Genomic DNA, 257,812 nt, shown 5'->3' on the forward strand with positions numbered 1-257,812 from the left:
TGAAGAATTTGAGCATACATTAATAAGAAAAAAGCATTAATTGTGGACAAAAACTTGTGTGAGACGGTCTCAAGGATCGTATTTTGTGATACAGATCTCTTATTTGGGTCATCCATGAAAAAATATTGTTTTTTATGCTAAGAGTATTACTTTTTATTGTGAATATCGGTTGGATTGATCCGTATCACAGATAAAGATTCGTAAGACCGTCTCACAAGAGACTTACTCTTAATTGTATACATATGCTATCCAAAAGGGATTAGTGTTTGAGAAATTTCATTTAAAGAGAATAACAAGAAATAATTATATTTAGTTAATTGTGAAAATATCTCCAAGTTTATAAATCACGAATTTATAAAAAGTCAATCAATAATCATGCATATATTTTTAATTTTAAATTGTTTTTGCCAATTACAACTGATTAACTTAAATAATGATTTCGTATTAAAAAAAAATTAAATACCTTGCAAGTGCCAGCAATCGAGAACAACAATAATGAACAATGATTTGCATGAATTGTCATGAGGGCGAAATGTGCGGTAGGTCACCGACAAGTCAAATTTCTGCACATAGCTTTAATAACACAAATATAATATTATTTTATATATATATACATATTTATAATATCTCAATATTCATCGTGTATATTTATATAAACAACAATGAATTATCATTCACATATTAGATATGATATAATATAAAAAAATTACACATCAGATAAATTAGTGTCGTCTCATCGATATTTACATAAATGTTTACGATACATATGTTAGATCAATTTTTCATAATTTATTTTGTTGTTGATAACGAACGAAATTACTACTGCGAAAATTACGGGGATCGATCTGCCCGGTCAAGTTGCGGAGATCGATATGTCCGGTCAGGTCGTGGTTGCCCTCAAAAGCTATTCAAAATCCACACAACCTTTCGCAAGGGGTAAATCAACTCTTTGGAAATAACACATTGTTTCATGACACGTTTTCATGAAAGGATGCATTGTTTCATGAAAAGTCGCATCCGTTCTGAATCAATGTTTATCTCTATATATATGGCATCATTAGTTCAAGAAAAACATTCGAATTATGATTTGATTTAGTCACCCACAAATTCAGAATAATTTCATTGTATCCTGAGAAATTTTTCACATCCGTGTGACTAAAGCGAGGGAGAAAACATTTCTTAAAAAAATGCGTTATAAACTTGCCTTGAAATTCATTAACACACTATTCAAATTTTGAAATAATCTCTCGACAGCATACATACATATATATATATATATATATAATTTTGACCTTCTGCCACATGGGTGTCGGTGCCCAACTATGCTGTCCACCATAGCATTTTCGTTTATATATATTTCGGTCGTACGTTAATATCATGAAATTTTATTTGTCTCGGATATTTAAAGTTGTTTAAATTTCACGAGTAAGAAAATCATTGAAATAACAAAATTTACAATACTAAATTAATTAGATTATCTTATTAAAAACAATAAAAATTCTATTATGAGACCGAAATGTATTTATATATATATATGATTGAGACGAATAAAATGTTCAAAAGTATGTTGATTTGATATTTTACTTGTACCCAATACTATCAATATTGCCATAAACTTTTATCTTCGCCTGTGATTGACTTTTTTCTGAAAATGTCAAGTAGATGGAGACCCATCATTCGATTTTTTTTCATATTTTTCCACAATTTTGTAGAACCAATTGACGTAACATCGCGTTTGTACGTATAGCTCTATGGATATACTTTATTATATCTAAATGTACACTGTTTGATAAATCAATATACACATTAAATTTTTTTATATATAATAGTTGCATAAAAAATATATTTTTCTGCATGTAATATATAGAAATAAGGAATATATTTTTTAGTTTAGATGAGATTGTTACAACTGAGGCTCGATCTCTAGACCTTGTCACAAAATTGAGACATTGATGTCAAATGAGTTACAAGTCATCGATATAAATAAGAGATTTAATAATTTTTAAAAAAATGTAAAATATATATTATACTATACTTATTTTATTATTAAAGTTGAGGGGCTTATAATAATTAATTTTGATATCATGATATAATATTTGATAAATAAAAATGCTATTTTTTCTCAAAATAAAAAATATTATATTAATAAAAAATGTCATAAAACCTATTTTAATAAATTTGCATCTTATATCTATCGATATATAATATGTTAATAAAAAAATTTTGTTGTATCTATATTTTTGAATTTTAAATCAAATAATCGTATCACTTGTAGCATAAAACTTTATTGTAAAAAATGTTTTTAAAGCTTTAAAATTTAATATAATATATCTAAATTTGGAAAAGAAAAAAAAATTAACGCCAAAATAAAATGGAACCCTACCCTGCTCACTTCGAATATAATGATAATTATTTGACTCACTTTTTAAATCATCCCCAACTTCAAACTACAACCACGCGATCTGATAATTATATATAAATAAAAAAAATTAAATATAAACTTTTTAAAGGTATTTATTTTGTTAAATTGTTTTGAAATTTTAGTCAGTCGAATTGAATTATTTTATTTCATAAGAAAATTATTTATTTCTGTGCGCTTTAAGTTTAAAATTTGTTGTTCGTAAAAGAAAATAAACAATAGCTTTTCTGAATGGGAAACTTACTTAATTGGATTTTATGTGATACTTATCTGATTGTTTTACCGAAAATAATTGTAAAATTAGATATAGTCTCCTTAATTTTGAGAGCAGGTCTCTTGTGAGATAGTCTCACGAATCTTTATCTTTGAGACGTGTCAACACTATCGATATTTACAATAAAAAATAATATTTTTTCATGGATAACCCAAATAAAAGATCCATCTCACAAAATACGATCCGTGAATCCGTTTCAAACAAGTTTTTGACTAATTTTGAATGTTATTTAGCTAGGATTCTGTCATTCATCTCCTATACATGGTTGAATTCACGAGATCATAAATATAACACTAGAATATAAAATCCATGAATACAAAATTGATTTGGATATACGAAATTCATTAAATTTTTATAGAACCTACGTAGCCAAATTGGAATCGCAACATTAGATGTAGTACGAGGAGACGTAAAACTCTTATGCGATCGTCTCATCAACCAACTCTCACCACTCAGAAAACGAAGTAAACAAATTCTTGAAATTTCTTATTTTTTTAGTTTATATGATATAATAATAGGGAAAGGAAATGAAAGAAATGAATGGCACCAGCTTTGCCACCTCTTTCACAGCAAATTAATGCAACCCATGTTCAACCTTCTGTAATATTAATGGGTTTTAATATAGAAATTGAGTACTCCAATTTTTGCTCAAAAAGAGAGGCAATAAATATATATGCAGCTAGGTGGTCCATGTCTACACCCAAAAACGTAAAATTCCATATTTTTTTTCCTATACAACATGATTGGCGATTATATATATGACCAAGTTGGTGGTTGATTATACCTCATGGAATTAAATAAATGTTTTTTTAAGTTTATTATAAGTTGGTTCGAAATGAATTATTCAGTATCATAAATTGATATTCATGAAAAAAATAGAAAAATGTACGACGAATCAACTCGTTTCAACATCGATTGTCATCACTTAATTTTTAGAATATCTGGAATATATACCTATGAAATTTACAAAAACTCAATTGAGAATGTTTCACAAATTATTTTTTGTTATATACATCTAACTCGATCTAGTTTATGAAAAAAAAATATTATTTTATTTTTAAATATAGATCAGATCAATTTGTCTTACGAATATAGATTCATGAAACATACTCTATGAAATTTCAGTCCCTGAAAGTTGTTTTAAATACCCCTAAATTGATATAAACTTGTATGTTTTTGTATGGGATACCATATCGAGTTAGATCCGGTAGAATGCTATCGGATTAAAATATAAATATAATATTTTTATTTTTGATGCAAGTCTAAGCGTTTTAAAGTTAAAATTTAGATATTGTTTTAGCCTCCCATTTATTATTCACAAAAAGTCATGTAAGAAGTTCTCAAGGATCAATTTTGCAAGACATATATTATATTTGGATCACCCATAAAAAATATTATTTTCATTGTAAATATGAACGTGTTAGACTATCTCATACATAAAGATCCGCGAGATCGTGTCACAATATATCTGTTTTGTATTTTTTGTGTTTTTGACCCTATGATGGTCCCAAAAATGGATGAGTCCGAAGCAGCATTCCGCGGCATGTTGTGTTAATTCTCGATCACAATAAAACATTTACCCCTGAAGAATTATAGAACCAATTGGTTAAAAAAAAGTAGTTTGCTAAGTTGACCTCTTAAAGTAGTATTTATTTGATCAAAGTCGATATAATTTAATGATTGAATATGATACACAAATATTCTTTATAATTTTTAAACATAAATAAAGTAGAGATTGAATAATAAAAGAACGTTTGCTATGTCTGATTTTATCTCTTGGTCTATTTCTTTATATTTTTTTAGAAAACAAATTCAAATATTAGTGTTTTATTCTAAAAATGTAGATTTAAAAAATATTAGCTCGTACGTCACGTCTCAGATCTAGACCTGTTCAAACAAGACAGACACTATGAACTCCTATAACAATTACTTCTTATCTATCACCACTTGAAAAAGATTAACTCAAGTTATTATAGAAGTCAATTATATCTCTTTGTAAACTTCATTTTAAATTTTCAATTTTTCGACAAATGTATTTTGTCGTATATTTCCCAATATATTATTTTTTAAACTTAATTTATCTTCTATATTTATTTTCATCAACTTGTAGCTTGTATATATTTATTTCACGCACTTGATTTATCGTACGTTAAAAAAGAGACGTTTTTTAGGTAAAAACAAAGCAAAGGAATCAACAGATTATTAATTGCAAATCACACCCTGGCAGTGGTTGGGTGAGTTACTTAAGTCAGGGGCTCTAGTCTTCCCTTCCCTTCCCTTCTCCAGCACTTCATCTTTTGTCCTCTCTTTTCCAGCTCAAACCAAGACTTGCTTCACTGCAGCTTGACTTTGATCTGTGGATACCCACTTGTGGTGTGCGTACTTGGCTACAATGTGGTTACCAATGCTGCTGCATTCTCAAGATTTGAGCCATGTAAAAATTCATTCTTTATCACGCTGTGTTCAGTAGCTTCAGCGTCGAGATTGGAAGAAAAAGCTCTGATTTTTCAGTCTTAAACTCACCATTCCTAGTTAACCCCCTATTAAAATCAAGAAATTTGCCGTGTAATTTCCGGGCTTCTCGGAATGCCGCTGCTTCGAGGTAATCTTTGCAGACCCTTCACCTTATGCTCTCTCTCGTTTATGTGTGGTCTCTGTACTTTTTATTCTATTTGGAGTAGATGAAGTGGGAAAATTTGAGTTTAATTGTAGATCTGAGTGTGCTGAGTTAAACCAGTTGCAGAAAATATGTGTGGTCATTTATGAACTGCATTTGTTGCCATTGAAGACAATCTGAAATTGGTTTTTTGAAAATTTTTATGCCAATTTTTCATAGTGTTTGAAGCTTAGGAATCTTGGTTATACGGTTGAAACAATCAACTTTTTTGGGGGTTCTTTTTTTTTTCACCTTCTCAACTACCCAAAGGCACATTTTTACTCTAGGATTCGCATGTTGTATAGGATTCCTTTTCATGCTTTCCCCTCCACCCCCCTCTCTTTTAAGTAGTAATTGGGAAGAGAATTTCTCGATAGATTCCACCTGAAGAACGAAAATGAGCCCTTCTCTGTGTTTTGTTTCATCAGACGATGAGCCTTGAACCTATGAGATGGTTGGTAGCTAGGGAAATATAAAGAAGTTTTATGTAGAGTCGGAGCTGAACATTTTCATGTGCGGTATTTAATCTAAATACTTACAACTAATGAGGCTAAGATAGCTTTTCTTATTTAAATTACTTGCTAAGAATTTGTGTTATTTTGGGTATGCCCCCTTCTCTCTCTTTGATAGGAAAGGACTTTGTTGGATAGTTTTTATTGGAACTTTTAAATTCCTTCTTCATCCAAAGTGTACTTAATGATTAAGTTTGCTTTAGTATGTTTCTCTACCATAAACTTTTAATCCCCTTTCTTGTAAAATATTAAATTAGATTTCTCTGCTTAGCTACCAGGGTTTGGGAAAAAGCGGCATTATTTTGCCTTTTCCACTCCAAAATGCGTTTTTACTTTTATTTTTGTTTTCTTTTCATCTGTTCCATAATTTTCTGAAAGAAAGGATGACTAGGGTAATCTATAGCTTGATTATCAGTTTCCTAGTGCCTTTTTTTGCTATATCCAAATTCATTTTATGTATAAGCCAACTTGGTTTGTGGATCCTTTCACTACAAATGTGTTTTAATTTGACCTGATTTTATGGTTCTGTATTCATGAACGGGCAGTATACATGTCATGATATGGTGAAATTCTTGCCTTCTTAAAAGAACTTGTTTTCTTCTTCCCTTGTAATCTGCTGTTACCTAGAGTCTTAGTTTTTTTGTTCAATGATTTCAAATGAAGATTGTTTTAGTCGTATTTTTTTTTCTCTCTCTAATGATAAACTAATGCCAATTTATTATATTTCTTTCTCGCCTTCAGAAAAGCCACATCATATCCTCCTGAAAAAACTCTGCACGGCCCGTGTATTGCTTTCTTTGCTTTTCATAACTATCCAGTTTCTGCCTCTGGCTCTTGGTGACTTGAAAGCGGATGGACAAGCCCTCTTGGCATTTGCCACTGCCATACCACACGGCAGGAAGCTCAACTGGAATCTTACTTCTCCGGTGTGCACGTCTTGGACTGGAATAAATTGTGCCAAAGATGGTAAAACCGTGATCAGTGTTCGCCTTCCTGGTATTGGTCTTACTGGTCCAATTCCCAGCAACACTCTCGGAAAGCTGCAATCTTTAAGGGTTCTCAGCCTTCGATCAAATCTCCTCAGTGGAAATTTGCCTTCGGACATTCTTTCTCTCCCTTCTCTTCGCTATCTCTTCCTCCAAAATAACAGATTTTCAGGTGAAATCCCTACATTGCTTCCCCCTCGACTAAATGTGTTGGACCTTTCATTTAATTCATTTACGGGAAGCATTCCCATAACCATTCAGAATTTGACTGAACTTACAGCATTGAACCTTCAGAACAACTCTCTTTCTGGACCTTGTCCCGATCTGGGCCTACTACCTCTCAAACGTTTTAACCTAAGCTACAACCATCTCACTGGCACCATTCCATCTTCTTTACAGAAGTTTCCAAATTCATCATTCATCGGAAACTCTTTATGCGGCCCACCTTTAAGTCCTTGTTTTCCCGTTCTTCCACCGTCTCCTTCCCCAAGTCCTTTTCTACCACCCACCGGAGGCCCTCAAAAGCAAAGCTCCAAGAAAAAACTTGCTTTAGGAGCTATAATAGCCATTGCAGCGGGAGGTGCTGTACTTCTATTTCTTCTTGCTCTAGTTTTATTTTTGTGCTGCTATAAGAAAAAGAAGAACGAGGGTGGTGCTGTGCCAAAAGTTAAATCTACTAGTGCTGGGAGGGGTGACAAGCCAAGAGAAGAGTTTGGAAGTGGGGTGCAAGAACCCGAGAAAAACAAGTTAGTTTTCTTTGAAGGTTGTTCTTACAACTTTGATCTCGAGGATTTGTTGAGGGCTTCGGCAGAAGTGCTTGGCAAGGGTAGTTTTGGAACGGCATACAAGGCAGTTTTGGAGGAGTCGACTACTGTGGTTGTGAAAAGGTTAAAAGAGGTCATTGTTGGGAAGAAGGATTTTGAACAGCAAATGGAAATAAGCGGCAGAGTTGGACAACATCCAAATATTGTGCCTTTGCGTGCATATTATTACTCCAAAGACGAAAAGCTTCTGGTCTATGATTACTTTCCAAATGGCAGTTTGGCAACTCTTTTGCACGGTACTGACTCACTCTATAGAAGTTTTTTGAACGATAAAATCCACCTGAGTTGTTGATTTTGGACAAATTGTACTCGCGCAAATATTGAATATTTAAAGGTCTTCCACGATCATATGGATACCTAGATAAACCTCATGATGCTGTAAATCCATGATATGTTTTTTTGTTGATCGCTTTTTTCCCAGCATCCGATAGTCTTTCTATAAAAAAAACAAGCTTCCGCTGATGTAAACCTTTTCTATTGATATTTATGCTACTTGTTTGACATTTATTTCTCACTCTCAACTTAGCAGGAAACAAGACCGCCGGACGAACTTCACTAGACTGGGATTCAAGAGTCAAGATATCTCTTGGTGCAGCAAGAGGCATCGCTCATTTGCATTCAATAGGAGGAACAAAATTTGCTCATGGAAACATAAAGTCCTCAAACGTCCTCCTAAATCAAGATCTGGATGGATGCGTCTCAGATTTCGGGTTAGCCCCTCTAATGAACTATCCCCCCACATCATCTCGTCTTGCAGGATACCGTGCTCCAGAGGTAATCGAGACGCGGAAGCACTCTCACAAATCTGACGTTTATAGTTTCGGGGTCATATTACTAGAGATGCTTACTGGGAAACAACCGATTCAGTCCCCAAGCCGTGAAGACACTGTTGATCTCCCAAGATGGGTACAATCTGTTGTTCGGGAGGAATGGACAGCTGAGGTTTTTGATGTTGAGCTAATGAGATTTCAAAACATTGAAGAAGAGATGGTGCAAATGTTGCAACTCGCCATGGCCTGTGTTTCAAAGGTGCCCGAAATGCGACCTAATATGGATGAAGTAGTTAGAATGATTGAAGAGGTTCGACTCTCTGACTCGGAGAATCGGCCTTCTTCCGACGAGAATAACTCCAGGACTTGAATATGCAGACGCTGTATTTTTTAGAAATGAATGGTCACTCATTCTGAATTCTGAATTTTCTCATCTGTTTGTGTTGTGAAAATTCATCTGATTCTAAAACGCCATTTGATATTTACATGTAGAGAATTTATTTCTGGTTTGTTTATCGACACCATTGTAATATCGATTCAGAAGCTTCTTAACAATTCAGTGGTTATGACATCTCCTTCACCTTAACTGTTCTTATTCTAATCCTCTCATTAAAATTTATTGAATTCTGATCACCGGTTCCGTGGGCCTCTTATTATCTGAATGGCAGGTTCAGAACTAAAGATTGTTTCACATAATTTAAGGGCTGCCCCAGGTTATTGTCTGCAACAATTGTACGGTCCTCCCGAGTTTGCGAGTCCATGAAACATATCCCATTGAATCATATGACATCAGACTCACATTGCCCCCTGAGATTTTAACGTGTTGTGACCCGTTTTCTTGCCATGGCGGCAGGCCAAGTTTCAAACAATGGCCCAAAACCGCTGCAGAGGAACCTTAGCCGCCGTGTCTCCTTCAACGAAGCCACCCTGGCAAGATCCCAAGAGCACCCAAAACCACCCTCGGAACCTGAGTTCATCGACACAGAAGCTCAGGTCACCGGTCGCCCCCGATGCAGCGCGTGCTGCAACTCGTGCTGTGCCTGGACCTCGCTAATTCTTGCAGTGCTGCTGATCCTGGCTATACTCGTAGGAGGCGTATATTTCGCCTTCCTCCAATCCAACCTACCCGAAGTCCGCCTACATCGCCTCGATGTCTATTATCTCGGGGTCAACAACACGAATACGGACACTTTTCTGACCTCAGATTTCGAAGTACGTCTAAATTTTACAAACGACAACTCGAAGATCAAGCTATCTTACAGCCAAATGACCACCTCTTTGTCGGTGGAAGGAGTCGACCTCGGGACGGTGAAAATCCCCGCGACAATTCAAGAACCAAGCTCATCGGTAGACGTGAAGGCGAGGACGTGGATGAGGAAAACGTCCACGGAAGAGACGGTGGCAGAGGATTTGCGGGATAATTCATTGAAACACTTGATGGTTATTGATGTAGTGCTCAAGGGACACATTGATTTCTTGGTGAATGGGAACAAGATGAATGGTTTCCCATTTAAGGTTTCTTGCCGGAGCATTGATCAGTCGGAGATTGACAATGGACATGCCCCTAAATGCGCTGTCCAAATTACTCCTTTATAAGGTAAAACATGCATGCATGCATGCTCCTTCATTATTTTCAATCATTTCTTTGGAAAACCAAATTTAAGTTCTTTTTACATGGGAAAATTTGAAAAATAACTTCGGTCAACTATTTATTTAAGAGAATGACCTCCTCGTGTGTATTTGAAATTTTAGGATTGATGAAATTGGATTTGCATGTCCAAATAAGTTTTTGGGGATCCAAATTCCATTATAGGTTCATCTCCTATTTTATTGTTTTATTTTGTCTTTAATTTGTTGGAAATTTTTGGGATTCATGATGCACATATTATAATATTTCATGATCAAATATTGCAGATACTTAATATAAACTAGTTACTCTGCACACACGATACATGTGTGTACAGTTTTTTTTTATCATTATCGATGAACTAAAATGAAATTTGTCAAATTATAGAGGGACTAAATAGATATTTGAATTGTTGAAATAAAAAACTCCATTATTATGTGTACTATATTATATATTTATATTATTATTATATTTGTAAACATCTATCTATTTTATTAAAGTTAAGCACATGATAATAACTATCTAGGAAGAACACCAACTTTTTCTTCCACTTTTACTCTTATATGATACTAATATTACACTTTTGTTTTTTATTTTTGTTTTTGAATTTCAATACACTTTTATTTTTATTTTTTTATTTCAACAATTCAATTATTAATTTAGTTCCTCCATGATTTGTCAAATTTCACTTTAATTTATCGATAATGATAAAAAAAACTACACACATGCATCGCGTGCATAGAATATTTGGTATTTTATTAATATTCGCTTAGTGTAAACAACGCATAATTACCCACGTGCCGGGCCTAGGGGCCCAATGGGCACTTGCATTCTTTTGCTTCTTCTTAAACTTAAAACCTGCCAATTCTTACTTTTCAAAACACATATTCAATACATTTTGGAATTTTCTAATAATTTTTTTCTAACCTCTTATATATATATATATTTAAATTTTTTGTTATTTTCATTCAAATGTGTCGTTAATATTATACAATGTTATAAAAATCGCCCTAACTCCTAAGCGACAAATTATCAGTTAGGCGGCGAACCGCCTAAAAAATGTGATGGTTTTTTTTAATTATTTTAAAATTAAAAAATTATTTCAAAAATAATTCAAAATAAAATAATTTTACAATATTACTTTAATATGTGCTTCGTAAGCACGGATTAGAGTGAGATGTAGCATTATCTGTGCTTTGTAAGCACAGATGCTCCACATAGACGAATTAAATTAATTATTAAAAATTATAATAAATAATAATAATAATAATAATAATAATAATAATAACAACAACATAGTAGAACATCCGTGCTTTGTAAGTACAGATGTTCCACGTGGACGAGCATCCACGCTTTGTAAGCACGGATAATGTTCCGTTTCACTCTAATCCGTATTTACGAAGCACATATTAAAGTAATTTTGCAAAATTATTTTACTTTGAATTTTTTTAAAAATTATTTTTTATTTTTAAATTAATTAAAAAAAACACAAATGTGATAATCAGCCAGCCTAGACGGTAAAACATCCTAGGCTATCCTAGGCAGTGGTTAGAAATTTTTTACTAAAGCTTTTTGGTTCTTAAATCTATATTATCTGTACTATATTATTACACGTCAATCCCACGTCTGAAATTTTCCCAAAAAAATCGAAATCCTAACCGTACCAACACAATTGAAAACTTCTCAATTTAAAAAAACCTTACGGTTAGTATTTTTAACGCAAAAAACTTTTTTTCTACCATAATATTATTATTATTATTTTTATTGAAATCAAGTTTAATAGAAAAATAGATTTTTTGTCACACAAAAAATGTGTACAAATATTAGTAAGTGTTATGTTACACACAATGTGTGTGCCTCAGTCGCTAGTCTAAATTAAAAATCCAATGAAAAATGAAAGATAAATTTGTATAGGAAGTAAACCAAAGTCAAATACGAAATATGATTTGTTTTTTTAAATGAACAATTCGTTAAAGTTTGGTAAAAAACAGTATCTTTATATAAGTACTGTAGACATACTCAGGAGATAATAAAAGATAACGTAGATCTCTTGTGAGACGGTCTCACGAATATTTATTCGTGAGACGAGTCAATCCTACCGATATTCACTATAAAAAGTAATACTCTTAGCATAAAAAATAATAATTTTTTATGGATGACCCAAATAAAGATTCGTTTCACAAAATACGACCCATGAGACCGTCTTACACAAATTTTTTCTTAAAAGATAACAGATACAATGGACATCTCCAGTGTACACTGGTTTGTCATAACACATCAAAATTCATTTTCATCTGCGATATAAAGTGAGAAAATTTCGCGACGATGAATTTGCATCTGAAGAAGAGTAGAATCACAATGATATATTGAGTTGATTTAGATAATAATTTAATATCCTAAAAATAAAATTTAATATTATTTTTTATCATTCATCTTCTGTCCACCTACATTGAAGAATAATTTAATATCTTAAAATAAAAATAAAATAAAAAAATATTTTAAATATATTAATATATAATATTGCTAAATATTATAAAAATTAATTTTTGAAAAACCGCCTAGACGCTCGTCTGCTGGCCTACCGCTTCGTAGAACAACTCATATTCTACATATGTGTGGTTGATGTTTGCCTATTATCATAAATTGATCGGAATATAAATAACAAAACTATATTTATATTTAAATTAAATAAGAAAGTCAGATTTAGTGCTGCGAATTTTAAAAACTCTTGACTTGGTACTCAACTGCACATGTCTGATCAACCGACAATCAACAATTAATAATTCTAAATGTCTTTTTTCTAATAAAAAAACTATTTTTTATTTATAAAATTTCAACACCTCCAGTGCGTGTTCTTACACTACAATTTATGTAACGTGAAACTTGTTAAACATTTTTATTAGTTTTTATGATTTTTTTGATTAGTGAGATGTGATGACAAATAAGAAAGTTTATAAATTTTTTTTCCCCTAAACTTGTTCCATCAATTTTCAGTGATCTTGATATTTATCAAACCTCGGAATTATTCAAGACATAGGACTTGTCATCGAAATCGTTTCGAATCGAGTTTTAGTCATGTTATTTCAATTTTTATCAAATTTAATTTTTTTTTATATCTAAAACAACGATCGGACATTGAACATGTAATTGCTACGTCGACGTCACATAAACTCCAACCAAAATTTCAAAGAAGAGTAAGAAGTATATCATACTATAATTAAAATTCTACAACTTATAAAATAATTATAAAATTAAAATTACGATTTTTTTGATTTTATGACACATTAATTGTCGACTTGTCGTAGCTAATTGCAAGTGAAATCATTCCGACACGTACAACATTTCGGACCGTTGCCTTAAATCAACCGATCCACGAATTCAAAGTTAACCTGGTCAGCAAATGTTCCAGTCAATACATATTGTGTCACCTTCACAATTATTTTTCAAAGAATTTGGGGTGTACACCAAGTTTCTAACATTTTATTTCATTTTTAAATTTTTTTTGAATGGGATGTAATAATTTTTTTATTTCTTTAATTTAGGTCAGACATTATAGCATGGGTATCAAATTTTTTTGAATAAAATTTGTTCTCAAAATATATATTTTACAAATAAGTTATTAGTTTTTTTATTGTAGAACAACAAAAAATTCTTTTTTTTTTTCAATCAAATTTAAAAATTCGTACAATTATTACTTTAATAAACTTTATTTGGACTATTATTTGAAAAAAAAAAAAAAAACAAAGTCACACAAATTTATAGAAAAAAACTTCAAACTAAAATCAAATAATGTTATATACCTTACTGTTAATTTTTTAAAAACTTTATTTCAAATAAATTTCAAATCACGCCAGAAAATTTATGTTTGGGTCGACCCCTTTTTGTACTCTTCTATATTAACATAAAATAATTTTCAATATATTGTTTTGTCTTAATAAATATAAAGAGATTTTGAAAAGTCATCATCTGAAAATTAAAAAAAATAAAAATTAAATAGAAGTTTAAATTAAAAGTGTGTTTTTGGTATGTTTTAATCTCCCTCCCCATTATTTAGAAAAAAACTGGTCAATTCTATCGGTATTCACACTAAAAAGTAATATTCTTAGCATAAAAAATAATATTTTTCATGGATGATCAAAATAAGAGATCTGTCTCACAAAATACGACCCGTGAGACCGTCTCACACAAATTTCTGTCTTTTCATTATTATCTGGACAATTAGATATTCAACCCATGATCGCAACTGACTCAATTGCAAAAGCTTCATTCTGCTAGCTGAGCTTTATCCTCTACGCAAATGGAACATGTATGAAATAATCAGATGTTTCTTATACTGCTAGACAATTCTCGACTTGAACCAAAAACTTTTTCATATGAAAGTAAATCATCGCACTTATTGTCCAATCGATGGAACGGGATCATGTATTAGACACTACCAAAGAGTAGCATAAACCTACGACTCTGCTCGGCGCCGCCATGTAATTATTTGCGCGACACTATCATTTTCCCTCCACTCTCATTACCATACCTTTGTTTTCATAATCACAAACTTAGGATTCCATAATCGATAAACAATTAATTATTCACCACATATTATCATAAATTAAAAGTGGAGCCATGTATTCTTCCCTCCCCACTACTTCATCATTGCCCAAAATATCAAAAAAAAAAAAAAAATCTATATAAAATTTTAGATTGTACGTTTAAATTGTTTTTAGAGTTCACGACGCTTTCGTAGTCCGATTTTTGATAAAGATTTTCTGAAGTAGTCCTCCATGTTATGAAATGAAGAAATACTCCATATTGATTAAAAAGTGATTTCCCTCATTTGAAAATTAAATACAAGAAAAACTATTACTCCGTTATCGTGAGTGGCAGTGGCTAATTCGATTCTGGCATAAGGGTGATATAACAATTCCATTGTTTTTGGGAATATGAGGCCTAAAAGTATCAAATACATTAAGGCCGTTGGATCTTAGGTACGGATCCGAGATTGGTGAATGTAGTTCAATCTTATTAAATACTTGATTTTGGTGTCAAATTGAACTTCCACTTGAGTTTTGAATTGAAGAAAAATTCCAAATACCTCAGATTTGGTTTTGAGGAAAAATATCCACGTAAATCTACTATAAGCATCGACAAAGCTAAGATAGTAGCGATAACTATTGGTGGACATAGTGTGAGCCGGACCCCATACGTCGGAGTAAATTAATTGTAATGGTTTGGTATAGCTTGTTTTAGAGGAATGAAACAATAAACGATGACTTTTGCCAAGTTCACATGAGGAGCAAAAATTGAAATTGTCATTCATTGAAAGGAGAACATTACAGTAATGTAAAATAGTCTTTACAGTAGCTACGGTTGGGTGTCCTAGTCTATTGTGCCAGTGGTTAAGTATGGATGGTGCCAATGTGGGAAGATCCTGGAGCACTTGATTGGAAGAGGAATGAGCTGAAAAAGGTTGAGCTGCGAGGCAAGATGGTGCAAAGGATGGGAGAGGAACTGATTGTCCAAGGGAGAATCGATAGAGTCCCTCCTCATGCAACGTGCCTTTGAGGAGGAGTTTCCCTGATGTGCGATCCTTCACAGCACAAAAAGTGGGATGAAATTCAAAGAAAACACCATTGTCTGTGGCAAATTTACTAACACTAAGTAAATTTTTGGTAATCAGTGGGACTCGAAGGAGTTGCTTTAAATGAAGAACACGAGATGATAAAGAAGAATAAAATTGAGAATTTCCAATGTGAGTGATAGGCAAACCTGTTCCATCTCCCATATGAATTTTACCTCCACCGCTGTACTCAGATCCAAGGGACAAATTGGAGAGATCATTGGTGACATGATGCGAGGCACCAGAATCTGGAAACCACCATTCATCAGGAACTATCTCAGATTGTGTCATGGCAGTAGCAGCTGTAGGATTTTGATCAAGCACAGAACGAGCATGCTGGGCATTGGTAGGGGCAGTCCGATGTTCTTTGTGGGCAGGGACAAATTCTTTGTCAAACTTGTAGTAACATTTCTAAGCTACATGACCAGTGTAGCCACATATTTGGCATGTAGGGCGATTGTTGGTGTTTCCGAACCAGCCCTTTCTGCCTCCGCGATGAGATCGACCATAACCACGACCTCTTCGATTGGACTGTCCCTGCGAGTAGTTGTGATTCTTTGATTGAGATGCAGCGGTATAATTGACTGTGGGAAGAGTTCCTTCAGCATTGATCGTGTATGATTCAATGCGGCCTTCATGTGAGAGTAGTAGAGCTCCTACTTCGGAAGATGACAATGCTTCAATACGAGATGTCACATGCACCACAACAGAGTCGTATTCCATCCCTACTCCACCAAGGATATAAAGTATTTGATCGTCTTGAGAAATTAAATGGCCACATGATGCCAATGTATCCACAATACCCTTCATCTTGCTAAGGTAATCCTTCATGCTGAGATTACCCTTCTTTAAAGTCTGCAATTGAAGCTTGTATTGCATTATACGAGCTTTGGATCGAGTAACAAAAAGAGTAGAGATCCTTTTCCAAATTTGAGCTGATGTGTGGCAGCCAACCATCTGGCCTTGTACTCCTTCAGTCATGGAGGCTAATAGGAAGGAAAAGAGGAGTTGATCCTGTCTATGCCATGACACATATGCTGGATTCAGTCCTTCCGTATGATCGTTACTGGGAACGATTTTGGGTGGAATGAAGGATGATTCATCAATGAAGGATTCAAGACCCAGGCCACGAATGCCAGCCAATATTTGAAGATTCCACAGCAAGAAATTCTCATCACTGAGCTTGACAGAATTAATCTGATTTGCTGGGTTTATTGTTATCGGGTTTGTGGAGGAATTGGTGAACACGGTGGAGCTTGACCCAAGATTCGAAGTGGCTTCCGCCATGGAGCTCTGATACCAAGTTAGGAAAGGAAATAGGATGATAGTTTAGAGAAATATGCTGTGGGAAATCTTGTATCTCATTGATTACCGAATGAAACAATACAAATGTATTTATATACAATTGATAAGAATAAACTAAAATGAATAATAAAGAGATAAGTTCCAATATGTTATAACATCAAAACAGAAGACACTTCTTGTATCTTCCAGAAACATAACAGCTGAGATCCTCTTCAACCAAGTGCATGGTGCATGACATCACTTGACTGGTCATGTGGACTCGGGGTAGTATTAAATGGTAGATAAGTATGAGTTTTGAAAATAAAAAGACGCTGACAGGCTGAGCTCGGTGAAACAGACGCGCGCGGGACCGACTGATATACAAGCAATTTCGTTTTGAGGATAAAAAATACATCACATCGTTGACTGACTTACTGATATTCATTGTTGCACATTATTTTTGTCATTCGCAGTAACAACATTAAATACAGAGACAAAGCTCGCTGCTGCGCACATACAGAGACAACTGGGTGGAGGAAATGATAGTGAGGATCCTGCATCCATTCTTTCTACTCCTCCACACACTCTCTGTTTCCCCCATTTGAAAATTATATACAAGAAAAACTATTACTCCGCTATCGTGAGTGACGGTGGCTAATTCGATTCTGGCATAAGTGTTGTAACAATTCCATAGTTTTTGGCAATCTTCTAAAAAGCGTGAAGCGTCCCGAAGCGTGGATGTCGAGCTCCAAGCTTTTCAAGCTTAAGCGAGTTTAGGACGGGCTTAAGCGTGAAAAAGCTTTTTTTTATATTTAGTGTAATTGTAATTATCTCAAACCAATAAATAGATAAAATAATACATAAATATGATAAATTTAAGTCTGATGCATTAATTCTCATATTTTTAAAACATAAAAATCTCAAAATTACAATCTTTATTTGTGTTTGCAACTAGAACGCATTAAAAAATGATAAATATTTGTCAAATCATTGTCATACACGCTTAATCATAATTAAAATTTAAAAATAAACATCTAAATTATAAACCTAATTTATTATTTTAAAATAAAAACATACCGTCAGGATAAAAAAATAAAAAATAAACAAATGCGATTACTTGTATTTAAGCGCGCTTAATTAAAGCCTTAATTACGCTTAATTCCGTCAAACGGTAGTTTGACCGCTTTTTCTGCTTTTCTCCGAAGCGGGACGTTTTTGTCGAGCTCCAAGCTTAAGCTCACTTAAACGGAGCTTAAGCGGACTTTTTAGAACACTGATTTTTGGGAATATGATAGGTATGGATCCGGGATTGGTGAATGTAGTTCAATCTTATTAAGGTCACGTGGACTCGGGGTAGTACTAAATGTTAGATAAATATGAGTGGTCAATGAACATTGAGAAATGTGTCTTGTCTCACATTGAAAAATGTACTAATGAAAATCTATTTTATTAGCTCTATGTTTGAGCTATGGGTTTAGGTCCCAAAGGACACCAGAAGTTTTTAGAAAAGAAAAAAGAGTATGATAGACTGAGCTCGATGAAACAGACCCACGCAGGACCGGCTGGTATACGAGCAATTTTGTTTTGCGAACAAAGTATACATCACATCCTTTACTCGATTTACTGATATTCATTGTTGCACATTATTTTTGTCATTCACAGTAACAACATTAAATACAGAGACAAAGCTCGCTGCTTGCGCACATACAGAGACAACTGGGTGGAGGAAATGATAGTGAGGATCCTGTATCCATTCTTTCTACTCCTCCACACACTCTCTGTTTGTCTCGTCTTTGCCTAGTTTCCCGCCAAAACAAAGGAAAAGGCGCGTTTTTAATCATTACAGCTGCTGCTGCTTGAATCACACCCAACTTTTCCCTCTCTTTCTTCAAACCTGTGCGACCCTACACTCACGGCTCCTTCTTTCTATGTTGTGTTCTATATGTTACACGTACAGTATTGGTGCATGCCTACAAAGAACTGAGTTGCTTGTCTCATTTGCTTTAATGCTCTGTCTGTTTCTATTCAAAGCTTTGAAGACTATTTGGTTCTTTTTGTGAACTACTCTGAGCTTCTTTCGACAGTTCAGTCTCCACCCCTTTTTCACTCCGATTACTACTGCTGCGAATTTTTTACTCAGATAATTTGGTCTGAAGATTAACGAGCAAAGAAATCCATCATCGCTTTGTTTCTTTCTTGATTTGGCTTGTGATTTTGAGCTTCAACTGTTTGTAGTAGAGCGGCTCCACTGCTTTTAGGGGTTTGTTTTTATATTTATGCTTTAGTCTATTTGGTTACGAAACCAATGGAAGTACAGAGAAGATTCAAGTTTACGGAACACGTCGTCTCTAGTTCCAAGCTCGTAAATCACCGGATATCCGCCGCCGACGCAAAGCAAACCTGGAAAGTAGTTAGAATTGTTCTTACAGACGGAGACGCTACGGACTCCTCCGGCGATGAATCCGACTCCGCTGCGGGACTCTGCTTGCGGAGAGTTAAAAGGCACGTCAAAGAGATCAGCTTCCGCACACCGTCCATGCAACATCAACCTGGACAAGATCAAGATCGTTGCAACAAGAAGAGGCGGTGGAGGCCGACTAGAAATGACGTCACCCGCCGGAAGAAGTTCCGCGGCGTGCGCCAGCGGCCGTGGGGGAGATGGGCGGCCGAGATCCGGGACCCGACTCTCGGAAAACGGGTCTGGCTTGGAACCTACGACACCCCGGAAGAAGCTGCTACCGTTTACGACAGCGCAGCCGTTAAACTGAAAGGCCCCGCCGCTGTAACCAACTTCACTGTTACCTCCCCCGCCAAAGACTCCTTAACTGAGAGTGAGGCAATTTCTTCCGAAAACGACGCCAATCTGTCTCCGACATCAGTTCTCCAGTTCGAGGATTTGCCGACTTTCGATGGCCTATGCTACGACGTCGAGGACTTGGGGTTCGACTTCGATTTGCCGTTAGGCCTCCCGGGTGTCAGGATGTCGAGGGATCACCTGACCGACGAATTCGGCGAGTTTGACTTCGATGACTTCATCGATGACATCATCAACGACATCAGCTGATCTTGACGTGGCGCTGTATTATTGGCCACAAATCATGTCGGAAATCTGTTATTAAAAATTACGCGGATCTCACTTGTATTGGGATTTTTACCATCTCATAAAAATTTTTATTCTCCATTAACAATCTCCTTTAGTTTTCAAAAACTTATTAAAATATTATAAAAAAAATTAAAAAAAAGTAAAACTTTTATTCCCGCCCTTCCAAATATGTGTATATATATATATATATATATATAATGGGTGAGTATAAAATCACATCAATCATATAAATTTTATTTCTCGAAAATATATGTTATTTCCTATGGATTTATATTGATTGAATAAAAACCATTTGATTTGATTTTAATGATACTGATGTTGAGTAATTTGTGCCTTTTTAATTGTTTTTCAAATGGATATATCTAAGTATACGAGTCTGCCGGGTTTTTTGGATCTACATTTCACAAAAAATTACATTAGATTGTATACTCACGGAAAATTTAAGGTCCAATTCCAGCAAGTGTCACTAGTCCAGACGCAGGTTTTGAATTACCCTGAGCTTGAAATCACAAATAAGATCGTTAGGAGGGGGCCAGGAGGGTGTCCTGACGTAGTCTCTCCGACGCTCAAGTCAGAGACTGAGGATATATGGGGGAGCAGCTAAGGGTGCTGCCGAAAACAATATATTGAATTTTTAATCATACGCTCAAACCTGGTATTTATAGAAGAATACATGGGCTTGTCATGAGCCCTTCAACTGTGGGCCCTAGATTGGGCCTTATCTTAATAGGTTCATCTCTGGGATATCAGTATCATTTGTTAATTTTATGAGACGAACATTCTATCTGATAGGATACATGAAAAAATATTTTTTTAATCTAAAAAATATTACATTTTATTTCAAATATGGATTGGGTCAACTAACATTTTTAGTTTCGAATGACGGCCATTGTTGCGAGAGTAAATTTTTTTGTTTTGTTTTTTTTGTTTTTGAAGTACTAATAAAATTCTCATTTGACAAAATTAAGCAACAACACACGAACCCTAGCTAGCTAATACGGGAAAACAACATATGGTATATATTTTTAAATATAATAATACTATAAATTGTATTAATAGTTTTTGCAAATATATAAACTTGTTTTCAATTTTTTTGGATAAATAAACTTTACCCTTTTTAAAACCCTATAGACGTTTCTTAAATTTTTTTTTTTGTAGTATTTGCATTGCGATTAATCCAAATGCGTTTAAAATTTAATAGTAACAAAAAAACGATCAAGAATATTATTTTAATTATTTTTTGCTTCCAGAATATTAATTATTATTTTTTTGAGACCGGAAATTGCTTGAAAAGAAAAGGGATAAGAATAGGACTTGGATGGGACCAACGGTTGGTGACCAAATGTGACCAAACTCGACAACGTGGCCATTCACATGCCGCCGCCTTCCACTATTCAAACGTAATTCTTTTTCCAGAATATAAATAATTCAAATTTCATGTTTTGTATTAATAATACTCTTTGGTTACGTTTGGTTCAGAAGATAAAATAAATTAATGATTAGTACGTAAATGATAAAAGAAATGATTGTGATAGAAATATAATATATATCGTAAAATTGTATTTTGTTTGGTATGATTTTTAAGTGTGGGATAAATTTGAATTTTTTGATGAAATGACAAAATTGCCATTTTTTTTTCCCTTCTTTACTCCGGCGGCGGCGACGGTGTGGTGGTCGGCGGAGACGGTGGTCGGCCGGCCCGCGACGGCGGTGGTCGGCCGTCACTAGGCGGCGACCGACCTGCGACGGCGGCGGTATTTCGGCGGTCGGCCGGCAGCAGGCGGCGTCGGCCGGCGGTTGTCGGCGATCGTCGTCCAGCGGCGGTCGGCCGGCAGTCGGCGGGCGGTCGGTGATGGCGGTAGTTTGGATATAAGAGAAGGGTAAAATTGGAAAAATAGGATGAATTAAGTAAAAATATCATATTATAATTAAAATCTTACAACATATAAAATAATTATAAAGATTAAAATTAAAATTAAAATTAAAATTTTCTCGATTTTATGATGTATTAATTGTGGTAGCTAATTACAACTGAAATTATTCTGACACGTACAACATTTCGCACCGTTGCCTTAAATTAACCGATCCACGAGTTCAAAGTTAACATGGCCAACAAATGTTTCAGTCAACGAATGTAATAAATTTTTTTCTATAATTTAGGCCAGACATTATAGCATGTCTAACAATTTTTTTCGAATAAAATTTGTTCTAAAAATATATGTTTTACAAATAAGTTCTTAGTTTTTGATCGTAGAACATCAAAAAGTCATTTTTTTTGTGCTATCAAATTTAAAACTTGTACACTTATAATTTAATAACTTTTTTTGGAATTTTATTTTGAGATGTAAGCGTAAGCAACTTATTTGGTGCGGGGTTGAGAATGTTTTATTCATAAATTCGTGCAAAAGGATCAATGGGTAGAGATGAATGAAAATATATATTTTTCCAAATTTTCTTGGGGGCCTATGATTATCCAAACTATTGCCTACATCGTCAGATTTTCTTTGAGGTGAAGAATGTTACAGACTACTTATGAGGCCCCTTTTGAAGATGATTATTATGGTTTCTGCATGAAAATATCTCGTGGATCTAATCTTCTAAAATTCTTCTACCATCGTTACTTTTAAGTTTTGATTTGCACTTTTGCTTGGATATCATACAGATCATACATTTTGGTCTGGAGTAGAAATCGCATTCATATATGGATTAACCTTTATGCCGTGTTGTGTTCCTTGTTTCCTGTGATTTTGACTCAACCTGGAGGGTAGATGAAAACTACATATGTAACATTCCTAAGGTTTGAATAATCACCCCTTTGAGGGAAACCCCTATCATAGTTATAAAAGGAACGCACATGGCTGCGTCTGTCGCCTAGGCGCAGCCAGGTGCACCCCCAGGCGTGCCTAAGATGCGCGACTGCCGAGGCGGGGTGCTGCTGGGCCTGGGAGGCGAGCGCCTGTGCGCTTGAGTGATATATATCAGATTTTTGTTGCATACATAATTCACTACATTTATAAAATAAATGAAGCCCAACAAGTTTTAAAGCCCAATAAGGAAAGCCCATCCTTATTTAATGTTTGAGAAAACCCTAGATGTATGTTCCATCTGATTCCATCTGCGACCTGCGTCTACGAGTAGCAAATTGGAGAGTGCGACTGCAGCGGCTTACGTTCCAAATTCCAATCAAGGTAATGTCTCGTTTTCTAAATCTCTGATTATTCTAGCCCCATTAACATACTGTGCTTCATCATTTCATCAGAAATGATAACACCATCCATCACTATCAACTTGCATTTCTTCCCGGATGATTTGATTTGAATTCATAAGATAGTTATATCATCATACATGGGCAAAAAGACCAGTTCATTGTCTTCTGCCATTGAACATGCTGCAAAATATGAATTATGAACCTGCTGATTCCTGGAATTACTTGAATTATGTGCATGCTTCTTCTGTATTTTTCAGTAGCAACTTATTGGATTGAAATCACGGTTGTTTGTGTTGAAGTATCTATTAATGAATTTTTATTTATATTATATGCTATATTTGTGAAAAATGTTTACTTTAATAGTATAAGTTACTTTATATATATATGTTGAATTTTATATTCTATGTCAAATACGTTCTGTGAAGCTCTGGCTCGAAAATTATTTTTGGGCAGTTTAATTCAACATTTATTTCTGCTTTTATTCCACCTTTATGCAACATATCATGATACAAATTTTCATCTAGAACAAGGTCATCAATACCACGACTGCAGCTGATAAAGAAGCGAAAACTGGAGTTGAGCTAAATCTGTATCCATGAGATTGGTATAAACTGACTCCAGTGAAACCTAGCGAGGTGTTGCAGCCATTGTTGATGGTTTCGTTGAGATCTTTGATGGTAGCTTTGTTTGCAAAGTAGAAGTCCTTTTTGACATGTTCAAGGCATAGAAGCACATCCCTGGTGTGAGCCGCACACCCTCCTGCGCAGAAAGACTGGCCGTCACTTTTGGTTACATTCAGCCATCCTGACATGGTTAGCGTATATTTTTGTTGGCAGCTGTTAGATACCTGCATGTTATCCAATTATATATGCTCAGATGGTATGATTTTATGAAATTGATCCACAAATGCTCGTTGTGAATATTGCCCTCGTAGGAAAATGTTGTGCGAAAGCTGGAGAAATCTCTCTCCCAGTTCTTACATTCTGTAAGCAATAGTAAGCACTCCTCCAAGCTTGGATTGGACTTAAATTCACATTGTTTGTGGGATCCGTCGTGTCTGCAACAAATATTGCCTTGTAAATCATCAGAAAGCTAAATAACCGATGTCGAAAGATGCATGTATTTATTACGTGATTGAAGAATTTCAAGTCAGTTTGAGCTATTGCGCGAATGATGATCGTCCATTGAGATTTAAATCGAATTATTTCACTTTGTTTCAAAAAAATGTCTTGAAAATTCATAATGAATTATTCGAAATTCATGCATTTGAAAATCATGTTGTGTACACGGAATACTGTTACCATGTTGTGTACAGGGAATAAAGAAGAGAAATTACTCTCCGCTTTGGCTAAGCTGTGCGAGACGAAGAAAATGGCAAGGATTATGCCTCCTAGATTTTGCCATCTTCTGTCCATCTTTTTCCCTCTCCTGTTCTGTCTAAGAATATCGAATTTGTGAGTTTTATGTCTTTTACATCTTTAATTATATACATGAATGGTTGGCAGATTTAAAGAATATATCTACAATATCTAGGAATTTAGTTGGGCATTGTTGATTGATCGTAGGAAACAAGAACTATGTGGAACTGGAGCATATACTGTTGAACAAACGGCTAGATGAAATCAATGGCATCAACAGCACCTTCAATTTATTATCATTGTCAATTTCACACACAATATATATATTATTTTATTAAGTTTGAGACCATTAGAGTAACTAACTTTGGTGTCATGGTCTGTTTTAATAATTATTTATATTAATAAAATGTTAAAGTTTTAATGTAAGTTATATGTAGTTCAGCGGATAGAATCATTGTTTTTTGGGGTTTAGGTCATATGTTCAATTCTCAATGAGGTTATTTTTTTATTCTTTTATTTTTTGATTTATTTTTTAATTTATATATCAAAATTACAGTGCAGTCCTTCGCTATTTTTTATAATTATATTTTGATCATCATTTTTTTATTCTTTTATTTTTTCAATTTATTTTTAAATCTATATAATAAAATTACTGTGTAGTTTTTCGTTATTTCTTATAAATATAATTTGATCCTTATTTAAATATAAATCAAATGAATTATAAAAAATATTATACAAACACGTAACGCATGCGTCGATGGATTAGTATATATATATATATGTCTTGGTCTAGTGTGAAATGCTCACTCGAGAGAATGTTTGTAAGATAAATTAAACTTTTGATTAATAAATAAATTCGAACATCTATATTATGCAATATTCATGCTTGTTCACAGCATAGATACGACGAATATATTTTTCGGTGAGAAAATTGTGTGTTTTTCATTCGGACTATTGCTCCTTATATTTAATTTATTTGTTAGAATGTTTAAATGCTAACCGCTGTCACGCTCTCTTAATTTAACGAAAATAAATCTCATGTCAAGCTTCTATTTAGTATTATTTTATATATTTTTGTACCAATCTATCTCATCACTAAATATATTGACCACTTTCAACAAATTTTTTTTACCATATTAAAATATTTATTAACTAAGAGTCGAATGTTAAATTTCTTTTAAAAAGTTTTTTTTCAATAATTTTTAATCTGTTTAAAAACATAGAAGTCTGAATAACAGAATAAGTGAATATATAGGACGGATGAGATATTTGATCTAAAATGATATACGTGTTTGAGTGACGTTACGGTCTCATGAATTTTTATCTGTGAGACGTGTCAACCCTATCGATATTTACAATAAAAAATAATACTCTTAGCATAATAAATAATACATTTTCATTGATGACCCAAATAAGAGATCTTCCTCTCAAAATATGATCTGTGAGATCGTCTCACGCAAGTTTTTGCCAAATCCCTGTATAATGGTTATTTGAACTCCAAAAGCTTGAAAAGTTTCCTTAAATATATTTATTTACTATTTTTTTAATCACAATGGGATTAATGCATTTTCAAAATAAATAACAATAAAATCGAATGTCATATTTTTACTAACATTATATATAATTTATTCATGGAGGTAAAGCACGGACGTGTAATAATATTTTAAAACATAATACATCAGTCGAACTCCTCCTGTCTCCTGTTCCAATCATCGATAAAATTTGAAACTATGCCAATTATCAATTGTACAGCGAAATGATTCCTAAATTATTTTTTATGTTATATATTGTCTAAAGATGACAGCGAGACGATTTCATGACCAAATCCGAAACTCGTCCCGTGAAGCCGGTGGATCCGAAACGGGCTAAACCCTTGAGCCTGCTATTTTTTTTATTATAAAAAACACAAAATAAAAATATTTAAAAAGTAATTAATCATTAAAAATACATATTAAATTAATAATATTTAAGAATAAAAAGATATTATCACAAATATATCAAATTTTATATTTATAAAATAGTTTCAGACTGATATTGATATTAAACTTGAGACTCTAATGTCGGATGACAACGTTGTTTTAAGATCAAAAAATAAGTGAAAAAACATTATTCTCGAATTACATAAATATATAACTATATACAAAGATTAAACTATGCTTATTTTATTTTATTTTTTTTAAAAGAAAACTTGCAACTCAAGTTTGACAAATCAAGGTAGCTATTGATAATTAATCACATCATTAACTAACGAAAGGCACTTAGTGAACGTGTGCTTGGGTAAATCTACTTGCCGACCTACAAGCGAAGAAATTAATCAACGTAACATCGAGACATTTATTTCAACATTATGTTTACAATAAGACATCATATATAAATTAATCTGAAAAATAGTAAACATAATGAGTAATAACATGTTACTAACAAAAAAACGAGATGTATTTTCAATTCGATTCGACTCATGAAAAATTATTATTTTTTATAACAAAAACGTTATTTTTCACGATAAATGCGGATCAGGTCTACTCGTTTCATGAATATAAATATATGATACCGTCTTGCAAAAGACACAATCATTACTAATAAAGTTTACTAATGAGATAGATTTCAAAATAATTTTTGAATAAATGGTGTGATTGATATTTAATTAATAATATTAATAGATCTTCCATGACATATATATATACACACACGTTGAAATAACGTTTATTTATTGGCTGTATTTTTATTAAATGAAATATTAAAACGTTATCTCAACGATTTCCATATGAAAATATCATATATATATATATATATATAAATAATAATAATAATAATAATAATAATAAAGCCAAAACATAATAATTATTTATTTATTTTTGAAAAATACATTATTTTTAGACAAGTATCATACAGGTACATGTAAACACAAGATTTGACTTGGCCCATACCGTGTTTGCATGTACGTTTCCTCTTTGCAATAACCCTCCAAATAAATGCACACACACAAAAATAATAATTATATATTCCACTCTCTCTCGCTGAAGCTAGTAGATTCATCAAGAAATTATCAGAAAAAAAAGGTGAGGCATTTTCTGGCCATTCTCCCGCTTTCTTTTTCATCTTCCTCAATTAATTTTCGCAGAATTATTTTATTTTTTTCGGTAGCTTGTCGATTTAATGAAAATCCATCTTCCCAGAAGTGCCCAGAAGAATTTAATTCATCTTCCACTGATTTCTTTCATTCTTTGTTTCCTTTTTTTGTGGGTCTTTTTTCTAGTTTTTGCTGCTTGGGAGTATGGTTTACTGGAAATAGCTTACTTGCTCCTGATCTGAGGTATGCGCAAAATCTTGAAAGTTGAACCTTTTTCGCGAAGCTTCTGTTGGATTATTGTTTGTTGAATAAACTTGAAACTTTTTCCCATCTTCGTTAGTTTCTTGATTTTCACCCGAGATATCTAATCCCATTAATATTCAATAATTTTACTTCAAATTTATGCAAAAGAAGTTTCTGCATTTTCAATTCTCTGATTTTTTATTTTTTGGTTAGATAGATCAGCTAAAGTAGTCTTTGATATTTCAGTTGAAGTAGCTGTCATTATCACGATGAACTTGCTGTATCTATCTCCTTTCACGGAGAGTAGACTCTCTTTTTGTTTATATATAAATTCAGAGATTTAATATATTTAATTTAGTTTGTTATTTAAATCAATTTAATTTTAATAATATATAATTCAATTTTTTTGTAAAAATTTGTTAATAAAATTTATTATTTAATGATATTTTTAATGTCAAATAAGAAATAAACCTATATATTTATAGAATTATTATTATTATTATTATTATTGACTATGAGTTATTAAAGGAAGACAATAAATGCAGGTTGGCGGACGGTTGTACGCATATAATAAATGGCCCATTTTGAAATCTTTGGTTGCTTCCTATTCCAATTTAGTTATTAGGCATTTAATTTCTTTTATTGCAAAATAATTTATGCTTGTATAAGTCTTTGAATCTAGGGCAAGTAGGGATATGACATTAACCTGTAGTTTTTTTTTTATTTTTTGTTGTAAAAAGAAGAAAGATTAATTTTGTTTTTATGTATTACTATTTAGTTATCAAGTACCTTCGCATACAGATGAAATAAAGGTCATTGAAACTAAATTTTTTGGTTTATTTGCGTGTAAATACATTCCAAGTTACAAAATCTTGATCAAACACCAAGTTTTTTTTTCGTCGAACATACTCTCTGTCCAACTCTCTGTCCATTAGTAGAAGTGCTGCTTCGAATGCCTGTGAACTTTTAGATCAAATTAGCGGTGTTCGAGTCTTAGGTGCATTTCAAAAGTCATGTAGAAAATGAACATTTGATTCTTTTGTTCCAGCTTCCGTGTGCTGTTGTAGGAACTTTTGGCTTCAAGAAATTCATTCTTGTTTTATTAATCTGTTATACTGTTAAATTAAATTATGAAACGTTTACAGTAATCGATATTTCGGTGTATCACACGCGAGTTGAAAGAAGTTATGAAAATGATATGATCAGATGTGGATTTGTAATATGCACTTCGAGGTGCAACTCAGACAGTAGTAGTTAATGCTTATTTCGGAAAATATATATTTTCTAGGATGATTTGCATCTTTAACATTAATCTGTGTTTACATATTATCTGACTGATCCAGGTCTTTCATTTGTTTTTATCAAGAACTCAGAACTATCAGGTCACTTTGAGTTTGCAGTAATGGCATCAAATGATGTAAGAAACTTATTTCGACAGTGTCTTTCTTATTTAAGAATTTAAATCTAATCCTCCAAGCATAGATTGTTAAAATGGGAGAATTGGCCCTGCTCACTCCTTCTAGGTTTGCCCCTACATACTTTGATGCAATACATTGGATGCACACATATACATTATGACTGTTACAGATTAGTTTGTTTTTTTCCCAGTTTTTTTCTTGCTCGTTTCTAACGTGATCTTAAACTACTTTGCTATAGGCGAGTCCTAATAGAATGAAGAGATTGGAATCAAAGAAGTCTCACTCTTGGTGGTGGGATAGCCACATTAGTCCTAAAAACTCCAAGTGGCTGCAAGACAATCTTGAAGGTTAGATGTTTGGAATTGAACATACATTTAACATTTTATAAATCATTGCTTGGCTACATTTCGTTCAATTTTGATTAACATTGATTTGGTAATATATTCCATGGCTTATAAAATGCTTTTTGGGTACGCGATAAGTGTAACGAGGCACGTATGATGAACATTCAGTTAATGAAAAAGTAGTAGTAATGGAAAAATGATTTGAAACACTCATCTTAAAAAGTATAACATGTCTCAAAATGTCATTTGCAAAAACTCTTGCATATTATGGACTTTGGTTTCAACTATAATGTTCTTGTGCTCCACTTTAATAAAAAGTACGACGCAAAATATGATGAGTGTTTTTATTTCAGAAATGGATGATCTTGTCAAACGAATGCTAAAACTCATCGAAGAGGATGCAGATTCATTTGCCAAAAAGGCTGAACTGTATTTTAAGAAGAGACCAGAATTGATCGGTCTGGTCGAGGAGTTTTATAGAATGTATCGATCATTGGCTGAGCGATATGATATTGTCTCTGGAGAACTACGAAAAACCATGCCCTCTGATCTTGTATCTCAAGGTTCCGGAATTTCTGATGTGGGTTCAGAACAAAGTATCCGTTCTCCTAATCGAAAGAAAAGTCATGGTAAGTCTGGTTCTCGTGCTGCGGGATTTGATGTTTTTCTTGGTGGCGGCGGCGGAAGTGGCTTGGAATTAAATAATAAAGGAGGTGATTCGTCTAGTTCTGAATCAGAAACCGATGATTCCTCCATCGATAATTACAATATCACACCGAGCAATGATGGTGAGACGCAAGAGTTCCGTCAGAAGAATATTGAGTTAGAGATCCAGCTTAGAGAGGTGAATGAGAAGCTGAAGATGCTCCAAGAAGAGATTACTGAAGTGCATAAGAAATCCCATGATGAAAGTGCTGAATTTTCCTCCAAGATAGCTTTTTATGAAGACGAACTGCGAGTTACTAAAGAAAAGATACAGCATTCTGAAGAAGAAGTTACTAACTTGACAATCGAGCTTCAAAAGTATCATCAGTCTTTGGAAGATTCAAATAATCCTGTTACTGATCCTAGAGTCTTGGATTCAAGTTCATTACAGGAGCTAAGTCCAGCCCAAGAGCTCGAGGAAAACATCAATGGTTCGCAGGCGGAGGATTCGGACTCTGTCTACAAAATTCAGACGCTAGAAAAAGAGCTGAGAACTGTGGAAGAGAAGCTACGTGATTCGGTAGAGGAAATCCAGAAATTGAGGCAGGAACTTATGAGCAAGGGCTCGTTCATTCAAAACTTGCAGAATCAGCTCGAATCAGCGGAAACAGAGGCATCAGACTCAAAAAAGGAACTCGAGAAAGAGAAAAGAGAGGTCTCAGAGCTGCAAGACGAAATAACCAGGTACAAAACGAGCCTTTCAGATAGCGACCAAGTAATCACGGGATTAAAAGAAACGTTATCTAATGCCAACAATAACTTATCTGAAGAAAACGACCAACTTCAAGCACATATATCAAGAATGACAACGGAAAAAACTCACTTGGAGGATAGCCTAAAAGAATTGGATTTACGTTGTCAATCCTTAGAAGACGAACTGAGACAAGCCAAGGCTGGAAAAGACGAGAAGGAAGATGAATTCCGAGGTCAAATAGAATCGTTATATAATGCCATTAAGGGCTTATCTGAAGAAAACGAGCAATTTCAGGCACATATATCAAGAATGACAACGGAAAAAACTCACTTGGAGGATAGCCTAAAAGAATTGGATTCACGTCGTCAATCCTTAGAAGACGAACTGAGACAAGCCAAGGCTGGAAAAGACGAGAAGGAAGGTGAATTCCGAGGTCAAATAGAATCGTTATCTAATGCCATTAAGAGCTTATCTGAAGAAAACGAGCAACTTCAAGCAAGAATGACAATGGAAAAAACTCACTTGCAGGATAGCCTAAAAGAATTGGATTTACGTCATCAATCCTTAGAAGACGAACTGAGACAAGCCAAGGCTGGAAAAGACGAAAAGGAAGGTGAATTCAGAGGTCAAATAGAATCGTTATCTAATGCCGTTAAGAGCTTATCTGAAGAAAACGAGCAACTTCAAGCACTAATATCAAGAATGACAACCGAAAAGACTCGCTTGGAGGATATCCTAAAAGAATTGGATTTACGTCTTCAATCCTTAAAAGACGAACTTAGACAGGCCAAGACTGGAAAAGACGAGAAGGAAGGCGAATTCCGAGGTCAAATAGAATCATTATCTGATGCCAATAAGAGCTTATCTGAAGAAAAGGAGCAACTTCAAGAACAGATATCAAGAATGACAGCAGAAAAGACTCGCTTGGGGGATAACCTAAAAGAATTAGATTTACGTCTTCGATCCTTAGAAGACGAACTTAGACAGGCCAAGAGTGGAAAAGACGAGAAGGAAGGTGAATTCCGAGGTCAAATAGAATCATTATCTAATGCCAATAAGAGCTTATCTGAAGAAAAGGAGCAACTTCAAGCACAGATATCAAGAATGACAACGGAAAAGACTCACTTGGAGGATAACCTAAAGGAATTGGATTTACCTCGTCAATCCTTAGAAGACAAACTGAGACAAGCCAAGGCTGAAAAAGACGAGAAGGAAGGTGAATTCCGAGGTCAAATAGATCGGTTAAATGCTGATATTACTGAGAGGAATGAGCGTTTGGAAGAACTAAACAAAACCCTCGATTCATTAAAGCTCAAACACGAAAGTCTAAAGTTCAAGAAAGATGATCAGATCGATCAAATGAGCAAACATCTGCACCAACTGCATATGGAGCACGTCAAACTGATTGCTGGAGCCGAGAGGGCACGTAAATTGTCAGAGGAGCTGGGTTCGAGGGTTAAAGAACTGGAAAGGGAAGTAGAGAGGAAACAAGAGATCATTCTAGAAGGAGCAGAAGAGAAACGAGAGGCGATCAGGCAGCTCTGCTTCTCACTCGAGCATTACCGCGATGGGTATCATCAGCTTCGCCAGGTCATTTTCGGCCACAAGCGATTGCCAGTAATGGCATTGTGAGTTTTAGTCTTAATTTGAGGCATATCATGTTAACTAGCCGTCTTAGCTCCGAATTTTGTTTCGTCCTATGTTTCTAGTCCGTTGGTGTACCGGTTTTAGCTTTGATGAACTACTTAAGTTGTGGTAAGGTTGTCACTGAGTCCTGAAGGAATAAAAGGATGTGATACCAACAAGTGTAATGTGCTGCATTTTTCCTTTTTAATATTGTATTCTTACGGGCAGCATTAGCGTTCATCTTCTGTCCGGTTCAGATCCTTTTACTGGTCAATTCATTACAAGGCCTTTAGGTTTTTTTTTTTTTTAAATAGTATGTTATTAAAAACCATTACTTGTTCCTTGGTGGTTGTGACTTGTGGTGTGTGTATATATTTATTTATGTCAATTAATGAATTTTTAAACTTTTTTATATTCATATATTTTTTTTGTATGATTTAAAATACCTTATTTTCTATTGTCATTATTATTAATTACCACTGACTAGGCAATATGATGTTTGGTAAATATTATTCATACGTGTCATCGTCCACTAAACACATGATACGTCGTTGAATGATGAATCATAGTAACTCAATAATACGTCATGGTTGAATGAGTGATTAAGATTTATCTGTCGATCACATTTATCTTATGTTAAGTTGATAAGAACACCGTCATGTGAGTAGAATGAACAAAATCGATATAGCCTAATCTCAGAGTTGGGATTCGGTTGAATTAGTTTTCTATAAAAATATATTGGGGTTATTTTCTTGATTTCATCGGTGGTCCCATGTATTTAAAAATAATCCATGTTTTTCATTTTCTTATTATTTTTTAAAATAGTGACGCTACGGGTTGATCGCACGAAATCGTTTGACACCCTGTTGGCTATTTTATTATTAAACAAATAAAGTAAGTTAAAGGAGCTCTTTTTAAGATTAGTTGACTTTGCTCGGTTACAAATTCCCTAAAATATCAAATTCCACATATAATCATGACAAATTTCTCTGGACTCAAACAATAAATTTTATCTTATCTTTGAGTATGATAAATTTGTAGACAAAAACTTGTGTGAGCCGGTCTCACGGCTCGTATTTTGCGAGACAGATATCTTATTTGGGTCATTTATTAAAAAATATTACTTTTTATGTTAAAAATATTACTTTTTATTGTTTACATCCGTAGGGTTGACCCGTCTCACAGATAAAAATACGTGATACCGTCTCACAAGAAACCTACTCAAATTTGTATGAGTGATTCACAATACGATCTCACGGATATATTTCTATGAGACGATTCGTATTTAAAATAAAAAAATAATAATGGTCAGTTTTTGTGAATTTATTGTAAGCAAAATGTTATCTTTTCTTTGACAATAAACATATATAATTGGATATATGAATTCCTTGTGATGGATTGTTTTCTTCTCACTATTTTTATCATTTGATTTTTTTTTTCAATTGATATATATGTTTGTTACAATTTGAATTCGAATGCCAAATGGATTAAGGCTATCGGTATTATTATTCGATTGCTTTTCATGTCCAAATAAACTTAATCCCGAGGCGACGGTTCAAAACCAAGTCCGTCGCTAATATAACGCTAGGGGTTATAATTTTTTGGGGTTAGGTTTTGTTTGAAGATGATGTCCCCATCCGTGGTGGTAGGTTTGAAAAATATAAAGATATAATACATAACGTGGATAAATAAAAAAAACTAATTTATTTTTGAATTTATCCTAGATTAGTATATTCCATGTTAGAATTGAAAGATCAACTGCCCCATTTAGAGATCTTTGTTTATTTTTTTAGCAAAATTTTTCGATTTCAAAAAAATTAAAAATAATAAAATGTCACTTAATCATGAATAATTATGTTTAAGAAAAAAAATTGAATAACCATATATAAAATAATTAATTCCAACATCCGATAATTATATAATACAACGCAAAAATTCTTGTAAGACGATTTCACGAGTCAATTTTATAAGACGAATATCCTATTTGTATCATCCATGAAAAAATATTAATTTTCATGCCAAAAATATTACATTTTATTCTAAATACGAGCATAATTGACACATATCACAGATAAATATATGTGAAATCTTATGACAAAAAGATCTCTTCAAACAAAACACTAATTGAATAATCATTGTTTCCCACCGATATGCTTCCTAACAATCCTACAATTATTAATTTTTATAAATTAAACGTTTGACCTTAATTTTAATATTATAGGATCAAACTATAGTATGTTATAATAAAAATAAAGATTTTTTATTCCATATAGACACTAATGCGAGATATCGAGATGGCTATACTAAGTCACCATAAGTTATACATTCGTCGAGGCATATTAACTTATGAGATAATTACCCTACTAAGATAACGAGTAATTGAAACATGATTTTTGGCCGTTGCACGTACGATCTAAAAGATTAAAATTTTAAATTATCATTGATTATAACTTTTGATAATAAGATAAAGAAAAAAATTTGTGTGTGCCGGTCTCACGGATCGTATTTTGTAAGACGAATATTTTATTTGGTCATCCATGAAAATTTATTACTTTTTATGCTAAGAGTATTACTTTTTATTGTGAATATCGGTAGGGTTGATTCTTTTCACAGATAAAGATTCGTGAGACCGTCTCACAAGAGATCTACTCATAAAATAAACGCTTAAACCAAATGAAAATCCAAAATTTTTGAGAAATTCATTTATATATTTAGTAGCTACCTGGTTGTTTATATGAAGTTTTCATTATTAATTATTATACAAATTATATACAAGAGCATCACATTAGTAAAAACACAACATCGACTTTATTGTGATCTTTAGACCGCCATATCAACGTCACATAAAAATCAAAAAACATCATTCAAACTCTCCATTGTAAAAAAAAAAAAAAAAAACCCAAACTTTTTTATTGACTCACGATCAATTCAAATAACTCAACTAATATTTAAGGAGGCTCATAATCAATTCACAATATCAATTTATATAATTCAAATATTTATAAATTTTTAATTTATATATATGATATACCTTTTATATGCATTACTTATTTTTCATTAAAATATTAAATACAATATTTATTAATTGAAAATTATAAATTTTTATAAAAGTGATCGAAAATTTATATAATTAAAAAGAAAGAATACATAATAGCTACATTCAAACAAGATAAAAACTTGTGTAAGACGGTCTCACGGATCGTATTTTGTGAGACATGTTTCTTATTTGGGTCATCCATGAAAAATATTATTTTTTATACTAAGAGTATTACTTTTTATTGTGAATATCGATAGCAGGGGCGGAGCTAGGATTCAAAATTACCTAGAGCTAGCTCCGTCCCATACTGTATTTAATAAAATAAATAATTAACTAAAAATTTCAAAATAAAAAATATTTAAACATTGAGTTCATGAAAACATAGAATAAGAGTATTTAATACCTTCAAAACATGAAGCTAAAACACTGATGAAGTTGTGCTCTTCGATTATTCTTAGAATAAAACTTATTAATTATTAAATCATTATCAATTTTTTCAACCAAATCTCGTTTGATGTAAATTACTATAGAATCTCTGAAAAACTATGCTTTCATCTATTTACGAAGAGTTGTTTTAACAAGTTTCATTGATGAAAATGCTCGTTCCGTTGTTGCAGTAGAAACGGGACGAGTTAAAACAAGACGAATCAAGCTGCCAATTAAATAAATATATCATATTCGATAAATAAGTAAACGTCGTAGATAAAAATATATAAATCACGTGTCAATCAAATCGTAGGTTCCTGACAATTAATCTTCTATTAATTCAGAAATAGTTGATAAATTTTGACATCTTTCATGACCAACAACATCAAGTTTGTAGTGATCCAATTGCATTATCAAGTGATGCAAATCTCGTGAATCGAAATGAAGATAATAAAATTTCAAAACAAGTCGATAGATATGATCAACATTAAGAAGCTTAAAGTTTTCTTTAGGTTCCAAAGCACAACTATGTTTAAGAAGTTCAACTGTTTCATCCTTAAATCTATTATTAAGCTCTTCAATTTGAAAATCTATTGTAGCTGTAAATACATTAAATCGATAGTGGTGCTCAACTGTGATTGAATCGTTTTTCTGACAAGAACAGCCTGTACCAGATTTTAAAAACTAAAACCAAAATTCCAATTAAACAAATTGATTTTTTAAATTAATTCAGCTCGATAAGTTATTTGGATTGAAATCGATATTTTGTTCACCCATAGACTGAATTGATTTATGGCCTTATTTTAATTCCAAAAAGTATTTTTCAAATTTTTTACTCTTAAGAATCATTGCGGTCAAAAGTCAAAGTCAGTTCACATCATTTTTTAAAACCAACGGTAAAAAAATAATAATGATATTGACAAACATAACGGTAAAAAAATTAAAGATATTGACAAACATCAAAGAATAATATGGACATTAATAGAAAACAAAAAGCTTGATATATCATTTAAGTCATTATGCACAAAATTCAAATCATATACTATCACATACTATGATTCACATGAAAAATTTGCGCAATTTCTCAAAATCATTAATTTATTTTTCTCAAAATCAATTCTTATAAACATACACTAGTTCATACTAAAAAAATTAAAATTCTATAAAACTTTTAGTATTAATAGAAATTAAATAAAAATATAATAAAATATGTAGTAACAGCATAATTGTATTATCATATTAGCTAAATTTAATATATTTGTGTGTTATTGTAAATATAATCTAAAAAAATATTTGGAACTTAAAGCTAATTTTAAAAATCAACTTACATTAAGTTTTTCAACATTTTGAGAAAAATGCGAGCGAAAGTCAAATTTGATTATAAGTATTTACAGAAGATCATTTTAAAAAATTACTCATAGTTAACAAAAAATCTTCAAATTTGCATCAATAAAGTAAAGCTAACAAAACACAAAAATAAAAAAAATACAGAAAAACCAAAAAATAAAAATAAAAAATTTGTAGAATTTGGGTGAGATATTTGTATATGTGATCAGTTTGTCACACGTGTTAAATTCTATATCAAAACATTATTGGATGAATCTGTCATCAGTTTACCTGTTGACGTGATTTGCACGCTATTGCGCTCAGTCCGAAAGTTTTTAATATTCTCACCTACAAACTTGGTTACCAAAATATATCTATTATCTATCTCTCTATCATAAGGTTAAAAACATTATTTATTTTTAAAGATTTTGGTTCAATTTGTGATAAGTTTACTAAGACAGTCAACTGATATATATTACTTTGCACGAATTTGATTTTACGAGGCACGTGAAAATAATGAATTTTCATTAATGGTGGTGGAGAGAATCTCGTTCGGCTAACTCATAGCACTCACTATTCGAATTCTTCAATCCACCACGAGTTTTACCATTCGATCTCACATCAAAGCAAAACTCTTCACCTCGATTTTTAAGATAATACCTTAAGAGTAGATTCGAATAAATCATGTATCCTGTTATCTTCCATCGATACGAGAATAAGAAAAGTTCTATAAAAATCGTGTTATTTTAGTTGGTTCAAATAATTGTGTATAAAAGAAGTGTTTTGGAAAATAATTTTTTTTTTCATAAGTTCGATTGAATGTGCATGATCTTTTGATAATTTGAAGATGAATTTTTTTTTTCTAAAATGTTGTTTAAGAATCAAGTAGTTTAGCAAAAGTAGAATTTCACAAGAGTTTTTTTTTATAGGCAAAAACTTGTATGAGACGGTCTCACGGGTCGTATTTTGTGAGACAGATCTCTTATATGGGTCATCCATGAAAAAGTCTTATTTTTTATGCTAAGAATATTATCTTTTATTGTGAATATCGGTAGGGTTGACTCGTCTTACAGATAAAGATTCGTAAAACTATATCACAAAAGACCTACTAAAAAATGTATGGAATGATATCCGAAAGTTGGGATATTACACGGGTGAGTTCAACCTACCATTATTGTGTATCATCTCAAATCTATTTTCAACAATATATATTTATTATTAAATGGAAGGTCAATTATTTTTTTATGCGAAGTGGGAATTAACAAGGAACATTAGATGCAACATTAAATGAACGATTGGTCGTGGGTTTGATTATCCTATTTTCTCGAGTGGACTTCTTTTACAAAATTTGTTCAATATGATTTACATGTCTATGGTGATTTCAAATTATTATTTTATACACATCGAATGATAACAATTACGATTTCTCACTTTATAATACCTTAAACAAGCATATCATTGATTGTATTTGATGCGATCCGGGCGTAATGAGTGAGAAGGGTCGGGTGTTCCACCGGATCTGCTATCAAAATGATGAAGAAAATAAGAGCAATGTAGATATCTGAATCAGAAGCTTCTTCCCCGGGTGGAGATGATTTCCTGCACTCAAGAAGGTAACCACGTGAATGGGCGCCGGAGGGGTGTCCGGCGTGGCCACTCCGATGCTTAAGTCAGTGAATGATTCAAGCCAAGAACCAATGTAACCAAGTGATGGTTGTGATATTGGTGTGAATGAATGAATGTAAATGTAAAGAAAAAATCTGATATTTATAGTAGGAGAAGTAATGATGACCTCGTTCTCCGTGCTACCTACTAGTTATAGTAGGACGGCTGAGCACACCCTATATTCTGACATGTCAAATCTCATACTGGTCACATCCAGCCCATCTGATTTTGTCAACCCATCGGCCGGGTGTCAGAGATGGGACAGTCGCCCACATCCTATTCTGCTAGTATACTCGAGTGCGGTGCTCATATCGAGGTGGCCCGGGTAGAAAGTTCCCATGAGTTTGAACGAGAGCCCCGGCGTCCGGTGGCCCGGGGAGGAGACGTCCTGGGCATTCATCCGCCCGGCTCCTGATGAACCCTTCCTGCCGATTTGCCTGATTCTGGCCATCCATCTAGTATCCTGGGTCGTCCATGCCCCAGGCACAAAAATCGTCCATGACTCGGGTACAACCCGGGCTATCCCGAGGGTATCATCACTCACATTATCTAAAGTCCGGGAGGTACGAGGCCCCGACACATTCTTGAAAGCCCGGGAGGTATGAGGCCCCGACACAATATCTAAAGTCCGGGAGGTACGAGGCCCCGGCACATTCTTGAAAGCCCGGGAGGTATGAGGCCCCGACACATTATCTTAAGTCCGGGAGACACGAGGCCCCAGCACATTCTTGAAAATGGGAGGTATGAGGCCCCGGCACATTATCTTAAGCCCGGGAGGTACGAGGCCCCGGCATATTATCTTAAGTTCGGGAGACACGAGGCCCCGGCACATTATCTAAGCCCAGGGTTCTCAAACCTTGCTCGGGGCTCCGTACCTCGACCATTCATGAAGGCCAGGGTTCCGCACCCTGGTTATCTTTTAAGTCCAGGGACCCGTACCCTTGCCCGGGGACCCGTACCTCGGTCATCTTTTAAGTCCAGGGATCCGTACCCTGGCCCGGGGACCCGTACCTCGTTCATCTATTAAGTCCAGAGATCCGTACCCTGGCTCGGGGCTCCGTACCTCGACCATTCATGAAGGCCAGGGCTCCGCACCCTGGTTATCTATTAAGTCCAGGGATCCGTACCCTGGCCCGGGGACCCGTACCTCGGTCATCTATTAAATCCAGGGATCCGTATCCTGGCTCGGGGCTCCGTACCTCGACCATTTATGAAGACCAGGGCTCCGCACCCTGGTTATCTTTTAAGTCCAGGGACCCGTATCCTGGCCCGGGGACTCGTACCTCGGTCATCTTTTAAGTCCAGGGACCCGTACCCTGGCCCGGGGACCCGTACCTCGGTCATCTATTAAGTTCAGGGATCCGTACCCTGGCTCGCGGCTCCGCACCTCGACCATTCCTAAGTCCGGGAGATATGAGGCCCCGTCAATCTATTTTAAAGCTCGGGAGACATGAGGTCCTGGCATTTTATCTCAAGTCCATAAGACACGAGACTCCGGCATTTCATCCAATCTCTGGGATACATGAAGCCCCCGATGCTTTTACAGACAAATTAAATATTTTCCATGATCGGGCATACAAGACTAATCGGGACAGCGAGTATGACTCTAGCCCGACTATTTAAGGAGGGAGTGATGATACCCTCGGGATAGCCCGGGTTGTGCCCGAGTCATTGACGATTCTTGTCCCCGGGGCATGGATGACCCAGGATACTAGATGGATGGCCAGAATCAGGACAAGTCGGAAGAAAGGGTTCATCAGGAGCCGGGCGGGTGAATGCCCGGGACGTCTCCTCCCCGGGCCACCGGATGCCGGGGCTCTCGTTCAAACTCCCGGAAACTTTCTACCCGGGCCACCTCGATATGAGCACCGCACTCGAGTATACTAGCATAATAGGATGTGAGCGACTGTCCCATCTCTGACACCCGGCCGATGGGTTGGCAAAATCAGATGGGCTGGATGTGACCAGTATGAGATTTGACATGTCAGAATATAGGATGTGCTCAGCCGTCCTACTATAATTAGTAGGTAGCACGGAGAACGAGGTCATCATTACTTCTCCTACTATAAATAGCAGGTTCTTTCTTTACATTTACATTCATTCATTCACACCAATATCACAACCATCACTTGGTTACATTGGTTCTTGGCTTGAATCATTCACTGACTTAAGCATCGGAGTGGCCACACCGGACACCCCTCCGGCGCCCATTCACGTGGTTACCTTCTTGAGTGCAGGAAATCATCTCCACCCGGGGAAGAAGCTTCTGATTCAGATATCTACATTGCTCTTATTTTCTTCATCATTTTGATAGCAGATCCGGTGGAGCACCCGACCCTGCTCACTCATTACGCCCGGATCGCATCAGTATTATCCTCGCAAGTATAGATCCAACAATCTTAATTGCTCGAAATACACTAGATATATGCTTGGTTCCATATAATTTTTTTTTTAAAAAAATATAGATCAAACTAAACTAAATATAAGAATTCGAAATGATTAAATAAAAAATTTAAATTCTTGAAAAATGGAATTCAATCAACTACTCCCGCTAATATAAAAATAATAATCGAAAGTATCAGCCAGATCGTGAAATTTAAGAATTAAAAATTACTTCAAGCCAGAAAAAAAAAAGAATAATTAAATGCGACTTTTTGTGAACTCACGCTGAACGGAAGTACCAAACCCGTTTACCTAACCACTAATCCTTTCCTAAAATTTACCCATTCTATTCTGATTCTCCACCAGTATCTTTGACGCCGTCAATTCCGCTTGAAATCAACTTCTAACAAAACGTCGTTAATTTTGACGCCGTCAAATCCTGCCTCCACACGCTTCCGTCCTATAAATTTCAACCTTCCATTGTCACCTACTCATAGAACAGGACAACTCCGCCAACATTGTACTTAACCCACCATAACTCCCCCGCCATCAACCGCCGTTAGACCCCGGCTCAGCTGCTTCTACTCATGGATCTTCTCCTCCTAGAGAAGACCCTTCTTGGCCTCTTCTTCGCCATAATAACCGCCACCGTCATTTCCAAACTCCGCGGCAAGAAGTTCAAGCTCCCCCCGGGACCCATCCCCGTTCCAATCTTCGGAAATTGGCTACAAGTCGGAGATGATCTGAACCATCGTAACCTGGTAGACTACGCCAAGAAATTCGGGGAAATATTCCTGCTCCGTATGGGACAGCGCAACCTCGTCGTCATCTCCTCCCCTGAACTCTCCAAAGAGGTCCTCCACACTCAGGGAGTGGAATTCGGGTCCCGCACGCGTAACGTCGTGTTCGACATCTTCACCGGAAAAGGGCAGGACATGGTTTTCACCGTATACGGCGAGCACTGGCGGAAGATGCGGAGGATCATGACGGTGCCGTTCTTCACCAACAAAGTGGTGCAGAGGAACCGCCGTGGATGGGAGGCGGAGGTGGCCTCCGTGGTGGAGGACGTCAAGAAGAATCCCGAAGCTGCCACGAATGGGATCGTTCTCCGGAGGAGACTCCAGTTGATGATGTACAACAATATGTATCGGATCATGTTTGATAGAAGGTTTGAAAGTGAAGAGGATCCACTGTTCAATAAACTCAAGGCTCTGAATGGGGAGAGGAGTAGATTGGCGCAGAGCTTTGACTATAATTACGGGGATTTCATTCCCATTTTGAGGCCATTTTTGAGAGGGTATCTCAAGGTCTGCCAGGAGGTTAAAGACAAAAGATTACAATTATTCAAGGACTATTTTGTTGATGAGAGAAGGTGAGTTCTTATTTCCACCGTTGATTCCATCCTATATCCTGGGATACTACTCCCGATAGAATCAAGGCCAAACATACATGGATCCACTAATTTTTTTTAAAATCACATAAGTATGAATCTGCATCTAAAATATTAGGATCGGTGCCCCAAATATAGCATTGAAGCAACCTTTTTCCACCTTGTTTTCAATCATTGCATTAACTCACTGTTTTTGACCCTTTTTCCATTTTTCGCTGGGCAAGGGCATATTCTGATATGTGCTTTGCTCTTGAAATAACTATGATTTTTAGGGATGCTTTTTCCCTCAAAAGATTCAATTTTGCAACCCGTACATCTCTTCAAGCTTGTAAGCAATTTAGCGTAACCCAGAAATAAATCAAGTTCTTATTCAAAGGCTTGAATTTCATGTTATAGGAAGCTTGCGAGCACGAAGGCTACAGACAATGACGGCCTAAAATGTGCCATTGATCACATCATCGAAGCCCAAGAAAAAGGAGAAATCAATGAAGACAACGTCCTTTACATTGTCGAGAACATCAACGTTGCAGGTAAATTTTTTTTTCCTATCTTTGTCCGATAATCCTTTCAATTTTATCGCTGAAAAAATTTCCCTTTTGAATCTTCTTCTAGTATAAATGATTTCTTGATGATTCCAGATTGTGTTATTGATAATTGTGGAAATGGGGGTAGGGCCGTAGGGTTGTTGACTTTGATATCATAGTTGTTTTCTGATTTGAATAAGTGACAATGACTGGAAAGACAATTCGAATGCTCTCGTATGTTCTTGTCTGCAGTTAAAAATGTCCTCATCAGTTGAGCCAATAAATAACCCCACGCACTATATGACTTCCTAGATATATTCACCCGGGACTTCAATTGTAGATCACCGAAAAATTAGGCCCTACTTCAACTTAAAACAGCATAAGGATGTAGAGGATAATATTGAAAATAAAAAATTCAGACCAAAGTTACTTACTTGCATTGATAGAAATAGATTATTTCGAAATCTAGTAACTCCTGAAAGATTGACCCGACAAAAGTTTCATACTTCACCAAAAAAGTTATCGTTGGTGATCCAAGCCAAATCTAACTCATTTTTCCCCATGAACAGCAATTGAAACAACACTGTGGTCAATTGAATGGGGTATTGCTGAATTAGTGAACCACCCTGAGATCCAGAAAAAACTTCGCAATGAGTTGGACACCGTGCTTGGTCCGGGAGTACCAGTTACGGAGCCCGAACTCCAGAAACTACCATACCTTCAAGCGGTTATCAAAGAAACACTCCGCCTCAGAATGGCTATTCCTCTTTTAGTACCCCACATGAACCTCTATGATGCCAAGCTAGGTGGCTACGACATTCCAGCTGAAAGCAAGATCTTGGTGAACGCTTGGTGGCTGGCTAACAACCCAGACAACTGGAAAAAGCCCGAAGAATTCAGGCCTGAAAGATTTCTGGAAGAGGAGTCCAAAGTGGACACTGCTGGCAATGATTTTCGGTATCTGCCATTTGGGGTTGGCAGGAGGAGCTGTCCTGGAATTATTCTCGCATTACCAATTCTTGGTATTACTTTGGGGGGACTGGTGAAGAATTTCGAGATGTTGCCTCCTCCAGGGCAGTCAAAGATTGACACCACCGAGTGCGGTGGCCAATTCAGTTTACGTATTTTGAATCATTCCACCATCGTTCTGAAGCCAATATCTCAATAAAGTTTCATCGGTTTGAATCATAATGGGACTGAATTTTGGATTCTTCAAAATCATGTTTTGTAATGTTTCTAATTTGCGTGTCTTTGGGTTATAAATATCATTGACAAATCCCCCCTTCGTGTTTGTTTGTCTTTCTTGCTTCCCTTCTTTTTCTTTTAACCCCAAAACCCTTCGATATATTAGGCTGCCTCTTCTTGATCTCTAACGTATATACACAAAATAGTTTAATCTGAATTAAAATATAGAGATGAAAAATAAGATATAAAGTCACGTGCATGCTCCATTTTCGATCAATACTAGCAACCCACGAAGTGGATAATTCACTTCTATAGTTTTTTTAACCTAATTAATTATTTTGTAAATCCTTCAGTAATTAATTTTGATTAATAAATTGTTTAGTTATTTTTAGAACTCACTAAAATAGTTTCTTATAATATTTTTTAAAATACAAGAAAAGGTTTTTTTTGGACATAATATTAGTTACTAATATATAAAGGTTAATATAATTAATGACAAAATCGATTGATGGCTTGCGCACCCATCAATCTAATGAGTAGGTTTCTTATGAGATGATATTACGAATCTTTATCTGTGAGACAGGTCAATTCTATCGATATTCACAATAAAAAGTAATACTCTTAGCATAAAAAGTAATATTTTTCATGAATGACCCAAATAAGAGATCCGTCTCACAAAATATATCTCGTGAGACTGTCTCACACGAGTTTTTGTCCCATCTAATATATAAAGGTTCATATAATTAATGACAAAATCAATGAATGACAAAATCATCTCGTTTATCAGCAGTGTTTTCTTATAATAAGAAATAAACGAAAATTTTAGAATCTAATTACATATATAAAAAAAAATGCAACCAAATAAACAAAACATGAAACCATATGTGAAGTACAGTTGTCTCGTATTCTAAGCAGAATCGTATAATGGTTTCTTCATCAAAACGCGAACTCATCTACATAATACCTAATCACTATTCAGAATCAGAAAAATCCAACACTCGATGAAAGGTAACACGAAAAACCTAAAAGGAACGTGGCAGTGTAAATGGAAAGAGACACTTGAAAGAGCAAAGACTTTAGAAATTACTACCTTTGATCCGATATTAGACAGAAAATAGAGATTAACTAAGCAGAGCTGACGGAGGAATTCGATGTTCTCCGATAGTCCGTAGTGCCAACCAATATGCACATAGCTTATTCTCAAATATATATATATCTCACCACACACAGTTGGCAATGGCACTGATCGAGACAGCACAAGGAACCGAGGACAATTTCCAATCTCACACACTCTCCTATATCACTTGAGGAATAGAGAGGAAGTAGGAAAAAAAAGAGAATAGCTCACATGCACCAAGCAAAGAACACACGCCGAAGAAGAATGGAACGTACAACGCACAATTTCAAGCTACTGCCTTTCTCAGAAATCTCACGCTACGCTCCTTGCTAGTGGGAACCAATGGGTATTTTATAATAAGACATAATAACCTAGTAGGCCAAGGTTTAAGGGAATGGGCTTTGGGTTATGAGCTTGGAAAAAGTTGGGCCAAACCCAACATTTCTCCACCTTTTAGCCCAATGCCGGTTCACTGTACAGGAGAGTCACCTACAGCCATCATCATCGCCCCACTTCCAGAAAACACAAAGTTAGTACAAGTACCAATTTATTGCAGACACTAAGTAAGCTACAAAAAAGAACAGAAACCGAACACATCAGTCAGAAGTATCAAAATTTAAAATTTTTAAACAAGATCTGAATTTTTCAACAGACAAACACTTAGTTCCCATATCAGCAGGATTGAATTGAGAAGGAATTTTTTCAAGATAGACTATGTCTTTTGCAACCACATCACGAATGTAGTGGAATCTAACATCAATATGTTTAGTTCTATCATGAAAAACAGGATTCTTACACAGTTGTATACCAGACTGGCTATCAGAAAATACTACAACTTCACCTTCAAGAAAACCAATTTCAGAAATAAAACATTTCAACCAAATAGCTTCTTTTAAAGCTTCAGTGACAGCAACATACTCAGATTCAGTGGTTGAAAGAGCAACAATGTGTTGTAATTGAGATTTCCAGCTAATACAAGCACTACACAATGTAAACACATAAGAAGTTGTTGATTTTCTATTGTCCCTATCATTTGCATAATTAGAATCCACATATCCAACCAATTTAACACCAACATCAGATTTTGAAAATTTTAAACCATGCTTTACAGAACCATTCAGATATCTCAAAAGCCATTTGACAGCTTGCCAATGGTAAACATCAGTATTAGACATATACCGACTCAAACAACTCACAAAATAAGCAATATCAAGCCTTGTGCTAACCATTAAATACATGACAGAACCTATAGCATTTGAATATGGCACATTCTTCATGTTTTTAACATCAAAATCAGTTTTTGGAGATTGCTCTTTACTTAGAACAAAATGACCAGCTAAAGGTACATTGACTGGTTTTGCATTTGACATGGAAAATTTACTCAAAACTTTCTTAACATATGTATCCTGATTCAACAAAATGACAGAACGTTTTCTATCCCTATAAATGTTCATGCCAAGAATACGTTTAGCATCTCCTAGGAATTTCATATCAAATTTAGCGCTCAAGCAATTTTTGACATGATCAATAGTTTTCATACAAGGACTAATCAATAGCATATCATCCACATAGATAAGCAAGAAAACATGAACTTTAGCATTGTGTTTGAAATACAAGCAATGATCACAATTACTTCTAGTAAAATCCATAGAGAGCATGCATTCATCAATCTTTTTGTTCCATTGTCAAGGAGATTGCTTCAATCCACACAAAGATTTCTTTAACAAACAAACATGATCAGGATACTTAGAATCAACAAAACCATCAGGTTGCCTCATAAAATTTTTTTCATCAAGTTCACCATGTAAAAATGCAGTTTTAACATCTAATTGTTTCAACTCCCAATCAAACTGAGCAACAAGGGCAAGCATAATTCTCACAGTAGTAAACTTTACGACAGGAGAAAATATTTCAGTATAGTCCATCCCTTCCTTTTGAGTAAAGCCCTTGGCCACTAACCTATCTTTAAATCTAACAGATTCACATTCATTTTTGACCTTAAATAACCACTTACAGTCCACAACAGAACAATTTTCAAGTTTAGGTACAAGAATCCAAGTGTTGTTAACATGCATCGAATTAATTTCTTCATTTATCGCATTTAACCATTGCACAGAATTTTCAGATTTTAAAGCTTCTTCATATGACTTAGGTTCAACATTATCAATTGATTCAAACACACTAAATGCATGAGAAGTCCTATGAAAATCATCAAAACATTGTGGCTGCCTAATATTTCTTTTAAATCTATCCCTAGCCAATTGATAATCATTCAAATCACTAAGATCAGTTTCAGGCATATTTTCAGCACTTTCTTCATGCACATCAGCATCAACTTGATTATAAAAACAGTTTCAGACAAATTTTCAGGTAAATTGTTCACATCAGGAACATTCTGTACATTTTCAGAATCATGACTTGAACCAAGTAAATGCTCCACCTTGTTTGTATTAGTGGTAGGTTTAGGAATAGGTAAAGGAACAGATAAACAGGGAAATTCAAACTCATTGAAAACAACATCCCTACTGATTATCACTTTAAAACCAAGTTGGTCCCTTAACCACAATCTATAACCCTTAACCCCATCAGGATAGCCAAGAAAAACATATTTCACAGACCTAGGTTCAAGTTTGTCATTTTTCTGATGCACAAAAGCAGAACAACCAAAAACTTTCAAGTTTGGAAAATTAATTTGCGTACCAGACCACACAGATTCTGGACACTTACCATTCAAAGGCACAGAAGAAGACCTATTTATCAAATAAGCAGCAGTACAAACAGCTTCACCCCAGAACTTTTTTGAAAGTTTAGAACTTGCAAGCATACAACTCACCCTTTCAAGTAAAGTTCTATTCATACGCTCAGCTACACCATTTTGCTGAGGCGTATAAGGGACTATCCTATGTCTTTGAATATCAGATTCAGCACACAAATTGTCAAACAATCGATTACAAAATTCAAGACCATTATCAGTTCTTAGAATTTTAATTTTCTTACATGTTTGATTTTCAATCAAGTTTTTCCAGTTTTTAAACTTCTCAAACACATCAGATTTGTTTTTCATTAAAAACACCCAAATTTTTCTTGAAAAATCATCAATAACAGATAGAAAATACTGACTTCCACCATGCGTTGGCACACTAGCAGGACCCCACACATCAGCATGCAAATACTCAAGTATTTCAGAAATGACAGAGTGTTTGGGAATAGGGGAATTTGGAAACTTAACTCTAGACTGTTTACCAAGAACACAAGAATCACAAAATGGCATACAAGACAATTTATCACTACCAAAATAACCATCTTTGTGCAAAATTTCAAGACCTTTAGAACTCATGTGACCTAATCTTTTGTGCACAAATCAGTTTTGTCACTTAAGAAAACATCACAGAATTTTGCACACAAGATTCACATTCAGCATGAGAAATATACAAATTTCTCTTTTTGGCAGCTTTGAAGACCACTAAAGACCCTTTCATAATTTTCATAACCTCATTTCCCCATCTACCCTGTAAACCATCATCTTCTAATGCAGCACAGGAAATCAAATTATGACATAAATCGGGAACATGCCGCACATTCTGCAAAGTTAACACATAACCAGAACCAAATTTCAGGGATACATCACCAAGACTAGCAACTTGACACAATTTTTCATTTGCCATAGAAACAGACCCATGCTTCACTTCTTTATAATTAGAAAACAGATTTTTAAATGGGGACATGTGGAAAGTGCACGCAGAATCAACTAGCCATTCATTCTCACAAATAGAACTTGAATGCACAGAATTCACCACAGGCATATCACATACCTCAGTCACAATAAAAACATCACCCATGTTTTCACTACCAGAAGCCATATTAGCAAGGTCATTATGCTGATTTTTGAAATCTTGGTTTTGGTTTTGCTTGGGCATAGAACACTCTCTAATGTAATGACCAGTTTCACCACAATTATAGCATTTTCTATTCTTGGGTCTCGACTTGGAACTTGCCTTACTCTTACCTCTATTTTTAACAGAAGATTGGTTGTGGTTGTTCGAAGGTTTTTGATTATGAAATCTTTTTTTAGACCTTCCTCTAACAAACATAACCTCACCAGAATTATTACTACCCTTATTGGTTTTTAAATCTATCTCTTTGCTTTTTATGCCATTCACGACAGTTTCTAAACTTACCTGATCTCTACCAAACTTAATAGCAGATTTAACATCACTGTAAGAATCAGGTATGTCATTTAAAAGAACAATAGGGGTGTAATCATCAATATTTTTATCTCCTCTATACTTAGTATATTGAACTAATTTGGTAAACACATCAAGGTTTTCATCAATGTCCTTGTTCAAATCAAGTTTGAATCGGAAAAATTTCTCAAGCAAAAACAATTTACTGGGCAACGAAGTTTCAGTATAAAGTTCTTCTAATTTTTCCCAAAGTTCCTTAGCCGATTTTAGTTTACTAACTTTTCTTAACACAGAGTCAGACAAGTTCAGAATTATAGACGAATAAGCAAACTCATCCATTTCAGCCATTTTTTCAGGAGTTTCAGCAGCAGGATATGACAAGTCTATCGCTTTACAAACTCTTTGTTGTACCAAAATACCTTTCATTTTCTGCTGCCATATTGAAAAATCTGTTTTTCCATTAAAATGTTCAAGATTATATCCGGTCATAGCCATTTTCAAAAAACACAACAGTTAACAAAAAAACAAATTTTCACACAGAAAAAATTTAAATCACACAAGATCAAAACGAACACAACGGAAGCAACTTTTAGCCACGGAAATGAAAACACAACAGTAAACAACAAGCATATAAAACCCAGCGTTCTACCAGCAGCAAATCCCAGCACATAAATCCGCGGCAAGCGGTTATTCTACAAAAAACAGTAAAAAAAGGTTCCAGCCAATATACCATAGCGAAACCCTAAGTAAGAGTTTCAGATTTCGACGAACCGAAGGCGACGGCACGGCGGGCAGCAAGGCGGGCAGTAACCAATGGCTCTGATACCACTGTTAGGTGCCCATCGGGTGATGCCGTATCTTCTTTTTCTGGCTGGACAACCTGAAACTTTCAACACAACAAGAAACAATATAATATGATATGTTAGGATAAAACGGGGCTCAGACGAACTGATTTTGGCCTCTCCAAATACACAGTAAACCAAGGCGAAGACCACAAAAGGTTTTTCGATCAAAACCCCGGTTACTGATAACCAACTCAACCCTTAGCGAATTGCCCCTAAGCACATAGCTCACCACACACAGTAGGCAACGGCACTGATCGAGACAACACAAGGAACCGAGGACAATTTCCAATCTCACACACTCTCGTATATCACTTGAGGAATAGAGAGGAAGAAGGGAAAAGAAGAGAATAGCTCACATGCACCAAGCAAAGAACACACGCCGAAGAAGAATGGAACGTACAGCGCACAATTTCAAGCTACTGCCTTTGTCAAAAATCTCACGCTACGCTCCTTGCTGCTGGGAACCAATGGGTATTTTATAATAAGACATAATAACCTAGTAGGCCAATGTTTAAGGGAATGGGCTTTGGGTTATGGGCTTGGAAAAAGTTGGCCCAAACCCAACAAGCCAAATAACTCATGGTATGATCTTCTAAATCTTAGCTCTTCCCGTTCCGTCATCTCACTTATATATATATATATATATATATATATATATATATATATATATATAGACACACACCGCCGAATCACTCATGGTATGATCTTCTACATCCTAGCTCTTCCCGTTCCGTCATCTCACACACACAGATATATATATATATATATATATATATATACATATACATATATAATATTTGTATTGTATATATATATATATACATATACATATATAATATTTGTATTGTGTGTGTTGTGCTATCAAGACAGGTTTGGATGAAGTTTTTGAGATAGTTTATAAGCTCAAAGTTACTATAAATTTGAAAAATTACAAGTTTTTAAAATAAGATGTTTGTCAGCTTAATAAGTTAACTAAAAAAGTTAGACGATCATCGTGTATTATCCATAAAAATACATGGAGATTTGACTTAATTTGGGGTCTTCACCTTTGTTACGAAGTCTCTACAAATTCAGGAATTTTTTTCAAAACGATGAAGTTGAATTCTTACAAGAGCACACACGTAATTGCCCAAGAGAAGACAAATATTTGGTCGATACACAAATTAAGAGTAGTTTTCTTCAGAGAGATCGTGGCTTCATCACAATGGTATGGCGGTTCAAAATGCGAGTAGAAAATTGTCCATTATTTTCTGTCATATCGACCTTGGATTGTCCCGGCGGGGGCAAAAGCTCGAAATTTTGAACCAAACTTCCCAAGGTGATCCCCATAGCAGCCATCGCCATGAAGATTCCGGGGCAACTCCTCCTGCCAACCCCAAACGGGATATATTTTATATCATTACCATTGGCTTCCACCTTACACTCTTCCTCCAAGAATCTCTCGGGCCTGAATTCTTCCGGCTTCTTCCAGTGAGCAGGGTCGTTCGCCAGCCACCAGGCGTTGACGAAGATTCGGCTTCCTCCTGGGATCGTAAAGCCCTTGAGATCAGCATCCTCCAGGTTCAGGTGTGGAACCAAACAAGGGACGATCATTCTTCGGGCGAAGAGTCTCCTTTATTACTGCCTGAAGATAGGGGAGCTTGAGGGTATCGGGCTTGGTAACCTGCACGTCCGGCCCGACATCTCAGCCCAGAGTTTGCTTTGAATCCGAGGGTTGTTGATCAGTTCTCCAACGGCCCACTCTATCGCCCATATGGTTGTCTCGATTGCTGCTCCATCGGAAAAAAAGATAATTCAGGTTTCTGTAACATTTTTAGCTAAAGAAAACGAGTTTGAGAGGCAGTCTCCAACAATGAGTTGGACCCAAATCTGATTGAATTTAGTTTTAGAGTTGAATTAAATTGAGTTTCAAAGATGTACATGTTATAGCACCTATTAGACGTACCAGCAACATTCATGTTTTCTACAATGTAGAGAACATTGTCGTCATTTATCTCTCCCATGTCTTTGGCTTGAAGAATGTGATCGATTCCACGTTTGAAACCTTTGTTCTCTGTTGTTTTCGTGCTTACATTTTCTCTGTTGAAAATTTCAAAAAAGAAAAAGAAAAAAAGGTGTCCAAAAGGAATTACTTACTTTTCAAGTGATACAATATTTTCCAAGATTTATAATTAATAATTTAGATCAAAGAGTGAAACTTACTTCCAGTCATCAACAAAATATTCCTTGTACAACTTCAACCTCCTCTTGGTAACCTCTTGGCAAATCTTCAAGTAACCTCTCAAGAAAGGCCTCAAAATGGGAAAAAAATCACCAAAATTGTACTCGAGACTCTGCCCCAATCTATTCCTCTCCGCGTTCACGGTCTTAACCTTGAGATACAAAGGATCGTCCATACTCGCAAACCCTCTCCCAAACATGATCTTGTACACATTATTGTACGCCATTAACTCTATCCTATCCCTCAGAACAATCCCTTCCGTCGCCGCCGCCGGGTTCTTCCTCACATCCTCCACCACCGCGGCCGCCTCCGCCTCCCACTCGCGGCGGTTCTGCTGCACCACCTTGTTTGTGAAAAATGGTACCGTCACGATCCTCCTAATCTTTCTCCAGTGCTCCCCGTATTCCGTGAAGATCATGTCTTGCCCTTTACCAGTGAAGATGTCGAAGACGATGTTTCTGGACCGGGAGCCGAACTCGACTCCTTTAGCGAGCAAGACTTCTTTGGCTCGCTCTTTCGAGGAGATCACGGCGATCTTTCTTTGGCCCATCCTGATCAAGAAAACTTCCCCGAATTTCTTGGCATAGCGGATCAAGTCGTGGTGGTCTAGCTTGTTGCCAATTTGGAGCCAGCTACCGAATATGGGCAAGGAGAATGGGCCCGGAGGGCACTTAAACCGCTTTCTGCGTAGCGTGGACACAAAAATGGCGAATGTTACTGAGACAAGGAGACTTACAAGGGCTTTCTGGAAGAGGGAAAGATCCATTTGGAAGAGTGAAAGAGCCAGAATTTTACAGGGAGGAACTGCTGCTGATTTTGCCACCGATTCGCAAACGAACACGGATGAAAAATAACAACAATAATCGAAGTGTCGGCAAAGAAAGATATTGACACAATAAATGCATGGTGATTCATTGTGAGAAAAAGATGGGTCGTATCAGAGTTGCAACTGGAAGGAAATTGTCTAAACGTGGTTTCACGAAGACGAAGAGCTCCGTCCTCGTATTTTGTTATCATTTATTTTTATAGTTTTTTTTATTAACTTTTCGTTGCTTAGTTATGTAATAATTATGAGATATTTTATTTTTATGTATTAAAAAAATATATGTTCTCTTTGAAAACATAATGAATGATTGTACACCATAAAATATTATAGTGAAATTCTTTCATCTTATCCATGATTTTTACTCTAATAATTTTTTATGAATTTTTTACGTAAATCTCGGTGTCCAATTTATTCTTTATTTTCATATTTATGATATCAAATTGTACAGTAGGTCTCTTGTGAGACGGTCTCACTGACTAAGAATAATTTTTCTAATTTATTTAGATAGATTGGTTGTTCCTTGTACTCTCTTTGTCCGAGATAAACAAGTCTCGAGTCCACGCTCAAGTCCCGTCAAAAGTGCGAACACTTATGTTATATCTTTGTAATCTGAAATAATATCATACTTGTATTCTAAAAAAAAAATCGACCAAACAAGAAGCCGGTAATCATATTTTTTATAATATCGACATGTTAAAAATTATATGGCATGGTATATAAATATTTGTTTCATGCAACAAAATTTGTGTCAATTTGGATAACATTAAACCAATTAGATTCACTAAAACGTCCATATAGAGAATCCAAGAAAAGAATGGTAACAAATTAGTTTCTGTATTAATTTTCATTTTAAAAATATACGAAATTAGACACTAAAATTAAAAAGCAATCAAATTTGTTGGACACTAACAAATTCTTCTTGTTGGGCCTTGGACAAATCCTATAGGCATATGATATTCCAATTCCATATAAGAGCACCCACGATGAGGGTGTAACACCCATTTAACGCTTTTCTCCACTGTGAGTGGACTTTATTAACACCCACTCACAAGAGAGAGGAGAAGTGCTGGCACGCGCCACAAAACGTGGTGGCAGCCCTAGGCGGGCCCCACGTGTTTTGATTTTAAAATTTGTTTTTAAGCGGACTCCACGTATTTTGAAATTATTTTTTTAATTTTTTTTTATTTTTTCATTAATTTTGGATTTTCATATTGTTGTAAATTTTTTAATAATTTTGGATTTTCACACCGTTGTAAATTTTTTTAAAAAAAATATTTAATTAAATTCGAATTTAATTATAAAAAATCCAAAAAATTTGTAACGACTAATTAACAGTTAGTTTCAATTTTCTTCTATAAATATCCACAAATGTGTAAACATATTTTCATTCCCAACTCATTACACTCTCCAATTATACTTTTTAATATTCTCCCATTTATTTTTTTAAGTTCTAAAATCTTATTTTCTATCCAAAATGGATAAAAATAATAAAGCATTTTTTACAAATTTCTTGAATTCTACAAACAACCCGCAAAAATATTCATCTTCCCAAAATCCACAAATTCCACCAAATTATCAATACCCACATCCATTTCCAAATATGATGTTTCCTCCCCAAAATCTTCAAAATTTCCAAGGTTTTGGAAATTCTATGAATCATCCGAAATATGCCCCTCGAGGTCCATGTCAACCGATCCAGCCGAATATTGGCAAAACATGAGTCATCCGTATTCACGCCGCCGGTTGTTCATAGATATAGTACCCCGCACACAAATGTTATGTCTTTCACATCTCCAATGTTGAATGAACCTGCAACTCCGACTTTTGTCTCAGAGACGCAATTTTCCGATCGTGAATCCCCAATTGAGGTTTTCCATTTAGAAAAAAAGCAGTTTCAAATGCTGATGGTTCAAGAAAGCGTTCAAGTTGGACAAAGATTGAAGACGAGGTCTTAGCGAGAAGTTTTGTCACTATCAACGATGATCCAATAATCGGCAATGATCAAAAAGCGGATGCTTTTTGGGGACATGTTGCAAGCTACTACAGTGAGAATCGTCCCTCAGGTTCAAACACCAGAAGTGCAAATGTTATACAGTCACATTGGCACAATACAATCCAAAAGAAGGTATATCGATTCAACGCAAATTATAATAGTGTTTACAGTTTATATCGAAGTGGTCACAGTGACGAAGATATATTGAGATTTGCGTACGAAAAATATCGATCCGAAAACAATGGTGTTGCATTCAATCTCGAGCATGTGTGGAGAATTGTCAAATACCGTCCGATGTTTACTCCACAGTCCGCTGATCACTATGTGGCCACAAAGAAGACGAATACTTCAGACTCGGGAGCAAGCAACACCTCTTCTAACCAAGAGGTAAGCATAGACCTGGATGATGAAGATACCCGTCCAATGGGACAAAAGACAGCAAAAAAAAAGAGAAAAGATAGAGTCAAATCGACCATAGAAGATCTGACATTAAACTACAATAATATTTTCGCAAAGTTCACCGACTACACAAGCGTGAAGAAGTCCGAAGTCAATCTGAAACAAAAACAACTCGAAGTAGAGGAGATTAAGGCAAAAGCTGCCTTGTCCAGATCTGAAGCTAATAATCGACGCTTGAAATTGAAGGAGTACGAAATCTTGAACAAAGACACCTCGCAGATGACAGAGGAACACCTTATCATACATGAATGTCTATGCCAGGATATTAGGTCGAGATGGAATATCTAAACTATTTACTCAACGTTCATTTTCTATTATTATTATTATAATCCAGAGTGATTGTAATTTTTAATTATTGTATTTGTCATTTCGATTAATGTGATTTTTAATTATTATCATCTTTGCAAAATTATTATTGTCAACTAGCCGTTGCAAAGTAGCTGTTGTGGTATTTTTTTCGAACAACTATTTTATTTAATAAATATATTTAAAAAAACATTAATATTATTTATGAAAATTTATAAAATATTTTATTAAAAAGTAAGATTATTTTAAAAATTAGAATAATGATTTAAATAATGTAAAATATATTTAAAACATATTTATTTAATATGAAAAAAATTTAAGATGATTGAGTGGACTGTGAGATTCATAAATAATGAGTTTGGATGTTAAAAAGAATGTGGGTAAAAGAGATATGTTGTTATAATGAGTATGTGGCATTGAACCCCACGATTTTTGATGAGTTGGTGGTTGTTATAACATTCACTCATTGTGGATGCTCTAAATACATACATTTGTATACATTCAAGTGATAAAAGATACCATTTCAATTGTGTATTTAAGGTTGAACATTTATCAATATATGTGAAGTCTATTGATTTTAATTTCGCATGTTCAAGAACATTGTTAAAATCTTGATAGCTTGATCTCGAGAAATTTATTTTTATCTTTTCATTCCATACATGCAAAATATTCATTAAGCAAACAAATATTCATTAAGTAAACGTCAATGAATTGTATGAATATTATCAAAGTTTTATATTTACTTTTCATTCGGCAACTCCAAATTTTGTCTCGAAATACAACCTAATATATTCAAATGGCGGATGTTACAATTTTTTTTTATTAAAAAAATACAGAATTTTACGATTTTGAAAACATTAGACATGAAATTTAAAATTCTTTTTCCAAATGTAACAAAAATATATTTCCGTTTTCCCCTTAAATTTCAAAATTGTTTTCAAAATATAAGACCCGTCTATTTAAGAGTAGTTTCAATTTTATAGTTTTAACTTTATTGTGTTGTGTTGTGTCGTCCTGTTCCAAAATTAGAGACGACAATGAGTTGAGCTCAGATGAGATTTTATGCATCTATCTTCATCCTCATTTATTGTATCCACCTCGTACACATCCTCGTCTCTGCTGGATATTCAACTTTTATCTTCATCCTCATATTTGTCGAAAGTCTGTATATCTATATCCTACCAAAATATCTTACTACCACCTAAATTTAATTTTTTCAAATTTGAATTATTTCGATAAAATGATGCTTATTTACTAAATCCTTACAAGAACAATAAGAAAAATATTAAAGATAGAAAAATAAACAATGTAAACATCATATATGAAATAACAAAATATTATAAATAATTTATTCAAACACAATTATCCTACAAAAATAACATTAACTTTATACTAATAATTTTATTCGTTCTATCTAATTAACATCATTCAAGAAAAGCAAATTAGAATTAATATTTTTAATTTAAATGAAAACATAAATATATGTATACATACATACCTATATATATATATAATCGGGTGTGGGTAGAATGTTAACTATGTCCGCTTTCATCCCATACCGAAAAATCACTCGTTTACTCATTTATTAAATCGGATAAAAAATTCAATTCATATCCTCTTCTATTCAGGTGGGATATCAAATTCTCTGTCTAATTCAGAGAAAAACGTCATTCCTAGTATGTCCGTATTTTAGTTTTTTATTTGGATTATCGTCAACTTTCAATTTAGTTTAATTTTTATAAAATTTAACTAATTTAATATTTTAAAAGAATATATGATATTATTGAAGTATTTGTTGGATAAAAAAATGAATTTCCAATTAAACAACATTAATTTAGTGCATCTGTCTTCGTGCATGCATTTTGTTCATCTGTTCCCTTTTTGCATGCACGCCCCCCTCTCTCTTCTCTCTTAATTCTCTTTCTACGCAGAGCCGCGACGCCTACGCTACATACACATCCTTGTATCTACACACATCTCTAGTTTGTTTATCTAATTTTAATTTTAATTTATATTTAATTTTAATTAATTTGATTTTGGGACTGCAAGAATCAGTAGCACCACCGACGGGGCCATCGGCGGCCGCCGCAGTTTTGACTTTCGATTTTTGAATCTCAGATGCAATCCAAGATTTCTAGTTTGTGATAAAAAAAAAATTGGCGACGTGGGTTTGGATTGATTCGTCCTGGAGATGGTTACATGCGGTCGTGCATTTGATTGATTTGGATAAGGTAAGTGGAAAATGTTTTTTTCCTGAAAAATTAAGGTACACGAGAAGTTTTCTCTTGTTTTTCTTTTGATATGGCGATTTGCCCGAAGAATTCTGTGTTTTGTCCGTCTGGGTCAGCAAGATTTCAGATTTGAAGGGTTTTGATCTCGATGTATAATGTTTGGGTTTAATAGGGATTTTGACTTGGGGAGTTGAAATTTGCGAGAAATGGGGTCAGAGAATTGCATGAATGACGCGTGCCGTACGACGACGTTGTCTGAGTGGAAAAAAGGTTGGAGCTTGAAATCAGGAGGATTCGCCACGCTTTGTCACTACTGCGGGTAATTTCTGAATGCCAAATTTAACACTTCACAATTCGGCATACAATTTATCACCTCCACCCGCGTCTGGTTTTAGCTCGTGGGGGTAATTTGGGGATGTGAAATATTGATTCCTAAAATATCGTTCCACCAGAGAGTTTTTCTTCTTCCGCTAGTATGAATGTTTTTGCTGTCATTGTGTGTGTCCTATTTTTAGAATTTTTTTTTTCTATTTTCTGCGCCATTTTTGGTTCCCTTGTCTTTTCCTCAGTTTTTCGTAGTTTTTCCTCGTGGGTTTTTTTCCCCATTTTGTACTTGTTCATTTTATTTTATTTTAAAAAAAGAAACATTTTTTTCATCTGTATTTATTAAATTGGCTCAGGAGCTATTCATATAGATATATGGAATCTGTTTCTCTTTGAAAGATCACGTTTTCATCCGTATGCTTACTTCACTGGCTGTGCTCGAGTTCTTGTGTATGATGTCTATATCTTGTATCTATTTTTTATTGAGCTAGATTTTTTTAGGAATTAAATAAGTTTCTTTTCACTTAATCAGTTAGTTAATTTGTGTGGTCTGCTCAATTCGTGTTGTGATATGGGTTAATGTGGATTCAGATTAGCGTATGAGAATTCAGTCTTCTGTGAGACATTCCACTTTAAGGAATCTGGTTGGAGGGAATGCAAATTATGTAGGAAGGTAATTATGTATTGACATCCATGCCGTCTTTTTGAAGTTGTTCTTATGTGTTAATTAAGCTTTTTTTGTGTGTGTCTATCCTTTGTCATTCGGCATGACAGATCATCCACTGTGGGTGCACTGCTTCAAGATATCTGTATGAATACATGGATTTCGGAGGTATCAGTTGCCTAAGCTGTGCAAAGCATTTGGAAATTCAACCTGTGCAACCAGTTCAGGTTTTTGTTCCTTTACCATCGCAAAAAATGCAAGAACTATAATGTGCTTATTTCGAGAGGTAAATCTAGGGGGGATGATATGCATACGCAAATTCTTTCAATAATTTAAGAAATTGCAAGTTCTGTTCCATCTCATCCGGTGTCTTCGAATTCTTGAATCATGGATTGCATCTGTTGTGAATTGACCATCTTATAACGAAATCGTTACTCTTGTATCAATTACGTTAACATTATTTGTATTCGCGTTTGGATAGATTCTTGTCTTGATTGCAGTTCATGAAATTGTTGTTCCTTTGAAAGCCTCTGAAGTTGGGCTCTGTTTATTTGTGATGCATGATCCGATTACTTTTGAATATCTCTTATCTTATGAGATGACAGGATGATTCCTTGGTACTTATACTTGAATCATTCAAGCAGACTCCCAGTGATCTTCCCTGTGGCCCGTTTATGACAAATGGTGTAAAAGATGTGTATCCTCTAGTTACTGAGCATAAAAGAAATGACGACAAATTTAGTACTGAGAGACTTCTTCAGTTGACGAAGGCTGTGGAAGCAACTGACGTGATTTCGAAGCTCGGGCAAGTTAGACGAGAAGAATCTATGTTGAAAACCGTGGACACCCAAAACTGCGTATCAAATCTCAGACAGCAGTGTTCCTCACCTGCTTTTCTCAAAACAGATATCGGTCAACCAAAACAAGAAGTTAAAGATACACACGAGTCTCTGACTCAGCAGTCTCAAAACTTCTCTTTGGCAACTCCTTTAGGTAGCTCAAGTTCGCATCTGCCTTTTGTTGGAGAGATTACTGAAGGGGTCGAACAGAGCAAAAGTTCTTTCCAACATGGTAAAAGTACAAAGCAAGCATTCTCAAAGCCAGTCAAGAATAGTCCTGCATCCTGTTCAGAGACAAACAAAGGCAATATTGCGCAAAAACGTTTTGCTAGGCCTCCAGCTGATGGGCGGGGTCGGACTCAGCTGCTTCCTCGCTACTGGCCTAAGATCACGGATCAAGAATTGCAGCAATTATCCGGAGAGTATCCTCTATAATTTATTTGTTCCTTTTTTATTCCTGACACAGATTTTTCTTTGCAAGAAAAAAAATTTATGCAGAGTTTGCCTTGACTGTATAATTTCAGCTTGAAATCCTCGATTGTACCATTGTTTGAGAAGATCCTGAGTGCAAGTGACGCTGGCCGAATTGGTCGCTTGGTCCTTCCTAAAGCCTGTGCTGAAGTCAGTCTTGTGTTTTTACTTAGTGTTACTATTTTTTTCAGCATCTAGTGACAAAACTTCGGAAATCATCACCACAAATATATTTGATGCAGGCATATTTTCCGCCTATTAATCAATCAGAAGGTATACCTATAAGGATTCAGGACATAAAAGGAAAACATTGGACATTTCAATTTAGATTTTGGCCTAATAATAACAGCCGAATGTATGTATTGGAGGGTGTTACCCCTTGCATCCAAAATATGCAAGTACAAGCCGGTGACGTAGGTATATCCTCCGATGATTATAATTTTTTTTATATACTAAAGTGTTTATCATTAATGCTTATTTGTCAAACTGTTTGATGGAAACAAAAATTATATTACTGATTTTGTGTTTTGAGCAGTGACGTTTAGTCGGATAGATCCTGGGGGTCAGCTCGTGATAGGCTGTCGGAAGGCGACAAATAACAGTGATGTGCAGGTAAGCATGTTATGCATGAACCTGTTGATTATTTTCAATTGCTGATGTGTAATTTTATTTGGAAACAAATAGGATTCTCATGCAACCATCCTTCCAAATGGTAATTCTTATGGGGAAATGTCGTATTCTGGTGTCACCGACACTTTGCTTACCGTAAGTTATTACTTTCTTTTTTTACTTGATTCATTCTTTTATTGTTTTTACGCCTATGATAATGACATAATCTTCTTTCCCTATATTCGGAAGACTGGAGGCCGAACATCTGATGATTCCATGCAGCAAAGTAATCATGTGTCTGAGAAGAAGTTGAGAAACATTAAAAATATACGGCATCTTATGCCCAATGATGAAGCTGTGGAGCTGAGAATTACATGGGAAGAAGCACAAGAGTTGCTTCGTCCCTCACCATCTGCCAAACCAACCATTGTCGTGGTCGAGGACCTTGAATTTGAAGAATTTGATGTAAGAAAAGTTTCATTCGGTCATCGTATATGTTAATTTAATAAAATGGTTCCCATGTTATAAGGTGTAAGATTATGAAACCTTGTATGTCGCCATGGTTATGGTTTTTCGGATTTCACTTTGTATTCTGTTATATTTTGTATATCTATTGACATGGCACAACAATTGAAACATGATGTTTAACTGTTGTTTTTTAAATTTTTGAGTTGTACTTCTGTAACTTTTGGTGCATTGGCGCAGGCGATAATATTCGGCTGTTCAGATTCTTATTTTTACTTAGGTAGTAGTTTGTATTAATTATTCTTCTGTTGCTTAGGAGCCACCAATTTTCGGTAAGAGGACAATTTTCACTTCTCGACTTTCAGGGTAAGAATTTAAGTATTATTTTTATCTTGTGAGACTGCGACTCAAATTTAAACAAGTGTCTGCAGGAGATTTTTTGTTTTTGTGTGTGTATTAATTATAATGTTGGATAATTTTATCAGAGAGCAGGAACAACTTGCACAATGCGACATTTGCTCAAAATGGCGAAGATTACCTGTTCATGCTCTTCTTTCTGCCGAGTGGACTTGTTCAGATAATACTTGGGACTCGAATAGGTTAGTACTTTTAGAGGTTCTATATAGACGAAAATATGGAATTCATAAACTTCAGTGCGCGAATTCTTGAACCTTCTGAGCGCATCAATAATTTTTGGAACCATGTTTGAATAAATATAAACTAGAAATGTTCAAGGTCAACACATATATTTTTTCTAATTATTTTAAATTTGAGGGTTGTGCCTAAAAATTCAAACATCAGCCAAAAGGGACAACACTAAGAGCAAAATTTTCAAATTTGAGTATCTCTCAGCTTCTTGTCAACGATACTAGAACATGATTAAATGATGTTAGGTAAGATTTATTTGCGGTGGGACCCACATTAAGTAAAATAATAATTAAAACTTCTTTTCCCACACATCCCACATCGGAAAGTTTATGAAATTGAACGAGGGAATTAGTTATAAATAGAGCTCAATTCCTTCAGTTATTGTATCCCAAAATCAAAAGTTTTTCAGCTTTGATAAAAGAGAGTGCATAAAAAAAGGTTGTATTTTTTTCTTGAGTGCGGGAATTCTCTTGTGTGAGTTAGAGAAATTATTTTCTCGGTATACTCGGGGTTTGGGAGTGAGAAATATTGAGTGTATTGGTGTATACACTTGTTGTAATATTTCTTCCAGTTATAAAAGTTGCAGTGCTCCGTGGACGTAGCCTATTTTGGGTGAACCACGTAAATCTTTGTGTTCTTGTTGATTATTTTATTCCGCGAGTTTGGGTACTATTATCATCGTTGTCGGCATCGTTTCGGTGTAATTTCCCAACAACTGGTATCAGAGCCTTGTTGTGAAAATTCATAAGAATTCTGAGTATGCTATGTGGTTGCAGCTTTGTCTGATCTTTCACATCAGAAAAGATTTTTTAGATTTTTTTGCTAAGGCTAGAGAAGTGATGGCCGGAGATGATGGATCAGGACCGGGAATCAACAAGTTCGACGGTACAGATTTTACGTTTTGGCGACTACAGATTATTGATTATTTGTATAGCAGGAAGTTGCATCAACCTCTATCTGGAAAGAAGCCGGAAAAGATGGAGGATGATGACTGGAAGCTTTTTGACCGACAAGTGTTAGGGGTAATACGATTGACCCTAACGAAGAACGTGGCACATAACGTGGCAGAGGCAAAAACAACGGAGGAAATGATGTCCATTTTGTCGGACATGTACGAAAAGCCGTCGGCAAATAATAAAGTACATCTCATGAAGAAGTTATTTAACTTGAAGATGAGATAAGATGCATCGGTGGCTAAACACATCAATGAATTCAACACGATTGTTTCACAGTTAACATCTGTTGAAATTAAATTTGATGATGAGATTCAGGCACTTATTCTTTTGGCGTCTTTCCCAGACAATTGGGAACCTATGCGGGCAGCGGTTAGCAACTCTGTTGGAAAAAGAAAGCTACAATTCAATGATGTCAAAGAACAAATTCTTGCTGAAGAAGTTCGCAGGATGGATTCAGGTGAAGGAACATCATCGAGATCTGCTCTAAATCTCGAGAATAGAGGAAGGGGCAGGAGTGACAAAAAGAGTTTTAACCAATGGCATGGTAGATCCAAGTCAAGAAATGGAAAAGACTAACACATTTGAAAAGAATGTGAAGTGCTGGAGCTGTGGTGAGACTGGTCACATGAAAATGAATTGCAAATCAACAAAGAACGACGTTAATGTTGTTACTGAGGAGGTACATGATGCTCTATTACTATCCATGGAAAGCCCGGTTGATTCTTGGGTTATGGACTCGGGAGCTTCGTTTCATACCACTGGTAATCGTGATGTATTCGATAATTACATTGCGGGAGATTACGGAAATGTTTTCCTGGCTAATGGAAAACATTTGGAAATAATTGGTATGAGTGATATCCGGATGAAGATGACAAATGAATCTGTCTGGAAAATCAACAAAGTAAGGCATGTACCAAAGTTGACACACAATCTGATTTCAGTGGGACAGCTTGACGACGAAGGTCATAAGGTGACCTTTGGTGATGGTTCCTGGAAAGTGAAAAAGGGAGCCATGATTGTTGCTCGGGGAAAGAAAACTGGAACACTTTATATGACTTTCAGTTTGAGAAATAAATTAGCGACTATGGATGCTGGAGTTAATTCAAGTCTATGGCATAGTAGGCTTGGGGATACGAGTGAGAAGGGAATGAAAATGCTTGTTTCAAACGGAAAGCTACCGGAATTAAAGATCGTTGAACACAAGCTATGTGAAGCTGTATTTTTTGGAAAGCAGAAAAGGTGAGCTTTTCAAAAGAGGTTAAAGAACCGGAATCGGCGGATTTGGAGCTGGTACATACTGATGTATGTGGACCATCTCCTGTGACATCCCTTGGAGATCACTCAAGATATTATGGCACTACTGTTGACAATTCGAGCAGGAAATTTTGGGTTTATTTTGTGAAAAATAAATCGGATGTTTATGAGACCTTGAAACAGTGGGAGTAGCCATGGAAGATGTGATGGATTCACTGTCATCCAATCACATGTGGGAGTTGTCAAAACTTCCTGAAGGTAAAAAGGTTTTACATAGCAAGTGGGAGTACCGGTTAGAACATGACGGTAGCAAGCGGTACAAAGAATTACTTGTTGTAAAAGGTGAAAAGAAAGTCATTGGTTACACTGCTATTTTCTCTCTGGTGGTAAAGTTAACTACTATCAGGACTGTACTTGGATTGATGGTAAAAGAAGATTTACATCTGGAACAGTTAGATGTAAAGACGACGTTTCTTCATGGTGAGCTAGATGAAGAAATAAATCAATCACAGGGATTTGAAGTACGAGGGAAAGAGAAAATGGTGTGCAAACTTCAGAAGAGCTTGTATGGTCTCAAACAAGCTTCAAGACAGTGGTACAAGAAGTTTGATGGTGTAATGAATAATGATGGTTTTCTGAGGTATCAGGCTGATCACTATTACAAATCCTTGGAATGGAGATCCTTAGAAATTGGATGAATGGAGTCTTGAAGCTTGAGAAGATTTATGGAAGAAGAATCCAGCTATGCTCATGAAGGCTGTTATCATTGAAAAACTGAAGTTGTGTTTGACTTCAGTTGGTCTCCTAGACTAACAAAGGAGGTATGAGCTGCTGCACTGATGATGTGAAGACATGATTGAAATCAAGTCTTCAAGTAGGAGAATTGTTAGGTAAGATTTATTTAATGGGGTGGGACCCACATTAAATAAAATAATAATTAAAACTTCTTTTCCCACACATCCCACATCGGAAAGTTTATGAAATTGAACGAGGGAATTAGTTATAAATAGAGCTCAATTCCTTCAGTTATTGTATCCCAAAATCAAAAGCTTTTCAGCTTTGATAAAAGAGAGTGCATAGAAAAAAGAGTGTATTTTTTTCTTGAGTGCGGGAATTCTCTTGTGTGAGTTAGAGAAATTATTTTCTCGGTATACTTGGGGTTTGGGAGTGAGAAATATTGAGTGTATTGGTGTATACACTTGTTGTAATATTTCTTCCAGTTATAAAAGTTTCAGTGCTCCGTGGACGTAGCCTATTTTGGGTGAACCACGTATATCTTTGTGTTCTTGTTGATTATTTTATTCCACAAGTTTGGGTACTATTATCATCGTGGTCGGCATCGCTTCAGTGTAATTTCCCAACAAATGATTCATTCCAAACTTAACATGAGAAACTCTTAAGATTCGTATGATTCTGATCCGATGTCCATACCCTTGAAGCTTCTCTATGAAATATCAATATCTTGTTTAATTTATTAATAGATTTTTTCTGTTTATTTCTAAATCTTTCATAGCAGTAATTTTGAGGATGTGCTGTTTATTTGCTTCAGGTGTTCATGTTCAGCACTAGACGATATAAGTCTGCAGGATCTGGAAGCTCTCTTTACCTATAACAATGGTATGAATTATAAGCATTGTTCAATGTAAAAATGCCGCCTCCTTTTGTGGACGTTTAGAAATGTGCAATTAAATAATTGGAGAACTTCTCTATTTTGTTAATCTGAATGTACCACCTATTTACGTCTATTGTAAACCACTTTCTATGTGTTTCTTTCACGAAATAATTGTTCTTGTGAACGATTCTGAGTTGTTTCGTGTATGATTTCCAGAGTTTAAGAAGAGAAGAATTTCAGATAATGTGTCCAAAGAAGGGGAGCCGTCTGGCTTAGATGCGTTGGCTACCATTGCAGTTCTAGGAGACAACATTGGCGACACGGGAGAGTCTTCTGCTGGGGCCACCACAAGACATCCTCGACACCGGCCAGGATGCTCTTGCATTGTTTGCATCCAACCTCCCAGTGGGAAAGGAAAACACGAGCCCACATGCAAATGCAACGTCTGTTCAACCGTAAAACGCCGATTCAAGACTCTAATGATGCGGAAGAAGAAGAGACAATCAGAACGTGAGAATGAGCTCGCCCAGGTGAAAGATAAGCCTGCTTGTGCCAAAATTTGTTTCGAGAAGGAAGAAGAAGATATCGCTGGAAATGCTCTTTTAGATATGAATCATCAGAAGGCAAACGAAGATGGAAATCTAATGCATTTGGACGAGGCGAAAATGGGAAGATTGGATTTGAACTGTGATCCGTATCGTGAAGAGGATGGGATGAGCTTGACAACGTTGATGAGCGTTTCTACTCTTCCTTTCGATATGTTCTTGGGGAAGCCGGATGCCTTACCAACCCTTGAAGCATCTATGCTTAGGAAGGAAGATAATGTTGCCGGTGAAGGAGCCATTCTTCCTAGAGATTCGGGACAAGAAAATAATCCAGGAGATGGGTAAGGGGCATTACTTTTGGGTACCATTTACCATTTTAGACGATAGATTTCTTCATATAATGTTAATCTTTTTTTTTTAAGGTGACCACAGTCTTTTTTTCTTGGATACATATAATCTGTTTTTAGCTTATGTAGTCGTATACAAGGTATAGAGTTGAGCGAGTGATTTTGTTTCCTTTGGATTGAGGTTTGCTGTTTGAAAATATCCCGAGCGAACCACATTTGTTGAGACTAAATCAAGTTTCAAAATATATATTAACGTTTTCATTTTTGTCTAAAAACTGAAATTCTGGTCATATAATTGTTAGGGGGTTGCGAATAATGTCTTTGTTTATTACATTTTCAAATTTAATCCATTATCACAATTGGTCCTGCACATTCATCATAATGCTACTGCATACCCAAACAAAGTCGCATGCCGTACTGCCGAGGAATCTTAGGACCACAAACTTAATCAGAAAGGAAGGTAAATTTTGAAGAAATGAGTTTTCTTTATGAATACTCCCGTAGATATAAGATCAAATGTCCACCATTTAATTGATGCCCCCATAGTATCCCATTAACCCTATTTCATGTCCTTAACTATGTTGTTAATTCCATAATTATTGATGCAATTCCCTGGTATACTAAATCAATTTTTACTAATACAGTAAACATAATATTAATTTATAAATTTTTACTAATACAGTAAACATAATATTAATTTATATTATAAGATAAACATTGTAAAATAACTGAGCAGCCAACCCCACCTAAATTAATAATATTGGACATACAAGGACTTCAAATTTGGTCGGTACATGACAGTAGTCATTAAATTCCCTAATAATTACAGTTGTCACCATCGATGACACGACAATTATAACAACAGCTTCAATCATGTTAGCCTGATTTCGAGGAATTTGGTTGGAAGAGGGCTCTTGTGAGGTGGTCTCACGAATTTTTATCTGTGAGACGAATCAATTTTACCGATATTCACAATAAAAAATAATATTATTAGTATAAAAAATAATATTTTTTCATGGATAACCCAAGTAAGAGACCCGTCTCACAAAATACAACCCTTGAGATAGTCTCACACAAATTTTTGCTATTTGATTTTACATCCATACATGAAAATTAAATCACATAAAGATTTCTTATGTCAATATTTTCTCGAGTAATATATAATATTTTTTCATGGATGATATATTATACATTGTTACTTGGTTTTTGTGTTTTTCCAAGAGTACTTAACTTAATGTGTATCAAAATATATCATCTGCCGGTACATTGTCATAAAAAAATAAAAACTATAATTTTGTTTTTGTTCCGGTAATTTTGTTATCTTGCGATTTTTATAATATATGTCATCGAATTTCAGTTTTAGTCTCGATATTTCGATTTTGTGTAATTTTAGTTTTTTCTCATCGAAAATGTTGATATGATATTACTCATGTCAATGCTATATTAACACTGCATTAATGTTACACTAACTCTTCATTGTTGTTATATCAGCAACACGTAAAAAAAAAAGGGTTAAAATTGCACACACAAAATTAAAGATGGTGGACTAGAAGCTTGTATTTGATTGCATGATAGACAAAAATAACATAAAAACAAATATACAAAATCAACTAACAATTTTTTTAAAAAAAATATCTGACGTACGGAATGTTAATGAATTACAAATACAAGGGGAAATTCAATAATGTGGTCAAAGACTCGGCAACTCCAAAATTTGTCTGAAAATATAATACAGCCTTATTATTATTATTTTATTATTATTATAAAAAGAGCGAATTCTACAAATTTGTAAGCATTAGATACGAAATTAAAATTATTTATGTAAAGTTCACTATATGTTTCGTTACTAAAAAAAAATAATTTGGGTGGTGGTTTTTCCCAAATTTTTTTAAAATTTAATATACCTATGTTATTATTTAATTTAAAATCGAAAACTAATTTTGTACATTTATTTCCCATTTATAACTGTCATCTTTCATATATAATTTTACCACGTCTTCTGTTTCTCAAAAATGTTTCTTGAATTTATGAAAAGTATGATAAATATGGATCCTATAGAAGAGTGAGTTAATCGAAGAGTAATAAACATCATAGTCATGATGATTTTTTTCTTATTTTGTTTAGTTTCCATAATTTATGAAATTAAGAAATATAAAACTGAAAGCAAAAATAATAACACGAGACTATTTTAATGTAGTTCGATCCAACTGATCTACATTCATGGGATCACGCTCAGCTATCAAGCAAATCCACTAAACTTTAATAATGTTACAATTATATAAGAACTTAAACAATAAAAGACTTCATCTTTTTTTATGACGCCTTTATGATGAATATGTTCAGTAGACTCAGTTTAGCGAGTATTACTCGTCTTCAATATCCGCCAACTCGAAATCTCTTTGAAACTGAGAACGTCACATTCTTCTCTCGAGGAATGAATCGCGATGTTTAGGGTGTGGTGCATACCACTGTCAATTGAAACCCTCGAAATCAAAATGAATACAATGAATCTTGTCTCACAGTTTGTCACGATACATAATGGACAGCAGACGATTTTCTGTAAAACAAAGTCGTATATTACCAACTCTTAATGATTTGACAATATAAGATCAACAGCCTTCCTCGACCACATATGACCACTCTCGGCGATCTTCATAATAAATGAACACTCATTTATATAGACAATCACATTATATCCAAAATATACATTTTCTTTTCAAATTGGGCATCATATCTTCTCATGTTAATCAAGATAATATATTTCAATATATCCATAATATCTTCAACAATCACAATATATCTACAAACAAATAACTTCTTCAATTATTTCTTTTATATCTAAAATCTTCAAATCAATATTTTATATTTTATTGATAAAATAATCTAAAAAAAAAACCAACCAAAAATAACATATAACATGCAGTAAATGACTCAATTAATACATGACTCAACTAAAAAATTGATTTCACTATTACCATAAATTATTTTTGAAGTTCAATTAATTTTATTGAATTAAATTAGGTACGCATTTTTTTTAAATTTATTTTATTGATTTTTTTTAAAAAAATATTATGTTAATTTTAAAATTATATCATGATTATCATACCCTTTATATTAAACTAAAATTATTAATCAATACAAATATACATATAAATTGATAATTATAGTCTCAAATATATAGAATATTTAAAAATATCTATAATATATGATAAAATGTGTCGGTTGTAATAATTTTTTCAGTATTTATATTTATATATATAATGCAAGTGTATCTCGACAACATAGCATAAAAATAATGTCTATTTTTTGTATATATATGTACGTATACAGTGTGGGATATCAAATGGGATACGTTGACAACGTGGGAATCTACGTAACGTAAGTGTCATGAAATTCATCGTATCGGTTGTCTGAAATATGTAAAAACCCTGAAATTAATTAATATTATTATTATTAAATTAATAATTAATTAATTATCTTCTGTAAAAAAAACCCCCAAAAAAAGAAGGAAATAAAACAGCATTAATTTAGTGCATCTGTCTTCAAGTGTCGTGCATGCATTTTGTGAATCTGTTCTCTTTTGCATGCACGCCCGCTTTTACTCTCTCTCTCTCTCTCTATTCCTCCTATCTCTGTCTACGCGTACGCACACGCCCATGGATGTACGCTACTACACACATCTCTATGTCTAATCCGTTTGTTTATCTGTCTTTAGTTTAATTAATTTGATTTGATTTTGACGCAGCAAGAATCAGTACTACCACCGATGGGGACACCGGCGTCCGCCCCCGTTTTGACTTTTGATTTTTGAATCTCGGATTCTATCCAAGATTTCTAGTTTGTGGTACAAAAAAGAAAAAAGACTGGCGACGTGGGTTTTGATTGATTCGGCCTGGAGATGTTTACGTGCCGTCGTGCATTTGATTGATTTGGACAAGGTGAGTGAGTGGAACATGGTTTTTTTCTGAAAAATTAAGGTACATGGGAAGGTTTCTCTTGTTTTTCTTTTGATATGGCGATTTGCCAGCAGAATTCTGTGTTTCGTACATGTGGGTCAGCAAGATTTCATTTTTGATGGGGTTTTTAGGGTTCTGATTTCGATGTATTATGCTTGGGTTTAATAGGGATTTTGAGTTAGGGAGTTGAATTTGCGAGAAATGGGGTCAAAGAATTGCATGAATAAGGCGTGCCGTACGACGACATCGTCTGAGTGGAAGAAAGGTTGGAGGTTGAAATCAGGAGGATTCGCTACGCTTTGTTTCAACTGCGGGTAATTTCTGAATGCCAAATTTGACCCTTCTCCATTCTGCATACAGTTTCCCGCGTCTGGTTTCAGTTCGCGGGAGTAATTTGGGCATGTGAAATATTGATCCCTAAAATATCGTTCCACTGGAGAGTCTTTCTTCTTCTGCTAGTACGAGTTTTCTCTGTCATTTTTGTGTTTCCTATTTTTAGAATTTTTCTTCTATTTTCTGCGCCATTTTTTATTCCCTTGCCTTTTCATCTCACTTTTCCGTAGTTTTTCCTCGTGGGTAAATTTTTTTTCCTATTTGGTAATTGTTCATTTTATTTTAATTTTTTTTAAAAAAATCATTTTTTCATCTGTATTTAAATTGGCTAGAGCTATTCATATAGCCTAGTTCTAAATTGATATTTGAATGATTGAAATAAAAAAAAAAAAGTTTGTGTTGAAATTTAAAAAAAAAAAAAACAAAAGTGTAATAATAATATCATATAAAGGTAAAATTGAGAAAAAAAGTTGTGTCCTCTTTAGGTAGTTATTATTATGTCCTCACATTTAATAATACAGTATAGAATAGTATAGATATATGGAATCTGTATCTCTTTGAAAGATCAAGGTTTTCATCCATGTACATACTTCACTGGCTATGCTGGAGTTCTTGTGTATGATGTTTATTCCTGTATCTATTTATATTGAACTAATTTTTTTCTAGGAATCAAAGAAGTTTCTTTTCGGTTAATCTGCGTGGTCAGCTTGATTCGTTTTGTGATGTGGCTTAGTGTGATTCAGATCCTCGTATGACAATTCAGTCTTTTGTGAGACATTCCACTTTAAGGAATCTGGTTGGCGGGAATGCAGAATATGTGGGAAGGTAATAATATTCTGACATCCATACCGTCTTTTTAAAGAAGTTCTTATGTGTTAATTATTAATTTTTGTTAAATTTTTGTGTTTGTCTTTTTTTTTTCATTTGGCATGACAGCTCATCCATTGCGGGTGCACTGCTTCAAGATATCTGTACGAATACATGGATTTTGGGGGTATTAGTTGCCTAAGCTGTGCAAAGAATTTGGAAATTCAACATGTGCAACCGGTTCAGGTTTTTGTTCCTTTCAAATCGGGAAAAATGAATTAACTATAATGTGCTTATTTCGAGAGGTAAATCTATTGTTTTTTTTTTTTGGGGAAGCAATATGCATATATTTTTCTGAAATTGCAAACTTAATTCCATCTCCTTCTGTCCTCTTCGAATTCCAGAATCATGGATTGCATGTATTGTGAATTGACCATTTTACTTGAGAAGCCGTTACTACTTATACTTGAATCATTCATGCAGACTATTGGTGATCTTCCCAGTGACCCGTTTATGGCAAATGACTTAAAAGATGTGCACACTCTAGTTACTGAGCATATAAGAAACGACGACAAATTTAGTACCAAGAGTCTTCTTCAGTTGACTAAGGCCGTGGAAGCAAATGACGAGATTTCGAAGCCTGAGCAACTTAGACGAGAAGAATCCATGTTGAAAACCGTGGATACACAAAAATGTGTATCAAATCTGAGACAGCAGTGTTCTTCATCTGCTTTTCTCAAACAAGATATCGGTCGACCAGAACAAGAAGTTAAGAATGCATATGAGTCTCTGGCTCTGCAGTCTCCAAACTTTTCTTTGGCAACTCCTTTAGGTAGTTCAAGTTCGGTTCTGCCTTTTCGTGGAGAGATTATTGAAAGGGTCGAACAGAGCAAATGTTCCTTCCAACATGGGAAAACTACAAAGCAAGCATTGTCAAAGCCAGTCAAGCATAGTCCCGCAGCAAGTTCAGAGACAAATAAAGACAGTACTGCACAAAAACGTTTTGCTAGGCCTCCAGCTGATGGGCTGTTTCGGACTCAGCTGCTTCCTCGCTACTGGCCTAAGATCACGGATCAAGAATTGCAACAATTATCCGTAGAGTATCCTCTATAATTAATTCGTTCCTTTTTTTATTCCTGACACAGATTTTTCTTTGCAAGAAAAAAAATTTACGCAGAGTTTGCCTTGACTGTATAATTTCAGCTTGAAATCCTCGATTGTACCATTGTTTGAGAAGATCCTGAGTGCAAGTGATGCTGGCCGAATTGGTCGCTTGGTCCTTCCTAAAGCCTGTGCTGAAGTTAGACTAGACTTGTGTTTTTGCTTAGTATTATTACTCTTTTCAGCATCTAGTGACAAAATTTCGGTAATTATCATCACAATTATCTTTGCTGCAGGCATATTTTCCTCCTATTAATCAATCAGAAGGTATACCTATAAGGATTCAGGACATAAAAGGAAAGGAATGGACATTTCAATTTAGATTTTGGCCTAATAATAACAGCCGAATGTATGTATTGGAGGGTGTTACCCCTTGCATCCAAAATATGCAAGTACAAGCCGGTGACGTAGGTATATCCTTGGATAATTATATAATTTTTTTAATCACCTTTTTTAAATCACTAGATAGTATTTACCATCCACAATTATTTTTCAAACTGTTTCCCGGAGACATATATATGATATTACTGTGCATTATTTGTGTTTTGAGCAGTGACATTTAGTCGGATAGATCCTGGGGGTCAGCTCGTGATAGGCTGTCGGAAGGCGACAAATAATGGTGATCTGCTGGTAAGCATGTTATGCATGACCCTGTTGATTATTTTAAATTGCTGACATGTAATGTTGTTGCGAAGGATTCCCATGTGACCATCCTCCCAAATGGTAATTCTCTTGGAGAAACGTCGTTTTCTGGTGTTACTGAAACTTTGCTTCCTGTAAGTTAATACTTACTTTGTCCTTGACTCATTCTTTTATATATGCCTATGATAATGGCATAATCTTGTTTCTCAAAATTTGGAAGACTGGAGGGTTAACATCAGATGATTCCGTGCAGCAGAGTAATCCCGTGTCTGAGAAGAAGTTGAGAAACATTAAAAATAAACGGCTTCTTATGCACAATGATGATGCCGTGGAGCTGAGAATTACATGGGAAGAAGCACAAGAGTTGCTTCGTCCTTCACCAGCTGCGAAACCAACCATTGTCTTGGTTGAAGACCTTGAATTTGAAGAATTTGATGTAAGTAAAGTTTTATGCAGTTATCATATATGTTCTCATAATAAAATGGTGCTCGTGTTTTAAGGTGTAAGATTATGAAACCTTGTATGTTGCTATGGTTATGGCTTTTTTCGATTTCACTTTGGATTCTGTTGTATAGTATCAATGCTCCGCTCCCATTGTTTTGTATATCTATTAACATGGTACAACAGTTGAAACATGATGCTTTGACTGTTTCACTTCTGATATACTGAGTTATTATTTTACCATCGCCTATAGATATTGGTGCAGGCGTTATTGTTCGGTTGTTCAGGTTTTTATTTTTATTTCGGTAGTAGTTTGTATTGATTATTTTTTCTATTGCTTAGGAACCACCCATTTTTGGAAAGAGGACAATTTTCACTTCTCGACTGTTGGGGTAAGAATTGAAATAATTTTTTTAAATCTTGTAAGACTGCGACTCAAATTTAATTATCTGCGTGAGACTTTTTGTTCTTGTGTGTTTATCAATTACAATGTTGGATAATCTTATCAGAGAGCAGGAACAACTTTCACAATGCGACATTTGCTCAAAATGGCGAAGGTTACCCGTTCATGCTCTTCTTTCTGCCAAGTGGACGTGTTCAGATAATATATGGGACTCGAATAGGTTAGTATCTAGAATTCTTGAGCCTTCTGAGGCATCCATAAATTTTCAGAACCATGTTTGAATAAATATAGACTAGAATGGGATTAAATGATTCAGTCCAAACTTAAAATGAACCATTCTTAATCTTTGAATAATTCTGATCCCGCTTCCATACCCCTAAGACTTCTTTATGGATTATTGATAAGTCGTTCAATTTATTAATTTTTTTTCTATTTATTTCTAAATCTGTCGTAGCAGTAATTTTGAGCCTTTACTGCTCACTCAGTCAAGGCAGAACAAAGGGAACATTACTGATGTGCTGCTTATTTGCGTTTATTTGCTTCAGGTGTTCATGTTCAGCTGCAGATGATATAAGCCCGCAGGAATTGGAAGCTCTCTTTACCTATAACAATGGTGTGAATTATAAGCTTGGTTCGATGAAATAATCCCTCCTTTTGTAGACATTTACACTTTACAATTAAATAATTGGATAATTTTTCTATTTGGTTAATCTGTATGTGTATATGTAGGTCTCCTGTAAACCAATTTTTATTTGTTTACTTCACCAAATAATTGTTTTCGAGTATGACACTGATTTGTTTCTTGAACAATTTCCAGAGTTTAAGAAGAGAAGAATTTCAGATAATGTGTCGAAAGAAGGGGAACCATCTGGCTTAGATGCGTTGGCTACCATTGCAGTTCTAGGTGACAACATAGGTGACATTGGAGAGTCTTCTGCTGGTGCCACCACGAGACATCCTCGACACCGGCCAGGATGCTCTTGCATTGTTTGCATCCAGCCTCCGAGTGGGAAAGGAAAACACGAGCCCGCATGTAAATGCAATGTCTGTTCAACCATAAAACGTCGATTCAAGACTATAATTATGCGGAAGAAGAAAAGACAATCAGAACGTGAAGCCGAGCTCTCCCAGGAGAAAGATAAGCCTGCTCTTGCCAAAATTTATTTCGAGAAGGAGGAAGAAGAAGAAGATATCGCTGGAAATGCACTTAAAAATATGAACCATCATCAGGAAAATGAAGATGGAAATCAATTGCATTTGGAAGAGGCGAAAAAGGGAACGCTGGATTTGAACTGTGATCCGTACCGTGAAGAGGATGTTATTGCCGAAGAGGATGGGATGAGCTCGACAACGTCAATGAACGTTGCTACTCTTCCTTTCGATATGTTTTTGGGGAAGCCGAATGACTTACCAAGCCTAGAAGAATCCGTTCTTAAGAAGGAAGATAACGTTGCCGGTGAAGGAGCCATGCTTCCTGCGGTTCCGGGACAAGAAAATAATCCCGAAGATGAGTAAGGGAATTATTTTCGGGTAACATTTTCTCTTTTAGATGATAGTTATCTTCTTCTTCTTCTTCTTCTTTCTGTGTGTGTTTGGATTCATATACTTTGTTTTTAGCTTATGTAGTCATGTACAGGGTATAGAGACGAGGGAGTGTGATTTGTTTCCTTTTGGATTGCGGTTCGCTGTTTGAAAATATCCGAGGGAACCAAATTTGTCGAGAATAAACCAACTTTCGATACCTATACATATATTGAAATGTAAAGTTAAAATTTAAATTCAGCTTACATTTTCTTTTTCTTCATAAATTAGTATAATCAAAACGGCCAGCGAGGCGAGCCGCCCGTGATCAGCCGTTAGACAGGGCGGAATAGGTCGCAAAATTACTATCTCAACCTGTCTATTTTATGTGATGGAAGGAGCCGACCAAATTTACTTTTAACTTTTTTTACAGCTTTACAGTAAAAATAGTAAATAAATCATCTTCTATCAATTATAGTAGAGTCCAAACAGAGGACAGATGTATTCACGGGGGCAATGATAACATTGAGGCCGGACTCGTCTTTTGAAGTGAGTTTCTCTAATTGGCTCCAGTTAATGTAAAAAAAATGTTTTCAAATGGCCCTTTGTAATGAAGGAATATCCAATGTCAGGAGGTCAGCCAGTCTGGCACTCCGATACTGCGTTCCCGGATTGATTGCCTCTCGAAGAGTTGGTTCCCGCTCTCCGTGCTTTATCTTTTGCTTCTCATTTTTTTCTCCGTGTTTTATCTTTTGCTTCTCATTTTCTTATCCATATATAACTTACTCCCACCTAATTATTATTATATAATATAGTTTTTGGAAAGGACTTAATTATTTTAAAATCCCACTGAAAACTACAAAACTATGGTATATTAGCTTGCAGCAACCAATGTAAGCATCAGGCCTGCAAGAAACTTTAGTTGGAAATAAAATATCCCAAAAGATATTATCATCTAGGTATTAAATTATCGATAAATTTGAGATTTTAAAATAAATAATTGGTCTTGAATACTTATTTGGATTTTTGTTACATATTATAAATACTCGAATAATATTCGTGTGAATATTTTGAATGCTAATTCTGATATAATTATCAAATTAGATAATTGAAATCGCAAAAAGATGAGACATTAATTGAATATTTCACTAAAGTTTTAGCAAAGATTAAAATTGTAAATTATTAAGGAGTAGTTTTTTTGTGAGATGATCTCACGAATCTTGTGAGATGTGTCAATCCTACCGATATTCACAATAAAAAGTAATAATCTTAGTATAAAAAGTAATATTTTTTCATGGATGACCCAAATAAGATATTTGTCTCACAATATACGACACGTGATACCGTCTCACACAAGTTTTTGCGATTATTATGTTATTATGTATAATTCGTTCGTTCCCATATGTTACAATGAGATTTAATTTTGAAATTAAATATTAATTACATTTGAATAATTAACACGATTATTTATATACCCTCACGGGCTCAACTTTGTTCCCTTTCTCTTGTGTACGCTAGAGACACCAAAACGCGTGACCGGCCTGACGTTTTGGCTCTTTGTAATGTCTAGTCGTCCCTTACATTGCGCCTGTTCAATATATCCCACCAAACACACGTAAGTTCATTTTACAACTCTCTCGATTCCGAAGAAAATTTTCAGAAATATATCTTCTCAATTCATGGGGGATAGAGCAACGCTAGAGAAAGCAAGAAAAGAGCTCGAGGATTTGTATCTCGGAGTGCCAGATGATTCGGTGAACCTCACTTTCCAAGACCTGGCTCAAGTGAGGCAACAGAATGCAGCAGACAAGAGAAATGCCATAGAACCCATATCGGAATCGAGCCCGAAAACACAGTTAGCCAAACTCCCTAGCCTAGACTTCAGCAAAGGCTTAGAAGCATCTTTTCCAACCACTAATTACCATCACCACCAGCATAATAGTCTGCATGGCGATCACCATGCGATCCATCGATCGAACGAGGGTGATTTTCGGGGGCCTGTGGGGAATATGTTCGGCCATGATCACCATCGTGACCATCTTCATGGACTGAGCTTACATAGTGGTGATCATGGGGCTGGGAGTTTTCAGAGGAGTGTTGTCTATGATGATGATATGAGCCATGTCAGTGGCATGAGTGTGGCCTATGGAGGAGAGAGAGGCGGCGGTGGGAGGCATCGCCCCGGGATTCCACACACCAATATCTGTACCGTATGCTGCAATTTTATCTACATTTTTCGGCACCGTTGCTTAGTAAGTAGCTTTTTTTTTAGATGTTTTTTTAATTAGACCAGCACATATTTTGATATGACATCATTTTCACATTTATGCGTATTCATTGTATTAGGTGTGTGGAAGGGTATATTGCAGGCAATGTGTGAGCATTGGAATGGGAGAGATGACCGAGGGTAGAAAGTGCATAGAGTGCTTGGGAAGAAGATTCAGCCAAAGGTACAAAAACTCCATGATCCAATTGCTGCATATGTGGCTAGAATGAATTTTCAATTTTATTGTGGACGTATATGTATTCTCATATTCAATATATGTGTATATCTATATCATCACGATCCATTTATTTTTGTGTAATTTTTGGCCATACCATTATCAGTTCCTTCGATGATTTTGAGTTATTACCAAGAAGTTGATACGACAATCACATATATGATGATATTGTTTGATAGATATATAAAAGAAGCTGGAAAGATAGGGTGTTGTATGGGATATCCATCTTTGGTGAAACAACAAGAGCTCAAATGGGCAGAGAGAGGACCTCGAAGAAGTGGCGAAAATCGATACACTCATAGCGTGATGGTATCCAGATCAAGAAGTCCTGCGACTCCAAGAACGCCGAATGGGCCACATTCTCCTATCAATAATCATTTCCCTGTCACTCCAAGAACAAGAACACCAGCCAGGCCACATTCTCCACACAACCCCCCTTCATTTGTCGCGAGCTCGTCGTCCTATTCGCCTTATTCACCAGCTCATCACCATCCATTGCCTTTCTAGTTTCCAGTACTGATGAAATTATTTGGTTTTTCATTCATAATCAATGTTTTGTTCCTGTTGTTTGAGGATAAATTAAAGGGTATATTTTTGAAGTGCATGCTATTATTATGATTATGTTTATGATCGAAAGGGTGCTGGCCTTATTGGATGGATTCATAAGGTGGCTCGACCAGCTAATTAAGGAGAATAATGGTGCATTTTAGAACAATGTTGTCTGTGTCCAATGTTGTATGTTTACTCCCAAGTTTGAATAATCAACAATATTCTACAATACAATATATATATATATATATATATATATATATATATATATGGCCAGTTGAATGCCAATTAAATTTCAAAGTCATTTTAAATATTTACGTTGTCACATATAGTTTCCCAAGACAAAAGTCAATAAACTTTTAAAAAAATTATAATAATATATCATAATTTCCAGTTTTATTCAATAATATCCGAAATTCTTGTGCTTGGATTAGATGATTTAATTTGGAACGAAAGATTTGGTGAAGGTCGGATTTTTCATGGAGATCTATCTTCCAAGACTGCGGAAGTGATTGGACCGAAGAGGGCCATCGACTTATATGGTCTAAGCTGATAATTGAGACAGACCCCTTCCAAGTGTTGGTGAGAGGGGATTGAGACAAGGCGATCCATTATCCTCGTTATTATTTACGTTATGCGTTGAGGTACTATCCGGATCACTCAAATGTATGTCTAAATCTCCTAATTTCAGTTTCCACCCAAAATGTGGTAATCTTCGCATAATGCATCTAGCATATGCTGATGACTTGCTCCTGTTTTCTCATGGGGATGCTCGAAGTGTCTCGATGATTATGCAATGTTTAAATGAATTTGGAGACACATCTGACTTAAGAATAAATGCGATGAAATCTAACATATATTTGGCTAGTATGGATGAAACTGTAAAACAGAAAATAATCGAAATATCAGGATTCAATCCTGGAGCATTGCCATTCCGTTACTTAGGAGTACCTCTTGCGGCGAGACAACTAAGGGCAGCAGAGTATAACTTACTGGTTGATACAATCGACAAAAAGGTAAGCTCTTGGCCTCGACTATCACTTTCTTATGCCGGAAAAATTGAGTTAATCAGAGTGCTAATCCAAGGAGTGGAATGTTTTTGGTTATCTATATTGCCTATACCGAATTGTGTAATTGATTCCATCCATTTGATCTGTCGGAAATTTGTATGGCCGACTCAACATCCCCCATTGCTTGGGACATGCTATGCAAACCTTTGGTTAATGGAGGAATTGGATTGAAGGATTTGAAAGCATGGAACCGTGCACTTCTAGCGAAGACCCTATGGAAAATACACTTGAGAAAAGATAGTCTTTGGATCAAATGGATGAATCGTATTTATAGTTGCTTCGGAGGGGTATGGAACTGGGGTTGGCTCAAAGAGGACTCACCACTCATTAAACAACTCTTGCTCATTCAAGATGATTTGGTCCGGCGTCACGGCTCAGTGGATGCAGTAGTAGTAGCGAGACTTAACAGTTGGTTTAGTACCACTGGGGATTCGCCAAAGCGTATGAATTTTTTGTGTAATCACGGGGCAATTGACCATGGAAACCTCTATTGTCTAGATCTTGCATACTTCCCAAACATAGAATGAAGCTGGTATCCTCTCTGAGCTACTGCCCTATACGCCATAACACAGACTTCAAAAGACTCGCATACTGCAAATACCTTTGCAAGACATCCGCGTCTCTCCCGAAACCAAAACTCAACCGCTTCTCTTCTCACTCTCCATCTCTATTGCTGACAATGGCGGTCGGTGGCGGCGCTATCTCCTCCGACGACGTTGTGATAAAGTCCCACGCAGACAGGAGGCTTTACAGATACATTGAGCTCGCTAACGGTCTCTGTGCTTTGCTTGTTCACGATCCCGAGATTTACTCCGATCAACCTTATGGGGAGAGAGCTTGGTGGAAGTGACGATGACGAGGATGAAGATGAAGAAGAAGACGACGAGGATTTCGGAGGAGATAGCGGAGAGGAAGATGACGTAGAGGAGGAAGAGGAAAAAGTTTGGAAAGGCTCATTGCAGAAGAAGGTTGGATAGATTCTGTCAAATTAGTGGGGATTTAATGACGTCAATCTGAGTTAGCTTAGTTCATTTGGTTCGATTGAGCTGTTTGATAGTTGAGAATAAAGTTCTCTTCGTTTTCTATTTTTTATACAGGCTGCGGCGGCAATGTGTGTAGGAACGGGGAGTTTTAAGGATCCTTATGAAGCGCAGGGCCTGACACACTTTCTAGGTTTAATTTGCCACTCTTGTTTGATTATGAAATGCTACTCCATTCATTTGAGCATTGCGAGTTTCCATATGATGAAATTGTGTGGAGATGGATAGATAACTACAACCACAGGCTAAGATTATTGAATTGCTTAGGTCCTGTGTAAATTGTAACTGAAAAATTAAGGCGAGGAAGAGGAGGTTTTTAGGATATTAACTGACTTATTTTTTCCAGTCGAAGTCGGTAGTAAACTTTCTGTTATTTTGCTGATATTTTGATAAAGTTTTGAAAGTAGCAGCAGCTGTTTTCTACTTGCTGCTCCCAGAGAAGTGACACCCTGCGTACCATGAGAGATTTATGTGGAGTTTTTTTTTTTGCCTAAGATCATATTTTTTGTTACATGATATGCAAGAAATGCTCTTGATTTTACCGGGCATGAGAACAATAGAGGGCATTCTTTATAAAGTAAATAGAATTAAATTTTCTGTTGTTATTTGAACATGTTTATCTTGAAACTTTCAATGCAGAGCACATGCGTTTCATGGGAAGTGATGATTTTCCAGATGAAAATGAGGTTTGTGTATCATAAATGTGTACTCATGCAGCTTTAAATGTTTGATAGCTTTAAATGTTTGATCAGATGCTGGTGGAACTTTGTGGTCTGGCAACTTGCCCATGTTTTGTTTGATCTGGCAAAATAAACATGATGGAGAGCTGAAAGTAGTTTGCAAATGATTGAACTAGAGCAGTCCTAATATGAAAGTTTGATTTGAGGGATAAGGAAGTTGTAAAGGTTGAGGTAGGAGAGAGAAAAACAAAAGTAGAATTAAATATGTAAATGTTATGGCATTAAAAATGTAGAAAATAATTATAAAATTAGAACTCAACCAAAATTATCCTAAATGTCATGATTTGTTCAAATGTTTAAGTCTCTAGCTCTTGGTGTGGATCACACATCCTCCTGTCATTATTTTTTGATTATATCACTTTTGTGGAGGTCATCTAAATTCTAAAATTTTTATTATGTCTGAATTTGTCTTTTTTTGTTACTGGTACGATAGTTACTTATCTAAGCATGGAGGATCATCGAACGCTTACACCGAAACTGAGCATACCTGCTACCACTTTGAAGTGAAAAAGGAGTTTCTTAAGGGTGCTTTGACAAGGTAAATGAAGGGTTCTTTTGCAGGATAGAAACTTCATTGATTTGATTTCTTTTCAAATTCGGCCACTAGGCATTCTATTGAGGCAAACTCTTACTAATTTTTTTGTTTATCCAATCAGTTTTTCTCATGTTTAATTACCACTGATATTCTTTTCACTAGTATTGGAAATCATAGAAGGTCTGTAAAAGATATTTTTTTATCTTTGCCATACTGATTTTCTTGAACGTCCTTTAGCCCGTAGAGAAATGAAGAATGCTATTATTTTCCATGAGCTTTTATTACTGTACACTTGTTTTCATGTTTTGTTTATTTACACTAAATGATCATTTCATGAATGCATTGAACTGTATTTTGCTGCTCTTTTACTGTGCTTCATGTGAGTGCTTGAATATATCTTCGTTTATTCACTCAAGTTTATGTGCGAAGTTGTTTGTACATTAACATTTACATTCACACACCAGTTCAGTTACTTTGAAGAAACTAGAATGTTATATTTTTTGTTATGGTCTCTTTATTTTGTGTTTCTGTCCAAGCTTGGTAATTTTAGCTACTATATAATACTTTGACAAATAACATTATCTATGTTTATGCTTAATAAAACTCTTCATAATCTTTATAATCGTGTAAGACGATGCTAGTTATTCATGATTACATCAAGTGAACGACTGTATTTATGGTTTTTTGGGGAACATACGAGATTTTGTCGTGTGGTGGACAAATGGAAAATTATGTCAGTTCTTCAAAATTTTGGACTTAATAGAAATTGAAGGTGCAAATGATTCTAGTGGTGCTGATTGATATGAAGGGTAATGTAACATGGAATTACACGGGCTCTAAGTTCTGTTAGATGTAGCATATGTCATGCTCATATTTTTCATCATGTGATGTGTGGTTATGGACTTGATGATTACGTTTTGCAATCAAGGAGAGTTGCTTTTTGTGTGTGGCTTTGCTTGTGTTTCTTGAATGCAAGATCATGTGATGCTTATTCCCCGTGTCCAATTTTTCAGATTTGCTCAATTTTTCATCTCTCCTTTAGTGAAGGCTGAAGCCATGGAACGGGAGGTATTGACTGTGGATTCGGGCAGCTCAAGTTTTATTGTCTTTGCCCTCATGCAGTGTCATAAAAGATCATACTTCTTTAGTGATTCCTTGTTTTCTGCTCCTTCTAATACTTGGAAACTCAACAATCTTTTCTTTATCACATGACAATCTGGGTTACAGAATTTAATCAGGCTTTACAAAATGATCCGTGCCGGCTCCAACAACTACAGTGCTATATATCTGCATCAGATCATCCTTTCAACCGATTCTTTCGGGATATCTTGCATTTCTATCACTTCTATTTTGTGTTCTTACCTGTAAGTTATGGTTATTCTTAAACTTCCACATTGGATTATTGTAGGGAATAAAAAGAGCCTGGCCGATGCTGTGGAAAAGGTAATCAATTTACGGGATCATGTCTTGAAGCTATACGATGGTTATTATTGTGGTGGATCAATGAAGCTAGTAATTATTGGGGGTGGTAAGTTTTTCAAATGTTTTCAAGTAACAAAAATGAGTTGTGGAAGGTTCTTAGTTTGTTGACTGGTACCAGTGAATTTTGAGTTTTAATTGGATTCTTTTTATGGAGTATGTAAATGGTTATTAAGGTAAGGCTGGGGAAAAATGTATAATAAATTAGCTGCCTTAAAAAATAGCTTCTGTTGTAGACCTACCCGGCATAAAACCAAATTGGTTATCTGATACAACAATGATGATCTTAAGTCTCTACTCTATCACTTGCTCTCATAGCTTCAAGATTCTAGTATTTTACTAGTATCTAGAATCCTATTAAAGAGTCTGGTAATCCATTGGATCCCAACACTTTCAAAACTCAATTGGTATCTCGTCTGATCCAATTGTTTTCCCATGTTTCATCCTCTTCAGTGATGTCTTCGTTCCTCATAATGCAACGAGAGCACGTGAAGAACACAATTCTAGTTTGTGCTAACTCCGTGAACAATTAAAACAATTTAAAATTTCTAGATATTTTCCTTTTCCCTTCCATTTATAATTTATACTTCGTCTATTTACGGAAAAACAACAAAAACAGCATAACAAATTTGTAACTAACTAAAAGGATGTAAATTATTCTCTGTCGTTAACACGTAATCCTTCATCCATGTGGGTATTTTTGGTGCCTTCTAGATCAATGATACGTGATGATTTCACTCTCTCTCCTTCTCAAATTATGAAACCTGTTATAACTTCTTAATCATATTTTTGCTAATTTTTGTTTGTTTTCTTATTTGTGTTATTATCTGTAGTTTGAGTGTGTTACAGGATAAAATTAGACCATTCCATAATTCAATGTCTTGTACACCCTGTTTTCTTTGTACCTGATTGTTCTGTCATTGGCCGAAGAAAGGGCAACATTTTGTGTGTGTGGTTGTTTCATTGTGTTCAATGGTCGTGTCCAAGTTTCATTAGACAAAATAGATTGACAACTTGATTGAAGTTGAATTGTTTACTTCCTTGATATGTGCTTTCCTAATGAAACTCTTCTGTTGGTGCAGAACGAACTCGACTGTGAAAACCTTTGAGAATTACAAAAATGGTTTAATGGGGAAGCTTCTCGAGAAAGATCCATCTCTTTTACATGAAACGAATCGTTTTTGGGGTCAAATTGTTGATAAAAGGTAATTCATCGTGTTCTCGAAAAGGTATTTTACTGTCTGAATTTGATACCCAGTGTGGCTTGGACAAACTTATTGTTTGAAAGACGGATTATACTTGAAATTGTTTGTCGTGAATTTCTCTACCCCTGGAATTAATATCGTTAAACCAGTAATTGTTTAGTACTTTCCTTCGTGGGATGCGGCGGCATGGTCCCTCAAGTTTTAGGTTTGTGTGAACTAGTTTTATGTGGAAATCGAATCTGATTTGTTGCATGACTAAATTGGTTTCAGGTATATGTTTGACTTGTCGAAGAAGGAGGCGGAGGAGCTTAATGGCATCCAAAAGAAAGATATGATGGATTGGTATCGCACATATTTGAGGCAGCCCTCTCCAAAGTGTCGGAGGCTTGTGATTCGTGTGTGGGGTTGCAATGCTGACTTGAGCAATGCCCAAGTAACATCTGCGCAGGTCATTGGTGACCTCGCAGAATTTAAGAAGAATTCCGAATTCTATCCCAGCTTTTGTTGACGCACAAACTAATAAACATGTTCAATCCAATATGTTGTGATAAACTGTAAATTATTAAATCACAGGAACTTGATTCATAGGAAGGTGAATGAAGGTCAACAAATAAAGAAATTCGACATGTACTCTATTCATTTTTATCTGTTGGAGAAATTGTAGTTTATGTGTACAAGAGGTGCTGCCCTAGGAATTATATCATCTCTATCATGAAGAAAAATCATTTTTATGTTTGATTTTGTATCGTCCCTAGGGTTAAATTACTTGTTTTTCGTTTGTGTAGCAGCAATCTGGGGTTGGACCTTAATTGGGGGGCTTAAAGATAAGATGCTTCGTTTCCTTTTAAATCTGTATTTTTTGCTCTTTTTGTTATTTTATTTATATTTATTTATTAATTTATTATTATATATGTGATAATGATTTCTTTTTAACTCTAAATATTCCACCAAAATGTCGTAATCTGTGCCTCATATATTTGTTTTATATCTCCTATTCTTTTTCAGTTCTAGCTTTAAGTAATTAAGTATTATATTTTGTTGTTATTATTATTTATTTGTCATTTGCCACGCAAATTTGATATTATAATTTAAAATTTCAAAAGTATAGATAAAAATAAAATAAAAATATTTGGGAGAGACTCTTTACACAAAGTTTATAAAAATTGTAATTGTAATTATAATGAATTAAATTACCATATAAAATTAAAATTAAACAACTTCACAAACGTAAGATTGAACAAAATAAGTAAATTTAAGTAAAAGTCCAACTTACGACCAAGCACAACAGTCCAACTATACTCTTCTCTCTAATCTATTATTGGGCTGAAAATGGATCTACACTATGCCCAATGGACTCTAGGGTTTTTAATAAGCGACCACTGAAAAATTCCTCTCGCACCTGCAAACTGAACCCGAGGTACTTTTGCGCTGTGACCTTGCGGCTTCACTTCCAGAGATCAAGAACAATATATCGACAATGGTGATAAATTAATTCTACTTTTTATTTTTATATTATCCACTATTTGATCCTGTTTTGGATACTTGCAATTTTCCTGGAGTGCTGAATTTTTATGTGTTTGAATTCTCAGACCTTCAAGAGAAGGAACGGAGGCCGCAACAAGCATGGCCGTGGCCATGTCAACTTCATCCGCTGCTCCAACTGTGGGAAATGCTGCCCCAAGGTTGCTTTTTGTTATTTTCATTAGCTTTTTGTTGAATGAATATTTGTTCTTTATACTATACGTATTATTCCACTATGTTTAGATCTGTATATTTCGTTGGTTTGAGTTCTATTTTGAAATTAGTTTGTGTTTGGTGGTCAGAAATTGAATGTGTTTTGATATTATTCTTTTTGGTGAAGTATTGTTAGTTGGTCAAATATTGTTTTGTGGTTGGAATTTTAAAAATCTGCTCCTTCTTTGATTGAAACTCTATTTTTTGGGTGTCATTGCTTTACAATGTTGAAGAAACACAATTTTTCCTGCTATTGTGTGGATCTTATGTGAATTTTTTTATATTATCATGACCTTACTGGCTATGGTGCATGAAATTTGATATCGCATCTCTAAGCATCATTAATATCTGCTCATAGTTATTAAAGACGTGACTGATGCACCTAAAGATCGGGTGCATCTGATGCACCTGGAGGCACAGCCCGGTGTGGCAATGAAGCAAAGCTTTAGCCTGGCACCTATAAAAAAGAGTAGTGTAGATGTGGTTCTTTAAGAAAACTCGAGCCCTTGATAACCATGTTTCTGCTGCAAAATATTCACTATTTTCTATTTCGATTTTCTTAAATACATTTGATAAGCTTTAATTTAATGGCTTCTTTACGGGAGTGTTTGCAACCTCTATAAAAGTGATTCTCCACTTCACAATTTTGTGTGTGATACTGCCCCTAGGTTGAAGCTGTAATCCAATTATATGAGTAAGGCACTGCTGATTAATTTTTTTGGTCACTGTTTCGGTTGACTTTGGTAGGACAAGGCAATCAAAAGGTTTCTGGTGAGGAACATTGTCGAGCAAGCTGCTGTGAGGGATGTTCAGGAAGCCTGCGCTTTTGACAGTGAGCTTCCTTTGCTTTAGTTTTACACCTACATTCACCTATCCGTGTAATCTTTTCTCGACCTAAATAATCGGTAGGAAGATAACATCTAATGTATATCTTTGTGTTCTCTGTAGTGTACACCCTTCCAAAACTGTACGTGAAGATGCAGTACTGTGTTTCATGTGCCATTCACTCCAAAGTGGTGAGGGTTCGGTCTCGTACTGATAGGAGGAATCGTGAGCCTCCACAGCGCTTCAGACGCCCAAGGGTAAGTTATCTTTGCCTTTTATTATGCAATTTGATCTTTATCTTTTGGCTATTAATGAATGTGTTCCGCTTCTCTCAACTTAACATGCGATTATTATTCACCTTTCCTTCTATTAAACACCATTTCCCAATGTGACAACAATTCAAGGTAGAATGTTCTTAATTTTCTTTCTTGCCTCTCTTGTGGGCACAAAGTCGAACTCCCCTTTCAACGGGTTTTACCCCATGTATATAATGTTGGGAGTGTATTTACCTATGTATGCCCTCAGATTCATTCCAGATAAGTCCTGAAATAATATACTATTGAAATTGCTGCTTTATATAGAAGATGTTTGCGAGGAGAAATATTTAACATCTGAAAAACTAAGTGAAGTAGTTTCAAATCTTTAATAACCATGACACTGAGGAAGATTCTTTCAAGTTTTTGTGCTGCAACCACTAGCAAGTTTCAGAGTTTCTATGTTTTCGTTGTTTTCCCACTGGACCATGAGCTAAAGCGAAAGAGGATTTCTCTTTTGGATACAATCTTACGGGGTATTCTCAAGCTTAGTTAGCTATATACGTTATAGCTCTCCATGTGCTTCAAGGGATTTGAAATTCTGTCTGTTTAGATAATATTTGTAAACATGAACTATCAATATGTTTTATATCTTTTCTTCTGTTTTCTGTGGACACGTTCTCTCTTAAATTTATAACTATGATGACATGTATTACTGCCATTCTTTCTTCCACATTTACAGGATGATATGCCAAAGCCTGGCCAAGCTCCTCGTGTTGGTGGAGCGCCTCCTGCGGCGCGTCCATAGTATAATTTTGTTGAAACATTTGCTATTAGACTCGCATTGAAGTATTGCTATGAATTCTACATGTCCTGGTTTTGAGCATATCATCATAAGTTCGGTTTTTTCCCTAAATGGAACATTACTTTCATTTCTAATGCACAAACGCACTTCCTTAATTTAGTCAATGGGTTTTTCGGTCGTATATTTCCCATTTCAGAACATTTGCTGTTTCTCGAACACAATCTTTTCTTACAGAATGTGAATTGACTTATCGATATTCGTTTATTCATTCGAAGGAAGACCATATTATCTATTTCTCGGTCTGTTCCTAATCCTATTTTTTCTTAAAAAATCTAAAGTAAAGAATTTGATAATATTTGTTAGAATAGGAATCTACATCCCTATTTGTCCTCGTGAAGGGTAATTTGAGGAGCCTGCACGAATACGGTGCCTCTAAAAGGCAAACCAAGTATACAAGTCTGTACGAAAACTTGTGCCGAACAAATATAAAAGTTTAAGGGTACTGGTCCCCGATTTAACTTGAATTCATAACACGAGCTTGTTCACATTCTTTTGGGTTTACACTCGATAGACCTGGTGATGCGTAAGCTCAATAAATTCATCAAACTTGAAAAAATATTTAATAAAAATCAGATTATTCAGCACCATAGAATTTAGATGCTCTCACACGAGGATAGATGTGTGAACGAACTAAATTGAGTCGAATATTATATTATTAAAAATTTAATGTTTGAATTCGATTTGAAACATTATATTTGAGTTTGATCTCGAGTTCGACTCGTAATGAAGTTCAAGTTAGATTCGAAATGTATACATATTTAATATACAATTATATTCATAAAATAATAACGCTGAACACGTTCGAGTTGTTCTTGAATTTGATTCTTGAATTTGATAAATTCAAATACAAATCAAATATTTATCGAATCGGCTCGTAAAGTCAATGAAGAGTTGGAATCTTGCAGAAGAGGTGATTTATGCCTCTACTCAAGGTAAGGGCCCAACTCAATGTGCGGTCACTGGAAACCCAAGGCTGGAACTGCGACAAATAGTGAAGAAGGTATGAAAATTATGTTTCTTGACACACACAATTATTTGATTAGAGTTGGATATAATGAGACATATCCACTGCATAATAATTCTCATGCATCACGCCCCGTTAGTTAATCTTCTTACAACTTGCTTCTGCATTCACCATTTTACCACATAATAACCCATTCGTTAGATATTTCTTTAATTAAAATTCATATGTTTCACTAAAATGTTGGTTTAAATCGAAATATTAAATTGTAGAAAAATGTGCGTGCATGTTTTGTGCTAATTAAGTAATTATTCTATGAGAATTATTTAATTAAAACCCACATGTTTCAATTAAAATGTGGGTTTAATTTAAATTGTATAAAATTTGGGTGCATGTTTTTTGCTAATTATTCGATGAGATTTCTATAACTAAAATTTATTTGTTTCAATTAATTTTTTTTATTTTAAATCGATATATTAATTTTAGAAAAATTAATGTGCTGCATGTTTTGTGCTGGATTTAATTTTTTGAGTCTTTTTAATAAAATAATTTTAGATTTAGTTTGGATACCAACTCAAAAGTGGCTTTACTTGGTCTACATGCCTATCTTGATATATTAAAAAATTGTGGACATCCTTTCTTTGTAGGGCTATCGTTATCATTAAAAAAAACAAGAAGAAGAAGAAATCAAACACTAAATACAAAAGAACAAATTTCTTCTGTTTTTTCGCATGATTTTCCGACAATTAATCAATAGTTAGGGCATCTAAAATAATTAAATTTTTTGATCAAAATAGGAATGCTAGAGATCTATTAAACGACAACAAAATCTAGAGAAATTTTGATCTTATGTTTCGAAGCCTAATTGGTCCTCGCTACATTTCAAATGATTACCTTATTGGCTTTGATGGATCTCTTCAAAACAAATAAATGGAACATGGTACCGTACGTAAATTCAAAAACATGACTATCTATCACTTATGCTAATCTCTTTCTAATATATTTTTGCAACAACTTATTGAAATAACGACAAATTCTTGATTATAGGCCAAAATAGTTTACATTTTAATTCTCAAAACTTTAGAAATGTATTTGTTTACATCAAATAAATCCCATGCTTGCATGCTCCACTTGACTCGAGGATATAGGTAAGTTGGTAGAGCTCTATTCTTGTAATTGGGTGTTGTGATTACGGGTTGGATATCTATTCTTGAACCCATGGCTCAATTTTTTATGCCTTACGTGCACTATAGGATTCCAAAAGTGTGCTTTAATTCAATGTGTAATGGAAAGAAGAAGAAAAAAGAGAAAGGAAAAAGTGATGATCATTAAAGAAATTGAAAGAAAGAAAAGTTTGCACCACACATGCCGGGGGGTGAATTATTTGAGGAAGAAAAGCTCTAAACTATTTTTATTTTTTTTAGAGGAAACCACTGATTATACTATTATATCGTAATAAAAGATCATTTTATTTTTCACAAATTTGAAGCCATCAAATTTATACAATAATGTCTAAAACTGCACAAATTGATTTTTTAAAAAAAGTACGATCAAAATATTAATACTGATAATTTTTAGCTAGCTTGAAATGGGCATGGTGAACCAGATTTGCTCGAAGGCCTTGATAATGAGATCATGATACTGACTCGAATTCAACGAGAGGTAACAAGCAAGAAGCTCTTCAAGTTCCCTCGAAGCCCGGATATTGTTCTCAACGATCATCTCCTTCATTGAATCCCTGAAATCTTTTTGAGGATCAAATGATGCCTTAACCATCGCAAAGCTCTCAGAATAGAAACAATTACAACATGCCTTCTTTTCATCTTTTGAAGTACTCTTCCTCGTCCTACAGGTTTCCATTTTCCTGTTTTTGATCTTCAGTCTCCTGGATCGCGAAACTGGTTTCCGGGTTGGGGGATTTGTTTTTGTTTTTGTTGTTTTCTTTGGCTGGATGCTGATTTTTTCAGTTCGGGAATCGACTGATGAATTGTTCTTGTTCTCGAAGTAGGGAGATGCTGCTGGAGTGATCTGTTTTGTGGGCTTAGTCAAGATTCGAGGGAGTGTTGGCTCTGATATCACGTCGAATTCCGCCACCTTTTGGTTTTTTCGGGACGTTTCTTCCTTGCTGAAGACGATCGAGTAGGAGTCGAGCTCGTCGTCGAATGATTGATCATAGGAGTACTGATCAGAAGAATCGACGTATTCGAATTCAGATGAGGGAGATTCAAGAAAAGTATCTTGAAAACATGAGGCGTGAACTTGAACAACCTTTTCAGGCTCCAAAATACAATTGAAATCATCTGAAACGGAAGGGATTATTTGCTTAGGAGACGGCTTGTAGATGGTCTTTCTCTTTGGTTTCTTCTTCGGCGATTTTGTCGGAGAATCATTGATCTTTGTTGAATTGTAAAGAGTGTCCACTGTGACGGATTCTGGGGTGTATTTGAAAGAATTTGTTGGGATTTGAGTCGGGTGAGGAAGCTTTTTCTTGATGGCATGAAAAGGGATTTGATTTCTGGCTTTGTTCATGTCTCTCAGCTTGTAAAACCAGGCATTTGGCATCATGTCTGCTAATCTGAACTTGTGATTTCTCATTGAAAAATACTCTTAGGTTTTGATGTGATGTGGGCTTGTGGTCTAATAAAAGTGAATATGAAAATTATGGGAGAGAATATAATATGAGAGCACATCAGGGGAATGGGAGCTTTATAAAAGGAGCATACAAAATATATGCAAAGATTTAACCATGGTTAACTTCATTCTCATGGTTAATCTATAACTGAAATATAATATATAAAGAGTAGGTCTCACGAATCTTTATCTGTGAGACGGGTCAATCCTACCGATGTTCACAATAAAAAGTAATATTCTTAGCATAAAAACTAATAGTTTTTCATAGATGACCCAAATAAGAGATATGTTTCACAAAATACGACTCATGAGACCGTCTCACACAAGTTTTTGACATAGATAATTTGTATTGTTAGATCTATCAAGAAAATCTAAGCATAAATTTGACCAAAAGAGATCGTATATCTTACTAGCTTTATTTGAGTAAAAAAAAAAAAAAAAGAGGGTAGAAAACAGCCGAAACCTCATTGACAGCAAGTGGATGCAGGCTAACATAGAGGCCAATATTGCTTTTGCCCTTTCCTCTTATAACCACAACCACAAGCTGTAGTTCATTCATGAGGCTCTGAAGAGGAATGATGCCGCGTTTGCATGAGTCAATTACAATTTTAGGGAATTCTTTTTTTCGTCTATATATACGACGTATTGCGATTTTGAAACGTTGTGTTATTATAATTGAGTTTCAACCAAACATACCTCGAAAAAAAAAATTGAGTCGATTTTGGTCCTTTTTTTGAAATTTTACTCATTTCACATGAAAACGTGACAACTTATCAGTTTTACTTACATCATCGTCACGTAGAAAAATGATTAAAATTGAAAGGAAAAAACAAATGTAACATAATAAAACTAAAATTTTGATAACACAAAGGACTAAAAGAACACATAGACAAACTATAAAAAAAATCAAAATTTCAATTTAATTTCCCAATATATTATTTAGATAACAAACTATATACGTAATTATTTTTAAAAAAAAATAAATAAAGAAAGAAAAAGTGAGATTAATTTCAAGAATTTAAAGTAAAGGTGCAGCTGTTGCTCGTGCGAAAAAGGGTTGCGATTGAGGTCACATAAAGGAGTACGTAGAGCTATGTTATAACATTCATTCAAATGATGCAAACATTTTCTCCTTTCGTTGTAATCATATATAAGCAATTTCATCCTCAACTCAAAACCAGACTTTATAAAATTTGTGTGAGACGGTCTCACGGGTCGTATTTTGTGTGACCGATCTCTTATTTGGGTCATCCATGATAAAACATTACTTCTTACGCTAAAAGTATTATTTTTTATTGTGAATATCAATAGGGTTGACCCGTCTCACAGACAAAGATTCGTGAGATCGTCTCACAAGAGACCTACTCTAAATTGTTTGATCAACTAATTAAATAATATCACAAGTATGCACATTTGATATTCTAGGATATACACAATCTTTAAAGTGATCATATTTCTTCTTCTTTCTTTTTCGAAAATGGAACTCACAACCGCTTTTTTCGATGTGCATTGGCTAAAAATCGGACCAACGTAATAGTCTGAAAACCACTTAGACAAACCTTGTGTCACACGTTCGTCCGTATGAAAAAAATATTGAACTCATGATTATTGATTAAATACTTACCTACCTCACTATGTCGAACACTCTTTAGATTACTTTACGACCGAGTAGTTATAATGTATATTGACTTTATATTGCTAAAATCTAAGGCCCGTATGTCAGTGGAATCCATATATTATATCTATGTTGTACCATCCAACAATATAAACCCATTTTCCTTCATGGATGCCCAATAATATCCAACAATACAAAGCCCAATTTCACATATTTTAAACCCAACTATACAAAATAGTTTTGCAGACGCAAGAAAGGGCCTCCAAATCCAATCTCTTTAACCAATACTTTATAATTCAGCAAATCTAGTTTTCTAAATAATGATATCTTCCTATTACTATTTATATCTTACATTTTTTTTTTTGAAAAAGAAAAAACACGAAATTGATCAAAAGACCAGTTAAACCAAAATCTTCTTTTTGTTGTTTAGTATCTTTCAAAGTTCTTTTAAAAAAATTATTGGTTATTGCTCTCAAGAGAAGTTTGAATGGTAGGATATGATGAGTTTCTACGAAGAGGCCAGAAGTTCAATATCTCTTTTGTCTCTTCTGTCATTTGTGATATAGGATTTATCTAATATGATTTACCTATCAGATTTTTTAGATTTGTTTAAAACACAATAAAAATAACGGCATAGCATTCTCAAAATTTTTTTAGAAAGTTGGTTTAATTTGGTCGAGACAACATCCATCGAGCTGCAGACTTTATCCCAAGCAAAATTTGACACCTATGTATTCGTGTTTTCATCAGCAGAATTATTACAATTTTCATTTTAAATTTCTTGACTTTTTCCTAGATCCCCAAATTGACCCTTTCAAGTTTCAATATTCCTCCCACAGTTTCTTAATTCTCTGCGCCAAGCTGACGTAGTAGTGATGCTGGTGGAATCTTTGGGATTTTGTTGATTTAAAAAAAAAAACTTTTTAGGAAGGAATTTCGGACTTAACGATAAATTGAATTAGCAGTGGACAAAAATACGAAGAATGTGATAAAATGTTCACGTCCGAGGAGTAATTAACATATATATATACAAATACAATATTATGGGAGTATTTTGAAGATCTTTTGCTTATTTTAAAGTAATTATTCTAGATATTATTTTGAAGTTGGTGAGAAATCAAAGTAGAGAATTTTCGTCAATAGAAATTTAAAGTTAATAAAAATTAAAATTTGAGTGTTTTGAGAAAAAAATTATTTTAAAACTTGATTTTTAATTAAATTACAACTCTATCCTTAAACTATATAAAATTGATATATTTTAATTGTCTAAAATTTGATATTCACATCATCAACAATGGATTTATATAATTATTATTAAATCATGAATATTGTATCAAAAGTAATTTATTTTTTATAACATGAATGCTTGAAAAAATATATAAAATTAATTTAAAAAATATAAAAAAAAATTGACAAAATATTTATAAAAAAATTTGGACAACACATTACATTTGACATTAAATACATTAATCTTAGAATATGTCGATATAATTGAGCTGGATTGATTTTATCTGAATTTTGCACACAAAGTATGGAATTAATTATCCTCTCTAGAAAAAGTATGCATGAAATACTGCATTCTTGAAAATGACAATGTTAAAATAAATTTAATTCATAATAATAAATAATGATAATAATAATAATAATAATAATAATAATAAATTTAATTTATGTACAATAATAATAACGACGATGATGATGATGCAAGTGAGGTTCTTGTCACTCGTGTGGACTTATCCTGAAAAGTAATCATGTCCTCCAAACGGGCCCTTAGCTGCAATTCTCGAAATCTCGTTCTATATAAAAATAATAATGTGTAGGATTTAAATTCGAAGTTTATTTATATAAAATAAAATAATCACATTATATAAAATAAAATAATCACATAATTTTGTGTTAACAAGAAGGATTCATATTTGCAAACATTTAAATGAGGATTTCCCTAACCTGTCATTCCGAACATCATTTCACGTCCCTGATTTACAATAAATAGTCGATTATTTCACACCATGCGCAAAGTGCCCTACAAAGGGATTGGATATATGGTCGACGTTAGAGGTGATAATGCTGTGTACGACATGATCGCGGATATCAAGGGCGGGTATGTCTTTCCCATCTCCGAATCAATTCTCGTTTTTTTTCTAATAGAAGATTCTCTATTTAATTTTTGTGGGGATTAAGTCTCTATCGGATGATTCTACCTAATTGACCTGAAAATTATCATCCCGACTTCGCGATCGTTAAATTTTGTCCACATCCTCACTGCAAATAATCTAGAATTGGCAACGATGTGATCCAGATTTGTTATCATCATCCTTGATCTGACGTGAATTAAATCATTATCTTCGCTACCACTTCAAATATTAGTTGAATTAACAAAAAAAATCTTGATATTCACTTAAATAATATTGATACAATAAGCCAAGTACATATATAAAAACTAATTTTACTTAAAAAATAAATTTTTTTATAATTCATGGTTTTAATAAACAGAAAATATGAAACCACATATTATCATAAGGCGATGAGTTGGATCAAGAATTTGAGTTTTTTTAAAAATTACTAAGGAAAAAAAATTATTATTAGATTAGTTACAGTAATGATATTATTATCAGACGCATCGGAGCGAATTCAAGAATGAGAATAATATTTTCATACACGTTTACGATTTGCTTTCACTAACATATCCCGTTTCATGTTTTTCCCACGAGCCTGGACCCGTCGGGAAAATTTAATCCCAAAGACATGACATATCTAAGCCACATACATCGAATTAATGCATATAGGTGCTAGATTTAATTATGATATTGATTTGGTCTCCTCCGTCATAAATTCATACATTTAACCAAGTATTGTCGAATCAAAATTAATAGATTTTGAATTTATATTAGATACACTGTTTTATATATATATATATATATATATATATATATTATAATTTTGACATATTTCACGAAAATAATGGCTCAAACATACGAGATAGATATCATGCAAAGCAGTGACAAAAGGTTTGGACGAAATTTCCTTCCAAGTATATATGTACTGTGCAAGGACAGCACATATAATCAAAACATGTCATAATTTGATGTACCAAAAAACATATGAAATAGGTTTTTGAATGTCTTGTCCGCTTCTTTTTGCCTTTGGAATCAAACAAAGTGATGGATGGATGGGAAAGGGAAATAGACTTTTCATTATTTATGTATTTCACAAAATCTTATGTCGCATAGAAATTCGTGTTTGTCGATAATAACTTGAAATATTCGATAATAGGAAACGAATTATGTATCGATGATTGATGGGTTGATGTAAGTGTTAAATATTTTTTTTAAAGAAGAATTTGTCTCTTCTTGTCGTCTTCTTCTAAGACGCGATAACTTTTTATTACAAAAATAATACAAAAAATTGTAAGAAGGATAAACCAAAAATATAGTAAACTCTCTTCGTAGGAAGAAGGATGAATGAACAATATTAGTACATGATTTCTATAAAAAAAAAATTCTCATTTTGTTTTAATGATATAAATATATTGAACTAAAATATCATCACTAGATTTAATATGCTAATTAAAAATACATACAATTTTGCAATAATGTGTTACAAACTAAATTAGAGCGGGATAATAAACACATGATTATTTATCACTAGCATCATAAAAACTTTTAAAATTTCATAAATACTAGTACTCATGTTTCATTTATTCGAAAACAAATAAATATCACGAGTTTGAACATGTTGATAAAAAATGTACATAATAGTTTTTTATATTCAAAAGACGACAATAACAATTTATATATTGAATTCCAACGAGCTGGAATGTCTCGTGCAAACCGTTTAGGCCTATAGATAATGAATTGTGGTCCTAATTTGTTGAAAATGTGATTCTAATTTTTATTTCATCTTGAACACATGAATTTAAAACATGACGTGTTCACTTAATATGAAAAATTTACCACATAATGATGGTTTACATAATTGAATAAGTTCACTAATATTAGAAGTATATGCACTAGTATTATCAAAATATATTGAAAAAACTTGAGAAGTTAGACGATATTCTTCTAAAATAACAAGTATAATTTGAGAAATATTGTGTCGTGTATATTTCATCAAACATCTATATGCAAGATTTTTTTTTTTTTAATTTTACAAGAACTATCAATCAAATGACATGTAACACATGTGTATGAACAATTTTTCTAATAATCACTGCAAATATTCGAAAACAGAAAATTTTATTATTTAAACTAGCAATTTTTTTAATGAATTCTTTTTTCAATGACTAATTTTTAAAATGAGTGTCTTAGTGTATTTCGTGGGATACATCTAATAGAAGAATTTGCACTTGTAGATCGTCAATTTTAAAAAGTTAATTTATCGATAAAACTAAAAAATTTGTTCAACCGCATAAAATTTAGTCGTTTCTTCTTTAGATTTAACTTGGTAAAATTTAAAAAGTTGAGAATCGTTATCCGATTAACGAGAGAATGTTAGAATTTGAGTTTAAGAATGATTAATACCAATTTCCATCAGATTATTTTTCTCGATGTACTATGTTAAAGTTTCATAACCACATCCTTGTTGAAATTTTTAACTTTTGAACAATATTTTTTTTTGGCTTACAAATCACTGGAGGAAAACATCACATTTTCGAAATGTTTGATGAAGACTTCGGTTGTCGGGCGAGGTTTCATCTGGGTTTTATTTTAGGCATCGTCAGATTGCTCATAATTTCTTGACTTTGACGATGATGTGTGTTGTTGAGCCTCTTGTTATCGTTATTGATGTTACTTATCGTAAAAATCAAAATCATAGTCGTCGACATTGAATGAATGATAATCGTGATGCTTGAACTCAGGGGGCATGATGCCCTTTCCACCCCAATGACTCGATCCAGTTATGACCATTTGTATAAATATGAAATCAAATTAATTGTGAAAATAAATTGACAATTGACAACAAATCAATAATCGAAATGTGATATTTTGATAATAAATAAGGAATAGAGAAATAGAGAATTAGATAAAATTGTGTGAAAAAATTAAAATGAGTGGGGTATTTATAGAGGAAAAAGCGGGGAAAAAAATTCAACAGTCGACCTATTGGTCAAGATCTGTGCCGACCTGTTGCGCCAGATCTGGTCAACCCACATTGCACAATGGCCACATCATTGTGGCCTTTGACCACGAGGTGATTCCGATTCAAGTCTCGGTCAGACCCATCCCTTGACCAAGTCTACAACAAAGTGATGGATGTTAAGTGGGGAATAGACTTTTCCATTTAGGTGTCATTATTTATTTATTTTACAAAATCTAATGTCACATGGAGATTCATGTTTGTTGATAATACCTTGAAATCTTCAATAACGACAAATGAATCCTTCAATGATGTTGATGGTCCGAGGAAATTGTTGAACATTTTTTCCTTAACAATATTTTTTCTTTTCTCGCAATCTTCTCCCAAGACATAAGAACCTTTTCTTGCTAGAACAATCACCCAGAAATATAGTAAACTCTCTTTGTAGATGGAAGAATAATGAACAATATGAGTGCAGAATTTTTTATGCAAAAGTAACTTTTGATTGAGCCTTGCTCTATCGAACGTTTCCGAACTGAAGGGACATATTAACTAATTTTAATCATCAAAAGATGCCATTTGGATAAAACAATATCAAGAAAACTCTAATTTGCGTGCTTGTTCGTGAAACATGACAACGGGCGCCGGGGAGCTCCTGTGCTTTACAGCCCCGTCTGGGAAAATCTGGATAAAAGTGGGCGCGTAGGGGATGCTAGATCAATTTTCATAATTTATTTTGTTGTTGATAACGAACGAAGTTACTAATGCGAAAATTATGGGGATCGACCTGCCCAATCAGGTTGTGGGGGTTGTCCCCAAAAGCTATTCAGAAGCTACACAACCTTTCGCAAGGGATAAGACAACTCTTTGGAAACAACACATTGTTTCATGACACGTTTTCATGAAAGGATGAATTGTTTCATGAAGAGTCTCGTCCATTCTGAATCAATGTTTCATCTTTATATATATGACATCATTAGTTCAAGAATAGTATTCGAATTCTTATTTGATTTAGTCACCCACAAATTCAGAATAATTCTATTGTATCATGAAAGAAATTTTTCACATCCCTGTGGCTAAAGTGAGGGAGAAAACATTTATTAAAAGAAAGCGTTACAAACGTGCCTTGAAATTCATTCATACACTATCCAAATTTCGAAATAATCTCTCAACAGGGGAGTGCTGAAAATGCGTCATGCACGCCCAGTTCTGTCCTGCATCTCCCGGATAGATCAACAGCACGTGGGCACACTTTACACTACCTTTGCTATCTGAAAAATTCAGGCTGCACTTGGTGCGCCATATTTCCGCTTTTTGCTTTCATTTTGAGTCTTTTTTGCGCTCATTGCTTTATTTCAATTTATTAAGCTCAACAAAATTCCAACAATTCGAGCTAGTTTCATTCAAATCCAATATTAAGGTCTAAGAGTTTGAAAGAAATTATGTTCGTGCTTCAACTAAAGAAAGAAAGAAAACAAAAATTGATCACAAAATAATAATCTTGGATCGTGAAGTACGGGGGAGTCTGGTTAGTTGGGTTCATGCACGTAGTGTACGAGAAAATGATGACAATGTGTAATAATAGTTTTTTTATGATAGAAGTAGCAGTCTCATCATTTGATGTATACATAGTAAACTATCGATTAATAAAATATCATAAAAACCATGCAAGTCAGGTAAATTAAACTTTGTGCGAAATGGTCGGCCGAAAAAAATTTTGTAGAAGGAATCAAACTCCTAACTATTGGACAAACGCTCACCAACTCAAACACCTCATGGGCCAACATAACGATACTTTTATAAATTACAAACATATATCGTTACGATAACTAAAAGAAATACATATCATTACAAGATAAAACGAACGGTGTGACTCAAAGCTACTACATAAACTTTTAATACATAACAATTTTACGATATATTTAATATATCTATGCTAAAAATTTGAAGTGATTAGTAACACATTGTAAAAAGTGAAATAACAATGAAAATGTTGGGACACCCACACATGGGAAAAAGGTGAGGGGTGGGAGAGTTGTTGGCGCTGCTGTCTTTGGGGATTGTAAGAAAAAAGTCTGGAGCGCAAATCTCACCTCCACACATAGCATAGCCCAGGAATTGACCCCCATACCACTTTCCCAATTTCCCATTCCATGAGTTAGTTCTTGGCCAATGTATGTATGTATGTATGTATATATATATATATATATGTGTGTGTGTGCGTGTGTGCGTGCGCATATCTATACATTGTATATGTACAATACTTTTCTCACATGCCAAATCCCACTTCTTCTCTGTTGAATATTCCAACTGCTCAACTTGATCATCTTGGTCATTTATAATATCCTTGCACGATTAAGTTCCATTTTCCTATTTCGAACCTCGTAATTCAACAACTCTAGCTAGCTCCAAACATTTGCACACACAAATCCCATCATTACTTGTAAAGTTTACTGTTGCATGGGGTACGATCAGATGTCAAAACCCAGCGACAGCGAGGGCTGATTCTTTACTTTAATTTTTTTACTTTTCACGTTTTAGAAGAGCAATTCTTGTTGTACATGGCGCAATTTTTCTGCAGAAACACAAATGGACTCATCAAGAAACGGAAGACAATACAGAAATGGCCACTTGTAGTTTATGCTGTCATCACAATCTTCTGCGTCTCCGGCTTCTGCGTTTATTTGAGGACAAATATCTGCTCATTTTCTTTTTCAGGTGAGCTTAAAATACTGTATATTTCTTCCTCCGTGATTTTGAGCCTCGATGTTGTCAATTTCTAGTCTACTTTATTGATCAAGAAGATATTTTTCAAAAAAATCTACGGAGCCTGAAACGACTGACTGGTTGCGTTTTCATGAACAAATAGATGCAACTTGGTTGTCTATTTGTCTTATTTATGGATGCATTCATTCGCAGAAGACAAGAGGTCGATGGTGTTGGCTCTTAAAGCTGATGAGGATTACTTGCAACAGGTTAGACATTTCAATTAGTCATTCCTTGTTCATTTTGAGGATTTAATTTTAGTTTGTTTCTTGTTTCTTGAGTTCGAAGAGGGGTTTGTTATAATCGAGTGTCGAACTCAAGATATGGTCTCAAACTTTAGACTTTGATGTCAAATGTGTTAAATGTGTTACAAGTTATCGGCTACAAAATACAATTATAATTTGAATTTTTTTTTTACAATAGACAAAATTCAACCCCCACATGCAGTTAGTTGGCATCATATCTTACAAGTATCTGCTGAAATTATTATCGTTTTATTGCAATAGAGGTGAAATTTGTAGGATTTAGAAACTGGAGAGAAGCATTCACATAGAAAATTAAAAGGAAAAAAATGAATTTATCAGTGGATTGAATTATTAAGGCCCATTTAATTTTTGGTCCATTAAGGGCCCATTTGGATTTTCCGAATCCCAGCATGTGTGGGAGAATGCGTTTGATTGGATTTTTAGTTTCTTTTTTTTTTTAAAAAAAAAAAAGTTTTGATTTTTATGTTGTTTTTCAAATTATTAATTATATATTAGTATTTTGTTCTAAATCAATTATTGAAAGTGTAGTAATTTATTGATCATGTTGTCGAAAGGAAAAAAAGAATCTAAGATTGACTTAGGTTCAAGTAATTTTGATGGTATATCAATAAGAGTAGGTCTCTTGTGAGACGGTATCACGAATCTTTATCTGTGAGACATGTCACCCCTACCAATATTCACAATAAAAAATAATATTCGTAGCATAAAAAGTAATATTTTTTCATGGATGACCCAAGTAGGAGATTTGTCTCACAAGATACGACCCGTGAGACAGTCTCACACAAGTTTTTGCCATCAAATCAAAGACGTGGGCTCGTTTCCATTTCCTAGAGTAAAATATTCCTTAGTCAAAATACAACTTGTTACGGTAGCTCTCTTTTATATAATTCACTCCCTTTGCTCGGATTTTCAATGTGAATCTCATGATTGTTACAGAATTCAGATAGAAACAGGATTTGGAAGCTAGTCGATATGACAAGAACAAGCATCACTGGGACAAGAAGACTCCTAGGCCGCCCGGGATCATCACCTCCTAGTTGCACTTCGAAATGTGGTAGATGCGTACCGTGCAAGCCCGTTCACGTCACCGTGCCGCCGGGGACGCCCGTGACTACAGAGTACTACCCCGAAACTTGGAGGTGCAAATGTGGCAACAAATTGTACATGCCATAGTCAATTAATAAGCTTATCATAAAATGTAACCAACCAAAATATGATATAAATATATCCCCTCGTTTTTGCCCTGTGATGGCGCATTTCACATGTTGGCCATGATTTTGCCAATTTAAATATAATTTATTTTGGAACTGAAAACACGTGCGACCATATATAATATAATATAATATTTTGGTAAAAATTCAAAATTCTGATGCTCAAATTCAACGATGCGCGTTACAGACAAGACAACCACACCTTTTTCTTTGTGTGTGTGTATATATAAGCATCTGAAAACCATTCAATCAATCATCTTTTACTCGAGTAAAACTCGCTCTGTCTCAATTTTCAACAGCTCGTAAATATTTGTATACTTGTTTTTCGGTCTCTGGATCAGCCCAGCGATGCCAGAGATCGACGACGTTTCGGCTTCCAACCGGCCCTCTCCCGCGGTGGCTTTGTCATCGGGAAACGCCTTGTTAAACAAATACGAACTCGGGAAACTTCTGGGCTGCCTGTAGAGGCCTAAAAATTCGTACTTGAAAATTTGCGGAAAAATTAAAATTTTTCTTTTTAAAATAATTAAAATACATCGTTCATAAAATAAACTGATAAATAAAGTTTTATGTTCGAAATTTCAGCGGAAGTAAATGTTTGTTTGTAAAAATAATAATTTAAAATAATCCAGCAACTTGAAAAATGTTTGATCATAAAATAGTAAATGCTGAAAAAAAATGAGGTCTTCGGGTCCCACTACTGCCGACTCGAGCTGGCTCACTGGTCCCCGCCCTCGATCCCGACATCAACAGTACCTACAACAATCAAGTCTAGTGAGTCTAAAGACTCAGCATGCATATATCGTAAATAACGAGTAAATAATATAGTAAAATTTGTATGGGATAAAAATATCATATCATGAGTCATAACGTGAAAATAAAAAGTGTACCATGGGAGAGAGATTGAAAGCGGCCAAAGCGTTGCCGTTAAAGTCATTCACAAGAACAGGCTCAACAACGCCGCCAATCTCTTGGGTAATATCAAGCGAGAGATTTCCATCATGAGCAGGCTGCGCCACCCATATATCGTCAAATTGTTGGAGGTTATGGCTACCAGGACCAAGATTTACTTCGTCTTGGAATTCGTTAAAGGCGGGGAGTTATTTGCTAAAGTGGCAATGGGATGGTTCAACGAAGATCTCAGTCGGCAATATTTCCATCAGCTCATCTCCGTCGTCAGTTACTGCCACTCGCGAGGCGTTTTCCATCGCGATTTGAAGCCTGAAAATATGTTGGTGGACGAAAACGGAGATCTCAAGGTGTCCGATTTCGGACTCAGCGCTCTGACCGAACAAGTTCGCCCTGATGGCCTTTTGCATACTCTTTGCGGGACCCCAGCTTACGTAGCGCCGGAGATTCTAACCAAAAGAGGTTACGACGGCGCCAGAATCGACGTATGGTCGTGTGGCGTCGTCTTGTTTGTGCTCACAGCTGGATTTTTGCGGTTCAACGATCCGAATCTGATGAACATGTACAGAAAGATATACAAAGGCGAGTTCCGGTGTCCGAAATGGATGTCGCCCGATCTCAAGAGGTTTTTGTCTCGCCTTTTGGACACCAATCCCAATACGAGAATCACCATCAACGAAATCGAGCGCGATCCTTGGTTCAAAAAAGGTTACACCCAACCCAAATGCCAGGAATACGAGGATCTTTGCACCGTAGTGGAGGAAAAGCAGGACAGGAAATCATTGGATCTCAACGCATTCGACATCATTTCCTTCTCTTCGGGGCTCGATCTTTCCAGATTGTTCAACGACAAACTTAGACCTGCAGAGTACGTGGAATGGTTGACGGTGGAGGATCAGCCGGAGAAAGTAATCGAGAAGATGGAGGAAGTTGTGAACGCCAAGCATAGCGGCGTGAGGTTGAGGAGAAAGAAGGATCGCAGATTGGAGCTGGAGGGGCAGAACGGTAATTACGTAGTCCAAATGGAGGTCTACCGGTTGACTGACAATTTAGTAGTTGTGGAGGTGAAGAAAGAAGCTGGGGATACCGACGTGTTCTCGGATTTGTGGAAAGACAAAATTAGGCCTCTAATCGTACGGAAACCGGAGAAACAGGTTTCCGGCGACTAAATTAGGGGCGCTTTCCGGCGACTAGGTTAGGTTGCCAGGCAGTTGGAGCTAGAGGGTCGTTGATTTTGTCCTCCTAGTTTTTTGATAGATTGTTTCATTCTTCCACAATTAAATTAAATTAATCAATTATTGTAAGTAACTAACAAATGTGGATTATTAAATAAAACATTTGAACTCGGCCCTAAAGGCCTGGATTAGAGTTTAGGGTGTGACATTTGTGTTTCTACATCTTCTATTGTGGGATGTAAATTTTCTTGATTGGGATTTGCATTTGGATCATACAATACAATGAAATAAAAATTAAATAGCAGATTTTTTTATTTATCTACACGAAAATTCTTGTGGGATCAATTTTATGTGACGAGTCTTTAACTTAAGAAAAATATTACTTTTTATTATAAATATGGATCGAGTCAAACCATCTCATGTATCTAAACATGTGAGGCGATCTTACTAAACACCTTCTCCTCTATCTATCTTTTTTAGTCGTATCATGTGAAGTTAACCAAATCATTTTAGCACGCACAATATCTGAGTGTATTCAATTCCATTTCAATTGTGAAAAAAATATTCTGGAATTGTTTAAAAGTAATTTTTTCTAAGTGCGTGTATATATACATACTAGGAATCACAGCTTTAAATTACAAATATTTAATAAAATTTGAACTTAACAAATTGAAGTGCTAGTAGCTTCTGAATATTATTTTTTTTACATAAAACAAAGGGTATTTTAGTAACTTACTTTTAAGTATCAAGATAGACATAGTTATTCAAATTCATATATAATAAGTGTATATATATATATATTCTAAAAAACTAAATAAACTTTCAAAATGGACTATCAAAATTATTTTGAATTTTATTCAGCGTAGAAAAAGTGGTGAATCGAATGTTGGACCGAAGAATTCCGCAGGCCCAATTTCGGCCCGCGAGTATGACAATACAAACGGCGTCGTCCCTCTCTCTCACATCTGCGGCCTGCATATTCTGAGAGGTGACGGTTCAGCAAACACCTACTGTGCATGGATTCAAAGGTATTCTTTCCTTTTATTCCTCCAACTTTGTTCAAAGGTTTTATGTGCTCACCAATGATAAGCTTATGTAAATGTATAGTTTTTTCGATTTGGTGCCTCGGTTTTCGTGTTTGTGCTTTGAATTTTTACTTTATTTGTGTTCCAGTGTGACGAGCGTGTGAAGTGTGGCTAATATTGGGTTTAATTATTAGTCTCTGTTTCGAATTTCTGAGCAATGCCTGTAGAAAGAAGTTCAAGTAGGGGTACTGCTTATAAAGTTCATAGGAAAGTGAAAGTTGCTGCGGGAAGATCCGGAGGGTTGAGTGACGGTGTTAGAACTCTAGAGCATAAGAAAAAGGGAAGTAAAAAGGTGCAAAGTAGAGGGAATAACGGTGATGTTTCTTATGTCAACGTGTATGAGGAACCTAATAAATCCATTGGTATCGGAAAAAGGGATGAGAAATTGAAGAGTGGAACTAGACATGAAGGGATTGAAGCAGTAGTTGAAAGGAACTCCAGTTGGAAGAGGAAGAGGATCAATGCTGATTCTGGAAAGTATGTGGATCGAACACTTGAAGGCAATCTGAAAAAATTCAAGGCAAAGACTGTGTTTAAAGATGAGAGAAGAGTGTTTCGATCCAATTTTGATAAAGAAAGCACGGTGGCAAAAGGAAAAGTTCATGAATTTGAAAAACCCTTGTGGACTGGAAGCAGTAAATCCATCGGTAATGACGATGTACTTGGTCAGAAATATCAGAGACACAAGGTAAAGACTGGCAATATTGTAAGCAATGCCTCTAAGAATGTCGTAAGGAATGGAACATTGAATACACTGGAAAAAAGTAAAGCTCTGTTTTCAGCAAAAAAAAATCCGAGCCGGAGAAAACATGCTGTTGACTCTATAGAGAAACATCAAAAGAAAGGGACTCGGGGCAGGAAAAGCTCGGCCATTGATTCAGAGTTAAGGGAAGAGCTTCCAAAGAAGAAGAAACGAGTTATTCGGCTAGATCCTCATGATACATCCAACAAGAGGTTGAATGATGACTTAGCTAATAGTGGTGGGTTTTGCTCCTTCACATCTTGTCCGTTTCTATTTTCATTTTTCATATAATGAGCATGACTTTCACTTTGATTTTTTTTTTAATCTGAATCTAGAATTTCAGAAATCCACTGCTTTTAGAATCAATTAATAATGATTTTTGTAACTGTTACCTTTCTCAATGTTTGCACATACTTTTTGAAGTTGTTTCTATAAGTCTTGGTCCCAGACCAGTGGAGATCAGCTACATGCAACTCTGTCTCCATAATGCAAATTCACCAACAAACATATTGGATTTAATACTCTCCATATTATCATTTTAATATCTGTAGATAACCTCCCTCTCCTAATTTACTGTCATTGTATTATCCAGGTGAGAGTGTACAGAAGAAACAGCAGGCAGCAAAAATTGATGTTCAAATGTCAAATAATGCAAAGTTTCGTGCCATTTGTCCTAGCTCCTCTATCCTTTCCTTTGTAGAAGACAATGTAATCGACCTCATCACGAATGCTTGACAAGTATATCACCTTCAGAAGATATTCATTTCTAAAATCTTTGGTCAAACTAAGATTTTCTTTATATTGTTTTCCAGTTACTAGGTCGTAGACGGGAGATTGAATTCAGGAGGGCAGGATACAACACTGAGCTTTCTGCCCCTTTAGACAACATTCCTTTCTCAACAAGTTCAGAAAGAGAGAGGATCGAAGTACCAGTATGCATATATGTCTACAATTTCCATTCACGTTTTGTTTTGGCGAACCTTTGCATACAGTCTCAATGTAGAAATTTTGTTTCAAGCATGAGACAGTAGGTACTCATTGAGGATGAGAGACTGAGACAAAATGCAGTTGCATCCTATCCTTGCAACATTGTGTGTACCTATTACAAGCTCCTATAGACCATGTCTTACCACTTTACATTTGCTAGAAAAATTAAGCTATGTAGTCTGGTGAGAACTCAGGAATTAGGAGTCAATGATGCATAAATTAAAAATCTAATCTTGCTGGAGATGTCATAATTGCACCATATTTTCTCAGTTTTCGAGGATAAGCATCCTGACATAATTAATAAACAACTCTAATGACTACCAGTCAATAACATTGAGCATAAAATCAACAGATTCTTTTATCATTATTTTTTACTCTTATAGGTGGTGGGTACTAACTAGTTTATAGGTGTTCCGTAATAAATTAGAATTCTTTGCTGCGGCCAAGATTTCATCATCATTTCCATCCCCTGATCTTCCGGAGATTGCATTTGCAGGTAAGACTGTTTAATCTCCTAAATAGAGTCAGATGATGAATTATTTTCCACATATTGCAGACTAATTCTTGAGGCCAGTGATATATGTGCTATTTGCTCAATAACGTGTTTCTTGATTTGGTTGCTTCTATTGTTCATGTTTCGTTTATTAATTTGAATCTCAACGTGGAAAATTTTAACAGAATGTTTTATTTTTACTGGTTTTAGAGGCAAACATGAAGTTTACTTTTTTATTGTTTACTTATATTAGGTCCTGCTAGCAAAATAGTTTTGTTATGCGTGTGGGGTTAAATATGTACTTTGGACTTGAATCTCTTTAGGGCGGTCAAACGTGGGAAAATCATCTTTGCTCAATGCACTTACCAGGCAATGGGGTGTTGTACGGACATCGGACAAGCCTGGCCTTACTCAGGTGCTGCGTGTGTTGTACAGCTGAATTAAAAGTATGTTGGTTATGCATGTGTTGTAACGACTTAGCACTCTTTTGTAGACTATTAATTTTTTCAACCTTGGACCAAAGCTCTCGCTGGTGGACTTACCTGGATATGGGTTTGCTTATGCTAAAGATGAAGTGAAAGAATCTTGGGAGGAACTTGTGAGTCTGAAACTGCGTGTTAAAGAGTTTGTTTATGTCTTTCTCAACCTATATTTTTCCTTTGTTAATTTGGCATCATCATTCTTCAGTAGCTGATATTATGTCATGTGCATTTGTAATTAGCATGTTGTCATGGAAAATGTAATGTCTTTTCTTCCTATTAAATAAGTTTTAAGTGAAAGGTTTGCACATTATACCATAATACTTTCTCTTACTGTCATATAAAGAAAAAAGGAGAGCTGCCTGTCTTTGGAACAACCCGTGGCCTAGTGATCTCAACTTGCCATGGCTTGATGTCAATCTGTATCGGTAATTTAAATGCTTTACTTGCATTTGATAAAGTGGAATTAACAAGTTAAATTGTGTCACATCTATTATTTTATGAATTTTCAACTGGAATTCTGAACCAGATCTAACTCACATCTTAAACTAGATTAATAACAACTACGGGAGTGTACTTGCTTTGGTTATGTCTCTGGTGTTTATCTGAGGATGCTTGTCTGTTTGCCTGAGGAATGTTACTTTTTGTGTTTACAAGAATAATAGTTGAATTTCTTTTCACTGTTTCATATATTGTGTGTTCATACCACCAACAATGCACGTTTGCAGGTGAAAGAATATGTCACCACCCGTGTTAGTCTGAAGCGAGTGTGCCTTCTTATTGACACAAAATGGGGTATGAAACCAAGGGATCATGAGCTCATCCGGCTGATGGAAAGGTGGGCTTATCATATGCAATGTCTGTATGGATATGGTGTACTGTTGCATATCTTTTTGAATGTGGTCGATTAATGTGCTTTTCTTTAATTATAATTTTATTTATCCTTGGATTTAATTTCTAGACTTAAAAGACTGGTGCTCCGAGTAGCTGCCTTCTTAATCTTTTGCCTTGTATATATTATCCAGGTTCATTCTTGTCAGAGAGGCTTGAGTCTATTTTATTTGTTGACTTGCAGGTCTCGAACCAAGTATCAAATTATTTTAACAAAGACAGATTTAGTTTTCCCAATTACAGTGGCGCGACGAGCAATGCAAATTGAAGAGGTGATACACATCTTATGCATTTGATTGAAAACTTAAGCAATTTTAATTTCCTACTGAAGCTACAACATTTCTTGTCTACAGAGCCTCAAAGCAAGCAAGTCTGTGATTCAACCCTTGGTATGCTCACTTAGTTAGCCTAATAGCTTCTCAATCTCAATCATAATAAAATATTATGGTGACTTATGCTGGAACTACAGATGATGGTTAGCTCAAGTACTGGAGCTGGCATCAGAAGTTTAAGGACGGCACTTGCCAATGTTGCTCGGTTCATGAAGCGCTAAAAGTTGTTCCTCGGTCAGGTATGTGTACACTAATTAGGTTTAAGTTAGTGAAGGAAGTTGATCGACTCGGCTCGATCCAATCCAATACCAATTATCTTGTTAATTGGTCTGGAGCCCCTAAGCGGGAGTAGTTTTTATAATCCTCGTTATCGTTTTTTTAAGCCTGTTTATTAAGGCTGACCTGATTGAATCTTTGCCTCAAAATAAAGCTCGACTCCAACTTGTTGACAAAGTCATTTTACAAGATTGGTTCAACTCCGATTGGCTTATTTGTTTGTTTAGTTTGGAAAAAACTGCACAGGGTTTTGACAACTGAGTACTGTTGTGTTAGGGATTCCCATTCTTGCATAGAAAATATAATTGTCCACTCCTTTGTCTATGTCAAAATTTGAAAAATAATATAGGTGACGCATCCAGACGTAAGTATTCTGATTTATATATATTTTTGCGTCAAAAATGATATTCAACTTCATTTTATATGGATTAATTTGTGTGTCTTAATTTGAAATTTTAAAATAATAGGTCGAAGGCATTTTGTAAGGTTTAAGAAATGTAAATTTTTTTTGTGAATCGATGAAATTTGAAAATAAGAAAATCTAATTTGGAGGCAATTTGTTTGTTCGTTTGTTTTTTTAATTATATATATAATTTGAAATGTAATGTCATTTATAATTATTTGATTGTTTCTTATAACTACTCAAACTATGTACTTTTTACTTGATTTTAAATATTTTTATTCTCGACATTTTTCATTATTCATACACTTACACCTCGTGTGTTTATTCTTTTATTTATTATATATCACGTATTTATATTATCATAGTGCTATTTTTTAAATAATTTTAATCATATTATGTACTTAAAAGTCATATTTGACTCGAAAGATGAAATTATAAAAGATATATAATATATAGACGATAAATCTATATATATGGATAACACAATTTTTTATATAACTTAATTTTATAAAAATCAAATGTTGAATGAAGTATTTATGCGTAAATTGCAATCGATTAAAGTCTTTTTGTCATATTATTTTCTTATGAATACTCGCTGTTTGTAAAGGATATTTTAACATGTCAGCCATGGAGACTTTGGATCAGTTATCCCCGTAGCTGTGAAACGATAACTCGTGAAAGTTGAGTATGTCAAAATTCAAAATATTAGTAGGGGAGAGAGAATATACGGAGAGTTGTCCATCTTATTTTTCTTTCTTTTTTATTTTATTTTATTTTATGATTGTCCCGATAAAAGGATTCGAGACTTATTATTCACAGCTGCACCACTCAAATATTAGTAGGAAATTATATATAACACGTAATCGTGTTGAAATGTGAAGTGTTGACCAGTAAAAATATATATGAATACGTATATCAAGGGGGCGGGCAACATTTTGTTTAAAATTTGTTTAGTATTGCTGTCTATTTGTGGATAATATGGCATGGATTTTTAAACATATGGACTAGTGTGTGTGACGAAGTTTCGAGTTAGAAACTCCATAGAATTCTATTAGGGGATGAGCAGTAAATATAGGTTAACGGACAGAGCACAAAGCATATGTAATCCCTGTGATTCCCAAGTCAAAATGCATTTGTCATCTCTATATTTGTTTTTTCACAAAAAATTATATGAGATCGTCTCACGAATCAACACAAAAACTACAGTGAAACAATAATTTTGTTAGACAAATATTCTATTTGAGCCATCCATGAGAAAGTTTTACTTTTTATTATAAATACGAACAGAGTTGATATGTGTAATGAATAAAGATCCGTTAGACCGTCGCACAAGAGACATACTCACAGAGCAATTTTTTTGGACGGTTTTCCATCTCGGCGCTACCCAGACTGAATGACATGTCTCACGGATAAAGATCCATGAGACCGTCTAGAGTCCTACTGTTAATTTTTATAATTTAGATAAGTATTTCCTTGAAAAGAAAAATGGATGCATAACTACTAATGATTATAGAAAATTAGAAATATGATAAAAATACTTCACACAATTACTATAATCAATTTTAGTCTTCAATTAAATTAATTTACCAAAATAGTCTTTTTATCATATCAAATTACATAGATATCCTCTATCATTTAAACTCTATTCACCATCAATTTCTTTATCTCAAACTCTTTATTTGATTTTCGTAATTTCTCGAATAATCTTATGAATTTCATGCATTTGGATATAGAGTGGTGATAATTTGATATAATTCTTTTGTCGAGTATCATTTTTATGCATTTTATTTTTCGAAGATTTGTTGTGCATACTCATAAATTGTTAGCATGGAATAAAGTAGAGACTTGATTGAGACCATCAGATTTTTTGTTTATATTTGTATAAACTCACATTGATGTAATTATTACGTTTCATAACCATGGTGATCGGTGATTTTGTTTATATTATTTTAGATGAGCAACAATCGTAATTAAAATATTATAACATTGGTGGTTTCGGATGCACTAATTCAAACTAACAATTCATAATTTTATTAAGATAAGTTTATTGATATAAGTAAGTAGTATTAAAAAATTAATATATTATAAATTAAATAAAACAGAACAAATGTTAAATCAACTCTTAAAGAGAAATAATAGATAATTAAACAAATGAATCACGAAAATGGAACATGTGTGTTCATAGAAAAAGAGTATTTTAGGATTTTTTAATTAAATAAGACATAATGTAAAATGTGCAAGAAAGAAGACTATTTTTGAAATTATGACTTTGAAATAGACTGGAATAATCAATTTTCCTAAAAATAATTGCAACACATGTTCTTGTTTCCAATGATACAGGGGAGAGTTTCGTAAAATTTATAAAATCTGAAGGAACTTTGTGCATATTTTTTACCTTCACAGATCTATTGGCCATTTATCGAAAACGTAAAAAAAGGACCCAATTACATTTCGCCATTATCCATTGATTTCCATAATTAATTGTGTTATGTCGGTGTCCTTATTTAATATTTGTTGGACTAATACTTCATATTTGTAATGCAATCCAAGAATATAAGACTTTCTAAAATTGTTATTATATTTTCTGAGCCAACCAATGATACGTACCTTTTAGTATATATAAGTATATATATAGTTTTGACGTGGATACATGTGATGAATTATATCCAAATTATATATCTAACGTGAAATATCGATGTACACAAATATAAACACGATGATTGAACAAAATATCAAAATGGTTGTATTTATTGGAGCTGGACTGGTAAAATGGTGGCAATTAGGCGTAATCCTTGCATAATAATTTTAGTATAAGATAGAGATAGATGCGTACATGTGGGAATTCAGAGTGAAATAGCACCAAACCACCTTCTCCACCACTAATAACAAAATTAAAATTCGTATTTTTTTCTTCACCTAATCATTTGATTTCTTCCTCAGCGCAGAGTGGGAGGGAAGAGAAAATGTGTCCCCTCAGAATTATTCTCATCTTCCTCTCCGCCACCCTCGCCGGATTCCTCGTACTCCGGGGCCTCAAATCGCCGCCTGATCAAACTGACGTCGTCGTTGCTTCCTCTGCCGAAGATGAAATTGCCTCGAAGAACGCCGTTTCCCCTTCTTCTAGGGTAATCTTGTGATCATTGTGATGGTTTTTTTTTTGCCATTCAATTCATTCCAGTTGGAACGTTTTCAGGTTCAATTTTAGTTTTATGGAGGCGCACGAACTATTTGGATTGGTTTAATTTTAATGTATGTTTAATTCGGGGGGAAATTGTTTTTTCTCCCTTACGCTGAATTAAATTTGACTTTTTTTCTGAACGAGTACTAATTTTGTATAGAAGGAAAAAGGGACAATGGAATTTAGCTAGAAAATTTTCGAAAATGCGATGACTCTGATATTTATAAAACGTGATTGCAGTTCTGTACGGTCGTAGGAAAGGGGTTTTGGACTTGTGTGGACATGGCAAGCGGTAGATATCTGTGGAGGAATTTAGCTTCTTCATCATCTCCATTGGAAGGAAAGCTTCGTGCTGATTAATTCGGATATAGGCCATTCTTTCCACTTTTGTTTGTTTGGGCCGTTTTTTTAACCTGTCTCATGTAAGATCTGTTATGACGCAATACAATCTGCATTACGATCATTTTGATTGCAAGTTATATGCATGATTTTATAAAGGTGGGTGCAAATGTGTTGTTGTACTGCTGTACTGAAATAGTTTCTTGTATAGATGTCTGGTATTACCTTGTTGTTAAAATTCTTTCTTTCTTTCTTCTGCCTTAATTTTTTGGTTTCACTTGAAAAATGTACTTCACTTTGAGAGTTTATTTGCCCAAAACATAAGTTTTGGTTGGTTTTGTTTACAGTTATGGTTGATGTATCCGGTTCTTTCTGGTTTTTCTTGTAATTAAATTTTTTTGTTTTGCTTGTGCAAATCGAATTTGCCTTCTGTTTGAAGATCATTTTACATTTGCTTCCGTAAAAATAGATGGCGCAAGACTCTTTTACCATGCTTGCTATTGTCATTTATATTGTTTTCCGAAACGATAAGTGCCAATTTCTCACTTGGATCCGTACTACAGTTGGGGGAGCGCGGAAGATCATTTGCGTGGATGCGTAACTTGAACTGAATTTGATATGGTATACAGGTGTTTCCTGTTATTTCCATCTTTCAGAAAATGAGGAACGGTGTTTTAATGTCTCTCATTTATGGTAATAAGCTTTGATTATAAGCTGGAGCATTGAGTGATCTGAAAATTCACCATTTTGAATCTTAAGCACCCCTTTTTTTTTGTTCCTGTGTTCGGGCATCTGTAAACTTAGATCTACGGCCTTTGCATTTATTAATGTATTTGTTTAGTTTGTTCTTGCAAGTGAGGGGTTTCCCACTGGCTTTCAAACGCTAATGTGTTTGCTTAGTTTGGTTCTTGCGAGTGAGTGGTTTCCCACTGGCTTTAAACACTGTGCTTTATTGTTAAGAATGATTAAAATGTATACCATTTCCCTTGATTCCTTCTGTGAATTCATCGTCTTAGAGTTCTTTGATATGGGGATACCTGAAATTGTTGAGATTGGGAAATTATCCACTGTTAGCAAGTGGTTGCTGGTTGAAATCTTGAGGTAGGATTGACAGTTTCACTTTCAGTTACATAGCTGTCATGACTTGTGGGACCTTTTTTGACAATCGGGTCTCTTTATCTCAGATTCGTCTCTTTGAAAGATTTCTCTGTCTGGAACGATTTTCCGATGCTGTTAAAATTGGATAACATGGTTGTGGACTATATACTTCCGTACGATTTTTGTAGCGATTTTGAGTGATGACTTTGGAAAAACAAAAAAGCATTTTGATTTTATTGCAGTTTGTACCTTTGATGGTTTTTTTCGATTATTATTTCAGCATGGTGTGGATCGATGGTAAATTAGTAATAATATGTATATAAAAAAATAGAGAAGTCGATAATGGATAATTGGATATATGGAAAGATATTCAATTTCTTGTTTTATGTAACGACTGGTATGTACACATTCTAAATAATTTCAATTGGGACATAATGCCTAAAAGAAATAAAATAAAATAAAATGTTAAACTTATTTAATTTACAATGCAAATAATATTTTATCGATTAATAGGTATTTTGTGAGACAGTCTCAGAAGTTTATATGCATAAGATGAGTCGATCTGATCCATATCTACCATAAAAACTAAAATTTTTGATATAAAATGTAATGTTTTTTCATGAATGAATTTTTGGTTAGAGTTCTGTTTCACAAAATTAATTCGTGAGACAGTCTGACAAGATTTTTTGTTTTATCGGATTGTGATTCTTTGATATAATCGTATTCAACGTTTAATTAATTTTATATATTATACAAGGGCAAATTGGAAGAACGAATAAATGATCGGTCTTGTATACTCGATGAGGAAACTGGGCTGCAATTGTTTCAACCCATATAGTTTCATCAAAGGCCCATTAACAACTTCAAATTAATAATAAGAATGATAATTAACTAAAGAAAAGAAATTAAAAAATGGAAAAGAAAATTCACAACGGTCATATTTGTGCCACTGAATTGAGGTTAATCAATCCATTGGATCAGAAAATTGCAACAAACAAACAAAGTGAGAGATGAGGAGAAGTAAGCGTACTGCTACAAAGGAGACCCAACAAACCCTAAATTCATCTCACGAGAGTGGCGAAATTCATGGAGGAGTAGAGAAAGGGGCGAGATTCTTTGCGTGTTATCTGCTCACGTCTCTCAGTCCCAGATTCAAAGGCCACACCTACATAGGGTACGCAGTTGGATCATCGATGGAATTAAAGTTCTTGATTTACTGTAATGATCCGATTTAGGATCATTTTGTTTATTGAAGTGATTATATGTCAGAACAGTGGGAAAATATCGATTTTTTTTCTGTGGCGTGATCTTGCAGATTTACTGTGAATCCACGGCGGAGAATCAGGCAGCACAACGGCGAAATCGGGAGTGGCGCTTGGCGTACCAAGAAGAAACGTCCGTGGGAAATGGTGCTGTGCATCTATGGCTTCCCCACAAATGTTGTTGCTCTTCAGGTTATTTGATTAAGAGCAGGAAATAGATACGGTGCAAAATTTTCACCTGCCCGTTTAAGTGAAATTATTTATTTATTTGAGAAAATTTTCATTAACTTTAAACCAATTCATGTTTTTGAAAAAATACATATGGTGTTTTTTTAAAAAAAAATTATCTTGATTTAACAAACCTGAAATCCTGTTGTCTGGGTTGCCGTTTACCTTGTAAAAATGTGATGCGGGGAGGGTAATTTTAGATTAGCCACACGGAACATAACAAAAACAGCAGGGTCTTATGAATTTGTAGTAATGTTTATGTAGTTTGGCCATGAATAATTGAAGTTGAATTGTGTGTTTGGTTGGAGCGCTTGCAGTTTGAATGGGCGTGGCAACACCCAGCAGAATCTTTGGCTGTAAGATCAGCTGCTGCAAGTTTCAAATCCCTCTCTGGAATTGCCAACAAGATTAAATTGGCCTACACTATGCTCTCACTTCCTGCATGGAACAGGTATATCAAATTTGAGTAGGTCTTTTTTGAGCACAGATCTATACTTATGAAATGGGTTGATCTGATCCATATTTTAAATGAAAAGTAATATTTTTGACATAAAAAGTAATATTTTTTTATAGGATGTTGAGTCGTGTAGGATACCTGTTTGACAAAAATTGGCCAGTGAGAGTTTTTGTGATCAAATTTTGTATCAATCGGCTGGGTTGTTGATTCTTAATTTCTTTCTTTGATTTGCGTTTCAGCTTGAATCTTGCTGTAAATTTCTTCTCCACGAAGTACAGAAACCAGACATCTGGTTCTCCAACTTTGCCTCAGCAAATGCGAACCCAGATTCATTCAATGGATGAGTTGCCCTGTTACAATTGGAGCAATACAGGGGCCAATGACGATTTGAGTTCCGATGAAGACCATGATTCAACTGACATTTTGCAAGAATCGACACACGAATCTATAGAAGCAGCAAGAAAAGAAAGTGATTCCCCAAGCAGTCGTGGTTTCGAGGAAATTTTTCAAAACCATTCAAGTGAAAATGATGACACAAGCCATGAGTCTAGTGGTTGTTCAAAGGAAAATTGGATAGGGACAAAGAACTTACTGCATTGCAGAGAAGAAAATAAAAGGTATCCATCACCTCCTAATCGAGCAGAATCTTCGTTAGTCAGCAGCTTTTGTAATATTGTCAGTTACGTTGAAGACGAGCAAATACCTGTATTGGTAGAAGAGTGGGACAAGAAACAGCTTACAACCTATGTTGCTAGTGAAGATCAACTCTCAATCCATAGGCCTTGCATACCTCGAAAAGTCGAGGTTATAGACATTTTTACACCCTCGCCTTGCCGTATGATAAGTTCAGGTAGCAAGAAGAGAAAGGCAGTCGCGTATCCTGAGATAATTGACTTGACAAAGTCTCCCATGTTTGTTTAATTTGACTCTTTATCATGTACCTGCTACGCTCAAAGGTGTACAATAATGTTAACGTTAGGAATCTGTGGTGTTTAAATGAATGAACAATTTGAGCCACAATATTTGGAAATTAGGTGTACAATTAGATCCCATCGTTGCCTAGAACCAGACAAGGTAAGAAACTTACACAGATATAGCTCAAGAATTTCAAAGAAAAATGCACGAAACCAACGAATTTTGTAATGGTAAAAAACAGCAAGAAGCTGTTGGAATATATCGCATTTCTAAATGAGTGCGCGTCACAAAAATAGAGCCTACACAAAATCAGTTTTGAGCCTACAGCAAGAAGCAGTTACACCAAGAATTTCTTTCCACGAACATTTTGAGCCTACACAAAATCAGTTTCTTAAAAGACTCGGGAATTCAGTCAATGGAGCGGTTCACCATGTCAAGTCCAAACAATTTCTTGAAGACCAGGTCTAAGGACTTCATCCAATAAATTATGATATTCCGAGGTATCTCCACTTGTTTTCCTCACTTCCACCATATGAGACGCTGGGGCGACCCCAAATATCTCCGCTTCAATTGATAAAATTCCATTCCTACCTTCCTTCGCTGCCTCAAACCTGAACAACCCCTCGTCCTTTTTACTTATCTTCTGCTTTGAACGTTTGGCAATTTCTTCCAGCGTAGAGACAATAACTGATGCAGGTTTCCAGGAAAAGAATCGGGCTTTTAAACAAGGCTCCTCGAACAATCTGGAAACATCAAATCCATCTGACAATGAGATTATATCAAACGCATTTAGGTTTGTAATCCTAGGAATTTCTTCCAAAGAACCACCATTTTCGTGCTGAAATGAAGCCGCGACATTTCTATCTGATGAATTAGTTGTACTACTCTCTCCATTATATGTTCTTGATTTCATGCTTGTCCCTCGCCTAAACCAAGCATTTTCCTTGATTCTTGCTATTGTAATTCGACTTTCCGGATTTGGATCCAGTATTCTTGTAAGTAATTTGCGTACTTCAGGTTGAAACCAACTCGGGAACTTAAATTTCGCTTTCACGATTTTTCTGTACATCTCCATCAAATTAGAATCATAGAATGGCAGATAGCCGGCCAATAAAACATAAAGAATCACCCCACACGACCAAACATCAGCTTTTGCCCCATCATAACCTTTCCTGTTTATTACTTCAGGAGAAACATAGGCAGGAGTTCCACACGTGGTATGAAGGAGCCCGTCTAGGCGTTTTGATTCAGCAAGGGCACTCAAACCAAAATCTGAAACTTTCAGGTTTTCGTTCTCGTCTAATAATATGTTTTCAGGTTTTAAATCCCGATGGTAGACAGCCCTGCTATGGCAGAAATCAACTGCATTTATTAACTGCTGAAAATATTTTCTTGCTACATCTTCCGGTAATTTTCCCTTAGCCACCTTGCTGAATAGCTCGCCACCTTTAGCATACTCCATCACAAAATAAATCTTGGTTTTTGTAGCCAAAACTTCATAAAGAAATATAATATTTGGATGTCTCGCCAGTCTCATAATGGATATTTCGCGTATAATTTGAGCAGCATTCCCAATTCTCATGACCTTCTCCTTGTCTATCACTTTAATAGCAACACTTTGCCCCGTCTGGTAACTCCTAGCATAATAAACTTTTGCAAACGCACCCTGACCTAATAACCTTCCTATCTCGTATCTTTGCATCAGTACTCCGCTCTTGTTATCCATAATAAATGTACCAACAAAACAAGTCTTTTTTTCTCTTTTAATCTGTAAGAATTGTTCAAATTCACCATCCAAGATTCACTTTTATGCTGGCTAAGCTGACCATTCATTCAGTCCCAAATAAGGTAACAGCAGTTACATCCTATAGCTATGCTCTCATCCAGAACAAAAATGCGGAAACTCGTTCAAGGCCAAATCTTGGAATTGAAGAGTTTCCCATAATGCAAGAACAGTTGTTTGTAATCTCCAGGTGTCTTTTTCTATTGAAGACTGCAATAAAATGCTGGAATTTTCAGGCGAAAAATGAGTAACTTCAGTGACACAAAGTGATCCAACAAATATAAAGAAGGTCGATATATCGGAGACAAATGAGGCGTAATCCTGTTTGAAGAAAGAACAATTTAATAAATATAAGCATTAAAAGAAAGAAAGATGCATAACATACAGCATATTATGGCAAACAAAATTCAGCCCTTGGTTACTGCTAATTGGGGACATTACAGAGTTGATAGGACTAGAAGACTATTACCTCGGCTAAATTGCTATGCTCTTAGTCAACATGATTCGTATATTCAATGTATATAGGTAAATTGCTATGCTGTCAACCAAACATATATACATAGGAACACATAAAATTTCTAATATCTTTTAGCAGTATGTCACCATCAGAGAGCAAAAACGTATAGCTGACATCATTAATGAAATGCGTACAGAAAAAACAAGAGGGAGAAAAGGGATAGCTAACATGACAGATTCTAGTACTTCAAACTGGTTTTAATAAGCTCGATGAATTTACTGTGGAATGAATTTGCATAATGGGGTTTTGTCAGTTTCATATTAACCTAAAAGTAATAAAGCAACCAACTTGAGTAATAAATATGAAGTTCGTATACATCTTTCGTCAGAGTATTATCATCAAAACAAGGGATAAAAATCCAACTCGGGTAGGGTTTCCTCTTTATCAGGCTTTTGAATGAAAATGCATCCAATGCCAGGTATAAATCAAAGGTCGTGTATACTCGTAATTCAAGAAAATTTAACTCATCAAACACACCAAAAGTCTGGATTAATCACGCAACGAAACCATAACTGGTGAAATATCTGATGTCCATGGTTTTACAACCTTGGTTTATTTCAATTTCCTTTTTTTTGGTTTAATCGAAATAACAATGGGCTGATCACCAAGTTTCATGATAATCGATCCTATGTATTTTGCAATCTGGATGCTTACTTCACATAAATTCCTAGAACTAAGTACAATTTGAGGCCCCAACTGAAAAATTCTTAAGATCCCATCTTCTAAATGATCGAGTAAGACTACAACACAACCAGAAAAACAATTGTAAAGAAGCCAAAACAACAGAAAAGTGGGGGGAAAAACACACGCACACGTGATCCTTCATGAATATCAGTAACCGGGTAGCAGATATTGCCAATCCATTGTTTCAGAACTCAGAAGAATAACCACACACAATACAGAACCAAATCGCGATAGATTATGTTTTTGCTCGACAAATTCCATTCCACAGCCAAATTAAGGAAATGGGATTCGTTAACTACCTCTTAAATGACCCAGAACGAGTCCGATCGATCGAAAGACGGAGCGGAGCTTCTTCTTTGTGGCGAGGTGGAGACTGGGACACTAATTAAAAATAAAATAAAAATTAAAATTGTGGCTTTCTGGTGGCCTCTAACAAATTCACACTTCGACTTTTCCACGCCCAATTTTATTTTATTTTCTATCATATTTCAAATTTTATTGCCAATAGAAATGTACAAATGCAATACGTGTCCTGTCTAGATGGTACGACCTTTTTATTAGGGGTGTCAAAATGCGACACGATCCGTCAACCCGACACGACCCAACACGAAAAAAGTCAGGTTCGGGTTGGGGTTTTTCGGGTTCGGGTTGGGTTGATTCGGGTTAGTGCCATGTTAGGCGGGTGTCGGGTTGGGTCGCGGGTTGACCCGCGAACTTTTTTTTTTGAAAATATTACCTGTATTTTTATATATTGTATGCTTGAACAAAATTTATTGTATATTTATATGATAAATTTTCATCATTTAATATTTATTTTGCATATTTTTATTTTTTTAACAATTTTTTATTTGATTTAGTAAATATACTTTTAATTTTCTACAATTAAACTTTCAAATTTAAATCGAAAATTTTGTTATTACGTGTTTAAATTAAAATATTATTATTATTTTTTATTTTTTTGAATTTTTTTCATTAATTTTTTAAAAAAAATTAAAAAAAATAAATAAAATTCGGGTTAGGCTGGTTATACGGGTTGAGTCGGGTTATAAGGGTTCGTATTCGGGTTGCTTCGGGTTCGGGTTGGGTTCGGGTTAAAAAAAAATAAAAAAAAATTCGCGGGTTGACCCGAAACCCGACCCAACCCACCCGATTGACACCCCTACTTTTTACCAATTTTTTTGTTTCGAGTATTTTGTTAGAAAATATATTTCATGTATATATGACATGTCTTTCTCGATATGTCACCGTCTTAATTTATACGAGTTACTTTACACACGCGATACGTGTGTGTACAATCTTTTTTTATCATTATCGATGAATTAAAATGAAATTTGACAAATTATGAAAGGATTAAATTGATATTTCAATTGTTGAAATAAAAAAATAAAAATAAAAGTGTGTGTTGAATTTTATTTGTTTTTAAAATATAATATTAGTATCATATAAGGGTAAAGTTGGAAGAAAAAGTTGGTGTCTTTTCTAGGTGGTTATTATCATGTCCTCAAATTTAATAAAATAGAATAGATTTGCTTCATGTTCATTACATTATATATAAATAAATAAATGAATAGGTCTCTTATAAGACGATATTATAAATCTTTATCTGTGAGACGGGTCAACCCTACCGATATATATAATAAAAATTAATATTTTTAATATTTAAAAGTAATATTTTTTCATAGATAACTCAAATAAGAGATCTGTCTCACAAAATACGATCTGTGAGACCGTCTCAGACAAGTTTTTGCCTAAATAAATAAATTGTCCATAACTTATAGCATATAGTTTATCTGATAATGTTTAATTGTCTTATGGTATGAATGTTATTAAAAATTTTAAGATTATACGGTGAAAACTAATGTGAAACTGAGCCGAAAATATGTTTCATTTTTAAAATCTCTGGCGGTGCATCCATAAATAAATACCACTATCTTCATTTCAATTATATATGTAATTTTCTTTTTCGTTTATCAATATTTATATTTAGCCATATTTCTTTTAGTCTTTGATTTTTGATGTAATTATATCGGATTTATTTCGAATGTTCGTGTTCTATTCAAAAAATAAAAACTGAAAAGTTGTTTATATAAATAATATTTCCAATAAATTTCTTAATCTGTGTGAAAAAATAAACAAACATATATTTGAGATGGATATAGTATATAGTTAGTGTATTTATTTTTTTTAGAATATTAGAAATATATTATTAATAAGATTACTCAATTTAATTATTTATTCTTCCATGTGCATCGTGTTGTGTCGATGAAATCATCAAAATATAAATTAATATACATTTAATATGTTAATGTCAATATTGAAAAGGAAATATCGGCGTAATAATTACACACTTTAACTTCCAATTACCATTATTTAATTTAATTTTCAGTTTGGATAGTATAATTAATGTTATCATGTATTAATGTAAGGGATGTGTTGGAAACTACATCAAATGGATTAGTAAATGTGGCGTTCATATGCCAATATCATGATGAGAATAACTATAAGTGAAAAAAATTATTGGACGAAAATCAAATTTCGACGAATTGATTAGAAAAACATAAACAAAAAATGAAAAAATTATTGGACTGAATTCAAATTTAGACATACTTATATATAAAATAGATTTATCTTTTCATGGTTAACATAATTATGAAAGTACTGATTCAGCTATAACGAGATTGAATTTTTTAAAACTATATGATTCTTGTTTTCGATGAAATATATTTGATACCCAGGGAATAGGCCCGGTCCTCTCTCGAAAGCCCAAAAAGGTAAAGTCCACAAAGGTATTCAGAAAGTGTCGGAAAGTCATCTTCATGATAGAGCCCGTCAAGAGGTCACCTCATTCACACGAAGCCGGTGGGAGGTCATCTAGACCGACCTCCCAAACGCTCGTAATCTCGTCAATCAGAAAGAGGTGGCCGACCTCCCCTGTCGACCTCGCATCATGAACCGAGCTGACCTCCCAGATTATGGTAACATGTTAATTGGAAATGTCTCGGCCGAGCTCCCACAGGGTCCAGAATATAGACGGGCTCCTGAGTAGGAGAGCTTCTACTCAAACATTAACGGGTAGCCCCAAAAAATAAAGCCCGGAAAAGTTTAATCTAATCTTGTCAGAGATTCTGATAATCTAGACCTGCCAAATCAGGAATTTACACACACGGTATTCTCTCTGTTTTTTATTCTCTGACTTGAACGTCGGAGGGGCTACGCCGGAACAACCTTCCGGCCCCCTTCTAACGTTCTTGTTTGTGCTTCCAGATTTCGAAGGTCCGATCTGAACTCCCCAAGTGAAGATCCGACCTCCCAACTACTATTCCGGATTTCAGCAACATCAATATTAAATCATCGTCATCGATCAAAATCACGTATAGATTAATAAGCTTTTTATTGACAGGAAGATGCGTTACATATTTTGAGAATACACAATCTACACACATATGTATATAGTAGTATTTTGGTAAATGTTTTATTAGTGGAGACCCTTAAAAAATTCTTACCAAGAACATTGACCTATTTTTCCCTAAATAATAATAAGAATCCAACCCCCGGCCCTCTCTTTTAAGCGCTCCTCCCTTGTTCCCCAGTCGTGCTTCCTCTATCTCTTTTCCTTGAGTCTTAGTTGATTTGAAGATCTCTTGATCAGCAGCAGTGATTTTACTTGAATGTCCAGAGAAAGGTAAATCCTTTTGATTTCATCTCTTAAAAAAGCCAGAAACCCCAGGTTTGCGTCCATGGAACTCTTTAATTTGCTCCATTGTTGACTTCATTTTTATTGTTTGATTAGGGTGGAAGGGTTAGAAGAGATTGGAAAGAAGTTGAAGACGCAGAGTAATGGTTGTTCAGTGATGGGAAAGAGACAGACGATGCTAAACACAATAACTCCATGCGCGGCTTGTAAGCTTTTGCGAAGAAGATGCGCAGAAGAATGCCCATTTTCTCCTTATTTTTCCCCGCATGAACCCCAGAAATTTTCTGCTGTTCACAAAGTCTTTGGAGCAAGTAACGTTTCCAAGATGCTCATGGTAATATTAATTAATATTCACTTTTTAATCAACTCCCACATCAGATATATGTTCCTTGAAATTAGGTTAACTAATCAAATACTGTTCTGAAATCTTTTTAACTTATTTGAATCATTAAATACCGGTCGCAACGATAAAACCACATTTGATTGGATGCTATAAGAATTTATTGTTGAAAAATATGGTTTTATATCAATCAAGAATGGTCTAGAAACCTGAGAGATCTAGGTATTATGTTTTTTTGATGATATATATGTTCAATCCTTCTTGTTTAACTCATTAGGAGGTGCCCGAGTCGCAAAGAGCCGATGCTGCAAACTGCTTAGTTTATGAAGCCAATGTGAGGCTTAGAGATCCAGTTTATGGATGCATGGGTGAGATTTCTGCATTGCAACATCAGGTTCAAAATTTACAAGCCCAACTTAATGCTGTCAGGGCTGAGATAATAACATACAAATATAGAGAAGCTGCAAATAACATCATCAATGCATCTAATGATCATGCCGCCGCTTTGGCTGTTTCCGTGGCTGAGCTGCCACAAGCTCCGACAACTCCAACCCTTTCTCCACCAGCTCCAACTCCACCACCACCTCCGTCAGTTTCCATTTCCTCGTCTTCTTCGGCTCCGTCTTTGTACACCTCTCCAACTAACACTGCTAGCTACAGAAGCATTTCCAACAATCAGGTACCTTACTTTGATTAGAATCATTGCATAAATCAGTCGGCCTCATAGATATATGGTTTGTGCAAATTAAAAGACATATCTGGTTTCAAGATCACATATGGAATCATTGGTATCAACCAAATCTTCTTTTGTACCAAAATCTTCGCACATAGATAGCCAGTTTTCTAATATTTGCTGTAATTTGTTCTGTTGAAAGATTCTAATTTCTTTCGCTGAAGTTTCTTCGAAGAATGGCTGTAAGTTGACTTTGTTGAGGTACATTTATTTTATTATATTCATGTTACCGCCTTGGAAGAGTAGCTAGATGTAGCCATAATTAGTTTATATATATATGTGTTGTGCTCTAATTTTTTTACTCATTCCACACATTAATTTTTGACATTATTTTAATCATGAAGATGATGATGTATAAATCAAAATATCAGAGGTTAGAAATCCCAAATCACGCCGATGATAACTTTATAGTTAATCTAATATCAAGTTCTATATGCGAGACAAGATTTTAAGTTCGAGAGTTAATCGTAACAAACCCTTACACGATTTACCAAGTACTCCTTGTTGGCTGCGGGATATTTCATAGTTCTCTTCCAGCAACGAACTAGGTTGAAGATGGGAATTCTCATGGATCTATTCATATAAAATATCCCATAATTTAAATCTTATTTAGTCAAAAATCACACCGACTGATATATATTTATATTATATTCTCAATGGCCTGCCTCTATTGAAAAGGGATTTCTATTTATTGAAAATGGTTAGCACATAAAGGATTGGGTAGTTGCACGTGCATGGGATCGAGAGCTTTGACTGAGTAATAAATAAAGTGTGTACGCAAACATGTTATTTTGTACCATTTAATTAAGGAGCTGGGCTGGGTAGTTTAAGACATACTAGAAATTAATACGAGGAAAAAGGGATGATGATTGTGCTGCCCAATGTTGGAACTCTAATACACCATCTGTTTCTTTGTATTTTTACACAAATTAAGAAATTTATTGGAAAAATTTATTTCATATGTTTAGGGTTTATATGTGTTTTTACACATATTAAGAAAATTTTATAAAAGTAATTTTAGAAAGAATTTCCCATTTTATAATTATTTAATGAATTTTTTTAATAGGATAAATCATTGTTGAAAGTAATTAATAAATTTAATGATGTGGTAGATTGGTAGAAGATTATATAAAATAATATTAAATATGAAGTTGATCATATATTTGGGACGAACAAAAAAACGTGGTTTTTATATTTGGACTGGATGAAATATTCGATTATTTTTTTTTTTTTGTATTAGTTTCATATGTAATGAAAAATATTATTTTGATTCCTCCAAATCTAGCTAACAATATATAGTATGTCGATTTTAATCCACCAGCTTGTTATATTTTATGTTTATTCTACCAATTGTATTCAAAGTTTGGTGATGATACTAGAAAATGTGGAATTAACATTAAAAATTGCTGATGCGGCACCAAAAATTGCTGACATATTCAACACTTTATCAACGACCGGATCAAAATGACCTAAAATTTAAAGTTAGTGTATATCAAAATCATATTTATTTACTTTTTAATATATCCATGCAAAGTATAATTACCGTCAGTTATAATTTTTTTATTAAAATATTGATTCTACTTATATTTGCATAACGACAAACGATGTAGTGTTGAGGTCCAATAATTGTCTCCACTATGAGAGTGATAAACATGTGATACTTAGGCTACTACGTGGTTTAAAATGTTAGAGTTACATTATTACCGCTAGTTATAACTTTTGGTAAAATGATAAAGTTTGGTCCTACGTATAGTTTTTTAAAAGAAAAAATACAAATGAAAGTTTTTTCAATTCATCTTATAATGAAGTCGGCGAAATGAATCTTTTCTCCCAGATCTTCTTTGTAGTCCAACACGATATATGTTCGAATTCACATTTTCCATCTACTTTCATGAACTAAACCTATTTGAACCTTGCTTCTCTGCTGGCTACAAGCAGCTAAGAAAAGCTAAGCTTGGCTGACTTTCCAGTGAAAAGAGTTAATTTCCGATCGCTGAAACGAATTATAAATTCTTTTAAAAATTTGGTGTGTCATTTGGAAATATTGTCCAGCGACTCGTTACTCAAAAGTCAAACAAAGAAAAATGTGTCCCGACATACAAATATTATGTTATCGTGACATCAAATACCAGCGAGCATGTTTTGATTATTTTTAGTTATTTTTAATGATAAGCTACCATATTATTTAAATATTTTAATATCTCTAACTAATAAAGCCAAATTGTCAACATCTTATTCCCACGGTAAATTGCTCAAAAATTTTCAAAATCAAACCCAAAAAAAAAAAAAAAAAATTAGTCTTCGTATAAAAAAAAACATGTTTGAACTCTTAAGTCTTTTCTTGGATAAAAATTGGTATAAAGCATTAAAAATATGATATTAATATTTGATAATTTAATATCCATTGTTTATAACAGGTACTAATATATGATTTTTGAAGTTATGAACTAATATATGATTTTTGAGGGTACTCAAAAATCATATATTAGTTCATAACTTCAAAAATCATATATTAATACCTTTTATACTCAAAAATCATATATTAGTTCATAACTTCAAAAATCATATATTAGTACCTGTTATAAACAATCGATATTAAATTATTATATATTAATATGATAAGGGTATTCAAAAATCATATATTAGTACCTGTTATGAAACAATTGATATTGATACTCAAAACTTTATAATAAATGTTGATATTAATGACACATATTTTTCCGGATGAAAGTCGTTACAAAACATTTAAAATATGATATTAACATATAATATATGAGTACTAATTGTTTTATATCTGATACAAAAGATAAGATTTTGAGTATAAAATTAGAATGATTTTATTAATATAAATATTTTTTAAACATATTTAAGTATTCAAAAATCATATATTAATATCATTATAAGAATACAATTTAAAAAATCACTCTTGAAGAACACCGTTTCTAATAAGGTTTAACAAATTTGAAGTAAATTTCATTCATCAAACCATACATTACAACAATAACAATTAATGCAAGTACTTTATAAATTCCCTTTTTAGCTTTTAGCATAACTTGGTAATTGCAATTTACCATATTCATGGATTTATAATTATTGCAGGTTTCTTGTGAGACGGTGTCACGAATCTTTATTTGTGAGACGGGTCAACCTTATCGATATTCACAATAAAAAGTAATAATCTTAGCATAAAAAGTAATATTTTTCATGGATGACCCAAATAAAAGATATGTCTCACAAAATACGATCCGTGAGATCATCTCACACAAGTTTTTGCCTTATTGCTATTAATTGTGTCTTCAGGATTAGCTAAGAAACAGAGTTTAGTTAAACATTGACACATATATTGTTTTAATATATGATTTTTCAGCCTTTTCTATTAAACAATGAAAAATTGATAAGCCATTGTTTACATGTGTTTAGAAAAACAATATTTCTTTTCCAGAAAAGAAATTGAAACATTTTTATTGCACAATTTCTGTTTGATGAAATGTTTTGATACCTTCAGAAAGACAGTAAAGTAACTTCACCATTTAATTCATGAAGATCGTCCACTCAAGATTTCGATTTATAATCAAGCGTAAATATCACCAAGTTCTTCATTCACAAATCAGGATCTTATTTAAGAGTAATCTAATTCCTTGCACTTGAATCAGCAAGTGTTGGTACTCAACACCATTTAAATATTTTAAAAAATTATTGCTAACTTTCTCCACAAATTTTGTGAGTCGAACTGATATAAAATACAATCAAACATGACACTTGATATATTTCAATCACCAAGTGGCTGACTTGGTCATTAGTTCAAGATCTTGTTCTCCCGCTCTGCCGATGATTTCATCATGAAGGCTGAAAGAAAATCAAGAAAAGGGTCAAAAGTATCGAAGTCTCAGGGGTTCATAGTGGAGAAATTGGAATCAACGATGATATTGACTCTAAAGACACTTGGGATAGCAGGAAATCGTTCCTATGTGCTGATAAATTCTTGAGAAACTAGAGTTGGAATCGTGGAGAACTAGCACAGCATGTGAGATTAGATAACTAGTTTGCCTGTGAAGTACGGGACAAACGACAGTTGCTAAAAAGACATGAAAATAAATTTGAATGTTTTGTTGATGTGCAAGTCTAGTAGGATCCAAAACTGAAAAAGTTTTTATTTGACATAGAGAAAGAAATAGACCTTAGCAAGCATGAGAGGGAGAAAAATACCTGGAAGACAATATGTATTCATTAATCCATGGAAAGAAATATCTGAATTTTCTTGATGACATTTGGTGCACTAGAACATGGAGATCATTTAAACAATTTCATTATCACCAATGCGAAGCTCATTGAAGCCAGTACTAGACCTTTAAGAACCATAGAAGAACAGCTCATTAACTCTCATACATTAAGAGATAGTGAAGGATAGTTCTACGACATCTTAGTTCCATTAACTCATAGCTCTAGGATATGTAGCGCCTTATCGCATTCCTTCATATGAGTATGGAATGCTAGGCACGTTAACTCTTTTTAGAGTTCCGTCTCTCTGTCAGAAATACTTGATTTTGTATTGCTCAATCGCCGCGAAGGCTCACTCGAATGATTATTACATCTCAATACCTGAACACGGGCAGATATATAGTTGAAGAAAGTTCTTGGGTTCCTTTGGATCCTCTGAAAGGATTTGATCATGCTCACCTGAGTGTTGAGAAAATCTTTTCCAAACGGGAGTCCTCGATTCGAGTACGCGCAGAAGGAATTAGCTCCAGCCCACCCACTGGTAGCTCTAGGAAGGGAGTTGGGAGTTATTGGATGACGCTCGTATACTTGGGCAATGTATGTTCTGTGGAAACTACTGGGGATGGGGATGACCCTTGAGAGAGAAGGGGAAAAAAGTTTTGACGTTAATGAAGAAATATTGGGCACGATTGAATAAAATACTAAAAAAATCACGAGAACTTGAGGGCATAAATACATACATATGTTTGTGCGATAATCGTAACTTAAATATTTGTTATTTTGAAATGTGGAGTAACAATGAACCCAAGAATGCTAACTGCAGAATTCACCCACTGCAAATCAAAGAAAATCCTATTCTGACGCCTTTAAACAGTCAGTTTCTCTCAACATAAAAATGTCTTTGCTTACCTGTTCGGCTATTAGTAGAAATATATAACAAAATCTTCGAACAAATCGAAATCAAAATGGCTAAAACAAGCATTTTTAAAACACAAACTCTTCCTCGACCTTCTCATTTGGTAATCCTTTATCTTTCATGGCTTCTAAAGCTTCCGCAGTTGAATCACTAATGTTGAGCAGATACTGTATCCGGACTCGTTTTTCATCAGCAGGGTTGCTTTTCAGGTACACGAGGAATAAATCTGCCAGTTCCTCTGGTACCTCCGATGACAATGGAGTGGAAGGAACGGCTTTGTCACATGCTAACAGGTTGTTGAGAGAATTAACCTGAAAATCCGCACAACAATAATGGGCAACGGTTTTTACACTTTTTAAATATCAATTAAGACCTGGCGAGAAAATTAGAACTAGTACGTACCACACCCGACTGATTTCTTTGTCTTAAAAGTGCCACTGCCTGGATGAGCGAGTTTGATAATCTAGTGCGAGCAAGCTCAAGAACTACTCCTTTGGCTTTCTCGGGATCAATTTTGAGATCTTTTGGGATTCTCTGATACACTTCCTCTTCGTCAAAATCTCCAGTACCAGCGGAGAAGATGTCATCCACAGTTTTTTTGAAGAGGGACTCCCGTAAACTTTTTGATATCATGGTATCTACATCGACACCATTTTCTTTGAGATCTCGAATTTCCTTAATGTTCAGTCTCCCCCGACCTACGGCAGTTTCAAGAGCTGCTGACAGTTTCGTAGTCGTTATGCTTTTTATGATATCTTTAGCATACAGAGGTGGCAATCCAACATTTTTCTGCAACACATCTAGTTGCTCCATCCTAGCTTTAGTCAACTGTCCATCAGCTAAAATAACCTCAGCTTCTTGCCTGAAAGCTTGTTCTGCTAAGCTCCTATGCACTTCTACGATCTCCTTGTCTGACATCCCAAGTATGCCACCAAGTTGGTTAAGCAAAACATACTCAGAATCATCCTTCTTTGTGGTGATTTGGGCACCAAAAGGAATCCTGGTCACTTCACCAGTAAGACAAAATAGCAAGTACGTTTTGTAAAGGTCAGCTCTATCCCTTCCTTGGAGGTCATCTCTAAGATTTATCTCCGTCTGGACTGGTTTTCCCTTAGTATCCTTGCTGGGCCTTGCTTTCCGAAGCGACTGCAAGGAATCCCATTCCTCCTCACCCTCCATCTGTAGTTCTTCCGTCATGTTAGGTTCTTCAGGTGTTATATCAGTTGATTCACCTTTGATATCTGCAACCAGTTCAGTAACAACCAAACTATTGAAAGCAATCATTTTCTTGAGTTCCTTCGCGGATTCAGTACGACTTCCAGCTGCCCTTGCTCGCTGAATGTAGCTTGCGAAAATCTTACGGACCTACGCACAACCAATAACATAACTATTCAGATTAATCAAATCGATGGCATCACAAGATTTGCAGAAAATTATCTAGCATACAATAAGCCCCCAAATAAATCGGTAGCCAGCCAGATGGCTGATAGGCCAAAAAAATAATCAGAGCCGAAAGAGCTCTATCCAGGATTCAATAGATTTTATAGGATAAAAATGTCTTGGTTCGTTGGGCACTTACTGCCTTGCTAGCAAGAGACATAGCAACCTCCCTGTTTAAACGCAAACCAAAAGCAGCTTTTCTGACAAACTTTTGGATCGCTGCATCGTAGCCATCAACTCCGGCAGCAATTGCCTCCTTAACGACCTGTTGAAGTGATTGGACAACCAATTAAATGACCCAGTAATTATAATTATTATCACCTAACACCATCTTCAAGGTTGTGATTCTTTATGCACGACGATACAAAAACAAAGAACTCAGGACCTATTGGGGTGGGCCTGAAACAAAAACGTATAGCCTAGTAGATGGTGATGGTAATATGTGAAAAAACATTCACATCTATGAGGAGGTATGAGCAAGTGTTGATTTAAGGATATTACACAAGTGAGAAACATTTTACAAGATATAGAAAGTATTTTACAAAGGGAACACAAATTCATTATTCTGAACAAGTCCCCTGCAATTCCAAAGAACAAATATAGAAGTAATTCGTCAAATGACAGATTTCAGAACAAGTCCCCTACATTACTTTGAGTACCTAGGCACTTAGCTTTAAAGCAAATTTCGATGCAGAAGCACTTGGCTTAAATAAATTACCTTGTTGAGCATGGTTTTTTAAGTGTGTTTTAAAAGCAGAAACAGAGTCCTAAAAAAAGCAATATTTTCTTGATTAAAAAGAAGTATTATTTTCTGGATGTTGACATTTTATGTATTTTTTTTAATTACAAAAAATACTACTACTATTTAAACAAAATAGCTTTTAAATAACTGCTTCATTAGAAAAGCTTCTCCAGGCTGTTTTGAGATATAAATTATCTCAACAAGAACCCTTCTTTTCAAATGATTTTTTTTACTCTCTGGAACTCGAACCACTTACCAACTGTTATGCTCAGAGAATTCCGAGAATCACGCACACACAATTTCAAGAGATAGATCAATAAGGAAATGGAAAATTATATTGAATGAAGAAATGGAAACCCAGAGTTTATGTGCTCTGTAAATATTTCTCTCCCTAGCCACAGCTAGTGCTCACTCAACAGAAATATAACTGAATGAATCTCTCCTCCCCTCTAACTGCTATTTTATTCCCCTCCATTCACGTGTTTCTCTCCCTTGTTCCTCTTAGCATACGTTTTAACTATCTTGGGCTTCTCAAAGGCTATTTTAGTTGGGCCTTTGGATGTCTCTGGGCCTGATGGACTTGAGTCTTTCATGATTGAATTTGGGCTCATAACATTACTGGCCTCCTCAAAATGCGCCTTGTCCTCAAGGTGATAATCAGGAAACTGCCCTTGAAAATCTTCTAGACTCTCCCACGTAGCTTCCTCTTCGGATCGTCCCTTCCATCGCACTAAAATCTGTTGACAGGGCTGCCCTTTGAGATGTTTAATCCTCTCTGCTAAAACCACGTCAGGTTCAAAAGTCATGAGCAAATCTGTGTCGATTTCCTCAGGTAGTTTGATCTCAACATCAGAGGTGCCCACTGCTCGTTTCAAGCATGAAACATGAAAAACTGGATGCACCCTCGACCCCTCGGGCAGCTGTAACTTATAGGCAACTGTCCCCACCTTCTTTTCAATCTTAAATGGCCCATAGAACCTGTTAGAAAGTTTCTGAGCAATTCTGGAACATACTGAATTCTGCCGATGTGGTCTCAACTTCAAGTATACCATGTCTCCTTCTTGAAATTGAACCTCTCGCCGCTTTTTGTTAGCATGTTTCGTCATGTGCTGCTGAGCTCTTTCCAGATTATACTTGAGTTGCCGTAAGAGCTCATCTCTGTCCCCTAATGCCTGTGATACCGCAGCCACTTGTGTCTCTCCCTGAATAAATTGAGTCATGCTTGGTGGCTTGCGCCCATATACCACTTCGAATGGACTCATTCTTGCTGATGTTTGATAAGAAGTATTGTACCAATATTCTGCCCAATGTAGCCACTGAGCCCAACTCTTAGGCTGCTATGAACAGAAGCAACGTAGGTAAGTCTCAACGCACTTGTTCAACGCTTCACTCTGTCCATCGGTCTCAGGGTGATACGCTGTACTCATTTTTAGTTGGGTTCCCTGGAGCCTGAAAATTTCAGACCAAAACAGACTCATAAACACGGCATCCCTGTCGCTCACAATCGTCTTTGGAACCCCGTGTAATTTCACCACATTTTTGACAAACAGCTCGGTTACTGCACTTGCCTTGTAGGGGTGTTTCAACAGCAGAAAATGTGCATATTTGGATAGCTTGTCTATTACCACCAATATTACATCATACCCTTTTGATTTTGGGAGTCCCGTGATAAATCCATGGCTAAATCCTCCCAAACCACTGCCGGTAGTGCCAATGGTTGGAGTAATCCCGCGGGCTTGGTGGCCTCATACTTTTGTTGCTGACAAATCGAACACTGAGCTACAAACTTTCTGACATCTGCCTTCATTCCCTTCCAATAAAAATTACTCGCTACCCTCTTATATGTTCGTAGTGCACCGGCGTGACCCCCAACTGGAGTGTTATGAAACTCGTTTAATAATTTGGTGACCCACTGTGACGACTGCGGAACCACCAATCTGCCTTTGTGCAACAAACAATCGTTGACTAACATATAATGGGTGTTGCCCCTGTCCTCCCCTTGAAGTTTTTCAATAACCTTCCTCAGCTCTTGATCTTCCCAAACCGCTTTCTTAAGTTCGTTTAACTCAACCCATTCAGCTTTTGTCAAAACCATCAAATCGCCCGTCTTCTCTCCGTGACAACGCATCAGCTGCCCCATTCTCCAACCCTCCCTTGTGCTTGATTTCAAACTCGTAACCGAGCAGTTTGGCCAACCAATATTGTTGGTCAGGAGTGGTAATTCGTTGCTGCAAGAGGCTTCTTAGTGGTTTATGATCAGTCATCACCGTGAACTTCCGCCCCAAAAGATAGTGGCGCCAATGTTGGACAGCTAAGACCAAAGCCATTAGTCCTCGCTCATACGTTGACTTTGTTGGAGCCCTCTCAGCCAGCGCCTTACTGTAGTAGGCGATGGGCCTGCCCTCTTGGACCAGCACTGCTCCTAGCCCCACTCCTGATGCATCACACTCCACCACAAACTCTTGACTAAAATTGGGCATTTTAAGGACGGGAGCTGTGCTAAGAGCCTCTTTGAGCTGGACAAACGCCTCCTCTGCCATGTCATTCCAGGAGAAATTATTTTTCTTCAGCTGGTTAATGGTTTAGCAATCTTCCCATAATCTTTAATGAACTTTCTGTAATAACCCGTCAACCCCAGAAATCCTCTCAAACCCTTTGTGGTTTTCGGTCTCGGCCACTGACTCACACTCGTTATCTTGTCTGGATCCACCATTACCCCTTGACCAGTGATAATATGTCCCAAGTAGCCTACTTGACTCAACCCAAAGTGACATTTTTTTTTATTCAAAACCAGATTGTTTCGCACCAGTACATCAAGCACCATTCTCACATGCAACAAGTGTTCCTCCCACCCTTCACTGTAAATTAGTATGTCATCAAAAAATACAAGAACAAACTTCCTCAGATAAAGTCGGAATACCTCATTCATTGTGGATTGGAAGGTTGCCGGGGCGTTTTTCAAACCAAAAGGCATTACCACAAATTCGTAATGCCCATCATGCGTTCGAAACGCTGTTTTTGGAATATCATCGGGTTGAACCCGAATTTGGTGATACCCCGACCTGAGATCTAGCTTTGAAAAGTACTTCGCACCATGCAATTCATCGAAGAGCTCCTCAACCACTGGGATAGGATATTTGTCAGATATGGTGATCTCATTCAAGGCCCAGTAATCAATACAAAATCGCCAACTGCCATCTTTTTTTGACTAAAATGACGGGGCTGGAGTATGGGCTGCTATTGGCTGTATGACACCCGATTTGAGCATGTCTCGCACCATGCGTTCTATCTCATCCTTTTGGTGATGGGCGTAGCGATATGGCCTCATCGACACCGGTCCACACCCCTCCTTGATGTTTATGACATGATCTTGTAATCGTCGAGGAGGCAGTCCTGTAGGCTCTTGAAACACTTCCCCATAATGGGAGAGGAGAATGTCAATTGCCCCATTGGAACCCTCTTGCTCTACTGCTATTTTGCTCAGCACGCTGTCATTCCACTTGCCAGTATCGCTCCACAGAATTCTACCTCTCTTACTTTAGCAATCGATTTGAACGATACCACGGACCTACTGAGTGTCGGGTCCCCTCGTAGAACCACAGTCTGCCCTTGCCACGTAAATCTCATCTCCATTTTGGCCCAATTCAGCATGACGTCGCCCAAAGTTCGGAGCCAATCAACGCCCAGAATAAGATCAAGTTCACCCAAATCAAATAAATACCCCTCGATTTGTATCTGGCAAAGACCCAAATCGACTTCTACCCCTTTACACAACCCTTGACAAGCCACACGGCATCCATCCCCCAGGCACACGCTAAATTTCACCCCCTCATCCGCTTTGATTCCCAAATCAGCAATCAAATTCCTCGAAATGAAGTTGTGGCTCGCACCACTGTCAACCATCGCCACCACCTCTCGTCCTGCTACCTTCGCCTTCATTTTCATTGTCTGCGGTTGATTAATACCTCTGACGGAGTACATTGGCAGCTCCAGCGTATTGTATTCAGTAACCGGGGCTCCCAACCATGCTTCAGCCTCCCCCTGCTGTTGGTCAATTCCCTCCTCAGTTGTTCCCTGGCCCTCCTCGACTTCTTCCCCATCCTCTTCCGCCAAAATCGTCACCCTTAAACTCCTATTCACACATCGATGTAAGGGGTGATATGGTTCCCCACATTTAAAGCACAACCCCTTCTCTCTCCTGTGCAAAAACTCTTGGTGTGACACGATTCTACCATCACAATTCTTCGGTGACTGGATCCTCGTTGTTCCGCCACTGTTCCCGCCAGGATAAAATCGCGACCCCCCTCCGTAATTCGTCGGGGCGTGCGGCCTGTGCGGGTATTCTTCTCCTGGACCCAACGCTCTTGCATTAAGACGTGATGGTGGGTTACTAGGATGGCAATCCTTACCAATGGAATGGGCCTGATTAGCCCAATTCATATTCATGGGCCCTCTCTGTTCAAGACCCTGGCCAAGCTCAGATCTACTTCTGCCACGATCCATCACCTTACCGAACAACTCCACTTCCAACCCCCTTGCTAACAACATCGCGCGATCCACTGTCCGCGGATTATGAACAATCATTCGCCGACGAATCTCCTCCCGCAACCCGCTCATGAAATAACCCAGACATTGGTCCTCTTGAACGTCACCAATCTGGGCAACCAATATCTCAAATTGTTCGATATATGTGTCAATGGGTTGCTATCCCTGCTTCAGTGAGGCTATGAGCTCGAATGGATTAGCTTCGTACCCGCCATACCTCTTAATCAATTCTTCCGCAAATCGATCCCAGTTCATGTTAAGGATCCTCGCCTTCATCCAGCGGAACCAATGAATGGTGGATCCCTGCATACAGATGTAAGCCAGTTTGAGCCTACATCCGGTTGGGGTGTTATGAACATCGAAGTATTGCTCCACTTTCCCCAGCCAACCCATCGGTCCTCTCCTTCGAACACAGGTAATTTGATTCTCCTCAACGCCATCCTCATTTCTTCTGTAATTGTTTCGTGTCTCCCAACATTGGTGGCTTCCGCGCTCTCCTCCCTCCCTCCTCCTAGCGTCTCCTCGTAATGACCAGAACCCTTCCCTCCTCCCTGTGTTTTAATCAGGTGCTCCATCAGTCCCCTCAGCTCATGGAAGCCGCCGAGCGTTTGATCAAGTTTATCCAGCCTTCCCTGCACTTGCAGCATACTCTCCTGCAAGCCATTCACTGATCGTTCCATTGTTTCAAATTTCGCATCATTACGTGTGTTGGCCATCTTCTTTGTGCGTCCTTCGGATCCGGCAGGTCGGACCAATGTTATGCTCAGAGAATTCCGAGAATCACGCACACACAATTTCAAGAGATAGATCAATAAGAAAATGGAAAATTATATTGAATGAAGAAATGGAAACCCAGAGTTTATGTGCTCTGTACAATATTTCTCTCCCTAACCACAGCTAGTGCTCACTCAACAGAAATATAACTGAATGAATCTCTCCTCCCCTCTAACTGCTATTTTATTCCCCCCCATTCACGTGTTTCTCTCCCTTGTTCCTCCTAGCATACGTTTTAACTATCTTGGGCTTCTCAAATGCTATTTTAGTTGGGCCTTTGGATGTCTCTGGGCCTGATGGACTTAAGTCTTTCATGATTGAATTTGGGCTCATGACACCAACCTCCAAATTTTTTCAGTCATGGTTGGCTAACTTAAATGTTAGGTGAAGTGTTATTGGGCCGTCTTCAAAGATGAAATCAACTAGTGTGATTTATATAGTTTCTTATCTTTATATTAAGGAGAAGATGTATATTGTTATAAAACTGGAGAATAGCTCATACACATTCAAAAATATACAATTATAACTTGTTAACAGCATTAAAAAATTATTAGAAGAAACAATCCCAAATGAAAAAGTGCACAAGTACTAAAGTTGAAATCTAGATTATTTCTGTTCTTTTCTAATTTATTGACAAAAACATTTGCCAGTATTTATTACAGATGGGTGGTTGTAAGACCTGGCTACAAGTGATTTTAATTTTGAACTTCTAGTGAATTCTTACCTCTTAAAAAAGATTAAACTCTACACTAGTCTTCCACATTAGAAGCATAAAAGAGACGGAAAATAACAATGTTACCTTCTCAAACAAACTGCCACAGATATCAGCATGAATTGCATCAATAGTTTCTTTTGGAATGCATAAACTAATCTGTATCTTCTCTAATGTTTCCACATCCTGATCACTGAGTTCACCTTTGTCAGCTACCAGTTGCTTAAGTCTTTTTCTGTAAATTTCTGACCAATAAAAAAAGTTATGCTTTCGGGAACAAAAAGTAATACACGATTAGGTAACTCATTGAAACACTCAAATAAATATAAATACTTAAGACTGTACAGAAAACAGCTTCCAACACAATATAAATGTTATCCCTCATAGATAAACTGAACCTTCATGAATCTCTACGGCCTTCTGTGGATCAAAGTGTAACTCTTCACATAGATTTTGAAGATAGGCTGCTTTACTAGCAGCAGCTGCCAAGGTGCCACTAGACACTGCTTGCTGAAGGCGTTTGCGATATACTTGGGAGGTAACTTCAATAGCAATTGACTCTGCTTCTCGCCTTCCTAAACCAAATATATTCCTTAATTGATTAAGAGCAGCAAGCTACAATAAAAACAAAAAAACGAAGTCAGTGATAAAAATAATTTTTAAAAAAAATGTAGGATTACAAACAGAAAACAGGTAAGCTCGACAAAATTTAGCAGATAAAGATACGAAATATTTAACATATTTAGTCTCTAACAGCACAAATACCATTAGGCATAGGCATCTCATTGTAAATAAATAAATAAAAATAATATGGTGGTGAATGTTGAATATTCACTATAAAATAAATGTAACAATAATCAAAAGCCTCAGTTTTCTTTCAATCACTGATCCACTGAGCTGAATCTCTTCACCGTACACACAATACATAGCACGCCACTATATAAGCATATTGCAGGATACCACCCAACACCCCACAATAATCTTAAGTCTAGGCATGTTCACCCACTCGAGGTGGTAATTGGTGAATAGTTCAACACAAAATTGGAGTAGCTATCGCACATTCCACGACCATAAGTTACTAGGAAAGCATTATGCTGCATAACTTGAATGATAGTTTACAACATTTCAATAAAGGAAATAATGAAATAAATAAACATGTTGGTCAGAACCTTTTGTTCTTCCATAAGTCCCCCCGCCAAAGCATCTGTCACATATTCTCTGTACAAAAGCTTTAAGTCGTCGATCTTTATGTCGCCATCATACTCCCCACCTAAATCAAGAAATAACAAAGCTTCAACTGACAAGTACATACAGGAAAAATTCCCAAATAATCTTCAAGAAAATAGTACCAGAGAGCCTATAGAATATTCAAACCAAGATGAAAGAGGGATTCAAAATTGCTCAGTAATAATACCTACTAAAGACACAGGCCCAACACCCCTAGCAAAACGACTGGAATCCGGATTGCTCTTAAGAGAAATTAGGAGATTATTAAATGCCAGAATCTTGTCGAGTTCTTCAATGACACGATTCCTGTAAAACACACACAGTTTGTTAAGCATTCATATTACAAAGAACATAAACATTGTCGGACTGTTAACCGCTGACCAAAAAAAGTGGGGATGAAGACAAACTATAGTTACAAACAGTAAGAAACAGATTAAAAAACTGTAGGCTGTCAATACGAGGACAAGGCTCTATTATTAGGTCAATATTTTTCAAATGAATCTTTGAAAACTTGATCAGACCAAACTCTGCCAAATCAACTGATTTATATTTTAAAGGCTTGCTGACTTAATTTAAGCACAAATCATTCAACTTTAGGGCTTCTGCTAACGACATGTACAAATAAATTCACTTGTTAGGTGTTACGGTGCTTATTTTAACTTTATCCCCATCACCAACAAAGAAACATAATTTACACAGGAGAATGAATTACAAAGGAATCACAGAACCAAGTCTCAACACCTGCACCAAGGCAACTTCAAGGACTAAAACAAACTTAAAATCAAGATAAGTCGCACATTACTACAGGTTCAAGCATAGAAGCATAATAGTTCTCATACCCAGCTCTAGTTCTGGACTTCAATAGATTGAGAGCTGTTGAGATATTTTGCTCCACAAGCTTTCTGGTATGCTCCCTAAAGATGTCTGCAGCAAGCTGAGGAAAAAAACCACCTTTGAAAGACAGGCACGATATGTATCTTCTCATTCTTATATATTTAACAGTATGGCCAGTGGCATCAAATATCTGATGGATACATATGCTATTTGATTCCCAGTGCTATTTGATTCCCAGGATTTTTTTGTTTCTTTACCTCGTCCGAAAGTTGGTACAGAAATTGTGCTTCTCTGAGGCTGATCAACTGAGTCGCGTTAAGATCTAGCAAACATAAAGACGCATAAATAAGTGGCAACGTCAACCTATTACTACTCATTAATCGAGTGTAGAATGTAGGGATGAATTTACTAAAGTATCAATAATAATAATAATAATAAGTAAGAGATCATATTCACATATTGGATGCAAATTCTGCCAGATGGAATATACATAAATCAATCTAACCAAAAGACTTACATCTTAACAAAATTCAGCTTGCGTCACTTTAAGATACATTACAATGAAAAAAAATTACATTTTTCCACATACTTATTCTTGGTAATCTGTTAAAGCAGAAGCCTAAATACAAGTTAAATAATTGACATGAAATGGAAGAAACAATAAAAATTTTGCTTAAAAGATTTTTCGAGACCAACCATAGGAAATAAATATAACAGGGTTTTCTATAAACGAAAAATGATATCAAGAAACTAGTGGCGCATAAAACAATCACATAATGGGTATTACCTTGGCCAATCGATTTAAATTTGAAAGCATAGAGCCTCTGGGCGTTATCTCGCACAGCAACCTCAACCTGACAGACAAGGTAATTTGATGACTATAGAAATTCTAAAATGAAGCAATGGATTTTAGTTTTATCCGCATTTACCCAAAGAAAAAACTACAAAACGTCACAATCAAATATGCCAAGAAATTATCACGGGAAAGCCTTACAATGCTAAAATACCTGGGCATCAGTGACCTTGAGCACGCGTTTCCAGGGTAACAGGAAAGCTGATGCTTGTCCAAACACAAGATTTGACACATATATCAGCTTCTGAAATGCCTGCAGCAGAAACATAAAATATATACAAGCTCAAATCACTGTGTCCTAACGGATGAAATATATAATATCAAAGAATATCAAAATAACATCCTACCCGACGTTGTTCCACATCAGCATCACGATCCCCTGTTTCAAGTCTTTGCCTAGTTATCCGCTTACCAATCTGAGAAATCAAGATAAAACACTTCAAAACAGATAATCCCCATAGTAAATTAAAGCGACGAGTATTCTCGTTCTCACTTTAAATCAAGAATCACAAACAATAGTACCTCCATGTGTACTGATGCCGCCTCTGGGTCATCAATGCCCAAGGATTGTTTGAATTTAATAATGGTCTCAACTTCATCACCTTTGAGATCTTCACCTCCAGGAGGAAGGACAGCCAATACAAATCTAAGATTGAAAGCAGAATGATAAACAAAAGGATCTGAAAGTTTTTAAAAATGTCGTTATCGGTTCTTAAATCTCAAGTGTGCAATGCACGTTGAATGGGCATTGGATATGCATTCATTTATTGAAAACCCTCGAACCACAAAGCAGTGTTTAGTTGTTATAACTCTAGCATGCCAAAACACATATTGATCCATATAAACACTAGAAAACCAATTCTCCATTAGATGGGAAATATTTGAAAACTTGTCTGCACATACAAACAAACTGATTATTAAACTTTATAATTAACCAAATAGCTTCTTACTTACTTGCCGTATATATCGCAAAGCTCCGCATTGAATGCTGCATTTTGTTTGCTAACACCATATCTGAAATATCGTACAACAAGAATACAACAGAAGCAAAAAATGATAAGGTTCACAATCATGCCAATAGTAATGAAAAAATTAACAAAGAGCAAGAGTAAGAAACTGATTAAAGTCGAAGAGGGGAGGGCGTAGAGAGAGGAGTTTTTTGGGAAAAACGCCTACTGTATGTTTTTTAAAAAAACTAGGCCTCAAAATAAAACATACAGTAGCCTAAAAATCTAACTGCCCCATTAGGAAAAAGCTAATACAAGTAAAGAAAAATTAAGACCATATCAACAAAAAATTGAGATGGGGACCTCCTAATTACAAAATTATGGACATTAAAATGTCCAGACACTAGAGAAATGAAAGTGGTCTTTTGCAAGCACTCCACTCTACTCTTGAGCAACTCCCTTGTTTGCCACTTCAAATTGGCCAGTTATCATTCTTGGTTCAAGGTTCCTATTATCTATTCGCCTCACAGGTCTTCCAGATTAGAGTACTCCAAAGATCTTCTGAGTAACAGATAAAACTAAGAACTCTTAAACTTGAGGACTGAGAAACTGATTTATTCATAACTGAAAGTTATTGCAAAACCAAGAAAATGCAAAAGCATGGTTCAGTACACCTTGTAGGTACCATCCATTGGCTGCTGGACTTGGACCCATTATTCATATCATGATTGTATTTTAGAAACTTCTACATGTTCTGGAAAATATCAGTTCTGTAGGTTTCATCAATCATTATAGAATGAACTATAATGATTAATGATAGCCGTATCGCTCCTGACACAACTAAAGATAGAGCCAGTAATAAAGTAGTTTTGCAGCAAAATTAAACAGCCAACCATCAGATAAAATTATCTGAAAACCAGTGACCATGCTGTGCAGTAAAATTAGATTACTTGTTTGCTATGGCTTCAATATCTTCCTTTTTCAGACCCCCTGGATCATCACAAGCCACGACGTAATTGTGCAAACTAGCAGCCGCGACTTCTGGCACACAGGAATTCAGCGCAAAAGCAGCCCCAGCTCCAGCTGCCCCAAGAACCACAGCCCCACCAATCCCGGAATTGCGAGACCCTCCAAACCTAAACCCAAGCCCATATCCAGAAGCAACGGCGGCAGCAAAGATAAGTGCGGAGCTGGCAATTCGGATGGGTGGCGACATTGCCTCCGCCAGGGAGTGGACGCCAGTCAGCTCCCTCTTGTCTCCAAACACATCAGGCTTGACTATTGCGGCTGGGGGTCGGGAAGAAGATCGGGTGACGTATATTCTGTAGCGGTGAAGGCGGAAATGGGTTTTGCATAGGCTAAGCGGGAAGGGCCTGCAGATAAAGTGGGGTGCAAGAAGAGTTGTCGTGCTTGGAGAAGATGGATTAGTAGCTGTATAGATAATTGATGGGTTCATTGCAATTTTGCTTATATGATCCGGTAAGGGTTTTGCGCTGGAGAATGCAGGGATGGTAGAAGCAGCAGGGTTGAAGGAGAAGAAGACAAAAACCTGCTTCTCTTACATCTCCTTCGTATTCTACATTACATGTAAATCAACAAATAAATAGGTACTGTAAAATTCATGACATCAAAGAAAATTAATTCCAATAATTTATGGTTAAAATTCTAAAAAAATACAACTGACATCACAAAAATCAAATTCAACATCTATTTTCTGCTATAATTCTAGTTTATATATATGCGCGCGTGTAAATATAATATTTTTTTAAACAGAATGAATGTTGATCAGCGTTCATGACATATAAGTTCAATATGATATATTTTTATCTGAATTTTTTTAATAATTTGGTCAATGATTTTGTTACGCGATATTTTTACATAATCGAACTTTTATAAACATAAAAATAGGTTTGCAAAAACTTAAAAACTAGGTTAAGGTTCAATTTATTCTTTTTTGTTTGTCAAATTTTTTAAATGTTTTTTTTATTTGATTCATCGAATTCGTCCATTAACTTTCTTAGATACACTCACTCATTTTCATCTGTGTCCCAAATGCACTCATTTTCATGCATATTGCCAAACACACCTGATCTTCCTAAATTTTAAAAAATATCGATTGTTACCTCTTTTACTTCATTTTTCCTCAAATTTAAGAACTTCAATTCCTAATTAAAGGGTTAAAAGCTGGAATCAAACAAGGCAGTCGATTCAAATAGTGTAAGCATGATATCTGTTGAAAATAGATTTTGTAGTATGTATATGTACAACTAACCGTCAACAAGCTTACGATGTCGTAATTGGTGAGCTCATTCGAATTTGTCCCCGTTCGACTCCAACTTTCAATTTTGCAATCGTTTTCAACCATCGATGAGTAACAATTAGAGTTCTCAAAAAATGAGGTATATGGATTGTTTTTAAGTAACAAATAGTGCATTTATTAAAGTTCAGGGACAAATTCGATAGACCATATATATGGAAGAGAGATCATTTTTGGGGAAAATGGTAAACAAAAAATATGAAATTGAGTTTTAACTGATTTGTTTCGTAACGGATTGCTGACAAATATCTTAAAAATCATATGCATAATTGATTCATAAAAGTGAAGAAAAATATATTCATTACTTTTTAAGTGTTTATAAATTATTTAGAAAATTAATAATATTTTATATTTGTACGAAATAAAGTTTCTCTTTATTTATTTTAAATATATATATAATATTTTGGAATAGAAAAAGATTATTTTAGGATATTCATATCACAGGGTTTTAGCCTCTTGGCAAGTACTCAGGCAGCAATGAGTCTGTGAGTGTGTGACGACACCCTCAACCTAAGTGTCAACAAAAAATATATGATTTATTTAAATTTTAATTAAATAGAAGGGAGTTTGATTTTTTTAAATCGAGAAAAAAGGAGTTGACTTTGTTAGGTATGTGAGATCATTAATTAGCTTCATTAATTAATTAGGTTTAACTTTTGAATTAATATATATATATATATATATATATAATTGATCTCGTCCGCACGTTCAGTTCAATTGTTTTTCTATTTTCATTGGAACTATTTTTCTCTCCATTCTCGCAATTTTTTGTTTCTTCAAAGGAAACAAAACAAAATATAATCAAATATCATTTGAAAATTTGTAAGAGAAGTAAGTGCTATAAAATTTGTATAGTAGTAATATTGTAACAATTATACAGAAATCAGTTTCTTTCGAGATTATGATTCGTTTATTGGGTAGAAGTGTGGCTGGATCGAGCAGTGGGTTTAATGGGTCGAGCCAGGTTGAGTGGGTCGAGACCGTGGGTCGAGCATGGGTGTAGTGGGTCGAGCATGTTGCATATTTCAAACGGACGTGGGTTGAGTGGATCGAGCATGTGGGTCGAACAGGATTGTGGGTCGAGTTTGTCACATATTTCAATGGGTCGAATGTATTATTGTCAAATGGTATGGGTCGAGTGATATGCATATTTCAAATGTGGGTAGAGTGTTGCTATGAATTGGTTATCTAATAACATGTGTTATCTATTTACCTATTATTATTTCGAACAAAATATTCATGGATAAACTTCAATAATGGATATCAATCCCATTGTAGCCGTAATCTTGTAGCTGCTGAAGCCAGCATCAAGAAACAACTTCTCTCATTCTTTCTCATTTCTTTCTTTCCCATTTAAATAAACCATCATCAGAATGTCTTGGAAGAGTTTATTATGTTCTTTTAATGTGTTTTTTTTTTGTTGCACCCCAAAACCATGTCGATCACTATCAACCTTCCTCCCTTTTCCTTATTGGAGATTGATATTGCATCTTTGCATTTCTTTAATATTTTGATGCAATCTTCATCCTTCCAATTGTGAAGCACACCCTGTTTGCAAAATGAATATATATAGTCAAAATATAGATGCCAGTTTGGTCAGCTGTTAAAGAAAGGAAGAAAAAAAAGGGAATTGAGGGAAAATGACATTCTAATTTGTGTTTTTCTTGACAAAGATTGTAACATGTTTGTGGTGGAGTGAGAGAAAATGACATTCTAATTGTGTTTTTCTTGACCGAGATTGTAATATGTTTGTGGTGGAGTGGGTGGAGTTTGGGTGAGTGAGTTATTATAATGTGTTGTGGATGGAGTTTGGGTGGAGTGGGGGGAGTTTGGGTGGAGTAAGTTATTGTAATGTGTGTGGTAGAGTGGGTCGAGTAGATGGTATCTGGGTGGAGTGGATGGAGTTTGAGTTGAATGATTTATTGTAATGTGTTTGTGATGGAGTAGATCCAGTGGGTGAAGTTTGGGTGGATTGAGTTTTGTGTTTTTCTTGACAGAGATTGTAATGTGTTTTTGTCTAGTTTTAAGGTTTAGGGTTTAGGTCGAGTGGGTACATTTTGGGTGGAGTGGGTGGAGTTTGTGGTCTGAGATTTGGGGTTTGGTTTAGGGTTTAGGGATTGGGTCGAGTTTGGGTTGATTTTAATTCTAGTAAATAATTTGAGTCGAAGTTGAGTCTAAATGTTAAACATGTTAATATGTAAATAATTTATATTTAAGTTAAACATTTAGATATGAAATAACTAAAAGACAAAAATTAATAATCAAAAGATAATGATTGAGTTTAACATAAAAATTGATAATGTTGTAATATATAATTGATATCTTATGATGATGACGTGAAATATAATTAGAATGTATCTCAAGTATATAAATAATTTATAATTATGAAAACATTTTAATATGAGATATATGTTATAATTTATGTAAGTTGTTAAAAGATATTCATAAAAATGATAACGTTATAACATCATCAGAAATGCTACCAAATGTTAAGTTGTATAGTCGAGCCTAATGTTAATAATATATCGTTTAGTTGAGCCTAATGTTAAGAATGTATTGCAAAATCACTCACTCGACCAATCGAGCATAATGTTCAGTCGACTCATATTCACTCGACCCATGTTTAATATAAGTTGAATTTTTAATATATCTCAATGAGTCGAGCCTCAATGTTTAGTCGTGTGAGCGTGGTCGATGGGTCTCATTTTTAGACGTGTAAGCGTGCGTTGAACATCAGTTGATGGGTCGTAAAGTTAACTTACAATCAAATAATTAATTTCGTCCAAGTTTCGTGGGGAAGTAAATCTGAAAAAAAAAAAAATATTAATTGTAAAAATTTAAATTGTTTTGTGTCATAGTAAAAATTGGGTGGAGGCTCAACCCAATGCCTCGACCCAAACATCAAGCCTCGTCCCATATGTAAAGAGAGTTCTTTACAAGCTCAACCAAGTGTTAAGTTTCGACCCAAAATTCGTTATGTATGTGATGTGTATCGAAATCGATCTATTTAGGATGAGCAATAGGTCGAACAAGAAACCAACTAATAGATCTACACTCGAAGAACATGCTAACCGTGGGTCGAGCTCGACCCAATCAAAAAATCAGTGATAAAAATCAAAATATTAAGTTGAGTTCTTACAAATACGTGATTGTTTCGTTGGATTTCTTCCAAACAAAGGTCTTGTATACTCATTGTTACAACATGTAAAGTAAGAAACCAAATAAATTTGACAAAAATGGTGATGAAAAGAATGATACAAAAAGAACCAGAAATATTGACAAGTGAGATGTAGATTGTGAATATTTTAAAATTTTAATAAATTTTATTATATAAAATTAAAATTAAAATTTAGATTTAAATACACTAATCGACAAAATTATGTTTTAAATAAATTTAAATAAGGGTAAAAAATAAAATACATTCCAAATTTCCAATCCCCTTTTATTGAATTGAATAAATCACTCCCGATTTCCTCATTTTCCCCTCCGTAGATTGTTACAGTTTTGTTTCCTTGGATCTTCGGAAACCATGGCGGTCTTCATTCTTCTGCGAACTCCAATTGCGCCATGTTTGTTTACTCCTGCTAAAATGGTGAATTCTAGCAACAAGAATAAGCTTTTCCAGTTAATTCTCCGCTTCTACTCCGCTTCATCTTCCGCTGCCCCCGACAGAGCTCCTCTGCAGCTGCTGGAGACGGCCTACAAATGGAAACCTTTTCGCAAGAAGAAAGTAGTCATGCGCATCGGCTATGTAGGTTCTGATTACCGAGGTATGGTTCTCTGTTCTTTTTTCCTCTGTGGTGTGTTGCATGATTGATGTTATTAATTAATTGCTGAGGTTTTTTCCCGTTATACTCCATTATACTTTCTGCTGGTGATAAATCTTTTTTATGACACCTCAGGTTTGCAAATTCAAAGAGATGAACATGCGTTTTCTCGTAAGATCTTTTTTGTCCTGCTTTTCTCGGGAACTCCTTATGTTGTGTTCTTGATTTATTCCCCCTCGTTTTCTTTTTTTCTGTTGGTTTCGATGAGATGTTGATTCGATGGGAAAAGGAGCTAAATATAACAGCAAAGTAATGTGATTATCATTTACCTGAACACGCTGACGAAATCACAAATCATTCTATTGATCTCAGACAAAGTGCTGCCTTTAGATGTTATTTTGACTTTCTTGAAAGAAGGTCTTGGTGTATATATCATGGTTTTGACTTTGAAACACCTATTCCTAGATGTGCAAGCAATAACAAATTTCCTATAGCATAATTGTCACGGTGCTAATTACGACTCTTTGTTGCTACTTCTTAGTGTATTGTGAGTGAAGTGACTATGAAGCTTTGATGGAAAATTGTTCTTGCATCAAACTTAATTCGTGGATTTTCCGATGCCTATTACCATGATGACTATATTGTTTGCCTATTCAATTTCAACAAAATTGTTGATTTTATAGAATGCTGCGTGAGACAAGAAGCATTGGATTGGATGTACTTAAACAGGATGGTTTTTTGATATAGCTGTTGAAGGTGAACTAGAAAAGGCAATTTTTAGTTCTGGTGGAATAAGAGAGAGCAATTTTGGGGATTTGCACAAAATTGGATGGGCAAGAAGTAGCCGAACAGACAAAGGGGTAAGCCATATATTACTATATGTTATTTTGCAAAGTAGGTGTATTCCACGTGCATTTTATGTAATTGGTTCGTTTCCTTGTTATGCATTTTAGGTTCATTCATTGGCGACCTTGATATCCCTCAAAATGGAGATACCTGAGTTTGCTTGGAATAATGATCCTAATGGCTTCATCCTTGCTGGTTATATAAATTCACATCTTCCTGAAAACATAAGAGTCTTCAGCATTGTACCTTCACAAAGGTAGTTTGTCTATAGTGATGGTGCCTTTTTACTTAAAAATCGTGATATGGAAGGTACTCCGTAGCCATTTGAGCCCCAATCATAAACTTTGCCACTGCTGAATAGCCTGCAGAAATTTGCAAATGTAGCAAGTTGAGTAACTCGGTTTACCATGTGTTATATCTATTTGATTGACTGAAAGTTTCCAGCGTGGTTCATGTTCTTTTCTGGCGAAACTGTCTTTGTCTGCCTTATGTTTGAAAGAAATTTTGTTTAGCAATGCATCCAAAAATTATCATTTCTTAATTTTGGTACTACCACTTACTTATGTGCTTCCCGAAAGTGAATTCTACTTTCTTTGTGTTTCTTTTACACATTGTTCGCTTATTTTATGAGCATTTGTTGATTGGTCACCTTATTTTCAGGAGTTTTGATGGCAGAAGGGAATGTAGCATCCATAAATATTCTTATTTTCTTCCTGCTGATATTATTGGAGTGAAAAAAACTTCTACTGCTGTTGAAATTGATCACCATATATCATATTTCAATGATATATTGAATGGCTTCAAGGTATTCTACTTAAAATCGATGTGTTTCTTGAGTTGTTTGGAAAATTTGGGTATCTGCTTTTGTTAAATTTTCTATTTTAGAACCAGTAGCAAAAGGTACGATCATTGGTCCGTAGAAATCACCATATGCCTATCTTTTGCAAGTACCTTTTTGTAAATGCAAAGTTGGCCACCTTCTGTGCTATATTATGATATTGTAAACTGAATCTAGACATATTTAATTGGCACTGAAGTTATATCTGTATGCAGAACCTATATAATACACGATCAGACTATTTCAGTGGCTCTGTATTGTCTGAATCAAGTGTCGTTTTATATCTTTCACGAACTAGTTTGTATTAACGAATGGTGTTCCAGGGAGAACATCCATTCCACAATTATACAGTTCAAGCTAAATACAGGAAACAGTTTCCTCTAAAAAGCTGTGGAAATGGTTCTGCCTGGAAAAGGAAAATTTCGTCAAATGTGCAAAACGGCTCCGTGTCAGAGGAAAGTGATGGAGAAGATATTCATGTAACAACTTTGATGACAGATTCTGGAGAGAAGGAGCATAGCCCTCATTTTCCATGCTCCGATCGAACTTTAACCGGACCTTTTGATGAGGAAGCGGACAACTTGAAAAAACTAGATCCCATGTTACCTGTGCTTGCTCGGTGGTTGCATGAACCTGATGCAAAGGACAAACTTACTGGTTCTCGTGTTCGTAAGATTCTTCAGTGTTATTGTGGAAAATTGGAGCAGATGTCTGGTTTGAATTATGTTGAGATATCCATTTGTGGAGAGTCATTCATGCTGCATCAAGTAAGTTCTTCGAGATTTTACGGAGGCCCATTTCATTTTTAAATATCTTTTAGTGTGTTGGTTTGCACGCTTTATGTACGAAACTGGGAAGTGGAGGTTTGGACGAACTGTGTGTTCCATTTAAGAACTCTAGGGTACACAAATAATAACATCCTGGTTCCAGGTATTACTATAATTATAATTATTGAATGTACGTATCTATCATGATTCATGTGTAATACGGGAATGTCCTAGGATGTTGAAGATAAAAGAATGATGGATATACTATGCCTAAGAAATGGAGCAGTCTTCCCCGCCCTTCACCCTACACCAACCTTCGCCCCAACCTCCCTAAACCCGATCAGCTAAACCAAACTGAAAATGCAGGTTCTACATGTTAAGAGGGTAAATAATATGTGCCTCGTCTATTCTTTAATGACCCATACTTTTAAATGGAACGGCCATTTAACATAGTACGAGAGCTTGTCCAGCCTATTTATGAAAAAGCATTCCATTTTTGAGAATGCTGCCTGCACGTAAGGAAACATGTTTTTTAGATTATCATTTAACAGTTAACACTAGTGTTTGTGTTGTATATTTGGTGGTTAATCTATTACACTTTGGCTTACCTTTCTGTTATTGAATACCGTTGCTTAACTTGTTCAAAAACGAATTACCAGATACGCAAAATGGTAGGAACAGCCGTGGCAATTAAGCGCAATTTACTTCCCAGAGACATTTTGCAGTTGTCCTTATCCAAGTTCTCCAGGATTGTTATGCCCCTTGCTCCATCTGAAGTTCTGGTACTGAGGGGGAATGATTTTGATGTCAGAAAACGACCAGGGAACATAAGAAGGCCCGAAATGTTGACACTGGTTGAATCAGAACAGATCCTTGACTTGGTTGATGACTTCTATGGTTCCGTGATGTTACCTCAGTTGGCCACTTTTTTAGACCCTTCAAAGGCTCCATGGAAGGACTGGGTTGAAATACTAGACACGAACACTAGGATTCCTGAATCCCAATTGAATGAAGTTAGGATTGCTCGGTATTTGTGGAAAGATGAATTAGAGTCTCGTAAAAAAAATATTGCAGTTTGATTGAATTTTTTGGGCTTATAGTTTATTATTAGTTCCAACTTTTCTCTAGTTATGTTTAATTTTTTTCATTTAATTTATTCAGTAAATGTATTTCTCCATAGGGGTATATACTTGCAGTAAAATGACGATAGGTTCGTTGAAATATAAAAGAGAAGTTTGTTGGATGTAGAAAATCAACAATTAACACGTCTTTATCACAACGGTTTCTTTTCAAATAACCCCGACCTTAACATAAACCTTGCTGACTTAGAATAATTTAAGCACAAATCATTCAGCTTTTGGGCTTCTGCTAACGACGTGTACAAATAAATTCACTTGTGTTAGGTGTTACGGTGCTTATTTTAACTTTATCCCCATCACCAACAAAGAAACATAAATTTGCACAGGAGAATGAATTACAAATGAACCACAGAACCAAGTCTCAACACCTGCACCAAGGCAACTTCAAGGACTAAAACAAACTTAAAATCAAGATAAGTCGCACATTACTACAGGTTCAAGCATAGAAGCATAATAGTTCTCATACCCAGCTCTAGTTCTGGATTTCAATGGATTGAGAGCTGTTGATATATTTTGCTCCACAAGCTTTCTGGTATGCTCCCTAAAGATGTCTGCAGCAAGCTGAGGAAAAAAACCACCTTTGAAAGCCAGGCAAGATATGTGTCTTCTCATTCTTATAAATTCAACAGTACGGCCAGTGGCATCAAATATTTGATTCCCAGGATTTTTTTGTTTCTTTACCTCGGCCGAAAGTTGGTACAGAAGTTGTGCTTCTCTGAGGCTGATCAACTGAGTCGCGTTAAGATCTAGCAAACATAAAGACGCATAAATATGTTGCAATGTCAACCTATTACTACTCGTTAGTAGAGTGTAGAATGTAGAGACGAATTTACTAAAGTATCAATAATAAGTAAGAGATCATATTCACATATTGGAAGCAAATTCTGCCAGATGGAATCTACATAAATCGATCAAACCAAAAGACTAGACATCTTAACAACATTCAGCTTGTGTCACTTTAAGATACTTTACAATGAAAAAAAATTACATTTTTCCACATACTTACTCTTGGTAATCTGTTAAAGCAGATGCCTAAATACAAGTTAAATAATGGACATGAAATGGAAGAAACATTAATAATTTTTCTTGAAAGATTTTTCGAGACCAACCATAGGAAATAAATCTAACAGGGTTTTCTATAAACGAAAAATGATATCAAGAAACTTGTGGCGCATAAAACAATCACATAAAGGGTATTACCTTGGCCAATCGATTTAAATTTGAAAGCATAGAACCTCTGGGCGTTATCCCGCACAGCAACCTCAACCTGACAGACAAGGTAATTTGATGACTATAGAAATTCTAAAATTAAGCAATGGATTTGAGTTTTATCCGCATTTACCCAAAGAAAACACTAGCATGTGAAAACATATAAACACTAGAAAACCGATTTTCCATTAGATGGGAAATATTTGAAAGCATGTCTGCACATACAAACAAACTGATTATTAAACTTTATAATTAACCAAATAGCTTCTTACTTACTTGCCGTACATATCGCAAAGCTCCGCATTGAATGTTTCATTTTGTTTGCTAACACCGTATCTGAAATATTGTACAATGAGAATACAATAGAAGCAAAAAATGATAAGGTTCACAATCATGCCAATAGTATGAAAAAATAAAAAATGAGCAAGAGTAAGAAACTGATTAAAGTCGAAGAGGGGAGGGCGTAGAGAGAGGAGTTTTTTGGGAAAAAACGCCTACTGTGTGTTTAAAAAAAACTAGGCCTAAAAAAAAACATATAGTAGCCTAAAAATCTAACTGCCCCATTAGGAAAAAGCTAATACAAGTAAAAAAAATTAAGACCATATCAACAAAAAAATGAGACGATGACCTTCTAATTACAAAATTATGGACATTAAATGTCCAGACACTAGAGAAGTGAAAGTGGTCTTTTGCAACCACTCCTGGCGACAATCACCAACACTCTACTCTTGAGCAACTCCCTTGTTTGCCACTTCAAATTGGCCAGTTATCATTCTTGGTCCAAGGTTCCTATTATATATTCGCCTCACAGGTCTTCCAGATTAGAGTTCTCCAAAGATCTTCTGAGTAACAGATAAAACTAAGAACTCTAAAACTTGATGACTGAGAAACTGATTTATTCACAACTGGAAGTGATTGCGAAACCAAGAAAATGCAAAAGCATGGTTCAGTACTCCTTGTAGGTTCCATCCATTGGCTGCTGGACTTGGACCCAATATTCATATCATGATTGTATTTTAGAAACTTCTACATATTCTGGAAAATATCCGTTCTGTAGGTTTCATCAATCATTATAGAATGAACTATAATGATAGCCATCGTTCCTGACACAACTAAAGATAGAGCCAGTAATAAAGTAGTTTTAGCAAAATTAAACAGCCAACCATCAGATAAAATCATCTGAAAACCAGTGAACATGCTATGCAGTAAAATTAGATTACTTGTTCGCTATGGCTTCAATATCTTCCTTCTTCAGAGCCCCAGGATCATCACAACCCACAACGTAATTGTGCAAACTAGCAGCCGCGACTTCTGGCACACAGGAATTCAGCTCAAAAGCAGCCCCAGCTCCAGCTGCCCAAAGAACCACAGCCCCACCAATCCCGGAATTGCGAGACCCTCCAAACCTATACCCAAGCCCATATCCAGAAGCAACGGCAGCAGCAAATATAAGTGCGGAGCTGGAAAATTCGGATGGGTGGTGACATAGCCTCCGCCTGGGAGTGGACGCCAGTCAGCTCCCTCTTGTCTCCACACACATCAGGCTAGACTACGGCGGCTGGGGGTTGGGAAGAAGATCGGGTGACGGGTATTCTGTAGCGGTGAAGGCGGAAATGGGTTTTGCATAGGCTAAGCGGGAAGGCCTGCAGATAAAGTGGGGTGCAAGAAGAGTTGTCGTGCTTGGAGAAGATGGATTAGTAGCTGTATAGATAATTGATGGGTTCATTGCAATTTTGATTGTATGATCCGGTAAGGGTTTTACGCTGGAGATTGCGGGGATGGTAGAAGCAGCAGGGTGGAAGGAGAAGAAGACAAAAAACCTGCTTGTCTTACATCTCCTTCCTATTACATGTAAATAAAAAAATAGGTACTGTAAAAACATGACATCAAAGAAAATTAATTCCAATAATTTATGGTTAAAATTCGTATTATAAAAAAATACGACTAAAAATCGAATTCAACATATAATTATAATAAAAACACTCATCTGCGTATAAAAAACAAACACTACTTGACTCTATTTTCTGCTAGAATTCTCGTTTAGAATATATATATATATATACACACACTAGAAAAGTGTATGTGCGTTGCACGTGAGCAACTAAATTGCTGGAAATATAAGTACGAAATTTTGATAATATTTAAATGAATTTAAATATGACTAATATCATTTATTAATTAAAACAAACCAAATCACAAAATCAAAAATTATGACCATAGACGATATATGAATCGGAGAAGTTATCTTATCCACATGACACACTTTTCAATATACTTCTTTGTTGATTTTGATAACTCAATAACTCTTTGTCGTAGTTTGTTATAATTTACATATAACAATTTGGTATACTCAACAAGTATATGATCGTCTTTAACATCTATTATGTTAGTTAAAATCCTCATCTGGGATCTGACATGCTCGTAGTTTACTTCCTTATCAAGACGTTTTTTCGGTTTTCTACGCTGTTTTTATCCAGTAATCTTATTTTCTGAATATTTATTTTATTGTTGAATGATTTTTCAGTTTTTGATAATCATCAACTATAACTCATAAGAATAAATGTTGTTTTTAGTCGTGATTGGTTTTTACTTATGAATAAAATTATGTATAACCAATATATTCTTCAACAACCTAACCAATGAATGATGCTGTAATTTCTTCAAATATCGTGATATTTGTGATATCATTTTTATATATATAGTATCAATATTATCAACATATAGCTATAACTTTAATAAATTTTTAACAATTATTTCTCAATCAGTATGAGAAAAAAACTTGAAAATCTTTTCAAATGACTATATCTTATAACTGTGTCATCGTTTAATTTGACGCAATTCAGGAAAGTCATTTCGTTCGTCATTTTTTAGAAGATTTGAAACAATGATTGCGTGCATCATATCATGGGGATGATATAGTTTCAATCTCATAAACAAAACAAATTTTATTCTATCGGGTTTACATTTTGTTTTATAATATTTTATATATTGTGGAACGACATACAAAATTATTATTGTATTTTAAAAATCTTGAGAAGGACACGGATAATGTATTTAAGATATGTATATGAGATATCATTCAAATATATATATATATATATATATATATATATATCAAAGTATTTGTCTTATCCAATATCTCATCTAATAGTACAACTGTTTAGATTTCATGAGCATCTTATAATAGACAAAATTAATTTGATGAAATATTATATAATTCAATTTGAATTTCACTATTCGGCTAAGTGAATTTATTTGGCGAGTAGTTCTCTATGTTACCATCATATATCTCATGAATTAGTTTGTTAGCCATTTTAACTAAAAAAATAGACAAAAACAACCTCTTAGCCACCTCGAAATCTATCAAGATAACATTGGAAGAAATAAAGTGCAACCGGCTCAATATCCCAATTTACTAAAAATGCACAAAATTGATCTATTGTGTCCACAAAGCTTTATAATTGTTCTCGTACCATTAAAAATAGAATGAGAATTATACACATTTTTTTCATGTATTTCTTTTTCTGAATGAAGAATTTTTTCTTTTTGTTTATTCTTTGAGAAATATTGATATTTTATATGGCATCAATATGTTGCAAATCATGAAGTAGCAACATAATCACTATATAACCCTTAAAGATTTACATATACAGTTTTCCAAATTCTTCTTCATTGTGCTGCGTTGAAATTTAAATATGAATTATTCTTGATCTTAATATTTTGCTTTAAACACGCCTTCAAATATATATGTATATGTTTAATGTCACTTAGTTAGACCTAATTTCAAATATCTAGAAAATATGTTTGAATTATATCATACAGAAATATGAACATAGTAATACACAACATTATTTTCTTAAACATGTTTTTTTGCATCCACTATGTTTATCATAAATTTTTTGTTCAAAATTCGATTCAATTATTAACTATATGTATAAAGAGCCAATAAATTATATAATTCACAGAAATCATATATTACCCTATTCGTAGAACATAAGACCCAAAATATGTGGCTTTGATTGGTGTACTCTCACACATATTTTCATATAAACAACATGACAAATAATAGAATATCAGAAAAATCAATTGCCGCCAACAATACTAAACAAAATGAATTTAAAAAATTAATGACACAAACAAACTCCATAAAAAAATGATAACTCAAAGTTCAAAAATAATTTATTTACTACAATAACAAAGAAATTGAAGTATATACGAGCAACAAAAAACATAAATCACTCTCAAATTAAAAACTAACTCATATTATTCAAAAATTTTATAAATTTTTCAATATTTTTTCAAAAAAAGAGAAGGCGCCTTATTAACGTCATGGTTACATAAATGTTTTACTTTTTAAAAAAAACACAAAGGAAAAAATGGTGCCTCAAAATCATCATGAAAAATCCTTTAATAAAACCTTAAGAAATAAAAATATAATACGAATTCACACAATTTTCCTTAAATCAAAGAAAAATATTAGATCATTGACAAAATATATCTGACAACGACAAAACATACGTTAACTTGTGATACAATTAAAATTTAGAATCATGCATAATCATTTGATCAGAACAAAATCGTATGCTAAATTTACTTGATATTATATCTTTTAACAATTTATCCATGTTTGTCGTCCACCAGAGGAATCATAGATCCACTAATTTTTTTAGTCTACCTATTAATTTCGCCATAAATAATGCTACAAAAATAATATAATCAAGCACATAAAAACTCAAATTCAAATACCTTCAATCAATTTAAAAAAAAATTTTGAATAGAGAATATAATAATATTGTAAAAATTTTGAATACTGATTTATAGACAGAAATCTGAAAATACATTTGTTCCAATAAATAAAAAAATATTATCTCTTTATATTCTGATATATAAGCTAAAAACGAAGAAACATTTCATCATTTTAATATTTTCTATGTCACTTCAAACTAAGCAATCTAAGCAAACTGAAAACATGCATTATGTGTTTAAGAATTAACAAAATATCTCAAGGAAAAAAATTAAAAATAATCATTTTCGTGGGATACATGGTTTTGTTTTATATTTTTTTCGGTGAACAAACAAATCACATAAGGAATCTAAACACAACATGATCAATACAAACAACATATAACACTAAAACATGTACTGTTATGTTAAAAAACTCATCTCATTGCAAAATCACAAAATGATCAAATGAAGCATATTATTTAGTAATATTTATTTAGCAGCATATATAAAAAATTGACTAAATAACTTAAAAACAGTGTTTGGAATAACTTACATACAAACATTTCTCTCAATCATGTATCTCTATTGACACATAAAGAGTTTGAAAATATCTTTATTCTAAACGGGAGAAATAATTTTTATATAACCTTAATATTTATTAATAATTTATTTTTATTTAATCCGACTCCTCTCCCTTCATCTGCCCATTATTACCTATTATCAATATGGTAGATGTTTTTCATGAATTTGACGGAAATGTATAAATTTAATAATTAAAATTAAATTTAAAAGTAAATTAAAACAATAATTAGTTTGATTGAGTTAAGTACACTATTAATGATCTTATTATACTAACATAAAAACTGGCTTAAATAACATCATGAACATGACCAATTGTAAAACAAAAAATGGTAAAGTTAAAAATGAAAATCATATATTTAATAGATAATATTTATTTAATATCATATATCGAAAATTGACTAAATAGATTAAATGTGTATATTGAAATCACCTACATACAAATATTTTCTCTCAATCACATATATTTGTTGATAAATAAATAGTCTTAAAATATCTCTATTGTAAATAGAAAGAAGATGTTTTATATCACCTTAATATTTTTTAATTATTTAGTTTTTTTCAATGTCACTCATTTCCATTCGTCTTCCTATTATTACTTTAATGTTTGTAATATTAATAATTTTTTTTAATGTATAACATTATGAGAGTGATTTTCTATTAATTTGATGTCATTGTATAAATTAAAGTAATTAAATTTAAATTTAAAAATAAAAGTAAAAGTAAAATTAAAATAATAAGTAGCTTGATTGAATTAAGTGCTCTATTAATAATCCTATTAAACTAACGTAGAAAATTTTATTAAAGAATATCATGAACATTATACAAATTATAAAACAAAAAAAAGGTAAAATAGTAAGTTCACAAAGTAAAATCAAAATAATAATTAATTTGATTGCGTTAAGTACACTATTAATTATCATATTAAAATAATATGAAAAATGACAATAAACAAAACGGTAAAATAGTAAGTTTACAAATAAAAGTCATATATTTATAATAATAAAATAAAATAAAATAGATGTTAGTAATATTAACAATTTTTTTGAATGTATAACATTATGATAAATTTATAAGTGAAATCAAAATAATAATTAATTTGATTGAGTTAAGTACACTATTAATTATCATATTAAACTAACATGAAAAATGACTTAAAGAACCCCATTAACATGACAAAATATAAAACAAATGAAAGGGTAAAAAAGAAAATCCACAAATGAAAATTAAGTACACTATTAATTAACATATTAAACTAACATAGAAAATTACTTAAATAACCAAATGAACATGACAAATTATAAAATAAATAAAATGGTAAAAATGTAAGCTCACAATTCAAACTCATATATTTATAATAATAGATATATATATATATATATATATATTATATATATATGCGTGTAAATATAATATTTAAAAAAAAAAAAAACTGAATGTTGCTCAGCTTTCATAACATATAAGATCAATATGATATATTTTTATCCAAAATTTCTTAATAATTTGGTCAATGATTTTGTTACGCGATATTTTTACATAATTGATTTTTTAAACATAAAATAGGTTTGCAAAAACTTAAAAACTAGGTTAATGTTTATTTTATTCTCTTTTATTTGTCATTTTTTCCCCGAAAATGGTCTTTTCTTATTTGATTTATCGAATTTGTCCATTAACTTTCTTTAAATGTACTCATTTTCATCCATATTGTCAAACACATTTGATCTTCCTAAATTTTTAAAAAATGACGAATTGTTATCTCTCCTAATTTATTTTTCCTACCTCGATTCCTCATCAGCGATGGATGATGATAATAATTAAATGGTTAAAAGCTGGAATCAAAAGATAATCAATTCAAATAATGTAAGCACGATATCTTTCATGTTGAAAATATATTTTGTAGTATTTATACGTACAACTAACTATCAACAAGCTTACATGGTCGGAATTGGTGAACTCGATGTCCATCATGGATGATTGACAATTAGTGTTCTCAAATTTAGAGGGAAAAGTGAGGTATTAACAAAGAGTGCATTTATGAAAGTTTAGGGACAAATTTGATAGATCAAATGGATGAGAGATCATTTTTTAGGGAAAATGGCAAATAAAAAAAGTATAAAAACGTGTAAAGGATAGCTGACAGACATCTTGAAAATCATATGTATAATTGATTCATAAAAGTCAAGAAAAATATGTTCATTACTTCTTAAGTGTTTATTCATTAGTTTAGAAAATCAATGATATTTTATATTTGTACAAAATAAAGTTTCTCCTTATTTATCTTAATTATATATATATATATATATATATATAATATTTTGGAAAAGAAAAAGATTATTTTAGGATATTCATATCACAGGGTTTTGGCATGTACTCAGGCAGCAATGAGTCTGTGAGCGTGTGACGATACCCTCTGCCTCGATTGTTACAATTTTGCTTCCCTGAATCTTCGAAACCCATGGCGGTCTCCATTCTTCTGCGAACTTCAATTGCCCCATGTTTGTTTACTCCTGCTAAAATGGTGAATTCCAGCAACAAGAACAAGCTTTTCAAGTTAATTCCCCGCTACTCCGCTTCATCTTCCGCTGCCCCCGACACAGCTCCTCTGCAGCTGCTGGAGACGGCCCACAAATGGGAACCTTTTCGCAAGAAGAAAGTAGTCATGCGGGTCGGCTATGTAGGTTCTGATTACCGAGGTATGGTTCTCTGTTCTTTTTTTCCTCTGTGCTGTGTGGCATGATTGACGTTATTAATTAATTGCTGAGTTTTTTTTTCCTGTTATACTCCATTATACTTTCTGTTGGTGATAAATCTCTTTGATGACGCCGCAGGTTTGCAAATTCAAAGAGATGAACACGCGTTTTCTAGTAAGATCTTTTTTGTCCAGCTTTTCTTGGGAACTCCTTGTGTTGTTGTGTTCTTGATTTATCCCCCTTCATTTTCTTTTTTTTTCTGTTGGTTTCGATGAGATGTTGATTCGATGGGAATAGGAGCTGAGTATAACAGCAAAATAATGTGATTATCGTTTACCTGAACACGCCGACGAAATCACAAATCATTGTATTGATCTCAGTCATAGTGCTGCCTTTAGATGTTATTTTGATTTTCTTGAAAGAAGGTCTTGGTGTATATATCATGGTTTTGACTTTGAAACACCTATTCCTAGATGTGCAAGCAATAGCAAATTTCCGATAGCATAATTGTCACGTGCTAATAACGACTCTTTTTTGCTACTTCTTAGTGTATTGTGAGTGAAGTGACTATGAAGCTTTGATGGAAAATTGTTCTTGCATCGAAATTAATTCGTGGATTTTCCGATGCCTATTACCATGATGACTATATCGTTTGCCTATTCAATTTCAACAAAATTGTTGATTTTATAGAATGCTGCGTGAGACAAGAAGCATTGGATTGGATGTACTTAAACAGGATGGTTTTTTGATATAGCTGTTGAAGGTGAACTAGAAAAGGCAATTTATAGTACTGGTGGAATAAGAGAGAGCAATTTCGGGGATTTGCACAAAATTGGATGGGCAAGAAGTAGCCGAACAGACAAAGGGGTAATCCATATATTATTATATGATATTTTGCAAAGTAGGTGTATTCCACATGCATTTTATGCAATTGGTTAGTTTCCTTGTTATGCATTTTAGGTTCATTCATTGGCGACCATGATATCCCTCAAAATGGAGATACCTGAGTTTGCTTGGAATAATGATCCTAATGGCTTCATCCTTGCTGGTTACATAAATTCACATCTTCCTGAAAACATAAGAGTCTTCAGCATTGTACCTTCACAAAGGTAGTTTGTCCATAGTGTTGGTGCCTTTTTACTTAAAAATCGTGATACAGAAGGTACTCCAGTAGCCATTTTGAGTCCCAATCATAAACTTTGCCACTGCTGAATAGCCTGCAGAAATTTGCAAATGTAGCAAGTTGAGTAACTCGGTTTACCATGTGTTATAACTATTTGATTGACTGAAAGTTTCCAGCGTGATTTATGTTCTTTTCTGGCGAAACTGTCTTTATCCGCCTTATGTTTGAAAGATAGCCAGAGAGAAAGGTAAAAGAGAAATATTAAATGTTTGTACTGTGTACACAGTTATGGTTTTGTCTAGCAATGCATCCAAAAATTATCATTTCTTAATTTTGGTACTACCACTTACTTATGTGCTTCCCAAAAGTGAATTCTACTTTCTTTATGTTTCTCTTACACATTGTTCGCTTATTTTATGAGCATTTGTTGATTGGTCACCTTATTTTCAGGAGTTTTGATGCCCGAAGGGAATGTAGCATCCGTAAATATTCTTATCTTCTTCCTGCTGATATTATTGGAGTGAAAGAAACTTCTACTGCTGTTGAAGTTGATCATCATATATCATATTTCAATGATATATTGAATGGCTTCAAGGTATTTTACTTAAAATCGATGTGTTTCTTGAGTTGTTTGGAATTTGAGTATCTGCTTGAATTAAATTTTCTATTTTAGAACCATTAGCATAACGTATGATCATTGGTCTGTAGAAGTCACCATATGCCTATCTTGTGCAAGTACCTTTTTGTAAATGCAAAGTTGGCCATCTTAATCAACTGTCGTTTTATATCTTGACGAACTAGTTTGTATTAATGAACGATGTTCCAGGGAGAACATCCATTTCACAATTATACAGTTCGAGCTAAATACAGAAAACAGTTTCCTCTAAAAAGCTCTGGAAATGGTTCTGCCTGGAAAAGGAAAATTTTATCAAGTGTGCAAAACGGCTCCATGTCAGAGGAAAGTGATGGAGAAGATATTCATGTAACAACTTTGATGACAGATTCTGAAGAGAAGGAGCATAGCCCTCATTTTCCAGGCTCTGATCGAACTTTAACTGGACCTTTTGATGAGGAAGCAGACAACTTGAAAAAACTAGATCCCACGTTACCTGTGCTTGCTCGGTGGTTGCATGAACCTGATGCAAAGGACAAACTTAGTGGTTCTCATTTCCGTAAGATTCTTCAGTGTTGTTGCGGAAAATTGGGGCAGATGTCTGGTTTGAATTACGTTGAGATATCCATTTGTGGAGAGTCATTCATGCTGCATCAAGTAAGTTCTTCAAGATTTTATGGAGACCCATTTCATTTTTAAATATGTTTTAGTCGTTTAGTGTGTTGGTTTTCATGCTTTATGTACGAACCTGAGAAGTGGAGGTTTGGACGAACTGTGTGTTCCATTTAAGAACTCTAGCAAGATGATGGATATCAAGTACCAGTTCCCGCAATATTTTACCTTCTAGGGTACATAAATAATGACATCCTGCTTCCAGGTATTACTATAATTATAAGTATTGAATGTACGTATCTATCATGATTCAAGTGTAATACGGGAATGTCCTAGGGAGGTTGAAGATTAAAGAATGATGGGTATACTATGCCTAAGAAATGGAGAAGTCCTCCCTGCCCCTCACCCTACACCTACCTACCCGGATCACCTAAACCAAACTGAAAATGCAGGTTCTACATGTTAGAGAGTAAATAATATGTGCCTCATATATTCTTTAATGGTCCATACTTGTAAATGGAACGGCCATTTAACATAGTACGAGAGCTTGGCCAGCCTATTTATGAAAAAGCATTCCATTTTTGAGAATGCTGCCTGCACGTAAGGAAACATGTTTTTTTAGATTAGTTGGTCATTTAACACTAGTGTTTGTGTTGTATATTTGGTGGTTAATCTATTATACTGTGGCTTACCTTTCTGTTATTGAATACCGTTGCTTAACTTGTTCAATAACGAATTACCAGATACGCAAAATGGTAGGAACGGCCGTGGCAATAAAGCGCAATTTACTTCCCAGAGACATTTTGCAGTTGTCCTTATCCAAGTTCTCCAGGATTGTTATGCCCCTTGCTCCATCTGAAGTTCTGGTACTGAGGGGGAATGATTTCGCTGTCAGAAAACGACCGGGGAACATAAGAAGGCCCGAAATGTTGACATTGGTTGAATCAGGACAGATTCTCGACTTGGTTGATGACTTCTATAGTTCCGTGATGTTACCTCAGTTGGCCACTTTTTTAGACCCTTCAAAGGCTCCATGGAAGGACTGGGTTGAAATACTAGACGCTAACACTAGGATTCCTGAATCCCAATTGAATGAAGTTAGGATTGCTCGGAATTTGTGGAAAGATGAGTTAGAGTCTCGGAAAAAGATTGCAGTTTGATCGAATTTTTTTGGGCTCATAGTTTTTATTAGTTCCAACTTTTCTCTGGTTATGTTTAATTTTATTCAGTAAATGTATTTCTCCAAAGGGGTATATGTACTAGCAGTAAAATGACGATAGGTTCGTTGAAATATTATAAAAGAAAAGTTGGTTGGATGTAGAAAATCAACCATTAGCACGTCTCTATCACAATGGTTTCTTTTCAATTAACCCCCGTCGGTAAGACCTTTTAACATAAAAATGCAAAAATGGCCATAACAAATTTATTTCAAGGCATATGGGTACCAGCGAGTGCCATATCTTGCAGGTACAAAAAGTGTTCGACAATACAAAGTTAAACAAATAAACGCTTGGACAAGACATGAGTAACACATTGCTAAAGCGGGACGGAGCACAACTGCCCCCCCTGGTTGCAAATGATATAAATAAAGAATGTTTCATTTAGTAACATCCCTCTGCTCTCCAGTAGATGATCGAGGTGTGAAACTCAGTCCCAGTCCAAATAAAGAAAAGCAAATACTTTCCAACATTTACATCAGCAAAAATAACGAACCTGATTTTTGTTGACGCCTTCTACGGTCGGATACACTTGATATGTTTGTCCTTTGATATACAAGTGCACTGGCTCCACGTTGTCATTTTCTCAGTGAAGTAGTCTTGAGCAGTTTTTGAAGGTTACCGAATGAATGGAACCAAGTGTCTAAACTTTGTTCTATTTCCATTCGGCAAGAAGAAAATCTTCTTCCAATTGTCCTCTGAAATGAATACCACTTAACTAGTCTTTGCCTGTCACGTGAAATGTCATATTCAAAATTTGAAAATTATCAATCCACAACAAATGGATGTTTATTTATCCATACATGGTTCCCCTGATTGTAAATAAAAAGCGCAATGGAACACTTAAAAGCTGAATTATTCAGCACAATGAATATCAGAGAGGATCTAAACTGGAATAAAACGGAAAGGATGTGATGGGCTTTGTGGAACCAAAGATTGTGTTTCCTTATTTGATCAATTGACAATAGACCTGCCTTTGGCTTTTTGCAAGATGAAAAAAGGGGAGGAACTCTGTTCATATTTGGAGGGTTGGCTGCGATGGGACATGGGAGCGGCGTTGTGTGTGTGTTTGTGGTTGTTTGGTATGAATATGTACTGTTTCTAGCTGTGCTTTTCTTTGCAACAGATTCCTACCTTGCTAGCCATATGTATATCAAAACATGTCTGTGATATTATTACATATGCAGTATTTAATGGTGTATTATAAAATATATTACAATTTTATATTTTTTTTTTTCGAAAGTACAAGTTGTGTAACATATCTTAAATCTTTTAATATACATGAATGTTTCATTTTGGGATATTGAGTTGTTAATGAACAAGATGTACTTCTATTTATCGAAAATATCTTCCGTTTCGTATAAATAGGATTCGATGTATCGGTTTTATTGAGTAGAATGTTTTACTCTGTATAAACATACTCTGAGCACCGAAATTAGATCTTTACAATAAAAAATTACTTCTATGAAAGAAGAATTCGTAACTTCTATTCAAGCAGTTTATGTACCTGCAAACTATTTGACTGAAACTTTATAGAAAGATTTTGATTTTACTTTTATTGTTAACAATGAAAAGAATATATCAAACATCAAAATTTAAACATTATTTATTTATATGTTAGTTAAGAAAATATAATGGATTTCAAATCCATCGATATCGTGTTGAACTTAAAATTTATCTTAACTAACGTGAAACATTATATAAACATTTAAGATGTGAATTTGAAGTTATAGTCTTGTTTTTCTAAAATTAAAAATATATATTTAAATATATTTAAAATTAACCGATTCAAATATAACTTGAATCAACCAAAGAAATTTAAAATATACTAGTACAGCGACACACGCGTTGTGTACTTGTATAATATTTTTTATAATTCATTTGATTTATATTTTGATGAGGATCAAAATATAATTATAAGAAATAACGAAAAACTACAATGTAATTTTGATATATAACTAAAAAAATAAATTGAAAAATAAAAGAATAAAAAATTGACATCAATAAGAATTGAACCTATAACCTAAATCACATCCGAATAAGCACCGACTCTATTTGCTGAACTATATATAACTAGCATTAAAATTTTAATATTTATTAATATATATAATTATTAAAACAGACTATGATACTAAAATTAATTACTCTAAGTGTCTCAAACTTAATAAAATAGTATTGATAGTATAGATGTATTTAAATACACATGCAAAATAAATTTTATTAGGAATAGTTTTAATTAGGCTTTTAACCCTTCGCGAGCCCCAAATCGTATGACAAAACCGGGATAAAAAAACTCGGTCCCTTTCCTTTAATTACTAAAAACTGAATTTCCGGGATTGATGGGCCACAATATATTTAGCCCTAATTTTTATTCCTAGGGCTCAGTCGCTTACTCAATCGTATTTGAATCACACAAAAGGAGATTGATTAGGTCCGCTACTGGCTAAAAGATGCTCACATCCGATATACCTCCCAACCAAACCATATACATCAAGAATATCAACGAGAAAGTTAAGAAGGAAGGTCTGTCTTTTATTTCAAGTTCTTAATTTTGGCTTTATGCTTAATTATAGTGCGAATGATTATGCGTTTGTTTTCATTTTGGAAATTGTTTTTATCCATTGTATTATGTTCTGTGTATGTGTTTTTCTTAACTGGCGATGTTCTTATCCTCGCCTCTGATTGGGAAAATCGATTGACTAGTGCTCCAACTTGGGGTCTGTGGCTTAGGACTCACTTTATCTTTGCTGCGGATTTAAATAGATTTTATATTCCGACATTTGAATTGGACCCTTATGAAACTCATGGTCTCCGGCTCAAATGCATTGAGAAACATCGAAGAGGGAACTGTTCACTGCCCTCTGCTAGTAAAAAGATCAATGCAGCTTATATTCATTTACCTGAAGTTGGTTGTTACCAGTTACCACCTGAACAGAAAATGACCTGAAACGGCTCACTAGCTAGCTCTACCTTCTAACTCGGGCCTGTGGTGAAGTGGTGCGTCAAGGGCACTTTTTTATGCAAAGTATGCTTCGTATTTCGGAATGAAATTTCTTGTTTGTTCAGATCATAATGTATGTTATCTCATCATCATCATCATCATCGATGTTGTCATTGAGTCATGTTATCGCTCCATTAATATGGTCATTACTGTGCTATTAATATATCCTAGGTTTATGGATTCTGGCGTTGATGTCTTTGTCTTTATGGTTTGGGCAGAATTGAAGAGATCTCTTTATGCCTTATTCTCACAGTACGGGAGGATATTGGACATCGTTGCACTGAAAACTGCCAAGCTTCAAGGGCAGGCATGGGTTGTGTTCAGTGAAGTGGCTGCTGCTAGTAATGCACTGCGACAGATGCAGAACTTCCCTTTCTATGATAAACCTATAGTGAGTATAAAGCATATACCAGAATTTTTTCTGCATAATATCTTTGTTAAATATGTCTACTGGAATTTCACTTTTAGGCTTGATTTTTCATGGTTTGTCCATGCCCATTTTTCTTGTTTCTTGTGCTTTATTCTTGAGTCTTTTCAATGAGTATTGAAGACATTATATTAATATATTATTTGACCTTTGCCAGCTAGAAACAACATATCTAGGACACCTGTAGCAGGTGGGATTTATATATCTTATTATGTTTCCAGACTAATTCATGGCTTATGGGGCTTATGTGGAACCCCATTTATCATGCTTTGCCATTATTATTTTTTTATATAAAAAAAAAGAGAATTGATTTTATCCGGTCATGCTTGAGTGATGTTTCGTACTTTTTTGGTATATGTGAATCTTCACAATTATTTGATACTTTTTTTACACATTATTGATCTTCTTCATTTCATTTTATATGTTTTCATTACTTTGATATGAAAAAATACGATTGAAAAAAGGATGGTGTCACTCATAGAGAACACATTTTTTTGCAAATTTATTACACTGATGTATGTGCATTATTAATAGTATTGCCTGAGCTGACAAAATAAATTTGATTGGACTTGCTAACTGTCATCTACAATGCAGCGGATACAATATGCAAAAACAAAGTCTGATTGTATTGCTAAAGCAGAGGGTACCTATGACAAGAAAAAGAAGCAAGAGGAAAGAGGTAAACCTTTAGTCTAGCTCAGTCATTCTCTCTCTCTCTTCCACCAACTGTTTTTTCTCCGTATTCCTCGTTTAAACCTAGTTACTTTTATATTTAAGATGGAAAATTAATAAGTAGCTTTTGTAGTTTTTGCATCCATTAACTTTGGAATGGAGCAGTGAGTTGGTAAGGTTTGATATCGCTCTTTAGAAGTGATTTATAGAATTTGAGTTACCATCAGTGTGAAAGGAAATGCATGTTGTGTATTGATGAGCTTGTTTGATTACTTTCTTAAAACCAGGGGCAATTTTTATTGACTCAATTGATATACGTTGGTGAAACACAAAACTGCAAAATGATTAATAATGTTTCAAGATACATTTATGGCACGTATATATCATAATGCATCGCTTGTTTACGGAAAAACAGTGAAAAGTTTACGTCAGTACCAATGTGCTGCATTTTGCTATGCGTTTTGAAATTTCATATCATCATTTTTCGAATGTCGGAGTCATCGTTCATAGAGGGGGATACATAAGTTCAGCCACTTGAATTCTGGGGCATATGTTTGAGTTCACTCAGGAACAATTAATATATTTATGGCATTCTGATTTGGTTGCATTAATATTTATTGTGATTACTGTTTTGGGTGAGCAGATGAGAGGAAGAGAAGAGTTGAAGAAGGCCATCAAACTGCCAATGCAAATGGTCCAAGATTTGACAGTAATGGAGGCGCGGCTGTAAGTATTCTGCATGAGAATGTATGCATATCACTCACGAAAAAGCTTCATTTATCCACTCTTCAAATGGTTGGTTGTTCTAACATTGATCCTTCTCATGAAATCAATCAGACAAACGGACTCCCTCTTCATAAACGAATTCTATAATTGTTATGCTTACTATATGCACTGGTTACCTTTATGATTCATGCCTTTTTGAAAGCTTCTAGCCTATACTTTTTCAGGGTGCCTCCCACCCGCATTCCCGATAGTTAGATGTAACCTTTTGGTGACAGCCGGACAAGTGTTTCCTATGGTTATCCTTGCGTGTAACTTTGGGCTTCCAATATTGTCTCCTCCAACTTTACTTGGCATTTTGAATCCCTTCAGAATCAGCACAACAAGCACAAAACACTTTACACTCATATGCACATGCAAGCTTACTTGTGCTCTTTGTTCACAGCCGTTCTTGATAATAATTTATTCCAAAACTTCCAACTTTTGTGACTTGATTTAAAACTAGAACGCGTGTCTTTTTTTAGGCTACTTCTCGAGAAGGAAAGCCGGTCACACAGGAAGTAGCGATGGAACCCAACCACATACTATTTATACAGAATCTTCCATATGAGACGAATATAATGATGTTGGAATTGCTTTTCAAACAGTATCCTGGGTTCAGAGAAGTTCGAATGGTCGAAGCGAAGCCAGGTATTGCTTTTGTAGAATTTGATGACGATTCACAGTCTTCCGTTGCCATGCAGGATCTTCAAGGATTTAAAATCACTGCCCAGAATCCCATGGCCATCACCTATGCCAAAAAATAAGTGTTAAGAATATTTTATAACAGCCAGAATGCTATCTTTTACTTCAGCTTGTCATGTCATGTAAACCCAGGGGTTCAATGTAACAGAGTAGCTTTACGAGTAAATTTTGTATCTTTAAGATTGAAACTTTTGGATCTGCTACTTCTTGTTGATTTGATCTGGTGAGTCTCCATACACTCTCTTTAGAAACATGGACTGTGATTGTTTCCTTTGTTCCCATAAATTGAATGTAGCGTAGTGTATTTTGGTGGTTGAGAATTAACCTGCAATATCATGAAGAAAATTATAGACTCGATTTAACTCCAAAAGAGTGGCTCAATAGCTATGATAAAAAGTTATGTTTGAGGAGTATCATACCTTATTTATTTGTTTTTTTTTTTTTTTTTTTGAGAAAGTATCATACCTAATTTCATTTACTCCATGAGTAGAACCTAGATAATGTATGGCTCTATCGAATAAACTTACCTGCTAGATCTTTTGATATCGACTATTGCAATTTAACCCGTCATCCTCCCACGAGCTTAAACCCCTATATCGATACGATTGGGGCCATTTGTTTTTTGAGTAGATCATGAAACTAGAACCAAATCGTTTGGGCTTGCGTCGAATCGATTTGAACCAAATCGTTTCTTACCTTGTAGCAATCAAGTGAAAAATAATGTTGCAATCAGTGAGATTGTCAAACTACAAGTAATTTATCTCAGTTACAGTTGGATCACGTTATGCGTACGGCTAATACTGTAGCATACTCTTTAGCTTCTTTTGCTGTTTCCTTCTCTTCACCTTTTGTGTGGAAATTTGGGGAGTTTCTTAGTTGGCTAGTTAAGCTTGTAATCACAGACCTCGTTTCGTCATGAATAATATTACAAGTTTTCTGTCAAAAAAAATCAGTGTATATATATACACACATATTTGGATATTATATTTTAATACACGTAATAATGATATATTAGATTAAAAATACAATATACTGATTTAAAACACCTTACTTTGGTAGGAATGGAAAAGAGAGATGTGTAAGGAGGCCAATGAGAGTGACACAAACGCGTAAAGATCATGATGCCTCAGGCCCCTTTATCATCACGTCCATATCTCAGTCAAAGCCACGAGCTTTGACGATCGTATATCCCATTTTTCGTAATAAAATGGCCCACGAAAGAAAATAATATTTTAGCCAATTTTTGTATAAAAAAATGTTATTGTTTGAATTGTTTTTATAAAATAAAATCATTCAAAATGTTTCTCATAAGGATTCATGTCTACAAAAAGGGAGTTCGAAAGAGTCATCGTAAAATAGTTTAATCATAATAACTCAAACGAAAACAAATTACCTAACCTACCTAAAACTAGGTGGAGCTTGACTTAGACGTGTATTCAATAACTATTTTTTTTAACTACAACGAAATTCGTAGTTGTTACCTTTATTATATTGGATAAATATTCACTAACTCAATAGTTTACAAATAATGTTAATCAAATAAATAACTCATCGCGACATACATGTTCGAGAAACTGTTGGTAAGGAGACTGAACTCCTGACAATTGATGAAGTGTTATCTTTTATATCAACTCGGACAACCCACAAAAAACTCAGTAATTCATATTTATTGTTGCATGCATGATATATTATGTAAAATAGTAGGTATTTTGTGAGACGATATCACGAATCTTTATCTGTGAGACGGGCCAACCCTACCGATATTCACAATAAAAAATAATACTCTTAACATAAGTAATACTTTTCATGGATGACTCAAATAAGAGATCTGTCTCACAAAATACGACCAGTGAGACCGTCTCACATAAATTTTTGGCTAAAATATATTAAACTTTGCTACATTAATTTATATTTATGAATGGTTTTTCAGAAAAAGATATCAATTCAAGTAAAATATATTGGTAATTTTATGAATTATAATTATTAATGAGTTACGAATCTAGTGTATGAAAGCAAAAAAAAAATGTGTTTATTTCAATTGATTGATTGGTCAGAAATGTTTTCAAAGCTTCTTAGGGCATCCGCATCCGTCGAAATTAATCCATGTTAATAACTCTCCATCTCATCAAAAATGATGGGGTCCACGAGCCACATATTCATTACATTAACACTTCCCCATTATTAACACACACCACATTCATTTAATTTCAACTTTCATTATTTATGGGTCCCACTGTCCACTTACTCATTTTTTTTATTTTTAATTATTTCAATTTCTTTCTAATATTTCTAAAATTTTACAACAAATATTACTAAAAATAATTAGTATTATTATTTTAAAAATAACTTAATTTCAATATTCATTAAAATATTATTAAGAAATAAAAAAAATAAAAACTTTTTTATTTAAAATATTATTTAAAAAATGAAAAAACAACTTTTAAATATGATATGTAGTATTTATTTTTCAAAAGAGTCGTCGGCGAATAATGTTAGCGACGGTTGTAAACCGTCGTTAGTAGTGACTTTTTTTTAAAAACTTTCGAAAGTAGCGACGCTTTTGAATTGACGACGGTTTTTGAAAAACTGTCGCAAATTCCGGAATAACGCCGTTCACGTGCATGAACATTAATGGGTGTTACCGATGTGGGTGCCTTTAGAAGCCGTATAAAACCGAACTTGAGGGAAAAGAGATCGTCAACCCCGCAATTTTCAGACAAATGTAGAAGCAAATACGTCTACATTTTCACCTTTTCTTCTTCCCATAAACCAATCAAGAATCATCCAAATTCCAATACATTCATATATATTTTCACACGCGGACACTGTGTGTGATGCCCAATCCATCTTCTCCAGGAATCTTGGAAACCTCTGTAAATCCAGGATTGTATTCAGTTTTAATGTCTTCTCCCAACTCTTTCACCAGTCTTCTGGCCGCCGACCACCACCACCAACCCACCACCGGCCCCGCCATGAACAGGGAAATTGGGGGGGACCGAAGAGGTTCTGGGGTGCCTAAGTTTAAGTCTCTGCCTCCTCCTTCTCTTCCCATATCGCCTCCTTCAGCCGCCTCTCCTTTTTCCTACTTCGGCATGAGCCCAACTGAGTTTCTTGATTCTCCGGTTCTTTTAGCTTCTTCTAATGTAAGAAAAAAGAGAGAATCTTTAGTTTGTTTTTCCTCTCACATTAAAATTGGATTCTTAACTCTTAGGATGATTTTTGAAATGTTTATTATGCAGATTTTACCTTCTCCGACAACAGGAACGTTTCCGAATATCGATTGGAAGACTGATTCCCACAGTATATATCAGCAGGAGATTAAACCAGAACAGAACTACTCAGATTTCTCTTTTCAACCAAATACAGTCTCCAATGTTAGAACTTCATCTTCATTGATTTTTTTTTTTATTTCTTTTGTTACTTTTATCTTTTTCCCAATGAATGAATCTAACTATTCTCTGTACGTATTTGTCAATTCTGGATATATAGGGTTTGATTGCATGGGAATACTATCAAGAATCTGCTAAACAAGATAATTTACAACCAGAAAACAACTTCTTGAATTCCGAATTCAATCCAACCCAGCAAATTGATCAATACAACGAATCATCAGTGTCAATAATGGAGAACAAGAGATTGGATGACGGTTATAACTGGAGAAAATACGGGCAGAAACAAGTGAAAGGAAGTGAGAATCCTCGAAGCTATTACAAATGTACACATCCCAATTGCCCCACAAAGAAAAAAGTGGAAAGATCTTTATCTGGACAGATTACCGAAATTGTTTACAAAGGTTCTCACGATCATGCCAAGCCTCAGTCCGTTCGGAGATCATCTGCTTTGGCATCATGTTCGTCCACTGTTTCGGCTTCTTCCGTGGTAATTCAGTCTCAAAACGAGATACCGGAGCAGCTGTCAGATGGTTCAGTTGGTGCAGGGAAAATGGATTCTTCGGTTGCAACTCCACCTGAGAACTCATCGGTATCGGTTGGAGATGATGAATTCGACTACAAGAGAAAGTATGGTGGGGGAGAGCTTGATGAAGATGAACCTGATATGAAAAGATGGTAAATTTCAATTATACTAATAAACTTATATTCAAGCAAAAACTAAACTCGAACTTTTTGCATCTCTTTTAGAAAGAAGCATACATTTCCACATATCTCAATGTGACTGAATTATTGGCTAGTCTCCTGCCTAATCATATATTGTTTGTGTATTCAGGAAATGTGAGAATGCAAGTAAAAATGCTGGTGGAATGGAGAGTAAGACGGTGAGAGAACCAAGAGTCGTAGTTCAAACTAAAAGTGATATCGATATACTAATTGATGGGTATAGATGGAGAAAGTATGGTCAGAAAGTGGTGAAGGGAAATCCCAATCCCAGGTAAGAATTCAGTATTTTCTTTTCTTTCTTCTTCCTTTTTTTTTTATTCCCTTTCGAGATCACCCTTAAATTTAATCGAGAATCAGGGCAGACTTAATCTTCGAAGTAGCCTAATCTTGTCAGTCTTCTTTGATCGAATCCAGGAGCTATTACAAGTGCACTAGTCCCGCCTGTCCGGTTAGAAAACACGTGGAACGAGCCTCACACGACTCAAAATCCGTGATAACAACGTACGAGGGGAGACACAACCACGATGTCCCAGCTCCTCGTGGCGGAGGTAGCCATGCCCTCAGCAGGCCGGTCCCTTATAATCCTAGCAATAATGTAGCCATGGCAGTGGCTTTGCCAGTAGGCGGTGGAACTGTGGTCGACGCTGAGGCACCTTTTACCTTGGAGATGCTGCCGAGTCCTTCCAGGAGCTTTCGATATTCAGGATTCGGGAATTCAATGGGTTCCGGTATCGATCTTTTGCAGGACAATACATTGTTTTCTAGAGCTAAGGATGAGCCGAGAGACGACATGTTCCTCGATTCATTTCTATCTTGAACAAGTTATGTCGTGCTCTACCCAAAATCGATTCCGATATTCTTGCGTCTTTAGCATCACCAATCACTATTCTAGCAAGATGGTCAGTTCACACGGTATATGGAGCCATAATTAACTGATAAATTTATTGTAAATTTGTATATTTTTACATGCATAAACACACAAAAAGATGATTTTTTTTTTTTGGCACAATAAATTTTTTGATTTCATCTTTGAGTAGAACTTTTGGTTCCATCACTTTGTCCATTGTCCACGTATTTGACGTATAAATTCAGACACCAACAGGATCATAGGCTCCGGGGAGACTTTCGTGTTGTTTTGTGGTGTCCTTGATTAGGATTTATGATGGTTTTTTTTAGTAGTTGTACAATTTTCCATTCGTTGATTTCTGTAAGCAGAATAACAGCTGTTTTCCATATATTTTGGTTTACATCATGGGAATTATAAATTGTTGATGGGATAGATGAGTTCAAATACAATCAAATTTGTATAAAAAATTTTACAATAAAAGTTTAATTTATCAAATTTTCGTGATAAATTCAATATAAAATTTCACAATATAATTGTAACAAATATTCATGTACGATATATTTGTTGTATTTTTAACATTATTTAATATTTTGTTAATAAAATCAACAAAATATAAGCTTATCGTAAATATTATATCTTTATGCAAGATGCACAAGGTACAATATATTTTTAGGAAAAATAGCATCAAGCCCCATTTCGAAAACCCAAAAAAAAACACACAACTCTCCTATACCAAATTAATATTTAAAAAAAAAAAAATCCGTAAAACCATCAGCAAATTACGCAAATGAGCCTCACGTGTAAAGATATGGGATCTTTGATCTTATATAAAAGAGTTTTTTTACATTTTTTTTCTTTAATAGGGATGTAAGTGCAATTTGTTTATAACGTAATCAAGTCTAAAATTACATTAAAAGAAAATTAACAAATCTTTGTGAACCAAGAAGATGTCATTTTGTCTACTCAAAAAAAAAAAGAAAAAAAAGATGGCATCATTTTGTGCCGTAGTTGCTTTGAATGTGTCAAATCTTCTAGAGAGAGGCATGGGACTGCTTGGCGCATACGCCGTTGCGACTGAAATAAAGCAACCTTTTGACTAATTCACCGACTGCATTAAAAAGATATGGCTAACGTAAGAGGTTTGAATAACCATCATATTTCCAGTGTTATTTGATGAGGAATTTCTTGTTTTTATATTTAAACTTTAAATGTTTAGTTTCGAGTCCCGAATTCATATCTACTGAGTTACTAGTTGGTTATGAGAGGTAGGTAGGTAGGTAGGTAGGCTTCTACGAAACATCATATGCCACTATCGACTAAGCGGTAAGACAGCATGCTTAATGTCAAAAAAAATTGTGAAACGAACCTGTGAGACGATATCAGATATTTATATCTGTGAGACAAGTCAATTCGTTACATTTTTTGAATCAAAAATAATATTTGACACGGATCGGATCGGATAGGATATTCATGTTATGAAATTACTTATTGAACAACAATTAATGCGATCACGAAACTTAAAAAAAAAAAAAAAACTTTTCCTAGTTTTTGAACTGAGAAATATAAACATTTTTTAGATTTTTCTTTGGTGACGTCAAACAACCATGATTATAATTGGAAAGATTTCGTCAATAAAATATACCGTGTTCTTGCTGAAAAAAACCTTAGCCAAGTAAAAAGCTTGTGGAATTTTCACTTTTACGTAGACTTGTTGCATTAATTCTCATCCGATTTATATATGTTGGATTCGAGTTGTATCTTAACTATGAATTCTCTCACCCAAATGCTCCACCCCATAAAACATGGATATCGTCAATTTACACATAGCACTCTGACCCGCAATCCCGAGTAAACAAATTTTAGATTCATATCAATAACAATATTTGACGATGTTAAATTTCAAATGACATCGACTATATAATATTTTGGATCAAATTCACAGTGGTAATATGAAAGACTCTATATATATTCGATCAATATAACGAAGACGATAACAAAAAAAAATTATATTTTAGAATACGTTACCTAGAAAAGATCAAAAACAAATTATTCGATAAAGAGGAAGTCCATCCATCACTCAACTTCAAACAAGTTAATCAATCCACATTCATAATATAGGACAAGAGTTTCTTCCCTTTCACCAACTCATTTCTTCCTACCAGACAACATGTGTTTGGGAAATATTATACGACATCAAATCTAACCAATTAAATATTAAATTTTGTAATAGCAAATCCTTTTTGTTTGAACATATCTATTTATGTTAATTTATCCCTTTTGATTCCATGTTCGGCAATATAGCTTGAATGATAAAGTTGACATATCTACTCCTCCCCATTTTTCAACAAATTTTTTTATATTACTTTTCGAAAAATATAAATTTCTTCTTACGTATATTAGTTTTATTTCACTCGTCCCAGGATATCTATCGGATCAGATCAATCTGAAAATGGAATAAATCCAATCTGATTAATCTAGTTCAACCCTGAACCGATTTAATCGATTTCAGATTAAACTGAATCGGACATCAATGTTGAATCGAATTGGATTGTTAAAAAAATATGTTTGCAACCATGTTCATAGGTCTAAAAGTATATTTAATTTAATTTCATAAACAGCTTCTTTTGTGTGTCCAAACATATAGTCTTGTTAATTTTTTGATCCATTGTCCGCACACGAGTACAGGTGGTAGTAGGTACGATTACCAACGAAGATATCTTCAAACTTTTATTGAACCGTGATTGTTTTCTCGATCTTCCAATGTGAGATTTTAGTTAGTAAAAAATACTTATATGGCCGTTCAATTAATGAATAATTAATTGGTGTATATATCTGTATTAAGATCTAAGCTTAGTTAAAATAACTCATGGGATCCCTCGAAATCACAATTGCATGTGTTGGATAGTATTAATTGGCAAAAGATTTAACTGATAATTAATGACAAAAATTTGTGTGAGACGGTCTCACGGGTCGTATTTTGTTAGACCGATCTCTTATTTGGGTCATCCATTAAAAAGTATTACTTTTTATGCTAATAGTAATATTTTTTATTGTGAATATCGGTAGGGTTGACCCGTCTCACAGATAAAGATTCGTGAGATCGTCTCACAAGAGACCTACTCATAATTAATTATAGTAAATAAGGACCAAGAAACCGCGAGGAAGCTTCGTTCCACAACCTTTTTTTTTCTTGATCAATTATAATAACATATCTCAAAAATCAATTGTTGGGGCCAAATTATATTATTTTTTCAAAGGTTTCAATTGTTTCCGTTGTATCTACATATATATAAATTTTATCATGTTTTATTTATTACTACTTGCGAAATATTTTTATCATAAAAACTATGAATTATTTCACCTTCATATATTAGTTTGGTTACTTACAAATTTCTCAAAAAATATAACTAATTTTATAATAAATAATATAATATATCCGTAATTATATATATAAAAAAATTTACAATTGTTTGCAGTTAAATACAGATGGTCAGATTCTGGGACAAAACCCTCCCCGGATTCGCGATGCCAAACAGGAGAAAAAATAAATAGATAAATAGGTGAAGACAAAAAAGAATAAATTTGTTGTGAGAAGAGCGAAGGATTGAAGCAGCCAGCCATATATATATATATATATATCACCTCTTATTATACTTTTATTATTATTTTCACTTAAAAAATACACATCTATACATACATAATACTATGTGAATTGCTGGATTTGATTTGGAAAAAGATATTTAATTATTTATCTCGGGTGTATTTGAAATCCCCACTATTTCATAAAAAAATTTAAGCCGATTTCGTTATATAGCATAGGTAGATTGAGTTAACAATTTCTCAAAGTTGTGCATTGCAAATCAACTCGCTCTATCCGTTACAATTAGACATAAAATTGGCTATTCATTTCTGTTTCGTTCGACTAACTGCTTAAAATAAGTGAATTGAGTCGATAATTTTCTGCTGCATGAAAACTTGTTTTGACATGTCTACTGCACAAGTTTTTTCGGGTATCTGAAAATTCAAATTTAAATGTTAGTCATAAAGTATGTGTTTGCGCGTCGGTATATGCAATTCATTCTGACAGTTCTCGTAAAGAATAAGGAAAGGGGTTATTAGCCATAAAAAATGAGCCTATATTAAATACAGCTGTAAGCTTTGGAACTGCATGAAATAAAATATACAGAAAATTATAATTGGACTCTACTGTCATAAAGACCAATAGGTGATTAACTTTAGTTTCAATTTATTCATTAATGATTAAAAGTTCGATTTTCTCTAATAATATTTTTTGATAAGTTTGTCACATATGATTTGACTACTTGATTTTTTTTAAATCCATGCAAGTGTTGAGTGTTATTGAGCCTCGAATATGACATTCGTTATAAATTTGTGATCTTGATATCAAATGAAATATACACAAAATAACACATGCTCGCTTGTCTCTAAATGAAACAAGTTGAAGTGTTTGACTTATAAATTTGTTTTGCTAATGAAAAAAGGTTATAAAAATTTGATTAGTTGGGTCGATCTGATTTATATATAAAGTAAAAATTAATATTTTTGATGTAATAAATAATATTTTTTCATGGTTAGAGTCAGATAAGAAATTCATTTCATAAAATTAATACGTAAAACTTCATCGTACATCGCCAAGAACATTTCTCGCACAGTACTTGAGGTAAAAAAAATGCGTGAATACATATACTTCATATGTGAAGTATAAATATACCACTATATATAGGATATAGGATAGAGAGAGATTTTCGTTTGAAATACACAAAAAAAAATCAATTATAATACTACCGTTTAGCATGCCGAAAAATATAAAATTAGCATAAAATCAATTGTACAGATTCAGACGTTATTTAGCCGTGCACTAGTTAAGGAATATTAACCTCGATTTGCTCCCGATCATCTGCCCTAACATGTTAATTAAAACCTCAACAGATGAATAAAAAAAAAAACTCAGTTTCTCGACTTAATTTTACGAGATAAATCTTCATTTTGACTTAGTTTATGAAAAAAAATATTGTTCAGGTCAAAAATATTATTTTTTCTTTAATAAATTTAGACTGAACGAATTTATCTCACGAATATAAACACATGACATCGTCTTATAAAAACACTTAACCATGAACAATTATATATCAAGTAACAAAATGATAATACAAAAGGGCAATTTAGAACATCTCTCCTCGTATTTGATTAGAAATTCAAAAATCAATGATTACTCTAAATAAATATTATCTGAAATCTTTATATAAACTCCAATCCACATTCACATTGGAACTCTTGTAAAAATAAAGATAATTTTTTGCTGTTGGATTTCACCAAATCCATGTGTGAATTGGGATTCTAATAATGGGAAATAGCTTAAGGTGTTGTTTGGCTTGCGTCCTTCCGTTCGGGGCACTTGACTTGATCCGGATAGTTCACTTGAACGGACACGTGGAGGAGTTGTCGGGTCCAGCCACGGCGGCGCAGGTGCTGAAGAACAACCCGAATCACGTCCTGACCAAGCCCAGTTCCCAGGACGTGGGTCGTCGGATCTTGATCATGTCGCCCGTCTCCGAGCTCAAACGGGGCGCCATTTACTTCCTGATACCTTCATCTTCTTTTCCCGCGAATGTCAAGAACAAGAAGGCGGCATTTGGCAACAGCAGGAAGAGTAGTAAAAAAGAGAGAATTATCGGCGACGATTCGCGTGAATTTTCAAAGAAAACGGAGAAGCGATCTTCCCGTAAACAGAAAGCCAGTGTCGAGGTGTGGAGGCCTAATCTGCACAGCATTTCCGAGGATTGACGAATGATTTCGACCTTTTTGGGTTCACTTTAATAATTGTGCGTGGCCCTTGATGTCTTACTTTTTCTTCTCTTTGTGGATAGTATTGAAAGAGTTGAGAACTGTGGTTCAAATTATCATGTAAAGTGGTCATTTTTCCTCTTTCTTACGACATTTGCATTTAGGGATTCAATAATAATATGTCGTTGGAATTGCAATGATTGGAAGATGGCTCTTTGTTTTTCCCCTCGAAGGAGCTATCTAGGGTAGAGTACAATACAATACGGGAGCGTACACGTGATGAGTAAAATTTCTCGATAAAAAAATAATATTTTTTCATAAATTAATATAACGAAAAGATACATTGAAACTTTAGGCCATGATTCAATTTAACCACTTTAACTAAAAAACCACGTTAATTGCGACTACTCTCCAAAAGCGAAGGTAAAAAAAAAAGGGAAAAAAATGGTCTTTAGTGGCATCGAAGGCAGAGGCAATGCAAGTTATAAAATGGATTTGATTGCAAAACAAAATTGGTAGTTTTATTTTAGCGAACCAACAATAATAAATTGTATATATTATACATAAAATAATATTTTAAATTTATGGATTACGAATTTAAATGGATTAATTTTTTTTATTTACTAATCTTGAAGTGATTTCTTCTTTCAACATCCAATTGATAACAAATAAAAATTTGTCCAATCGCCAGCCCCATGTAGAGGCAAAACAAATTATATTTAAATAATAAAAAAATGGCATTATTATTCTCTACGTGTCATGAATTAAAACTAATTTGGACCACATGCTTTCATTTTTGGTGGTGTTATATAATTTGATCAATTGAGCCGATTGATGAATCATTCTCTTAATATATTTTTTTTATGAGATCGTTGTCTTTCGATGCATAGAACTAATACACTAGCTAGTTTACAAGTCACACTAGTTAAATAAATCTCTTGTGTAACAGATATTTTACGAAAATTATTTACAAAAAATCAAAGTCACGATCAATGATTCAACAATCATTCAGGTTATGTTTGGTTGGAAGATAAAATTATGAAATGATTAAAAGAAAAACGATAAAAAGAATGATTGAAGTAGAAATATAATATATGATGATAAAATAATATTATGTTTGGTATGATGATTGTTAAGAATGAGATAATTAAGAATTTTTGATGAATTGACAAAATTACCCATCCACTTCGGCGGCGGCGGCGTTTGTCGACCGGCAGTTGGCGGTTGTCGGTAGGCGGAGGCGACGGTGTTGGTCGGTGAACGGTCGGTGGCGGGAAGTTGTGGTGAGTTTGGATATATGAGAAGAGTAAAATTGAAAAAATATGATGGATTAAGAGTTGGATAAATAATTCTAGGTGTGAAGAGTTATTATTTTATCCCAGTTAATATAACCTAATCATTTATAGGAGGAATTGACTTGGTTAAATAAAAACTATATCAAACATGAGATTAGGTAGGTTAAAAAACTATAAACCCAGATAATCCCTCGTACCAAACGTAGTCTTACTCTACAATCTCAAACACACATTCTCTATGTTATTAACATTACTCATGGGCAAGTTATCTAAATCGTTATTTTTATTGTTATATTCAATTTGATTGATTGGATAATCAATTAAACGTTGTTATTTATCTACATTTAGAAAAGTACCAAAGGGTCCAAAATGGTGACACGCATTGATTGTAAATCTGTTAACCAACAAAAATGCCTCCGCATTTATTGCTTTGACTTTTAAAAATTTCACTGATTTCTATGTACGAACAAAAATTAATGGCAATACATGAAGTGGCATTCATCAATCAAACGATCTTGTTTGGATTCTTGGAGATACATGGAAGGGTTTATGTTAGAGGCACTGCCATGCACACAAGTTCTATCTCAACTTTAGGTTAATCAAGATTCATGCAAGTGTGATTGTACGCGAGGAATCCACCAGGAACTGTTTTGCATTCCTCCCCGTTAAACCAAAAAAAAAAAAAAATAACTTGAGTTGATACAAAAGTTCATTGCATATACTTACAAATTGATTCATATGCTAAAACTCAATCAGATATGTGATGCGATGATATATCTTCACCCAAATATTCTATAGCTTAGGCATATATATACAGACAGTCCCAATCAAGATGGAAAAACAGATGGTTCTGCTCCCGATATCAACTTCCATCAGCTATGATAAAGTCGGAAATGTCACCTATCCAATTCCAATTATGGCTCAGCAAGCATCCTAAGGATAAGGGCAAGAAATACACTAATAGTTCAAACGAAAAACGAAAAAAACACAATCCTAGCGTCGATCTTGGGAGGTCCTGATGGGGAATCAGATGCACATCGTCGCATATAAATGGAATAACAGTGACAATTGGAAATCCTCAAGAATCCGCAGAATAGAGGCACAAGCGATCAATCAACTGTCAAGAGCACATTCAGATCACAAAAATTTCGGCTAGTTTAGCAAACTTATTTAGTGCATAAACCATCAACTTGTGATGAATAGAAAAGTTCCTCCAACTTTAGCATTTGAAGACTGAATTAACATTTTCTTGGATACAACAGCCAATTATACCTATCATAGAATTAAGTGTTCAAAATCAAAGAATATGTTCTAAAATCATATTTCAATTTTAATCATCAATCTATTTCCAGATATGGTCAAAAATAATTTAAAAAGGGAGGCTAATAGAAATTTAGTTATCTGAATCATGCTATGGATACATGTTTTAATGATCGAACAGCATAATCCCTCCATGTCTCGCTTTCTGAATTCACTATATTTCTACTACAACTCAAAGAAGCAGCAATCCAGGCGAAAGGAACGACAATATCCTATAGCAAAAATATACATTTCAATTAATGAATTCACATATAACAGACAAGCAGATCAATTAACACAATACACTCAAACATATAGTTTCGAAGCAACAAACTACAACACGAGCTTACTTGCTTTGGTCTCATCTTCTTCCACCGCCACTACCTTGAAACAACACACGAATATGAGCCTCAATATCCTCCTTACTATACCTAATATGTCTATCTCCATTCTTCCCAAAATCAACTACGGCCTGCAATCTTCCTATAAAATTCTGATATGCCGGGATTAAACTCCCACGAATCGAAGCCCTCAACTCCTCTCCCAAATGCTCATCCACGATTACCCATGTCGACTGAGCATTGCATATCCCCTCAAAGTAAGTGTTGAATAACTTCAGCTTATCTCTTAAACTCTTGGGTGCTACAGGTGACAGAGAGTTACTGTCAATCTTAAGAACAGCCAAAACTTTGCTCCATGTTCCTCTTTGATAGTTCACATGATATTGCTTTATTTTCGCCTCATGTTTCCTTGTCCAATCATCGCCTAAGAGTGTCCCCAAGTCATTATCTTTCACCTTCTGCACGATATACCTGCTATTGTTCATCATAAATACAGAACTCAATGTGTTGTCACGGTAAATCTTGGACTTAGCCTCTAGGTTACTCTCCAAAAACTCCATAATCCATTCCATTCGAACAGCTAGACTTGAAGACGAGGACATAGCCCTATTGTCCCCTTTCCTGTAATCAAAATTGCCACTCTGAGGCCCGACACTTTCCTCGAAAATCTGTTCTAAGGTCCGCCGAGATCGGCATGCAGCACGGAGATAATTCATCACGTATCGAGTCATGGGATGTACTCCTCCGCCAGGAACAGCAGCCTTAGCCGGGTCCCGACGGATCAAATTTTCCAACTCCATAAACACACCTCTGATAGCTTCCCCTAGTCTTTTCCAGATAGTGATGGCTTCATTTCTTAAAATTATACCGTACTGATCAGAAAAAATTAACTCAAATTCAGGCATCAAGTCCCTCACAGATTCATAAACATCCAGCACCTTGAACAACCTCTCAGGTGCCCGACTCCCTATAGCCACAGCATCCGCAAAATTCAGGAGCTGAATTGTAGAACCTCTGCACACCTCCATGAACGAAAAGTCCGCAGCGGAGGAGAACCCCAAGAAAATGCGATCACATAGGCGGCGCTCGCTCGGAAAAAGAATCCGGAGAGCAACATTAATGGCTTTGACCCATTTCTCGATTTCGTCTTCCAGCTGCGCCCACTGCATTTTCTGAACCTCGTCGATGCTCAGCTTATGCAGACCCAGTCTAGAAAAGCTCTCCTCCAAGAATTCCCTCCGGTAGGTGCTGTACACGTGGGAGCATTCCTTCACGTACCCCGCCACCACCATCCTCTTCGCGATGTCATGCAAGTCTCCTATAGTACCCGCCGGAAGCGCGTCGATTATTATGTCGTAATCCGTGACCTGCTGCGCCACGGGAATGAAATTATCGTCATCTTCCAGAGAAACATCATCTTCGTCGTCGGAGTAATCTTGATGATGAGCTGAGTCGCCGCGAGCCAAGTCGAATGAGTCGGCGCCGCGTTCGGCGAGGATTCTGAACTCATCTTCCAAGCGGAACATGGATTGCTGAAGTAAATCCTCGGCGCGATCGAGGTAAGAGGATATGTTCTTGTCATCGGCTAAAGGTGTCCAATCACGGATGAAGGCAATTAGTTGGTCAACAGAATCAAGGAAAGCAGAAGAATCAGCAGAGTTGGAGCATATGGGTCGGTCCGAGGAGATAAAACTGGAGATCTGACAGTCAAGAGAGTTGAGGATTCGTTCCACATCGTCTTCGGAGAGCTTTTCCGTCAGCTTCTCACGCAATCTTCCATCGAAGTTGGAAAATATTTTTATGATATCGTCAGTCATGGTTTCCGTACGGCCAAGAGACTTGGCTATCTGGCGAGCTATAGCTATGAGTTTCTCCTCGCCGTTATCTGCCATTGACGGGGCTTCAATTCTCTGCAATAACCCGATAATTTCCTACTTGATTAGAGGTTCGTTGTGCTATAAAGAAGTAGAAAAAGGGAAAGAAGACGAAAGGATGAAGTGGGGCCTATGCGAGGGTCACATTAAAGCCAAGGTCGAAGGGGAAAGGAAGCATCTTGGAAGTTGAGCACTTTCGCTTCAAAATATTTGTTCATCCGAAAAAACATGCGCGGGTTGTTCTTCGATGTACTTTCCAATTTCGTAAAGTTAAAAAGAGAGAGTTTTGTCGAGATATATTATTTTTTATTATAAGTGACGTCGTCAAAAATTATGATTATCTGAACTACTCTACAGATTCGTAAATAGATCTAGATAATGATAGAAAATATTCTATCTAACTCGTGAACGGATCCAAGTAGCTGGTCGAGAGAAATTTTTATGGGTTATCACCTGCGTTACAAACAAACGTCAAAGTCGTCAAGATTTATCCGACGTAGACACTGCGACGGTCAAATCAGAAAACAATTTAAAGATGTTATTTGATAGCTAAAAAGTTTGAACATAGAATCATGAGACATTTAAATAATGAATATTCTCTTTTATTTATAGATTTTTTTTGGAATTTATAATGAACTTGAACCTTTATAATTAATTTAAACTTCAATAATGAATTGAATAATTAAATTAGATCAATACCCATCAAAACTAAAATTTCGAACTTCAAAATATTCAGGGGGGCTGAATCGAAATAGTAACAGACGGACAACCTAGATCAGAAAGGCTGGTTCCAGGACCCGTGGATTCTCAACCATAAAATCAGCAGATCGTAAACCAGGGTGAGACTAATTTTGAGTTATTATAACAAGGATGGAGATTTTGTTTTAACATGAAATTCAGACTACACCTCTCTTGTACTCTACAAGATTAAAGAAAAGCACAAATTGAATGTATCATAAGAACCTAAGCAGTGAAGAGTATCTGTCGATACAAAATTTATAAACAGAAGTTGAGGAATGGTTAGAAATTGAACTCAATATGGTCGCCAAAAAGGTAAAAACATGTATCCGTTTACATAGCAGTTGTGATTTACAGACACCACATACAGTGTTTTTCCTTTTGGGTTTCCACCAAGAACTTGTGAAAGACTCGAATATCTTTTCTATAAGAAAAAAGATCTTACTCTCCAACAAAAAACAGATTAAAAAGGATCTTACAGCAACACTATAAGATTTGTAAGGACACGTTAACACGATGTTGTAACCCAAGAAGAATGATTTTGAAGTGCAAAGGCGAGAATTAATAAAGGACTTAAACCTGAGTGAAAAACCAAGGTAAAAAGTTCAAGTTCACTTAATATACAGTTCTTTTTACATCCTCTCTTTAGCGTACATACTCGTCTGATCTGCCACTTTGGCCCATTCATTCGCAATTTGTTCTGTGTATGCTACCTGTTTGATCACAACAAAAGGCCGTGCATAAGGGATAGTAAAGTAATATCAAAATGAGATGCATACATAATAGTATATAACACTTGTGCAAAATGCATTCGACAAGCTGCCACACGCAAATAACAAACTGTTCAAACACATTCACAAGAAGCAATCTTACAACTTCTGTTTTTCTCCATAAATATAGATGAAGCTCTACTTTAAGTTTTTAACTAATTCCATCATGACTTGTACTTTTTGCATATGCAGCATTCCATTTAAATAAGAAGACAATTAATTTATCTGCGCCAATTGGAGAAGGATTCACTTTTTAACAAATAATTCGAGTATTGCATTTTTCCTTATGTGAGCATCTTCCGTCATATTTCATTATTATGTTGAGTTTCATAACAAGAACTCAAGTAGTGAATAGAAAATAAAGGGAATGGGAAATGCTCCAGGCATACAAGATGTAAAAGTGTTTTACATGCCTAGTATGCACTTAATTGACCCTTGCCATTTGCCACATAGAATGTGACAATGCAAGATCGATCCTACTTAACTACATTAACAAAAGCCAGTTAGTTCTTACTAAGACAGATATCAGCACAACTCAAAATGAATGAATCAAATTTTGCATTCACGATACTAAGCTCCTGGTCAAATCTCAAGCCATAAAAATCGAAGCTTTCTTCCCAAGCATTTACCCAGCACCAGTAATTACTTTCCAGGAAGTGTAAGTACCTACCTGGGTAGTGACAAATCCTTTTAGCATTTTAATGAAGTCAGCCTGTCTTTCTTCGTCAAGCCTTTGGATTTCGCTCCTATTATTTTCCTGTAACCACCCAATCTTTAAGCATATAAAGGAAAGACAAGCAAGAAGAGTGTGCCGATAAACACTCTCGGACACAAGAGAGGAAAATTTGTTTCATAAATTTCTTCCCAGTTACCAAATGTCACCAGCAGTAACTAAATAATCTCAGTATTTTGTATGTGGTGATTAAAGTTTTGAATCTCAAGGCATCAAACAAGCACAAACTTAAAACAACACAATTTTCCACAAGATCCATTTAGCGTGAAGCTATAATTAGGCACCACAAAAAACATAACCTTAGCAAAAAAAAATTAGTTGGGAATGTGGGATGATGCAGTAGCACATTACTACATAACATTCAGCAACAACAATAACTAAGAAAATGGTGAGAGAATTATAAATTTTACCTTTCTCTTCAATTGAATCACTTATATTACAAATAACATAAGATAAATTTCCACTTTTATGTACGCGGGGTGGAGCACCTTTGTATGTTTGGATAGTGAGATAAATGGAGTATAGAAAAGCCATAGAAGTCAAGAACCTCGTAATTTTTATATATGGGAATTGATGAAAAAAGATACGTAATGTCGCACAATCAAGTGAGATAGGTGATGAAATGTTCCTAATAGTTTACAAGTATTTAGAGTTGGTGAAAAAAGAAAACCTCTCACATGGATTCCTTTATTAAACCCAAAAGACTAGACAACTAATCTTTCAAAACAAACTCTGTGCACACTCTCCCCGAATCTGCATGAGTCAGATGACTTCGATTAGTAGACCAGACCCACCCACGGAGAAACATACCAAGTCTGTAAAATCAAAATCAAGTCTTTGACTTGGATATGATACAAGTCCGATTCTGGAAAGTCAACCAATTTAACATCTATTTGTCAATCTCCTGACAAAAGGAAAGAGAAAGCAAAACTGCAATTTATCAGGTAATGGAATTTATTTGATCAAATTTCAATCTCCAAGGCAAATCATTGGGAAGAAAAACACTTAAGGTTACAGCTATCATCTAAGTATTACCCATGATTTCTTTTACAAAAGTTCAAGTTGTGGAAAGGATCCAAACACGTTGCCAGCAAAAGAAAATATTATATAGCAATAGCAACATGTTAACATCATTTACTGATAAATTTTAGCCCATCACTCAAAATAATCAAACAAAGGAGACAGCGATACAGGTGATCAGTATGTAGATTGAAGACAAGTAATCACAAGAATTCCATAAAGAATCAGTTATTGGACAAATATATTGAGCTTTCCTGCATGATCAAAAATCAATTTTCATACAGTAAAAGCAAAAGGCTACTCAAAGTGCGCCATGAGTTTAGTAACTGACTCTAAAATGATGGGTAAAAACTCAATGCACGTGAATGTCTAAAATACTCCAAAAATGAGCGCTTCATTCTAATATTTCAGAATAAAACAGCCTACCAAATTAGCAAGAAATTGTATCTACTGGTACTCTAGTTCACAGTCTGCCAACCCATGCTTTAAGTATGTGTACCTTAATCCGTTCGTATTCTCTGATAGCACGACTTTTAGCAGCATCTGTGACTTTAATGGCATTATTTAGCTCTTGTAATTTAAGGATCCTAGATTTGTCAGTGCCAAAAAATATAGATGATGCAGTTTCAAGTTTTTCTGTTCTCGAGCGCAAGGAATGCAATTCAGACACAAGCGTTTGCAATGTCAATAGTCCAATAGAACGGTCAGAGAACGCATCGTGCACAGCGAACATCAAGCCCATGTATTCTTGCAACGTTTCCTGCAATACTTACAGAGGAAGGGGTACTTATCATAAAATAGATACGAAAGGAAAATTATGTTTCTCTGTGTCTTAACCCATGAAAATCGATATGTTCATTTAATTCAACATTCTAATTTTATGATAAACCAATTCTTTTTTTTCTTTCTTTTTATTGTCACTGAAGTGGAATTACACAAGTATAAACAAGCCCGAGGATAAATTATAGTAAGAAGACAAGGATCTAACTTCCAAGGAATAAATCACCAAATTACTAATAAAGAAGTGACATAAAGTGAGTGAGACAATTAGGATGTTATTTGGTAAAAAATCCATTCAATCGGCCAGAACAAGATCTACAACAATCACTCCCAAGTCTCACATTCAAGATTACACTGGGTTTCTGCAATTTGATTAATCCACTAAAACTATTAATTCCCAACAAGGCACAAACTTGTGACAAAGCTTATCCGAAACAAGAATTCAGCAATTACCAAATGCTTCACGATCTGTGAATTAAGTTCACGGTACAATCTGCTAGATTTGATGGCTGTAGTGGCAACATTTTTTTCGTCAGCAGCCCTCGTTCTTTGGGTATTCAGTTCGGCGTGTTCGCTCTTGAATTTAGTTATTTTGATCAAAGATAGGCCTAATTCTCCCATTGTATCCCCTATATCTTGCTGTGCTTTGACCAGTGATTCAGCCTATTACATCATAAAGCAGAAATATTCATCACAGAGAAATGTCGTGGACAAATGTATATAAAACAGCAGTCAATGCAGATACATATAGTAAATTTTTCGTAACATTATCAACCTTAAAAAAAGGCAGATATGTAAATTCACATTTCACATGCAAATAAAATATTAACTGAAAAAATTTAGAATTTCAACTAGCCTGTTTCGATGCGTTTGAAAGTTGCTGCTCTAGTTCCAGTAACTTCTCTTTCTTCTCCAAGAACTCCTCGTCATCCTCCTCCAAAGGAGACCTCGAATTACCCCAATCATTGACAACAGATTGTTTCAACTCCTTGAAAAACCTTAGCAAATCCTTCCCCTTTTTAGCAGGCTGCACCACCTCCTCAGGTTCAATCACACTAGTAGACTCCCCAAGCAGCCGCTTGGACAGCCTCGCTGCCCCATCTAGCACTCTCGACGCCACATCGATGCTTGTGGGCAGTGGCATTTTACCCTGTACTGTCAGAAAAACCCTCAACTCGTCGCACTTTCTAATAACGGGATGTCTTGCCAGCCGCTTTAAGTATTTCTCCAATTCAACTCTCCTCTGCGCCACAAACTCATGTTTTTGCATTACCTGACTTTCCACTACACTTTTGTCAGGCCGAGGCGGAATAAAAAGCCCTCGGTAAACCTCGCTCAACCGATCCGACAGCGTCACCACGTCTTTAAACCTCCTCCGCACGCAAAAATCCGAACCTCGGTAATCTAAAATATCCGTTTTCGTGGTGATTAGATAGGTGACATAAGTATTGCCACCCGGAACAATCGAACTGGAAGATTCGACCTCCTTTTGTGGACTCGAGACCGTGATTTTCAGACACTCCGAGCTGGAAGATTGAGAACTAGGAGAAACCGTCGATTCCTCCTCGAGCGTGCCATTGCCATTGGATTCCGAGAAACCGTCGCGAAAGGGGCTGGATATGACGTCAGCGCACGAAGGAGATTCCAGTGGTGAACCCCCATGGGTCAGGATCAGGGGATCGTAAACGCCGGCGGCGTTGGCAGTGGAAGTCGGCGGAAGAAGGGGGTGTTCGACGGCGGGGGAGGAGGATGAGAGGGTGGTCATTGCGCTGCGGTAGCTGGAAAAGGATTTGGAGGTGGAAACGTCATCGTTGGAGAGATAGATGTCTTCCATGTAGTGTTTCAGTATTTCTTCTTCTCCAGAGCCCGGACGGAGATGGTGGTTCCGGTCAGTCCCGCCACTGCTAAAATCCTAAATTAATTTTCATATTTACACGGCATCAAGTGTGTATATTGTATGTATAGGTTTTTTTAATTAAATAAAAAAATTTAATACACGTTTTTTGTCCTCCAAATTTTGATTTTTTTTCTTAGGCTGCGTTTGGTTGGAAGGATAGGATAAACCAATGATTAGTATGTAAATGATAAAGAAAATGATTGTGGTAGGATTGTAATATATGGTGTAAAATAATATTATGTTTGATAAGATTTCTAAGTGTAAGATAATTTTGAATTTTTTGATGAAAAGACAAAATTGCCCTTCCCCTTCGTAGCGGCGGCGGCGGCGGCGGCGGACGGCGGCCGGAAACGGCAGGCGGGAGGCGGCGGCCAGAAACGGCCGGCCGGAAATTTCGACCGGCGCCGGCGGTCGGCCGGCGGCGATCGTGGCGGCGGCGACGGCGGTCGGTGGCGGGAAGTGGTGGTGAGTTTGAATATAAGAGAAGGGTAAAATTGAAAAAATAGGAGGTATTAAGAGTTGAATAAATAATCATAGGCGGTGAGGAGGTATTATTTTAACCTACCTAATATAACCTAATCATTCATAAGAGGGATTGACTTGGTTAAATAATCACGCGTACCAAACAGCTGACTAGATAGGATAAAATAATCTATCCCGGCTAATCATCCGAACCAAACGCGGCCTAAACACAATTTTCTTAACCAAAAAAAAAGTCTATCTGGAAGTCAACGAGTGAAGGATAACACTCATTTTTTCTCTCTTGTTAGTTGTTTTCCTTAAGAGACTGTAAATTGGTCCATGATATTTAATATGATAGAAATTAATGATAATTAAATATATAAAAATAAAACAAAAATAAAAATTATAATTGAAATTAAATGAAATGATATAATTAACGTAGACACTCAAACCCATGCAATTGAATCTGATAAGTGGTTATCTAATGAATTTAAAGGAACGAAACCCGTGGATCCATTTGCCACTAGTGAGTAGGAGAAGCAATTTCTAATGAAAACTTTCCTGAATTTAGGTTCACAAGCAGGGGACTGCCATTGGTAGATCTGTAGATCCTGCTAACTTTAGCAACAATAGTGATTTGATTAGTGGATTGGATAATATGTTTTGATTAGATGGCGCTCAACACTCAGACCAACGATTGGCTTTTTGTATATGCTAACGACAAAGATGATATTATGTGATTCAACCTAACGTTTCGAAAATGGGAAGGTGACACTAATAGAATATTTGGTTTTTACTTCGCCACTAGTTACTTCGGCGATTGTTAATTATGAAGTAGTATATATCAATCCACTTCGGTAATAATATCGACGAAGCAAAACATTATTTTTACTTCACAATTTAAAAAACACGGGCTTCACTTCTAATTTTTTGTAACATTTTACTTCGACAGAGTACTTTTGATGAAGTAAAAACTTAAAAAAACTTTGAAATTTATATTTAGTGAAATAAAAAAATTGAACCATAATTTTAATTAATCTCCCTTAAATTATCTTTTAATCCATCGAGATCTTCATTGAAAACAAATCGAGATTTGCGGATACATACTTGTGGATTCGTTTATATACTTGTGGATTTGTGGATATATACTTGTGGATTCGTGGTATATATATACTTGTAGATTCGTGGATTTTCATTATTTTTATATGGATAATTTATGAATCAAATGAATATATTTTAAGTTATATATGTGTGTATGTGTGTACATAGTGGTATTATTGTATATTAATTAAATTATTTTGATAAAATGAAAATTATGTTTTTATTTCACTACTTTATTAAATTAGTGTGATAGTGACAAAAAATAGCTTCGTTAAATTAAAATTGTGTTACAATAAAATATGATTATTTACTTCAACACTAAATTAAATGATGAAGTAATAAAATACAAAATAACTCTTCATATTAAAATTGTGTCGAAGTTAAAGAAAAAATTTACTTCAACGATTGGCTTTTTGTATATGTTGACGACGAGGATAATATGATGTGATTGAACCTAGGGTTTCAAAAATGAAAGGTGATTAAGGGTATCTGAAACTTTAAGGGGGCAAACTTTTTCCATTAGATTTTAACGTCAACATGATGAGAGAGACGAATTTGTGAAACATTACAGAATATTAAGGACAAATTTGGCGGCTCGAAATAAGATGAACCACTTTTAGAAAAAAGAACTTTGTGTCTATCTGTTTTTGTTTCGAGATATTGATCGTGTGAAATATTATTGAAAAATAAAATTTTATGGTTGTTTTATTTTTCAAAATTTGATTATTTATACTAGATTTGGAAATATAATTGTGTTTGTTTGACAAAATGATTTTATAACATAGGTGATACTACAATATCAATGATAGCGTACATGTCCGAAGTAATGAAGAATTAAATTTATTATAGTGAATATGTGTACAAGGTATGAAAAATTGTGCCAAATATATATTTTGCGAAAATTATATGTTTTTACAAAATTTCAATCCCATTCAACAATTACGATTTCAATTAGCCTTATTTTGAAGTGAAAATAATCTGAGTTTTATATGATTATATGGGGGCATGCGCTTATACAAATTTTTAAATAACTCGAGAATATGCATCTGCTACTTTTTGATACGTAATCGATAAACTTTTGAACTAACATAATAGTCAGCAACCTATGTTAACTAGGTAAACTGCAAAAGACAAGTCATGCGTGACAGACTCGTTCAAAAAGATGTTGGTAGGAAGAATTGATGTAGGAATCGAACCACTGACCATTAGTCAAATGTTCAACTACTCTATCAACTCACACATCCTCTTAGATGCAATATAAGTATACATTGTATTATGTATAATTTTAACCACTTACTGGGTATATGAATTCAAATTTTATTTATATTATATACTGACTATTACGTGAGACGATTTTATGATAGTTTTTTGAATTTTTTTTATATATATTATTGTGTTGATATAATTTTTCTTTATTATAATGTTTTTTTTCTTGTGATAATACTACATAAATATAATATGTTTTAAAATTTAAATATTTAAAATTAATATGGTGTATTGATTAGATGAAATGAAATGAGCGTTTTAGAAAATTGAAAACAACAAAACAAAATATTGAAGGAGACTACTTATATGACGGTATTTTAAGAAGTGTAGGTCTCTTGTGAGACAATCTCACGAATCTTTATATATGAAACGGATCAACCCTAATGTAGCTTAAAATACCGTTTGTATCGATAATTTATATAATGATATGAGAGACTATCATTTCATATTATTTTGAATTAATTGAATTGAAGAATGTGAATCATCATTGACCATAAAACAAACTCGTGGTCAGAGATTTTAATGAGCACGTTCATAAAATAAAAATCATATGATACATGTTTTTAATGTTAAAACAATTGATATAGAGAATGATATAAAAATAATCCGATTAAGAGATTGAATAAAAATACAATAAAAACTAATGTATCGTATCCTTATTGGATCGAAGAAATATTTTAATATTTTAAAATAAAATTAAGTATTTAGATAAATCAAATATTATATTAATATTTCATCTTTTCAAATATATCGAATTTTTTATTTTTTACATAGATTAAAAAATATAATTGGAAATAAAATATTTACAAGAAACTTCTGTTATAATCTTATTTAATTAATTGAGACAATAGTTGTATGTTTTTAAGTACTACTTGCCAAAGTTATATCATTACTCCGAAAAAAAAAATTAATTAAATATATACATTGGATTATATACGAGTAAATTTGTGAAAAATACATCTGTCAAAGTTTGAATTAAGATTCAATATTTAGCCATATTTTTTTAAGAATTAGTGCATGACAATGTCATAATTTTAGTTTTAACTTCCCACAAACTCAAATTTATATTTTTGCCCTCACAAAAATTTCATGGGTCTTCTCCATCTAAAATATATATTTTTAAATAAATATTTTTTTCTAACTTATCATGGAATAAGATAAATACTTATTTTGACATACAATATATTTATTATGGGGTTTCTGATACTTGATTTCGCTTTTTAAATACTCCAAATATATAAGAAAATATTATATTTTCGATTAATCACCACAAATGTAGTCATTGTTGGTTTTTTCATGAAAAATGCATTAAGATAACTTATTCATGTCATTTTATTTTTTTAAAAAAAATTGTAGTTCATCACTTATTATGAAATAATATTAAATATTTATTTTAACCTATAAAGTATCTATTTTAGAGTTTCGTATGCTTGATTTGGCTCTTTGAATAATTCAAATATGTAAAAATACTGGATCTTCCAGCGATCACCATAAATTCAGTAATTATTGGTCTTTTCATTGAAAATGCGTTCAGATCATGTTATCTAATTTTTTAAAAAACACAGTTTCTCACTCATCATTTAATTATAAAAAAATACTTATTTTGACCGATAAAGTACCTATTTTGGGTTTCCAAATATTTGATTTGACTATTTGAATACTTCAAATGTCTAAAAAAATACTTGAGTTTCAAATAATATTAAATGACTTTTGATGGTGTCATTTGTGAAATTAAAATGTGATACCTAAATTGGTAGAAAAATTATCTACTTAAAGTCTATAAATACATGATTGTACTCCATAAATATTCATATCCAATTATTTAGGGATGTCAAAATATAGTTTGAAGTTAATATTGAGTGACACTAATGATGAAATTCATGAAGTGAAAATGTGATATTTAAATCAATACAAATAAGACGTAATTCGAATTCACAAATACTTGATTTTACCTTTTAAATACTCAAATTCGATTATTTGAGGATGTCGAGCTATATAGTTTGAATTTAATATTGAGTTGTATTTGATGATGAGATTAGTGATATATTTGATTTTACACTTTCAAGACTTAATTTTGATTATTTTGGATATAAAAAATATATTTTCAAGTAATATTGAGTGACTTTTGATGTGTTTTTTATGAAGTTAAAATGTGATACCTAAATTGATATAAAAATTATCTAATTCAAGTCTATAAATACTTGATTTTACTCCATAAATACTAAAATTCAATTAATTTTTTATTTCAAAATATATATTTTGAAGATAATATTGAGTGTCATTTGATGATTACATTTGTGAGGTAAAAATGTGATACTTAAATTAATATAAATAATACATAATTCGAGTCCATAAATACTTGATTTTACCCGTTAAAGAATCGAATTTAATTATTTGATGATATCAAAAAATATAATTTGAAATTAATAATTTTCTATGGTGTCATTTGTGAGGTAAAAAATATGATACATAAATTGGTACAAAGAAAACATAACTCGAGTTACAAATAGTTAATTTACCTCCTAAATACTCATATCAGTATGATATTTTATTAAAACCATCTTGTAAATTTGCTATTTTATTTCAATCAAGTTTATAAATCTCAGATAGCTCGATCTCAATTGCTAAATTATTATACTGACTCTCATATATTTCGATAATTGTCATTTTTTTTATCGAAATCTATAATATATAATTACATATACTATTTCAAAAAAAAAAAAAAAACAGATGTTATCATATTCGACAATAAATTATAAAATCATTCGTATTCCACGAACTAATTATGGAAAAAATCTTTTAAAAAAAGTTAGTAAGCAAAATAATTTCAGTGAAATATATATTTTTAAAAGAATTCGAAAAACGAAATTTGACGGAGAATCTAACAAATTGGAATGGAAAGCATACTGCGTAGTATGTACGTTCGCGGTTAACCTGTGACAACATAAGCAGTTGCAAGAAAATTCCTAGTAGTTATTTTCATGTCCGAAATTGCCCTTCAAAACCCCTAACACCCATCTCCGTCGAAACTACTGTCCGCCACTGCAAACCCTCCGCCGCCAAAACCCTTTACGATCACCGTCGCCTCCGCTCCATTGAAATCCCTAACCTCCGACCGTGATTCATAAATGTCGTCGAAATTCGGGTTAGCGGGTGGTATTCCAGAGCGAAGGGTCCGACCCATTTGGGACGCCATTGATTCTCGCCAATTCAAGAATGCTCTCAAGCAGTCCGGTTCGCTGCTTTCAAAGTACCCCAACTCTACATACGCGCTCGTGAGTCTGCCGATATTTTTTTTTAATGTCCTTTCTGGTTTGTGTGAATTCAGCAAAATCTCAGTTTTTGTTGCAAACCCTGCAGGCTTTGAAGGCTTTGATATTGGAAAGGATGGGAAAGAATGAGGAAGCGCTATCTGTTTGTTTAAGTGCCAAAGATATTTTATTAAACAATGACTCCAGTAACGTCATTGACGATCTTACTCTCAGCACTTTGCAGATTGTTTTCCAGCGGCTCGATCAGTGTTCGTACCATTCTAATTTACCTATTGCTTAGAATTTACAGCTCTCCAGTTTTGATGAATATTGTGTTTGATTTTATACGGAATGGCAGTGGATATGGCCACGAGTTGTTACGAGTTCGCCTGTAGCAAATATCCCAACAATTTGGAGTTAATGATGGGATTATTTAACTGTTATGTGCGTGAATATTCATTCGTGAAGCAGCAACAGGTTCATAGATGTTTTTTTTCCCGGTTTTATTCTTTATTTAAAAACATCCAAGTCATATCACATGTGTGAATTCTTGTATGCTGTATAAATTTAATTCTTTTATTGTTGTCGTAGATAGCTATTAAAATGTACAAGATTGCTGGCGAAGAAAGGTTCCTAATGTGGGCTGTTTGCAGCATTCAGTTGCAGGTTTGGCTACTTCTCGTCTGTCTGTATGTTCCATTTTTTTTTATGATCGTTTAGTTCTTAGTTCTTGAGGTAGGATTTGAACCAAGGCTAACTAGCATTAAGGATGTTTGGCGTCTATTTATCCTTCAATTCTTAAATATTTTGAAGGACTTTATGTTATAAGCACAATTACTACTGCACCTTGTTAAATGGTTTTTACTCACTACTTTTTTCTCTGGAATTTTTTTTTATCAAATAGAATTGCAGAAAAAGTTGAACAGACTTGTCTCCTGCACATGGCATGGAAGAGAATCTTCATTTGATGCTATTTTCTTTGTAGATTGTCCCGTACTTTGTGTGGGTATACACACTTGCTTCAATAGTTTTAACCAATGATATTTTTGCAACAAAAATTGTAAAACTATCACATGATTCTATTTGACATCTCTAATTTTATATGTGTGTGACAGTTATTCCTAGATGATCAAAATTTTTTTGACAAGCTTGACGAAAAAAGTCGAGGGAACATCTGTTTATTATTCTCGAAGAACCATTTTGTATAAGAGTTTTAAAATATGGAAGCACTAAATGCTTTTTAAAAAATTAGTCTGCAAGATAAAGGGTGTATTTGAACTTTTACAATGTTTTGGTGATGCATTCTTCACAATTTTCTATACATGTTACAGTTAATGATACGATGCATATGAGCCTCCCTGGACTTATTTCTTTTGCGTTTTCATAAATTCCTGACAATGAATGGTAAATGGTTCTTTTTTTTTTTTGAAAATGTAAATGGTTCTTGTGTGTGGCCAGTCTAGTGGTTTTATGTATTGGTCCAATTGGAAAATAATTTATGGCATGCGATGACCAGTTATCAGTGAAGTGTTTCAGGAAATTAACTGTTTTGTGTTTAAAAATATAGTAAAATCATATCGAGATAGTGAATAATAAATCTGTAGTCCATGATAGATAATAAAGATGGGTTGCCCGTTATTCTTGAGTGTCTATTCGACCTGGTTAACATGTTGATCATGCGAACCAAATCAGTTATGAGTTCTGTAATGCCAAGGATACATTCTGGGCCATTTGCGATTTGTATATCATATAAATGCTCAAACCCTTATATATAACTTTGGTGTTTTCACTGGTTAAAGGTTTGCTGCAGCAATGGGGGGGAGAAGCTTTTTCACTTGGCTGAAGGTTTACTCAAGAAACATATAGCTTCTCACAGCTTACACGAGCCAGAAGGTTCTTCTTCTTCTTTTGGCTGTTCATTGTATGTTATCTCGAAGGAGATGCATAGCTATATCTGTTGGGGACTGTTTTGGTCTCTGAAGCAAGTAATTTATGCTGCAGCTCTTAGTGTTTATATAACCCTGTTGGAGCAACAATCCAAGTATGGAAATGCATTGGAGATTCTTTCTGGGCCACTAGGATCTCTTATGATGATTGAAGTTGATAAACTTCGTTTACAGGTACTATCAAAACTTTTTTCCCCTGCAATGTATCTCAATGGCTGCTCTGTTTCGATTTCACCATATTCAATAGAGTCAATGTAAACTTGTTATTTTCCTGCTGTTAAGGAGCTTGTGCATCTGAAAAGATATGTGGTAACTAGTAAAAGAAGTTTATTTGGCAAATAAACAAGAAATCAGGATAAATGAAAGTTTTACTCAGTTCACTCTTATTGAAATATTTGAGTTTTGACCTGAATTATTTGTGATCAGACTAATTGGTGTTAGATTTTATTTGTTTATGCCTCAAAACAGTTCTTTATTTAATCTTGTTCACTGTAACTCTAAGTTGACAGGGAAAGCTTCTTACCAAGGCAAGAGACTATGCTCCAGCAGCTGAGTGTTTCCAGAAAGTCTTAGAACTATGGTATGCCTCTTAAGCCGCCAATTTCAAGAGCCATATACCTGAGTTATTCCTGTTTATTTGTTGGCATATTATCTAGTTTATCTTAAGCTGCCTAGCTACTTTGTGTTTGATTGACTACTTTATTTTGATATTTTATCGAGAATCAAACCATGAGACTTTGTATTATGTGGTGCTGTAAGTGGTGGCATCTACAGTGTGCGGAAGGTCCCACTACACAACGTCACAACCTATGGTTTTATCACCCTCTCTCTCTCAAAGTTATTCAGGACGCAAGGTGCACTAAAGCCTAGGCGCATGACGAAACACACGATTTACTTTGTAAAACGCATTTGACATATATTTTAAAATTCAATATATATAAAGTGATTTATAATATAATATTATATAAATTAAATATTTTTTCATAAATATAGCAAAAAATAGAATATAATTTTTCAATTCATAATGTAGCGTAAATCATAAATAGAAAAAAATTTAATCATCTAAAATTCATTAGTTATCAATTCATGATATATCGAGAAAAAAACTTCAAATTTATAAATCATCAAATTCCTCTTCATCCTTCTCAATTATATCATCATCATCTTCCAAAATAATAGTGAGGCATGCATGTAGAAGAAATCAGAGTAAAAGTTTGCATAAAGGATTACGATATCGTCTAAATCCTGAAGTTCCTCTTTTATCCTCCTCAACTATATCATCATCATCATAGGAGGAAGATTACAGTAAAAGTTTGCATAGAGGGCTTATTAACTTTCTGATAAAAGATCTTGTATAAATGAGTGACAATAGGGTTTCTTTTATCATTAAATAGCCACGAGTTTTGCTAGTCGGGTTTCAAAATTGGTAAGGCTCGAGTTAACTTTATTTATCTACAAAATATCAGCCCACTTCTTTAAAGCGAACGCTTTAATCGCGCTTGTTTCAAGTGTTGCGCTTGGTAATGACCCAAGCGCAATGGCGTCAGGCGCAGCCAGGCTTATGCTTTTAATAACTGTACTCTCTCTCTCTCAACATAAACATCTAAATACCACCATGAGATTACAGAATGGTGGTAAAAAATGTTATTTTTGGCACCTAAGCTCTGATGGGCATTTAAAAATGGTATGTAGAAATGAGAATCCTACTGAGGCTTAACTCCTTTTGTGCATAAAAAGGATATTAAACATTCTAGGATGAAGTTAATGGTGAGTACTTAGCATTTTTCTTCTGAGCTTGAAAGAATGATTCTCCCTTTTATTCACCAAAGCACTTGAGACAATATATTAGACTTCTGAAAATATTTTTCCTTTTTTTCTTGTAGTCCCGATGACTGGGAGTGTTTCCTGCAATACCTTGGCTGTCTGCTGGAGGATGAAAGAATGTTAACCAACACGACTGATCCTAATCTATTCATCCTTGATGAGTGCAACAATATTCAGTTGGAAGCAGAAGTTGTAAGTTCTTGTAGTTCCCGGTTAGAAAAGTATTCGCAACACTACTTCGTACTGAATTATATAATGTTTATCTTTTCCATACAGTTTGATTCGCGTGTGTCAAGTGCAGTGAACTTTGTTCAGAAATTAATAGCGGCAGGCAATAATAATTCTTTAAGATGTCCATACTTGGCAAATCTTGAAATTGAAAGACGAAAGATTCTGTGTGGAAAAGGTGACACTGACAAAATAGTTGAGGATCTGATGCAATATTTTATAAGGTATTTCGTTACTTTGACTGGATCTATCATCTACCTTTAGCACATAGGGCTTCTATGTTGACACCTTAATTCTTCTGCTTGCTGGCTTGTTTTCACACTCCTCTCCACTTCTTCTTATGTTCTCGTGTCAATCACCATGTAAAGATCATGACTAGTATTGATCTGGGTTTTTCTTCCTTATTGGCTCAATGTGGAACTCTAATTTGCTATTATTATCTAAATGCTTTCTGCTGTGAAATCAGATTACAGTTGATTTGGTATTACTCCAGGCAAGTATTAACATTATATGATCAATTATGATGCGCAGCATTACTGCATTAGTTTCTTCCATGTCAATGAATTGATAGTTGATATGTGTCCATTTATTAAAGCTTTTCCCATTTTTAACTTAGTAATTTGCTGCTTTACGGTCATGTTGTTGAGCATTGGAATCTCTGGACACAGATTTGGACACTTGGGTTGTTTCACTTCAGATATTGAGCTGTTTCTTCAAGTTCTTGATGATGAGAAGAAGAATGTGCTTTTGAAGACATTAGAGAAGGAATTGGAGTTCAGCGGCGGTGTGCCAACTAAAGCACTTGGCCAGTCCACAAGTGTCCTCAAAATTCGGAACTTCATTGGCAACATGTTCATTCTGCCAGTTAACGGTATGCCTTCTGGCAGTTCAATTTTTTTCATTATTTTGGATTTGATCTTCACGAGGTTTGTTGGATATATCAAAAACATGATGGGCTTGTAAATTGTTTGAGTTTGTTTTGGGAAACTGTTTTGAGAAAATAAATTGTATGTTGGTTTTGTTTTAGCAAAATAGATTTATTCATTTAAATTCAAATTATGTTAATTATTATTTTGATTATATTAATGTAGATTTCAAAATGTCAGGAAATTATTGGATAAAATTATTTTACAATTTTAGAATAGTATATTTTGGGCTAGAATATAATATAATAATAAAATATTTTTTGGAAAATATGAAAGTGTAGTTAAAAGTTATGATTATATTGGGAGAATAAATAAATGACGGTGTTTTGATTTTATTCTGGGAGATGGAACCAGAAAACAAAAACAATTGCAAAGTGAATTTTTTCACTCTGTTTTCCTGGAGCCATTCTTGAGAGCTCATTGATCTTGGAATATTATGTGGCACTTGTTCTACACTCTTCACTTCATCAAGTTTTTACGAACTTCCATATTATGTTACAAGTGTTAAACCTTCTTATGTTGTGTTACTCTCAACACTTTAGTAAGCACTTCAGCTTCTTTTTTTGTTATAATCATAGAAGTCGAGGATCAAGCTGTACGCATGACACAGATGTTCTGTCAGAACCTTCCACTATCAAAGGAGCTTGATGCACAGGACAGTATGTACGGTGAAGAGCTTTTGTCAATGGCATGCGATGTTTTGGTTCAGGTATTAGTTTATGTTACTCCACAAATATACATCTGTTCTTTAATTTACATGCTCCAGACTTATACTTCATCAAAAAAAGACTGGTTGAACTATCAGATTTTGGTTTATTATGATTATTATTTAAAAATTTGTGTCTTTACTTTATCAAATCTTGATAAAGCACATTCACTTGCTTGACTCATAAGTCATAACTCTACTATGTTTCGAGTGATGAAGTGACGAGTCTACCTTTCACAAGTCTACTGAAACACTTGGCACATAGCTAATGAAGGAACTATTTGGATGTCCTTATTTTTATCCCTTCACTTTCTATTATTGCTGCACACTGATATAAAGCAGCATGAAATCCCTTAAAATTGGACATGGCATTGGAACTCTCAAACCTGTACATGACATGCAAGTTCTAGTAAATTAGTGAAGCTCATACTTGAAACAAAAACTTTCCGCAGGAAGTTAATGCATAGTTAGGGACTAAAGTTTATTCTTGGTTCTTAATTTGGAAATATAGAAAAAAACATTTGACAATTTTTGGTCTATATCACTTTTGATCCCTGACAGATACTCTGTTTTAACTCTATTGTATTTTCGTAACAATCTTTCATTGCAATTCTTGTGGTTCAATTTTGACTACATGATTTTGTCTTTCATTTTCTCTTCACCTGGAAGTTCTCATGATTTTTTTCTCGAAATTCAAGGATAGGACAAGATGATAGTAAATTTACCTTCACTTCAATCCATGCAGTTCATTTTCTGAAATTATTCTTTTATTCGAGATTTATGTCTCCCTAATCCAGATTGATTATTTTGGACTTCTGATTTTATTTCCACATTTCCCCATAAAACTTTTATTTGGGTTAAACCTGTCATATCTTGTAAGAGTCCTATATTTGTTTTTATCCTCCAATTGGTTTGGAAACACATGCCTATTATACTGGTCTCGCACATTCTCTTACTTGAATACATTGTTGGCTCTTTTTGAAAAAATGAGAGTATCTCCATATCCTAGTTTTATTGACAATTTTTTTTCTGTTTCATTTTTTGCTTGAGGCTTCTGATTTCATTTTCCATTTTCTTAGACTGATTGAACACGCAAATTTATGCAAATATTTTCCAGTAGTAATCTTTTAAGTTGTGGCTTAGCTTTTCTGGCGTACAAGGGATCTTGGCTATTTGCTGGAGTCTATCATGATTTTGGAGTTTGGTTTAACTATCCGAAGGTTAGACGTTGATTTTGGCGATTTTTAATTCTTTATTTATCTTTGCTCACAGGGATGGCCAAATTACAGAAATGAAAATTATCTAGGTTCTGTACAAAAGCTTGTGGGTGATAGAGATGCTGAAAGGAATAATTATTTTAAAAAGAATTTGTTAACAATAATTTATAGGTTTTGATATGTTATGGTATTGGATTTTATCTGTTGGATTTGTTGAATCAATCATAAGTTTGGCTAATTTAAGCGTAATCGCCAGCAACACGACAAAATTTAAGGTGGCAGCACTATCAAAGTTGTTATGCTACTACTTTTCAAATATTACACAATGGTAGTAGGGCTCCATTGTTTAGATTAAATAATGGGTCTTATTTTTTACCCTTCGCTGTTACCCACAACTGAGTGCTATTTTTTTATCAGCTTATGATTCTGAAAGTATTCCTTTTTGTTCATTTTAATAGATTTCAAATCCATTTTAGCTTAAATAATTAGTTTTGTTTTGTAGACTTGCCAAATTTTTTGCACTGGCTGTTGCTTTACTTTGCTCTTGCTGCAGACTTTGCAGGTCGACTTTTATCATTTAACTCATGTTTTTATCATGTTCCGCAGATATGTATGGCAGTACAAGCTTTTGTTGGTCCATTTGTATTCTTATTGGAATTCCCTTCCATTAGCTTACGAACGGTAGACTCATCTCTTCGTCACATTTCTTATTATTTAGGGAAGTTCTATATTTTTGCATATATTGTATTATTTGAATTTTTGGCGCCAGAATTCACTATCTGAAATCCGCATTCATCTTTCATTTTGCCTCTCTTGGCTCACTTCTAACTTTCATTTTTCTTTGTAGCTATAAATCCTTGGATGTGAAGAATATTTTGCTGGAGACAATATCGCACCACATTTTACCACAGATGCTAGCATCTCCGATGTGGGCAGATTTAAATGATCTCTTAAGGGAGTACGTCAAGTTCATGGACGACCACTTTCGAGAATCTGCAGATCTCACTTTCCTCGCATATCGCCATAGAAACTACTCAAAAGTATGAAGCTCTTACTACTGATTTGCGTAAAGTGCTAATATAAACTTCTCTCGGAAAGAATAGACCGAGAATCCTATATCACCTACTAACTGTTTGATATGTAAGATACATCAGGTTGTATTTCTTTTTGGTCCATTACAATAGATAGCTTCCTATTTAATTCGAACTTTGGAATTTGAGCATGTTTATTTAGATGCTCTGTGTGAAAACTAAATTATTGTACAAAGAAACCATGTGAATATATTTTACTTCATTTCTATATCGTTCGAACTAAATATACTTTAAGCTGGAGTTTAAGCTTCTCCATCTAAATGTGCTGTGTGAAAAATCATTTCTTTCTCAATGTCTTAGGTGATTGAATTTGTCCAATTTAAAGAAAGATTGGAACGTTCAAATCAGTATGTATTGGCGAAGATTGAAGCACCCATTTTACAGATAAAGCAGAACTCAAATAACATTGACGAAGCAGAGGTAACCATGTTATGCATATGTGACTTTCTAGCAGTTGCCTTTTGAGTGCCTTTAATATTTGGGTGAACATGGATCTTTACACCCTATGTTTGTCATTGAACATATGTGGTGTAGAAATCAATCTTTGGACTATGTAGATGGGTAATCTGGTTTTGCCCAAATTGTATCTTTTTGAAAGATGATGTATCTTTTTAAAAGATTATTATTTCCTAAGTTGTATCTTTTTGAATACTTATTATTTTTCAGTCCATCTTGGAGAGCTCGAAATTTGGAACTCATTTTCTTGAGCTCTCAAATGAGATCAGAAGCAAACCTTTGACTTTTAATGAAGATTGGAAGTTGCGACCTTGGTGGACGCCTACATATGATAAAAATTACCTCTTGGGTCAGTATCATTTTCTCCTTGTGATTGCATCATCACTCGAACTTTATTAGCTTCTCTCCCTGTGCTTGCATCATCATTAGAACTTGATTAGCAGACTTAATTGTAGAATATTCTGTGACCATTGTCCAAGGGTAATCGTAATATCTCTTACTTCCCTAATCTGTTTTAGTACGGGGTGTCACCATCTCATTGAAGAGCTATGTTGGTACTTGATAGTTTATTTCAATGGTTACATTATGTACTAACTGCTACTCCATATCTCCAGGAGCCTTTGAAGGAGAATCTTATTGTCCTAGAGCAAACATGGTAAGAAATTCTATCGTCAACTAAGTATATTAGATATATGTTGTACATGGTGAACGTCTAGATACTAGAAGTAAAGAATCTTCACTATTACGAGAAACATCGATAAATGAACATGGAAAATTATTTACGTACTGGCAGGCATTCATAGTGGGTCAATATTTCTCTATTTTGAGGTTGACCAAGGCTTAGCTTATTTTTGTTGCCAATAATATGCTTTCTGTTAAGAATTTGAGTCCTCGTTTTCTGATATGATGAAATCCATATCTTACTTTTTCTTGTTCATATTAATGCCCATGCAACTATTATCTTATTTTTATGAGTTATAAAAGTGCAAAAGATAGCAGTATTTCCCTTTTTCAGTAGACTAAAATAACTTGGTATAAACTTTAGGAAATTTTTTTTTAGGAAACGTTGATTTAGTAGGATAATTAATCACAAGGGAGTCCCTTTTCTTTCTAGTGAGTGAGAAATAACCATAAAAATTTTATTAAGGAATGTGATAAAGGGAGATTCTTATAGTTTACTTTCGTCAGAATTTAAAACTGTTCTCCTTCTTTTTTAAAGAGAGAAAATCCCATTAAACTTGATGAAGAAGTTGATATGGTAATACAGTAAAATTGGAACTTTTTCCACAATAGATAGCTTAAGGTGCTATGTCTAACAGCGTTAGTTTTAAGACAACATGTAATGAAACAATGTCAGTATTTGACGATTGTTCCTTTTTAAGAATAAAACTTGTTCTGTTAAGATCATAGGAAAAAATAACGTCAGTTTTGTAAACATGCTATGGTTTTCTTTTTGATGTTGAACAACTAGAGAATGTTTCTGCCCTTTGTGATATAAAATCTCGTTAAAATTGTTAAAAAAGTGTGTGGTGGTTTTTTTAATTGAAAAAAATGTTTGATGTTGTAACTTAATAAAATTGTCATTACTTTTATTCTGAAAAACTCAATAAATGAAAATATATGAATTTAGAATCACTAAGCATTAAGAAACACGTCTTGCATTAAATGAAAATGTAATTCATTATTTTTTAAATTAGAAAATATATGAACTAATTTTTTCCATAAATTAAATGTGTATAAATATTTCAAACTAAATGTTTACCATATTAGCTTGATTTAAACATTTTTACCGAAACCTTTATTACTAATGGATCCTAATTAAAATCAAATTAGGCATTTAGTTAACTTATTTTAGATTATCATTTCTACCAATTTTAGTTACTCTAATGCTAATGATACTTAAATGTAGCTGTCAGTCATTGAACGGATTTTTCCTTTTTCTTATGCCTTTCTTTCCTTTCTATGAGTATCTTTCTGTGTCTGGTATGTTTCTTTCTTTCTATTTCCCCCCAATCTGTTTCAATATCTATACAGGTTCACTAAAATTACTCCACTCTATTCTCAGTATAACCAAATCAAACAGACAGAAGCAAACTTGCTAAAATCGATAGAAAAGAGGTCTATTCTTCCACGGATGGTGTATTTGTCAATACACTCTGCTTCTGCGTTAGTCAAGAAAAATATTGGAGCCAATGGATCGATTGTTGATCCCAAACTCTCGGTGGAACTAAAAATTTTACTTGAGCGCAATGCTAAGATATTAGGATTTCCCTTCATGAATGCAGTTGAACTTGTTTTGGGGGTTTCTAGTGGTCAGAAATTCTTCGAGGTATGTTCATTTTGATCTAGCATTTTTTCTAAATCGTAGCCATTCTTGAACAAATTTGAGTTGGATCTGTGTCTTACAATTTACAAGGCTTCTTAGTTGAGCATGTTGGAAGAGACCAGTTTCGTGGTTAGTTGGGGGTTTGGCTCTTCATTATGATTTTTCCTCATATTTGGACTCGGGGAAATAAAAAATTACACCGGACTGAATGAAAATGGATATCTGTAGAAGCAAACAAGATTTATTAATGTGTGCTCTTGTGCAGGAACCAAGTTCAGACATCATTGACTGGATGAATTTCTGCATTTTTTTGAATGCTTGGAATTTAAATTCTCATGAAATCATGCTTTCGGATGGAAGCGACCCTGGCTCTGGTACTTGGCATATTGTGAGTTCTTTGCTGAGAAAGTCCATAATAGAGAAGGTTAAATCTGCAGGGCCAGTAGTCTCTTCTCCTGGAGCCACTCTTCCTTTTCTGGTCCAGCTTATAACAGAGCCCTTGTCTTGGCATGGCTTAATTATCCAATCTTGTGTTCGCTCGCTTGTTCCTTCAGGGAAAAAGAAAAAGAAAGGTGGATCTACAGAACAATCAAATTCACAGATTTCCTATGCACTGCAGAATTCAATCCGGTCCCTCTGTGACACGATACAAATAGTTGTGAAATGGTTAAAAGAACAACTTGACAAGCCAGAAGATGAAAATTTTGAAGCCATATTTTCCACAATTCGGAACCAAAAGAATAACGGACCTGGCAAAGTATTCCAAGTACTGGAGTCTTCTCTCTCACTGATGAAGGATGCCGATCTAGGTGATAGAATTCTCGAGTCACTGAATTCTTGGAATCCGGCTGATATTCCAAGAAAGATCATTTCTGGACAAAATGATTTACTGTCAGAATTCCTCAGAATATGTGAATCGAAAATAAAATCATTACAGGAACTTAGTGTGAATCTGTAGCTCAAATTTCATCTGGATTTTTGAGGAGCGACATATGTAGCTTGCAGCTACCATTTTTAAGTAGTTCTGCCTTTTTGTAGTTCATTTTTCCTCTTAGGCTTTATTTCAATTCATCAATACTTGGAAATGACATAAGAGATGTTTTGACATCCTTCTCGATTTGCCGACGTTGTAACATAAAAGAATAATGTAACTTTTCTTTCATTGTTATGTTGTAAATTGCAAGAAAATCGGTTAATTCTGCATTATTTGGTTTCATCCCAGTGTTTCTTTGCTGTGGTAAGTCCAGTTGTATCTTCTTCAGAGGAATGTCCATTGTGTGTGTCAGTGAAAATGCTTCCTTCATGCTATGGAATCCACAAAATGCCTCTGTAAATGGAACAGCAAGCTTGTTACTTGTCCCCGAGTTGGGCCATAATAAAAAAAGTGAATCTGAGCCTTGATTGGGATCTGTCGTCTAAGGCGCTGGTTGTGTTATGATTCGATTTTCCTTTTTTATTTAATTAATATTTTTAATTAATATTAATCTATATATCTATATATATTATATACAAACATTCGGAAAATTCTCAAAAAAAATTGCTATAAAAGAAAATATTTATTAATATTAAGTTATTCACTTACCACATTAAATATTTGAAAACAAATAAGAAATAAATACGTAATTAAATGTGAAGTTTTTTATTTTTTATTTTTAAAAAAATCATAATTGAATTTGATGTACTTTGGAACGCTACATTTATGTGCCTACATTGGTTATATCATTTTAAAATTTTGGTTATGATTTTGAGTTTTGTTTAATTTGTATATATTAATTTATCGCTACTATCTTTCATATTAAATAAAATATATAATACTACTTGTTTTTAATTTTTAAAAGAGTGTCGTCGTAAATTTTGGTATTATTATTATTTTTATTATCATTATTATATCTTATTTAAAATTTCAATATAAATATTTTTTAACATGTTCCAAAAAATAATTAAAATTTTTAATCAAATTTTATTCATCTAATAAATTTACAAAAATTTGACTTTTAAAAAAATATTTATTTATTGTTTAAAATTTGATGGATAAAATAATATATATATTTCTAATTTTTATTACTAAAAGTTCTACTCAATCAATATAAAGAAGTCAATTCAACGACAGAAAATAAGATTGTTACTCTCATTTAAACGTTATCTCAAATTATATAAATTATTTTACACAGTAAGATTTAAAATTTAAATACATTCTTTGTATTATATCAATAATTTAACAAATCTTCAAACACCAATATTTACTAAATTTAATAATTTATTACATAAAATAACATTACATACATAGAAAATACCAGTATAATATAAATTCAAGGCGTTACAAGGAATTGATAAAACTGTGTCCTTACATATCAAAAATTGATTTATATGAAAATCTAATTATGCATCTATTGTCTTATAGATCGTGCATGTTTGTTCCAAGATCACCGGAGCTGCTTTACTGTGGTGCATTTGCTAGCATCTTCAATGCTGATTTTGACTATATGGATTATGTTCCATTGTTTTTGCAGCAGGTTGTAGTAAACTTTATTGTTAATGAAAATTTCAGTTCATAAACCTCAAAGTTGGGATCCCATTAACGACTTTTTAAAAAATTAATAACGAGCATGAATAAATTAGTTAGGGTAGATTACTTAATACACATTTCCTCTTAGGACACTTGTGTATGGTTCCATTACATGCATATATATTGTCTGTTATATGAGTATCAAATGATACACCTTCATTCAATATATAATGTGACTGTATCACCAAATTTGTTCAGAATCAGACCCACAAACTTTCTTCGACTGTTTGCGTTCGATCATTATTAACCTGCCCTCGATTTTACCTTGACAAATCAAGCTAGTGGGTGCACCAAATCACCATTTGTGACTGTATTAGTTTAACTTTAGACAATTCTGTTGTCTTTGTTGACCAAACCAAGGTCCCAGAAAACAACCAATTTTGCACTGCACTAACTGAAGTCCATTCGTTATATAAGGCAAATCCATCAGTAATTAGTGTCATCCAAGAAAATAAAGAACAAGAAACATGGAGCTCTTCACTCAATGCAACATTAGCATCTCTATTCTCATTCTTCTTGCTGTCTTCTCAGCCTTCTCATCAGCTAACGCAGAGACTCATTACCATCAATTTGTTGTATGTCTCTAGGCGCGAGTAGATACTCGGTCCTCGTTTTATAGGAAAAAAGCTTCTCAAAATTTACATATAGTAGTTTTTGTCAAAAAAAATTTTGATTTCGTTAATGTAAAAACTTCATTAGGTCTTTATTTCTCGGAAGCTTTTGGATTCACTACCTAGCTTTTAGTTACCTAGTTGCGGTATTTAGAATGTGTAGTGATGATTTAGTATATCATATGTATTGACAGGTCCAGGCAATTCCAGTGAAGAGGCTGTGCAGAACTCACAGCATAATCACAGTAAATGGACAGTTTCCAGGCCCGAAATTAGTAGTTCGTGACGGCGACACACTCGTCATTAAAGTCATAAATAGTGCACGTTACAATGTTTCTCTCCATTGGTACACAAGAACATTCTTTCTAAAAAAGCTTGAATTTAAGAATAGTGATGCAACCGCACTAACAAAATCTACCTGACAGGCACGGTATTCGACAGATGCGAACCCCATGGGCTGATGGCCCGGAATATGTGACCCAGTGCCCGATTCAGCCTGGTGCAAGCTATACATACAGGTTCACTATCGAGAACCAGGATGGCACACTGTGGTGGCATGCTCATAGCAAATGGCTAAGAGCTACAGTTTATGGAGCACTCATTATTCACCCCAAATTGGGAGTTCCTTATCCTTTTCCAGAACCAAAACAGGACATCCCTTTACTCCTTGGTACGTATAAAATTAAAATCAGAAAGTTCTTCAAATATCAATCATATTTGTACATATTAACTCTTAGGATATACGTCTGTGTAACTTGACTCGGATTCTTATTCCGTTCGACAGGGGAATGGTGGAACAGAGATATCATTAGCGTCCTTCGACAGGCACAGTTTACTGGAGCTGCACCTAATGTGTCCAACGCATATACTATCAACGGCCAACCTGGAGATCTATACAAATGTTCCAGCCAAGGTTAGATATTGATATTTTCTGTTTTTTACACGTTTGAACGACAAATGACTGATTCTGATTGACTGTTTAATTTTGTCTTTTCTTGTCAAAGGAACAACAAAGTTCCATGTGAAGTCCGGGGAGACCGTTCTTTTAAGGATCATCAATGCTGCACTCAATCAAGAACTCTTCTTCACAGTAGCCAACCACATGCTAACTGTAGTCGGGAACGACGCTGCCTACAACAAGCAATTCACGACCCGAGTCCTCATGCTCGGGCCGGGCCAAACGACCAATGTCCTTCTAACTGCAAACCAACCATCAGGCCATTATTACATGACCGCAAGTCCGTACCACTCCGCCCAAAACGCTCCATTCGACAACACTACTGCCACTGCGATCCTGGAGTACGAGTCCGCTTCTTGCACTTCCAAGGGTGTAGCAGCCTCAAAGCCATTAATGCCTATAATTCCTGCCTACAACGACACAGCAACCGTGACAGCATACACGAGCCAGATACGGAACCTAGCCTTGAAAAAAGGGAAAGTCGTCCCTACTCGAATAGATGAGAATCTCTTCTTTACCGTTGGCTTGGGGCTTGTGAACTGCTTTCCTGGACCAAGATGCCAGGGCCCTAATAACACGCGCTTCGCGGCTAGCATGAACAACGTATCATTCCTTCTTCCTCGAAGAACCTCCTTATTACAAGCTTACTACCAAAACATACCTGGAATTTACACTACAGACTTCCCACCGGTTCCCCCTGTCAGGTTTGATTACACTGGAAATGTGAGCCGTGCGTTGTGGCAGCCCAGATTCGGGACCAAGTTATACAGGCTGAAGTTCGGATCAAATGTGCAGATTGTCTTACAAGACACGGCCATTGTATCGACAGAAGACCATCCCATTCATCTTCATGGATACCATTTCTATGTCATGGCACAAGGATTCGGGAACTTCAACCCCAGAAGAGACACAGCTGGATTCAACCTCGTCGATCCCCCGTTGCGAAACACAATCAACGTGCCCGTTGGAGGCTGGGCCGTTATCCGTTTTGTGGCCGATAATCCAGGTAAGTGCTACTCATTTAAGTCTCATCATATATCATACATGGTTTGGACGATTTATTTGATTGACTTTGTTGGTTTGTTCAGGAGTTTGGTTGATGCATTGCCATATAGATTCACATCTAGCTTGGGGGTTGTCTATGGCTTTCTTGGTAGAGAATGGACATGGAGAGTTGCAGTCCATTGAGCCACCTCCACCTGATCTTCCTCCTTGTTAGAGATATAACACAAAACCAAGATTGTTTATTTAGTTTCCCGCAGGAATCTACAATTTATTCAGTTACTGTTTGACCTTCTTCTTTCTTTTTTCTTCTGTTTTTTTTTTTTTTTGTGAAAGAGGCTGTTAATGTCTCCATTTATTTCATTTACAACTATTTAAATTAATGCTTGATTTTGTGGTTTTAATTTGTGAAAGAGGCTGTTAATGTCTCCATTGTGAAAGAGTTGCAGTCCATCAGCTACCGTCATGCTTGTTGTTTAGCATCTCTCCCCACAGTTTTTTCCTTCATGTTTGGTTTTATCTACCAACTCCAAGCTCTTTGATCAGGGACTATTAACATGGGGACTGATAATTATTTGGACAAAATCTTCTTACGATTCAAAATATTTAAGCTAAATTGTTATCATAAATTATAGTTTTTTTTTTATTAAAGAACTAACTACATTTTGACAAAAAAGACAATGATTAATTTGGACAAAATTTTCAACCGTTAAAAAATAAAAATTTATGATAAAAGTAAAAATTTCAAACTCCCAAGATATATTAAACTATATATTTTTATAAAATTTTGTCTACTCGATTATATTTTTCTTCACAAATTGAGAGACATATTTATAGAACTTATTTGAAAATAATACAAAAATAAATATATTATTATATACGTCATCAAATACTAATTTTCAATACTTGCAAATCTTATTTTCAGCACTCAATCTCTTATTTTCAACGTCAACAAATTTATCGGTAAGATATTAGTTTGTGTGGCTGTCAATCTAAAATAATGTTAAATTGCATTTGTACCAGTATAATTATTAATTAGGACCGCACTGATATTTTAAAAAAGAATAATAGATGATGATGATGATGATTCCCTATTAAAGATGCAACGTACGAATTAAAATACCCAAAATTAAGGCTTTTGGCATTTTATTTAGCCATATTTTGAAAATCATCTTGAGTTTTTATTTTTAAAATGTTTTCGTCGAAATATTAGAAAAATTATAAATTTCCATACTGGGTTACGTTCAAATGCAAGTATAAATACTAAAAACTGAATAATAAGAAAAATAGGTCTTTTGTGAGACGGTCTCACGTATCTTTATCTGTAAGACGGATCAACCCTACCGATATTCATAATAAAAGAGACATGTTTCACAAAATACGACCCGTGAGACCATCTCACATAAGTTTTTGCCTAACAAAAGTTGTCCCAATTTTAAAGGCTGATATTTTCTCAATAAAATCTCAAAATTCGGGTTGCAAAAAAATATGTAAAAAAAATTTCTATAACGCTCGATTGGAGATGCTCTATCATTCATTTGTATTAAATTTTTTGTTTAAGCAATGCATCCGCAATAACAATTCATAAAAATTATCTAAAAAATTCGAGTATCTTGTATTTATCGATTAACATTAATTAGTGCTTTAGATCAACGTAAAAAAAAATGACAAGCATAGATATAATTATGAGATGATATCCTTAGGCCGCGTTTGGTTCGGATGATTAGCCGGGATAAATTATTTTATCCTACATAGTCAGCTGTTTGGTACACGTGATTATTTAACCAAGTCAATCCCTCCTATGAATGATTAGGTTATATTAGGTAGGTTAAAATAATATCTCTTCACCTCCTAGGATTATTTATCCAACTCTTAATACCTCATATTTTTCCAATTTTACCCTTCTCTTATATTCAAACTCACCACCACTTCCCGCCACCGACCGCCGCCGGCCGACCGCCGACGTACCGCCGGCCGAGCCTCGGCCGACCGCCGGCGCCGACTATTTCCGGCGCCGGTCGAAATTTCCGGCCGACCGTTTCTGGCCGCCGCCTCCCGCCTGCCGTTTCCGGCCGCCGCCACTGTGGCCGTCGCCGTCGCCGCCGCCGCCGCGAAGGGGAAGGGCAATTTTGTCTTTTCATAAAAAAATCAAAATTATCCTACACTTAAAAATCTTACCAAACATAATATTATTTTACACCATATATTACAATCCTACCACAATCATTTTCTTTATCATTTACATACTAATCATTAGTTTATCATATCCTTCCAACCAAACGCAGCCTTAGGGTATAGAATGTATCCGATATTAAATATTTTTCGATAAATATTATGAGTTTTATATTTTTTAAGTCCAAGTCGAATTGACATGCTATTTAAAAGTAACATGGAAATTTTTTATGTAGACGATATAAATGCAAAATACATGTTCTAATCTATGCCACTTGAATTATCTATCTTGAGCATTTTTAGTTATTTAAAAGCATTATTTTGTTCTTCTTAAATTCGAAATTAATTTAATGTTAAATTTGGTTTTATTTCGATTCATATACATCTGATTATATTTCAATATTTTTAAAAAATCAATAAATAAAGAGTAAATTTTTTGTCTGATGAATTTATTTTCGTCAGACGGATCGCCTCGATCCATATACAATATGAAAATTAATATTTTTGATATAAAAATAATAAATTTTTTTATGAGTTAAGTCTGATATAAGATCGGTCTGATAAAATTAATCTGGGAGACGATTTTAAAAGACTGCTTGTGATAAATAATTAAATTGAAGATATAAGATGATGCAATTATATAATTAATGATTCTTAGTGGTTAATTATTATATGCACTAAAATAAAGTTATCCATGTAATGATTATCTTTAGTAATTTTTTAACGGGGGGAAATAGGCAATTTGGCTCAAGCATAAGAAACCACGTCGGCCGTGCCGCCGCCATCAATGGCCAACAACGCCGCGATCTGGTCTCATCCATATCATAGTCCAGTAGTCCACGGAACACCCTATTCCTCCCCCGTGTTCTTTTACCATGCTTCACTCGTTATTCTACTGGTTTCACTTTCTGCAGGTTATTTTATCTGTGTGAGTTTGATTATATTAATGGAAATTGAAAAGGCCACTCCTTCTCGTGTGTGATGGGAAAAAAGTAACTATTTCAGATATTAGAAATATTTATCAGTGCATCTCCGAAAGCTGATTCTTGTGCTGAGCCAATATTCTTGGCCATGGCTGCGGCTTTGGAATGCTGGTCCAGCAGAACCAGTACCGACGAGGACATGGTGGAGCAGGTGCTTATGCGAACCCAGGACAGATCCGAGTGTCTGCCGGAGAACCCGCCACCCGCCGCTGCCAACTCCTCCGCCGCCGTCGCCAATCTTCGAGAGTCAGCATTGCAGAAGCGCTTCCAGCGGCTGAGCCGCAATGTGTCGGATGCCATTGCTTCGCTTAAGAACTCGTTAAATCTCGATTCGGCCGGTGAGATGCAGGCCACCGGGACTTCGGGCTGCCGGAGACACGTTTGGGGGAGTGTTGTACGGAGCTTGACGCAGCTGTACCCCGGCAGTCAACTTCCAGAGAAATTGGTCTCTAATCTGCGCAAACATTATGATTCTTTACCCCTGAGGTGAAAGCATTCTTTCAATTGTCTTCCGTTTATGTTTCTTGGGCACTCAATTAATCATTTCCGATTGATATTGATAGCTATGCACAAGCGGGATTCGAAATGAAAGATGTGTTCTTGCACATTAAGTTGATGGAGCAAGCATCGGCGGAGGATCATCCGGCTATTATGATTCAAGAAATGTCTGATGATGAAGTGAATGGCTCTGTATTTAAGCTTACATTTGCATGTAACTCTTCAATTTCATGGCCAACCATGTCAGGGGCCCTCGATAGTTCTTCGATTAGCTGTAAGAAGTTACAAATCTTTGAGAAGAAGAACTTTACTCTGGGAATAGTTTTGCTGTTAATTCAAACTGGGCAGGAAAAATTATTCAAATCCCGGATTGATAACGCTCTTAAATTAGCCTTAAAGAGGCCAAAACACAATCCAATTAAGCTACCCTTTGGACTTTGCGGATGCCAAGAGGAGAGTACCAAGGGAAGGGATCTTGGAGACATTGAAGAAGATTGTAATGGTGATCAAAATCATAGAAATGGAGGAGAAGGTTTGGGCTCAAAAGTTCATTTGAAACTCCCTCTTCCAGATGATTCGATTGTAGTTTCTGTTGATGAATGGCAAACTGTAACTTCTGGTAAAGAAGGGGTGGGGAAATGGTTGTTGAATTATGATTCTGTCGATATAATAGATCAGATTGGACCAAGTACTTTTAAGGGGACGTTCAAGGGTAAAAAAGTTGGAATTGAAAAGATCAAAGGGTGTGACAAAGGACATGCCTATGAGTTCGAGCTAAGGAGAGATTTGTTGGAATTGATGTCATGTGGACATAAGAACATCTTGCTGTTCAATGGCATTTTTATCGATGAGAATCACGGATTATGTGTCGTGACAAAGTTGATGGAAGGAGGATCCGTCCAAGACTTGATTATGAAGAACAAGAAACTTCATATTAAAGAAATCCTAAGGATTTTGATAGATGCAGCTGAAGGAGTTAAGTTCATGAATGATCATGGTATTGCTTATAAAGACTTGAATACTCAAAGGATCTTAGTAGATAAACATGGGAATGCTTGTGTTGGAGATATGGGAATAGTTGCTACTTGCAAGAGTGGTGGTGAGGCCATGGAGTATGAAACTGATGGATATCGTTGGTTGGCTCCTGAGGTGTGTTTTTCTTTTAATTCGATTTTTCGTTTTTGGACTATTTGTTTATGCGTTTTCTTGGATGCTTTATCTCTTTGTTGAGGCTAAATTATTTCTACAATTTGCTCAATTTAGATAAAAATTTCATTATTCGAAGTGCTCTATGTGTAAAATACTTGTTCATTTGGTTAAGTCACTAGATTGATGTAAGTTATGCTTTCGAAATAATAGGTCATTTCAGGTGATCCGGAGAATGTTGTAGAGACGAGGATGAGCAACGCTTATAGTTTTGGGATGATAATATGGGAGATGGTGACTGGTGAGATTGCTTATTCTGCTTATTCACCAGTGCAAGCTGCGGTTGGGATAGCTGCTTGTGGGCTTCGGCCTGAAATTCCCGAGGGATGCCCACAGATTCTAAGATTGCTGATGATAAAATGCTGGAACAACTCTCCCTCCAAACGTCCACAATTTTCTGAAATTGTGTCAACTTTGGTGAGCGTCAGCAACAATAACACAAGTGCTACTCGATAGTGAGTCTCTTACCTTGTGTTATCTAGTTTAACTATAGTAAATGGTGTATTAAAGAAAGCTTACAACTGAGTATTCCCCGATATAAATGAAAATAGAGTGTCAACAATGAAAATATTTTATTGTCATAAAGTTGAGGTTATCTCATAATGTTGAATATTTTGTTATTCAATATTAGAATATCTGCTATGAAAAATGGAGCGATACCAATATTTCTCAGTCTAACACGTACAGTACCCTTCGACTACATAATGCAAGACGAGAAGAATCCAAATATGCCTCTCCTAGTACGACAATTAGTGCAAGTAATTGTGCATGACATAATATAATCAATAGACTTGGCAACTGAGAGAACTCAAGATCGAAAGGGAAGATCGTGTGCCTTTAATGGACCCAAATGTTTAGTGATTCAAGGACTTTACGGTTAGCTGCTCTACATGTATCTATTATGGCTTGTTGATGGGGCCAAAAGGAAGAATCCTTCTGATTGATTTCATATTTTTTTTGTCTGCCAAAACAATGAACCACCACTTGATCTTTTTTTGTCGCAAATAGAGTTTGTTTGGTGGTCTTTTCTTTCCATACTCAGTCCACAATGTCGTTCTTCATCAAAGAACACGGGTTCCGGGTCCTTTTACCAGTTTTCCTTTATGCAACACCGAGCTCAAATGAGGCCTAGTCTCGTATTCTGATCTTTTGATGAAATGATATCATATGCACATGTGAATGCCAAGATCAGATATCTGTTTCGAATTCATCAACTGTGCGTGGAGACTAATGATGTGTCAGTACGTAGGATTGAAAGTCTTGCAGAAAAATTGTCCAAAATTCTTGTCTTAGCATATGGTAACAAAAAGTAGCAGTGCAGCAGTCTTTTATTGACTTTGCCGAAGGGGCGGCTGCTATAGTCTTGTTTTGTGGGGTGCGCATGCCAATTATGAGAAGTGTGAACCCCCAATTTAGTAGTCAACAGCGACGGACTTTTTATATTTTACATATAATTTGTTTTACGAATATTCAAATTTAATTGTGCAAGTACACAAGTCACAAAGATAACTAATTTTTTTTAAGGAAAAATAGTTTTTTTGGTCTCTGATTTAATCAGTTTTGGGTTTTAATAAATTAAATTTTCAAATTTTGATTTGATATACTTTAATATTTGTTTATTTTATTCTAATTATTGACGTTGTAACGAAAAATATGGCTTAACGTAAAAAAAAAAATGATAATGTGACATTGAAAATTGTTTATTTATTAAATGTCACTTCAGCAAATGCAATTTAATGAATCAAACCCAAAATTAGATATGTTAAAAATGGTTTTCCATTTTCGTAATCAAATTACCATTCTAAAGAAAGTATAATATCTAAATATGCGGATTTGGGATTTGAATTTTGTATTCTTTCGTCATATTGTTTATTTTAAAACTTTGAAACCCGCTATCACTATTTTGATATATCGTGAATAAAACCTAAATGATCAACACAGTAGTCTGCAAACTGTCCTGTCTTACTGTTGATATCTTTGATATGTTATGAATAAACTCAAAAGATCAAAACAGTAACCTACAAACTACATTGATATGATAAATCACACTGAACAATTTTTGTATGACATGCTCAAAGACACGATGACAGAGACAACGAAAGGAGTGAACCCTAACTTCTAGGTATGTTTTGGTCAAATTTTATAAGAATTTTTCCAAATATGAAAACGATTTGCTATTGGACAAATATTTGAATTTGATTTCCAAAAGCGCTTATTAATTACTCAAATATGAAACCATCTAGGCATCATTTATTAGTACTCCCGTTTGTTTTTTCTTACAGATAATAAATAGATAACTGATCATCATTGCAAACATTTACTACATAACGATATCTCGTTACTATTTATTGGTAATAAATGGTGACAGTTCGATAACTTTGGACCAAAATGAACTTTTACAACACAACAATACAGAGAATTCTAGTGAAATTTAATTTATCTCGAAATATAAACATAGATTTTGAATCCAAATACTATTCATGAAACTACGTACAGACGCTTGCAAGCTAAGTCGATCCATCTGCCTCTATTTGCTACCTTTAGAGGAAGTTCTCCATCTCCGGTGTCGTATGATTCACCCATGATACACCAGCCTTGTCGGAACATCCATTGTCCAAGGCTTTCCCAATCCCTCCAACATCAACCAATGGCAAGCAACTGGCATGTGCCATTGCGTAATTGATTATTTGGATATCGATATTGGTGAAACTTCGTTTTACATTCTACCGTGTATATTCATGGCATAACACGGTGATTGCTCGACCACCACTGCATATTGGCATGAAGTTCTGCTATGATGGGCTCCACACCACACCTATCTTTAACCTGAGTCACCGGTCGTCTAAATCTAGCACCAAGGTGATGGAAAAACTCCATCCCCTACAGGTCAATTACGATTTTACCAACATCCATACAAAAACAATTTGTAGATTACACAGATGCCCAGTGTCAACTAAAAATGAAAATAGTCTGAGATGTATGGATATTCACATGGCCACACCTGTACCAGGTCATTACAGAGTGTATTACTGATTACTCTCTATAGTAGATGATGTTTCCTGGTACGGTTTAAAAGTTAGTTAATCCACTGTTTACAAAATTCAGTCACACCGTAATCATTTCAATATTTTGTTCCGCAAAGACACAACAATTCATTATCAGATTATATATACCTCACGGGTGCATAATCTGTTGGCGGAAATGGGATTCAGAGAAGCCAAGTAAGTAATTGAGTCGCCAGACAAACAGACCATCTTCGCAGCAGAGGTTGAGGTTTTGGATTTGGTAGAGAGATTAAAGGCAGGAATGGCGAAAACGGCATTTCAAAGATCCAAAGGCAAAAAAAAATGGACTTTGTTTCCTCGACTCCGAGTATAGAAATAATTTGATCACATTTTGGTGAAGGAAAAATTAGACATCTAAAGCATAACACAAGTATGTAAACATACCGAAAAAGTAGAAACTTTCTTATAAGCAAGTTTGTTGTGGAAAGATATCCTGAATAAAATAAATCATGCCATGTATTTAGAACAGACTACTCTACGATTCAAGTTGTTATTTGAATAAACATCGATGGTGAACTATACCCATTAACATATCATACTCGGTAGCGTGTACTTGATTGTTCTATAGATATACGCACATCAAACTAGCTCAACCAGATTCTTGAACAGTTCACTTTCCATAATAAAATGCCAAAATTGGCATCTATATCCAAGCATACAACTGAATATCCTTCTGTGAGCAAATCATGAGAAACGAAAATGGAACAACAGAAGGATGACAGGGTCAAGAAAAGAAACAACAATAGATTCTGTATAGTAACACTAACGGATCAATGTAGGATTTTTTTCTCTTCTTTCTCTTTTTTCATTTTTCTTTCTGCCCCTAAATTACTAACAAAACAACATTAAAATCAACACAAAGCTACATTAAAATCAGCTAAAGGACCTGAGAAAGCAAATCCCCAACTTGGACTACAAAGCAAAATGGTAAAGAACTAAAGTTACGGGCTGCTTTTCCATGTCATAAAGACCACTTCTGGTATGATTTTTTTAAAAATATAAGCCTAATGCTGGTGCTAACTAAATAAATTGTAACTTAACGTTCAAAGGGGTGCTGAGGAACAAGAGGGGCACCTAATGAGGCCATTCTCATTGCACATGGTACAACTCCGGAAGCCAGATTTCTCGATGTTGTAGCACTTGTGACTACCGCTGCACACTCGGCAGAGGACGAATCTGTATCCACCGCAAACCTCGCACGTGTCAAGATCCGCCGCTGGCAGCCCCTCAACGTGATTCTTGAGCTGGCCGCTCTCGTGAAGATGTTTCACCTCCTCTACCCCACCAACGTACCTACCGCCAATGAAGACCCTCGGGAGCGTCAACTTGGACTTCTCCGACAGGCCCAAGATCCTCTGCAGCTCGTTCATGAACCCCGAGTCCATCGACAGATCCCGCTCGTCGATCGACACGCGGAAGGAACGGAGGATGGATCGGACGGCCTTGCAGTCCTCGAACGTCCGGCGGACCACACGCAGGCTCGTGAAGTACACCACTATCTTCTCCTCATCCGGGATTCGAATTTCTCCGTTTCGCAACTGCTGGTCCGGAGTTTCGGGAGATAACGACAGGCTCCGTATGAGGGCGTTAACACTGCGTGTGCGGTGGAAAATTGAAGGCTTTCTAGGCGAATCAGGGGCATCTACACCACCTCCAACGCAGACGCCGTCAGCGTCGGAGAGTAGGCTGTGGATATCCTTGAACGATGAGCAAACAAACTTGGAGGACGGCGAGTTATGGATCCGAACCCTTGATTTCGTCCTCCTAAGCCACATGGGTTCCAAGATTGAATCATACACACCCCCAAAAACAGATTTTTTCAAATATCAACACAAATGGTGATAAATTCCGTTAGATAATGAAGTGATCCTCCGTTTGTATATTTCTCAAAATCGATGTGCAATGTGGATTCTTGTGGATTGAGAAATGGAGAAAGAAGCTGGAAAAGCGATGAGAATTTGGGTTTGGCAGGCGGAATAGTCAGAGAATCAACCCTTTTTCAACGTGCTCTGTTCTGTTTCCTTCCTTGGCTTTCACTCTTCCCACTCGTCTCGTTTACTCTATCTCAGTTTCTTCTATTCTATAATAGATATTCTGCACAAAGCGACGTCGACTAAAGTGAAATGCCATAAAATTATCGATGAACTAAATTGATATTTGAATTGTTGAAATTTAAAAAAAAAAAAATAGAAGTGTAATATCAGAATCATGTAAGCATAAAGTTGGAAGAAAAAATTGGTATCTTTCTTAGATAATTACTGTCATGTCCTCAACTTTAATAAAATAGAATATATTTATTCAATTTCATTTCTTTTTTCTATTTTAAAATAAAATCATTTCATTAATTATCGACATAAAATATTCTCATTTAACCCTCAATTCCTTTAGAACATGTCAAATTTACTACATATTAAAATGTTTCACTACTTGTCAAACATTTTGTGCAGCGCAGGTATATATTGTACCTTGTCTTAAAATAACGTGGTTCTAAAGAAATATTTTATTGATAACAAAAATTTGGCAAACTAATAAAACAAGAAATTATAAGCTTTTTTACATGGAAATTATAAGGTTTTATGTGTGTGTATTGTTTTATAAAGCCTAATTAAGATTCGATTACCATGTACTTAATATGTCATGTGTTTAATTTGTTAAAATTAAGATAAACATTTATCTGTAATCTATAATACATAATTCGTGGTTTAGTGGTTTACTATTCATATGAGGTCTCGCGTTTAAAACTTAGATATATACGTACACACATGTGTATGTCACATATCAAAGAGGCATGTGAGTCATTCGAGTTGACATTCTTAAAGTTCTTTTTTATCGAGAAAAGCAAAATCGACAATTGATGTGGTTAATTATTGAAGAAAATTGATGGATGTTTTCCAAATGTCCATGTTACTTGTTAAATATTGTTGAATATCTTATTTGTAATAGCAAGTACATAACGAAATATCTCAAAGTCAAAACTCGTCAAAAAATTTATTCGATCAATCATATAAAAAAAATTGAATTGATTAATTATGTTATCAATTAAAAAGATTATACATATTGAAATAGTATTTTTAACTCTAAAATTTTAAAGTGAGTTGTTTTTACTGATCATTTTGAATATATTTGATTTTATTATTTAATTATAATATAAATATTTTAACTCGTGTATCTTTTGATTTTTTTATGTTGTCTCTAATGTATTGATTAATTCGAAAAAGTCCTTATGCACCTGAAATAATACGAAAAACATTATGCTGGATAAGGTATTTTGAAATATTCTCGTACTAATAAATTTTGGCTCTTACCAATTTGTATTTGTATTGTTCACGCGCATTCTGATTTTTATTTTTATATTAACTTTCAGTTTATTTTCCTATTAGCTTTGTCCAATAATAACATTTTTTTAAACGCTATTTTTTAACGTAGGGCTATATAATTACCTATTTTTTCAATTAGTCTTTGAAGTTTCAGATAAAATTAGGATCAGATCAAAACTTAATTCCAAACAAAAACTAAAATTAATAAATTAGTCATTTTATATAGCTTCTTTTTTTAAATCATTCAATGTTTTATGTTTTATGAAAATTACGATCACTTTGTGTTTTAGTGTTTTTTTAGTACGAGAGAATTTATATTAGGAACGAAAAAATAATATTTTTAGTATATAAATTATGTTTTTATCGGGTAAGAGATTTGTTTCACAAATTTGTTACATAAAACAATCTTAGAAGAGAGTTTTTATGTAAAAAATATACCATCTTCTTAAATCTTGATTGGATTTATCTAATTGAATGGCATTGTGTAACTAAACGCAGTTACACAAAATCTAAACATAAAACCTTACACTATTATCCACAAATATATTATAATTGATATATTTTTTTTTAAAAAACTATATCTCTAATTAGGCGTACTGAAATTTAATTACTTTTTCTGATCTAGAAATTTTAAATTTAGACTTTTTATATTCTATATAAGTCCAGTGGTATATAAAATAGATTTTTGTAGAGTTTTTAATAATAAATGATATTCAAACTTGATTTTTTAAAAATATATATAAATTTATATGTATCCAAAATTCAACATGATTCTTATTAGTATTGTCGGATAGGTCAACCCGTGGTGAGCTGGGTCGACCTGCCGAAAACCGGTCATCTGGCGTGTTGAGACATTGTCTTGGAGGGTTGATAAATTCTCAACTCAACCCAATGTAGGTCGCGGATTAGGTGGGCCAGTCTTTGGGCAACCTATCAAAAAATGAAATATGTATAATTTATTGAATTTGATTTCTAGAAAAATCTTAATAAAATTCTTAATTTCACAATTTTACATGTAAGCCAAAGTCATTAGCATGAAAAATTCACAACTTTCATTACAAAAATACATATATATCTTTTTTTTCTTCTCAGCCTGTGGGCTGACGACCCCGGCCCGCCACGAGCCAACTCGCACATGTCGGAGGTTTAGGCGGGTTGACCCGTGTCTTGCTTGGGTTGGCCGTGGGTTGAGAAGAAAAAAAGTATATTCACATAATAATTTCTCGTTTTAGCAGCTTATAAATTTGATTTAGAATTTATATACATTATCAGGTGGGAATGATCTGTTCATGATTCAAACATGTTGACTGATGTTTTATCAAAAAATAATAGACTTCAAAGTGTCACAACGTATATTTTCATCATATATGTTATTTATTTATTTTTTTATTTTTATTTTTGTAATTTTCAAGATTATATATGTCATTAGTTGGTTATTTGATTTAAAAAATATGATTTGATAAGTAAATATTTTTTGTTAGTGGATGGTGGATATCCAACCCGACGTCAACGCTTGGCTCATTTTCAAGGTTTGCGCTATCACCTCCAAGAATTCACCAACCAAGATCGTCTCTCTGAAGATGCAAAAGATTTATTGAATTTTCGTGATACTTATTTGTGGAATGTTATTGAGTAGTTATTTGATATATTTAAAGCGCGATTCAAATATATTCAAAACAGTTCTTTCATTTCTATACACAACACAAGAGATAGTATTAACTTGTGTCAGACTAAACAATTTTCTTCGTTGGGATAATCGTTCTGGTTAATTTTTTTTGTTGAACCATATAGTAAAGTTTCATCGTCTTCGTTAGAACAAGTTTACGAAGATGTCAACTTTTACAAAATATTTGACACTCGAGAATAATAAATCGCATCATGCCGCAGTCGATCCGTTAACCAACACCTAAAATTATAAGACAAGTCACCTAATTTAAACTAAGTAGGTTGTGTTGGGATTGTGGGCCGACCCGCCACCTCAATCCCTTTCGGCATAACTCGTGACCATTGACCGCACATCGCCTGTTATCGGACACACACACACACACATTGGGACGCAAGCAGTGTTGGAGGAGAGTGAAAGGTGAAAGCAGTCGGGGTCGTAAGAAAATGAAGGTGAATGTAAAGTTCAGTGGCCGATCCATACAGTTGGAAATCGCCGCAGACTCCACTATCAAAGACCTCAAATCTCTCCTTCAGCCGCTCACCAATGTCCTCCCTCGTGGCCAAAAGCTCATCTACAAAGGTTTTATTTATTTGTTTTGCTGTATTAGATTTATTTTCATCTGTTTGTGGAACGTGGATCTGCTAGCTGGGTTCGATACGGTTTCAGTATTTGTGCGTTGTTCAGGAAGAGTTTTGCCTGACGAAGTGACCGTGGCGTCGGCGGAGATCAGTGATGGATCCAAGGTCATGCTCATGGCGTCCCAGGGCCTTCACCAAGGGGTATGCATCTCAGAACGGTGTTAATTGATACCTCCGTGTTCCCTTTTTTTTTTTCCTGGAATAAAGTGGTGGAGAAGAATTACTAAAGTTTCTATCAGTAAACAATTACGCAAAAAGAAAAGGTCTTCAGTTATAATTCTTTCATGGCAATTGAATTGGAGATTCAAATTGGTGTTGAGTAATGATTCTTTCATGGTAATAGATTTGGTGATTCAAATTGGTGTCGAGCGAAGTAAATTGAGGTTTTGCTTGGTTCGTTAACTGTATGTATGTTACATCGGTCTTTGTCGAGCAGGATGGTCCGATTAAAAAGGAGGCGGTTGTGGTGCCCAGTGTCAGAATGCTGGCTGATACAGCTGATAGAAAGAAAGAAAAAAGTGGGGATTCGATCAAAAAGAGCCAAGTTGAACGGTGGAAGGCGATCGGGGTTATTGCACTGGCTGATTGTGGTCTCACGGTACATATATATTATTTTTAACGCGGAACTAGAGACATCTTGACTCAATTGTTTATTTCTAAAGATTCATTATCATTGGATGCATTTACCATGAATAAATAAATTGTTTTATCCATCTTTTTTTGAAACATAATCATGGTAAATTTATTCATCTCTTCAGAAAATTTAAGAGGAAATCTCCATGATATATAATCTAGAATAATGTTGAATTACTCCATCAGGCATGGATTTTGTTGAAATGTTTACCTGAATAACGATGAAAGAGTGTAGTTGGTGAGCATTAAATGCAAATATGTCCATTGTGTGGAGGGATCAGGATCATATGGTTGGATTGGATTCTTTAACTTGCCAAGTCATTTAGCCAAGTGGTTGAAGTCGGCATAAAATGCTATTTGCTGAAGGGTTAATTATTTTTTTATACAACTGGAGTATTCACCTATTTAGATCTGGCAAATTCTGCTCCTACATGCTTTGGAAACTGTCAATTTTGTTCATTTGTTTCAAATTGAAAAAAAAGGTAACTTCGCAATATTTTGCCTGAATTTACAATAAAGTACTTTAACTGATCTTCATTTCATTTAGTATCATGCTTATATCAGTTTATGCAAGTTCACACTTGTCTATTGGGATATGCAAGACAATACCTGAAGAAGTATGGACTTGTAAACCTTCCGCTAGAGTCCTTGATTTGAGCAACAATTCATTGCATGAGGTGCCAATTGCAATTGGCTGCTTAAACTCTTTACAGGTCAACAAAACTTTATTTTCCCTCACCTTCAAATGCTTGCTATAAATTTATCAAGGGCTGTGCTTGTTCCTTTGCCTCATTACTGTACTCACACTTGACACTCCTGTAGAAATTGCTTGTTAGTGGAAATCATTTATTGGACAACTCTGTAAAGTGGGAAGGAATTGTATCTTTGAAGTCTCTTACTGTTCTATCTCTAAACCAAAACAAGTACGTGTATTCATACCATCTGTGTTTCACGGATAACTATTTTAGTAATTTTGTCCTCTATGCTTGATTGCTTGCATCAGTAGATTTCTATTATATTTTGTGCTTTTCATTGTTCTTCTCAGTTTCTTGTCCCGCTTCTCTTGTGGTTATTATCTTAGATATAAAACAGCAGACTATGAAGCAACGGCTCTACGGTGGAGAAACCCCTGTAGTTTTTTCTAAGCTCTGATAAGAATTAAGAAATGAGAACTAAGAAGATATGAAATTGATTTCATTAATTCCAGAATAAAATTTATTTACGTATCCTCATACTCATCCAGCATAATGAAAGAGTACAGCCTGTGGAAAGAAGGGGAAGGAGTGAAACAGATCAATAATGAAGGGGAACTCGGTAATATTTACTTTAGGAATCAAAGTAAAACCAAAAGTTTGGGTGTGCAATCTGCCGGCTCTATGAATATTTAGTATTTCTACTACCATTAATTTTTGCAGCATCTCATTCAAATTTATTTATTTTTTAAATCCGGGAGGAAACTGTTGCAGTAGCTTCATTATTTATTATATTACACGAATGGTTTCTCATATTAAAGAAAAGTGATTTTTTTTGTTGGCTCCTCCTCAGTTATGTATTTGTTAAATCTCTTTTTGTAATTTTCTTTATATATCTGGTGATTCTGTTCGGTTATTCTAAAGGTTTTTGACTTCTTGTCCTTGATCCAGTTTGACTTTATTGCCTTCTGAAGTTGGTGCTTTGACATGCTTGAGGCACCTTCACATTGCAAACAATCAATTGATGTGCATCCCATCTGAGATAGGTCTTCTGACAGAGCTTCAGGTTTTAAAAGCTGAGAATAATAGGTAAGCATCCCAAAGCCCCGAAGAATCAACTGAATTATATTTGGCTATATATCTGTTACCATTATTCTTGAAGAATTAATTTGATGTGTTTCTTGATGTTATTCTCTGTACTTGCTATTTTTACTTTCTTACAAATGCATTTACCTATCGTGAAATTCATCTCTGATACTGTAGTCTGTTTTTATGTGGAAAACATGCCTTGATTTTTTATTTTTGTTTCTCAGGAATTTTCAACTGTTTGACCATAACCAGCATAGTGTAATACAAATCAGATAACTGATCTTTAAAAAAAAAAAATCAGATAAATAGTGCTTTGATCTTGTTTTAAATAGTGTATGGGCTTTGATCTTCAAGTTGATACATCTTGTTTGTTGCAGGCTAAAAAATATTCCACAAAGTATAGAGGGATGCATTTCTCTTGTTGAAGTATGACCCCTCACTGTCCCCTCTTCGATATTTTGTTTTCCACTTCTATATTTTTATGAATTCAGGAAAGCTATTATGGTTTGTTTTTGTTATTATCTTGTGGATTGTGGTGGCAAAATAGATTGTTTTTATTGTGGTACATGGACACTCACATAAATGGTTGCTTATACACAGCAACTCCTTTGTTTTCCACTTTGAATTTTTTATCATGTTTTATTCAATCCAACCGTCCCAAATCAGCATCAGCACGAATTGGTCCTAAACATTCATAATTTTGTCCAGAAGATATCTCCCTTTGTCCCTCGAAATCGTGTTTCTTCATCCTCCCTATCCTTAAATGGATTTGATTTGATAAATGATTTGAAGAGTGAATTTCAAATGACACTTGAGGGTTTATAATTACTACCAAATTGAAAGGATGATAATTGAAATCCTCTCGAGACATAGTTTCAAATAAGTAAATCTAAATGTATCCTTAATGATTATACCCAAACCCAATTTTATTTGATGGATTTTAGGTTGGTTTGGATAGGCAGATGACTTATGTTACCAGTACACTTGGGTTAAAAACTAATCTGCTCTCTGAAAATTTTAAAATGATGATTCGATGGGTTTAATTTTGCTTTCAGGTTGATCTTTCATGCAATCTCCTGATTGAGTTGCCAGAGACATTTGTCAATTTAAAGAGTTTGAAGGTCTGACATTTTGTTATTATTTCGTTCCATAATAAAAAAAAGTAATCTAAAAACTTTGAACTGTGAAAAACTTAATTTTTGGTTGTTCAATTGTTTTGTGTGCTAACTTCTGTGTAGGCATTGTATCTCAGTAACAATGGAATGAAGTCCCTACCCAGCAACCTTTTCAGAATGTGTCTGCAGCTTTCGACTCTGGATCTTCATGGAACAGAAATAACCATGGATCTTCTTCGCCAGGTGCAAAGCACTTCCAGCTATACATTCTTTTGTTTTGACTATGATCTTACATGAATCTCCTTTGAAATGTGTTTAGTTTGTAGGAAATCCTGCGACTTATTCTTATGATATGAACTCTATTCTTAGTGAAGCATGAAGGGTACCCCAAGAGTCACCTAAAAGACCAGTCGTCTTCTCAAAGCCCAGCCTCCTAATGTACACGTGCCTGCATGCATACATAAGTGCACTAACCTTTTTCCAAATTCTCCGAGAAATGAAAAACAATTTGTTTTGTGATTCATTTTTCTTTTCTTCGAAATGGGTTATGGTGGTTGTTTCAGAGTTATGCTAGTTACATTCCACGATTTTTCTTTTCTCAAAAGTTCGATTACTCTTTCAAATGGCTATTTTGAAATATAATCCTCACAATCTCAGCTTGTCTCTTTTTTCCAGAAAAAAAAAAACTAGTTGAGCAGAATACTTTCCACGGCTTCATCTATCACAATAGTTTGTCGATACTTGACGTCTTTTCAAAAATCCTGCGTCCATCATTCTCAAAATTATTTGAAATTCAAGTTCTCAAATCCCAATCACAAGAACCTCTCCTAAACACTAAACCTCATGGAGTTGGCTGAGGTCATCGCCAAAGGGTAAGGGGTACAGGTTAACTTTTGTTGTCCAAAAGTACGACAAAGTCCCACTAGTCATCTAGGTCCAAATATTTCAACTGGCTACTATCAAAGGAATTAATCCCAAACGAAGATAATGCCTCATATTGGTCAAATATTGAGGGTGGAATATATGTTTACTTTTCTTCTATACTTGTAATGATCATGAGAATACCTCCCTTCGCAGTTTGAAGGTTGGGAGAGTTTTGATAAACGTCGACGCTTAAAACATCAAAAGCAACTTGATTTTCGAGTCACTGGATCTGCTGAATTTGATGAAGGTGCTGACAAGAACTGGTAACAAGCAGCAGTTGAGCTCTGAAAATTGCATTTTTATGTAAAACACAGAAGATGAATTTAAACAAAGCAATTGTTGGCTGTTTGCTGTTTTAGAGTGAGAATCCATAGTACAGATAATCAGACATTCTATCCCGATTCCCCTACCTCTTTCATAGTTTCCACTTATTTTAATTTACCAAACATGATCATTTTATTTCCTGCATATCTTGTCGAGAGTCAAGACCCGAGAGAATACTGAGATCAAATATGGCTTGGTTTTCATCTCTTATTTTTGTGGTATTTTGTAGTGTTTACTCAAAAACAAAACATAAGGAAATGTGATGCACAATTTTTATTTTTGTTGTTGAATACATATACTCTTAATTTTGTGCTGAGTACAAAAATTTATGATCCCAGCAGCTTGGTGCCGCTGTCGTTGGACAAAGTTCAAAATGTAATGAGTGAATAATGCCATTCGTGGGAAACTTGTGAAATAGTTGAGATTTTTTAACATCATGGAATCGATGAAAATATTGTTAAAATGTGATGTACTTCAAAAATAAAAAATATAGTTATTTTTTAATTCTTGATTCTTAATTCTTTTCATTCTTTTGTTTTTTTTTCAAAATGTGATTGTAAATCAAAATTCATATCAATATATAATTGGATTATCAAGTTGAAGTGAATGTCATTTCTTAAAAATAGAAATTATGTAAGTAAAAAAATTAATTTATTTTTTTTATTTTGTAATATAGATATGTTTTCATCTTTTTCATCATTTATTATTTATATTTAAATATGATAAGATGGATTTGTATCTTCTGATTTTAAATAACTGATTCTTTTGTTTCATTTATGATGATTTATTATTTCTTTCATTGAAATTTTTTTATTTTGAGATATAATTATCCAACATCTATGAAGGAAAAACTTAAATTATTATTATTTGATTTAAAGTGATACATAACCTAAAATATAAGGTAAAATAAACCAATTTTGATGTTGTAGTGTTTGCCTCTTGTTAAAGAATAATAATATGAAAATAACATATTTTTTTGGTAAAATATATAAATATGTTAGGACATGAAATAAATGAGAGTTGTGTGAGCGGAATATTAGATGAAATTTTTTGTCAATGTAAATGTTTTGTATATATCCAAAGGAGAGAGTTGAAAACTTATTTAATTATCAGTTTAGTTAATCTACATGTAAAATATATGTCTGAACATAAAGAGAATCTTATATAATCAAACAAAAAAATCACGAGTTTCATTTCAAATTAGACAAATTAGTTAGTTACTAAGAATAATGATGTGTTGTCAATAGTGATGAAAGATGTGGAGAAACCAAGTGAGCTTTAAAAAAAAAAGATGAAATAAAATTGAGTAAGATTTGGAGTGTGAATGACTCAAATAAACAAAATAAGGTCATATGAAAAAAAAAGAGGTAAATATCAAATAGATTAATCAACATCAAATCTGATAATGAAAAAAAAAACATAAAATCAGATATGATGATGAGATTCTTAAATTTAATTGAACAAAGAAGTAGAAAAATTAAAAAAATTAAAAAATAAAAAAATATTGAATGATTAAAAAATCAAACAAGGAAAATATTGAAAAATTAAACATGTTTGTTTGAAATAATAAATAAATTGTAAAATAATAAATTTTATTGAATAATTTGTGAAAAATGATGTACTATATTGATTTGCAAATTTACGACTAACATTCCAGCACTCAAGTTCGTTACCCACCTGTGTTGCACATGTTTTGCTATTAGTGTATAATAAAAAGGGATCTTGAGTGAATTTAAGCTAGTTGTACAATCAAATTAAATGACATTTATATCTAAATGTTTGGGATCAAGTTTGAGTTTTATTAAATCTATTAGGAACTGATCAAAAAATAAATTGCACTGGTTTTGAGTTCCAATTTTAACAGTTTAATCTAATTCGAGCTTAGTATCGGCTTCATTAAACAAAAGTTCGAATCTCAATTAACTAGAACATAGTTCTATTTTATGTGATCAGTATTTGGGAAGAATGAAGTCTCTCTCGCCCATCATAATTGACAAGGAATCCATTGCTCCTCTCCGACAATAATTATTCAAACAAACATGTTCACTAAATATCTTGATGAAATTAAAATATAAATTTTTTTTAAAAAAAACTACTAATTAAGCATGGTAATAATTTTTTAAACAAAAATCACAATTTTATAATAATAATAAAAACTTACACACATTATTAAGTTATAACCACACAAAAATGTCTGCACTACTGTAAAGTTTTAGGCATCTATTTGCTTCTCTTTTCTTAAAGTTAGTTGCCTGAATTAGACATGTTCAATTAATTAATTATTAAATAATATTAATAAAGCACATAATTTACTTCTCAGTCAGATAAAAATAAACAAAGTCAAATATTAGAAAAAGACACATTTATTCAATTATAACCTTCTCACTTCAATAATTCCATTCACACATTCTCATCAAGAGGTAAACCTTTCAAAGATAAAATAATAATAATGTGCATCACAACACCCTGAAAGTTTGGCTGTACAATCCCCACAACTATGTTAGGGGATGATGTCTCATAGTTTACCAAAATCTGAAGCTGGTAAACGTAAGATGAAGATTCTTACATGTTTGATGCGGTTGTTTAGTTGAAGTAAACGGATATAGTAGGAACATCGACATCGTTTTCTTCGTCATCCTCACATGCAACCACCAAATCCAAGTGTTTTCGATATGGTTGCAGCTCTATCTTTGCGATATCCCTTGCTAGGTCGACTATCTTCTTGTCCATTCGCTCTTCATGCCGGGGGAACATGCTATTATACAACAGACAATTTCCAAATGAAACACTATACGTGTTCAATCCCTTGTCAGAAAGCCATCGGAGTAACTCCCTCAAAGTAGGACTATTTCTTATGATCCATCTATCCCATATGGTCCAGCTAAAGTCTCGGTGTTTGACCGATTTTGGAGGGACCGGTTCGGCCATGGAGAATAATGGCAGAGCCAGATTAGCAAATGTGTTGCGAAAGTCTTCTAATTTGTGTGATCCATCGATAACTTTGTAGAGCTCGAGGCACACCAAACCAGTGGCCAATGCTGTGGTAGTAGCAATTGCAGGAATAATCCTTCCAGCAATGAATTTAGCTTTTAGCTTGTCGACTTCAGGAATGCTGTAGTTTCTTGCCCTCATGTTCGCAAGCGCAGCTACCAGGTCCATGTGATGATTTGAATCATCGTCCTGCAAATTTATGTGGTAAAGATTAGAAAAAATAAATAAATCTACTACAAAAAAAAAAACATCATCGCATGAAGAAATGTGGTGCTTTCAAATCACGTAGACCAGGTGTCCCAAGTTAGATCTCAGATTCTGGATGTTGCTAGATTATGCACAAGTTATCACATCATCCTAGGTTGCTATTAGATTGATGAATTTGAAATTATTGAATGGATTTGATGTATACATTTTAAATAAATTTAATTTGGAGGGATTCGAGATATATTGAGATGATTCAATTCAAACACATCTTTACTGTTTAAAGACCAGAGACAAACCTTCTCAAAATGAATAGGTTTCATCGAGAAACTTGATGGCAAATTCTTGCGACATTGCTCCAGCTTCGCTATTAATTCATCAATAACTGCTGCATCATCCACCGAAGCAGGAGAAATACTGGTAGCCTTCTCATCAGTGACAATGTTCACACCTTCTTTCGGTTGAAAATAAGGAACAATGACTTTATCAACAGCCTCAGCCAATTTCTTAGGATGCTTAACCCATTCAGGTGCGGCAATACCAAATATCTCAGCACGTAAAATAGATGCTGCCATAATAAAATGAAGATGGCTGGTATCAGCTGTAGAAAACTGCAGGGGATGAGGAAACCTCTTAGGGGCTGACCAGAAAGGGGCACCAGAACTGGTTGCAGCATCTTCAGGGAAGGTGAAAGTCAACTGCTTAACTCTGCTTGCAAAATAATCTTCAAACCTGCACATGAATAACAGTATGTTGGAAATGTGTTGAATGAAAGATTCTTCAAGAAACACGCAGGCTCAATACAAAATAATATAGAGAATTACTTTAGACGAGCCCATTTAATACAATCTTGGAATGATTCACATCGTTCCCGGTCAAGACACTCAATTATATGTTCCAAATTGTCTCTGGCTTGAGCATCACCAGTATTTCTCACTGAAGATATATATTCACCAGGGTTAGAGAGATAGGCATTTACTTCAGCTGGTGTTTTTTCAAGCAACCCTTCAAATTCTGATCTTGCCCACGTCAAGCAATGATCAATATTATGTGGAAAGGAGTGCAGAGTACACATAGGCGCCTGTTTCTCCGGGGGATCTTGGGAAGCGCCATAATTTTCTGTCAGATGGGGGATAACCACCTGCGTGTTGCATTTTGGACCTAATGTTCCAGACTCAAGAAGTGGTCTTTGGAAATACAAGCATCTCTGGTCAACATAAAGTCTTGCATTTACATTGTCAAGGGCATTAATCACAACATTCAAATTCTCCCAGAAGGTATCATCAAAAACATTTTCCGTCTCAGGACCAACACGATTCTGTAAAGCTTCTATCCGGAGAAGAGGATTAATTGACGAAGCAGCTGCAGCAGCAGTAGTAGATTTGGCGGACCCAATGTTCAAATCTCGGAAGAGGAACTGTCTGCTGAGATTACTCTTCTCTATCACATCATCATCAGTAACAGTCAAATTTCCATGTTCTCCACACGAAACTCCCATTAGTGCTAAATTCTTAAGGAACTCGCAGCCCAGAGCGCCAGATCCAACAACAAAAACTTTTGCATCTTCTAGCTTCTTTTGAAGCTTAGACCCAAACACAGATATCTGGGCATCATATCGACTATTTAACGGTCTGAAATCTCTGGGATCTAATGTTTCAGTAGGCAGTGATTCCACAGAGTCAAAGTAGAAGAACTGCACAAACACGAAAAAAGAAAGTCAAGCTGGTATAAACTCATTGCTTTTAACCACTAAACTTGATCTTGAAACTAGCAAAGACATTTGAGTAGGTATCCAGATTCCCTGACCATTTTACATATCCACCAATAACCTCAGGGAAGACAAAAAAGATAAATTGAAGTGGGGGTAAAAAATCTTAGTATGCCAAACAACACCACCACCTGAAAGAGAGGATGAAACTTCCCAGAGCATGCCTTCATAATTTCTTGCCCAACAAAGCCACCAAACATGGCAGCCATTGGATTAAGTACAGCTCGGGCACCAAAGGCAAAGTGTCTTAAAAGTTTCAGATTTATATCTTTCAGTTTCGCATCACCTAAGTTTTCATTTAAGTCGCTGGTCAGAGCTATAAACTTCAGGGCATCCTCTTCACAGCCAGCAATAGGAAACCGTCCAAATTCAGAAACAAACTTGTCCAGTGATAGAAATGCCAAATGCAAGAGAGGTGGTCGGTCAAACTTAGAGAAATCACATAGAAGGTAATCAGCAGGATCTTTGATAGCTTCCCTCAGTGGCTTGAAGTTCAACACTTTGGGCTGCTTTATCTGAGTTACAATCCCACCGCTCTCATAAGTACTAAAGTTTGTCGTATCTTCATCAAGGGTGAAAGAATATGGATTTGTAGTTTTAATCTTTCTCGGCTTTCCATCATTGAGTTCTGTCATTCCCCGAATTTCTGAGAACACAACCAGATCTCCATCCTCAAATTCAAGCCTTTCATCATCCACACAAGACACAAGAGCGGGGTTGCCATTACTGATAGATGCAATAATTCCTGTATGAGGTACCTCACCATCGACATCAAAGACGGTGAACTCAGGTCCAAAATCACAGAACACGCTACCAAAAAGGCCCCTCACTTCTGTCTTAAGGAAAGCAATTGGAGGCTGATGATTGTGGCAGTACTCATTAAATTCAATCGCACTTTTTAAATTGATGTCTGTAAAGACCACAGCCTGCATTCTTCGCAAATATTCAAATTAGTCGTGATTTTGAATCATATTACACACGCCTTTCCAAAAAACATAGGATCAACAGATCAACTTCCAAAGAGTTGAAAGCTGCAAATCATAATATGAGTCACTGTGTTATCCAATGACAGGCCATCAGACAGAACGGTGTGAATACTGAATGCATGAAGTAAACTATCAAGCATTTCATGGTGGTAATCACAATAAATGGAGCCAAAAGTAACTTCTATCTTATACATACAGACTTTAATAATAAAGAAAATTACCTGAAAATCAGAAAGTTGATCTTTAGCCAATTTCGTAGACAAAGTCGAGACGCTCACAGCATTATTGAGCTCTTGTAACTTCTGAACAGAGGCCAGAGCCCTGTTCTTGCCCAAATCTTCTTCAGAGAAGATAAAGTTACTGGACATATCCCACAATTCCACGGTCCCTTCATCATGCAATGTCAAAGACTTGACACCAGCAATGATAAGGTTCTTAGCTGCGAGTTTGAAAAAAAAATACATGAATTGCACGTCCTCGCGTCTACTAATTCAGTAAGCCTTTTTCTAATTATAGAATAAACATTATAACTAGAAAAATTGCTCTATAAGAATCACTGGTTGAAGCTTTGAACCTCAAACTTGCAATTAAGTACCAAGAAAAGCAAAAGATAGTTAACTTCAAGATATGAATGGGAAATATTGTTACCCAGTTAGAAAGGAAATCCAACTTAAAAATTGAGTTATCTATTCACATAATAAAGAGAACATAAAATGCAGAAATGAAAATTTGGAAATGATAAGCTGAATACAATAACATTCGCGGTGTTTGGTTTTATTTTTTGTGTCATGGGGAAATGTCTCGACTCTTGATAGATGTTTTGGGAGATAATTTGAATAATGTATTTTAAAACTTCGAAATATAGTATATTTTTTTGATTAAAATATACTAGTTTTGAAAATCTATGAAACATTATATTACATATAATAACTACATTAAATTTATAGAAATGTTTTACATGAAAAAAAGAGTAGATATATCTGATTTTATTTTGTGAAGAAATAGGCTTGGGGATACAAAAAAACAAAAACTGCGGTTATTTTTTCAAATTCACGCTAAAAGTCCAACAGCAACTAAACTAGAATCAGAAGTATTGTTTGCCGAATTGGCCTCATCGTGGATGGAACAGCCATGTTCTGATGTGTAATGAGAACGTGAAGTGAGATTGGACTTGGCGTGGAATGTGAGAATGGCTCTGAATACAAGAATGGAAAATGTGCAGAACGGTTATATATTTGATATAACTACATCTACATTGAAACGATTGCGACATGTTCCATAATGTTGCAAATTGCAATATGCGTGAAACAATTGGCCACTAATATCTACCGAGATCACAAAGTACTCAACGATTTGAAATAAAAAGATATGCAGGCGTATGTAATTTTATATCATCAAAACACTAAGAAAGATGATAAAAGCACGGGTATCCGAAAGCAGGAGAAGTCCATACCAATCTCGACTCCAAGACCTTGCATTCCAGAGACAAGAACATTAGATGCAAAAAGCCGCCGCATGGCATCTCGTCCATAGACTGCTAATTGCCTGCTATGGAGAACCTCGTCGATATCTCCATGAGTTCCATCACCAAAAGCCATCTCCGTAATTCTATGACCGCAGCAGCTATCACCGTCCTCTCCACTAAGGCAACAAATTCCGCGGCCTTTCGTATTCGAAAAGTTCGGATTATCAGAAGAGCTACCGAATCGATGTTTATAAATAACCCTTCCAGAAGCTCTTCCTTCAATTTCGTTGCCTTCCCCTGGTTTTTTCCCAGGAAGCTTAAAATGTAACAAGCTGCTTAAAAATCGCCAGATTCCCATTAAAAAACTGACAATCACGACAGAGTACGTGAGAAAATCGTAAAATTCAGGATCAAAACGACTAGTCAAATCTACAGAAAGCTTATAACAAACAAAAGTCTGTGCGTAAACTATGAGTCTTATGCCAAGTGATTTCATCTCATTTTCAGCAATCAAGAATTATTCGAAAGATAAGAGATGAAGTATAGAATGACTTTACCGATTACAATGGCGGAGAGGAATATGAGATGGAGTGGGAAGACGAGAAATGCTACGTGAGCAGCTGGTTTCTTCGAGAAGTCGTTTGCTATAAACGTTTTGATTCGGTCGTTGCTTCTAAAAATGACCACGTACAAATTCAAATTATATATTTAACCAATATTTTCAATGTCGTACGATTTATAAGTTTTGTCTAACACGATTTCACACATCCTATGACGTCGAGCGATTTATAAATTTTGTCTCGTTCATAAATTTTGTCTAATGTGATTTCAGACATCCTATAACGTCGTCGATATCTCCATGTTTTTAACAATATTTTTTTCTTTATTTAAAATTATTTTTTCCAGGTAAAAAGTAACTTGGCAGTTGCTACATAAGTTAATAAGTACCATGCATGTTTTTTATGTCTGGGTTGCTTTATATCAATGTATCCATAAATTTCTTTTATCTTTACTTTATCAAAACTAATAATTTAATTTTAAGATATATTAAAACAAGACCTCCGCAAAAAAAAAAAATTCAATAGCTATATCTATAAAATGTATTAGTAGTTTTAAAATCTCGTCCACAAACTATTTTCTTTTCTACAAGTAAAAAAATAATGAAATAATATCTTACATGTAAAATTAAATAAAAATATATTTTATTCCACCGAAGTTCTACTTCGTAAACAAATTTATTATACCAAAATGAACTTTAAGTTAAAACTGTATGTATTATACCAAGTATCGCTCTAACATAGATACAAAATAACTTATAAAAGAGAAGATCCGATAGGTTTCAGTTCAAACATTAGAATCAAAATTGCAATAAGAATTGTGCTAAATTGGTTAAATTACTTTAAAATGCAATCATCCAGCTGATATCATTTGAAACAATACGCAAATGTCAGATATAATAACACGAAAGATTGGCAACCATGATAGATATATTTCTCAAAACAACAAAAAATCCAAAACAAGAACTGAAACTGGCGATAATACCACTGTCTCAAGGTAGTCTATTGCTCGAAAATGAAACAAAAGCAAAACTTACCCAATCTACGTCATTCCTTGATATGAAGGACCACATCAAGCAGTAGCGGCTGACTGGGCAGCAATCCTTTTTCGTGCCTCTTCGATGATGGATAATTTTATACCTTTCCCCTTGGGTAGAGATACCCAAGGCTTTGTACCTTTACCGATTGTGTAAACATTTCCCAACCGAGTGGCGAACTCATGACCCAGTGCATCCTGAACGTGGATGGTCTCAAAGCTACCCTTATGTTTTTCTCTGTTCTTGATCACTCCAACACGCCCCCTGTTTCTTCCACCAGTCACCATCACAACATTCCCAACATCGAATTTGATGAAGTCGGCAATCTTGTTGGTCTCCAAATCCAATTTGATTGTGTCGTTGGCTTTGATGAGGGGATCAGGGTATCGAATGGTTCTCCCATCATAGGTGTTGAGGTATGGGATACCCTTCTTTCCAAATTGTACTGACCGCACCTTGCAAAGTTTAAACTGCAAGAAGACTAACCATGTGAGCCCTTAAGAAAATATCTCACAATAATACAATTCACGCAAGAAGCCAAACCAGATTACTAAAAACAAATAGTTGGCTCTCTTAGAGTATGCAGCTTCATGATGAAGCGAACTAAATGAATTGTCTAATAAGAGAATCCAGAACATTTCGAATTGTGCTGCCCAAAAAAAAATCGACCAAAAATCATAGAAATAGTAGTGATTCTACTCACAACTGCACCGCCTAATAGATATGTCTGAAGTCAAACTAAATATATAGTGCAACCAACCTTTGCTTCTTCATCCCTGATTGAATGGAGACGGAATCTGCCTTTGGTGTCATAGAGCAGACGGAAGTTCTCATTTGTCTTAGGAATTGAGACAACATCTGTAATTAGTAGCAAATGAAAAGATTAACATAATCATGACGATGAAGTAATGTTTCTAGCTTGAATGTTAAATAAAATAATTTTAACTTGGAAGTCATTTAGGGTGTGGGCATACCCATGAAGCCAGATGGGTAAGTTTTATCAGTCCTAACCTTCCCATCAACCAAAACATGGCGTTGCATCAAAATAGAAATCACCTCACGATAAGTCAGAGCATACTTCAACCTGTTACGCAATATAAGGATCAAAGGCAAGCATTCCCTTGATTTATGAGGACCAGAAGATGGCTTGGGTGCCTAATACAGAGAATATGATAGGAGGTGAGTAAACCAGGTAGTGACATAGCTCTGCCAAAGCCTATAGTGCTTTACTTACGAATGCTCCACCAAGCTTGTCAAGCATCCAATGCTTGGGGGCATTAAGCCTCTTCAAATGTTTCTTCAATCCCCTGGCCTGCAATCACAATAATTATTCAAGACCAGAATTATATCTCAATATTTATTCTTTCAGAGGGTAAAAGCGATTAAACCAAATCTGTATGATACGTGGATAACCATGACGAAAGACAAATTTGTACATATTATTCCCGGTATCATCAATAGGGGCAGGACAGTCCCAGAATTATATCTCAATATGTATTCTTTCAGAGGGTAAAAGCGATTAATGAGTTTTCAATCCGAAAACTTTTCAAAAATGCATGCATACTTGAAACTACGGTTATGATTCATAGTGACAGAAAATGTGATTTCATAGATCGCATTGGAAACTATAATGTACATTTGATTTTAGTTTTTAAAATAGATGTATGTCATGAAATTTAAAAGTTTGCTGGTTTAGTGAGGTAATATCACATACATTCAACTATTTTAATTTAATTTTAATGGTATATAAGGGATGTTAGTATTTTAAAAATATTTTTTCAGGAGATTGTGTAGGTTTGTTTCTGTTTTGGGAGAACGTAAACAATTTTTAACAAACTTTATCAAACACTGCCCAAGTTCTCACATATTTTGTCGATGTTAGAGCTAAAAAACAGAAATATTAATTTTGCTTCGAAAATTTAATCAAGTTCAACTTATTCATCGTATCGAAACCAATCTTAAAACAGCTTCTACTTTACCAAAAAAAAAAGGATAACGCATATACAGTACTTTTTTTGCCAAATAATTCTCTGTCCAAACTCAACCATTTTTTCGACCAAATCTGTAACTATAATGAGGGCAAACAAAGACTAGGTAAGCAAGTAAAAACACAAATTAAGGCCCATTTCGTCATATAGAAAATGCGATATACATCTGGGCAAAAGAAAAACAAAGTCTTCCAGTACGTAGACACAGCAGAACAATCAAATCAGATGTAGGCAACATCAATGCAATCCGTTTCTATCTAGAATAAAATCAAATGAAAAATTGATGGTAAAATTCCATCGAGGGATTGCAGAAGCTGAGAGAAAGTGGAAGAGTAACTAACCATGTTGTTTATTAAGGACTCGAAAAAAGAACAGCAGCCTCCGACTACGGTGGTGCTGTATTCTCCGCCGTCTTGCTTCTGCAATGAAACTGCAGAGTCGAGCGCTAAAAACCAAATGCAGACTTAGAAACCCTAGCAACAAATATGGGATTATATGGTGCACATTATCGGCCCACTATACTGATGATAAATAGTTAACTGTCGTTTGGGCCTTAAACGGAGGCCCAAATATCGAAACCCGTTTGAATAGTTACTTTCTGGGATAATTATCATCAACGAGCCCCTTATTTTATGTCACTATACCGATTTCATCCTCCGTTTTCCAATTGACCTGATTTGGTCCTCTATTTTAAGTATGTAAGTTGAAAATATTGTCTAATTTTTACAATAATTCGATCATAGAAAAAAAATTTGATTCATTCCGATTAAACTTCCTTCCTATTCGTCTGGAAATTTTTATTAGATATAAAGAAATGATTCACTTTCAGAGCTAAAAATCATAGTTCTCGAACAACAATCGAAATGATTTCTTTATATGTATGTAAAAGAGCTAAGTTACTTATATATGTTGTTTTCTTCTTAAAATTAACAAATTAGTGTTTATCATCGATCTATTGTCTATTTATGTGTTTTATATTAATGTAAAAAATCTATTTTTCTTCAAATTAACAAACTGATCTTTAATAAATAAATTAGTTTCTAATATAACTAGCATCGATTTATTGTTTATTTATATTTTTTAAGTCACATCTTAATTAGTAAAAAAATTCAAATAATTTTTTTATCATTCCGGAAATATTTAAATATTTACTTTAATTAATTTAATAAATAGTTAAAACAACCAACTATTATATTTTTCCAGTTGTAACATGAGGCATATATAATGCAAAATAACGCTAAACTCCAAACAAGCTTTCCAATAATTTTTTTTTAACAAATGACATATTTGGTTTGATAAAGCATAAGCTGAGCAATTTATTTTAAATTTGCTTAGCATGATTATGCATGGAAATCAGCATCAATACAAGTAAATTGATATTATGTTAGTAGTACTTGGGCTTGGACAAAAGAATTTAAAGTTATTAAATTAAAACTAATTAATTTTAAATATGTTTGATTGTTTAATTGAATTTATGTTACGATGAATTACTAATTAATTTTAAATATGTTTGATTGTTTAATTGAATTTATGTTACGATGAATTTTAAATTCACTCGTATAAAATGCAATAATAGCTACGATATATTTGAAATATACTCATGTTTTTCAAATATATCATTCAAATTCATCCACAAATCAAATTTTTATTTTTTTTTTCAAATCAAATAACCTTATATAAGCACAACCTAAAATATTTTGAAAGCAAATTAAAGACCTTATTTTTTTTAGGAGGCGCTTTAAAATTTATGTCCAACAAATAAAAGATAATATGAATAGCAACTCAATTGCTAAGAAATAGCATTACATGTTGTGTTTTGCAATCAAAGTTACTTCATCAATCATTTTTAAAGCATGAAAATAGCTCTGACTGAATTGAACTATAAAAATAGTACTACGAAACATTATTTAGAGAAGATCGCATACATATGAGGCACCAGCCAGCTAGTTATACGCATAGCAACATTTTCTCAAGCTGCCGCTGCATCAGCTACAAGCATCTTATCAAAGTGCCAAACACCTGGAAATGACATCCACGAGTAAGATTTAAGAAAATGTAAATAACAACTAAAGGAAAATAAACAGCAAGGAACGAAAAGGTACCATGGCCTCTGCCAACCCTCCTCAGCTGAGCCACATATTCGGATATCTTCTTGATTGACTCGACCTGATCAGCGACACAATTAGTATTCAAGTTGAAAAGGGCATTCGGTAGTTTGAAAATGTCTATCGGTTTTATTAGTGTCACTACAATAACTGCAAAAAACGTGAGAGAATAAAGATACTTCACCTGTTCTACCAGAAATTCACTCTCCAGGAAATCAGCCAGTTGAATATCATTGTTCTCTTCGGCAACCTATCAATTACGCAAAAGTGATGGTGATCCGTTAATGCAAAGAATAGAAAGGAAACTTTGTGCTAATGTGGAAGTAAATGCAGCAATCTAACCTTGTGCAGATTCAGAAGTTTTTCATTGGTTAACTTTTCCAGGGACAAGGCCAACTCCATAGCTGGATTTGAATTGTAAAACAAATCAGCAATATGAAAGAAAAAAAAGGGTTCACGTTGTCATAAACCAGACCGAACATTCAACTGCATTTCACATCCAAAAAAAATGTTTGTACTGTAAAGTTGCATAAGCATCATAGTATCTGGACCAGAAACCTTTTAACCATAGGAATGTAAGCAAACCATTTATCTAACTCTATACCCTGTTTTCTATTGATATAGCCTGGAAGCTGACAGACAACACGACCAATATGTAAAATGTATAAATACTAGAATCCAATGGGACATATGGCAAAGGAAGAAAAAACAATCGTTTGGCAGGCAGAGCTAATCAAAGCCCTTGACGTGATGTAGTTAAGTTATTAATGGAACAACATTCAAGAGTAAAAAAGTTCTACTGAGAAGATAGCACACGATCTCCAGACTCCACTGAACAACAATTTAGGCAGGACACTGGACATGACTGGAATCTTTTCTCCATTCGAGATTTTAAAGAAGCTCAATCATCAATTGATAAAAACATAAATATTTAGGCAGGACATGACCAGAATAATTCTCCATTCGAGATTAAAGAGAAGCTCAATCATAAAAATCATAAATACATCAATAAGAATTTCTGGATCAATTGGAATAACAACAACAATAATAATCATGCAACTTTTAGGTAGACAACCTACCACATAATGCATCTCCTTTCTCAAGATGATCATAGTTAGATATGGGCATCATCATAGACTGCAACTTGACTTGTCCACCTCTCTTGTTCTGCACATCATAAGAACAAATTGAGATCATAAAACAGACGGAGCTACCCTTAGCCTAGTGTGGGCAGCTACACTGATGATGGCGGAGCCAGAAATTTGATATATCTTGATCTAAAATTTTCTTAATAAAATATAAAATAATACAATCAATTAAGTTAATAACAATTAGATTTTCTGAGGTAAAATCTTAATTTTTTGGTTATGCTCTTTTTTCCACCCGGGTTACCAAGGCTAAATACAAAAGTTTTCATATTTATGGGCGTTGTCTTTCCTTCTATGTTTGAGCTAAATAGGCTAAAATCTCAACGTAAAAAAAATTAAAATAGAAAAACCCACCCAGTCCACAGTCCAGGTGGACATGCATATGGCTCCACCCTTGCAAACTGAGCCGAAAAAACCTATAATATATATATATATATATATATATATATATATATATATATATATTATAATGTCTCTATTAAATTTAATCAATTTTATAAAAATAGTAATTTACCTTGGTAATTGTTAAGTTATTGTGCACTTCTTAAAATTCTAAACTTTAACGTCTTACGCCATATGTTATATTGTTTAATTTTTCTTTTGGAATAAAATTTGTTATACATTACTACACAATCACAAGAAATTGCTTTAAATAAATAATCAAATTGCTAATAATATATTTTATATTAATTCTACTTGTTGTGACTGCGACCGTGGAGAGAGTCCTTAAATCAAATGGGTGATGGATGAAGGGTCGCACATTCTCTATGTAAAGAAAGAAATATTTATAGCAATTGATAATGAAACTATTGTGCAAAGATTTCAATATACGAAGACTCGAAAATATTAATTATAAGATAGTTATTTTGTCGTGCTCGATGATTAATTGATCAAAATATTTATATATATATATATTATTTGTTAATTATCATATATAGTTTCCTATACTAAATCAAGATGCTAGCTGCGCTCGTCTGATCATAGTATTAAAAAGCAAACGATAGCACAATGTAGCACAAATAACCTGATATTCCATGAATTTTTCCGCATGCTCCCTTTCCTCTATGCTAGATTCCTTGAAAAAACTGCAATGACAAAGATTTATAACTCATGTAAAAGTAAAGTAATATAGTCTCCTTGCATTGTTGTTAGCCCAATCCCAATTTAGTTTATTTTAAATGAAAGATTATCCCAGATATGAAAATATCAATGTTATGTAATCCATTGAAATTTAGATTTATTAAAAGTTCAATTTTATGAAGTTTCTGCACATGGATCGGTACCTTACCATATTCCCTCGTACGATTCAGGAATAGTCGGGTCGTTTAGCTCATTTTAGCCTAGCTACTCAGGCTATAATTTATACACTCTGAAATCTTTTAAATTGAATCATCCAAATTAATATCAAATTTATGCAATTAATAATATTTTTTAAAAAAAATGGGTCAGCCCGGGTGGCCATATATGGCTGAGCCACTGCCCACGAGGCTTAGCTTTAGCCAAACCACGGCTCGATTTGGAAATGCCCGTTTTTTAGAATCATATCAACATATGATGATGTGAAATAATATAAAAATTTGACGATGCATTCCACACCTTTACGAAAAACACAAATGTCATATACGTATAGCATCGAGAAAATTACTTGGCGATCCCCTTTAGAGCAACATTATCTCTGTCGAAGTAGGCATACATTGCATGATACACGTACGAAACGTTATATTCAACGCTGCAAATTCAAGAGAAAACAAAATTAATTAGGTCAAGAATTTAAGATATATATCGATCTGCAGCAAGGGAACAGATAAAAAAGCAGGTCTAAATATCTATGGTGTAAGTTAAGTAACACCGATCAACATTTATCATTTCCATCACCGATCCCCCAATGCAGGATTAGTAACTGCTACATTGAATAAAACAAATTCCTCGGAAATTAGAATAGTAGAATAAACTCAAAATGAATAATACGATCGAGTAATAATAAAATGGTGAGCAAACTTGATCTGTTCATTAATGGCGGCCTCGCAGAAGTCAGAGTACTTGTGGCGAGCAAGAGAGGCTTGAGAAAGAGCAGGGACGAGAAGGAGCTCCTTCTTCACTTCTTCGAACGGTTGAAAAACGACATCGAGAATGGGGCAATTAATGGCCTCTTTCGCCGCATTCATCACCAGACCTCCCACGCTGCGGCGGCGCAAATGTGGTGCGACAACTCCATCGGATCGCGACGTCGCGGAGGGAGAAGAGACGGAGTGAAACACGGAATCTGAGACCAAACGACGATCTAAAGAGAAGGAGATCGAGGATTGGATTGCAAGCAGCATGACTGAAGCGTGAAATTCTTTTGATTTTGAAAATGGGAGGAACTGCAAATGGCGAATTTGCGGGGTGAGATGTTCTTATATATTGGTAGGGTCGGGTGATGCCCGGATCCCTAAAGAGACACGTGTCAGCCTGGCCAACAAATTTACCTAAAGTGGGGCCCGGTGACTTTTTTGACCGACTGGTCTTCATTTGAAAAGTTCAGCCACACAAATCTTTGGTGTTTAATAGCAATGGAGTTGGTTCAAATCTTAGTTGTCAAAAACTTACTAAAGACGGTATCACTAAACGTATTTTGTGAAACAGATTTTTTATTTGTGTCACCCATGAAAAAGTATTTTTTTTTTATGTTAAGATTATTACTTTTTATTGTGAATATCGATATAGTTGACCCGCCTCACAGATAAAGATTTGTGAGACCGTCTCACAAGAAACCTACTCATTTTAATTTAAGTATTTACAAAAAAAGAGGTTCCGAATTATTTCTTTGAAAAAAAGGCTCCCATTAAAATCAACTTCACTTTAATTTCAAAACATTAAAAAGTTTGCATGTATTTAACAAGTTACAAGTGTTTAAAATACATTAAGGATGTGTTTAAATTTATGGAATTGCATTTTTTTTTATAGATTTCAAATCAACGGATTTTAAATTAGTATGTTAATTAGTGAACAGCTAACATAAGAGATTTCAAATCATTCATTCTAATTTTGAACCAAACTAATACAATGAATTCGAACTATGAAATTAAAGTCAAATTCGCTCAAATTCTTCGATTCAAACGCAATTCTAAAATTTAATTAATGGTTTTGGAATATAAATATATGAAGATATTAAAGTCCTATGATGATTTTTTTTCACATCGTTATATAATTAGAGGAGTGCTAATTTAAAATATAAAAGTAAAATACACAAAAATAAAATATTATCATTTTGGAAAATAAGAGACAATGCAAAAATAAACATTTTTTAGTAGCTATTATTTTGAAATTTAATTAATAAATTATTTGACAATAAAAAAAATTCATTTCATTCATATTTTATTTTTTCGTAACAACCGTTTGAATGTAATAAACTTATAATTCAATTATATTCTTATTCAATTCCAAAATTGATTATCTCTTATTTTATTTTATTCTAATATACCACTCATGACGTTAAGTGTTTTGATTAAATTTTCTTTTTCTTAAAATTACAATTTCATGTGCTTTTTAACTAAAAAAATTTGTAAAAACACTTGACACACCCAACCACAAAAATATCTTTTCCATTTTTTTTTTCATAATTCATAGTATTTGTTTCTTCAACATCTTGAAACTATATATCTCATTTTCAAAATAATTCTTATCCCAGAAAACTAGACAATCAGATTTTTTTTCAACATATTACAAATTTAAAAATAATATATAGTTTAAACTATTTTTTTTTAATCTACACGCAATATGTGTGCGCCGGTTGTTGATATTAATAATTTGATATAAAAAGTGTGATTATATTTAAATTTGAGTACCAAATTGGAGGACATGAGAAAATCAAGTTGGTGGTAGAATATTAGAAATGAGCTGCTGCCGCCGAAAGTGGTGGAGCTGCTGAGAGCAAACACCATTGCAATAGTCAAGCTGTTTGACGCAGACCACTTGCTCTCGACTCACCGTCCGGTTCCAATATTCATGTAACTTTCGGCCGTCCCTGTCGGGGATCACATCCAAATCAAACCAAACAGTATCAGGTTTGACCTTCGCTAGTTTAAGGTTGTTTGAAGCTCGAACTCGATTCGAGCTTCTATTATCATGCTCGAGCTCGATTTGTCTTGAAATAACTAAGCTCGAGAAAAGTATGAACTCGAACTTGATTCATTAATAGCTCTTTTGTCATGTTTATGAAGTCGTGATCGAGTTTGATTCATTGATAGTTCTTTTATCATGTTTAACAAGTCTAGGTTGAGCTCATCTCGTTTTCGAACTTGTAAATTATAGAATTGAGCTCGAGTTTGAGCTTGTTAAAAATTATATATCTATTAACTAATTTTAAATCACACATAAAAATGTAAATTAAATTATACATAACCAAAACGACAAAAATAATAACTAAAAAAACATAAACTCAGTATGTTATTGAACATCCCAAAATGATACATCTAGCATCCATGTAACAAATATTCGTCATACACTGATATCACTATATAAATACTAATTTGTAAAGTTACTCAACGTGTATATGACTTGGTGATGCAAATTTTTTGGGGAAAAAAATAAGTTGGTGTATTTCTATTAATTAATTGTATTTTAAAGAACATTTTAGTATAATGATATGCAATTAAGATTAAAAACGTAATTGTGACTATGTGGCGTAAATTCATCTTTTTTTCAACTATGTTCTGTGTTCAATTCCTTCCAATGACATTAGTACTAATATTTTTATTTTTCAACTCAACAAATGAGCCAAGTTCGAGCTTATGAGCCACCTAAATGAGTCGAGCTCGAGCTTACGAGCCACCTAAACAAGCCGAATTCGAGCTCGCGAGCCTATTATCGAACATGTTTGGGAGCTCACGAGCCGAATATCCTTAGTCTTGAGCTTGGTTTGATTAAATTTTCAATCTTGAAATCGAGCTTGAGCTTGGCTTGATATGATTAACAAACGAACTCAACGAGCTTTTTATCGAGCCGAGCTCCGAATAGCTCGCCAATAGTTTGGTTCATTTACATCCCTACTCCCTATTCCATGCTGCTCAACCTCAACTCTTCTTTGAAGGCTGCCGAGAGCTAAGTTCATGATAATCTCACCCGCTTCGTCTCTTATGGCACTTCCAGGGTCCTTATCGAGTGAGTAATTCATCGCACCCCCCCTTGCTTTTAATTGTTGTTGTGCCCTGACTTGTCATGCACTTGAGTGGGTTGAGTGCATGCATTCTTGTTAGAGTAGATGTCCTGCAAGCTAACGGTTGGCTAGAGAATTTATTGACTCAAGTGTAATAAACAATATTTAGTTTAATATAATTTAATTTCTCATGGTTTCATTTTATTTTATCTGTATACTCATGCAATCAACATAGATAAAATTCTTGATTATACTTTAATACAAATTAATCGTAATTCGATCTTGAAATTTATTTGTAAACATTGTATATTCTAAATTCGTTCCTGGTCGATTCAGCCGCCTAAAACAAGGATAAAAGTCGCTTGAGATTCAGACTAGCATCTGTGATGTTGTGTGCCGTGTTTCATGATAAGAACATAAAGATGTCCAATCATACGATGATTGTACCGAACAATCCTCCCTCGAACTTTCCAAGTGGTTATCATTCATCGAGAAGAAAAGTCTATGGTTGTGATTGTACATGATTAGTCCTTATGACCCGGGACAACACTGATGCTCTACATATTAGGATTGTTCTTTGACTCGTTTACCGACTTCGCAAGGGTCACAAGGTGGTGAGGTCGGGTGCAATTGCAACATATGTAGGAGCCAGTGAATTGTAGTCAGGAATTCACCGCTCACCTACGGGTGTGAATATCCTATGTGATCTAACTAAATAATATTGCATAAAATCTCTGGCCAGAGTGTGAGATGTAAATTAGGGAAGGGGTTCTCTAGTTCCATCTCAAATTTTCGAGAATCCTCTTACAATTTTCTCTCAAAATTTCGGTCACCTTGAAAGAAAATTAAGGGTTGAGCCGGCTCTCGAATTTTGATCTCAAACGAAAAACTCTTATAAATTTTCTAGTGCAATTTAGAAGATGAACAATCATTTCAGTCGTGGACTTGATAGGAGGATTAAAGAAAGGTTTTTGAAGAAAGTTCGTAGATAAATTCAACAAGAGCTATATCCACCAATACCGGATTAGTTGGAGCCGAGTGAATTAATTCACTAAATGTATAACTTCTAACGCCCTATGAAAGTTTTTTTTATTTAAACCATACGAGTGTCTGAAGAAAATTTTAAATGTCAAAATAAAATTTTAAACTTCTTCTGCGATTTGGATACGAGAAAACCATTAACCCAACAATTCTTGTGATTTCTTGATTTTTAGTTATCAATTATTGGTGATTACGGGATGAAATGGCGGAAGATAGGTCTGAAGTAAAATATTTGAGAGAAACTAAGCAATATTTCTGATCATAAAGCTATGTGGAAATAGGTTCATAAATTTCTTTGTGATGGAAACTTTCAAGATTATATCAAGAGTTACTCTCAACCTTTCGGCAAACGCAAGTGATGCCATTTTTGTGTTTCAGAAAACTAATTAAAATGTCGTGTTGATCTCTTACTTGGCTATGATAAGTGCTTTTCTGTTTATAACAAAGAGTATGTATAGTTGTATACTTATACCTGATATTGTGTTCATGATTTGAGCTTCCAACAATCCTATTTATCCATACGGATTAATCGAATCCACTTTGGGACATTTATTGTATTCATTTCATTTCCGTATCCCCCATGCTTATTAGGAATTTGCAATGGCTAAAGCATCGTATGAATGTCTTTTGCTTCTTTATCTTGAATTTGCTCATGTCAGTTAACTTGTTCCAGTTACATCGCTGTTGGAGACGAGCCATTCCTTCAAGTTATGGTGAGCAATTCTATCCATTTGCAGTAGAAGCAGCTGCCAGCGTCCAAGTGGCTTTATTTAAAGCTAACATTGGTGAAAAGGTTAGTTAATGTTGTAGTTCCCTGCAGTTTCGGTGCGTTCCGTTCAGAATCAGGTCTGCATCAAATGGACAATTCAGGCCTGATGTCAACAGAACCGTGATCGAACTTCTCTCGTTTCTAAGCAAAAACCGATCACCTTTTGTTTCCAGAATTACCTCGAAAACAAGAACATTTCTCTTATTTTGTTGCAGATTGTCATGGTTCAGCCAACATATGCTATGTTTATGGAGCCAAAACAAATCTTTATTATAAAGAAAAAATTACACGAGTATATAAAACACTGAATATTTCACAATCTCAACTCGAATATAACCAAGAAAATAATTTCTCAAACTCACTAAAAAATAACACTCAATTTTTCTTTTAATTTGAGTTGCTCTCTTGAGCATGTGATACTATATGTGAAGTGGTAAGCGGCCTATTTAATCAAATACGATAGCTTTAGTAAAAAAAGATTTGTTGTATGTTTGAAATTTTCTTCACCAATCATGTCATCATGTCATCCACCTAACATTTCTCTCATTTAAAGACTTGATTTCAACCATATCTTCACAACATTGATGTAACAACTCATATATCCTCTCTTATACTTGCAGTCCGATTGAATCTGAACACTTCATAGCATATCAACTCGATTTTTACATCAAAGAATCTTCTCAAGCATCAATATTTCATATTCCAAAACTGATATGACGAAATGATATCGAACCTGAATATGCTTTGTTCTAATATGATAAACAATATTTTTTGCTAAAAGAATAGCATTTTGACTGTCATAATGTATCGTGTTATTATCAAGCTTCTGACCCAATTCCTCTACAAATGACCTCAACCATATCATCTATTTGCTAGCTTCTGTAACTGCAATATATTCAGCTTCAATAGTCGAAAACACAATTATCTTTTGTAGTTTGGATACCCAGCTTACTATTGTACCACATAATGTGAATATTCCCACTGCATGTGCTATGCCTGGTCTTATGTATATCATTGCATACATGAGACTTTCAACAGCAGAAGCATAAGGAACCTTGTTCATATAAGCCTACTCATGCTCCATCGATGGTGATTGTGTTTTAGTTAGTTTGAAATGACTAGCCAAATGAGTACTCATATATTTAGCTTCATTTATATTAAATCCATTAATCATCTATTTCATGTACTCTTCTTGAGATAACTTCAAGATTTCATTCACCCGATTTCTAAATAGTCTCATTCCAATTATTTGTTTTCCAGCACCCAAATCCTTCATAACAAATTCTTTTGATAACTCTTTATCGAGTTTATCAATCTTCTCTAGACAAACTCTTGCTATCAACATATCATCTACACATAGTAGTAGAATGATATAAGAGCTATCAAACTTCTTCACATAATGAACAACAGCGATCATCCTGACACCTCAAAAACCATTATTAGTCATGAATCCATCAAAATTCTTGTACTACTGTCGTGGAGCTTTTTGGAGACAGTACACTCTTGTGAAGTTTGCACGTCATTTTCTCTTTTCCTCGTACTTCACTGTCCCGTGACTGCTTCATATAAATTTTTTCATCTAAGTTGCAATGAATAAACGTCATCATTACATCCAACTGCCCCAAATGTAAATATTATTTTTTTCTAATACGAGTACAATCCTTATAGTAATTAACTTAGTCATTGGAGAGAAAATCTCAGTTTAATCAATGTCTTTCTTGTGTTGAATTTGTTTTACAATAATTCTTGCCTTGTACCGTTTGCTTTCATGATGTTTTTCTTTTAACTGATACATCCACTTGTCATATAATATCTTTTTGCCTTGCAGAAGTTCTGTCAACTTTCACGCTTAGTTGGATGACAGTGAATTCATTTCATCTTTCATGATTAACTCTCACTTGGTTGAATCATTAATTTGCATGGCCTCTTCATAGATCTCTTGCTCACAATGTCTTTCAGCAAAATATAGTGAAGTGCATGGGATCATCTATAAGATGATCTAATTGTTCTCAAAGATCTCCTCAGTTCAATCACCGAAGTCTTTAAGTCATCATCCTGTGCAGTTACTTCATCTTCATGATTACTGATTTTCAATTCATTCACAAAAATATATGTCAATGGCACTTCATCGGTCTTCTTGACTTCAAGACATTCATCTCCGACTCTAATGATTGAATTGTCTTTGTACAATACTTGCGCATTGAATATTACATCTCTGCTCCGAATAATCTTTCGATTTTGGTCATCACGAAAATGATAACCAAAATCATTATCTTCAAAACCAATAAAAAAATATTTTTTTGATTTCGAATCAAGTTTTGCTCTGAATCAATATAAACATAAAATAAACATCCAAATACTTTGATCTGATTAATTCAATTTTTCGAATTATCATAACAAAGTTCAGAGGCAGAAAACATCGATACAAAAACTCTGAGAAAGCAGAAATATATCAA

At 34.6% G+C, this 257,812-nt stretch overlaps 33 protein-coding genes, 3 long non-coding RNA genes, 1 other non-coding gene and 2 pseudogenes across 59 annotated transcripts; 28 read left to right on the forward strand and 11 right to left on the reverse strand.

Annotated features, from left to right (window-relative positions):
* The first annotated feature begins 4,900 nt into the window (after positions 1–4,900).
* LOC142549948 (putative inactive receptor kinase At5g58300) lies at positions 4,901–10,024 on the forward strand. Its single transcript, XM_075659195.1, has 3 exons — positions 4,901–5,295; positions 6,603–7,907; positions 8,201–10,024. The coding sequence occupies exons 1-3, from the start codon at positions 5,280–5,282 to the stop codon at positions 8,809–8,811; spliced, it is 1,932 nt and encodes a 643-aa protein (XP_075515310.1). The 5' UTR covers positions 4,901–5,279; the 3' UTR covers positions 8,812–10,024.
* On the forward strand, positions 9,285–10,037 carry LOC142513130 (uncharacterized). The gene has a single exon (XM_075619714.1). The coding sequence runs from the start codon at positions 9,285–9,287 to the stop codon at positions 10,035–10,037; it is 753 nt and encodes a 250-aa protein (XP_075475829.1).
* An 8,589-nt stretch (positions 10,038–18,626) lies between these two features.
* LOC142549953 (pathogenesis-related genes transcriptional activator PTI6-like) lies at positions 18,627–20,085 on the forward strand. The gene has a single exon (XM_075659199.1). It carries the CDS (start codon positions 19,269–19,271, stop codon positions 20,025–20,027), a length of 759 nt encoding a protein of 252 aa, XP_075515314.1. The 5' UTR covers positions 18,627–19,268; the 3' UTR covers positions 20,028–20,085.
* A 2,438-nt stretch (positions 20,086–22,523) lies between these two features.
* On the forward strand, positions 22,524–22,609 carry LOC142521579 (small nucleolar RNA SNORD34). The gene has a single exon (XR_012814289.1). It is a non-coding gene; the product is annotated as a small nucleolar RNA SNORD34 (small nucleolar RNA).
* Positions 22,610–22,807: 198 nt separating this feature from the next.
* Positions 22,808–25,138, forward strand: LOC142549977 (uncharacterized). 2 transcript variants are annotated; one of them, XR_012821287.1, is made up of 5 exons: positions 22,808–23,254; positions 23,799–24,086; positions 24,209–24,269; positions 24,590–24,728; positions 24,840–25,138. It is a non-coding gene; the product is annotated as an uncharacterized LOC142549977 (long non-coding RNA). The 2 variants fall into 2 exon arrangements; XR_012821286.1 differs by lacking the exon at positions 22,808–23,254 and having other exon boundaries at positions 23,780–24,086.
* A 2,454-nt stretch (positions 25,139–27,592) lies between these two features.
* On the forward strand, positions 27,593–32,988 carry LOC142549958 (uncharacterized). 6 transcript variants are annotated; one of them, XM_075659220.1, is made up of 6 exons: positions 27,601–27,688; positions 27,887–27,945; positions 29,289–29,362; positions 29,602–29,710; positions 30,061–30,764; positions 30,807–32,988. In XM_075659220.1, exons 3-6 carry the CDS (start codon positions 29,348–29,350, stop codon positions 32,736–32,738), a joined length of 2,760 nt encoding a protein of 919 aa, XP_075515335.1. In that variant the 5' UTR covers positions 27,601–27,688; positions 27,887–27,945; positions 29,289–29,347; the 3' UTR covers positions 32,739–32,988. The 6 variants fall into 6 exon arrangements, with proteins under 6 accessions (XP_075515320.1, XP_075515329.1, XP_075515332.1 ...); XM_075659205.1 differs by having other exon boundaries at positions 27,593–27,691; positions 27,889–27,945; positions 30,061–32,988; XM_075659214.1 differs by having other exon boundaries at positions 27,593–27,691; positions 27,889–27,945; positions 29,312–29,362; positions 30,061–32,988.
* Positions 32,989–42,048: 9,060 nt separating this feature from the next.
* On the forward strand, positions 42,049–44,848 carry LOC142549985 (trans-cinnamate 4-monooxygenase-like). Its single transcript, XM_075659231.1, has 3 exons — positions 42,049–42,940; positions 43,355–43,488; positions 44,052–44,848. Exons 1-3 carry the CDS (start codon positions 42,156–42,158, stop codon positions 44,648–44,650), a joined length of 1,518 nt encoding a protein of 505 aa, XP_075515346.1. The 5' UTR covers positions 42,049–42,155; the 3' UTR covers positions 44,651–44,848.
* A 7,012-nt stretch (positions 44,849–51,860) lies between these two features.
* On the reverse strand, positions 51,861–53,985 carry LOC142549992 (trans-cinnamate 4-monooxygenase-like; annotated as a pseudogene).
* Positions 53,986–55,527: 1,542 nt separating this feature from the next.
* Positions 55,528–56,600, forward strand: LOC142513191 (glutathione S-transferase T3-like). The gene is made up of 2 exons (XM_075619716.1): positions 55,528–55,711; positions 55,753–56,600. The coding sequence occupies exons 1-2, from the start codon at positions 55,528–55,530 to the stop codon at positions 56,598–56,600; spliced, it is 1,032 nt and encodes a 343-aa protein (XP_075475831.1).
* A 1,883-nt stretch (positions 56,601–58,483) lies between these two features.
* On the forward strand, positions 58,484–67,739 carry LOC142550000 (B3 domain-containing transcription repressor VAL1-like). Of its 4 annotated transcripts, none has more exons than XM_075659254.1 (14): positions 58,484–58,849; positions 59,022–59,168; positions 59,765–59,846; positions 59,948–60,064; positions 60,443–61,098; positions 61,201–61,297; positions 61,390–61,564; positions 61,683–61,759; positions 61,832–61,912; positions 62,006–62,221; positions 62,538–62,587; positions 62,707–62,820; positions 66,629–66,696; positions 66,908–67,739. In XM_075659254.1, the coding sequence occupies exons 2-14, from the start codon at positions 59,056–59,058 to the stop codon at positions 67,579–67,581; spliced, it is 2,520 nt and encodes an 839-aa protein (XP_075515369.1). In that variant the 5' UTR covers positions 58,484–58,849; positions 59,022–59,055; the 3' UTR covers positions 67,582–67,739. The 4 variants fall into 4 exon arrangements, with proteins under 4 accessions (XP_075515369.1, XP_075515372.1, XP_075515361.1 ...); XM_075659257.1 differs by having other exon boundaries at positions 60,482–61,098; XM_075659246.1 differs by having other exon boundaries at positions 61,832–62,221.
* A 3,382-nt stretch (positions 67,740–71,121) lies between these two features.
* On the forward strand, positions 71,122–77,067 carry LOC142550019 (B3 domain-containing transcription repressor VAL1-like). 4 transcript variants are annotated; one of them, XM_075659262.1, is made up of 15 exons: positions 71,122–71,245; positions 71,333–71,521; positions 71,708–71,853; positions 72,616–72,697; positions 72,809–72,925; positions 73,163–73,779; positions 73,883–73,979; positions 74,077–74,251; positions 74,394–74,470; positions 74,536–74,616; positions 74,703–74,918; positions 75,266–75,315; positions 75,433–75,546; positions 75,872–75,957; positions 76,144–77,067. In XM_075659262.1, the coding sequence occupies exons 3-15, from the start codon at positions 71,741–71,743 to the stop codon at positions 76,839–76,841; spliced, it is 2,523 nt and encodes an 840-aa protein (XP_075515377.1). In that variant the 5' UTR covers positions 71,122–71,245; positions 71,333–71,521; positions 71,708–71,740; the 3' UTR covers positions 76,842–77,067. The 4 variants fall into 4 exon arrangements, with proteins under 4 accessions (XP_075515377.1, XP_075515382.1, XP_075515389.1 ...); XM_075659267.1 differs by having other exon boundaries at positions 75,872–75,939; XM_075659274.1 differs by having other exon boundaries at positions 74,736–74,918.
* Positions 77,068–78,270: 1,203 nt separating this feature from the next.
* Positions 78,271–79,977, forward strand: LOC142519758 (uncharacterized). The gene is made up of 3 exons (XM_075622790.1): positions 78,271–79,099; positions 79,194–79,297; positions 79,528–79,977. The coding sequence occupies exons 1-3, from the start codon at positions 78,527–78,529 to the stop codon at positions 79,853–79,855; spliced, it is 1,005 nt and encodes a 334-aa protein (XP_075478905.1). The 5' UTR covers positions 78,271–78,526; the 3' UTR covers positions 79,856–79,977.
* A 2,175-nt stretch (positions 79,978–82,152) lies between these two features.
* Positions 82,153–86,697, forward strand: LOC142550042 (nardilysin-like). The gene is made up of 6 exons (XM_075659285.1): positions 82,153–82,693; positions 83,181–83,285; positions 84,296–84,350; positions 84,691–84,725; positions 85,844–85,966; positions 86,237–86,697. Exons 1-6 carry the CDS (start codon positions 82,620–82,622, stop codon positions 86,472–86,474), a joined length of 630 nt encoding a protein of 209 aa, XP_075515400.1. The 5' UTR covers positions 82,153–82,619; the 3' UTR covers positions 86,475–86,697.
* A 599-nt stretch (positions 86,698–87,296) lies between these two features.
* On the forward strand, positions 87,297–89,743 carry LOC142550047 (small ribosomal subunit protein eS26y-like). Its single transcript, XM_075659291.1, has 5 exons — positions 87,297–87,446; positions 87,556–87,648; positions 88,448–88,532; positions 88,649–88,782; positions 89,522–89,743. The coding sequence occupies exons 1-5, from the start codon at positions 87,444–87,446 to the stop codon at positions 89,585–89,587; spliced, it is 381 nt and encodes a 126-aa protein (XP_075515406.1). The 5' UTR covers positions 87,297–87,443; the 3' UTR covers positions 89,588–89,743.
* A 2,157-nt stretch (positions 89,744–91,900) lies between these two features.
* On the reverse strand, positions 91,901–93,307 carry LOC142550054 (transcription repressor OFP2-like). Its single transcript, XM_075659297.1, has one exon. The coding sequence runs from the start codon at positions 93,198–93,200 to the stop codon at positions 92,184–92,186; it is 1,017 nt and encodes a 338-aa protein (XP_075515412.1). The 5' UTR covers positions 93,201–93,307; the 3' UTR covers positions 91,901–92,183.
* An 8,890-nt stretch (positions 93,308–102,197) lies between these two features.
* On the forward strand, positions 102,198–104,142 carry LOC142519765 (uncharacterized). Its single transcript, XM_075622796.1, has 3 exons — positions 102,198–102,645; positions 102,847–102,902; positions 103,896–104,142. Exons 1-3 carry the CDS (start codon positions 102,489–102,491, stop codon positions 104,130–104,132), a joined length of 450 nt encoding a protein of 149 aa, XP_075478911.1. The 5' UTR covers positions 102,198–102,488; the 3' UTR covers positions 104,133–104,142.
* A 260-nt stretch (positions 104,143–104,402) lies between these two features.
* On the forward strand, positions 104,403–106,514 carry LOC142550059 (CBL-interacting serine/threonine-protein kinase 11-like; annotated as a pseudogene).
* Positions 106,515–107,137: 623 nt separating this feature from the next.
* LOC142550064 (uncharacterized) lies at positions 107,138–111,761 on the forward strand. Its single transcript, XM_075659306.1, has 11 exons — positions 107,138–107,282; positions 107,428–108,319; positions 108,674–108,789; positions 108,894–109,013; positions 109,477–109,564; positions 109,885–109,976; positions 110,055–110,159; positions 110,769–110,878; positions 111,116–111,203; positions 111,285–111,320; positions 111,401–111,761. The coding sequence occupies exons 2-11, from the start codon at positions 107,497–107,499 to the stop codon at positions 111,482–111,484; spliced, it is 1,662 nt and encodes a 553-aa protein (XP_075515421.1). The 5' UTR covers positions 107,138–107,282; positions 107,428–107,496; the 3' UTR covers positions 111,485–111,761.
* Positions 111,762–114,697: 2,936 nt separating this feature from the next.
* On the forward strand, positions 114,698–115,787 carry LOC142550073 (uncharacterized). The gene is made up of 2 exons (XR_012821288.1): positions 114,698–115,067; positions 115,361–115,787. It is a non-coding gene; the product is annotated as an uncharacterized LOC142550073 (long non-coding RNA).
* A 1,603-nt stretch (positions 115,788–117,390) lies between these two features.
* Positions 117,391–119,524, forward strand: LOC142550087 (uncharacterized). 2 transcript variants are annotated; one of them, XM_075659331.1, is made up of 4 exons: positions 117,391–117,731; positions 117,873–117,966; positions 118,365–118,498; positions 118,744–119,524. In XM_075659331.1, the coding sequence occupies exons 1-4, from the start codon at positions 117,568–117,570 to the stop codon at positions 119,423–119,425; spliced, it is 1,074 nt and encodes a 357-aa protein (XP_075515446.1). In that variant the 5' UTR covers positions 117,391–117,567; the 3' UTR covers positions 119,426–119,524. The 2 variants fall into 2 exon arrangements, with proteins under 2 accessions (XP_075515446.1, XP_075515441.1); XM_075659326.1 differs by having other exon boundaries at positions 117,413–117,731; positions 117,873–118,011.
* Positions 119,525–119,673: 149 nt separating this feature from the next.
* LOC142550079 (CBL-interacting serine/threonine-protein kinase 10-like) lies at positions 119,674–122,852 on the reverse strand. Its single transcript, XM_075659319.1, has 2 exons — positions 122,703–122,852; positions 119,674–121,523 (listed from the first exon to the last, which is right to left on the reverse strand). The coding sequence occupies exon 2, from the start codon at positions 121,143–121,145 to the stop codon at positions 119,853–119,855; it is 1,293 nt and encodes a 430-aa protein (XP_075515434.1). The 5' UTR covers positions 121,146–121,523; positions 122,703–122,852; the 3' UTR covers positions 119,674–119,852.
* A 3,106-nt stretch (positions 122,853–125,958) lies between these two features.
* Positions 125,959–127,417, forward strand: LOC142550097 (LOB domain-containing protein 15-like). Its single transcript, XM_075659336.1, has 3 exons — positions 125,959–126,085; positions 126,194–126,431; positions 126,715–127,417. Exons 1-3 carry the CDS (start codon positions 126,072–126,074, stop codon positions 127,132–127,134), a joined length of 672 nt encoding a protein of 223 aa, XP_075515451.1. The 5' UTR covers positions 125,959–126,071; the 3' UTR covers positions 127,135–127,417.
* A 4,277-nt stretch (positions 127,418–131,694) lies between these two features.
* LOC142550101 (protein TIC110, chloroplastic-like) lies at positions 131,695–145,957 on the reverse strand. Of its 3 annotated transcripts, XR_012821290.1 has the most exons (17): positions 145,329–145,957; positions 144,386–144,445; positions 143,954–144,077; positions 143,779–143,847; positions 143,586–143,684; positions 143,366–143,432; positions 142,836–142,900; positions 142,584–142,678; positions 141,932–142,050; positions 141,687–141,787; positions 140,916–141,132; positions 140,605–140,762; positions 133,884–134,009; positions 132,707–133,669; positions 132,129–132,615; positions 131,848–132,022; positions 131,695–131,769 (listed from the first exon to the last, which is right to left on the reverse strand). XR_012821290.1 is itself a non-coding variant. In XM_075659342.1 (15 exons), the coding sequence occupies exons 1-15, from the start codon at positions 145,832–145,834 to the stop codon at positions 132,373–132,375; spliced, it is 3,012 nt and encodes a 1,003-aa protein (XP_075515457.1). In that variant the 5' UTR covers positions 145,835–145,957; the 3' UTR covers positions 131,695–132,372. The 3 variants fall into 3 exon arrangements, 1 of the variants encoding a protein (XP_075515457.1); XR_012821289.1 differs by having other exon boundaries at positions 131,848–132,615; XM_075659342.1 differs by having other exon boundaries at positions 131,695–132,615.
* LOC142550108 (uncharacterized) lies at positions 134,016–140,136 on the reverse strand. The gene is made up of 2 exons (XM_075659348.1): positions 138,015–140,136; positions 134,016–135,559 (listed from the first exon to the last, which is right to left on the reverse strand). Exons 1-2 carry the CDS (start codon positions 139,101–139,103, stop codon positions 134,948–134,950), a joined length of 1,701 nt encoding a protein of 566 aa, XP_075515463.1. The 5' UTR covers positions 139,104–140,136; the 3' UTR covers positions 134,016–134,947.
* Positions 145,958–147,117: 1,160 nt separating the features above from the next.
* On the forward strand, positions 147,118–154,044 carry LOC142550116 (putative tRNA pseudouridine synthase). The gene is made up of 8 exons (XM_075659355.1): positions 147,118–147,209; positions 150,188–150,465; positions 150,598–150,633; positions 151,210–151,322; positions 151,416–151,564; positions 151,969–152,113; positions 152,470–152,913; positions 153,573–154,044. The coding sequence occupies exons 2-8, from the start codon at positions 150,225–150,227 to the stop codon at positions 153,990–153,992; spliced, it is 1,548 nt and encodes a 515-aa protein (XP_075515470.1). The 5' UTR covers positions 147,118–147,209; positions 150,188–150,224; the 3' UTR covers positions 153,993–154,044.
* Positions 153,975–157,102, reverse strand: LOC142550127 (uncharacterized). The gene is made up of 7 exons (XR_012821291.1): positions 156,482–157,102; positions 155,538–155,597; positions 155,253–155,319; positions 154,734–154,798; positions 154,519–154,613; positions 154,230–154,420; positions 153,975–154,102 (listed from the first exon to the last, which is right to left on the reverse strand). It is a non-coding gene; the product is annotated as an uncharacterized LOC142550127 (long non-coding RNA).
* Positions 157,103–162,913: 5,811 nt separating this feature from the next.
* On the forward strand, positions 162,914–166,925 carry LOC142550122 (putative tRNA pseudouridine synthase). Its single transcript, XM_075659359.1, has 7 exons — positions 162,914–163,258; positions 163,394–163,429; positions 164,010–164,122; positions 164,216–164,364; positions 164,829–164,973; positions 165,205–165,648; positions 166,347–166,925. Exons 1-7 carry the CDS (start codon positions 163,021–163,023, stop codon positions 166,761–166,763), a joined length of 1,542 nt encoding a protein of 513 aa, XP_075515474.1. The 5' UTR covers positions 162,914–163,020; the 3' UTR covers positions 166,764–166,925.
* A 2,217-nt stretch (positions 166,926–169,142) lies between these two features.
* On the forward strand, positions 169,143–172,744 carry LOC142550133 (U2 small nuclear ribonucleoprotein B'' 2-like). The gene is made up of 5 exons (XM_075659370.1): positions 169,143–169,343; positions 170,040–170,212; positions 170,843–170,927; positions 171,564–171,646; positions 172,168–172,744. Exons 1-5 carry the CDS (start codon positions 169,271–169,273, stop codon positions 172,447–172,449), a joined length of 696 nt encoding a protein of 231 aa, XP_075515485.1. The 5' UTR covers positions 169,143–169,270; the 3' UTR covers positions 172,450–172,744.
* Positions 172,745–175,053: 2,309 nt separating this feature from the next.
* Positions 175,054–177,739, forward strand: LOC142550139 (putative WRKY transcription factor 26). Its single transcript, XM_075659374.1, has 5 exons — positions 175,054–175,530; positions 175,627–175,761; positions 175,877–176,454; positions 176,612–176,773; positions 176,917–177,739. The coding sequence occupies exons 1-5, from the start codon at positions 175,222–175,224 to the stop codon at positions 177,317–177,319; spliced, it is 1,587 nt and encodes a 528-aa protein (XP_075515489.1). The 5' UTR covers positions 175,054–175,221; the 3' UTR covers positions 177,320–177,739.
* Positions 177,740–182,713: 4,974 nt separating this feature from the next.
* On the forward strand, positions 182,714–183,154 carry LOC142513207 (uncharacterized). The gene has a single exon (XM_075619717.1). The coding sequence runs from the start codon at positions 182,714–182,716 to the stop codon at positions 183,152–183,154; it is 441 nt and encodes a 146-aa protein (XP_075475832.1).
* Positions 183,155–185,145: 1,991 nt separating this feature from the next.
* On the reverse strand, positions 185,146–187,981 carry LOC142550143 (exocyst complex component EXO70B1-like). Of its 5 annotated transcripts, none has more exons than XM_075659398.1 (2): positions 186,099–187,981; positions 185,146–185,349 (listed from the first exon to the last, which is right to left on the reverse strand). In XM_075659398.1, the coding sequence occupies exon 1, from the start codon at positions 187,979–187,981 to the stop codon at positions 186,110–186,112; it is 1,872 nt and encodes a 623-aa protein (XP_075515513.1). In that variant the 3' UTR covers positions 185,146–185,349; positions 186,099–186,109. The 5 variants fall into 5 exon arrangements, with proteins under 5 accessions (XP_075515513.1, XP_075515505.1, XP_075515494.1 ...); XM_075659390.1 differs by having other exon boundaries at positions 185,146–185,382; XM_075659379.1 differs by having other exon boundaries at positions 185,146–185,566.
* Positions 187,982–189,002: 1,021 nt separating this feature from the next.
* On the reverse strand, positions 189,003–193,942 carry LOC142550161 (sorting nexin 2B-like). Its single transcript, XM_075659402.1, has 5 exons — positions 192,861–193,942; positions 192,458–192,667; positions 191,724–191,984; positions 190,138–190,228; positions 189,003–189,410 (listed from the first exon to the last, which is right to left on the reverse strand). The coding sequence occupies exons 1-5, from the start codon at positions 193,836–193,838 to the stop codon at positions 189,334–189,336; spliced, it is 1,617 nt and encodes a 538-aa protein (XP_075515517.1). The 5' UTR covers positions 193,839–193,942; the 3' UTR covers positions 189,003–189,333.
* A 5,708-nt stretch (positions 193,943–199,650) lies between these two features.
* Positions 199,651–211,904, forward strand: LOC142550168 (N-terminal acetyltransferase B complex auxiliary subunit NAA25). Of its 2 annotated transcripts, XM_075659409.1 has the most exons (19): positions 199,651–200,005; positions 200,091–200,250; positions 200,340–200,458; positions 200,573–200,647; positions 201,781–201,874; positions 201,983–202,101; positions 202,437–202,507; positions 203,811–203,943; positions 204,028–204,203; positions 204,648–204,850; positions 205,484–205,614; positions 206,755–206,831; positions 207,435–207,509; positions 207,676–207,868; positions 208,220–208,339; positions 208,586–208,724; positions 208,990–209,030; positions 210,441–210,704; positions 210,967–211,904. In XM_075659409.1, the coding sequence occupies exons 1-19, from the start codon at positions 199,859–199,861 to the stop codon at positions 211,657–211,659; spliced, it is 3,030 nt and encodes a 1,009-aa protein (XP_075515524.1). In that variant the 5' UTR covers positions 199,651–199,858; the 3' UTR covers positions 211,660–211,904. The 2 variants fall into 2 exon arrangements, with proteins under 2 accessions (XP_075515524.1, XP_075515530.1); XM_075659415.1 differs by lacking the exons at positions 199,651–200,005; positions 200,091–200,250 and having other exon boundaries at positions 200,577–200,647.
* Positions 211,905–213,714: 1,810 nt separating this feature from the next.
* On the forward strand, positions 213,715–216,317 carry LOC142550179 (laccase-3-like). The gene is made up of 6 exons (XM_075659420.1): positions 213,715–213,842; positions 214,073–214,224; positions 214,304–214,548; positions 214,663–214,791; positions 214,883–215,842; positions 215,925–216,317. The coding sequence occupies exons 1-6, from the start codon at positions 213,735–213,737 to the stop codon at positions 216,053–216,055; spliced, it is 1,725 nt and encodes a 574-aa protein (XP_075515535.1). The 5' UTR covers positions 213,715–213,734; the 3' UTR covers positions 216,056–216,317.
* A 2,477-nt stretch (positions 216,318–218,794) lies between these two features.
* Positions 218,795–221,346, forward strand: LOC142550186 (uncharacterized). The gene is made up of 3 exons (XM_075659426.1): positions 218,795–219,479; positions 219,557–220,640; positions 220,851–221,346. Exons 1-3 carry the CDS (start codon positions 219,082–219,084, stop codon positions 221,151–221,153), a joined length of 1,785 nt encoding a protein of 594 aa, XP_075515541.1. The 5' UTR covers positions 218,795–219,081; the 3' UTR covers positions 221,154–221,346.
* Positions 221,347–229,033: 7,687 nt separating this feature from the next.
* LOC142550191 (LRR repeats and ubiquitin-like domain-containing protein At2g30105) lies at positions 229,034–234,436 on the forward strand. Of its 2 annotated transcripts, XR_012821292.1 has the most exons (11): positions 229,034–229,324; positions 229,430–229,524; positions 229,820–229,981; positions 230,619–230,729; positions 230,839–230,939; positions 231,660–231,797; positions 232,175–232,223; positions 232,853–232,918; positions 233,036–233,155; positions 233,232–233,784; positions 233,990–234,436. XR_012821292.1 is itself a non-coding variant. In XM_075659429.1 (10 exons), exons 1-10 carry the CDS (start codon positions 229,189–229,191, stop codon positions 234,101–234,103), a joined length of 1,092 nt encoding a protein of 363 aa, XP_075515544.1. In that variant the 5' UTR covers positions 229,036–229,188; the 3' UTR covers positions 234,104–234,436. The 2 variants fall into 2 exon arrangements, 1 of the variants encoding a protein (XP_075515544.1); XM_075659429.1 differs by lacking the exon at positions 233,232–233,784 and having other exon boundaries at positions 229,036–229,324.
* A 2,075-nt stretch (positions 234,437–236,511) lies between these two features.
* On the reverse strand, positions 236,512–242,398 carry LOC142550196 (ubiquitin-activating enzyme E1 1-like). Of its 2 annotated transcripts, XM_075659434.1 has the most exons (7): positions 242,132–242,398; positions 241,563–241,939; positions 240,331–240,548; positions 239,255–240,049; positions 238,180–239,048; positions 237,655–238,087; positions 236,512–237,340 (listed from the first exon to the last, which is right to left on the reverse strand). In XM_075659434.1, the coding sequence occupies exons 2-7, from the start codon at positions 241,930–241,932 to the stop codon at positions 236,744–236,746; spliced, it is 3,282 nt and encodes a 1,093-aa protein (XP_075515549.1). In that variant the 5' UTR covers positions 241,933–241,939; positions 242,132–242,398; the 3' UTR covers positions 236,512–236,743. The 2 variants fall into 2 exon arrangements, with proteins under 2 accessions (XP_075515549.1, XP_075515552.1); XM_075659437.1 differs by lacking the exons at positions 241,563–241,939; positions 242,132–242,398 and having other exon boundaries at positions 239,255–240,056; positions 240,331–240,470.
* A 613-nt stretch (positions 242,399–243,011) lies between these two features.
* LOC142550201 (small ribosomal subunit protein eS4x) lies at positions 243,012–245,687 on the reverse strand. The gene is made up of 5 exons (XM_075659441.1): positions 245,498–245,687; positions 244,403–244,480; positions 244,143–244,323; positions 243,929–244,026; positions 243,012–243,638 (listed from the first exon to the last, which is right to left on the reverse strand). Exons 1-5 carry the CDS (start codon positions 245,498–245,500, stop codon positions 243,204–243,206), a joined length of 795 nt encoding a protein of 264 aa, XP_075515556.1. The 5' UTR covers positions 245,501–245,687; the 3' UTR covers positions 243,012–243,203.
* Positions 245,688–246,913: 1,226 nt separating this feature from the next.
* LOC142519773 (ferritin-3, chloroplastic-like) lies at positions 246,914–250,770 on the reverse strand. The gene is made up of 8 exons (XM_075622803.1): positions 250,408–250,770; positions 250,055–250,138; positions 249,434–249,494; positions 248,341–248,428; positions 247,604–247,665; positions 247,446–247,511; positions 247,259–247,322; positions 246,914–247,175 (listed from the first exon to the last, which is right to left on the reverse strand). Exons 1-8 carry the CDS (start codon positions 250,728–250,730, stop codon positions 247,126–247,128), a joined length of 798 nt encoding a protein of 265 aa, XP_075478918.1. The 5' UTR covers positions 250,731–250,770; the 3' UTR covers positions 246,914–247,125.
* Positions 250,771–257,812: the final 7,042 nt, after the last annotated feature.

The sequence above is a fragment of the Primulina tabacum genome, chromosome 1 (genome assembly GCF_025594145.1).
Source record: "Primulina tabacum isolate GXHZ01 chromosome 1, ASM2559414v2, whole genome shotgun sequence".
Lineage (NCBI taxonomy): Eukaryota > Viridiplantae > Streptophyta > Magnoliopsida > Lamiales > Gesneriaceae > Primulina > Primulina tabacum.

What these genes read in the sequence shown, in the direction of transcription:
- LOC142550019 (XM_075659262.1), top strand. Translation starts at nt 71,741, where the DNA reads ATGGGGTCAAAGAATTGCATGAATAAGGCGTGCCGTACGACGACATCG. An exon ending in ACGCTTTGTTTCAACTGCGG is followed by an intron (nt 71,854 to 72,615) that starts GTAATTTCTGAA and finishes AGTGTGATTCAG; the next exon opens with ATCCTCGTATGACAATTCAG. An exon ending in CAAATAATGGTGATCTGCTG is followed by an intron (nt 74,471 to 74,535) that starts GTAAGCATGTTA and finishes GTTGTTGCGAAG; the next exon opens with GATTCCCATGTGACCATCCT.
- LOC142550054 (XM_075659297.1), bottom strand. Translation starts at nt 93,200, where the DNA reads ATGAGAAATCACAAGTTCAGATTAGCAGACATGATGCCAAATGCCTGG.
- LOC142550108 (XM_075659348.1), bottom strand. Translation starts at nt 139,103, where the DNA reads ATGAGCGGGTTGCGGGAGGAGATTCGTCGGCGAATGATTGTTCATAAT. An exon ending in CGATTGCTAAAGTAAGAGAG is followed by an intron (nt 135,560 to 138,014) that starts GTAGAATTCTGT and finishes AAGCGGCGAGAG; the next exon opens with GTTCAATTTCAAGAAGGAGA.
- LOC142550087 (XM_075659326.1), top strand. Translation starts at nt 117,568, where the DNA reads ATGAGGAGAAGTAAGCGTACTGCTACAAAGGAGACCCAACAAACCCTA. An exon ending in AAAGGCCACACCTACATAGG is followed by an intron (nt 117,732 to 117,872) that starts GTACGCAGTTGG and finishes GTGATCTTGCAG; the next exon opens with ATTTACTGTGAATCCACGGC. An exon ending in CAAATGTTGTTGCTCTTCAG is followed by an intron (nt 118,012 to 118,364) that starts GTTATTTGATTA and finishes GAGCGCTTGCAG; the next exon opens with TTTGAATGGGCGTGGCAACA.
- LOC142550133 (XM_075659370.1), top strand. Translation starts at nt 169,271, where the DNA reads ATGCTCACATCCGATATACCTCCCAACCAAACCATATACATCAAGAAT. An exon ending in CGAGAAAGTTAAGAAGGAAG is followed by an intron (nt 169,344 to 170,039) that starts GTCTGTCTTTTA and finishes TGGTTTGGGCAG; the next exon opens with AATTGAAGAGATCTCTTTAT. An exon ending in ACAGTAATGGAGGCGCGGCT is followed by an intron (nt 171,647 to 172,167) that starts GTAAGTATTCTG and finishes GTCTTTTTTTAG; the next exon opens with GCTACTTCTCGAGAAGGAAA.
- LOC142513207 (XM_075619717.1), top strand. Translation starts at nt 182,714, where the DNA reads ATGGGAAATAGCTTAAGGTGTTGTTTGGCTTGCGTCCTTCCGTTCGGG.
- LOC142550079 (XM_075659319.1), bottom strand. Translation starts at nt 121,145, where the DNA reads ATGGATAACAAGAGCGGAGTACTGATGCAAAGATACGAGATAGGAAGG.
- LOC142550042 (XM_075659285.1), top strand. Translation starts at nt 82,620, where the DNA reads ATGTTTATCTTGAAACTTTCAATGCAGAGCACATGCGTTTCATGGGAA. An exon ending in ATTTTCCAGATGAAAATGAG is followed by an intron (nt 82,694 to 83,180) that starts GTTTGTGTATCA and finishes CTGGTACGATAG; the next exon opens with TTACTTATCTAAGCATGGAG. An exon ending in CTGAAGCCATGGAACGGGAG is followed by an intron (nt 84,351 to 84,690) that starts GTATTGACTGTG and finishes GGATTATTGTAG; the next exon opens with GGAATAAAAAGAGCCTGGCC.
- LOC142550186 (XM_075659426.1), top strand. Translation starts at nt 219,082, where the DNA reads ATGGCTGCGGCTTTGGAATGCTGGTCCAGCAGAACCAGTACCGACGAG. An exon ending in TATGATTCTTTACCCCTGAG is followed by an intron (nt 219,480 to 219,556) that starts GTGAAAGCATTC and finishes TGATATTGATAG; the next exon opens with CTATGCACAAGCGGGATTCG. An exon ending in ATCGTTGGTTGGCTCCTGAG is followed by an intron (nt 220,641 to 220,850) that starts GTGTGTTTTTCT and finishes TCGAAATAATAG; the next exon opens with GTCATTTCAGGTGATCCGGA.
- LOC142550161 (XM_075659402.1), bottom strand. Translation starts at nt 193,838, where the DNA reads ATGGAAGACATCTATCTCTCCAACGATGACGTTTCCACCTCCAAATCC. An exon ending in TTTCAAACGCATCGAAACAG is followed by an intron (nt 192,668 to 192,860) that starts GCTAGTTGAAAT and finishes ATGATGTAATAG; the next exon opens with GCTGAATCACTGGTCAAAGC. An exon ending in ATTTGTCACTACCCAGGTAG is followed by an intron (nt 189,411 to 190,137) that starts GTACTTACACTT and finishes TCAAACAGGTAG; the next exon opens with CATACACAGAACAAATTGCG.
- LOC142550097 (XM_075659336.1), top strand. An exon ending in ACGTTTCCAAGATGCTCATG is followed by an intron (nt 126,432 to 126,714) that starts GTAATATTAATT and finishes TTAACTCATTAG; the next exon opens with GAGGTGCCCGAGTCGCAAAG.
- LOC142550201 (XM_075659441.1), bottom strand. An exon ending in TTACCCATCTGGCTTCATGG is followed by an intron (nt 244,027 to 244,142) that starts GTATGCCCACAC and finishes TACTAATTACAG; the next exon opens with ATGTTGTCTCAATTCCTAAG. An exon ending in TCAGGGATGAAGAAGCAAAG is followed by an intron (nt 243,639 to 243,928) that starts GTTGGTTGCACT and finishes GTCTTCTTGCAG; the next exon opens with TTTAAACTTTGCAAGGTGCG.
- LOC142550191 (XM_075659429.1), top strand. Translation starts at nt 229,189, where the DNA reads ATGAAGGTGAATGTAAAGTTCAGTGGCCGATCCATACAGTTGGAAATC. An exon ending in CCAAAAGCTCATCTACAAAG is followed by an intron (nt 229,325 to 229,429) that starts GTTTTATTTATT and finishes TGCGTTGTTCAG; the next exon opens with GAAGAGTTTTGCCTGACGAA. An exon ending in CCATGGATCTTCTTCGCCAG is followed by an intron (nt 233,156 to 233,989) that starts GTGCAAAGCACT and finishes CTCCCTTCGCAG; the next exon opens with TTTGAAGGTTGGGAGAGTTT.
- LOC142550047 (XM_075659291.1), top strand. An exon ending in GTGGGAAATGCTGCCCCAAG is followed by an intron (nt 87,649 to 88,447) that starts GTTGCTTTTTGT and finishes TGACTTTGGTAG; the next exon opens with GACAAGGCAATCAAAAGGTT. An exon ending in AGCGCTTCAGACGCCCAAGG is followed by an intron (nt 88,783 to 89,521) that starts GTAAGTTATCTT and finishes CCACATTTACAG; the next exon opens with GATGATATGCCAAAGCCTGG.
- LOC142549953 (XM_075659199.1), top strand. Translation starts at nt 19,269, where the DNA reads ATGGAAGTACAGAGAAGATTCAAGTTTACGGAACACGTCGTCTCTAGT.
- LOC142513130 (XM_075619714.1), top strand. Translation starts at nt 9,285, where the DNA reads ATGGCGGCAGGCCAAGTTTCAAACAATGGCCCAAAACCGCTGCAGAGG.
- LOC142550139 (XM_075659374.1), top strand. Translation starts at nt 175,222, where the DNA reads ATGCCCAATCCATCTTCTCCAGGAATCTTGGAAACCTCTGTAAATCCA. An exon ending in TTCTTTTAGCTTCTTCTAAT is followed by an intron (nt 175,531 to 175,626) that starts GTAAGAAAAAAG and finishes TTTATTATGCAG; the next exon opens with ATTTTACCTTCTCCGACAAC. An exon ending in AACCAAATACAGTCTCCAAT is followed by an intron (nt 175,762 to 175,876) that starts GTTAGAACTTCA and finishes CTGGATATATAG; the next exon opens with GGTTTGATTGCATGGGAATA.
- LOC142550179 (XM_075659420.1), top strand. Translation starts at nt 213,735, where the DNA reads ATGGAGCTCTTCACTCAATGCAACATTAGCATCTCTATTCTCATTCTT. An exon ending in CTCATTACCATCAATTTGTT is followed by an intron (nt 213,843 to 214,072) that starts GTATGTCTCTAG and finishes ATGTATTGACAG; the next exon opens with GTCCAGGCAATTCCAGTGAA. An exon ending in GGACATCCCTTTACTCCTTG is followed by an intron (nt 214,549 to 214,662) that starts GTACGTATAAAA and finishes TCCGTTCGACAG; the next exon opens with GGGAATGGTGGAACAGAGAT.
- LOC142550196 (XM_075659434.1), bottom strand. Translation starts at nt 241,932, where the DNA reads ATGGGAATCTGGCGATTTTTAAGCAGCTTGTTACATTTTAAGCTTCCT. An exon ending in AGGTCTTGGAGTCGAGATTG is followed by an intron (nt 240,549 to 241,562) that starts GTATGGACTTCT and finishes TCAAACTCGCAG; the next exon opens with CTAAGAACCTTATCATTGCT. An exon ending in ATTAAATGGGCTCGTCTAAA is followed by an intron (nt 238,088 to 238,179) that starts GTAATTCTCTAT and finishes ATTCATGTGCAG; the next exon opens with GTTTGAAGATTATTTTGCAA.
- LOC142550064 (XM_075659306.1), top strand. Translation starts at nt 107,497, where the DNA reads ATGCCTGTAGAAAGAAGTTCAAGTAGGGGTACTGCTTATAAAGTTCAT. An exon ending in TCCGGAGATTGCATTTGCAG is followed by an intron (nt 109,565 to 109,884) that starts GTAAGACTGTTT and finishes GAATCTCTTTAG; the next exon opens with GGCGGTCAAACGTGGGAAAA. An exon ending in GAGCAATGCAAATTGAAGAG is followed by an intron (nt 111,204 to 111,284) that starts GTGATACACATC and finishes TCTTGTCTACAG; the next exon opens with AGCCTCAAAGCAAGCAAGTC.
- LOC142549985 (XM_075659231.1), top strand. Translation starts at nt 42,156, where the DNA reads ATGGATCTTCTCCTCCTAGAGAAGACCCTTCTTGGCCTCTTCTTCGCC. An exon ending in TATTTTGTTGATGAGAGAAG is followed by an intron (nt 42,941 to 43,354) that starts GTGAGTTCTTAT and finishes TTCATGTTATAG; the next exon opens with GAAGCTTGCGAGCACGAAGG. An exon ending in CGAGAACATCAACGTTGCAG is followed by an intron (nt 43,489 to 44,051) that starts GTAAATTTTTTT and finishes CCCCATGAACAG; the next exon opens with CAATTGAAACAACACTGTGG.
- LOC142550143 (XM_075659398.1), bottom strand. Translation starts at nt 187,981, where the DNA reads ATGGCAGATAACGGCGAGGAGAAACTCATAGCTATAGCTCGCCAGATA.
- LOC142549958 (XM_075659205.1), top strand. An exon ending in GCTGCAAGACAATCTTGAAG is followed by an intron (nt 29,711 to 30,060) that starts GTTAGATGTTTG and finishes TTTTTATTTCAG; the next exon opens with AAATGGATGATCTTGTCAAA.
- LOC142519758 (XM_075622790.1), top strand. Translation starts at nt 78,527, where the DNA reads ATGGGGGATAGAGCAACGCTAGAGAAAGCAAGAAAAGAGCTCGAGGAT. An exon ending in TTTTTCGGCACCGTTGCTTA is followed by an intron (nt 79,100 to 79,193) that starts GTAAGTAGCTTT and finishes TCATTGTATTAG; the next exon opens with GTGTGTGGAAGGGTATATTG. An exon ending in GGAAGAAGATTCAGCCAAAG is followed by an intron (nt 79,298 to 79,527) that starts GTACAAAAACTC and finishes ATTGTTTGATAG; the next exon opens with ATATATAAAAGAAGCTGGAA.
- LOC142549948 (XM_075659195.1), top strand. An exon ending in TTTGGCAACTCTTTTGCACG is followed by an intron (nt 7,908 to 8,200) that starts GTACTGACTCAC and finishes TCAACTTAGCAG; the next exon opens with GAAACAAGACCGCCGGACGA.
- LOC142550116 (XM_075659355.1), top strand. Translation starts at nt 150,225, where the DNA reads ATGGCGGTCTTCATTCTTCTGCGAACTCCAATTGCGCCATGTTTGTTT. An exon ending in GTAGCCGAACAGACAAAGGG is followed by an intron (nt 151,323 to 151,415) that starts GTAAGCCATATA and finishes TATGCATTTTAG; the next exon opens with GTTCATTCATTGGCGACCTT. An exon ending in AGCATTGTACCTTCACAAAG is followed by an intron (nt 151,565 to 151,968) that starts GTAGTTTGTCTA and finishes CCTTATTTTCAG; the next exon opens with GAGTTTTGATGGCAGAAGGG.
- LOC142519773 (XM_075622803.1), bottom strand. Translation starts at nt 250,730, where the DNA reads ATGCTGCTTGCAATCCAATCCTCGATCTCCTTCTCTTTAGATCGTCGT. An exon ending in GCCATTAATGAACAGATCAA is followed by an intron (nt 250,139 to 250,407) that starts GTTTGCTCACCA and finishes TTGAATTTGCAG; the next exon opens with CGTTGAATATAACGTTTCGT. An exon ending in GCTCTAAAGGGGATCGCCAA is followed by an intron (nt 249,495 to 250,054) that starts GTAATTTTCTCG and finishes TTGTCATTGCAG; the next exon opens with TTTTTTCAAGGAATCTAGCA.
- LOC142513191 (XM_075619716.1), top strand. Translation starts at nt 55,528, where the DNA reads ATGCCCCTCGAGGTCCATGTCAACCGATCCAGCCGAATATTGGCAAAA. An exon ending in AGAGACGCAATTTTCCGATC is followed by an intron (nt 55,712 to 55,752) that starts GTGAATCCCCAA and finishes GAAAAAAAGCAG; the next exon opens with TTTCAAATGCTGATGGTTCA.
- LOC142550122 (XM_075659359.1), top strand. Translation starts at nt 163,021, where the DNA reads ATGGCGGTCTCCATTCTTCTGCGAACTTCAATTGCCCCATGTTTGTTT. An exon ending in TGTAGGTTCTGATTACCGAG is followed by an intron (nt 163,259 to 163,393) that starts GTATGGTTCTCT and finishes ATGACGCCGCAG; the next exon opens with GTTTGCAAATTCAAAGAGAT. An exon ending in AGATGAACACGCGTTTTCTA is followed by an intron (nt 163,430 to 164,009) that starts GTAAGATCTTTT and finishes TTTTTGATATAG; the next exon opens with CTGTTGAAGGTGAACTAGAA.
- LOC142550101 (XM_075659342.1), bottom strand. Translation starts at nt 145,834, where the DNA reads ATGAACCCATCAATTATCTATACAGCTACTAATCCATCTTCTCCAAGC. An exon ending in GTGGCAGTTTGTTTGAGAAG is followed by an intron (nt 134,010 to 140,604) that starts GTAACATTGTTA and finishes TCACTTCAACAG; the next exon opens with GTCGTTAAGGAGGCAATTGC. An exon ending in TGTCTCTTGCTAGCAAGGCA is followed by an intron (nt 133,670 to 133,883) that starts GTAAGTGCCCAA and finishes GGTTGTGCGTAG; the next exon opens with GTCCGTAAGATTTTCGCAAG.
- LOC142519765 (XM_075622796.1), top strand. Translation starts at nt 102,489, where the DNA reads ATGGCGCAATTTTTCTGCAGAAACACAAATGGACTCATCAAGAAACGG. An exon ending in CTGCTCATTTTCTTTTTCAG is followed by an intron (nt 102,646 to 102,846) that starts GTGAGCTTAAAA and finishes ATTCATTCGCAG; the next exon opens with AAGACAAGAGGTCGATGGTG. An exon ending in ATGAGGATTACTTGCAACAG is followed by an intron (nt 102,903 to 103,895) that starts GTTAGACATTTC and finishes TGATTGTTACAG; the next exon opens with AATTCAGATAGAAACAGGAT.
- LOC142550000 (XM_075659246.1), top strand. Translation starts at nt 59,056, where the DNA reads ATGGGGTCAGAGAATTGCATGAATGACGCGTGCCGTACGACGACGTTG. An exon ending in AGTACAAGCCGGTGACGTAG is followed by an intron (nt 61,565 to 61,682) that starts GTATATCCTCCG and finishes TGTTTTGAGCAG; the next exon opens with TGACGTTTAGTCGGATAGAT. An exon ending in TTCACTTCTCGACTTTCAGG is followed by an intron (nt 62,588 to 62,706) that starts GTAAGAATTTAA and finishes TAATTTTATCAG; the next exon opens with AGAGCAGGAACAACTTGCAC.
- LOC142550168 (XM_075659409.1), top strand. Translation starts at nt 199,859, where the DNA reads ATGTCGTCGAAATTCGGGTTAGCGGGTGGTATTCCAGAGCGAAGGGTC. An exon ending in CTGATGCAATATTTTATAAG is followed by an intron (nt 204,204 to 204,647) that starts GTATTTCGTTAC and finishes CTCTGGACACAG; the next exon opens with ATTTGGACACTTGGGTTGTT. An exon ending in GTGGTCAGAAATTCTTCGAG is followed by an intron (nt 210,705 to 210,966) that starts GTATGTTCATTT and finishes GCTCTTGTGCAG; the next exon opens with GAACCAAGTTCAGACATCAT.